At 41.2% G+C, this 288,358-nt stretch overlaps 1 long non-coding RNA gene across 1 annotated transcript; it reads right to left on the reverse strand.

Moving 5' to 3' along the window:
* Positions 1–39,276: 39,276 nt before the first annotated feature.
* On the reverse strand, positions 39,277–45,661 carry LOC117366629. The gene is made up of 3 exons (XR_004540627.1): positions 45,545–45,661; positions 41,000–41,097; positions 39,277–39,545 (listed from the first exon to the last, which is right to left on the reverse strand). It is a non-coding gene; the product is annotated as an uncharacterized LOC117366629 (long non-coding RNA).
* Positions 45,662–288,358: the final 242,697 nt, after the last annotated feature.

The raw sequence follows: 288,358 nt of genomic DNA on the forward strand, positions 1-288,358 counted from the left end.
CTCTGAGGGTCGCGGGGTTCCTGCGGAGCTGGATGTACTAAGTCGCGTGGCTTTTCTCCCTACCTGCTCTGCTTACAGCACAGAGCCGAACGGAAGTCTTCCAGATGTCAGCGCTGACGTCGGAGGGAGGGAAGGCTGACATCGGGAAGACTTCCATTCGGCTCTGTACTGCAGGCAGGGTAGGTAAGGAGGAGTAGCCTCGTGGCTCGAGTGGCTACCATGGGAGGGGGGCGGTCCGCCCCGTGTGCAGCACAGCCGGCCAGGCCCCCTTACTTTTGTGGTGCTAACCCGACCGACCGACAACAGCCCTGGTCCGACAAACCTCCCTGCCCTTAACCGCGAATCTAAATTACCTTCTTACAGCAGCTGTAAGAAGGAAATTTAGATTCGCGGTTAAGGGCAGGGAGGTTTGTCAGACCGGGGCTGTTGTCGGTCTGTCGGTCAGGGAAGCGCCACAAAAGTAAGGGGACCTGGCCGGCTGTGCTGCACCCGGGGCGGGAGAGAAGGAGGGGGGAGAAGGACGCTGAAAGCACTGGGGAAGACAAAGGGGTGGAAAAGGATGCTGTAAGGCCATGGGGAAGACAGGGTGGGGGGGGAAGGACACTGAAAGCATTTGTGGAAGACAGAAGGGGGAGAAGGACGCTGACAGGACATGAGGAAGACGGGGGAGAAGGACGCTGAAAGCACATGGGGAAGACAAAGGGGTGGAGAAGGACGCTGAAGGACATGGGGAAGATGGGGGGGGGTGGAGAAGGACGCTGAAAGGCCATGGGGAAGACGGGGGGGTGGAGAAGGACGCTGAAAGGCCATGGGGAAGTCAGAGGGGGGAGAAGGACGCTGACAGGACATGGGGAAGATGGGGGGGAGAAGGACGCTGAAAGGAAATGGGGAAGAGAGAGTGGGGAGAAGACGCTGGCAGGGAAGAAGACAGAGATGCCAGACTATGGGGGGAGCGGAGGGAAGAAGATGGGTGCCAGACCAATTTGGAAGGGGGGAGAAAGGGAGAGGCACACTAACAGAGCAAATGGAAGACGCAGAAGGAAGAGAGACAGTGGATGGAAAGAACTGAATGAGAATATGAGGAAAGCAGAAACCAGGCAACAAAGGTAGGAAAATAATTCTATTTCTTTTTTTCTTTTTTTTTGCTTCAGGATAAAGTAGTATATTAGTTGTGTTGATAAAAATTTATAAACAAAAGAGGCTCTGGTAGAAACCCGTTTACAAAGTGTGTATTCTTCCCAATTAATATTTCCAAATTAATAAAGTCTTTTTGCTTATTTGTAAATGGGTTTCTACCAGACCTTTAATTCAGTAGCATAATTAAATGAAATAACTATTTCTGAAGTTTATAGGGACGGGCGGGGACGGAGGGGATTCCTCATGGGGATGGGCGGGGACGGAGGACATTCCTCGTGGGGATGGAGGGATTCCTCACGGGGACGGGTGGGGACGGGTGGGATTTCTGTCCCCGCGCAACTCTCTAGTCTGCAATTAAGATATGCTGCGCGGCGGGAGGCGAATGTGCCGGTGTCTGCTTTGCAGCTCACCTGGCAACAGGGCCGGACTGGCCATTGGGAGGACTGGGCATTGTCCCGGTGGGCCGCAGCCCATCCTCCTGTGCTGGCTGCAGTCCTGTGAGTGGATGTTTAGCCTGCCTGTCTTCCTCTTAGTATCCTATGAGCCAGGCTGTGTGTGAGGGGGAAGTGGGGGGAGGAAGAGAAGCTTCACACTGAGTCTGTCACAGGAACTCAGTGAGGCTGTAGTGTGACTCCACATGTGACATCTGTAATCAGGAACAGTTCCTAGTGCTCCCATGCTAGAGAGGTGAGAATATGGGGGGATGTTAATGTGTCTAATAATGTGCTCCTCTGTCAAAACCTCTGTATCTTCCATGGGGGACATGCTAAATTCGAGGAAATAAAAAAGCTGCTTATGATGATTGCATAGAGAAGTTCAGTAAGCTGAGAGGAGGGCTGGGCTCTCTGTGAACAACCAACACACTAATCCTCTGCGCTGTACCTTATGGAAAACTCAATATAGCAAAAAACAGTAAAGTGTATATGTGGCCCTTCACAGTGCTTTTGTAAACATCATAATAAAATAACAAAGGCTCCAATAATGAAAAATAAAAGTCCTTTTCCCATACACTCAGGTTGCACAAGTCCGGTTTTCACCCGGACAGTATATTTTTTGACCAAAACGGATGTCTACAATTAGTAAAATTCCCCAATCACATATTTTTTTATGGGGACGGATTTGTATACAGCACTTCATTAGATTTTTTTTATTATACAAATTTTATCTTTATGTAGACTTGAAGTCTTGAACAAAGAAAATGAGTACAGCAAAAAAAGCAAAAACAGATAGTGGAAGACCATTCCAAGAGGCCTGGACAGAGACATATGGAGTGATTGAACGCAGTGGGAAAGCATTGTGTATTATGTGTAATGAAAGTGTTGTGTCTCGCACATCAAGTGTCAAACGTCACTTTGAGACCAATCATAACAGTGTTGCTGAACTTGGTTTAGCTCAAAGAAAAGAGTTCCTTGTAGGAAAATTAAAGAAATATCACTCCCAGTCTCTTAGTTTTAGCAACTATCTTTCAAAAACTAATCATCTTACAGTTGCCAGCTTTCAAATTTCACTGTGCATGGCAAAACATGGTAAGCCCCTCTCTGATGGAGATTTTATCAAAAAGGCATTTTGGCTGGGAGTAATTCACTCTTCCATGATTTCCAAAACAAGGATAAAATTGTGCAGTGCATCTCTGAGATGCTGCTAAGCAGAAATACTGCAAAAGATAGGGTTCTGCGAATGGCTGCTGATGTTAGTCAACAGCTTACTTGCGACTTACAAAAAGCACCCTTCTACTCCATGTGCTTGGATAAAAGTACAGATATTACTAACCATGCAAGACTAGCGCTCATTTTGCGTTATGCTACTGGTGACATCATGAGAGAAGAGCTGGTAAAACTGCTGTCTTTGCCTGGAAGAACACAAGGGATAGATATCCACAATGCTGTGATGGAGGCTTTTTCATCACTAGACATAAGTCCAGAAAAAGTGGTTTCAGTTACTAGCGATGGAGCACCTAGCATGGTGGGGACAACATCAGGATTCATTCATTTCTTTGCTAAGGAAGCAAAACATCCACTGATTCAATTTCACTGCATAATACATCAAGAGGCTCTCTGCGCCAAAGAAAGCAGCAAAAAACTTGACGATGTCCTCAAAGATGTAACAAAAATAGTGAACTTCATCATGGCGCGTGCTCTTAATTTTCGACAATTTCAAGCCCTTCTTGATGAGGTTCAGGCACAATATAACACTTTACTGATGTACAATAATATCCGGTGGCTTAGCAGAGGACGAGTGTTAGAGAGATTTGTGGCCTGCTTGGAAGAAGTTAGGCTATTTATGAATGAAAAGGGGGAAGACTATCCTCAACTCACCAACATGGCCTGGCTTACCAACCTCATGTTCTTTACAGATTTTACTAACCACTTTAATGTACTAAACAAAAAATTACAAGGCATGGGAAAAACAGCAGAAAGCATGTTTAGTGACATCAAAGCTTTTGAGAGAAAATTGCATGTTTTTGAAAAAGACCTTGAGAGTGGACAGCTAAAATATTTTCCCAACCTAAAAATACATTTGGATAATTCTACATTTGTGGACAGTCATAAAAAACACCAGGAAATCCACAAAGTATATTCCACCATTGTAGCCGAAGCAAAGGAGAATTTTAGTAAAAGATTTTCTCAGTTCCGTAAGATGGAGACAACCCTTTCATTTATAACTTCCCCAGAAAAGTCCACATTTGAAGATCTTGATCTTTCCTGCTTACAGTGGTTGGATATTCAAAATTTGGAAATGGAGCTACTGGAATTTCAAGAAAGCTCTATCTGGAAAAGTAAATTCAATGACTTGCGTGCGGCTCTTGAACGTATTGAGTGTGAAAGGGTGACAAATGAAATCACTGCTAGCAGTTCTGAAAATGAAATCCTAAAAGTGTGGAATTCTCTGCCAGACAATTTTAAGTCCATGAAAGCACTTGGGATTGCTCTTCTTACTTTGTTTGGGTCATCCTATGCTTGTGAGCAGCTGTTTTCGGCTTTGAATCATATAAAATCTGATGCTAGAAACAGATTAATGGATGACATGAGTGCTGCATGTGTTGCTCCAAAATTAACGCACTATAAGCCAAGGATTGACAAGTTATCAGCATGCATGCAACAACAAAAATCACATTAATTTTTTTCAGAGCATGCCCAATGCATATGTTTACATGAAGCAGTGTTTTCAGTTTGCAGTTAAGACACTTTCTAAGTTATTTAAATATTATTTAAAGATGTTATTTAACAAAGGGACTTTACATGGCCCTGTTGTATTCCAATCTGGAATTTCCAATAAAAACGGTTGGTCTAATTGAAAGCTCTTTTGTTTTCTTTACATCATATTATTAGAAATGTAATGATTTAACTATTTTCTAATTTGATTGTAAATTTTACAAAAAAACCATGTATAGACTCTTTGGGAATACACACCGAGTCTTGACACAGTTAACAGTTTTAAGAAGTTTATCTTTTTTTTTACTCAGGATACATTTGACATGTTATGTGAATAATACATTTAAAATATATTGTGTAACTGAATCAAATTCTTCCTAAATTCATTAAATTGAATGAAATCATTAAAACATTATAAATTGCCAATAAATTGAAATGAAAACCAAAGGATTGTGAATCAAATTGATTCTCTGACAATACAAAGATTCCAACCTTTAAAAATGATGTTACATAGTTCAGGCAACTTTATAAAGAGTTTTTAGATACTAAAATCTTGTTATTAAGGTTTAATTGACGTGCTGGCACTTTTGAGGAAATTCTTTGGTTTTGTGCGGCAGTTTGGGCACTCGGGCTCAAAAAGGTTAGCCATCACTGCACTATAGGCTTAAAATGTTTATTTTCAATGTCTTACCCCCTCTTTTACTAAGGTGCGCTAAGGGGTTCATAATTTTTTTAAAAAAATCTTCTATAAAGTGGCCTAAATTGCTACTTGGACGATCAAAAAGCTTGATCGTCCAAGTACCCATAATCAAAGCTGGTTTTAGACGTATCTAAAACCAGCTTAGGCCTTTCCTCTGCCACTAAACGCACAGAGAGAAAAGAGGCGTGTTTAGAGGAGGGGAAAGGGCGGGCGGTGGGCGGGAGGTGGGCCAACCTACACCTAGGCGTGCAGCAGGTATAACCAAAACCTTAGGCAGGTTGCCTAGTTGGCACTTATACGTTTTGACTTAGACGAAGTCAAAACAGGTCTAAGTGCCGAAAAAGGGGCTGCTGAGCTGATCATGGCTGCTGCGATCAGCTTAGCGGCCCCAGCAACCTGCTTACCCCCTACGGCAATGATCGCGGCAGGAGAGATGCCTCATCTCCCCTACCACGTTGCCATCACTCCTCTACCTGAACTGCTGCGACCCGCGGCAGGAGAGATGCCCTATCTCCCTGCCGCGGGTCACGGCAGTTCGGGTAGAGGAGTGATGGCATCGCGGTAGGGGAGATGAGGCATCTCTCCTGCTGCAATACATTACCCACACACACACACAACATCAGGGCAAGAGGGAGCCCAAGCCCTCTTGCCCCAGGCATCCGCAGCACCCCCCGATTACGATCAGGCCAGGAGGGAGCCCAAGCCCTCCTGGCCTCTCACCCCCACCACCCTACACGATCAGGCAGGAGGGAGCCCAACCCCTCCTGCCCAGGTGGACCCCCTACCCCCCACCCCACTACACTATGGGCAGGAGGGATCCCAGGCCCTCCTGCCCTCGACACAACCCCCCCCAACAACCTCCCCCGCAAGAACCCCCGATCGCCCCCCCTGCTGACCCGTGACCCCCCGCCGACCCCACAGCCCCCCCCCCAATCCCACCCCCCATACCTGTAAAATGTTGGCCGGATGGACAGGTGCCAAACCCGCCCGTCTGGCAGGCCAGCCGGCTGCAGAATGGAAGAAGGGAAGAAAATTAAGATTATAGGAACGGCGAGGGAAAGGTGATGAAAAATGTGCTTCACTGCAGGGACGGTGAGGAGACAAGGGATGAATCTTTGTCCCCATGTCACTCTCTAACGTGAACACATTTAAACCAGAAAAAGAGGCTGCCCTAATTAAAACCATTGAGCTATATTTTTTTAATTAGGATTTTATATATCGCCTATCAAGGTTATCTAAGCGGTTTTACAATCAGGTACTCAAGCATTTCCCTATCTGTCCTGGTGGGCTCACAATTTACCTAACATACCTGGGGTTATGGAGGATTAAGTGACTTGCCCAGGATCACAAGGAGCAGTGCGGGGTTTGAACCCACAACCCCAGGGTGCTGAGGCTGTAGCTTCAACCACTGCGCCACACACTCCTCCTATTGATAGCACTTGAATACCACTGCTGCCTGCAATGCCAGCGGCAGACACTGTTCTCCCTGTTTATTCAGGACAGCTCTCTATCTGCATGGTGATACTAACTATAGGGAACACATTTAAATACCACTGCTGGCATTAAAATAAAAAAAGACTGTAGCATTTGAATATCAACACATTTTGTTTTATAACATGAAATAAGCTTGCATAATTTAATGTGCAAATATATCTGAATTTTTGCAAACATTTTTGAGCAGTCTGACACAGTGTTTACAAACAAAATCTTACTGCAGTATCTTCGAAATCTGCTGCAGGATATCAGTATTAAAATTGGTTTGGCACAGATTACGTTAAGCAGCACATTTTATGCTAAACATTTGGCAGAATAAAAACTTGCTACATCAACAAAGGTTGAAACTTAATTTAAAAAAAAATCAGAGCATTGCTGTTTGCTCATAAAGGAAACATTACATTGCTGAATCCTCTCTATTTCAGTGGTTAGCTCATTGAGAATCTTATGTGTCTTACTGGATCATATGTTTTATTTTTATTCACATTTTCCTCTTATGCAAACATTTTTTTTTTCAGATTAAGAAAAATGTGTTTGGTCTGTTCTTTTTCTGATCATAAATCTTTATGTACGTTGATTCATGTTCTTGTTTTGGGACATCTGGATTATTGCAACTCCTTTGTCAACATGATATCTGAAGACAATTGATACAGAACACCAAAGTGAAGTCATTTTTGAGATCAAATGAAAACAGGTTAAAAAAATAATAAAACGTATCCACCTGGGCTACAGGGCTGCAGTGTTCTGGGTCTGTCATTTTTTTTTTCTCGTTGTGCGCTGTGGCTTATCTTTGTTGGGGCCATGGGGTGGCCTGAAGTCTTTGGTCCAATGGGACCCGATGTGGGGCAGTTGTCTTATGGCAGTGGATGCAATGGGCCTTGTTTCAGGAAGGCATTCCCGGCTGTTGCGGCATAAGTTTAGAAGTGCCGGCCGCCAGGAAAAAGGAGAAGCGAGTAAGCGCCTGCCTGGGTGCATGCGCGGTAGGCCGCACATGTATCAAAGAGGTTGAGGGGCTGACTGGTGTGCTGGTAATGCATTCCAATAACAGGACCTCACTGGCATGCCAAAGACTAGGCCAGGGGCCGGGAAGAGCAGAAAGAGGCTGTGGGAAGGCCCTGGAAAGTCACGGGAGGCAGCTAAGATGTGTTGGAAGCCCTGGTTTGGCAGAGGCCAGTCCCTGAATATAAAAAAAGGTAGGCCTGAGGACCTGGGAGGAAAGGCTGGTGCAGGATCATGCCAGAGAGCGGTATGGGTGGGCACCAGAAAGCAGTACAGTGTACTGATTGGTGCAGAGGGTGTTCCGAGGGGTGTCCATGGATGACAGTGGCATTGGGACACTGGTTATGGGAGGTCAGGGATCCCAGAAGGTGTTTTATGGCCTTGAGTGGCTTAACAAAATATAAAGACACTTGCACAGCTAGCGTGCACATGCACTTAAGGTGCAGAGGAGCATGGAGGAACGTGATTCTATGGATGTCAGAAGGCACAAATTTAGAGTCTCCTGATCGGTGGCCTGATCCAGAAACAGTGGGGAAAGGAGCAGTGAGTGAGCACAAGCTGCCTGTCACGCTGGCATGAGAGGGGAGAGAAGAGGAGCAACACAGCTGTTTGAACAGCAATCTTTTGGGTGCTGCGGCTAAAATTTATATCCTAAATTTAGGGAAGCTCTAGACTTAGCACAGAGTTGCCAATCAGAGCAGGTAAGCTGCTAAGACACACTAAAGGTAGTGGTCACGGCTTAAGGCACCCAGAAGTGCGTGGACGTCGCTGTGATGACATCACGCATATGTGTGGCATCATCACATTGATGTCTGCATGCAGAGGCCCTCCAGATGGGCCCTGAGATGCCAGTAGGAGGTGCCACCAGGGAAGAGGGCTGGAGAGAAGGAGAGGCACTGGTGCCAGCTTATTGCCTACAGCAGTGTTTCTCAACCACTGCAAGCTAAGTACCCCCCAAGTCTAACAAATTTCAACTGAGTACCACAACCACAGACCTCCCTAGGCCCACCCAAGCTCTGCCCCAGATCCTATCCCCTTTACTAATTGTAATGCAATTTTTTCAATTCATTTTTCATATACACACAATATACACAGCAGATATAAATTCTCAAAACTGACACATTTCAATCACTATATTGAAAATAAAATCATTTTACCTACCGGCGATCCTCTACAGGCTGCTGTAATTAGCTTTAAAGGTGAGACTGGGAGGCCAAGGGGGAAGTAGGAGGATGCTAGAGAGAAGGGGGAAACATGCAGGCCTTCGGGAATCAGGCAGCGCAGGCGCTGTATCACGTAGGGAAGTCAGCTGGCAGGCGCCTCTCTTCCTCCTCAGTGTGCCACGGCACACTTGGAATTTCAGGAGGCACACAGTTTGAGATACACTGTGCTAAGGAGCTGCATGAGTACTGTATGAGTGGTGGTGTACATGAGAGAGCGTGCATGTGAGGGTTCTAAGCGGTGGTGTGCATGAGAAAATTCTAAACTTTTTTCAGAGTCAGTTAGAGACAGGATCTGAGAGAATTGAGAAAGACATGGGGGAAGCTTCTGCTTGCCCTGGATCGGTAGCATAGAATATTGTTACTCCTTGGGTTTTGACCAGGTACTAGTAACCTGGATTGGCCACCGTAAGAATGGGTTACTGGGCTTGATGGACCATTGGTCTGACCCAGTAAGGCTGTTCTTATGAATTAGGACCTGTGTTAATTGAGTAAGGTTCAAAGGGGATTCTTTTAATTAGATAGGGCTTAAAAAAACCAGCTAGTCCTAGTGAACTTAATAGGTATCAAGGGTAAGAAGAAATTTTGAAGCAATCTCTGTACTTTTAGAGAGAAGTTTGGTGAAGAGTAACTTTAGAAGAGTTGGAAAAGGTAAATAAGGAGTTTAGACAAATTATTTGTAATGGAAAGCTTTTCTGAATTTAGCTCAGTGGAAGCTTGAACAGGCTTAACGAGATTTATTTAATATTTCGGTTTAGAGAGTGAGATGAGTATTTTCAGTGAGACATTTGAACTTAAACTGGAAGTCTTTCCTATTTAATAGCCAGATAAACTGATTGTAGGGAGAGAAATTTAAAATAAACTGAGTTTCCCTGGCTTATGCTGAAGAGTCAGTTGCAGATTTAAATAAATGCAGTAAATTGTTTATGCTGCTGTAGAATCTTGACTTGTGCTGCACGGCTCACAGTGAGAGGCTTTTGGCTGGACGTTGTTATATAGGGACAGGTCCTGAAGAGGAGCAAAAAAAAAAAAAGAATAGATTTACTGAATACTAATTTGGTACAAGTTATTTGGCAACACAGTACCTGACCTGCTGTTAGTGATCTGTAACCTGTCGCTAAAATCATCTGTAGTACCTGAAGACTGGAGGGTGGCCAATGCTATGCCGATTTTTAAAAATGGTTCCAGGGGAGATCCGGGAAATTACAGACTGGTAAGCATGATTTCAGTGCCGGGCAAAATGGTGGAAGCAATTATAAAAAATAAAAGATTGAACTAGGCCAGTTACTGGGCAGACTTGTACGGTCTGTGTCTGTGCATGGCCGTTTGGAGGAGGATGGGCTGGAGTAAGTCTTAACAGAGATTTTGGCAGTTGGAACTCAAGCACAGTACCGGGTAAAGCTTTGGATTCTCGCCCAGAAATAGCTAAGAAGAAAAAAAAAAAAAAAAAAAATTTAAATTGAATCAGGTTGGGCAGACTGGATGGACCATTCGGGTCTTTATCTGCCGTCATCTACTATGTTACTATGTTACTATGTAAATTGTGGAATACGTAGACACACATGGTTTAATGAGACAGAGTCAGCATGGGTTCAGCCAAGGGAGATCTTGCCTCACAAATTTGCTTGACTTCTTTGAAGGTGTGAATAAACATGTGGACAAAGATGAGTTGGTTGATGTAGTGTATCTAGATTTCCAGAAGACTTTTGTGAAAGTTCCTCATGAGAGGCTCCTGAGAAAATTAAAGAGTCATAGGATAGGAAGCAAAGTTCATTTGTGGATTAGGAATTGGTTATCAGATAGAAAACAGAGGGAAAGGTTAAATGGTCATTTTTCTCAATGGAGAAGAGTAAACAGTAGAGTGCCACAGGGATCTGTACTGGGACTGGGGCTATTTAACTTATTTATAAATGATCTGGAAATTGGAATGATGAGTGAGGTGATTAAATTTGCAGATGACACTAAACTATTCAAAGTTGTTAAAACGCATGCGGATTGTGAACTGCAGGAAGACCTTAGGAAACTGGAAGACTGGGTGGCCCAATGGCAGATGAAATTTAATGTGGACAAATGCAAAGTGATTCATATTGGGAAGAATAGCCCAAATCACAGTTACTGAATGCTAGGGTCCACTCAAGAAAGGATCTGGGTATCATTGTAGACAATATAATGAACCCTTCCACCTAATGTGCAGCGGCAGCCAAAAAAGCAAACAGGATGTTAGGAATTATTAAATAAGAGATGGTTAACAAGACTAAAGATATTATAATGCCTCTGTACCGCTCCATGGTGTGACCTCACCTGGAGTATTGCGTTCAATTCTGGTCTCCTTATCTCAAGAAAGATATAGCAGCACTAGAAAAGGTTCAAAGAAGAACAACCAAGATGATAAAGGGGATGGAACTCCTCTCGTATGAGGAAAGACTAAAAAGGTTAGGGCTCTTCAGCTTGGAAAAGAGAAGGATGAGGAAAGATATGATTGATGTCTTCAAAATTCTGAGTGGAGGTACAAATGGATCGATTTTTCACTCCATCAAAAATTAGAAAGACTAGGGGGTACTCGATGAAACTGCAGGGAAATACTTTTAAAACCAATAGGAAGAAATATTTTTTCACTCAGAGAATAGTTAAGTTCTGGAATGCATTGCCAGAGGTTGTGGTAAAAGCGATAGCGTAGATGGTTTTAAAAAAGGTTTGGACAAATTCCTGGAGGAAAAGTTCATAGTTTGTTATTAAGACATGGGGGAAGCCTTTTCTTGCCCTGGATCGGTAGCATGGAATGTTGCTACTCTTTGTGTTTTTGCCAGGTACTAGTGTCCTGGATTGGCCACCGTGAGAACAGGCCACTGGGCTTGATGGACCATTGGTCTGACCCAGTAAGGCTATTCTTATGTTTTTCCAGTTCCAGTTCCGGCTTCTTCAAGGGTTTCAGTTTTCATGATGTTTCTTTTCAACAGATGCTAGTCACCACAAGAAAGCCTGAAATCCAAGGAGTGATTTGTTTTATCTATTTGTTGTTTTTTTAAATATGTGCACACATACATTTTCTTCATAATTTTAAAAGTCTTTAGAGACAAATTTTAAAGAATTTGATTTTTCAAAATTCTAAGGGCATTCCAAAGATCAGTAAAGTCAAATGCACTTACCTGATTGATATATCCAGGGTTTATAGGTGTGGAGACCAGAAAGGAAAGATCAAATAACTACATGCTTACTGCTATATTTCTTTTAACTTATTAATACCATTGGCTCTTGGCTGGTTAAATAGTGTTAAGATGGCTAACTGCCAATATTCAGATGGAGATAGGCTATCTCCCGCTGAATATCCTGGTCTCCAGCTATGTCATGTGACATAGCCGTTCAGTGCCAATATTCATTGACCTGCCTAAATAATAGGTCTATATTTGGCTACTATAATAATAATAACTGTTTATATACCGCAGGACCATGAAGTTCTATGCAGTTTACAATGATTATAAATGTTACAGATTGAGTAGAAGTAACATCGTTAATATCTATTGGTTAACAGCTCTAGAGATCAGTTATTGTGGGAGAGATTGTGCAAATCAGTTTCCTATGTACTGTAAGAACAGATATGTTTTCAATGGTCTCCTAAATTCCCCATAGGTATTGGCAAGCGTTAGTAATTGTTTCAGATCATTGCCCCATAATGCTGCTTGATAAGAGAGAAGATGTTGGTGATGTCTTTTAAATTTACATCCTCTAACCGGGGGAGAAACAAAATTCAAGTTTGAGCTTCTCTTATATCAGTCAGCCAATGAATTTATTTATTCAATTTTCTATACCGTTCTCCCAGGGGAGCTCAGAACGGTTTACATGAATTTATTCAGGTACTCAAGCATTTTTCCCTATCTGTCCCTATGGGCTCACAAACTATCTAATATATCTGGGGCAATGGGGGGATTAAGTGATTTGCCAAGGGTCACAAGGAGCAGCATGGATATAGCCCTGGCATTGAATTTCCAGTTTGTTGCTAACCATGGGAGGTATCTCTGAGCTGTCTCTTATGGTATAAAAATCGGACCCTAGATACTTAACTATAGCAGAAGGTGCAGGTAGAGACTGATTTCAGATCTGGCTATATGGTTAAGCAAATTACAGTATATCCCTTTTATTTCTTCTATTAGACTTTGTAACTTGTATTTCTGTTTTTATTTTGACTTAATTTTGATTGTAATATTATAGCACAGGACTGTAAAATGTTGAGATATAAATTCTTGGTTAGATGGTATCAAAGCCTCTTCATGATCTTTACTCAAAGCATGTCTTTATATTTCAAATCTATGATTATACCGAGACTGTATTCTGTAAATGAGAGACTCCAAATACTTAATCCAAAATTCATTTAAATTGATAACAAATGAAATAATCAAGTCACTTCTAATAATTCAGCTGGATCAGAATTCTGTCCATACAGAATGAGTCTGCTTGAGTAACTTAGTTCTCTCCCAGAGATAGTTATCAAAGGCCAATAAAACTGTACTTAAACACTATTTCCAAAGACAGTGGACATAATAGATCTCACAGTCCAATTCTTGGTCACCAACACACTCAAATTAAAACACAATTCTATGTTGTAACAGTGAAAATAAAGCAACTGGGGTAGCTGCCTCAATGTGGAGTGGTTTTTTTTGATATTCAGGCACACTGGAAGCTAACGGTAAGCCCTGCCAGATGCTAAATTTTTCTCCTCAGATCAGGTGGGAATTGTGATTTTCTCAGCATGCCTAGAAGCAGGCATCATATCAAGCCTCAGGCACTGAAAACAGCACAGATGCCTGTACAGGTTAATCACATTTTGTTGATTGAGAGACTGAGACAAAACTACTTTGGCAGTTAAAGCATGGATATCAACATTTGAGTGTTTGATGCCAGATTTTGCAAGAGGTAGCATGGACATTCAGATCAGCTGTTAATATGTTAACTACCAGTTAACACTGGTTCCTCAGCTTATTCTACAAACTGTGTACCTGCTTGCTAAAATAATTCTCTTTCTGAAAGATTGATGAATCCTGCTATGTTTCTACAGTCGTAGGGTTTTGGTCATCTGTAGAAATGGCAATATTACTGTTTATTCTTTGCTCTGAGCCAGAAATGAAACTAAGCAGCATTTTTATAAGAAGAGATCCCTGCAGAACCCATTGTCACTTTATTCCAAATTAGAATGTGACATTAATTATGACTCTTTTTAGTCTCTCTCCAGTTAACTTCTAACAATTGAAATTGACACTACTGTGGTGATTGTAAGAACTTTCACTTAATAGTTTACGGAACTGAAGACAACTATTAAAAACAATTGAGAAAAACCAGGCATGTTCTCAGGAATGGATTGAACTAGTGATTAAAATAACAGATCATGAATCAGACAATCTGAGTTCACATCCTGTTTCTGTTACCAATACTGTTCTTATGGACCTTTTAGAGAAGCATATTTCTCGTAAGCCTTGATGTTGTTTTGATGATATTCTATTTGTCTGTGTTAATTTTTTGTTTTTGTTCTTTGAGTGTTTGTGTTGTTCATCTTTTACTGTAAATACTTGATGCTGACCCATGGAGATTAGGTGAGTGATAAATCCAGTAAATAAAAATAAATAAATGGCACCCTCTGATTTCCTCGTTGAATGTTCTGTTGCTTTGAGTTCTTTGTTAGAAGATAAATGAAACCATATATCTACCTAGGGAAGAAATGGCACCGTCCCCTATAGGAGACATTGCATAGAAGCTACAGCAGCATCAGTGTTGCCAGGACAAGAGCAAAACCTTCCGCCAAAGGGCTAAGTAACACCGGTGCGTGAGTTGCCTGCCTTCCTCAGCCAAGCGGCCTACCTCAGCCAAGCGAGCAAGCCACTGCGAGATATATGGTTGTGTGGGGGGTATGAGGGGCTGAGTACATGGTGAGCAAATGTTGAGACTTGAGGATGATTGGCTGCGGATTGGTTGTGCCTTAAAAAGTCAATTGTGATGGGCATTTAACCAAGGGTTTATTGTTCTTTTGTATTATCGTTGGCATGTTTTACCCCTTGCTGTGATACCTTGCTGTTTCGCACTGTTCCTATTTGACTCCCTTTTGGTTGTATGTTCCCTTTTGCAATTGCTAATAAATATAATTGGGAAAAAAAAGAAAAGAAGGTGAATGAAAATTTGAATATTAAATAGTTTCCATGGGATATAAAACACCCTGGGTTAGATCATTATATATAAGTTTTAAAATAATAATGTAGGGGGCTTCTCATTCCCCCGCCTCCCAGTGGTTTTCTTTATGGTGTATTAGCTTACATTCCTGAATGGTCACTGGCAGCCTACATTTCCACAGATAATGAGCATACCTGGAAACTTATGATTGGCATCACATCCTCCACAGAATTTGTATGCCGGGAGGAGTATGATATGAGATACATCCTAAAGGAGAGATATTGCAGTGGTATAATGGAGAGATATATGATGCCTATTGAAGAGGGATTAGGGCTCTCCTTTTCTTTCTCCATCCTACTGAAAAGCAGACAAGATTCAGGGATAGGGACCTGGACTGTGCAGTAGAGAATTACACAGGGACTCATTTTCCCCTGTCTCTGCGGGAACTCATTTTCCTGTCCCATCCCCATGAGTTCTTTTCCTGCCTCTGCCCCATTCCTACAAGTGCCATCCTCATCTGCAGAAGCCTCAAACACTTTAGAATCATAAGGTTAAAGCCGAGCTTATAGGAATGGGGCAGGGACAGGGAAAGTGACAAAACTCATGGGGACGGGATGGGGAAATTGAGTTCCAGTGGGGGGTGAGGACAAATTTCTCCCCGTGTCATTCTCTACTGTGCAGTGAGAGGTTGCAGAGCCAGGATGAGCCTGGAACAGCAAAGGAAAACGTTGCAGAAACATTCTAATCATTCTTGTAGGCAATCAGGGCTGAAGGAGGCCACCCAGACATCATAGTAAGGGTCACTAAGCTGGCTGTTGCCTGGGCTAGAGCATAGGAATATCACCAAAACTCTGTGTCCTGCAGGGCCTAAAACAGTACGAGACACCATGGACAATACTGTAGGAATCAGAAGGAAGAAGATAAAGAGCTGGCTAGTCTTTGAAGTAAGTAAAGGAAACTGAGAAGAGATTAAAGAAGTTTATAGTGTTCTGAAAGATTTTATTTGAGTTCTACCCCTGTATGTGAGCCATCTACTTTCTGAAATTACAACAATAAATTGTGTTTTAATTCAGAGATGGTCTGGACAATGAATTTTATTGTGTGTCTAATAGGTGAATGAATGAATGAATGAGTGCTGCCAGAGGAGAAACACATTCTACCGAAAGTAGGGCCTTGAAAATGGTTTTTCCCCATAGCCCTTATTGACCTAGAAGTCTTTCCCCTGCCCCCACACTGTACTGTATACATGGTCTGAAGCTTCCCTTCCCCTCCAGCCACTCAGGCTGTTACACTAAGAATTAATTCATTTAACAAGGCGCAAGCTTTTTACTGAGCATCACGGGACTACAAAATCCTGAATGGTGTAAAATGTATAATGTGAATCAATTTTCTACTCTTTCCAAAAAGTACTAAGATTAAGGGAACTCAATGAAATTACTTTTAAAACAAATAGGAAGAAATATTTTTTTCTATTCAACAAATAATTAAGTCTGGAACTCAATACCATAGGACACAGGTGTCAAAGTCGGTCCTCAAGGGCCGCAATCCAGTCGGATTTTCAGGATTTCCCCAATGAATATGCATGAGATCTATTAGCGTACAATGAAATCAGTACATGCAAATAGATCTCATGCATATTCATTGGGGAAATCGTGAAAACCCGACTGGATTGCGGCCCTCAAGGAGGGACTTTGACACTCCTGCCATAGGATATGGTAACAGCAATTAGCATAGCTGGGTTTAAAAAAGACGTCTGAGAAGAGGCATGATATAAGTCTATAAAATACTAAGCAACTCATTTTCAGAAGCAAAAAGTGTCCAAAAAATGGCATAATATGGCATTTGGACGTTTGTTTGCTAAAACATCCAAATTGCCATTTTCAAAACATATGCTGTTTGTCTGCAGTGTGTCTAAATCTCAAGAAGACATGTTGAAAGGCATGTTTTGGATGGGAGTAGGGCAGGCTTATGATATGGATGTTTTTCTGCAATAATCAAATATTGTCCAGGTTACAGTTTGGATGTTTGAAGTTAGACCTGTTTTCATAACAAATATGTACCAAACTGACCATATGACCATTGGAGAGATGAAGACATGACCCCACCTTACACTCCCAGTGGTCACTGACCCCATCCCACCTACCACCAAACATATAAATGAAACAGTACATAGTGGTGAACTATTATACTTATGATGGAATCTATGAGTCTTCCAAATCCCACTCTAATCCCACGATACATACATATAGGAGTGGCATAGTGATTCGGGCTGCAACCTCAGAACCCTGAGGTTGCAGGTTCAAGCCCTTGTGACCCTGGGCAAGTCACTTAGCATTCCATTGCCCCAGGGGCAAGTCACTTAACACTCAGGTACATTAGCCAGATTGTGATCCCACCAGGGCAGATAGGAGAAATACTTGAGTACCTGAATGCAAACCACTTGGGCTATAAATGGTCTATAAATGCTAAAAAAATAAAAATATAGGTGACACCTGCAGGCAAAAGGTCTACTGGTATGGTATACAGTTGGGTTCAGTAGGGTTGGAGTGGTTTTAGAGGGTTCACCATATAATGTAAGGGGGTTATGGTGAGACATGTACCTGAGACCTCATATGTGAAGTTCACTGCAGTGCTCCCTAGGGTGCTGGGATGTCTGTATGGCCAGACTGCTAAGAATGCTGGCCCCTCCTATGTCCCAATGGCTGGTTTTTGTGCATACATTTAGTTTCTTGGGCAAAGTGATTAAAAAGTGGTCTTTGTTCAACTTAAGCAATTTGCAGATTGGATTTTTGGACGTTTTTCCCAAAATGTCCAAAATTAAATTTAGATATCAATAAATACCCCTCCCCCTGCATATGTCATGGAATGGGTAGAAGTGAATTGCTTGTTTACTTTTTCCAAAAATACTAGGACAAAGGGTCACACTTTGGTATCTAATACATTTAAACTAGATAAAATATGTTTTCACTCAGCATGTAATTAACTCTGGAATTTTTTTGCTGGAAAATGGTAAAAGCAGTTAGCAGAATTTAAAATGGTTTGAATAATTTCCTAAAATAAAAATCCATAAGCCATTGATAAGATAGACTTGGGGAAATCCACTGCTCATTTCTAGGATACACAGTATAAAATCTGTTATACTCTTTTGGGATCTTGACAGATATGTATGATCTGGATTGGCTACTGTTGGAAACAGGACACTAGGCTCGATGGACCTTCGGTCTGTCCCAGTTTGGAATCACTTATATTCTTAAGAAAGAACTGTGAGATTACAAAGAATACCAGTCACAACTTCCACTCAGTACAAACTATACAATCCAATGGGAATTCTGATTCCACCTACTCACACAGAGTCAGTGGTATTGGGATTCTTCATCATTCCCCACTATTGGATATATATTTATATTTTATATTTTTGTATTTATAGTTTTATTATAACTTATTTATAATTTAAGCATAGATTTAAAAGTGTATCACTTATCTTTAAATCCTTATCGGTTCCCCTTCCCGACGCGTTTCAAATCTCTTTTTCAAGGTCGGGGGAACGAAAGATAAGGGTAATCCTAATCCATTTATTACTGCCACTGACAATCGAAAAAGCGGCAACAGTAAATGGATTAGGATTACCCTTATCTTTCGTTCCCCCGACCTAGAAAAAGAGATTTGAAACGCGTCAGGAAGGGGAACCGATAAGGATTTAAAGATAAGTGATACACTTTTAAATCTATGCTTAAATTATAAATAAGTTATAATAAAACTAAAAATACAAAAATCTAAAATCTAAATATATATCCAATAGTGGGGAATGATGAAGAATCCCAATACCACTGACTCTGTGTGAGTAGGTGGAATCAGAATTCCCATTGGATTGTATAGTTTGTACTGAGTGGAAGTTGTGACTGGCACTCTTATTGAAAGTTTAACAGTGAGTCAAGTATATTTGGCAGATTACAAAGAAAGCAGGATTCACATGAAGGGAAAACAAACAGGATAATTGAAAATAACAGTGATGTATGGATAATTAAAGTAATATGTTGAGAATGGAAAGTATGCTGGATAGTCTGTTCTGGCTATGTGATATCCACAGCGAGATTTTGCCTTTTTAATCTAATATTTACAGTGGTAATTGTTATAGTGACCCTCAAGTCTAGATAAGATACAAATAAAAAATGCAAATGTGTTATGAAATTATGTGGTGTATATCATTTAACATAATAATTTGTGGTGATGCTGCTAACAGTGGAGATAATGTTTTATTATTTTTTTTTCAGTAAATTATGTCACTGAATTTAATAGTTGTCATCTTGTACTGTAATTAACTATATCTAAAATTATCCTTGCAAAGTTGTTATTATTGAGTCAAAACTTTTGCAGGAAACACATGATTATTGAATAGACCAAGAAGGAGAATGTTCTGAGGTCTCACCACAAATGAGTTTTATATTTTGAATGAAAGCTCAGCCTTACCACTCTTTGCAGTATTGATTAATGAATTTTTTAAATGATCTTTGGTAATAATTATTTCACCCCACATTTTTGTTGTTTAAAACTTTGTAAAGCCAGTCCAATTTATAACAAGTTCACTATTACAGAGATGTCAATTTTCAGATATTGAGCTCTGTGAATAAGATATCTGTTTAAAGTTGGGTGAATTTTTGATGGCAAAAAAGCACATACGTGCCATCTCTACAAATCCAGCCATAACTTTAAATTGACTTCCATTTAGAGTTTATACCTCTCCAGTAAGAAAATAATAGCCATGTTAAGTCAGACAAATGGTCCATCTAGCCCAGTACCCTGTTTCTGATAGTTGCCAATCCAGGTATATATCGAGTCTGATTTTGAAAGGATTTATGCTCCTAATTTTGGAGCCCTTTTATCAAACTGTAGCAACAGTTGGCCTCTGCTTACCCTTACATGTCTTTTTGATCATCCAAGTACCGATTTAGGCCATTTTTTTATTTTTTTTATTATTATTAAGAGCCCCTTATAGTCTATGTGGTTTTATATTCAGGTACTCAAGCATTTTCCCTATCTGTCCATGAAGACTCACACTCTGTCTAATATTCATGAGACAATAAGGAATTAAATGACTTGCTGGGGTCACAGGGAGCAGCACAGGGTTTGAACTCACAACCTTTGAGGTTGTAGCTCTAACCACTGTGCCACACACTTATGTATAGCATGCCTGTAATGTATGACATATCCTAAGAACATTGTTATAGGATCACAAGATCATCACACACAAGTGTACGGGTATGATGGGCATGCTTTTGGGCATGGTCCAGAAAGCATTGCCTGTAGTACTGTAAATTGAAACAGATTACCCATGTAGGTGGAAGCCCTACATTGCTATACATATTCATTCAAGACACCCCAAGGATTGTACAGCCAGATTGTACAGCCACATACATAGTACAGCAGTTACCACACATGGCTTTAAGCTGGAGGGTTGTGTGGGGTGTGACCTGTAATCAGACCACATGAAAGTGCACTTGTTGGCCAGTCAGGTGTCTTGTAATATTAAGAGATACAATTTGGTCCTATCTTCTGACCTGTGAGAGATGCACCAGCTCCCAAGCAACTGATTTGTACTCCGTTTTTCTGTTTTGCCTATCAGGAGACAACACATCTGTAGGTGAGAGCTATAGGTCTACCAGTTCTAAAACAAATAACTTTATCTACAAAGAGGCCTACTCCCAGGCAACCAAAGAGACCTGCAATGTAGTGTAGCTATGATGTAAAGGCTCACAACATGCTGCCTAGGTACTGAAAGAACTTAAAGACATTCTGGCATTTCTGTTGGCTGACTTTTTCAATGCTTCTCTAGAGTCAGGAGTAGTCCTGGAGAACTGGAGAAGGACAGATGTGGTCCTTTTCCACAAAAGTGGAAGTAATAAAAAGATAGGGAACTACAGGTCAATAAGTCTGACTTCTCTAGTCAAGAAAATAATAGAAGCAGGTCTTATCAGACAAATCCGATCAATTCTTTGACTGAGTGACCAGAGCGGTGGCTAGAAGGAGAGTGCTAGATGTGGTATATTTAGATTTTAGCAAAACCATTAACACTGTTCCACACAGGCATCTAATAAATAAACTGAGTGCCCTTGGTATAGGTCCCAAAGTGATGGACTGGGTTAGGAACTTAAGTGGTAAATGGGGATCAATCAGAGGATGTTAACAGTGGTGTGCCATAAGGTTTGGTTCTTGGGCTTGTTCTTTTTAACATTTTTTTTGATATTGCTGAAGGGCTGTCTGGTAAGATTTGCATCTTTGTGGATAATATTAAAATCTGCAATAGGGTAGATGCCTTTGATGGTATGAACAAGATGATGAAGGACCTAGCGAAACATGAAGATTGGTCCAGAATTTGGCAGCTAAGATTTAATGCTAAGAAATACAAGGTCATGCATTTGGGCTGCTAAAACCCAAGGGAATTGTACAGTTTAGGGGATATAGAACTTTTGTACACAAAAGAGGTATGATACTGCAGTGGCATACCAAGGGAGGGGTGGAGGGGGGCCATCCGCCCCGGATGCACGCCCCAAGGGGGTGCACAGTTGGCCATCCACCGGGGAATAGGCTGCCACTGCCACCATCGGGAACAAGCTGGCGCCGAGTTCTCCCTCCCTACTTTTCTTCCCTGCTGGGCCGACCAACTCTCGCCACTCGACATCAATTCTGAAGTTGGAAAGGACGTTCTGGGCCAGCCAATCGCTGCCTGGCTGGCCCAGAACGTCCTCTCTGACATTAGAATTGATATCGAGCGGCGAGAGTTGGTCGGCCCTGCGAGGAAGAAAAGCAGGGAGGGAGAACTCGGTGCCAGCCTGTTCCCGATGGCAACAGTTGCAGCCTTTCCCCAGCGGCGGTGGCAGCAGCATGTTTCCCAATGGCAGTGGCATGGGGGAGGGCAGGGAGAAAGAAAGAAAGAAAGGGGGCAGGGTGAAACAAAGAAAGAAAGAAAAAAAATGGGGCATGGAAAGAGAGAAAGACAAACATAGAGAAAGAAAGGGGGCATGGAGAGAGAGAGACATAGAGAAAGAAAGGGGGCATAGAGAGAAAAAAAGAAGGGGGCAGGATGAAACAAAGAAAAAGTTGGGGGAGGGAATGAGGTCTGGAGAGGAAGCTTACAGAAGGCTGGAAGAAGGGAAGAAATATTGGATGCACCGTCAAAAGAATAAAGTGCAACCAGAGACTGATGAAATTACCAAACAAAGGTAGGAAAAATGATTTTATTTTCAATTTAGTGATCAAAATGTGTCCGTTTTGAGAATTTATATATGCTGTCTATATTTTGCATTATGGCCCCCTTTTACTAAACCGCAATAGCGTTTTTTAATGCAGGGAGCCTATGAGCGTCGAGAGCAGCGTGGGGCATTCAGTGCAGCTCCCGGTGCTAAAAACCACTATAGCGGTTTAGTAAAAAGGGAGGGGGTATATTTGTCTATTTTTGTGTAGTTGTTACTGAGGTGACATTGCATAAAGTCATCTGCCTTGACCTCTTTGAAAACCCTCAGAATATAAATGATTATTAACATTTTCTCTGCGTACAGTGTGCTTTGTGTTTTTAAAATTTTATTGTTGGTAGATCATTTTGACTTGGCCACAAAGGTAAGGGGGAGGGAGGGGAGCTGCTGAAAGACATCTAGTAATCCTTGCAGGCTTGACTGTGCAGGGAATTATTTTTGTAAAATCATGTTTTGTTATGTGACTGGCATTATTTAGACTTTAATTTCTATGAATGAATAACATGAAAATGATATAAAATTACTTGCTTGTTTTTATGTGCGTGCGCTGAAGGAAATTGGAGAGAGAGTGGGATGAGGACACTGAAGGGAAATGGGGAAGAGAGAGTGGGGAGAAGACGCTGACGCTGATTTATAAATTGACAATTGTACAGTATATTGTTTCTTTTTATACTGTAATATAATAATAATAAGTTCAATATAAAACAATTCAAGGCTTATGTGGATGGAATCAGGTGGTTTGCGAGGATGGGGACTGAGCTTATGTAGATTAGTCCAATAAAATGGTATTTTCTTATTTCTCATTATTTGTTTTATTTTTATTTGTTAATTTGTAAAGTGGTGATTGTTATGTATCAGTTTTTTAAAAATTTACATCTACTGTCTTTATAGTTTGCACAGTATTAGAGGACATGTATTACTGTTTTTGTGGTGTTGAGGTGTTGCATTGTATGCAGAGTCTGGTTTCTTGGCGATTCAGTTTAACTTTTGTCTACATATTTCTATTTTTAGTTTGTGATTATTCCATATTGGGCGAGGGTGTATTTCTGTTCTGTGTGTATGAAAAGAACATAGTTTTCAGTTGCAATTGACTGCAGGATCAATTGACTGTGCGGGATCTGGCTTGTTTAGTTTTACAATGTATGTGTTGGTGTTCTAGTGCTTACTGCAGTGTTTAAGATGCTGCCTTTTCCTAGGTACACTCTTGTGCGATATGTGGATTGTTACTAAAAATCATATTTTTCATATAGATGGGGGAGTGTCAAAAAATGATGGGCCCCGGGTGCCACATATGCTAGGTACACCACTATGATACTATAGAATGTTATGATCTTGAGGCTAAACAGGTTAAAAAGATGACAGTGAAAGCTAGATGGATACTTGGGTACATAGGGAAAGGAATGGCCAGTAAGGGAAAGGAGATAATGATTCACCTGTATAAGACTCTAATAGGCAGCAGAACAATTAGAACAAACAAAATAGTTTAATTTCAACAAAGCACGTGCCTAATGTGACCACTTTTCACCTGAAGGTTGCATCAGAGGCAGGAACTGTAGGCAGTGCAATAAAATCCAACTCAATTATAAATAATAAGTACATAAACATTAGTTGAATAATAAAATAATTGTATAAAAAACAAGTTAAATCATATTAAATAATAGAAGATACTTTGCATATAACAGGGCAGTCCTTGGGCAGAATGTGAAAAAAAAGTTTTCAAATAGAGTAAAAGTGCTCAAAAATTCCTAATCTTAAGTATCAACCAAAACATATGTGCAGAAGATTTAAAACTGTAAAGAAAAACTTCCATAAATTGCATACTGTGACCAGGCAGACACGATGCCTGCCAGGGTCCCTGTTAGTTCAGGGAAAAAAGTAAAAATGAAATCCCGAGGTGGAACCAGGAAGGTGCATGTAAATCCTGAGACTGATAATTTATCCTGTGACCACCAGAGGGAGCCTGATTTATTTGATAAAGAATTGGGTGATTCATCCCCGAGCCACCACCGGGGGAGCCCAAGAGGTTCCAGCAACTCTGCTGATTCAACTAGGGTAGGGCGTTGCCCCAAAGTATTTAAACCTGCAGTTGAGAACAGACAGGGAGGTCAGCTAGGGAGAAGGTTTAAACCTTTTCTCCCTAGGGAGTCCCCGGGGCCAAGCAGGAGCAACCAGCCTATTCCCATGGAGCTGTTAGAGGCTGGACAAGCTGAGGAGCTGTTATTTCCAGAAGAACAGCCCATGGAGTGTGAGGAAAGTCTGGCAGAGTATGCTCCTGATGTTTCTGAAGCCATGCAGGTAGACTGGGTCTCTACCAGCAAATAGTGAGTTGTGATTTTTTGCTCTGGACTGTTTGGGACTATTTTTGTTTTGGTAAGCTGGGAGTGTGTATTGTTTGGGAGAGGTTTTGCTATCATCCTGGGCGGGAATTTTGAAAGCCTGTATTGAGGCCTTTCTTTTGCAAAACCTGACACTCTCCTATCCTGGCAGTGAGCTGAACTGGCCAGAGGCTTTAATGGAACTTTGGACACTAGAGCTATTGAACAAATGCCATGAACTGTGTTTGTGTTTTATTTGAAACTGCCTGCTTGGGCACAGTTAGTATTAGCTCTAGGGCGGGGGTCGGCAACCTGCGGCTCCAGAGCCGCATGCGGCTCTTTTCCACCTTTGCTGCGGCTCCGGTAGTGTGTCACGCAGGCATGCAGCTTACAAGTCTGGCGTCGCGGCGGGAAATAGCCATGCTGAGCAGTGAGCTCAGCACATACACAGATGAAAGCCTTGCTTGCTGATTGGTCCGGCGGCCCCGCCCCGCCGTGCCGCCGGACCAATCAGCAAGCAAGGCTTTCATCTGTGTAGTGCTGAGCTCACTGCTCAGCATGGCTATTTCCCGCTGCGATGCTGGACTTGTAAGGTGCACGCCTGAAAAAGAAATCATCCTGGCCGGGGTTGGTGTCATGCTCCGGAGATCTACAGCCTTCCTATCTCCCTCTCCCTTCTACCTGCTTCCGGCCACATCCCCTGCTCCGCGGCTCTCTTCGGCAACTCAGCAGCAGCGATCGACACAAGCTTCTGACGTCGGGGCCTACCCTCTGCGAGTCCCGCTTGTTTCAACTTCCTTTTTCCACAAAGGCGGGACTCGTAGAGGGAAGGCCTCGATGTCGGCAGCTTGTCTTGATCACTGCTGCTGACGAGTTGCTGAAGAGAGCCGCGGAGCAGGGGGGTGTTGCCAGGTGCAGGTAGAAGGGAGAGGGCCAGATGCAGGACTCGTGGGTGAGGGAGGAGAAGAGAGAGAGAAAGAGAGAGGGGAGGGAAACAAAAGGAAATATTTCATACTGGGCTGGGCCGGAGTGGAGGGAGGGTGGAAAGATTCTAGCTACAGGGTGCAGTAACAAAGGAAAAGGGGGGAAAGCTGAAAATGGAGATAGTGACACAAAGAAGAGAAAGGGTAAGCAGGACCTACTGAATAAGGATAGAGATACAGAGGGGACATGAAGAGGAGGTGAAATAGAGACATAGAAGTAATGCTGAAAAAGTGTGGGGGGGGAGATAAAGACATTGAAAGGGCAAATGGTGAACATGGCGTAAAGATAAGGACAGAGACAAATGAAGATTCTGAAAAAGTGGTGAGATAGGGATATAGGTGAGATGGACACAAAGAAGGGTGATGCTGGAAAATAGGTGGAATGGTAATTCTGACAGACACAGAAGGGAAATGCTGGATCAAGGAGAGATGGGGCTCAGGCTGGATGGAATGAGGAGAAATGCCTTGTTGGCCCGGAACTTCCTCTCCTACGTCAGAATTGACATCAGGGAGCGGAATGCTGGTCAGCGCAACACTTCTGCAGGGAAAGCTTGGGACGGCGGTGGCTTGGGGGCTATTTTCCGATTGCGGTGGCAGCAAACCGAGTGGCTTGGGGGACGGCACGGAGACAGAAAGAAGGGGGAACAGGGAGACAGAAAGAAAAAGTTGGGGGAGAGAATGAGGTCTGGAGGAGAGGAAACATACAGGAGGCTGAAAGAAAGGAAGAAAGATTGGATGCACAGTCAGAAGAAGAAAGTGCAACCAGAGACTCATGAAATCACCAAATAGCAAAGGTAGGAAAAATGATTTTATTTTCAATTTAGTGATCCTGTATATAGCATTAAGATAAGAAACAATATATGCAGTGTTAGATTTGTTTTATAATGGTTTTGCGGCTCCAAGTTTTTTTTTCTTTTCGAAAACGGGTCCAAGTGGCTCTTTATGTCTTAAAGGTTGCAGACCCCTGCTCTAGGGAGAGCTAAATCCTCACCTGCAGCGAGGATTGAGTTAAGGCTGTGAACAAGCCAAGAACTTTATTTTGTACTGTTTTCACTTGTTTCTTTTGATATTTTGGTTTTTGCTGCTGTGGGAGAATTCTGACAAGTTTACAAGTTATAATGATGACCTATTTACTTTCATGAAAGGAATGAGTAAAGTTGAATCATTTTTCCGTGAACTTTGATTGTGGTGCTTTGTGATTTTTGTTCCGGTTTAAAGTCCAGTCCTGCAGGGTGACTCCATTTTGGGTCATACGTCAGTGTGCTATTTTGTGGTAACCACTGGGAGTGCTATTGAGCCCTGTCCTGGGCTACAGTGGGCTACAATACCTAGAGAGGCCAAACACAAAACACAATTCTTTCTAGAATTAAAACACAATAATAGTCTGTAAAAAGTCCAGCACATCAGTTAGCAATATGATTATTTGTCAAACAGCTTTTCAAAAAAAACAGGCAAAAAAGAATTACATACCTAGAGAGGTCAAACACAATACACACTTCTCTCTAGGGTAATATCAGTAGCAGTCAGAAAAAGTCCAGCACAGCAGTAAGCAGCATAATCATTTGCCAAACAACTTATAAAATACAGGCTTAATTAAAAATACTCACAATCCGGCAGCAATTTTCCACAAATGTTTCCAGCAAACCATTCAACCCCTGGTAATGAATCAAAGGTCACGCTTTGTAAAAGAGATTTAAAACTACCAGTTTTCATAAAAACATATTCTCAAAAAAGCAAGACCACCTCAAATTAAAAAGCATATCATACCAATCCAAGAAGTTAAAAACCTAGCTAAAACACTGGTAAATAATAAAAAAGTAGAGGGGTATTTTCTTAAAAAATGTCTAAGTCCTACTTGGATGTTTCCAGTTGGACATCCAAAGTCAGAGGAACATAAACAATCATTTCTGAATGGGAACTGCTGGATATTCAAATATAATTAATTTTTTTTTTAAATCGCATACTTAGACATCTTGGCCACTGGGATGTCTAACTTTATACCCCATTTTCGATAATATATACATCCATGTTAAAAACGTCCAAATGCAGACCATTTGGTCATGGGAGGGGCCAGCATAGTAATGGACTGGCCACATCGACATCCTAACAGAGCAATGGGACACCTTAGAGGGCACTGCTGTGAACTTCACATAAAGAATGCTAGTTGCATATCTCACCAATACTCCTTTATAATTTATGGTGAACTCCTTAATACTCCCCCAAAACCCACTATACCCATCTAGGTACCACCCAAGTAACTCTTATGGCTGCAGGTGGCACCTATATGATAGTATAGTAGGGTTTGGGTGAGCTCGCACTTTCTATCATAAATGTAGTGGTTAGAGTGACTTATGGGCCTGGGTCATTCTCTCTATGGTTCACTATCCTTCTCACCAAGTAACTCTTCACATCTGTGTGTTGCTCTTCTAGCCTTCCCCATTCCATATGTTGCTGCTCCAGAACCAGGTATCTATCTTTTTGTTCTCATTTTTCTGTAGTAGAAGGAGCCAGTGAACACTTGGGGAGTGTGGGGGTTTCTTATCTTGATGCATGCAGTGGTCATTTGTCCACTTCTTCCGTCTGTGAAGGATGCCTGTACATCACACCAATGTAAATATATTCACCATTCCCTCTTTCCAAATTGATCCACAGTGCCTCTTCCTTGCCCTGTAGATCCTGTAGTTGAGTGGCTTTAATATGATCTTTAACATATAATGCTACTTCCACTCCTATTCTTCCTACCTTATCTTTCCTGAATAGATTATAGCTCGGTATAACTATATCCTAGTCATGGTTCTCCGTGAACCACATCTCCGTTATCACCACTATATCCAACTCATATTCTTCCATCACAGCTTCTAGACCCAGAATCTTGTTTCTCATATTTTGAGCATTGGTATACTGAATACTGCTTTCAGACATTGGTGGTGCAATGGTTAGAACTACAGCCTTAGCACCCTGATGTTGTTGGTTCAAATCTCCCACTGCTTCTTGTGATCCTTGGCAATTGGAACAGAAGACAAATATGATAAAGAAGCCAAATGTAAATACCACATAGGATATAAGTGGTAGATAAATAATTAAAAGATAAATAAATAAAATATAACAGTGGTGCCAGCCTTTTACGGCATATAATTTTAATGTAAAAAAAACAGCATAAAAACAATGATGTCATAATGCTAACACATGGTAATATTATAGACATTATTTGGACGTCATGCCCAAAAGGCAATTCTGCAAAGGACATCTAACAATATAGATGTGCTTATATTTGCTCAGCACTGCTGAGCGCAATTCTTTATAGTGTGTCTATGCATTATAGAATCTCGCTCTGCATTCGGCTGCTATATGTCTAAACAATGCCTAATTTTTAGATGTCCTTTACATAATCTGGCCCTAAGTGCAATTTTCTAATTGTTCACACCTAAAGAGTATAGAAAATGTCTGTTATTTCTAGAAAACTTTACTTTTGTGACCAGAATAGTAAAATCTTGTAATTTACAGTAAAATCTTGTAATTTACCTATTTAAAATGTAAAAACACCAAATTTTCATCTTTTCATTTTTGTAGTCATAAAAAGCAACCTATGAATCACAATTAGCATGTATTTATACTAAAGTTATATAAAAGACCAGAGAAAATTAAAAAATGAGTAGTTTTTCCAGATCTGTGATTATATACCACCAATGAATCAGCCCCTAGATATAGTACCTCATCATGTTCTCATTATATTGTCCTCGGTAGCGGTGTTCAAAGTCCAATGTCCAGTATATCCTGGTAGAAGTACTTACCTTGCTCATCTGAATATGCTCCCATATTCTCCTCAAATGTTGCAAGATGAGCATCAAGGACATTAACTTTGAGAGACATCCTACAGCCCATTTTACTGTAATTATTCACCAGGTTCTCAACCAACTCCACATAGATTTGGGGCTTGCGATTGTTCAGGGAATTCCAAACCATTGTGACAAAGCTCTTCCAAGCCACCTTCTTATTCCTAGTTAGCTTATTGTCAAATTCCTTACACCCCAGGATCTTCTTTATCTGTGGTCTGATGAAGACACCAGCTTTGACCTTTGTCTCGGACAGAATAGGGAAGATGTCTTGAAGGAACATGAAGATTACATTATATTATATTAGGGATTTCTATTCCGCCATTACCTTGCAGTTCAAGGCGGATTACAAATAGTTTGTCCGGAGATTAGAAGTATTTAGGAAGTAGGTTGTACATTTCTTTGGGTTGTTAAGGATTACATCTGAGTTGTCATGATATTAGAAGTTCATATGTAGTAGTTGCAGGTGCTGCTGGTGTTAGTTCAGTTTTATGTGTTTTATGAATAGAACTAAACTAAACTAAACCTTAAGTTTATATACCGCATCCTCTCCATGGAAGTGGAGCTCGGCACGGTTTACAAAAACTTAAAATATAAGAAGAGAAAGAAAAAGGTTTACATGAGCTTATATATAGAATGGAAGAGTAAGGGGGAAAATAGAATTACATGTTAGAGAAGAGCCAAGTTTTCAGTTGCTTGCGGAATAGTTGGAGAGAGCCCAGGTTCCGCAACAGGATAGTAAGGTTGTTCCAGAGACCTGTGATTTTGAAGAGAAGAAATTTTCCCAGTTTACCTGCATAGAGAATACCGTGTAGAGAGGGGAAGGATAGTTTATATCTTTGGGCGGGTCTGGTGGAGTCAGGACTCAAGGAGTTAAAGGATAGCGGGATTAGGGGAGGAAGGATGCCGTGAATGATCTTAAAAGCCAGGCAGGAGCATTTGAAATGGATTCTGGAAATCACTGGGAGCCAGTGAAGATTGGTCAGGAGTGGGGAGACATGGTTAGATTTGCGTTTTGCAAACATCAACTTGGCTGCAGTATTCTGGATAAGCTGGAGTCTTTGAAGACTTTTTTTGTTAGGCAGCAATCAAGTTTGGAGAGGATGATGGATTGGACGAGGACGGCAAAATGTTTTTGGCAAAAGTAGGATCTTACTTTCCTTAGCATGTGGAGGCTGAAAAAGCATGATTTTGCCAAGGAGCTGAGGTGGTCGTTGAGGGAGAGAGAAGAATCAATAGTGATGCCAAGGACCTTGCTTGAGAACTCAAGGTGCAGAGCAATGCCTGTGGGTAGTGCAAAGATAGTGGGCAGGTGTTCTAACTTTGGGCCGAACCAGAGTAATTTTGTATTTGATTCATTTAGTTTCATCTGTACTGAGAGAGACCAGGAGTGGAGTCTCATTATGCAAGATGTAATGTTCTCGTGGAGGTTGGTGAGGTTCTGGTCTGTTTCAAGGAGGACAAAGATGTCATCAGCGTATGTGTAGATTGTCTCAAGGGGGGAAAGTTGGAGGAGCTTCAGGGAGGACATGTAGATGTTAAAGAAAATAGGGGATAGGGGTGATCCCTGAGGGACACCGCAAGATGGTGTCCAAGGTACGGACATGGTGCCATTTGTGTTGACAGAATAGAAGGGTTTTTATTTCTTTTTTGAAGGTTTTGTAGTCTATGGTCATGGTCAATAGGTTGTACTCCTTATATAGAGCTCTGATAAATTCAATCATTAGCTCCAATTTGGATGCATCAGCATCTTCCAAGGGTACATCAGTGGCTCCCATTTGACGTTGTTTCTTCCCCAGGAACTTGGTCTGCTATGGCCAGCCCCACCTTTGGTAATGAGCCCTTGTGCCCCTCATGTCTCAAAGGCAAAGATAGCAGGGTAACTTGGTAAAACTGCCTTTGAAACCCATTAAGAATTCTACCATTTTGAAGTCTCTGATGACTTCCAAGCTGTAGTCATCATACTTTAAGACACCTAGGAAGGTCTTGATGCTGCTGCGCCAGTAGAAGAGATGGGTACTTGTTCCTATTATGGAGCAGTACAGCTTTGATGCTCCTGGATGATCTCTCAATGAAGAGATACCACCCTTTCAGGTTACTGGTAATTCCAATTGCATTAATCAGACTGGTCATATTGTGGCAGAAGCAGAGCCAATCTTGAGGGGTGAAGATTGTGGAAAAAGTTTTGTGATACTTCCACCAATTTGTGACTTGCACACTTTCATCCAACAAGTTCCACTGCTTGAGCCTAGATGTCAAAAGCTCTGCATTGGATTTGGTGAGACCAAGATTTTTGTGGTTTGAATAGAATGGGTTTTTCTCATCAGCTGTCTCAATCCATCCTCCTTTTTCTCTAGTAACTGTGATTTGGGTTATTCTTCCCAACGTGCATCACTTTGCATTTGTCCAAATTAAATTTCATCTGCTACTTCGTGCCTAGTCTTCCAATTTCCTAAGGTCTGCATGCGATATTTCACAATCCGCATGAGTTTTAACAACTTTGAACAGTTTAGTGTCATCTGCAAATTTAATCACCTCACTCGTCATTCCAATTTCCAGATCATTTATAAATAAGTTAAATAGCCCCAGTCCCGGTACAGATCCATGCGGCACTCTTCTGTTTACACTCCTCCATTGAGAAAAATGACCATTTAACCCTGCCCTCTGTTTTCTATCCGATAACCAAATCCTAATCCCCAGCTGAACTTTGCCTACTATCCTATGACTCTTTAATTTTCTCAGGAGCCTCTCATGAGGAACTTTGTCTAAAGCTTTCTGAAAATCTAGATATACCTTTATCCACATGTGTATTCACACTTTCAAAGAAGTCAAGCAAATTGGTGAGGCAAGATCTCCCTCAGCTGAACTCATACTGACTCTCATTAAATCATGTTTGTCTACATGTTCCACAATTTTCTTTTTTATAATTGCTTCCACGATTTTGCCTGGTACTGAAGTCAGGCTTACAGTCTGTAATTTCCAGGATCTCCCCTGGAACCCTTTTTAAAAATCAGCGTAACATTGGTCACCCTCCAATCTTCAGGTACTACAGACAATTTTAGCAACAGCTTAACTGCTCGACCCAGTCACATGATCACATATGGTATGGTATAAATGTTTGATACTAGTGTTCTGTAATAAAATATTGGTTCTTGCAATATATATCCTAGGGGTACCTAAATGGAAGTATCCAGTTGCAGAACTACCCCCTAAATGTGCAGCTCAAATACTAGAGTATAGCTACACAATCATAATTGCACATTTATTTTCTCATATGAGAACATTTCTAAAATGTATCTTTTCTCTTACATAAATAGTGACCTGTGTAACTTACTTGACCACCGGCGCAATCTTGCAGTTGGATGACTATGAGCACAACTTATTTTTAAGAGAAACAATGTAAGTTTCATGTGCATATCTAGTCACATTCTTGATATGACTTTGTCTCATGAAAAAGTAGTCAAAAAAGAAAACAACTTGGCTCTTTCAAGCTTCTGGGGAACTATTTTCAATGTATATTTGCATAAGTAATTCCATGGAACAAATCCTGAAAGAATCATCATTTAATCAGGGTGGCAATTTCATAGTACAAGTGAGATTGTTATTCATGAGTATCTGTTAATTGTTGCTAATCCCTTTGGCACTTTCAGTCATAGCTCAAAAATGCATTACTACCTATGAATCATTAATCAATTGGACATCAATGACATTGTAAGAATCCAGTATAGTAAGCATAATTAACAATAATTCACAAAGCAAATCTTTGCCTCTTGTGTGTATAGTAAGGGAAATACAGTAATGCATTTTGGACTTCACTTACCCACCTCCAACTCATCAGTCAGAAATATTTCTGGCAGCAATTTATTCATCACCACAGGTGAATAAAATAATCACGTTATGAGTTTTATAAGCATGCCAAAAATCTTAGCACATACTGGCAACCTCAAATGAGATTTTAAAAAATACTTTGCATACGATTTTAAGTTTATATCTTGTCCCAAATGCATGGTACATTTCTGCTTCATAATGACATACATAAGATTTGTTATTCCTTTCTGAACATGTAAATTGTTACTGATGATGGCATAAATCAATTTAATCTAGAAGAGGAAGCATGCAGTGTTTTCTAACAACTGAAAGTATAGAAACCCATTGTCTGTAATGGCTCACTACCTTCTTTAAACAACTTCTCAAAGAAGTATAGAATGTGACAGCACATTAGAAGCAAAGATCTATCTAATCTGTAAATCAAAGGCCATTGGAAGTACTGTACAACAAGCAGATAATGACTCATGTCAAGGACTGAGCCCTCCCCCCCCCCCCCGGCCTACTTTGAAAGTCCCTGGTGGTCTGTGTGGGGGGGGGGGAGTCATATAAAAATTACAGTTAACTGATTAAAATGTGCACCAATTTTCATTGTAAGATCACCTGCAATGTAGAATGCCACAATTAAAATATGTGCTGGGATTTGAACCCATGACCTCAAGAAGATGAGCACAGGGCTTTACCTGGTGAGCCACAGCTGCTTCCTTTTGGGTGTGGGTGTTCCTGCCATGAAAGCTTAGTGATCCTTGCCATGTGAAGGTGAAAATACCTGAGAAGATCATAGCTTAGCAGATCCCTAAGCTATCATCAGATGTGAGAAAGAAAGATATTAGAGGAAGCTACTGTGGCTCAAATTGTAAAAGCCCTGTTCCCATCTTCCAGAGTCATGGGTTCAGATACCAGCACATATTTTAATTGTGGCATTCTACCTTGCAGGTGCACCTTGATGATATCACAATGAGGTCAGTATTGTGCAGCTGCACACCTCCATTTGCAATGAAGTAAAAGCCATGCTAAGGTCTGTATTTGTTTTTAAGCTTTTGCAAATGAAGTTATGTATGCAATCTATATTTTTTTTCATATGCTTTCTTTGCTTTCAAAAATGAGCTGATTGTAGCACTGTTTAGTCAGAAAAAAAGGGTAGCTCTTTAGCAAGAAACCTAAAGCTGTGTTTTTCATGTGCTATGCTTCATGTGCTATGCTTCAAATAACATTGCTGTTTGTCAACAAAAATAGAAGGTTTTTGCATGTAATATATCTATTTTAATGTGCCCTATTTATGTGGTGCCTTATTAAATGTATTTTGAGCTTAATAAAGCAAAAATATAAACCCAGAGAGCTTTTTAACAGATCACATAAGGACGTCGAAAGAGTGCCTAAGTTCTATCCATAGAACTCAGATGTTTATGTTTATTTAAGATTTGTTATACCGCTCCTGCATTTTACCTAAGTGGTTTGCAATGTATCAAACTAAAATGAAATTAGGTACTTGAGAAAAACTACCCTATCTGTCCCGAAGGCTCATAATCTAGCTAAAGTACCTGATAAACTAAAAATATGTAATAACATATAATACATTTCCAAGATCAAAAATCAAAGAGATAGAAAATAGAAATAATGAAAGAAGATAAAAAATTAAAAATAAAATGAAACAAATTTAAGAGATAGAAAAGTCTCTGAAGCGGCCTGATAGCAAACAGTCATATTTTAGTGCAGGTCTTAATATAACTCCCAGCACAGCACACTTCACAGATCCACCACTGATAGAGCTTGAGAGCATCAAAGAAATTAACATTTCTAAAACATATCCACTAAAACTGTTACATGAAATAAATAAACTCAAATCAACACGAATCAGTACAAATTAATACAAATTAAGGCAGATTGCGGTCCCCTTTCCATTCAATTCGGGATAGTCACTAGTGTGGAATTATTTTATAATTTTTATTATTTGTTTCCTGTTTTTGGATTGTTATATTTCCTTTCAAGTGTTGTTTATTCAACTTGTAAAATCATAAATAAATAAATATTTTTTTTAAAAAAATTGAAATGATTCTTCATTCCTTAACTCTACTGGTAAATTGTTCCACAATATTGGAACCAAGTAGAAAAATGCACCATTTCTGTTTGAGGCAAGGTACGCCTTTGAGATATGGGGAACAGCTACTCTATTGTCATTAAAAGATCTCAATGAGTGACTAGGTGTGTAAAATAACACTAGATTAGAGAGATATAATGGTTGTAACTCAAATAATGCCCTATGTGCCAGCATCAGAATTTTAAATTTAATTCTAAATTCCATTGGTAACCAATGGAATTTCAAATACAATGGAGTTACATGATCATAGATGTGTGCATGACCTAACAGCCGAATTGTCACATTTTGTACTGTTTGTAAACGTTTCACTTGCCCTACTGTTATTTCCACATATACCAAGTTGCCATAATCCAATTTAGATAGAACAAAAGCATGGATTAAAGCAGTGGTTCCCAACCCTGTCCTGGAGGACCACCAGGCCAATCAGGTTTTCAGGCTAGCCCTAATGAATATGCATGAAGCAGATTTGCATGTCTATCACTTCCATTATATGCAAATCTCTCACATGCATATTCATTAGGGCTAGCCTGAAAACCCGAATGGCCTGGTGGTCCTCAAGGACAGGGTTGGGAACCACTGGATTAAAGTATGTAATGATTTCTCATCCAGGAAATCTCAAATAGCTCTAAGTTATCTTAATGCCCCAAATCCTTTCGCAACTGTAGATGAAACCTGCTTCTCAAAATTGAAATGACAGTCAATTATAATTCCCAAATACTTAAAACTATCTACTATTTCTATATACTGATGGTTTAGTGAAAGATCTAGTTGTGGTGTTACCTTGTCACCGGAAATACAACATATTCAATACTAATCCATGTTCCCCCAACCATTCTTCTATCCTATCCAAACCATCCAAAAGAGGGCTCAGATCCAGTGTTGAAGGGGATAAATCATATACCAACAAAATATCATCTGCACAGATATATGTACTGATTCCTAATTCCTAAATTTATCTTGCAAAAGGACTCAAAAATATATTAACCAGAATAGGTGAAAGGGTTGAGCCTTGTGGTACCCCACAATCCAATAATCTATCACTAGATGTTGACCCATCCGTAACTACTCTAAAAGTATGATCCCTGAGAAAGGCTGCAAACCAATCCCAAACTACTCCTTTTAAACCTATCTCATGGAGCAATCTCAATAGAAGTTCATGGTCAACTAGATCAAATGCTGAGCTCAGATCTAAAGATATTACCAATGCGAAGTTCCCGTAATCCAAGACAGAGTGAACTTAACTAAGGAAACCTGCTAAAACTGTCTCAGTACTGTGTATAATTCAAAATCCTGCCTGTCTTGGATTTAGAACCTTTGTTGACTCGATATAAGAGACCGTATGCTCTAAAACTATCTGCTCTGTCAGTTTTGTTAAAAAGCAAAGATTTAAAACTGGCCTATAACTAGCTGAATTAAATATATCTAGATCTTTGTTCTTCAAAATAGATTAAATAACTGCCTTTTTCCAGCATACTGGGAACTCATCCTTATTTAAACTATTATGTATCATATTTAAAGCCAAAGCCAATAGCCCATGTCTACAGCATGATAGCTATTGTGATGGGATGGGATCTAACTCACTCAATAGTTTCTCTAGTTTTGTCAATGTAGGCAGTTGAAAAGTTGACCAGTTTGATTTTCCTATTTTTATACTATCATCTTTTGATTCATCCCTATCTAACCCAACACTATTTGATGTTCCATTTTTTCCCCTTGACCGTAAAAGTAAAATTTTTGAGAGAAAAAATCAGCTAGCACAAATGCCTCTGGAATTATTCTAGTTCTATTAATAGACTCACCCTTTTTTTTAAAAGCTGATACTATAGAAATAGTTGTTTAGTTGGAATTCTTTCATCTTTTATTTTCCGTAGAAAATAATCCTTTTTTGCTTTCTTTATCTCCCTATTAAAAATGCTTTGGATATTCTTACACCAACCTAAAGTTGAACTATTTCTTTTCTTTTTTCCAAATTCTTTCTGCCCTTCTTAACTAACAAGTAACTGCAATCCCTTATGAAACCATTTATTTTGAACCTTTGGTTTTCTCTCTCTCAGTGGCACTAGTTCATCTAATATTTCCTGTAAAACCTTATTCATTCAGATCTATTTGAAGCCCAAACTAACTCAAAAGTAGACCTGGTTTTCATTTGCCTACAATATAGGCATGATATGGATACCCTAGGTCGCTCAGTGTTATGTAAATAAATCAAAGGATGTCTATATTGATGCCTCACCCAAACTACGCCAATTCCACACCCATGCCTATTGAGTTAGTTTTAAACATGGGCGTCCACAAAATTGACTATGCATCTACAAAGTGGCATCCACGTCCTTTGGATGCCTAAGTGCCAATTATCTCTCGTTAAGGCCCCAAAATGGTTCATTATCCACTTACTTTGGATACCTAAGTCACACCCAGCGTTAGGCGTGATTTAGGCACCCTTTATACAATCAGAGCCATATGTGTATAAAGGGCCGGATTCACTAACCTTCCCGATCAAGCCAGATGCGGGCAGGTCCGATGAATTCACAGGAAACAAATATACAGATGGGGGTGATTGGAAGAACGCCTCCATCTGCCTGCCTGGATCGCTGGTGCACGATCCACGTGCATGCACAGCTCTTTTCCCTGGAGAAGAGGAGAATTAAAGGGGATCTGATAGAGACATACAAGATCATGAAGGGCATAGAGAAAGTAGAGAGGGACAGATTCTTCAAACTTTCAAAAACTACAAGAACGAGAGGGCATTTGGAAAAGTTGAAAGGGGACAGATTCAAAACCAATGCTAGGAAGTTTTTCTTCACCCAACGGGTGGTGGACACCTGGAATGCGCTTCCAGAGGGCGTGATAGGACAGAGTACTGTATTAGGGTTCAAGAAGAGATTGGACAATTTTCTGAAGGAGAAGGGGATAGATGGGTACAGATAGAGAACTACTACACAGGTCCTGGACCTGTTGGGCCGCCACGCAAGCGGACTGCTGGGCACGATGGACCTCTGGTCTGACCCAGCAGAGACACTTCTTATGTTCTTATGTTCTTATCTGAAGCTGGTCTGCGCATGCCCTTCTGAGCCTGGACCATTTTTTTTTTTTTTTTTAACTATTCTGCACGCGCCCTCCTGCTCTCCCCTTCCAAGCCTTGCTCTTGCCGCCCAGACTTTCTTGCTCTCTGCCGCCTTCCCTGCAGTGCAAGCCAGCGGGTTTAAAGCAGGGCTGCATTGTGGCATGCAGCCCCAATTTAAACCCATGGGCTCACACTGCAGGGAAGGCAGCAGAGGGTAGGAGCTCAGGGCAGAAAGCAGGGCTGGAAGATCGGGGCAGAGAGCAGGGGCAGGCGCCGCAGGTTTCATTTTTGGAGCAGAGAGCAGGGCTGCATGATCGGATTGAGCAGGCAGGAGACACGGGGCAGAGCAGGGCTGCAAGATCGGGGCGAGCAAGCAGGAGACAAGGGGTAGAGCAGAGCTGGAGAGTCAGAAAGACGTTTTCAACTGGTCCCCAGCAGTCACTTTTCAGGATGAGCAGAAAGCCCAGTCGAATCACAAAATTTGTTTAGTGAATTGTGTCCCTGCCTACTTTGCATGCAGTTCCCCTCATGTGCATGCTCAGATTGTAATCAAATTGCTACACAGGTTAGTGAATAGTGCAGGAGGAAAATCTGGTTGCAAAGTGCTCGCAAACAGATCGATACACGATCAGTTTGCTTAGTGAATCTAGCCCAAAGTGTTCAGAATCCAATTCTCCTGCACTTGATCCACAAAATCATCAATTAGGGGCCATTACTACACTTCAAAGCCTCTTTATTTTAATCCTATTCATATCAATCTTATGAGACCTAATCATTGGAGTCTCTTTTGATCCCATTCTCTGCATAAACTCACATGTCCTCTGTCTCAGGCTCTGAGAAATATTTTTTTTTAAATTCTTAATTTTCTTTTCAATTTTTATCAATACTCTTAAATGTTTTTACCCTCCTTTTGTACTTACCTTTCATGTGTCCTTTACTATGCTTATTGTAGTTCTCCCTACTTCCCTTATGTATCAGTTCGTCATATTCGTGTGTGTTTGTTGTAGTTAATAAAGACCCTGTTTTTAATTGTAAATCGCTTTGAATTCATGATACTGCGATACATCAAAATTTTAATAAAACTTGAAACTTGAACTTGAAACTTGTTAATACCGATAATTAGAGCTGAAGCACTTATTTGTAAATATGTGGTCACTTGTCGCTCCAACTCCAGTCAGGAATAATAATTATTGAAACTCCAAGCAGCTCTGCAGAAAAAAAATCTTCTCCGTACACACCCCTTGCAGTCTTTGTTTACTCCCTTTTACCCAGAGCTGAGTTTCGCAGTGTAGGCATCTTCAGGAGGGGTTACAAATATTGTGACACTATGAAAAAATAAGTAAAAATAAAACATGAGCTAATGAATAACTCCCTTCTACTAAAGTTAAGCTCCAAACACTCTTATAAACATTAAATCAAATGTTCTATATATCTAAACTACATATGAAACATACTCAACCCTATGGGTGCATAGGGAGATCAAACGGTCAGGCCTCCTATATTAATCATTCAAACTATTACTTACTGAAAATCACTCAACATGAAAGATTTTTCACCAACGTGGCTGCTTCAACCACCCAGACTGCCATTTAAATCTTACTCCAGCTGCCTGGATAGAGCATGATGAGATTTGGGTTCTGAACACTTTGTACACATATAATTTTATTATTTAGCATGGAATTTTTCCCATATTCTATTTTTGATGTGATGCAAAATATCAAACCTTCTTCCAGGCATGGTCAGCAATGGGGGAAGTGCGTCCCCTGAGCCCCAGTGATCAGTCGCTGCCTCCTCACTCTCCCAATCTCTAGCAGCCAGTTGTCTGGCCTCAACCGGCCCTGTCACCTCGCAGGCCTGATCCCCACCAGCCGAGCCTCGATGTTCACTCATGCGATGCCCACTCTTACCTTTTACATGCTGGTGTTTGCTGCTGCTGCTCTGGTCCACCATAGGAGGCGAGAGAGACAGGAACTGGCAGACGAGGCAGACGGGAGAATGGGCAGAAAAGCTGCAAGTCTGATCTGACACTCCAGCATCGGACCCGCTACTTCTCGGGGTGTGAAAGAAGCTGCAAAGTCAGCATCAGCGTATCTGTGCTGCCACTGGCTCTGTCTGACACAGAAACAGAACATAACGTAATGTTTCCGGGTCAGGCAGAACCAGCAGCAGTGCACACACGCTGATGCAGACACTACAGCCTCTTTCCAGAGCGGATCCGGCACGGGAGAAGCAGGTCAGGCAATCATGTTTTCATCACGATTATTTTTTTATAAAATGCATTACAGATTTAGGCCCCCTTTTACTAAGCCATGGTAGAGGTTTCTACTGTGGCCCGGAGCGCTAAATGCTCCGACGCTCAAAGGAATTCTACCATTGCATAGTGAAAGGGAAGGGAATGGGGACTTGTATACCACATTTTTGTTGCTCTGGCATTTCAAAGCTGACATTCAAAGCGGTGGGCACTGGAGGATAAAGTGATTTGCCCAGGGTCACAAGGAGAAAGGGAATCGCATTATTAACGTACGTTAATCGCATTATTAGCACACTAAATCTGCAGTCCTAGTATTTTATGTTAATTGTTGTTTTCATTCTTGTTTATGCTGTTTACTATTGCTTAAGACTAGTTGTATACGATTACAAATTAATACATGAAAATGATGCGACTACAACCTGTGCTGTTTTGTGCAACATTTGTTATTTCTAGACCAACTTTAGCTCAAGGCAGCTTACAACATTTTTTTCAGATACTATAAATCTCCAAACCTTTGTTTCTCCATACCTCCAAGCTTTTGTTTCTATTGATTCCTTTGGTTGACTGTCACCTCAATAGATCTTTGTGTTCTCAGGTCCAATGATTATTACATGTGCTTTCTTTGCCTTTTGAGATAAAAATAGTCATAGATGATCAGGCTACTTCCATCATGGTTCTTCGTCTTTGGAATGTAGGATTGGTTTAACACGAAAGTTAAGACTATATTATTTAAAATCATTTAACTTATGATATAATTCTAAATTGAGAAATGGACTGTAAGGTGTATGTCTTTTATATTGTATTGTCTTTTATACTGTATATAATTGTATTATCTATGTTTTATTTGAAATTGCATACATCACTGTGATCTGTGGTAAATATGTATGAAATATGTGGTAAATAGGTTTAAAATATTTATGAAAATAAAAGGCACTTCCCCAAAGAGGAACCTGAGGCAACAGAAATTAATGCAATTTACCCAAGGCCTCAGGATAGATTAGTGGAAGAAGTGGAAGCTGAACTCTAATTTCCTTCATTTTTGTTTACTATTGCTCTAAGCACTAGACTCTGGGGCTCATTTTCAGAAAAGATAAATGTCCAAAAAGTGGCATAAAGAAGCAGATGGACTTTTTTCTGACTAAACCTTCCAAATCACAATTTTTGAAGCCCTTTTTCTAGATGGATATCTATGCTGCTTGTCTGCAGTGCATCTAGATCTCAAGGGGGCATGTTGCAGGTGTGTTTCTGGTGGGACTAGGGCAGGCTTATGATTTGGAAGTTTTTCTGCAATGGAACATTGTAGAGTTTGTCCAGGGCACAATGAGGCTACACCGGTTCCATAACGAATAAATGCCATAAAGGTGCCCAAACTGACTAGATAAACACTGGAGGGATGAAGGAATAACTCCACCTTACTGCCCCAGGGGTTGCTAACCCCTCCCACCCCAAAGATGTGAATGATAGTTTCAGAAGGAAAGGCCAGTCCTAGTAGAGCAGCAAGCAGGTTCCTGGAGTAGCCTGGTGGGCAATGTAATGAATTATAGAGATGGAAACTTTTGTCCATATCTCACTCTAACTACCACACTTATGGTGAAATATGTGAGCCTTCTAAACCCCGTCTTAATCCCATTGTACTTAGATATAAGAGAAACTTGTAGACATAAGGGCTATTGTTGTAGTATACAATTGGGTCCAGTAGGTTTTGGAGGGCTCACCATATAATACAAGGGGGTTATGGTGAGATGTGTACCTGGGACTTTTTATGTGTTCACTATAATGTTCCCTAGGGTGCTCTATTGCACTGCTAGGATGTCTGTGTGGCTAGTCTACTAAAGATGCTGGCCCCTTATACATCCCAATGGCTTGTTTTGTGGACTTTTTCTTAAAAAAAAAAAAAAAGATTTTATTGAAAATGGTTCAAATAGATTGATACACAGAGGACAAACACAGCTCAGATGTGGCCATTAAAAAAAAAAATGATGGATGTTTTTATGGTTTGAAAATGGTCATGTTTGTGACTGGACTTTTTGTGTGTGTTCCTCAATATGTCTAAACTCTGATTTAGACATCACATCAAAGAATTCCTCTCCACACCTCATTTTGTATGCAATCATTTATCTAAACATTTCCATTTCTTATTGTCTTTCTTCTTGCTCTATACTAAATAGTTTCAGACTAATGGACCACATGGCTACCTCTCTAAAAGACATGATTCCTCTTAATAATCCACCCCATACATATAATGGGTTGATTCTCAGTGTAGTTGAGATGAACTTCTAAATATGAAATTGTATGCATTGTCTAATATCTTATTGAAAATGACAGCGCCTAAACCCTAGTGATACACTGGAGTGCACTACTAAGGGTCAGTCTGTCAGATTAGGGATTGTCTCCTTATTGTGCAGACTATGTACTGCTAGGGGTCAGGAGCTACAATTTTCTAAGATGGTGATAGTAAGAACAAAACACCACTAGACACCTCCTTAGATCAGTCAACACTGAAAGCTTTCTAGCTGAGTGCCTTCTTGTACAGGTTGCCTGGGTCATGGGCCCCTACCTCAAAGATGCCAAACTAGAGTGCTCTGACCTGTGTTTCTGAGAAAAGGATGTTCTGGACATATAGCCCTAGGCAGGAAGGGGTTAGGGATCAGGAACCACCGGATCATCAGCAAACATTTGCAGGGTAGAGGCAGGGTCCATAGAACCCATGGCCCACTGGATAACCAGTGATATCTTAATGGGCTTCATTTTATTTGTCTTCCTTTCTGTCTGTGTGTGAGTCACAAGTACCATGAAAGATTGTGGCAGTCATTTGGTAACAGCAGCAACAAGGGGACTTTGCTCCGGCCCCAACAACCCCACTGGATTGCCAGGGAGCCTACCTAGACTGCGTGTATGTGTGTGGGGGGGAGGGTTGGGATCCATTTTAGGGAGAGCAACAGAGTCTTTTTCTTGGCACAGGCTGGGGGAGGGTATAGGAAGTGGGGGAGTTTTGTTGGGGGGCCAGGAAGGAGAACGGGAAACTTTTTTTTAACCTACAAAAGGTTATATGGGTGCTGGCCAATAGCCAGTGCTAGGCTGCTTATATATGCAGGTGCCAGCACTGAATACTGCCAGCACCTGCATAACGCCGGGCTCCTCCTTAACACTTGCCCTGTACCACCCCTGACCTTTCCACTTTGTTTGACAATGACAAGAGGTGATATTTAACAGCACTGACCCCTTTAGTGCTGCTCAATATTGGGAGGTAAGTGGTAACAGACAATTTAAGTGGGTAGAAACCTTTTCTTCCTGCTTAAAATCATTTTGCATATCAACTAGAGTGTATCCAAATCTAGTGTATGTATATTAATTTGGATTATTTGGAAAACCAAGAGCAATGCTTCTTTACTCTATATCTGCTCTACTATAGTCAAACATCTGCCAATAGGTGAAGATAGAAGAAGAAAAAAAATGATGGTCTAATAGTGTCTCACAAACTTTTTCCGCCGCAACACACTAAACTTGGGACCACATCTACAGGGCCTCTAAGCATGTGCGGATGTCGACTGGTGACATCTGAGCATGCTCAGAGGCTCTGTAGATGTGACCCTGAGCTTGGAAGCCTTCTAAAACCTGGACAAACTGTCAGGTTAGGTTTTGGAAATCTCTCCATCGCCAGGGAGGCAGAAAGGAGGAGAGGTACCGGCACGAGTGCTGGCAGTGACTGACTTGTCTCTTGCTAGAATCTCACTGTGGCACACAGTTTGCATCTCAATTGTTCATTTCAGATAAGTCTTCTTCAATTTCCTGCTCTTGATGTGATAAATGTTTCAACTATAGGTACAAGATTCTTTATCTGAAAAGCTCTAAAAACCGAAATGTGACACTTCATAGGTTGGAACATGTTTGTGTCTAAAGTGCTTGAAGTATTGAATTGCTTGAGGCGTTTAATGTTTGCCTTATTTTGAAATTAAAAGGTCTGGTGGGAATTTTATGAACTTATGATGTCTTTTTCTGACTTAACATTACCATTCCAAAATCCAAAAAGTTCCAAAAACCAAGATATGTCTGGTCCCAATAATTTTGGATAAAGGATATGGTACCAGAAAGAGAATATTGTCCTATGTTGGACCTTTTCTTTAGAATTCATTACCCAATGAGATTCATAATATTCCTTAGCTTAGCAGGGTTTAAAAAAAGTTTGGCTAATTTTCTAAAAGAGAAATTCATAGGCTATAATTGAGATGGCATAGGGAAATCCACTGCTTATTCTTAGGATAAGCAGCATAAAATCTGTTTAACTACATGGGATCTAGCTAGGTATTTAGGACCTAGGTACTTGGGATCTAGCTAGGTACTTGGAACCTGGGTTGGCCACTGTTGGTAACAGGATACTGGGCTTGATGGACCTTCGGTCTGTCCCAGTATGGCAATTCTTATGTTCATATGTTATTTGAGGATTCATAAATGTTTGAAAACTTGGCTTTTTCAATAAACACTTGCTTAGTCAACTTATGTAAATCTGGTCAATAAACATTGATGAGGTTTAAAAAGAAGTAACATTTAAGAATGTTTTGGTTATTATTATAACTATGAGTATTTTTTGTGTTTTAGATGTCTACTGGAAGTTGTTTTATTGCTTGTAAGAATAGAGGTGCCTTTTTTTACTAAAAGATGTTAAACAATAATGCACTATTAGAGTATCTAAAAAGGCTTACTGCAAATGCCTTTTGTGCATTAAATAGGAGATGGTAAGTACTCCTGTGGTATTTATTTGCAAGTCCTGTACAAAAATTATCATGAGGCCTGCAAAAAAAAAACATTTTTAAGTCCCTGAATATACTGATGTGTAAAATATGGGCTTAGCGTAAGTAATGGCGGAATAAAAATCACTAATGTAATGTAATGTAATGTAATGTAATGTAATTCTTAGTTTTGTGAAGCAACACCACCTTATCAGAAACAACATTTTTACTTTCTCCAAACTTTACTCTGTAATCATGCTCTCAAACAAGCATGACTCCTCAGGTTCCATTTCAACATCATTTGTAAGCGTTTTTTCTAGCATTTCTGTATCAAATTCATTATTACCTTCAGAAGAATGATTAGGAGTTTCTGTGGAAAATGCTGGTTTCTGTCCTCTGAATCCTGGCTGGCACAGGTCTGCTTCTGTCCAAGGATTCAGGTATCTGGTAAGCTTGTGGTTGCCTCTGCCTCCCTTGGCCTAGAGAATACACCCTTTTCCCAAGAATGGGCTGATTACCCCTCAAAACACCTGTGGTTCTTTGGTGCTTTGCTAATAACATAACTTTATTCTTCTATACCGCCATAGCTAAGCAATTTCTAGGCGGTTTACACAGAAGAGAGCTGGACAATCAGCGAAATACAAATGATTAAAAATACAAGTTTCTTACATATACACAGTGTAAAATTTTGCTAACAACAGTACCTACAGTTAGGAAATAAATTTGTCAAACAGCGCTGACTTAGGGCTCCTTTTACAAATGTGTGCTAGCGTTTTTAGTGCACATACCGGATTAGCGCACGTACCAGATGTGCTACCCGAAAAACTACCGCCTGCTCAAGAGGAAGCAGTAGCGGCTAACGCATGCGGCATTTTAACGCATGCTATTCTGTGCATTAAGGCCCTAAAGCACCTATGTAACTGGAGCCTTAATTCCTTTTTGAAATGCACCATAAGGCATAACTCCACCAATGCATTTGCTCAGCCAGGACTGCTGCTTACCCGCTTGAAATGCAAGCGTCTTATCCAAAAAAGCCTTGAATCTGCAACCAGTAATTTTTGGATATGCGAATAAATGAAAATATCTAGTTGGACTGTACAACACAAAATGAGATAAAAGATAAGTTGGGGCTTGTCCCCAAATCAACTTAAAACAGAAACAAGAAAATCTGAATAGCACTTGCGTCTCCACCGGTAACCAATGCAGCAATCGGTAATAAGGACTAATAGCTTCCCTGCTCATTAACCCTGCCCCTAGCAGAGCTGATTGCAGGAGCTAATTCCTTTGTAGGTTTTGCTATCACTTGCCTGGTGCATGCTGGTCTCTGTAGTTCTTTGCTTTTAGCATTCCCTACATTAGAACTAGGCAAGTATAATCAGGTCCCTTTTAGGTTGCCTTTCACTGGGGATAAATTCTGCAGGGAAGTTTCCCTAACCTGCCTGCTTCTAGGGCTAGGTTTAGGGATAGTTTTAGAGCACTGCAGGGTTTCTTCCAGCATGACAGGACTCTCCCTGTCACAGTATGTTATTTTGTACATTACTTAGATTTTAAGTGGTTTAGAAATGATTTTATTATAAGTGGTTTATAAATGTTATAAATTAGAAGTGGTTTATAAATGATTTTAAGTGGTTTATAAATTTTTAAATAAATAAAATAAAACAAATTCAATAGAGCAAATTTAAAAAGTAACTCAGTTCCTGGAGTGAGATTTTGGGCCTGTATTTATGCATTAATTGACAGGCAGCATGATTTCAATAAGCAGAATCTGATACTACGGTGCTTTAGAATTAAGTTAAAAAAAAATATTCCTCTTGGAATGGGGAAACTTGGCAGTTCAGGTTGGAAACAAGTTCTGGTAGTATTTGCCATAAGAAAGTGCAGCCAGAGATATTTTTTTTTTCCAGAGCAGGCAATTATCTCTTTCTCATGACATTTTTGATTAAATGGAATAGCATGGCTTATTAGAGCTATGTTGTACCAATTTAACCATGAGGGAAAAAACACAAATGTGAGAAAATTGCTTCCATACAATACAATGGGAACTGTGCAGCTGTGGTAAGAAAATTTCCTGAGATCGTCCTGGCTGAGCAGGGAGAAATATGCTGTTTTGTTTGTATTCTTCTTCAGAATGGAGACAAAAAAGGCCATGTGTGAATAAATAACCTATTATGGATCCATCCATGAGAAGGGCAGAGGCTATCAATAGAGTACTTATAGTGAGTTCACCATGTACACACCATAAGTATTTAGAAACAGAGAAACATTGTTTAATCCATGCAGACATAGTTTAATCTATGCAAATATTTCTTTGATTATCCTACATTTGATTATCCTGAATTTCCACATGCATTTTGTTTCTGGAACCCAGAACCTACAGAAGTCTTCACTAGGAAAATGCAAGCTTTTGTTATCTAATCTAAACTCCTTCCTCCACAACCAAACACACTGGAGGAAATTCTATAAATAACACTGGAAAAAAAATGGTGCTAAAGAGCACTCCAAGCTGAGCGTGCTCTATAGCAGCGGTTCTTAAACCTGTTCTGGGGAACCACCCAGCCATTCGGATTTTCAAGATATCTCTAATGAATAGGCATGAGTAAGATTTGCCTATAACAGACATGGGCAACTCTGGTCCTCGAGGGCCGGAATCCAATCGGGTTTTCAGGATTTCCCCAGTGAATATGCATGAGATCTATTTGCATGCACTGCTTTCAATGCATATTCATTGGGGAAATCCTGAAAACCCAACTGGATTCTGGCCCTCGAGGACCGGAGTTGCTCATGTCTGGTCCATAAAGAAGGTGGTAGGCATGCAAATTTTGCTCATGCCTATTCATTAGGAATATCTTAAAAACCCGACTGGCTGGGGTTCCCCCGGGACAGGTTTAAGAACCACTGCTCTATAGAATAGCACTTATAGCCCATTTCTGTGCCAACAGGTGAACGCCAGAATTTAAACCAGCTGATATAAATACTGGCACCCAACTCATGGCATTTCAGCTCATAAATGTTGCTATCCTATAACAGTGTGCACAACATTTTGGAATGTCCATGTCCCTCCCCTGGTCATGCCCTCTTTTGAGTTGCACACTAGAGGATGTAGACACAGGGTATTATAAAATAATGCACAAGAAGATGTACATGCAAAATCCAATTAGTGCCAATCATGTTCAATTTTTGATTGTTAAGGCTCACTAATTCAATGCTTAGTAGCTTATTTACCAATTTAATTGCAAGCACATCTTGACGCCACACCTAAATTTTGGTGCCAAATTTTAAGGATCTGTTCATTTGTCCCTGGAAGGCAAGATTACCAGACAGAAACTGACCTATTCTGGACATGTGATGAGGGTGAATTCACTAGAAAAGGAGGTGCTACTCAGAATGGTCAGTGGTAAAAGAAAGCAAGGTAGACCCGTTGGCTGGATACTATCAAGAATGACACGGAAATGAGCATCATGCAATTGAAAGAAGCTGTTGAAAAAACAGGGCAGCATGGCGAGGATTGGCCTACAGAGTATCCAAGGGTCGGACACAACTGAATGGATAGTAGTAGTAGTAGTAGTTCATTTGCCACTAATCACACATGTGAAATCACATATGTGTATTTCCTTCTTCAGTTGAAGTACTGGAATGTCAGTTTCCAGAACTCTATATGCCTCATTTAGGGACCTATTTATTAAGGGCTCTCCCTCATGTTGAGGCTATGCAAAAAATGTTTAGTAAAGAGGACCTTTAGGGTATTAGGCATGTAACCCAGAGGGAGCGGACAACATGAGAAGTGATCTAACAAATTAGAATAATGATCTAATTGGCAGTTAAAATTTAATGTGAATAAGTGCAAAATGATGCAGTTGGGATATACAGTAGAAATCAAAAGGAGCTATACTGTATACATTAGGTTGGAAGAGGCAGATATGCACAGAACAGGAGAAAGGACCTTGAGGTTATATTGTCTAAGAATTTCTAAATTGAAAATTAATATGACAAGGCAGTGACCATAGCCAGAAGGCAGCATAGAGAGAGAGGCTTAAACAGCAGTAGACAGGGGGTGTTGATGCTACTTGGAGTATTGTGTTCAGTTTTGGAGGCTGTATCTCACTAAGGCCATAAAAAGACATCTAGAGGTTCAGAAGAAGGTGACAAAAATGGTATGGAGTTTGTGTCAAAAGACATGTGAGAAGATACTTGAAGACTTAAATATGTATACCCTAAGAAAAGGAGGAATAAGAGAGATATTATCTAGGTGGAATAGGAGAGATATTATCAATAGGTTTAAATACTTGAAATATATTAATATACAAATAGATATTCTTCAGAGACTGGGAAACCAAAGAAGAAGAGGACATGAATTAAGGTTGCAGGGTGCTAGACCCAGAAGTAACACTGGAAAATATATTTTCATGGAGAGGATGGTAGATGCCTGAAATACCTTCTTGATGGAAGTAGTGGAAACAAAATCAGTAATGAAATTCAAAAAGGCATTGAATAAACACAAAGGATTCCTAAATAGAAAGAAAATTTACCCCCAGAATCTACATATGGGCCTTGATTTTATAAATGGCATCCAAGTCTTAGGCACTGATCGGTACAGATGTCAGTCAAACACTTGGCGTTGTTTATAGAACTGCACTGGTAAGCATTACAAATATAAAAACATTGAGTGGCATAATAAAAAAAAAAGTCTAAGTCTGTTTTGGGCCTAAGGCGCTATTCATCCAAAGTTGGCAGCATCTAAAGTCCATTCTCGAAACATACATCCAAAATATTTTTTTTTTCAAGAATCGTCTACTTCTACGTCCAGCAGTTTGATCGTCCAGACTGCTAAGTTGTCTATATTTATACCCCTTCTCATCCAAAAAATTGTCTAAGTCCAAAATGCCTAGAAAAAGGCCTTTTGGACATGGGAGGGGTCAGCATGGCTACCCAGACATGGCAACAGAGTAGTGAGGCACCTTAAAGGGTACTGCTATGAACTTCACAAAAAGGCGCTATATAAATATCTCACCACATATCAGCCCCCTAAAACTTACTATACCTAACTGTCTATAACCCCAATAGCCCTTATGGCTGCAGGTGGCACCTATATGGCAGTACAGTAGGGTTTGGGGGGTGCACATTTTTTACATGAATGTAATGGTTAGAGTGGCTTATGGGCCTGGGTCCTCCTCTCTATGGTTCATTAGCCCACTCCTAGACTATTTAAGCCACCTCTCTGCAGCTCTACTAAGCTTTCCTATACCAGGTACTGATGTTCTGGAGGCAGGTATGTATGTTTTTATTCTGATTATTGTGGTGGGGGGAAGGGGAGTCAGTGATCACTGGGGGGGGGAGTGTGTGGGGGTCTGTGCTTTGTCCCTGCAGTGGTTATTTGGTGAATTTGCATACCTTCTGGGCACTTAGACCTGTTTTTAGATTGCCTAAGCCACAACGTATAAGTTCTATCTAGGCAATCTCGTTAAACTTCCGATTATTGCTGCAGGATGACTAAGTCTAGGTTGGCCCACCTCCCGTGCTAACCACTACTCCTCCAAAAACACCCCTTTTCACTCCGGGTGCACAGCAGCAGTGAAAAGGCCTAAGCTGCTTTTAGATATGTCTAAAACTTGTTTCGATTATCGGCACTTAGACGACCTGTCTTTTAGGTTGTCCAAGTACCGATTTAGGCGGATTTTTAGACATATTTCCTTTTGAGTTATGAACCTCGTAGTTTATGCAAGGAAGGTAACATTTGTGATTTTATAAAGCATTCTGCACAGTGTCTTGTAAAACTTACCATAGTATTTTAAAATTTAGAGATGCTTGAAACAGGCGGATTATAAATATAAATAGGAAGTGTTTGAGTTGTTTGCTTTGGAGCATATTCAGTTTTTCCCCAGCTAGTGAAATCTTGTTCTGGAGACAAATTAGATTAAACAAGTTAATACCTTTGATCCTGCTAGTATAAGGACTGCAGTATGATTCATTTGTTGTATATTCAGTATTTAAAGCTTTACTTATCTTTCAAAACACATACTCAGCCTGGTATCATAACTGTGCAAAGACTGATGAGGAAATATGGTATGTTCTTTGTGATGGCCCCCTGGTGAAACTGTCTTGAAAATACATTAAAGTTATATTGTTTCATATCCTCTACTGTAGGATATAAGTACACATTTTATTTCATAATACATAGTATTGCTTTTCAACCACAATTCATGTGCCATGTTTCTATTAAGCAATTCAAATACTGTTGTGAGCATTCACACATTTTATGTCCCAGGGATGGGAATTTAAAAACAGAATTGGCTCTTCATGTCAATGTATTTTAAAGTCCGAAAAAGTGTTTAATCCTTCCTTCCTATGGCTAAAGTTCAGATGGTGAAATTCTGTTTGAAAACTTTAAAGCTGTCCTAAGATGTTTCTGCTCAGTTTGAAGCTTCCAAATAATTCCTGAGGGGAAAAATATATATCTTGTATATTTCAAAATGACTGCCACATTTAAAGACTTTGGAGTAAAAAAAATTAGATAGGATCAAAGAGATACTGTGGGTGGTCTATTCCATAGCAGAAGATTTACCGTCACTATGCTGGAGATTGAAGGCCTCTGAGTGAGGCCCCAGCCATGTCTAAAACCAGTTCTGGCAAATGTGCATTCCAAAAACTATACTTTTTTATCAATAAAAATAAAATAAATTTATTTTTTTTAATACCTTTGCTGTCTGGTCATTTTAATTTGCTGTGTTGATTCCAGCTGTTGGTTTATGCTTTATTTTGTATTCACTTAACTTTCTTTCTTTGTTCATTTGGAATTTCTCCACAAAAGGTCAACTTGCTTACTTGTGTCACTAAAATGAAGGAAAAGATCTCAGAACACCACACCAAAGAATACGTAGATTTCTCCAGTTAAAGTAAGGTGGTGGTAGGTATCATTCATGGGTCAAAAACCTTCATAATTATTTTCAACTCAAATAAATATCTTTAATGAGTTTATCTGTTGAATATTTTTCTCTTATTAAATATTTTTTCTCTTTTTCTTTTGTGACTTTTCACACCAGTGCTTAAAAATAAATTAATTGCCCATACTTCTCATTTTTTCCATGGTGCACACTAAAACGCTGTAAATTAACAGCCAAAGTGCAAACAACAAACTTGTACAACTATTGAAAAAAAAAAAACGCCACTTATCTTTCTTTATCCTCGTGGCTCGACAAAAGGCTTATTAGCCAGCAGTTATAGAAAACTATAATATAAATGCTGCCCCTTAGCTTTAGATAGGTCCCATTTCGCCTCCCATAGTAAGCTTCATCAGAATTTAACATGAGCTGCAGCAAAATTTTAAAAAAACAGCATTATACTCTGCAAAGATGTTAACAAACAATCTTATAAATCTAAAATGGAAATTGCAGTTACATAAAGCAGTCAAATGTATAGCTTTTCATCACAATTTCTGTGTAAAAAAATGGCGCTTTTAACCTGACAGATGCCAGCACATGCGCATTAGGGTGAGATGACGTTATACTGCCTCATTGGTTAAATCTATCAATTTGCCTCTCTAGCTGTCAAACTAACCTTGAAGTGCAGGCGCCTTAGCCATTATGAGACCCTTAGTCCAGTGATTTTCCACTTTTTTTCATTCCATTGCAAAAATGTGGAATGGAAAAAGTGGAAAATTGCTGGACTATGTGTATAACCCTTGATGAAGACTGCCCCAATTTTATTAGTTGGGCTGAGAATTTTTCTGTGACCCCTCATATATGTTGGCAGATCCCGTTCTAAACAAACTAACTGAATTTCAAATATCCCGCTTTAGATGTCTTACTACTTTATTTTTTAAATTCTTTATCGAATTTCAAATTTTGACAGTGCAATACAATTATTTTAAACATGAGCACTATACATAACACACTTAAAATACACAAAATGAATGAATAACCAATCCTTTTCTCCCTCCCTTCATCACATAACTAATACAATGCACATGCATATATTGTTACAATATTATAGATAAAATACCTTTAGCAAACCCAAATACATTCTCCTCCCCCATCCCTTTTAGATGTCTTACTTCTAATTTGTATGCCCTTTTCAAAATCCATCCCCAAACTCCTCTTCTACAAAACTGCGCTAGCAGTTTCTAGCACAGAGTGTCGTGCGCTGCTCACGACTTTCGTAGAAACTCTATGAGCGTTGGGAGCAGCATAGGCCATTCATCACAGCTCCCCATGCTAGAAACTGCTAGTGCAGTTTCGTAGAAGAGGGGGTAAGTGTTTTGATTCATCTACTGCCTTCTATTTAAGTAAAGTATTTTGCACAAATTGCAATGCAAAGTAAACATCTATTCTCCCCATAACCTATTCATTTCCTACCCTATCATAATATGTGCTCTAAACACATGAATTAATGCATGCTTACTGTCATGTCAGCATTATAATGGTTATCACGCTTATGAGCAAATAATTAACACATGCTAATTCACAATCTAAATTCTTAGCTCACTTTAGTAAACATGCCTCTTAATGTATTTAATTGATTCTGAGTCAAACTAATAAGCTGTAAATTTTTAAAATTTTAAAGTTTTCTGTTTTTATGTCTTCTTCGGCTTGACATATTTAATAATTAAACCTATGGAACAAATTCTATATTTTGCTAATAGTTTTCTAGACCTATTTCCTTGTCTAAATAATTTATAATTGATCAGTGTTAGACTATTTCCCTCTTTGGTGGATCAAAGTGTTTAAAGCTTGCATGGTTGTAATATAAAGCATTCTAATCATGGGGCTTAGGATGTCTACCAGTCGGTGTTTTTCTTGCTTTAGTTGCTTCTCTAAGAGAAGCATCCTTTAGTTTATGTCATTCCATCTCTTTCATTTGAATGCTATGATGTTTCCACATGACTGCTTTTCTTGTTTCTCAAGAAGTATAGAGTCTTGCATATGCCAGACATGGGAATGATCCTACAAGGAGCTACCTAGGTTTAGATGCAGGAATACATATAATTGGTGGTATTCTAGTTATTTATATGCATACATAATAGCAAAAAATGTCAACTAGCAGAAAATCATGCACCATGAGTTGATGGCATGTGCTTTACCAGTCAACAGTGGAGCATGAAATGCACATGCATCAAGCAATATTCAAAGTGATTTAGCCAGCCACTGACTGATTAAGTCATATGCTTGGAGCTAGCTGCTAATTTTCAGTGGCACTTAGGTGGTAATTCATCAACAGGGGCTAACCATGTTAATGTGTGCAAATGCTAAAGATGCCCATTATATTCCTATAGGTATCTATAGCATTTAGCACACACTAACATAGTTAATGTCGGTTGATGAATTCATTTAAGTGCTGTTGGAAACTTGCAATTAGGCTCTAACACAAAGTCAATTATGTTGGCCAGCACTTGGACACTTAAATGCTGATATTCAGCTCTTAAATGGTCAGATTTAGCATTTAAATTGGATTGCATAAAAGTCTGACCTACCTTTATGCACTACCCCCATGGTTGCTTAAGTGCTAAATATTGACTTAATGGTTATATGTTAGCTAGCTCAAAAACAGCCAAATATTTAAAGTTGAAGCCTAGATAGGGCCCAAATTTGAATATCTCAGAATAATTCCGTCCACAGTGAGCAAAATGCTGACCACCACCAGCTGAATATCAGGCTCAACAATAGAATGCTATAATTTACTTATATTCTGACTAACATCTAAGCATGGACATTTACACCTGCTAGAAGGCTGGTCTAATTGATTTTGTCTTGAATGTAAGCATGTTTTCTGTCACTTGTGCTAGTATTTTGAAAAGAAAAGTAAGTGCCTATTTTTCTTTACAGAATAAACTTGAAATAGGTGTCTGCTTGTCCTCCTATCCTAGGCACCCTGTCATAAAATTACTCTTTATGTTTTCTGAAGTCTTCCCATTGGTCTTTCAGATGCCATTCAACCTCATCAAATACTGTAGATAGCCAGGAAATTTCTATACCCTATCCCAGATGAACTTAAATTCCTAGTCAACATAAATAATTGTATGGTTTGATATCAAGAAAGAACCTACTTTCACAAATGTTATTCTTGTGATTTATTTTTTTATTCCTTAAATTAAAGATACTTTAGATTAGATTGGGAGGAATGCATTCTGAAAATATAAGTAAAATCCTCTTTATAGGGGTGTAAATCCTTTACCCATTGACTAACTTGGGTACTAACTGGCCGATATTCAATGCTATTTAACCTGCCAGAAATGGCGCTGACTGGTTAAATAGTGCTTAACTGGTTAAATGTGAATGGTTACAGTTATTTCTGCTAAATAGCCACAGATAGTGACTTAAAGTTAACAATAACTGTCAATTTTCAGCACTGACTGACTAAGTAAAGTGGCCAAATTGGACAGCCTAAATAACAATACGATCTTTGTCCCCTATAAACTTAATTGGTCAGTGCTGAATATTGACTAAACCAGTTTACCTTTTATTAGCCAAAGTAAAAAAGGGATATTCAATGCTCGGTAGCATGGAATATTGCTACTATTTGGATTTCTGCCAAGTACTTGTGACCTGGCTTGGCCACTGGTAGAAACAAGATAGTGGGCTAGATGGGCCATTGGTCTGACCCAGTACAGTCAAACCTCGGTTCGCGAGTAACCCGGTTTGCGAGTGTTTTGCAAGACGAGCAAAACATTCTCGCAAAACGAGTGTTGACTCGATTTGCAAGCACCCCCCCCCCCCCAAGAACCGGCATCGCTCCCCTCCCCAAGCTCGAACCGGCACCCCCCCGCCTGAACAACTTGAACTTACTCCCCCACACATACACATCCGTCTGGCGCCGGCACGCATCCCACATGATGTGCCGGTGCCGCTTGAAGATCTTCCTGCCTCTGCCGGGCCTTGAGCATGCATCTGAGCATGCTCAAGGCCTTCTAATTCTCCCTCTCGCTGAGAGAGCCAATGTGAGTCGTGGTATGCCTCTTGTGATGTGGTTGAATTTCTTCAGTGAGTAGACCAGTCTTAGGGCTGTGTTTTGTATTGTTTGTAATTGTTTTATCATGGTTGCTGTACATGGGAGATATAATATGTTGCACTAATCTATTAGACCTAGGAATAGGGATTAATGTTTTCTGCCAAAGAATTTTCTGATTTGCCTCAGGTTTCTCATGACTGCGAATGATTTTTTTTTATTGTATTGCTGATTTGAGGCTGCATTGTACAGCCTCTGTCTATTAGCACTCCCAGGAGTTTTAAAGTGGGTTGGATGTGGTGTTTTGTAGAGTTGATGACAAGGCTTATTACAGATGGGGGTTTTGTTATTTTCGAGTAGGACGAAGTTTGTTTTGTCCGGATTTAGGTTTTAGTTTGTGGGCTTTCATCAAAGTTGCTATTGTTTCAAATGTTCTGTGTATTTTATCGGGGAGTGGCGGAGTGTGCTCCCAGGCTCGACGAAGTCCTCCCGATTGCTACCGGAAAAGGTAGGTAGAAGTTCAAGCTGGTCCGCTGACAAGAAGAAAGAATTCAAAGGAGAAATATACATAACTTTACACAGTATCCCTCCAAGCTCCATGTATTATACAACGTAAGGAAGTTCTTCACCCAGAGAGTGGTGGAAAGCTGGAATGTTCTTCCTGAGGCTGTTATAAGGGAAAACACCCTCCAGGGATTCAAGACAAAGTTAGATAAGTTACTGCTAAATCGGAATGTACGCAGGTAGGGCTAGTCTCAGTTAGGGCACTGGTCTTTGACCTAGGGGCCGCCACATGAGCGGACTGCTGGGCACGATGGACCGCTGGTCTGACCCAGCAGCGGCAATTCTTATGTTTTTATGAACATTATCATTCTGTCTGTCTCAACAGCATACTATGGACTTTCCTTCAAGGAACTTGTCCAAACCTTTTTGAAACTCTGCTTCACTTTCTTTGAAAATATAATTGTAAACTGTATTTAAAAAGAAGCTAAAATGCTTATTTTTTTTATAAACAAAAGTATAAAAAATTACAATAATCATTATAACTGAGTAAATTATCATGGTCAATTTCCACATGTCTAGAAAACAGTATTACCACTGAATCAAATGTAATTGCACCTTAGCCACCAGAGAAACATATTGAAATGACAGAATGGGGTCTAAATTACCCATAACAAGCATACCTTTTCCTTTGTTTTCTTTTGTTTTTAAACTAACCTTTAGTAACTTTGCTAAAGCTAAGAGGACTGGTTTCTTTTCACTAATTCTTTGCATTTTGGAGTTAGATGGATTTATTATAAGCATGCTCTCCTCTAAACAAAATGAAACCTTTGGAAGGCACGCAGATAAATTAGAAACCATAGCCAACTGATTTGATCTCACTGGGACACAAAATTGCACACCATCTGCTTATACAAAACATGCAATGTTTAAAACTCACTATTAAATCTACTAATAGCCAAAGATACATGTTAAACAATGTTAAATGGATTCTTATAGAACTCTATATTTTTCAGGTCAGGATATGCTGTTTTTTACCAGATAATTGGGTGAGATCTACTTTTAAAACAAAATTTATCCATTAACACAGTTTTGTTTTTTGGGGGGAGGTGGGCAATTTCCCTTAAACATCCATAAACCCCTTGGGCTGCAGGAAGATGAATGCCTCTTCCTTCAAACCCTTCATGATTAGAGAGTAAGCCTTTAGGGCCAGATTCTGTAAATGATGCCATTATCGGCTGCTCCTTAATAAAGAGTCACTGATCATGTGTCAGTCACACAATGGTGTCATTTACAGAATCACAGCTTTCATCAAAAGTAGGTGCCAGAAATGTAGGCCAGAATTTTAAAGGCCTACATTTTTGGTGCCTACCTTTGATGAGAATTGCATCTAAGGAGGTGCCTAAGAACACCTAAGGTCATTTCCAGCATTAACCACACCTACTTCAAACTTAGCTATTCTAAGACGGTGTTATAGATGTAATGAAGGTGCCGGTAGGTGCTTACATTTTTTTAAATGGCTTTTACCACTTAAGCTTGGAGCTGATAGAACACCTAAGGTCTTTTATTGAATTAACCACACCTACTTAAACCTTAGGTATTCTAAGGTGCCTCCGTAGATGTGATGAAGGTGCTTTAATCATTTTTAAATGGCTTTTACCACTTAAGTTAAACACCGGTAAGGTCCCTACTGATGCCTAACTTAAGGCACCATTTATAGAATTCTGGCTTTACTGTTTATACCAGTGGTTCCCAAATCTGTCCTGGTTTTCAATATATCCCTAATGAATATGCATGAGAGAGATTTGCATATAATGGAAGTGACAGGTATGCAAATCTCTCTCATGCATATTCATTAGGGATATCTTGAAAACCTGACTGGCTGGGGGTCCCCCAGGACAGGTTTGGGAACCACTGGTTTATACAGTAGATGGTGGTAAGGTCTGACATGCTCATTTTTGTTAATGGTTGTGCACTAATGACAACAAAAGAGCAGGTCATTAACCTGAACAATGGAAAAGCGGCTATTTTCTAGACACTGCAAAAAGTGACCTTAGTGTATGGGACATAGGGACATGCTAAGGCCATTTTTTTGCCCCAGCTTTGAATAAGGGCTCCATGGTCTTTATCTGCTTTCATTTTCTATGATTCTATGTAACCAGTCATTTGTAGACTTCTTAATAGGACAGTATAATCAATGTGTTAAAGTCCCTATTAAATCTCTTAACACCAGGGACAAATCCTCTTCTCAGTCTTCATATATTCAATCATCCTTGAATAATATGGTATTTGTATTATAAGTTCAAGAAAAGCATGCTGGTGCGAGGATTTTATTGGAAAACAGCAGAGGAACTGGACAAGTGTTAAACATTTTTTTCAAAACACATTTAAAGAGATTCTAAAACGGAAGAGCGGAAAGGTCTTCTTCAGATTGTTTGCAGACTCTTGAAGAAGGTACAATTCTTTGTATCGAAACACTTGCAGTGTTGAGACTGTGCCTGTGTTTATGGATTACATCCCTGTTTCAATAAAAGATCCAGCTTTTAAACATTACATCTTTCCCACTTGTATCTCTTCTGTTTGATTTTTCCATGGGAACATCTTGTGTGCTTCATATTTTTCTAATCCAGACTGGGATTAATGATAAGCATCATACACAGCAGAAAGTCAGTTCTGACGCTAAAATTAGCATAAAGGGGACTGGCCCCAAAGGTCCTGATTCTATAAAAGACACCTAAAGTTAGACACTTAGATCAACATGCTTAGCCGATCTAGATGTCTAACTTAATTTATCAATTTAGCTTAATCGGCCCTGCTGATTGAAAGAGCCATTAACAATCAATTAAAAATTAATTATCTGGTAGGTGCCTAACTCAGTAGGCACTTACCACTTTGAGCTAGGCATCTACTCTGAGGCACCAAGCAGAAAGTTGGCCTGATTAGGAGCGTATTTTGTGCATGGCTTGACTTAAGCACACTCATTTAGGCTAAGAAAACTTTGGCCTAAATGGGAGTGTGCCTAAGGTTTCAATGCCTACCGGTGCCTAAGACCACTAGGTGTAATTCTATAAAAGACACCTAAATGGTTGACAATTGCACTCAGTGCTCAGTGGTGCCTAGAATTTAGGCATAATTTATGGAATTGGGGCCAAAATGCTTGTTGCTGGTACTGTAGAATAACAGTGTTATCTGCATAAAAATGTCTCACTTCAAGATAAGCAGCACAGTCACCTCTGTTGGGTCATTTTTCATCACATGCATCATCTTCAATATTGATTGTCCTCTCATTTACCAACTGATCAACAGAAAAGACTGAACAAATTGATTCTGTTTCATTTTCAAAGAATATATCAAAGCTGCCAACTGTAAAATTATCCTGGGGTGTTAATGTAAGTCTTGGTGCACTCATTTGATCAATCTTTCACTATCTGAAATAAATGTTCACATTGTGACCATTTCAAAATACTATTTCATTTGTGCTAAAGTAATTCCTTATTTGTAATATACAGCATGATTTTAACATAGCATTGTATTCTCAGAAGGGGGATTTTTTTTTCTCTAGTTGATATGATTGACATTGTGATAATCATAGATTTTTATTCCACGGAGCAACTATATTCATAGGCAACTTCAGTTTACCATAGAGTGGTAAATGGTCCCTTATTTTCTGTGACTACAGTGGAATATATTGTAATTACATTCTTCATAATACTCAAAATCACCCATTCTTTTAATTACAAATTTCTTAGTTGCATAGTTCAGAATAAACAAATGCAATGATCTGAACACAACACAATTCAGAGTTGGCTAACTCAATTAAACTATTTTTTTGTTGTTGTTACTGAGATATAAGTGTTCTTTCTTAATTGCCTATGCCACAGGAGTATAGAAAGTGATTTGTAGCAGCTTTGTAAAGTGGTTTGGGCCTTCCTGGACAATCACAAGGCCGAAAACTATGTGGAGTTGGTTAAGAAAAAGGGCTGTAGGCTATTTCTCAAAGTCTATATCCTTGATGCTCATCTTGAGACATTCAAGAAGAACATGGGAGAATACTCAGAGGAGCAAGCTGAATATTTCCACCAGGATAGAAACATAGAAATAGACGGCAGATAAGGGCCACGGCCCATCTAGTCTGCCCACCACAATGACCCTCCCCTACCTATCTCTGTGAATAGATCCCACATGTCTATCCCATTTGGCCTTAAAATCAGGCACGCTGCTGGCCTCAATGACCTGAAGTGGAAGACTATTCCAGCGATCAACCACCCTTTCAGTGAAAAATAATTTCCTGGTGTCACCGTTTCCCGCCCCTGATTTTTCACAGATGCCCCCTTGTTGCCGTGGGACCCTTGAAAAAGAAGATATCCTCTTCCACCTCGATGCAGCCCGTGAGATACTTGAACGTCTCGATCATGTCTCCCCTCTCTCTGCGTTCCTCGAGTGAGTAGAGCTGCAACTTCTCCAGACGCTCCTCGTACGGGAGATCCTTGAGTCCCGAGACCATCCGGGTGGCCATTCTCTGGACCTACTCTAGTCTCAGCACATCCTTACGGTAATGTGGCCTCCAGAATTGCAAACAGTATTCCAGGTGTGGTCTCACCATGGATCTATACAATGGCATAATGACTTCAAGTTTACGGATGACGAAACTCCTGCGTATGCAACCTATGATCTGCCTTGCTTTGGAGGAAGCTTGCTCCACTTGATTGGCAGCCTTCATGTCCTCACTGACGATCACCCCCAAGTCTCGTTCTGCTTCAGTTCTTACTAGGATCTCGCCATTAAGGGTGTAATTCTTGCATGGATTTTGGCTGCCCAGGTGCATGACTTTGCATATTTTGGCATTGAAGCTAAGTTGCCAGGACCTAGACCAGCGCTCCAGTAGAAATAGGTCATGCATCATGTTGTCGGGCATTGAATTTTCGTCTGTTGTGCTTTTGCCACAACATTGCTTAGTTTGGCATCATCAGCAAATAATGTTATTTTTCCTCGGAGCCCTTCTGCCAAGTCTCTTATATAGATGTTGAACAGAATCGGGCCCAGGACTTGAAGGACAATATAATGGACAATATATTAACCGAGGACAATAGAATGAGAACATGATGGGAGACTACATCTGGGGGCTGATGCGTGAAAATTACTTACAATATAACCACAAAGCTCAAAAACTACTCATTTCTAAATCTTCTGTGGTTATATTTGTATAACTTTAATATAATACATGTTAATTGTCATTCTTATGTTGCTTTTTATGACTTTATAAGAATGAAAAGATGAAAATTCAGCATTTTCACATTTTAAATAGGTAAACTGCAAAATTTGACTATCCTGTCTCAAAAGCAAAATTGTATGTATAACAGACATTCTGTATATTTTTTAGGCATAAGCAATTAGGAAATTACACTTACTGCCCAGGAACAAAATTTGTGTTACATAGAAGGACATTTTCAAACATATGTATAAGTCTGATTTGGATGCATGGTGATAGACAGCCAAAGTCGGCAGTATGAAAATACCTATTTTCGAAAGGCAAACCACCTTACATCTAGAAATAATCTTTATTTGAAAATCCTCTATCTAGACATCCAGGCCATTGGACTAAACTTTGGCCGAAAATGTGGTATAAAGATAGACGTCCTGATGGTCTACCAGGACATCTTTCTTTATACCACATCTTCGACCAAAGTTTCGTCCATGTCCCATATGCCCAGAACAAGACCATTTGGATGTGGGAGGGGCCATCCTGTAATGTACTGGCAACCCAGACATGGCAACAGAGTAGTGGGACACCTTAGAGGCCACTATTGTGAACTTCACATAAAGGGTACCAGATAAGCATCGCACCAGAACTCCTTTATAGGTTATGGTGAGCACCCCAAAACCCACTCTACCTACCTATCTATAGCCCTTAAGGTTGCAAATGGCACATATATGGCAGTAGCGTAGGGTTTGGGGGGGGATTGGTGGGCTCACTTTTTCCACCATGAATGTAGTGGTTAGAGTAGCATATGGGACTTGCTACTCCTCTCTATGGTTTACTCGCCCACCCACCAGGCTATTTAAAACGCCTGTGTGGAGCTCTACTAGGCTTTCCAATACCAGGTACTGATGTTCTGGAGATAGATATGTATTTTTTTATTCTGATCTTTGTGGGTGTGAGGTGGTTTGTGAGCATTGGGGGGAGTGTGGGAGTATTTTACCTTTATGCACGCAGTGGTCATCTGGTCATTTTGGGCACCTTTGTGGCACTTAGACCCTTCTAAAACATGTCTAGTTCCAAATGTATAAGTTCTGTTCAGGATGTCTTGCAAAAAGTCTGATTATCATAGCAAGATGTCCATGTCTAACCCACCATTGAGACTGCCCAAATCCCGCCCATAGCATGCCTCCATCATACCCATCTCATGCTCTGAACGTACATAGGCTGGAACACCTCACTAGATGTACAGAAAGATTGTTTTGATTATCAGCACTTGGTCGTCCTGATGATTAGGACATCCAAGTGCTGATTTAGGATGCTTTTTGAATGTCTATGTCTTTTGATTATGGGCCCCATAGTGGTATGCATATTTATAATATGATATACAGTATGATTATCCAAAATTTGACTTCCCATGTGTCTTGCACAGTTTGATGAAGACCTCAGTCATTTATGCTTTCAAGAATAACATAGTAAATTACAGCAGATAAAGATCTGAATGGTCCATCCAGACTAATTACATCTATTGAAGGTGGGTGACGGAGAAAGAATTTAAATGTTGTGCTGTGTTAAGAATAGAAATGTGTGAATTTGAGAAGCAAAAGTGAGAGATAGAACTTGGGGAATTTTTCATTGCATGTTGCCTATACTGTATATTTGTTAAAAATGTTGTGGCTAGATTTGCCACCATAGCATCTTGATTGATATTATTTGGGATGGGCTTGGGAGTGGGGGGTACAAATGCCTATGTAATGAATATGAACCCCAACATTCTTTGTAGAGATTGTAAATTACTGGTAGCATGAAATTTCTTGGAACATCTGCTATAGGATATTATTGAAGGTACAATATAATGAATTGATTAGATACAAATGTGAAGAATTCTTAGGCAGAGCAATGAGAGGATTATAAACCCCCTCAGACTTTATAATTCTCTGGCATGGATTATTTTCTTTTCTTTTTTTTTTTTTATTTAGCATACTTTGAAAAACAAGAAGTGCAAAAGCATTAGGAACTATGAACAAAAAAATGTTTACACTTGATATAAATATAAGCCGCGATTCTTGATTAAAAAAAGTGAATTGAATATTTAAAAGAAACACTGTGAGATCATCTGTGATATAAACTGTGAATCCTTCAACATGCTCGACTTTAATAAGATTTCTTTCCAAGATAAAACCTGTTTTTATCGAAAAAGTGAAGATAAATTTCTTCTTGAGATATTTTGGGTTGAATTTTACAGCTGAATATTTTTTGTTCTGCAGATATACATAGAAATATATATTTACAACAGACAATATATTACAATAATGCTTGTACCAGTTGTAAATATATGTTTCTATTTATCTGAATAATTTTTGCATTCCACCCCTTTTTTTAAAAAAACAAATGTATATTCATTTTTAAAACTTTTAACAAGTGTAACATAAGATACAATCATTTTATACTTTAACATCACTTAATATACCATCGTATTCTAACTCGCATCAAATATCCCCCTCCCTTATATCCAACAATTGTTCTTAAGCATAATAAATCAGAAAATATTCCCTCCCCCCCTCCCCACCCTGGACGTGTATGAGCAAAGGGAAAAAATAATATTAATTCTGTACAATATTTTGTTAATCTTTTGTTAATATTGATTCCGGAACTTGGAGGCTTAACAGATGGCAGGCTAACTGCTGAGCTCTCTTCTATGGGCATACTTTATTAGTTTTAAAGTAATAAATATTCTCCAGATTCATTTTAAAAGCTGAAAGAATTTGAAAGAATGGCAACAACAAAATTAAAACTACAAGAAACTCCTGCTAAATCAACTGGGAAGGCTAAGAGATTAAAGGAAGATTCACAAACTGCCAGTGGAGTTCCATTACCTATGGACGCTCTGGACATTATTGAGGTAATGGAAGAATTAAGAAATATTAACTTAAACCTAATGGAAATTAAATAAAGAAGTAAATCTCATGAACAGTAAGTTTGATATTTTAATAATAGAATGGACAAATTGGAAGACAAAGTTGGGAAAATTGAGCACATACTAAACTAAACTAAACCTTAGGTTTGTATACCGCGCCATCTCCACAAGCGTAGAGCTCAGCACGGTTTACAGGGTTAGGTTCAAAAGGAGCTACAATGAAGGGTTATAGGAAAGGAGCTAGGAAGATAAAGAGGGACAGGGAACCAAAAAGCGGGAAGTGTTAGATTTTTGAAAAGAGCCAAGTTTTCAGGTGTTTGCGGAAGGATTGAGCACATACAACAAACTTACAAAGAAGATCATAATATCTTGATGGAATTGAATAAGAAAATAATAGATATGGAAAACAGATCTAGAAATCAGAACATTAGAATTATTGGAATAAAGGAAAGAGCTGAGGGGAAGAATATGATCTCTTTTTTGGAGGATCTAGTACCAAAAATTATTCCAATAAAAATAAAAGGTAATTTAGAAATAGAAAGAGCACATAGAATTGGAAAGAAAAATCCTCAACATCAAGAAAAACCTAGAACTGTAATATTAAGACTTTTTAGATTCTATCAAGTACTGGATATTTTAAAAGCTGCAAAAGAGATTAAAAATATAACATACAAAGATTCCAAATTGATCTTTCTCCCAGACTTTGCAAAAGAAACTGTTCAGGTTAGGAAAAATTTTTTACTTCATGATATGAAATGTTGACTAAGGGATAATTAAAGAAAGTTATTAGTTAATTGAATATGAAAAGTTTGGCTAGAGGAAAAGAGGAATAAAAGGAAATTATTATTATATTTTTTTTCATATACTTTAATGGACATTAAGATGACTGCTACAAATGACTCTTTAACTGTAATAGAACGATTAGAAAGTTTCAAATTAAAACTGAAAAGGATTCTAATACAGAATTGAAAACAAATGAGATGATGAATATTCATAAATTCATATTTACCTGACGTCATAGGAGAGAAGGCGGAGCATCGAGTGAGGCCTTGAGGGAATTTCCTTTGGTAACAGCCAGGGAGATTCCTGAGACTAATCCTTGGAGGGTGAATGCTGTGGAACTTTGTGAATGGACAAAGGTTGAGTTGTAGGTGAGCTGCTGCAGCTCTGTGGATTGAATTCCCCTTATAGAGGTAAATAGCGGCTCGCCTCCTCCCTATGGTTTTTGGTGTGGTAGTTTTGCCTTGAGCACTAGGGTGCAGGAAGATTATGCGCTTCGGTAGCTCCTGTGGCATTATGAAACATTTTTGGACTGCAAATTGTTCAGCAGACTTCCTGGTGTCAAATAACTTCAGCGCTTATGCAGATGATATATTGCTCTATTTGAGAAATCCTGAGACAATCATTACTTGCTTAGTTAAAATGATTGAGAAATTTGGAAAATTTTCAGGTTACAAGATAAATTGGAGTAAAACAGAAATTCTTCCACTCAATGTCCATTGTACAAAAGGTTTGTTTGATTCATTTCTCTTTCTATGGAGGGAAGATGGAATAAAATATTTAGGCATTTGGATTAAAAATACAATGGAAGAAACAATAAAAATAAATGAGAAATCGTTATTACAGAAGGTCACAGAAATGTGTGAGCAATGGAATCCTTTACATCTTTCATGGTGGGGGAGAGTCCAAACTATTAAGATGATGATCTTGCCTGTGGTTTGTTATCAGATGGGTATTTTGCCGGTTTATTTTCAAGGGTCCTTTTATAAAAAAATTAATAATATTCTCACAAAATTTATTTGGCTGGGTAAAACTCTCAGAGTAGCCTTGGTATCTTTACAAAGGCCAATTTCAGAGGGAGGGGTAAATTTTCCAAATTTTTATAGGTATCATCAAGCCTATATTTTGTGCCAGGGTATGTATTGGGTCCTCCCAAAGCTCAAGGAAAAACTCCCAGATTGGTTGTGGCTTGAATGGCAACTCATGTCTCCTTTGCGCCTGTCATGTGCTCAGTATCAAAATGCCTAGTTACAGTAAAGATAACAGAATATTAGCTGATACATGGAAAACATTGAGCTATATAAGTAATTTAACAACAATTCCAATTCACAAATCTACAAATCAATCTATATGGCTGAACTCCAAGATTCAAATTGGCGGAGAAAGGCTCGCCTGGAAGCATTGGATGATAGCAGGAATACGTTTATTAGATGATGTTATCTCTAATGGTAAAATGCTTGAATTTTCACAGTTGCAACATAAATATGGTCTTAATAAATCAGAATGTTTTAGATGGTTGCAACTGAAGCAAGCCATTCAGGCAAGGTTCCCTGAATGGAAAAACCTTAGTAATCATTTTAGTATGGAGTTCTTATGCTTTCAGACGGACTTCTTGGGTCACCAGGCCGCCCAGTGGTATAAATTGCTGACTGGATTTATTAAAAAGAAACTAAACACTGGTCTGAGAGACATTTGGAGTATTGAGATTAAGCACTAAATTACTGCGTCTCAATGGCCACAAATTTGGACTTGGAGGATGAGATGTACAGTGTCGGCATCTATGAGACAAACTTAGTTTTTTCTGTTACATAGAGCATTATGGACCCCTGTTCGATTACAAAAATTGGATAGCTCTAAGTCTAATAAATGTTGGCACTGTCATCTCGAAGCAGGGACTTTAGATCATTTATTATTCTATTGTACATTTATTATGAATTTCTGGAAATCAATTTGGGACCAAATTAATTGTTTATTAGATAACCCAGTGGCATTATCATATGATACTGTGCTATTTGGTATGGCAATGAGAGCAAAAGGTCAGATTTCTACAAATAATAACAAATTATTACTTATGACTGAGGTTGCCATTCAACAAATTGCGTATAATTGGAAAAATTGGAGTGGATTAAATTATAATTTCTGGTGGAATTCCTTATGTCATGTTTATAAAATGTAAAGATTTATTGCAATACAGCGCGATGGGAGCCATTTACAAAATATTGTACCGTTTAGATGACATTTTATTTTTATTTTTTTCCCTTAAATTTACAAGTTTGATTGTGAGGGGGGGAGGGGAAGGTAAATTTATTGTTACATGTTGTATAAGGTATTGATTATATGATAAGAAAGGGTGGGAAGGGTGGGAGATAAGAGCATATTTTTTGTACCATTGATGATATTAAGTGTTATATTTATTGTTAATTTGTTTGGATATATTGTTACACTTATTGTAAATTTGAAAATGAATAAAGAATTTTTTAAAAAAATATTTTGTTAATATTTTGTTATCTGTAAAGTGCTGGGGAATAAAACAATGATTTACAAAGACATTACCCAAATAATACTGCTGAAAATTACTAAGAGCCTTTAAATGCTTTTGTTTGGTGCCATCGACTCGTGCTCTAGTCCTAGTGACTTGATGAAGAATGGATTTAAAAAGAAATTGGTTTTGTGCTAGTCCGGAAAGGTCCTCCTTTAAATACCCAGTCCAATTGTGCTATAGATAAGTATTCTCACAGTTGGCAGTGATACAAAGCCTTAGGAGATCTTAGAAACCCCAAAAGAGGCAGACAGAATTCTTCATTTGCCTATGCAAACTATTAAATTCAGTTTGAATCACACCCTTGTAATGTTTCAGAGAACACCAGGACAAAACGTTTTGTACTCAGTGTGCTGGAGTAGTAGAGAAACAACCCAATGGTTAGTGTATTGCAGTATTTCACAAACTTCATGAGCCGTAGCACACTAATCTGGCAGCTGTGTCTCGAGGGTACCCAGAAGTATGCGGGCATTGCCCTGATGACATCACATGCATGCATGACATCATCACATCAATGTCTGCACATACGTGGAGGTCCTCCAGATGGGGCCTTGAGCCGGGGGGAGGGGGGGAGAGGTTGCTAACAAAGAAGAGGTACAGAGGAAGAGAGGAAGAGAGATGCCAGGGAGAAAGAGAGGCGCTGGCAGCAGCTGACTGCCTACAGGATGTGCCTCTCACCCTGAGAGACACTTTCTGTATGCAGTCAGTCGGTACTGATGTCTCTCCTCCTCCCCCGGCATCTTACGGCACACCTGAAATCTTATGCGGCACATAGTTTGCAATATACTGGGTTAGTGCTTGTAGACTACATTCAGTTCCCATCACAGCTCCTTCTTATCTTGGGTAAGTCAACTAGCATTACGGTTGAAGGGGTAGAAAACCAAAATATATAGTAAAATAGACTATATGAGTCACTATGGGCTCCTTTTACTAAGCTGCGATAGCGTTTTTAGCACATGTAGAATTGCCAAGCGCGCTAAACCCACGCTACATAGCTAGAACTTAACGCTAGCTCAATGCTGACATTAGCGTCTGACACGCTTGGAAATTTAGCGCATGCTAAAACCGCTATCGCAGCTTAGTAAAAGGAACCCTAAATATGTGCAAGCAGCTAGATTGACTATAACATTAGAGGAGGAAGCCAGCAGGAGAGGGAACCTCCCTTCATAAGCATGTGGTGGTCACATTGCCAGACAACGATCTTTTTTCTCACACTGAGGGTTTTTTTTATTTTGTGTATTTTTGTTTTCTTTTGTGCTAAAATGGCTCCTACTGGAAAAAAAATAGTGGAAATCACTGCCTTAGCTCATAGGATAAAGTATCACACATACAAAAAAAAAAATTTTACTTCACAGTAGTAACTCAAAACTACATTGCAAAAATAATCAAACACTACTCACCCGACAGTGGGTAAACAATCCAGAGTATATGGCTTTACATAAAAGGACATGGAGAAAAAAAGCCCCAAAATCAAACCACTCAAGCGGCATTCACATAAAGTTCAATAAGCTACTTTATTTAATATCATAGGCAGAAAAAACCTCTGCTGTCAAGGAATGTCAACAGAAATGTCAAAAATATCTCAAAGGTGAAAAAACCCACTACTCATATTGTGCACAAGACAAAAACTTTAAAATTTCAGAAAAAAAACCCTAAAAGAAGAAAAACTTAACTGAACACTGGAAAAATACAGTGGTATTCAAACTCCAACACTGACTTCTCATATCAGTGATCAAACTCTCCCGTAGTTTCCAGCTTCATTAGCCATTCTCCGACAGAGCTTTCAGTATTCCATTTCCCTCAATCTGTCCATGCATATGAGATATGGAATATTGAAAGCTCCTTTGAAGAATGGCTAATGAAGTTGGAAACTGTATTTGGGAGTTTGATCATTGATATGAAAAATCAATATTGGAGTTTGAATACCACCGGATTTTCCCAGCGTTCAGCTAAGATTTTCTTCTTTATCTTTTTTGATTTTTTGAAGTTTATGTCTTGTGCACAATAGTGAGTTTCTTCACCTTGGAGATATTGTTGGCATTTCTTGACGTGAAGGTTTTTTTTTTTTTGCCTATGATATTAATAAAGCTGCTTATTTAACTTTAAGGCCCATATTCTATAAACACTGCCTTAACTCTACTGGTACCTAATTTAGGGCTGCTTTTACTAAGGTGCATTTTAGCACATTCATAATATTAGCGTGCACTAAATGCTAACACGTCCATAGACTTATAATGGGCACGTTAGCGTTTAGCGCACGCTAAAACGGCTAACACACCTTAGTAAAAGGAGCCCTTAAATTGAAAACATCATTTTAAAAAATTTGAAAAAGAATTTTAAAAGGAAAAATGTAGGTGGCTACTGGCACCTTCAGAAATGGCGCCTTCATCTTGAGACGTGATTGGCAGCTGTTTTTAAGACATTCACCATATACAGTGCCATGTATAGAATCCGGGCCCAGGTGAACGCTGCTCAAGTGGTTTGATGTTGAGGTTATTTTCTCATCAAAAAAGTAAACCTCCCAGACCCCAAGAACTGGAACCAGATAGGGGGGAGAGACTAGAGCGGAGCTGGTGGAATGACTAATATATGACTATCTCTAATGAATGAGTGATAAACACAGGAAAGCCCTCAGTCACACAGCCACTCACTGGAAAATCCAGCGGAACAGGCTGTCACTGGCTTACACCCAACAGGGTGTCAACTGTGAAACATCCCCGGGCTTTTACTCTGTGTATAATTTGTAATAAAGTGCACCCAACAGTGCTCGGTGTGAAAAACGAAATAAATCAAAAAAACATACACACTCGTTCCACCATAAACAGCAATAGTCTCTGCCCCTTGTCCGGGGGGTCAAATACAAACGTCCAAAACCAGCAAAGTGAAAAAGCCAACAGGAAGTACTTAGCTTCTCAGTGGAAACAAACAGCCAGCGAAGATCTTGATTCTTAATTCGTCCAACGGGACTCCGTTTTGGGGGTGCACACCCCCTTCTTCAGGAACTGCTGGACTGTGCTGTGACCCTCCAAATGATCCGGCACAGCTTAGATTGACAGAGCTGGAAATGGTTATTTTCTCTACATCTTTTTATGTAAAGCCACATGCTCTGGGTTGTTTACCCACTATTGGGTGAGTAATGTATTTCCAAGTTGATTTCAATCTTGATATCACAAAGGGCTCCTTTTATTAAGGTGCACTAATCAATTTAGCATGCGCTAAAGATTAGCACACGTTAAATGCTAAGGCGCCCATAGAATATAATTGGTTAGCGCACCTTAATAAAAGGACCCCAAAATGTCTAAGCAACTTACAATAAAAAAGGGGGGGATTGATGTGTTTGAACAATACATGAAAGTGAAGGAAAAGGGGAAAGAACTACAATATCCGATAGAAAAGGGGAGAGGGGAAAACACAAGTGGTATGGTCTTCATATGCAACCGGTCACACTAGGTCTGCAGCCTATAGTCCAAAATTAAGGGTGTTAGCTGTTTTAGTGCATGCGTGATATTAGTGCTCACTAAATGCTAACGTGTTCATAGACTTATAATGGGCGCGTTAGCATTTAGCGCGTGTGTATATTTAGCGCGCGCTATAACGGCTAACGCACCTTAGTAAAAGGAGCCCTAAAAGTATTTGATTATTTTTGCTATGTAAAGTACTATGGTTGCCATGTTGTTGCATTCTAAATGTCACAAATATAAATATAAACAAAACAAAATAAGATGATCAACTTATTTAATGCATTTTCAGATTAGCTTTCAAAGACCGGGACCTCATTCTTCACTTCAGGGCAAAAAAATGATAAAAATCAAAATATACAGTATAAGTAAAACTTGAAAGCATTCTAAAGACAGTCTCAAAGGGAATGGGAAGGGTGTGGGGGAAGGTGACCTGTATTGCAGGTATCAAAATATTTTATCACGTTACCTTCAAATGTCTCACATTCCTGGACTGTTTTAAAATGTCCTCTTAGTATTTTGAATGTCAGTTCATTGATGCAGTGCGCTGGTCTTTGCAATGTGTATTCCCACAGAAGTTTCACCTTGCTTTGTCTCAGGTAGTTTTGTAGTGTTTAATGTGCTGCCCCTGTGAATTGGTTCTTGACTTTAGCATCTGGCCTTTAGCTCCATGTACTATTAACCCAGCAGCAAGGAGAGATTCCCATAAGCATGTTTAGGACAGGAAAGGAAGTAAGAGAAAAGTAGTTTCACAGACCTTTGGAGAATTTTAAATCTATTAAAACAAGGATTATGGGGCTCATTTTCAAAACAGAAAGGTATCCCAAAAAACTACATCAAGTGGCATTTGGACATTTGAAATGCCAATTTTCAAAATAGACTTTTTAGATGTTTTGCTGATCATTTTTCCTCCAGTCCATCTAAATCTTAAAGAGGCATGTTAGATGTATTTTGGGTGACCTTTTGAAACTTTTTGAGTTAGACCTGTTTTAAAAGAGCATAAGTGCCAAAAAGGAACCCAAACTGACCAGATGACCTCACCCCAGTGGCATAGTGAGAATAGTATGCAGCCAGGATAGGGGCACCCTCCTTGCTATCCCCCGCTTCTTCCCCTCCCCACCACTATAGTCATGCCCTCTCTTCCCCCATACCTCTTTAAATCTTAACCAGTGCAAGCAGCTTTTCCAGCCTGCTTCTTGCTCTGGCATTGGCTTTCCCTCTGATGTCACTTCCTTGTCCCACAACCAGGAGGGGACAGGGGAAGGAGAGGCAGGCTGGCATGAGCAGCAGGCCAGAGAACTTGCTTGCGCTGGCAAAGATTTTAAAAGGTATGGGGCAGAGAGGTGCTAGTGTCCCCATCTCAGTTTAACTGGATTGACTGGCCGCCATGATAATGTCCAAGGGGGTCCACCCCCCAACCCCCTTAATACACCACTGCCTCCCCATACTCACCTAGTGGTCACTGATACCCTTCTACCCCACATATATCTAAATGAAATAGTATATACCTGTCTCTATTATAGCAGCACCTGGTATAAAAATAATAATAGCAGTTTATATACTGCAGGACCGTGAAGTTTTATGCGGTTTACAATGATTAAAAATGCTACAAATTGAGTAGATCAAAGTTAAAAGCTAGTGACTAACAGCTCTAGAGATCAGTTATTGTGGAATAAGATTGTACAAATCAGCCACTTAAGTACTTCAGGAACAGATATGTTTTTAGGCGTTTCCTAAATTCCCCATAAGTAGTAAGCATAAGCAGTTGTTCCAGATCTTTTCCCCATAATGCTGCCTGATGGGAAAACCTAGTAGAGTAGCACACAGTTATCTGGAGTAGCCTAATGGGTGATGTAGTGAAACACAGAGAGGGTGATCTAAGTCCATATCCCATCCTACCCACTACATTTATGGTGGAAAGTATGAGGTCACCTTAACTTACCCAGTACTTACTGTACTGTTTGTTTGTTCAAATTCCACCTTTATCAAGGTGGAGCACAAAATAACATACACAATAAAATTACATTAAAACATCTAAAATAATACACAAAATATTATAATACATAAACCAAAATCCTTCACATCCATGAAACTGGATAATTACATATTCTTCTCCATACTATACATCAGTGCACCAGCCACAGCATGATTACCGTATTTTCGTGGATATAACGCGCACCCATGTAAAACGCGCACACGGGTATAGCGCGCAGAAATCACAATGACATGTACAAAAACTTTTGTATACCGCGCTCACGGGTATACCGCGCATGATGCCCGACGCTCCTTTCGCCCGCCCTGACTTTCCGTGCGCTGTCCCGACTCTCCGTTCACCCCCCCTGACTTCCGTGCACTGCCCTGACTTTCCGTGCGCTGTCCCGACTCTCCGTTCACCCCCCCTGACTTCCGTGCACTGCCCTGACTTTCCGTGCACTGTCCCGACTCTCCGTTCACCCCCCCTGACATTCCGTGCACTGTCCCCCCTTGAAGTCCTGTCCCCCCTTGAAGGTCTGTCCCCATCCTGAAAGCCTGATGCCCCCCCCCCCGACGTCCGATACATCCCCCCCCCCGGCAGGACCACTCGCACCCTCACCCCGAAGGACCGCCGACTCCCCAACAATATCGGGCCAGGAGGGAGCCCAAACCCTCCTGGCCAAGGCGACCCCCTAACCCCACCCCGCACTACATTACGGGCAGGAGGGATCCCAGGCCCTCCTGCCCTCGACGCAAACCCCCTCCCCCCAACGACCGCCCCCCCCAAGAACCTCCGCCCGTCCCCCAGCCGACCCGCGACCCCACTGGCCGACCCCCACGACACCCCCACCCGCCTTCCCCGTACCTTTGTGTAGTTGGGCCAGAAGGGAGCCCAAACCCTCCTGGCCACGGCGACCCCCTAACCCCACCCCGCACTACATTACGGGCAGGAGGGATCCCAGGCCCTCCTGCCCTCGATGCAAACCCCCCTCCCCCCCCAACGACCGCCCCCCCCAAGAACCTCCGACCGCCCCCCCAGCCGACCCGCGACCCCCCTGGCCGACCCCCACGACCCCCCCACCCCCCTTCCCCGTACCTTTGGTAGTTGGCCGGACAGACGGGAGCCAAACCCGCCTGTCCGGCAGGCAGCCAACGAAGGAATGAGGCCGGATTGGCCCATCCGTCCTAAAGCTCCGCCTACTGGTGGGGCCTAAGGCGCGTGGGCCAATCAGAATAGGCCCTGGAGCCTTAGGTCCCACCTGGGGACGCGGCCTGAGGCACATGGGCCCAACCCGACCATGTGTCTCAGGCCGCGCCCCCAGGTGGGACCTAAGGCTCCAGGGCCTATTCTGATTGGCCCACGCGCCTTAGGCCCCACCAGTAGGCGGAGCTTTAGGACGGATGGGCCAATCCGGCCTCATTCCTTCGTTGGCTGCCTGCCGGACAGGCGGGTTTGGCTCCCGTCTGTCCGGCCAACTACCAAAGGTACGGGGAAGGGGGGTGGGGGGGTCGGCCAGGGGGGTCGCGGGTCGGCTGGGGGGGCGGTCGGAGGTTCTTGGGGGGGGCGGTCGTTGGGGGGGGAGGGGGGTTTGCGTCGAGGGCAGGAGGGCCTGGGATCCCTCCTGCCCGTAATGTAGTGCGGGGTGGGGTTAGGGGGTCGCCGTGGCCAGGAGGGTTTGGGCTCCCTTCTGGCCCGATATTGTCGGGAAGTCGGCGGTCCTTCGGGGTGGGGGTGCGAGTGGTCCTGCCGGGGAGGGGGGGTGTATCGGACGTCGGGGAGTCGGCCGGGCAAGAGGGCTTGGGCTCCCTCTTGCTCCGATCCTGGATGCGGGTGCGGGTGGGAGCGCGTGCGAGCGGTCGTTCGGGGTGGGGGTGCGAGCGGTCCTGCTGGGGGGGTGAATCGGGCGTCGGGCGGGGTGGGAACTATGTTTAAAAACTTTTGTATACCGCGCTCAGGCATATAACGCGCGAGGGGTATGCGCGGTAGGTAAAAACGCGTATAACGCGCGCGTTATATCCGCGAAAATACGGTATATATTAAAAAATTCAAAATCAACCTACATATTTCATGAGGCAAAACAGGTGTCTTTTCAACAATGTTTTGAATTCCCCCACCTTTCCTTGCTTCTTAATATTGGATGGAAGTTTATTCCATTCTTCAAGAGCGGCACAGTTTTGCCCTGCCCTGACTACCTTCAATCTGATCTCTCCCCTTGATGGAATCATCAGGTCACCCTGCGTTGAAGAGCTTAATTGTGCTAGGGAAATGTATGAGGTTATACACTGGACCAGTGCCTTACAGATGCCACCTGCTGCAACAAGGGCTATTGGTGTGGTAGACAAATGGAGATAGTAGGTTTTAGGTGAGTTTGGAAGGCTCACCATACACTATAAGGGTATTATAGTGAAATGTGTACCTTGTATCTCTTATGTGAAATTCACACCAGTGCCCTCTAAGATATTTCTGTGCTCTGTCTGTGTAGCCAGTCCATTAAAATGCTGGCCCCTCCCACCTCAAAATTGACTTGTTTTAGGCATTTCATATTTGGACTTTTTGATTTTTGAAAAAGGCCAAAAAATATATCTGTACTAAGGACCAGATCATCTAGATGAGTCATTTTTTGGGGAAAAAAATTATATATATAATATATATATATATATTAAAGGGCTGGGGTTGTTACAATATATATATATGTATATATTATACATATATATATATATATATATATATATGTATATATTATACAATATATATATGTATATATATATATATATGTATATATTATACAATATATATATGTATATATTATACATATAATATATATGTATATATAATATAATGTATATGTATATATTATATATATAATATATATATATATATATATTATATATATATATTATATATAATATATATATATATATATATTGTAACAACCCCAGCCCTAGAGCTAGGCTTGTCCCAGTTAGGAATCCCCATGATTTCAAACATGGTTGCTTTCCTAACCCAATTTTTTGACATTCTTGCAGAAATGTCCAGAGCTGGACATACTATAGATGTCCTATCAAATATGCCCCTCCACATCTTTATCTTCTCACTACATAATCCATATCTGTAGTAAGCAAAACTACATGTCCATAACACTGATTTGTCAGATAATGCCAGGGTAACTTTAGAGCTGAAGTGAGAGCAAGTCATTGTGCAAGTTTAATTCAGTTTCTGGAAGATCCAGATATAAAAGATCTGATTATTCTTAACAAAGTATTAGAAACTTAATAATTCTAATATCTCCAAACATTGATTGAAATGCATTTACTGCCACCCTGAGGGACATTTATTAACTCTAGTGCTGGGAAGAATGAGGAAAGAATAAAACTCAATGAGGTGGAGAACAAGATAAGAAGAGGGGAGCTAATTGGGCACCACTGAACCTGTAATTGTACTTTTCTTGAAGGGAAAATGTCAGTGTTTCCTAATATTTCTAAATGGACTCAATCAAAGAGGGGCAAGTTTCTTCATTTCAGAAAACAAATTGTAAATATGAGGGCTAAATTTCAATGCAGATATCCTTGTAAATGTGGAATTATTTTTGAAGATCAAAACTATCCCCCTCTTTTGCTAAGGGCTCCTTTTACAAAGGTGCGTTAGGGCCTTAACGTGCGGAATAGCGCGCACTAAATTGCCACATGCGCTACCCCCTACCGTCTTCTCTTGAGCGAGCGGTAGTTTTCGGGTAGCGCGGGCTAATCCGGTGCCCGCGCTAAAAACGCTAGCGCACCTTTGTAAAAGGAGCCCTAAGGTGTGCTAACCGACCTGTGTGTGCTAATCAAGTTAGCGCATGCTAAAGCGATTAGCGTGCGCTAATCGGTTAGCACACCTTAGTAAAAGAGGGCCTATGTTTTTTATGAAGTTTCTCAGTTACAGTTTTACTTGGGGCTCCTTTTATTAAGGTGCGCTAGCGTTTTTAGCGCACGCACAAAATTTCCGCCCGCTACGCTTCTGGAATAACGCCAGCTCAATGCTGGCATTAAGGTCTAGCGCGCATAGCAATTTAGCGTGCGCTATTCCGCGCGTTAAGGCCCTAACACGGCTTAGTAAAAGGAGCCCTTGGAATCTAGAGTCCACCTGAGCATAGGTGTCATATAATTTAATTGGACCTGACTAACAATTTTACCCTGTTTGGTCTTTTCTTTTCTGTTAAACTAGCTTCATCCTGTTCAGTGGATTCTTGGACTTTCTCATTTGTGGACTACAATTTTATATCAATATCAAGATGACTATGTTTTAATTTCTTTGTTATAGTCTTGATGATATTTTATGTATTTATTTATTTTAAAAATGGTGTTTTTCAGTCTTGATCTTGATGCTATTCGAGTTGATCGCAGCCATTACAGATGTCCCCTCCTGAGGAAGAGTTGTTGAAACTCGAGTCGGGGGGGGTCATTAGTGTGGATTTGGCTGATGGTCTTTCTTAGCACTTAGCACCGGCACTTTATGGAATCTATGGTTGTTTGCCAGCACTTTTAACAACCACTCGACATAACAGATAAGTGACTATATTATTTTTTACTTTAAAACATTTTTCCTTTAAAAAAATAATAGTGAGTGGTTCGGGACAGTAATAATAATAATAATAATTTTATTCTTATGTACCGCCAAAGCCGTAGTAGTTCGAGGTGGTTTACAGCAAAGAAGGGCTGGATAATCAGCGAAAAGGTACAATCAGAGAAATAGATACAATTTAAATAGGTAAGCAGGATATAGGTACAATATATAGGTACAATGTATATAGGTAAGCAGGATACCGAGGAAGGCCTAAGAGATCTTGGAAAATGAGAGGTTGAGCATAAGAGGTCTTAGGATATAAATCGGTTAAACAGATTTGTTTTTAATAATTTTCTGAAATTTAGGTAGGATGAGGAGTGCAAGATAATATTGCCCAGCCAATCATTTAGTTGACCTGCTTGGAAGGCAAGTGTTCTGTTCAGGTATCTTTTGAAGCGGCAGGCCTTTAGTGTTGGATGGTTAAACAGATGAACTCTGCGTGTGGGTCTGGATGAACAATCTAAGATAAAATGGGGAACCAAGTATATGGGGGGCCAAGCCAATGGATTTGAAACAGAGGCAGGCAAACTTGAACTGCACTCTAGTTTCCAAGGGCAGCCAGTGGAGTTTATGTTAGTAGGGAGTTAAGTGTTCCCATTTTTTTAGCCCAAAGATCAGTCGGATTGCCGAGTTTTGGATGATTCGGAGTCTTTGAGTGGTTTTTTTGAAAGACCCCAGGTAGATGATGTTACAGTAGTCGAGTAAAAAGCTATGATGGTCCCACAACATAGTTATCACAGACGTATTTGGTTATGGGTCTGAGCACTTTACATTTATAATTTGATATGTTTGCAATTTATTAAGAGCTGTGAGCAGTTAAGTCTACTTTTAAAAAATGTATAACATACTCTATCTAAAAAAAAAATCTAGGTGGAGTCCTTATTATTGTATTGTTTTTTGTTGAGGTTTATGGCAAAGTTGGATTAGTCACAACCACCTATTTTGCTTATACAGTGATAGGACCCTGGAATGCTAGTTGCCTTTTTTGATGAGTAAACTGAGAGGCAATGAGCTGATTCAATTATTGGAAGGAGAAACCAGGGGCTATCAGTGAATGCATGCTACAAAATGTATATTGGGATAAAGCTTAATATCTAGACATTGTCCGTAATACATTTTGCTATAAATTATATTTTTGATTGGTGCTCTACTAGGCAGCTGCAACTTTTATTCAGTTATTCATTAAAATTATCAAAACAAGCATTGCCAAATCTTACCAAGCTGTGCTGAGAATTGTCTCATGCCCAATGTATTTTGACATTCAAAATTTCCCCTAGTAGTCAGATGTTTCTCAAGATGTTTGTCTATACTGTTTAATAAAACACTACTTATGCTAACACTCTGCAAACTGATTATAAATTAGCCATATCTCATAACAAAATTAAATCTGCTTTATAAAAATTGTCTGTTTAATGATCCACCTATGCCAAGATATATCAAGTTAATTAATTTTCCAGGTTGTTTTGGTTTTTTTTTATTCTGCTTCAATGAGATAAACAGCAGACTGATTTGATCTAATTTTATGGAATACTTAATCTACAAATAAAGTAGTATAAAAACACTTTCCAACTGTTTATTTGCATGATTACTTCTAATAAAACAGAACAAGTTATCAATCAGAACTCTAAACTACACATGCCACTATGGTGTAAATATGAAAAATTACAAACAAATACAATTCCCACTTGAACTGAAGCACAAAGGAAACAAATAATGGAGTCTTCTTCTTGTGAATATACTGATGACTCTAAAATTCTAAGTGTTCTGGGTACACAGTAAAAGTTGAAACAATCCATCAATTCAGCTCAAACAATAACTCGACTCTTCTAATTTAGTAATATATTCTTGCACTCGGGGACAATTTTATACCATATAAAAACCATCTACCCCAGCTATTCTACTATCCCCTCTCATTGCTTGCCACCTTATCTTCCTTTCCTGAAATTACTGAGGAGGAAACTGCTCATTTTCTTTCTTCCTCCAAACTCACCACCTGTTTCTCTGATCCCATCTCCACTATCTATTTACCACCATCTCTCCTATTGTCATCCCCTCTATCTGCCATATCCTCGGCCTTTTACTCTCAACCACAACTGGGCCCGACACCTTCAAACATGCTGTTCTTACACCATTCCTCAAAAAACCTTCATGTAGACCCTACCTACCTTTCCAACTATCGTCCTGTCTCCCTCCTCCCCTTCTGATCCAAGCTTCTTGAATGTGTTTTCACTGCTTGTCTTGACTTTTTTTCATCTCAAGATAGCCTTGACTCACTTCAATCGGGCTTTCGCCCTCTTCATTCTATAGAAACAGCCTTTATGAAAGTTTCCAGTGACCTGCTCCTGGCCAAATCCAAATGCCTCTACTCCATCCTCATCCTTCTTGATCTATCAGCAGCTTTTGACATAGTAAATCACCACCTACTCATTGCTGTCTTCGCTTGGATTTCAGGGCTCTGTTATCACATGGTTTTCTTCCTATTTTTTCCATCACACTTTTAGCATATGCTGTGGTGGATCCTCCTCCACCACCATCCCATTGTCGGTCGGTGTAGCTCAGGACTCTGTCCTGGGACAACTTCTTTTTTCCATCTACATTTCTTTCTTTGGTGCTCTAATCTCCTCAAATGGCTTTCAGTATCACCTTTGTGTTGACAACTAGAAGATCTCTCTCTACACCTGAAATCTCAACATTCATTCCCAGGTCTCAACTTGCTTATCTGACATCACAATCTGGATGTCTCACCACCATCTAAAATTAAGCATGGCCAACACTGAGCTCCTTATCTTTCCACCTAAACCCGCCTCTCTTCTACCTTATTCTCTGTTTCTGTGAACAACACCCTCATCCTTCCTGTCTCATTGGCTTGCAACCTTGGGGTAATCGTTGACTCATTTTTATCCTTCACATATCCAACAGACTGCCAAAGCCTGTCAATTTTTTTCTGTACAATATCGCTAAAATCAGATCCTTCCTTTCTGAGCACACTGCTAAGACCCTTGTTCATATTCTCATCACCTCTAGCCTAGACTACTGCAACCTACTTTTCACTGGCCTTCAGCTAAACCATCTCTCACCCCTTAAATCTGATCATAACTCTTCTGCACACCTCATATTCTGCCAATGTCACTATGCCCATATTACCCCTCTCCTCACATCACTTCATTGGCTCCCTATCCATTTCCATATACAGTTCAAACTTCACTTTGCAGCTCCTCAGTATCTCTCCTCTCTCATCTCTCCACACACTCCCCTCGAGCACTCTGCTCTTCAGATAAGTCTCTCTTATCTGTACCCTTCTCTTCTATGGCCAACTCCAGATTCCATCCCTTCTACTTTGCTGCACCGTATGCCTGGAATAAACTGTCTGACTCAATATGTCAAGCTCCGTCTCTGGCAGTATTCAAATCCAGACTCAAAGCCTATCTCTTTTAAGATGCTTTCCATTCTAAACTCCAACCCACCTTCTAAGCATCTATTGCTATCTTATCATTCCCTCTGTAATTCCCCTACCTGAGCACAATGTCCAGTTAGTCTGTCTTGACTAGATTGTAAGCTCTTTTGAGGTGGGAATGTCTCTTCTATGTTTTGATGTACAGCGCTGCTATGTCTAGTAGCGCTATAGAAATGATCAGTAGTAGTAGTAGTAGAAATATAGCTAAGCATTTTACATACATATATGTTTAAAATAATAGCGTCTATGCAAATCTGAAGGCAATTCAGTCACTATGCGCTCATGGGTATGCACCCCTTTGTTCATGTAAGTGCAGAAAAAAATAGCACTTATAAGCATAACCATGCCAAGTGCTATTCAATAAGAATGCACACAGATGCTATAGTGTGCCAGAGCAATGGGGAGTATACATGTGGGCAGAGTATGAGTAGGACACATAAATTAAAGCCTACTGCATTTAGGTGCCCACATTTATACCAGTCTATGGCTAGTGTAACTACAGGCACTTAAATATAAGGTGTGTTGATGTTAGGTTATGCTAGCATTCTATAAAAAAGGTCACACAGTTAATCTGAGTGGCCAGTAACATTGGGCGACATCAAGGCCCGAAGATAAGTTAAAGGGTTGAAATAGGGGGTGGGGATGAAGAGTGAAGGGGTAGCAACAGGAGGATAAATTTGATTGGAGGGTATTGGGAGTAGTTGATTTGAGGAAAGGAAAAAGGGGCTGGGCATGGGATGAGGTGAGATAGGTAAGAAATTGGCGGGCTAGAGAAGAGAGTAAGGGTAAAAGAGCAAGGGAGGATAGTACAGTTTGAGTTTCCCTCCCTCCCACCGCTATTTGGGATTTGGGGTTGGGACGGAGCAGGAGGGAGGAGGTGGGGAATTTGGGTGGAGGGGGTGGAGGGGTCGGTCGCAGCTGGTTGTGTGGTGCCTAAGGGCAGAGCCATTATTAGAGGCAGATGAATTTGAAGTACTAGCAATTTGGAATAGTAATATGTCCTCGTGTGCGACACCGCCACGAGGTGAGGTGGCTTTACGACACCGTAAGTCACTGGGAGTTAAGGGAAAGTTGGGGATAAGTGAGCTACTGTCAATACCGATTAGCTCTTTGAAGAAATCATAAATGGTTAAGTGTAAAGTTTGCTGATGTTTACAAATTTGTTAAATTAATGTTTGATATAATATGAAATAAAGCTGTGGCCAATTATTTGCCCAATAAATATGATTGTCCTGGATTATTATTATAAATATGTGTGGTATTTCGGAAGGGCTGATGTATGAGTCCCAATGTTATAGAATTGGATTGTTAGAAAATAAAATCTCACCATGCAGCACTGGAACACCTAACTTTGGGATTCATACTTCAGTCATAACCTTTCACTTCTAATTCAAACCAAATCAAATCCCAAGATCTTAAGATTATTGGCATAATATTGGATACAGCTTTATTTATAACCACATTAAATTCTATACCCAATTCCAATAAATGGGAACACTTTTCAAATATACATCAAACACAAATTTGCAATTTGTGGATACTCACTGGAGTCTCAACTTCACTCCCTCTGATATAAATGTCCTTGTCTAGGCCCCACTATACCTAAAGCCAAGACCAACCCCCTAGAGCTCCTGCCCCCTTCACTGTCTCCCATCCAGAGCCCAATACTATAGTATTAGGGCAGGTGGGAGGGAAACTCCACTCCCTGCTCCCACAACCTCCCTCTTTCTCTGCTTTCCTGTAACTCCCATTTCTGTGCCCACCAAAATTCTCCTCGGGCTTGTCCCTCCAACCCCCTCCCTTTCCTATTCTCCCTGACTCCTTCTCAGTTTCCCATTCTCCCAATTATGTAACTCAGTTCCTCCAATCTCCTCCCCTTCCTATCCCTGCTCCAATCCTATATCTCCCTACCTCAGCTCTTCACCCTCCCGGACTCTTTCTGACTGGCTCTTGATCAATTTTATTTGCCACCCAACCAACTGAAAGTCTGATATATCATGGGGGAAAGGGTAGGGGCAGTGTAATAAAGAATTGGGTAAGTTGCAGAAGTTGCAATTATAACTTGCTACTGCCCTGACTGCACGCAGCTGTCAGTCGCCTAGGAGAGGGGTGGGACTGGGGGTGGGGCTAGGGCAGGGCCATGTGTTCTCTTTTTTTGTCTTCACAAATATGGTAACCCTAATAAGTAGAGAAACAGTGGAAACAGGTAAAGAGGTACAAATGGAGGTGTGGGGTTTTGAGCAAGGAACAGGAAAAAGGGGGAAAGGAGCCCGAGATACAGCAAGGGATGGGGATTGGTAGGGGCTAACAGGTGTAGTGAAAGGGTTCAGGAAATGAGATAGAGCAGAGGTATGAGTGAGCAAGAAAAGTAGTGGACAAAGGTTTCAGACTGTTGCAAAGACAGCAAACAAACCATTCTCTAACTCTCTTCTCTTATAGACCATGACCAAATCCACCTTTCCAATCTCTAACTCAGCAAAAGCACAAATGGGTCCAAAGACAAGTTGTGGCTTCACTTATTCACATTTATAGCAAGTCTAAATTAGAACATTTTTTTTGTTTAAATCCCAGAATGTTCTCCCGCTATCCATTATCTCTAGAAAACATCCATCCCGTAACACAACCCATTACACGTTCCCAAAATACTCCTTCTCAAAACATATTTTTCTGCACAGCTTGCCTGCTTGGACATTTCTTCAACCTGTTTTTGATTATGGTGATTTGGGTAGATTTGGCTTTGAAAATGAGCACCACGGTCTCTCAAAACCCCAAACCTGTTTCAAAATAATACAATATTGTATATCTATAGTAACAGGCTTCTCCACCATGAAACAGAATGACCGTCAAAAAACAGGACTTTTGATTTTCTTAACAATGTAGTTCATTTTATTAACACAACTGCCTTTCAGTTATGACAGTGAAAGAGTCTAGCAACATAAAAGACTGAACACTAATCCAGGAATCCATATATACAGAATTCTCCAAATTATAGCATGGCAAATTCTAGCAGAATCATTCAACATAAGTCACTCTTTTTTTTTCTGTTAACACTGATAACTCTGATCGCATACCCAGTTTATTTCTATAGTCTCTCTTTTGGAAGTGAACATAATTACAAATGCGTCAATACAAAAGTTCACTGTGAAAATAGACTTCACTGTCAAAAAGAAACGTTATAAAACATAATTGAAAGTAATAGACCACTATTATTTAGTCTGTACTTCAACACTCAAAATATTTACTTGTCTGTGATCCTGGGATATGTTAGTTTCTCTGTTTCACTTACAAAATCATAAAGTAGGAAATTACTTTTTGTATTTCACACATTTCATTTTTTCTAAACATCAATAACTATTTTAAAAGTAATCAACTTAAAACCTTCTTAATATTGATTTCAGGAGGCAAGCTGTGGAAACAATTTCTGCTACAATACAAATTTAAAAATATATTTGACCATAAAGATAAGGAAAGCTAAACAACATTCTGCAAAGCTACAATACTGAAAAGTTCTCAGCCCAGCCAAGAAGAGAATGACATGGATATGGTTCAATCAATGATCTGAAACAAATGTCAAAACATAGAATTTTGCTTCTGCAAACTGGCACTTAATGAAATAAGACAACACTCTTTTCAGCTACACTGGCAAAATAATGCTCAGAATTTAGGATGTTGGTTGGTTGGTTGGGCTGAGAACTTTTCAGCACCCCTCTCATAAGTTTGAAATACGTGAAGGAACATTTTCGATATGATGTCCAAATCTGAGGTGGGATGTTTTGCAGAAGATGCACAAAACCCTAGTACCAAACATGACCATTTTCAAAACTGCAAAATGTCTACAAGGGGGGGGGCTGAAAAGTTCTCAGCTCAACCAACTTCCTAAATCCTGTGCTTATTTCGCCAAATCATAATGCTATGTTTTTAACATTGTTTCAGATCATTGGTTGAACCATGTCAATAAAAAATGTGGAATTTTCAAGTGTAGAACTCCAAGCCATCATGAAGTTACTATTCCTGCAGCATAAAACTCCAAAGGAAATCTATGAATGTATGATGAAAATATTGAGTGATAAATGCCCATCATATTCCACAGAGAAGTGGTGATGTGCAAATTTTCAACATGGAGATTTCCAGACCAAAGATGCAGCAAGGTCTGGGAGGCTTCAAATTGTGTCAACTCCTGAAATTGTTAACCATGTCCATGACCTGATTTTGGCAGATCAGTGAATATCAGCTAAATCAATTGATGAGACACTACAGATATCTAACGAGCATGTTGGTTGTATAATCCAGGAGCAGCTGGGTATTGTCACAATCCTAGCACTAAGGTTCGGCTTGTGCCAGGGAAGGCACCTCCCAGCCCTGGCATGGCTTTGACCCGGGCTAACCAATGTGATGGGTTAGATAGAAAGAAAAAAGAAAGTCCTGATTTTCCATTTAAAACTCAGGTTGCAAAACCCCGGGGAGGTGAGGAATATGGGGAGAACAGCCTGCAGCAGAGGGAAGTGCCTCACTCAAAGCAACTGCCTAAGAGTCAGAACACAAACTTAGGTAATGCACAGCAACTGGGCCTAATTAGAAGCCCAGGGAAATCCCAGCAACAGGTAGAGGCTGCCCTTCCCCCTCACAGAACAGGGCATGGTCGCCTCAGTGCTTTAGAGGCAGCACTGAGAAGGAACAAGGCAGTTTACCCTGGGTCAGCCCAGGAAGGAGGTTCCCAGGACCAGTCTCCTGAACCTCAGAGGAACCAGGACATCGAAATGGTAGATGCAGCCCCTGTTCCTGAAGCCAGCCAGCTAGCCAGCCTGGAGCCCATGGAGTTTTTGGACGCTTCCATGGAACCAGATGCCACAGCAATGGATATGAGTTAAGTGCAGTAACTTTATCTTTTTTGCTGTGCTTAACTTGATGAACTTTGTTTGCTAGTTTTGTTTTCTTTTAAAACCTGTATGCACCTGAGGGAGGCCTGCTGAGCAGTGCTAGGCTCAAGGCTATAAAGGTGCCAGAATCTGGTAACATTAAAACCAGGTTCATTTTTGTTTGTAACATTTTTACTTTGTTGCCTTTTTTTTGGCTTATTGTGGACAATGTTATGAACTGTGTGAAGGGATAGTAGTTCGGGGAGAATCCACACAAGATCCTTGGGTGGGATTGTGGGGCCATTTGTGGCAAGTATACTAAAGAAGTAGATTCGGCTACTCCCCTCCCCCACCAACTGCTTATTGAGTTGGTTGGAGCAGGCCTGTTGCAAGCCAGGCCTAATTGAACACTTGCATACAATCTGGAAAGTATAATAGTCTGATTCTTGCCCTGCTTAGAATCTCAGGATTATTGGAACTGGACTATCAGAGACTGTTGCAGTGCTTTTCTGTTGATACCTGCAAGGAAGGTTGAGGGCTTTATGGTTTTACAGCCCGGATATTTTTGTTTTTTCATGTTTTGGTTTATTCATGAAGTAAATGATCTAAACCCTGGACTTAGGGGACAAGGCACTCAATAAATTGAGACTCGTTTATATAAGAACTTTATTGTTCCTGATTTGTTTTATTTTGTTGATTAAAAACCAGCAGGACCTCCAGCGTCTCCTGGAGGCACGTTTGGGCGCAGGCTATTCTGGGCGCTGACCGGGGCCATCGTGCAAGCCGGCACCGGTGGTGTCACAGTATGCAGGAGCTGTCAGCCAAGAGGATGCCCAAAGGTTTGAATGCTGATAAGAAAAAATATTGAGTGGACACTTCCAAGTTGATTTTGCAACATTTTCAGTAAGCTAGTGCCAACTTTTTGGAATGACTAGTTACTATTGATGAAACATGGTTACACCACTATGATCCCCAGCTTTTGTGCTTTGTCCGGCTGTCACCTGATGTTACAATTTGAGTGGCGGGCCGGCATGGGGAAGATTGATCCCTGACACAGCTTTGGTGAAACAAAGGACTGTTCCTGTCGGGTCCTGTGACTGTTCCTGCTGTCATTGAGGGAGGGCCCTGTTTATGCAGCGCGGGTCTGGGTGCCAGATTAGTGATTACAGCAGCTAAGTACTGTTTTCATTACCTGCTTGAGTTGCTGATGGTGGATTTGTGTCTCAAGTTCCCCTTTTTGGGGTGTGTGGAACCTTCCGTTGGATATATAGCACCTGCATTGTGAATTTTGTAGGAGCACTGAAACACTTTTTTTAAACAATGAAGCCCATCTGAGGTTTTTTTCTCCACTAATTTTTTCTGTGTCTGTCTCTGTGCTCCTTTTGCTCCAGACACCTGCTTGCTGCTGGTATACAGGCAGGTATGTACTGTTTCATGTACAACTTTGGGGGGTGGGAGGGGCTCAGTGGCTACTAGGGAAGAATGGGGGAGGTCATGCCATCATCCATCCAGTGGCCATCTGGTCAGTTTGGGCACCTTTTTGGCACTATTTGTTGTTAAAAAAAGTCTAGCCCCAAATGTCCAAATGGTGCCCTGGACATTTGATTATGGAAGAAAAACATCCAAGTAATAAGTCTATGCAAGCATTGCCCATACCACAACCTCTAACATGCCCCCTTGATCTGCAGAGGGACAGCATCTATAAAACAGGTTTTGAAATTAGCGACTTGGAAGGGTTTGGTGAAAAAAATGTCCCTGCCCCTTTATGATACTTTTTGGATGTTTTTCTCTTTTGATTAGGATTTTAATTGCATTTTGGAGCCAGCATTCCAACCCTCCAGAATGAAAGTTAAATTAATACTGATGTCTCAGTGTTGGACTATCCAAAATGTATGAGAATATTAAGGTAAGACGATGGGATGATAATCCTTCATCCTTCACACTTCATATAGGAATTAGGAAACAATGCTAGCATTCTGTCTTATGAGGGGTGCTCAATAATTTATCTACTGAGTGTGAAAGAAAGTAGTAAGCATGTTGAAACAAGTCTGTGCATGTTGTGACATGTCTCAATGTTACTCATGCATAGTTGTGGCTCAGTGCAAGTCTAACATTCCAAGATACAGGATGTCAGAAGAGTCTACGTGTGAATCAAGTAAGAAACTGCTTGTAGCATCCCTTTCCTCTGGGCGATTTCTATTGACCATTACCCTCTGTCATCTTCCACTCAACCAGTTCCTGACCCTGTCTGTCATTTTGGTTCCCATACTGAGGGCAGTCTGTTTATTTCTATCATCTATGCAAAACTGTGTCAAAAGCTTTGCTAAAATCTAAGTACACCACATCTAGCTCTCTCACTCAATACAACCCTCAGTCAAATAAATTAATCCAAATTAATACCTACCTCTATACAAATAATATTGTCTCAGGTCCTTCAATTAATTGGATTCTAAAAACTTCACTATTGAGAACATATTAGTGACATAAGGATGTCAAAACCAGATCACCAGTTCTAGGGTGGTAACGGTCACATAATTTAAGTTTGTCTTTTCTCATACATCCTCTAGTGCAGATCACAAACCATTTTTGAAACTTTCTTCTGAATGCCTATGATTCTTTTTATGTCCAAGGCATTATTCCAAATATGGCCTTGTGTAGGGGCATTAATCACCTCTATTTTTTCCACTGGTTATCCCCCTCATTATACAGCCAAACATCTTACTATCTTTGGCCATTGCCCTGTCCCATTATTTTACTTCCTTGAGATCCTCAGAAACCCTAAGTTCTCTTTCCTGATTCTTGCACATCAATTTTTCATAGTCCTATCACATACATCATCTTTGAATTTCTGCACTCCATATCCATCACCCTCCATTTATTTACATTAAATCTTAACTGTAGCATAAGAAGTGTGTTCACCCTCCATTTATTCATATTAAATCTTTAATGTAGTTTTAAAAGTGTTTAAGAGACAACTCTTTTTCCCACCTGCTATTGTTGTTTAAAACTTGTGTATGCCTATGGTCACTGATGGCATCTGAAGTCTGGTAAAGTTGAATCTGTGGCAGGGTTCACTGTGGGTAGTAAAAAGTACAAAGCAGATCTCTTTCCCCTCACAGGATGGCACCAAGTAAGCATGATGACATCTCCCTGATGTCCATCATAGAAGAACTGTGGCCTATAAAAGGCCTCTTCTCTGATGCTAAGATAGACACTGGAGAGATTAAAGCAGAGCTAAGTTCTACAAAGAGTGACCTCTCAAGTTTTCATTCCAGACTGAAAAATATTGAGACAGGCCCTCAATAACAGACCGTAAAGGAACAATCTGCATGTTCTAGGAATCCTTGAGGGCAGAGAAGGCTCGAGCAAGGTAAAGTTCTTGGAGTCACTCATTTCCAGATCTGTTAGATTTTGAAATTGAAAAGGCTCATTGGGCTCCTTTGCACTGAGTTCACAGAGATCAGTATCCTCACTCCTTTGTGTTGCAGTTGCTCTATAATCAACTGATGGAAATCATGCAGTGAGTGAAGCTTCAAGCACCAATTAAATTTGAGGGGCATACTATCCTCTTTTTATTGCTATTAATAAAAATACAATATGCTTATGGAAGCAACTCTTGCACTTCATCCTCATCTCAAGGCTATCAACGTCTAATATGTCATGTATTTCCTGGCTCATTTGTGAGTCATTTCGCATAATGGCAGTGACTTCCCTGCTTCCATGGAGGCCACTTGAATTGCTTGCTTCTGCTAGATGGTTCCCAAAGGTTTGGTTCGTGGGATTCTGACTTGGGCAGATGCTGTAATGTGTTATATTGTGTTCTCACTATTTCTGTTTATCTGACAATTCCTGATTGAGAGTGTGGGGAAATGGACAATGGTGTCTCAATTGTTGATTATACTTATATAGGGACTGTGAGTTGCCATTGTCAGTTGGTTTAAAATATTATGTGGGATGGGAGAGGGGTGTGAGTGAATGATCTCTGGTTACAGTTTGGAAGGTGCATACATGCTGGATTGCAGTGTTCTACTTTGATGAGTACTTGCCAATTCTGGAATGTATGTAGATGTTGTGTGTGTACTTTGAGTTAGTGAATGAGACAACTAAATTCATAGATATGCTTCCTGCTGCTATGCCTTTCTGGGTTCTCCTTCTCATGGGTATTACAAGGGCTGTTATACAGTGTTGGGGTGGTCGTCATTTAGATGCAATTATTTCACTCATTCTGTAATGCATGTATTGTTATATTTCCATTTGTCACAATTTCATGCTGATTTAAAATGAGTATGTCTGTCTATACTCTATAACATTGGTGTTAAAACTCCTTTATTTTATGGTCATGTCTTTCATATGCTACTTAGGTCCTCTTTTACTAAGATGCGCTAAGAGTTTTACATGTGCACTAACCGCTAATGCATCCATAGGATAACATGCATGCATTAGAGTTTACAACGTGTTTAGCGTGCGCTAATATTTACTGCACGCTAAAAAGCATAGCGCACCTTAATAAAAGAGGGGGTTAATGTTCTGTACTTAGAGAGATTTCAGTATTATAATTAGTTTATGAGTATTTTGTTTATTTTATTGATGTAAATGAGATTTATTTTTTAATGTCTGTTTTACATGATTGTGGATGTTTTTATTGGAAGTCACCTAGGTTTTAGGCAGATAATAAATATTTAAAATAAATAAAGGGTTTTCATAGTCCAATTAATCACAAAAAGATTCTAACCTTTGTTAATAAATCTTCTACCAATGTTTTTTTTTTCCCCAAGAAACTCACCTGTCTGCAGCAGAGTCCAAGAAAATTGTCATTAATGATCTCTTGCTCCTGCAATTGGGAAACTTAACAGGGTCTTGATTTTGTTCCACAAACCTCTTTTGCTAAAACTACTGTCCCTTTCTGCTGACCCCACAGATGGATGAGTCACAAAGACCGTTGCTATTGAAAGCTGATAGCTTGTCCTTTGTTCAACAGCAATCAGCCATTGTTTTTCCATCATCTAGTAGATATGCTGGCCGAGGAAGGCAATGTGCTCTGCATAGTAAGGAGTGAATTCAGTGTAGTGCAAAATCCCCTCCTTGACATATCTGTTCCTGAAGTACCTAGGTAGCTGATTTGTACAATCTTATTCCACAATAACAAATCTCTAGAGATGTTAATCACTAGCTTTTACTTTGTTAGTTTTACTTAATTTGTAGCATTTTTAACCATTGTAAACTGCATAGAACTTCACAGACCTGCGGTATATAAACTGTTATTATTATTATTATTATTATTGACAGACAGATTCACGGTGTCTGTAGGAAAACTAAAGCTGGGGTGAAACTGTATAATCTCATGAGGCATTGTCAGTTAATTGATCCCTGGAGATTGTTCAGTCTTTCCAGAGAGAGGACACCTTCTACTCTTTGCTCCTTTTATTGTAATCAGTGGTGATCATTGGCAGCATCATAATATCAGATCACACACCTATCTACGTATAGATGGACTAGTCTTGACAGCAGTCTACTAGCCATATTGACAGTTAAATGTTGGCCTCTTGGAGGAATAGAGAAATACTGAGTTCATTGATCATAATAAATCTGTGCATATGTCTTGGCCAGTTGTACGGGCTGCATTTAAGGACTATACATATGGCATAATTTTGAGCTTCACTGTTGATTGCCACTAGCAGCAAAGACTAGATGCCATGTAAATTGAATCAAAACAAAATACTTATCCACTAGGCATACTATCACCAGGTATATTAAGATAAAGGATATGCAAATTCATAACACTTTTAAATCTATCTATCTGTCTGTCTGTCTGTCTGTCTATTTATCTGTCTGTCTGTCTATCTATCTGTCTACCTATTCCAGGATGAAGTTAAGAGGTGATAGGCTCCGGAGTAATCTAAGGAAATACTATTTTTCAGAAAGGGTGGTAGATGCATGGAACAGGCTCCCAGAAGAGGTAATGGAGACAGAGACTGTGTCTGAATTCAAAATGGCCTGAGATAGTCATGTGGGATAGGCAGACTAGATGGGCTATTTGGCCTTTATCTGCCATCATGTTTCTATGTTTCTACACTATCCAAAGTTCTAGGTGGATTACGACAGACATACACAGCATTAAATGAGGGGAAAAAAGGTTCAGAACCCACCCATTTCCTCCAGAGATAAATAGTGTGATGTTATAGGTACAAGCACTTCATTGGCATTTAAAAAAAACCTCAACTAGTACTGAATATGATAATTTAAAGTGAGATGCAAAACCACTTAACTGTACAAGACATCAGACATACTGATGATGGTCAGCATTCCCCTATCAAAACTGCCTCAGAGGGCAAATATGCTGCATTTTGAAGCATCGAGCAATGTCCAGAGCTGCTCAATGCTCAATGCTTCTGCTCAATGCTTCAAAATGCAGCATGTTCACACCCTGAGGCAACTTCCACTAACTCCTGTGTATATTCACTATGTAAACTGAATCAAAGTTTAAGAAACCTGAGCAGCTTCTCCAGTTTGATCCCACTAATGTAGATGTCTTCTTGTATCATTAGCAATCTAAATATAAAATATAGATGTTTTTGCTGACAGGCTGGCTCGTCTGTCTTCATAGGTTATGCACAGTATTATGCTGAGAACAATAACAGATGTTACTTTTTAGATCAGTACCTCGAGGGGAGGAAAGAGTGTTCCAGTATTTATGATATTAAGGACGAAGGCAATAACTTCTTGAATCATCCAGCAGACACATTGCAAAAATTTTAAAGATGTTTATTAATGATGGTACTCTTCTGAGTTGGCAGCTACTTAATTTTCCTTGGGAACCTTGGATGCATTGTCACATCCCACTCTGTCTGATACCACTAACGCTAAATTGGTAGCAGACACCACAAGGAACAAAGTCTGCTTGGTGCTGAAAGATTTGTGGTGATGGAAATTGCTTGGCCCTGATGGGCAAACTATTGAATTATAACTAGTATTTCAGTCTGTTCTGGTTCCAGGTCTCAAAGAATTTTTAAAAAAAATTTCTTAATGAACTCTGGGAATGTCACAGGAACATTTACTAAGGTCATGATAACTGCCTTCCATAATCCTGGAAAGGATCATTTCTATATCCAGAACTATAGACTGTTATCCCTTATAAATGTGGATGCGAAAATTGGCTGTACAGTTTCAATCCATATTCCTTATGATAATACAGAGGGATCAGACTGGTTTCACTAGTGACTGGTACTCCTGCTAAAAATACCAGACTTGTTACAAGTTCAACAAGTCACCATGCCATAAGTTGCCATTGCTCTGGAAATTGAAAAGGCTTTTGATATAGCTGAGTGGTCCTATCTACTCTCTGCTATACATTGGTTTAGTTTTGCTCCAGAATTCATCTGTTTGATTGAAGTGCTTATACATAGTGCCTGTTATTAGAGTTCAGATCAATAATAATTTTTCAACCTATTTTCAGACTTGCTGAGAGACCCACCAGGGTTGCCCTCTGTCTTCATTACTTGTTTTAATATTGCACTTTAGCCACGTCTACTTGCCATATGAAAGCGTGAGGATATTGCTGGGGTTCACAATGGGCCTTTTTGAGTCAAGTTTTCTGCCTATACTAATTGTGTCTTGCTGTACATTAGAGAATGACACAGTGGCAGTTACCCATGGGTAGCCGGGGGTAACTGTGGGCACGGGGACAAGGCCATCTACTGCCCCATGGAGCGGTGAATGGCCTTGTCCCCGCAGTTAAGGGAGGGAAGGCGCGCGGTCACTGATAGCTCGCGGCCCCCTCCCTCCCTTCCTATCTACAGCCAAATCTATCTCCCTCCCTCCTTCCCCCTTACCTTCACAGCGCTAAAGACATCTCCTCTGGCAGGCCTGGGGCGTTCCCTCTGCCATATCCTGACCCAACAGAAACAAGACGTTGCATTTGAGGAGGTAAGATGTTGCAACCGTGTCTTTAATGTTGCTGCTATGGCCCAGACAAGTTTAAGGGGGGGGGGAGCAAAAGAAAGAGATGCCGAGGCACTTTACTAAAAAAACTTACTGAAGCCGGCGAAGCTTGCCTGCCTGCCTGCATTCACGTGTGTGTGGGCGGAAGCTTCTCCTCTGGCTTCTCCCCTGACTGTTATACAACTCTCAGTTTGAAGCCTCTCTGACTAGATGATCATGGACTAATGAACTAATTAAGAACCAGTTTTGGATAGAAGCAATCACAATGACTGTAGTATGTATATGAAAGTTGGGAAGTGAGTGTGAATTGATGGGGGATTAGCTTCACTGACTAAATTATTCTGATATTTATTAATAAATTTAGTATTGGTAAGTTATAAAAGTATTGTAATGAAATGAACTGTGGGAGATAATATTAAAATTGAATTGATTAACATAATGCTTGTTTGTAGTAAATATTTAATAGCTGGTTTTAAGAATTTGAGTTATGCAATAGGCAGCTATTTAATTAACTGGAAAAAAAACAAAACCCAAGCTTAGGCTTTAAGTTATGCATATTTATTAGGGATATTTTGAAAACCCAACTGACTGGGGGTCTCCCAGGACAGGTTTAAGAACCACTGATCTAAACATCAATATATAGTTCAATATTCAAAAGCATGTATTAATGTTAACAGACTTTGATACATAGATAAGTGTCATTGACTGGGACCAGTCAGCAATTTACAGCTGCATTATTTTGATAATGCTGTTGAAAGTTATTACAGACCGCCTTAGGACAAACTGTAGCAACTCATTATTGTGCATTTTTGTAAGATTCTACTTCCAAATATCCTTGTTTCTCAGAGAGAGATTGGTTACAGCATCCTGATATCAGAAATGGATCATTTGCATTCAAATGATGCATGATGGTGTTCCATTCCTCATACAGAGCAAAGATGAAAGCGAAATGATCCTTCATATCTCTACATTATTAAGAAGCATGGGCAAAATAAACAAGGTATGATGACAACATTAGCTAAGATGTAAGAAATGGCATATCAAAACAGAAAGTAATAAAGGTGTATTTGTAATGTTTTGCACATGCCTGCCGACCAAAGAACACATTATCCTGAAGAATTTATAATTTGAAACCTAAAAGACAAGTGAAATGTATCCCCATTTACTTAATGTGTTTTGTCCTGAGTTGTAATGCACCAACAACGAAATAGGGAAAATCTACCTAGGTTTTGTGCAATAAGTATCTGATACAGTTACCTACATTTATTTATTAAAACATTTACATTCCATTTTTAACCAAAGTGGTTCACAAATTAACATACGTGATCTTTAAACACACACACACAGTCTTTAAATCTACATAGCAGACAAGAGCAAACGAAGGCAGAAGTCTCAATGTAAACATTATATCATACTTATTTTAGAAAAGGGTAACATATTCAATGTTAAATAAGGTACCACTAGAGGACAAATGCTTGTGCAAAAAGATAGGTTTACAAAAGTTTTCTAAAATGTAACAGGTTTCCACAAAATCTCAGTGTGCCTGTTAAAGCGTTCCAAAGAACAGTCCCGGCCGTTGAAAGACAAGATTTCTGTGTTCACACAGAACGTACTCTGTTTATTATGCCTGTATCAAGTAACAAAACGGTTCCCCGACCTCCGTGCTCCAGACTGTTTGTACAATAGCAATCATTTTGTCAATAAACTAAACTAAACTAAACCTTGGGTTTATATACCGCACCATCTCCATGAATGCGGAGCTCGGCACGGTTTACAGGAAGAAAGATGAGAGAGGAACTACAGTGGAGAGATTAAAGAGTTAGGTGTAAAGGGGGAGGGTGAGAGGCCTAAGAGGGGGGAAGTGTTACAGTTTTGAGAATAGCCAGGTTTTTAGGTGTTTGCGGAAGAGTTGGAGGGAGCTTGAGGTTCGGAGAGGGGAGGTGAGGTTATTCCAGATCTCAGTGATTCTAAAGGGGAGGGATAGCCAGGCAAGGCACCATAGATGCCCTGCTAGAGACAATTTTCAAAATTTTAAACTGAGTTTGAAAATGAAATCAGTAACCAATGCAGTTTCTTTTTAAGATTGGAGATATGTGTTTGTAGCGAGACACTCCCATCAACATCCAAGCTGCTGAGTTCTGGACCATTTGTAATGCCTTAATGTGGATAGAGGGTATGCCTAAATATATACCATTACAATAGTCTAACTGAGATAATACGATCGTTTGTAACACCTGTCTAAAATCCCTGTTAACACATTCTTCAGCTGGGGTAATTTCCGCATGGCAAAATAAGCATGTTGCACTACTTTTACTATCTGTGATTTAAATGACAATTTTGCATCTAGGAGCACACCAAGTACCTAATCTCTTTGCTGATCTGTATCACTTGATCACACAGATGGATCTCTTTAGGCCAGAGGTTTTCATCTCTTTCTCCAATAATCATAATTTCTGTTTTTCCTAGATTCAATGTAAACCTTTTGCTCTGCATCCACTCATTAATCTTATTCATATAATCATTGATCTCCTGCTTATATACCACTTATAGCCTAAGTGGTTTACATTCAGGTACTCATGCATTTTCGCTATCTGTCCCAGTGGGCTCACACTCTATCTAATGTACCTGGGGCAATGTGGAAACTCGATGAATAGACAATTTTTTCAGGAAGGTTGATCAAGTTTTTAATGGGTCTGAAAAAATGGAAACATCTTATTGCTTTAGTCTGGATTTGTTTTTGCAGCTAGTAATATATTATTTCCAAACCTCGTTTCTAAAGAATAAATCTTACTAAAGGCAAGTGTTTAATTACTGCTAATAATTCTAAATATGTAAAACAAATATATGGCTAGGCAAATTAAACTGTACTAGTGTGTTAAAGCACACTAGCACACAGTAATGTGTATTATTTACTTCAGGACTCATTTTGTACAATGGGACCTATTATTAATTTTTTTTAAACAAACATTTATGTTGTTAACATGCTCTAATGCAGTAGTGTGCGATGGTACATCTAGCCCATAGACTGCTTAATGCTTGTTTTTATTATGCAAAACATTTTTTTGAGAAATATTTAAATGGAGCTGAGAAGTAAAATCCTTTATAAGGAACTATTTGTAGATCAAATATGAAATAGTGGCTGTACTAATACATAAGTGAATGTTTTTCTTATTTTCAACATGTTTATTCTTCTCCATAAAACAAAAAACAGATTAATCTCTTCTTTGCATATTGCACATTGAAAAATAATCTTGCTCCTCTGAGAGTAATCTAAAAGTCAACATAGATTTAAAAAGAAGTAAATTTGGATTTTATGTTTAACTTGTTGCGAAAAAGGAGACATGTAAGGGTGATTCTCCCATTAAGTGTCATAAAGGAGAATGGGGCATTAAGTCAATGCTATATGCGATGTCCTGTGAAAAACAAATACTAAGTGGGAAGTCAAGTAGTGGAGAAACAAAGCTATTAATGATACATAATGAGAAATTCTGTCTCTGAAATGCATTCTCTTTCTCATTAAAATATGCATAAATGTCATTATTTTTGCTGGACAAGATATCTACTCCTTTGATATCAATAAATCAAATTGGGCATAATGAATCACATCATGCTCAAGGTGTGATATCAATGCAAAGTATGAATTGTTGCTACGAGTTAGCTTCTTCTCACATAATTAAAATATAAAGTATAGCACAAAACTGAAGCAGGACTTTAATATATGCATAGAGGTATTCTCATTTTGTTACCATTTGAAAAGGGGAATAAATATACGGTAATCTCCTCTGATAAAGATCAATAAAGCCAGCTACTGAAACTTTATAACAGAACAGTGCCATGTGGTGGTCTTACAATAGATTACACTGAATTAAATTGAGTAGACTTTAACTCATTGTTATTATAGATCACGATACTCTTCCTCAACGGCTTAAGTGTTAGAAGACAATTTGTTTTATTTAGCAGCTTATAATGCCATCCTTATAGAAAAGATTTTGCAAAAGCATCTACTCTCATACTATTTCTAAGGCAATATGATAAATATATTAATGTGAAAGGAAAGGGTAATTTGAACTTGGTTTATAGCATCTGTTAAAAAAAAAAAAAAGGAAAGAAAGAAAGAAAGAAAAAAAGAAAAAAAATTGCCTGTAACAATTCCCTATCCCAAAGACCTCATAGTCCCTATGAGAACATGCGGCAACAAATGGCAATTCCCCTTTTACTAGCTGCTGTAGGAGTTTCTACCACGGCCCGGAGTGTTAAATGTTTTGATGCTCATAGAATTCCTTTGAGCATCGGAGCATTTAACACCCTGGGCCACGGTAGCAACCTCTACAGTGGCTTAGTAAAAGAGGGCCAATGTGATTTTAAAAAGTCAAACAGTAAGGGAAGCAAGATTTGAACTCTGATCTCCATTGTTTGCAGATCCTCCTTGGTTTACTAGACCATTGCTTCTCCTCATTCTTGTGAATCTCTCAGGATATGATGTCACCCTTATATGTTTTAGTCATGTGATAAGCTTTCTCAGTTGATATAAGTAATCAGGGGTGAGGGAATCTAAAGTACAAGAAACATAGATTCACGCAAAGAAAAGCATGATAAGCCTCCAGGATAGGATGGCATCATGGGCAGTATTTTGGCAAATGCATACATCAGAGGTGGAATCCCATGATCAGTCAAAAATGTCTATTAAAGATAATAAATAATAATAATAATAATAGTTTATATACTGCAGGACCGCAAAGTTCTATGCGGTTTACAATGATCAAAAGGCATTACAGATTGAGTGGAATAAACATAGTTCAGAGTTAGTGAATAGCAGTTCTAAAGATCATTTTTTGAGGACTAAGATTGTATAGGTCCGTTACCTAAGTACGTCAGGAAAAGATGTATTTTTTGGCGTTTCCTGAATTCCCTATAAGTAGTAGGCACGAGCAGTTGTTCCAGATCTTTACCCCATAATGCTGCTTGATGTGAGAAGAGATGTTGGTGATGACTTTTAAATTTCCAGCCTCTAGCCGGTAGAGAAACAAAGTTTGGATGTGAGCTTCTCCTAAGTCTGTTGGTTGTGAAAGAGAAAAGGTCTGTTATATATTTAGGGACTAAGCCATAAAGAACCTTGAAGCAAAAATATCCAAACTTGAATTTCAGACGTGCCTCCATTGGCAGCCAGTGTAGAAGTTGATAGGAAGGTGTTACATGATCAAACTTTTGCAGTCCACAAAGTAGCCAACCGTTGCATTTTGTACCAGTTGCAATCGCTGCATATTCTTCTAGGAGAGTGCTAAGTAGGCGATGTTACAATAGTCAAGTTGACTCAGTATAAGGGATTGTACCAGAATTCTAAATGATGGGACATCAAAATAAGCTTTGATAGACCGAAGCTTCCAGAGGGTGAGAAAGATCTTTCTAATCAAGGAGTCTACCTGGTATTTCATGGTCAGACTCTGGTCCAGTGTTACTCCCAATATCTTCATAGTGGGTTGAATGGGATAACTAAGGTTATTGATGCACATTGATGCTTTAGTGTCATTGATGCTTTAGTGATGCACAATGAGCATTTGATAATCAAAATGGTGCTCTGATAGATATTTTTAACTGATTGTAGGATTACTCCACAGGATTACAGCATCTGGTGCAATGGAACCTTGGTGGTCTTCCAGAATCTATTTAGGTATAACCCAGGTCCATTAACAACTGCTGAATCTAAATTTTCCAGTTGACTAGATTATGCAGATGTTATACATTCTGCTGAAACAATTGATATCTGTTTCTCTGTGCAGAAATAGGTTGCTACTAGTAGATGATATATTGGAACCACCTTCATTCCAATCTGCAAATATGCATTCAGTGAAGTTCCATTTATGTTATTGGAATCTGTAGTTTTAATATAAGGATTCCCTTCATAAGGTACATGGGGTAATTTTACAATCATTTTGTTGGGTGATGCCAACATACACACGTGTACTGTACTATAATGACTTTTAGATTAGAGCAGCCTAATGGTTTGTGAAGTGGAATAAGAACCTGGAGAATTGGGTTGAATTCCCGCTCAGCTTTTTGTGACCCTGGACAAGTCACTTTAACACTCCATTGCCCAAAGCACAATACTTTGATTATGAGCCCAGTAGGGTCAGAGACATTATCTTTATTTGAGGGTGAATCAAAAATTAAAGGCAATTGTTAAATTATGTGATAACTGGAACAGAGCTAGGGAAATGCAACAAATGTACTTGTATTTTGTGTGTTGGATAGTTGGTCCATGCACAGTGCAGCACTCAGCCTTTAGTTGTGTGGCAGCCATGAGGTCAGAAACATTAAAATTTCATAACAAGATTGCACCATCGAAGAACAACGTGGAACAATGCACTTTCTTTAAGCAAAGGGCGTGAAATCTGTGGAAATTCACCTTTAGATATTGACTCAGTATGGAAATAGCACCATGAATCAATGAAAGGTTCATGAGTAGTTAAAAGATTTAAAGCGGGAAGAACAGATGTAACCGACGAAGGTCATTCTGGTTAACCATCAACATAACACATTGTCATATTGACACAATACCAATAACAGTGTCTCAATTGGCTGCAAATTTAGATATCAGCTATGGATCTGCATTTGCCTTAATGCATGATGACTTGGGATACAGGAAAGTTTGCGCACAATGAGTTCCCAAACATCTTATTGATCTGTACAAGCAACAGCTTGTGGAGGTTGTGATAGAGTTCCTGGGATGGTATGAAGAAGATCTGAGTATTCTGCAGAGAACTGTCACCATGGGTGCATCACTGCAACCCAGAGAGCAAAAGACAAAGCATGATGAAGTAAAGAAATTGGTGCTCACCTGGTTTCAGGAGCTGCTCAATCGGAGCACCATTCTGTAACCTGGATTTGCTAAACATCAAATTTAAACACCATTGTCCATCTTTTTGGACAAAGATGCTATTTCCCTTAGAGTTAGATGTCTGTATTTGGCCATTCCTAGTCCTATTCAAAACACACCCAGTCCACATCCTTTTACCAAAAGGACATACTGCAGTTTTAGATATTCATATTCCAGTTTTGTGCAATTGGAATTTGGATGTCCATATAATATAGATGTCTAAATGCTAGTTTCCAGACATCCAAAACACAGAGCCTTCAAATAAGGGCCATATGCACCTTTTTATAAAATAGACTTACAATAAATTCTTATTAATGTACAATCTATTATTAATGTACCTTCCACAGTGATGCCATATGTTTATACTGTATTAGGTTGTATAAATAGTAGGCCTATATTGAGTAGATAAGCAGAGTGTTCAACACGTGTGTATACCTCTTAAGTGATGCCTCTTAAAAGGAGAAATCATTTAATGGAGGAATAAGCTAAAGGGCCTATACCGGTGTTCTATTTCATCTGGCAGCCATAGGCATTGTATGTAAAGACTGAGCAAGGGACATCAACGCCTTTGTGAAAGCTTCAGGTTTGAAAACAATAATACATGCAAAATGACACCAGCGCAAGGTTTTTAAAATTATAACCAAGATTTATTGAATTATTGTTTCTATTTTTCCATTATTAGATCAAAAGAACAGCATCATTGCTTAACGTTGCGCTAATGGGAGATCGTTAATAGTGGCCAAAATGCTGGCCTTCTCCTAACGGTCTCGTTTTCATATCTCATTTCATTCTATTATATAACTTTTGGTTTAGTGACATCATCAAGTTTGACGACCAATAACATTTCCCCAAAGAGGTGGTCTTAAAAGTTTAGACAAAGGAAAATAAATCCCTCCATGTTTCCATGTTTAAAGTTTAGAACAGTGCATTTGATTTCTGAATTAACATTATAACATATTCAAAAGAATTCTATAATTATTAACAGGGTGCTGAGAAATTCTCAACCTCTCCCTAAATTGACAGTAACTTTAGTCTGGAAGAGGAAAGCTGACAGCTTCATGTTACACACAGTGATAAGCATGGGCTTCCAATGCCCCCCTTCCTATGCTGGAGACTGAAGCAACAGTCTCTGACTCTAATTACTCCCAGATGTTGCCTCAGGATTTTCCTTAATGTTTCTTCAGGTTTAAAATATATAAAATATTAGAATTTAAGTACACACCATTCTTTCATATATCTCTCATATCAATCATTCCTTCGTTCATTCGGGGCCCCTTGCACACATTCATACTTAATGCATTTTATCTCTTAGTTTAGGACACTTGATCTTCCTAGCCAGTCTACAGTACATGTGGTATTACTTAACACCACGCTGCTGGGAGCGTGATAACTCAGAGAGGACAAAGACAGAATATTATTCACTGGCCCAAGATGGTGGCCGAAGACAGGACAGATATAGTACACACAAAGAACCCAAACTGGATTCCATGTAATCATGATTTCCACCATGAATTGGCTCAACAGCAAAGTACATACACAGATATTATTATGCTTTCCCTTATATTAATCCTTAGTGTGTTTTTCTCTGGCCTTAGCTACATTATATTTAAATTTTTATTCACCTGTTTTTCCGTACGCTTCTATTTGGGCGTGGTCCTTAACTAACACAGATGTTTGTATCTAACTAGAATTACCCAGAATCATACGAAAAACTGGCCTTTTGTAGAAAAAAAACTCCACAAAAAATACTGCACTTATGATGTCCTAACATCCATTCCCATTTCCGTCCCATAACCAGCGCTGGCCATGAGCCACTACTCAAGACCTAAGAAGATGGTTGGAAAAAAACTGAAAATTAATAATTCATTAGAAGTTTGATATGCATTATTCTGCAACATACAAGGGTCATTTATTTAATAAATAATGCACACAGTTTTTTAACAAATTTACGTTTTATTTATTTTTCCCAGCTGTATTTACATTTTATTTATTTTACCTCCCAGTCGTATTTGTGTAGTTTTTCAATGACATTCGCTATGTGCAGGTGAACGTTGTGAAGAATGAGTGGCCCAGCCAAGAGCAACCAAGGTAGAGTTTTGTGCATTTTTCTGCGCATTTTTGCAAAAATCACAATAATACATTGATGTGACACTTCTTCCACATGGAACTTTGTGATGATGATGCCTTCATGATCATAAGCAAAAATCATCATTTGTTTGACTTTTGATTGAGTTCATCAAAATTTTTTTGGTCATGGGCAAGATGGAGCTCTCTACTCGTCATTGAAAAGCTATGCGAATATGGCTGGAAGGTGTTACCTCATGCTCCCTACAGTCCAGATATGAGTCCACCAGACTTCAATCTTTTTCAAAAGTTGAAACAACCTATGCATGGACATCGTTTTGCTTCTCTGGAAGAGCTTTCTTCCGCTGGTACCCGAGCCATTCGGCAACTGAACAAAACGGTGTCTTGGATGGAATAATGAAGCTTTCCAGACATTGGGACTTGGTCATTGCAAAGCAGGGAGACTATATTGAAGGATTGTAAATAAATACTTGAAAAAAATAAATAAAACATGTAAAGTAAAAAAAAATAATGTGCATTATTTATGAAATGACCCTCATATAAAGTTTAGAAGGAAAGCTTGGGTGCTTTTCACTGTATTAAGCATATGATTTGTGAATGATGTTGGGTATTTGTACATTAATTTTGATATCCATTAATCATCACACTATAATCCTATTCCTGAAAAACAAATCTATTAAAAGACTATGTAGGTGATGTATTGTGCTCTGAACAAGATAAAAGGAATAAAAGAAATATGAAACCATTTTGTAGAAGGTACTAGAATGATTCAGAAAAAGGACATTATATTAGTCCCGAGTACTGGCATGATTGTTAGGAAGCAGAATGATGCACAGCCAGTACGAGTAATATGATTTTATATATATCTTACCTGATTTTATTCAGGGGCGCAGTCACTATCAACCTTTTTTTAGAGGCAGCAGCAAGAAGTCTAAATTGTTTCAGCAGGTGGAAGTTCTCAGCCTGCATACATCAAAGTAAACAGCACAGCTTCCAAGCGAAAATTAAACATTTAAAAGTCTTTTCATCAGGAGTAACTGCTTTGCCTGCAGAGTTGGTAGCAGAGTTGCACATTCCCATGGCTAATCAGCAACCCTTTCCTCCAAGTCAGAATCAATAAGGGGATGCAGCCTGCTACTTAAATAGTTCCTTAAGATGGTTCACCTGGGCTTACTAATTAAAGCTCTAATGTCTGTAGCTCTGGCGGTGCTCTCCTGCAGAAAGCCTCTTCAATTTAGGGAAAAATCAGGGTTTTAACTCTTCATTCTTCATTTAATAAGGAGACTCTATGCTTCCCATTATAAAATATAGAAAATATCATTTTTTCCCCAAAGCCTGTACATTTTGACATGCATTTTACTAGTGTATAACTAAAGTCTGTTCCAAGCGTTTTATACATACAGTGTACATGCTTTTTAAGTTGCTGGTTTTAGAAGGTGTGGTAGAAGGTTTGAGCCTACCCTTGGACAATTTTGGTCTTTTGCTTTTGATGTGCTGGATGGTTATTGTTGGGGTGAAGATACAAATGCCAGTTCCCTTGAAATAGCTATGTTGTGAAACAGGGCTGCTGTCAGGTTTGGCTGAAATTGTTTCTGGATGTATAAGAATTGAATTTACCTTGAGCCTCAGCATTTAGTCTTGTTTTGTTTATCCTTTTTTCTTTTTTTTTTGCCTTTGTAGAAATGTTCTGGACTATTTTTGCATATTGGGTTCTTGTCCTTAGTATACCTATGTTCAAGAGGATAGTTCTAAGATGGATATTGAACTATGTGGAGTTTTTTTTTTTTTAGAGACCAATGACTATGACTAGCCCTTATCAAATGACATTGTTGTGTTGCATTACATGGGCATCTTTATTTCTGAGGTCTCCTTTTTCTCCACAGTTATTTGGGGGGGAAGGTGATTAAGCCATATGGAGTGACATATATATAAAAAAACACGTCTAAGTCCGTTTTGGGCCAAGGTGCTAGTCGCCCAAAGTTGGAAACGTCCAAAGTCCATTCTCAAAAAATACATCCAAAATATATATATTTTTTTGAGTTGTCTACTTGTACGTCCAGCCATTGTCATATGAACATGTTGCAGTATACGATATCCTTTCTAAATTGGGATTTGGGTATCCATTGTGACAGGGAAGCTCTTGTCACTGGCTTAAAACTTGCTTTAAACCCTGCCACTAAAGAAAATGTGCCTATTCATAAGCCAAGGAAGCTGCCCATTAATTCTGTTCCCAGTGCTAAGATCAGGCAGCGGGGAAGAACAGAGAAGGGATGGCAGAGAAGAACAGAATACCTGTTCCAAGCCCCTATAATTCCTTTTATAAACCATCTGTTAATTCTCCGGTTAAACTTCTGGTCAGGCAATCTGACACAGCGAGGGTTAAGGAAAGGGGTGGAGCTGATAGGCAGAACATGCTTAGAGCCCAAGTGAAAGTTTCACAGCAGAATAAATCAAGGCCAGCTGAAAACAGAGGGAGGCAATCAGGAACCTGGAGGGAAGGACGTTCCTCACAGAACAGGGAACTAAAGGCTAGAAGTTCTGTCTTACTGCCTTCTGCTAAGAAATCTCCAGTCCCACAGCATTGCCATGCTGAAAAAACTTTGCTTTCCAAGCAGTTGCTAATGGGAAGGGAAAAGCTCCATGAGCAGGGCTGGCCAAACACTGCTCCTGAATATAGCTCCTATCCAGCGTCTCAGAGTGAGGAATCTCTTATGGAAGTAGAGGGATATGTCTTTGAGGGGGATAAAATGGATTGCAGCCCAGAAGTCCTAGACCAGTGGTCTCAAACTCAAACCCTTTGCAGGGCCACATTTTGGATTTGTAGGTACATGGAGAGCCTAAGAAAAAATGGTTAATGTCTTATTAAAGAAATGAAAATTTTGCATGAGGTAAAACTCTTTATAGTTTATAAATCTTTCCTTTTGGCTAAGTCTTAATAATAATATTGTCATTTATAGCTAAAGAGACATATGATCAAGAAACTGTTTTATTTTACTTTTGTGATTATGATAGACATACTGAGGGCCTCAAAATAGTACTTGGCGGGCAGCATGTGGTCCCCGGACCGCGTGTTTGAGACCATTGCCCTAGACTATATGTCTGAATGCAGCATGAGTCAGTAAGGTACTGTGTGGGGGAAGGGAATGAAAGTTTGTTCCATAGCAATGGTCTTAAGCAGTGGTTCTCAACCCTGTCCTGGAGGACCACTAGGCCCGTCGGGTTTTCAGGATAGCCCTAATGAATATGCATGGAGCAGATTTGCATGCCTGGCACCTCCATTATATGCAGATCTCTCTCATGTATATTCATTAGGACTATCCTGAAAACCCGCCTGGCCTGGTGGTCCTCCAGGACAGGGTTGGAAACCACTGGTCTAAAATACTTAAAGAAACATTTGAGGGACTATTTAATGAATGAGAGTTTGATGTGTGAATGTGAGAACTGGTTAGCAACAGAAATTAAACCAGAATCCCTGAATGCAAGCAAAGCATTGTGAGGAGGGATGGGTAAGGCTAACTAACCTTAGAAGAAGAAATAAAGCCCGAGTGGATTCAGTGACCTGACATTTCACATCCCTGATAGTGGGAACTTTTGGGAGGGGAATCTTAGACTATTAAAACAAGGGTGGATGATTCCCAGCCCACTGCCCAAAAATAAGAAGGGTTAGTGGGATATTCATACTTCAGGAAGTGAGGTGGGGAGAACTTCCTGAAGAAACACAGTGGGCTCAATACAATAATTGTGCCAAGCCTAAAAAAAGTGGAGCTAAAATCTTGTATATAAGTTCTTGAAACCAAAATGCTGCCCAGAACTGTGCAAAGCATGGCAGCAGAACTGTGATAAAGAAACCCTGTTTAAAAGGGAATTGTTTTTGTTTGTTTTTCTCTTTCCTGTGTTAGAACCAGTGCAAACTGAACTGGATAATAAAACTTGGAACTGGCAATTATTGTTGGAAGGTTTTTTTTTTCTTTTCTTTTTCTCTGCTGTTCTTATTCCAGAGTGGTCCTCCAAAGAGCGCTAATACTTGCGCTTGGGGCGGGAGCCAGTGCTAGGCTTACCCCTGGCCCCATCACACCATATAATATGGATGTGAAAGCTGGACACTACAGAAGCAAGACAGAAATAATATTGACTCACTTGAGCTTTGGTGCTGGAGAAGGATTTTAGGCATGCCATGGACCACAAGAACTAACAAATCGATTCTGGAAGAGATCAAACCAGCTATGTCACTTGAAGCCAAAATAATTAAGTTAATTCTTCATATTTTGGTCACACCATCAAAAGAGAGAGATCACTGGAGAAGGACATCATGTTTGGGAAGATCGAAGGAACCAGGCAAAAAGGTGCGACCTGCAATCAGATGGCTGGACACATTGAAAACAACCATGAGGATGATGTTGGAAGACCTTTCCGGACTAGCACAAAACTGATTTCTTTTTAAATCCATTATTCATCAAGTTGCTTGGACTCGAGCATGAGTAGAAGGCATCTAACAACAACAACAACAACAACATAATATGGATGTGTAAACACAAGTTTAAAATTAGCCTTACTGGGACAGAACAATTGTCCATCAAGCCCAGTAGCCTGTCCTCACAGTGGCCAATCCATCCAAGAGTAGCAACATTCCATGCTAATAATCCAGGGCAAGCAGTTTTTAAGTGTCCAAAACATGAATAGAGCTCCTTAAATAACCAACATAGTAAATAACAGCAGGCAAAGACCTACAGGGTCCATCTAGTCTGTCCAATAAAATATATCGGTCAATCTGTAACTTATATTTTGTTGAATATTTCTTAAATAGCTGTTATTAAGATGGCTGAGATTGAGGTTTTGCCACTTTTTGTTCCTCTGAAGGAAAGAACATATTGGATGAATCAAGCTCTATCTACTTGAGTAAAAGAAAAATAGCATGTTCTGTTTTATAAACAGAGTGTAAAATTTGTCTCTCTTTGCTATAACATCCTCCTTATTTCCTATTGAAAGCTTTTATTAAACTCATACACAGTATGCCTTATTAGTGTAATTTTGGTATTAAAGAGTTTATTCCTTTATGCTTCACTAGGGTTGATTAAAGTTTTAAAATTGATTGGTATTTTCCCCATTTTAGTAGCAATTTATGTGGCATTTTAATCTATTTTGAACTGAAATATATTAGCATGTGTTGAAAAATGTTTAGCAAATTGTTTTGCTAATTAAAATTAATGAAGCCATGCCTCCAGTAGGAGTACTATTTGTTCTGGTTCTAGGAACAAAGCATAATAAGAGATTTGTTAATTAAAGACTTGATTCAATTTTTAAAAAAACAAAATTGGTCCATAGATGCAGAGAAGTGAAACTTTCATTCAATTCTCCCATATACTATAAAAACAATATAAGAAGGAAAGAATGCTGAAGAAAGGCATCTTTATTTTCTCTCTTCTATTTTACTCTCTTCTATTTCATAAAAATCACTCCTGCTGATGCTGGGTATGTCATAAAATATTATTATCTACCTCATTCTGTAACTTTGTTCCATAAAAGTGGGTGCCGATAACATTAATAAATTATAGAATACTAGCGCTTATCCCCATGACCGGTACAGTTATGCATGTAAGTTAGTTGAATATTTTGCTGTATTCTATAATTTATTTTGCAATTGGATTAGAGAGCAAATGCAAAGGGGCATTTGCATAGGAAGTTCATGGGTGAACTAGGCTATGTCCCAACATTTATGCATATCACTTACAGAATATTGTGAGTTACATTCTAAAGTGTCTCATTTAGATACGCACATTTATGCCTGCTATTGAGTTGCTAAATGTAGGTATATACTGTAAATGCTGACTTGGAGAGACATTTTCGACAAGACAGCTGACTTTGGATGTTTCTGTAAAGATGTTCAAAAGTTGGGTCGGGAAAATTACCATTTTTAAAACAGCAAGATTATCTTTTTTTAAAAAAAATAACTTGTCTAGATGTTCTGGTCCTTAGAATGTTGGCCATTTTTGAAAATCAAAACATCCAAATGTAAAACATTTAAAAAAGCCCATTTGGACATAAGAACATAAGAATTGCCGCTGCTGGGTCAGACCAGTGGTCCATCATACCCATCAGTCTGCTCACGTGGCGGCCCCCAGGTCAAAGGCCAGTGCTCTAAATGAGTCCAGCCTCACCTGCATACGTTCCAGTTTAGTAGGAACTTGTCCAACTTTGTCTTGAATCCCTGAAGGGTGCTTTCCCCTATAACAGAAACAGACTCCAGAAGAGTGTTCCAGTTTTCTACCACTCTCTGGGTGAAGAAGAACTTGGTAGGGGCCAGCATTTTAATGGATTGGCCACACAGACATGCCAGCAGATCAGTGGGGCACTATAGGGGGCACTGCTATGAACATCATAGAAAGGAAGTCAGGTACACATTTCACTATAACTCTCTCATAGTGTAGGATGAGCATTCCAAAACTTCATCCCCCCCCAAAAAAAAAAAAAAAAAAAAGGGCAGGTTGTTAGAGTGCCAGCATGTTGAGAGTCCTGAACCTCTCTATCTGAAGCAGTAATCAAACTGTTTGATTGCCCAAGCCTCAGAACCTAATGATGATTTTTACTTTTAAGTATTTACCCATTATCAGCAGAGTGAACTTGTTCCCCACCCAGCCCCTTCTCTATCGGTATCAGAAGGTCTAGCCACAGAACAGACTCAAAAATGGAAACACGAATGCTAGTGGTCATTACACTAGAGGCACCATTTTGAGGATGACACTGTATTGGGCAGGAGTGATTGAGCTTCACTTCTGCTGGAATACTCCTGGACCATCAATGTTTCATATAGTAGGCACACTATTTTACCAAGGAACATTTCTATTAGTATAATGTAAATAGATCTGTCATGCCAGAAATATAATATTTATAGACAAGTATACTCCTTAATACTTCAATACTGTAATCGTCATTGGACCTTTTTCTTTATTTTTATATATATATATATATATATATATATACATATATATATTGTGGTCACCACTTTAACCTAGCATAGGCTAGGCAAAGATACAGGTGACTACAAACACAGTTCACTTTTCGTGTGACCCGACATGGAGTCATCCTGCAGGCTGGACTGGAGTTAATATTCAAAATAAAAAAAAAAAAACCTTAACCAAACGGGTGAAACAACATTCAGCTTTACTATGGTTCAATATACAGGTAAGCAGTTCATCAGCCGTGATATCAATGTCAGCAGCCAAAAGAACAGTCCAGGAAAAAGGTCCAAACAAATAAGACAAAATAAAGTTCAACATAAACTCAGGCTGAAAATTCAGCTTCTCTTGGTCAGTCTCAAAATTCACTCAAGTCATTTGGGTAGTAGACCAAAACACAGTCCAATGCACTGTTTAACAATACTACAGTGCTTCAAACAAAAATCAAGCCTCTGGCAGGTTTGTGACAACTGCCAGGAAATAGGGAGAAAGCCCTAGGTTTTGCAATTTAAAGCCAAAAAAAAACAGCTTTACAAATTTCCCTCCCAGCTGGAAGCAAAACCTCTCCCTGCTTCTCCAAGCTTTTCCACAATAATTCCAACTAGTGATTTAGAGAACAAAACCAAAACACTACCCAAACATTTCACTGGAAATCTCACTCACAGTTTGTGGCAACCGGCTAAGTCCACCTGCATTCTTTCAGGGTAATCAATTCCCAAATCAGCACAGACTTCTTCAAACTCCATAGGCTCTTCACTGAGCCTGGATAAGTCCTCGGCTGTGTCAGTCTCACTCCATTCCATAGGGACAGGACAATTGACCCTGTTTGGCTTGGGAAGAACCCTAGGGAGGCAAGGCTCAAACTTCCTCCCCAACCTGTTGCTTTGTTTGAAAGCCACTGTTGGCTTTTCTACTCTCGGGGCGTGGCCTGACCTAGCAGGGTCAGCTGACGACCAGGGACCTCTAGAGCTCCCCTGGTGGTGATTCATATTATCTTCCTCACCTTCATCTTTCAAGATCCTGGACTTTCCCTGCCGGGTTTCTAGTTTAACCCTGGAGGTTTTTACTTTCTCTAGAGCTTTGGTCGGGCTTACCTCTGCTGGGTCACAATATATATATATATATATATTTTATTTTTTTTTAATATATATAAATATGTGAATAAATAGAAGCTTTATTTCTAATCACGTATCTTAATACATTCATTAGCTTTATATATATAGAAAGAAAAAGGTCCAATGACAGTATTGGCTCATGCATATAACATTCATAATGCATGAAGGAGGATCCAGCTGAGGATCGAATGAATTACAATATTTAAGTATTAAGGGGTGTACTTGTCTATAAATATTGATACTTCTCCCCGTATGGTATAGCTGATAAATACTGATCTAGGCAAAAAATACAAAGCATTAATATTAGAGATAAAAAGCTGTACAATATGTATAGCATGTTAAGAACTGTTAAATGTAAAAATTCTTCCATTTTTGTTCACAGCAGCAAAATGTAATTGCTCTATAAACTGAGCTGCTCACAAAGACAGTTTCAGAAACAGCAGAGACCTGTATGGTGCAAATTGCACATAAAACTGGAGCTGTAGTTCAGGTGTATGAAAGGCTCTCAGGTTAATTTTTGAATGCATTAACCAAAGGCTTGTATAGCTTAAAGTAAATGGATTAATAAAAGACTAATCTTACTTTCCTGGAAAAGCAAGGCAGATCAATTGAAATACAAATTAGAAAACACACATGAAAATCCAGGGAGCGGTAAAATTAATTTTTTCAGGTCTCTTTAATTTGCAAATTAAGTTTTTCACAGTTCACTTTACTGTGACAGTGTAAATATTTGTACATGCAGACAGGTTTCAATTGTATTTTCCCAAAAGCAGTTGCAATTTGGTATGGAAGGTGGGAATGATAAAATTAATTAGAGGTATGGAACAATCAGTAGAAGACTGCTTAAATCACATGGACTGAGAACTAGGGAAGCCAGGGTACAAAGCCCATACACTTCTCCCTCTGTATTCACGGGGGATGCGAGCAGACCATAGGCACGATTATGGAAAAAAACACAAATAACTTTTTATATGTTATTTGTGTTTTTTTGTAACAGCCAGCATTTTTGCTATTGAAACTGCGAATAACTAGAGACTCTACAGCTGAAGGTACCTGGTACGTGAGCAGCTCTCTCTCGATCTCTCTCGATCTTGCTGGTTGGGCTTCATGCAGGCTCTGCTTCCTCTCCCTGTTGCAATGAGAGGGGGTGGGGCGGGGGCCTATGTGAATGATGCGTCAGTTTTCTAAGCGCTTGGCACTTGCGTTTCCTGCACTGTCTTCTTCAGTTCTATGCTGTGAGAGGCGAGAGAGGCTGGTGGAGGAGATGATGTGCCTATTGCTGTCAGGTGAGCCCTCCAAATGGCACTGTTTTTCCTTTAATTGCTCTCTGATTAAGAAAAGGAACTAATGTCACAACCCGCGGGCTCCTGACCACTGCAGTGAGCCGGGTTCACCGTGACTGTACCTGCTCTCAGCGTGTTCCCTCCAACCAGGGAATCCTTCAGGCCTTCTTAGGCAGATGCCTAAGGTAAAAACAATAGGGTCAATGTCCTTGGAAAAATCAGGCAAGGGAAACAGAAAGCCACGCCACTTCAAGCATGTCCAGAAAACAATAAAGATGTATTTTATTTTTATACTTCTGATTACTTTGTCAAGGTATTTATAGCGAATAGCAGTATTTTCAATACAAGTTGTAGAAAAACATAAAACTTCAGGCCAACCTGGCCACTCTGGCTTTACACATACCAGCTTGGCTCTAATTTCCAAAATACCAAATCAAACAAACACTTTAGGCTGGACTCTAGTCTTTTATATCACAGTCCTCTTCACCAGCCTTCTGGGTGTTGGATAACCCCAGCAGAATTCCCTCAACAGGAAAAAGGTAGAAGGTAGAAACAAAAATAACACTCCTGTAGTCAAAGCAAAATACAGTTTTACAAAAACAAGCTAAAAACTGCTAATGTTGTAGCTCTGCTAGGAAGTGCCTGTAGATAAGGAACTTCTTTCAAAAAGGAGCTCCACTGTGCTTGCCGTTCTGTCAGAATTTTATCTGCCCCTAATTAGTCTCCAGCTGGGTTGAGAGAGAGAGAAGAGACAAACGCTCAGTTGTTTGCAATGTTAGGCAGTCTAATATCCCGGTTCAAGTATTGCAGTGCTTTAGAGATTAGCTTTGCTAAGCTCACAGAGTTTGGCATACAAGCACCGTTCCACTCAAAACTATTAAGCAGAAAAAAACACAGGTAAGAAACAAAACATAGCCAAATATTCCCCACCTTTGCTCAGTTGAGGTCCATTGCCTCCAAACCCTCGCTGTGCAGACTTGACACTCCAATGACCATGGGTTCAAAACTTTGTAGCTGTCTCTCAGCTTCAGTCTCCAGCACATCAGACATATCCACCATGTCACAATCGGGGCTCAGTTCCCCAGGTTCTAGTTGAGGAGGAGGGTGCTCCCTCTTGAGCTCCCACTGAAGCCTCCTCGGCTCCTCCTCCTCCCTGTGTCTCAGCTGCTCTGCTTTAACCTTCTTCAATTCGCTCCTCCCTGTCTCTCAAGAGGGGGAAGGGAGGCAAATCTCTCTGCAGCTGAGCCTGCCTTTGTGACCACTTCCTGTTCTGAGTCTGGCCCTCTGGGAGCTGTAGTTTCTTAACCCTTGGGTTCCTTTGAGCCCTAATAGCTCCTTGGCAGTTACTGTCTGGCTCATCAGGGTTAGACCAAGGGAAGTCAGCACTTTCAAAATCCTTGGCAGAGCCAACCTGGTCAGCTTTCCTGCAATGGAGTTTACTAATCTTCTTCTCTAATCCTGTGTCAAAGCTAGGAAGAGAGCTAGATTTGTCACACTAATCATGATGTAATTTGGGGGGGGGGGGGGCAAAGTCAGCATCGAAAAAATCACAAATAAGCGAATCCGCAGATATGGAAACCGCGGATACGGAGGGAGAAGTGTATATCCTTCCTGTGACCATTGCTTCAGATATAAAAAGGGGTAGACACTAAGAATGATATTGCCTGGGTACCGGGCAAAAAGGCAAATCTGGTTAGTGGCAAGGCAGTCAGAGTTTACACTAGGATTTACCTAGTTAAACAAGATGTTAGTCTACTAATCAATTGGTACCTGGATAAATAGGATGACAAATAAGCTGTATTAACATAATCTGGGTACTTACTCAAGTCCTTAATACCACCAGTTTATAAAAAATTATTTTTTTATCCACACTATAACCCAGACATTCAGTTCACAGATTAGGCCTAGCATAGAATATCTAGGTCAAGTTCAGCTGTCAACAGTTAGGACCAGATTCTGTATGGGACGCCTACATTAAGCAATGCTAGGTGCTTTAATCAAGGACGTCCAGTGATGCCTAACTTCAGAATCCATGCTCAACTTTTTTAAATTGGCTTAATTGACATAGTAATTGACCACACCAGTTTTTAGCCAATAAAGAAAAAGCAATTAAGAGTTTGGTCCCAAACTCTTAGACACCTTGCAATGCCTAAATGAAGGTGCCCTCAGATGCCTAATGATGCCTACCTGAAAAGTAGACATGATTATGGGCAGAGAATAGGTGTGGATGGAGGACAGATGGACTCAGATTACAGGACCCTGCAGGATTGATACTGTAACTCCACCTGCCCTTTAACTGAAGAATGCTGGTAGGACGCTGGTAAGAGCTGAATAGCAAGCAACGCAATAAATGTGGGGAAGTGACATTTAACAAAGCCCTGAAGAAACGGTTACATACCGTGAAACGTTGGCTGACATGTTGCATCACTTATATCTTCACAATTAGTTTTAAGGCAGCTATTAATTTTGTCCTGCAAAAATAGAGTAGTGGTTTTTGCACATTCCCTTTGGAAGTTTTTTGCCGATGATGTGGGTGGAGGAGGTTTGAGCATTTCTTGCGCTACCGTGATATACCTGAGGATTTTTCTTCCATTGTGGATAGTGCTTCCATATTCAACAAGTGGAATATTTTTCTCATTCGTTGTTATTTATTATCCACTTCCACCGTTTTTTTGGTAGATAAGTGTAAGGTGATGCATGTCACAAATACACAAATACTGGATGTCTGGGGTGGTAATTAGAGAGACCCACCGGGAAGAGACTTGGGAGTACTGGTCGACAAGTCAATGAAGCCGTCCATGCAATGCGCGGCGGTGGCAAAAAGGGTGAACAGAATGCGAGGAATGATTAAGAATGAGATCACAAACAGATCGGAGAAGGTTATCATGCTGCTGTACCGGGCCAAGGTACGCCCTCACCTGGAATACTGCATCCAGCACTGGTCACCGTACATGAAGAAGGAAATAGTACTACTCGAAAGGGTCCAGAGAAGAGCGACTAAAATGGTTAAGGGGCTGGAAGAGTTGCCGTACAGTGAGAGATTAGAGAAACTGGGCCTCTTCTCCCTTGAAAAGAGGAGACTGAGAGGGGACATGATCGAAACATTCAAGATACTGAAGGGAATAGACTTAGTAGATAAAGACAAGTTGTTCACTCTCTCCAAAGTAGAGAGAATGAGAGGACACTCTCTAAAGTTAAAAGGGGATTGATTCTGTACAAATGTAAGGAAGTTTTTCTTCACCCGGAGAGTGGTGGAAAACTGGAACGCTCTTCCGGAGGCTGTTATAGGGGAAAACACCCTCCAGGGATTCAAGACAAAGTTAGACAAGTTCCTGCTGAACCGGAATGTACGCAGGTAGGGCTGGTCTCAGTTAGGGCACTGGTTTTTGACCTAGGGACTGCAGATGGACCACTGGTCTGACCCAGCAGCGGTAATTCTTATGTTCTTATGTTCCTGAACCATGGGATGATTTTCCAAGTTTCAAGTTTATATGACATTTGATTAATTGCCTAATCATAAATTCAAGGCAATGCACAGTTCTAAAAACAATTTATAACAGTATACAGGGAAATAAACAACAAAACAAATCATACAGCAAATACTGACTTACAGGACAGAAAGGACCAGTACCTGTAAGTGATCTTTTGTCTAACCCTTGGATTCCTACTTCCTTATATCCTGAAAACCCTCTTTTTCCCGCTTATCTTTGCCCTTTTTGCTCCTGTGTCCTCCTTTATTTGTAGCCCTCAATCCCCTTATCTTTCAGGAATTTATCTAGTCCCTCTTTGAAACCCCTTAATGTAGTCTGTCCTATTACATCTTCTGGGAGCGCATTCCAGGTATCCATCACCCTCTGAGTGAAGAAGAATTTTCAGGCATTGGTTCTAAATCTGTCCCCTTTCAATTTCTCTGAGTGCCCTCTTGTTTTTGTAGTTCCTAGTAAGCTAAAGAATCTGTCCCTCTCTACCCTCTCTATACCTTTCATAATCTTGTAAATTGATATCATGTCACCTCTGAGTCTTCGCTTCTCCAGGGTGAAAAGCCCCAGCCTCTCTAACCTCTCAACATAAGAAAGGTTCTCCACAAGAGGAGGGTATTTTTTTTTTTTCTTAATAGAAAAGATAGTTGGATATTTAGCAGGATTTTATAATGTCTAGCCAAATATCTTCTAAAAACAATAAACTTTTACTCATAATGACAGGAGTTGCCATTCAACATATTACGAAAAATTGGAAAAACTATGATAGACTAAGGTCTCCTTTTATCATGCCGCGCTAGCGTTTTAACGCGTGTAATAGCGTACGTTAAACCAATGGCCACGCTAGCCACTACCGCCTCCCTTGAGCAGGCGGTAGTATTTTGGTCAGCACGGGGGTTAGCGCATGATGAAACGTCACGCGCATTAACCCCGCTAGCGTGGCTTGATAAAAGAAGCCCTAAGTATAGTTTTTGGTGGAATTCATTATGCCATATTTTCAAAATGGAAAGAGTAATAGCCATTCAGCAAGGGCATTTTAAAAAGTTTAATGATGTTTGGGAGCCATTAACAAAATATTGTATGGATTGATTATAACTAATAATTTATTTTTCCCCTTTTGTTTATTAACGTACAGGGTGGGAGGGGAGGGGGGTTATTTTAATGATATATTGGGCTAGTGTTTTACTGATGTTTATAAAGGAGGGAGGGAGGGTATTTGTTGTGAATTAGTCTTTGATGGATTAGTAAGTGATATTAAAGTGTACATGATTGTATTTTTGTTGCACTTATTGAAAGTTTAATAAAGAATTTAAAAAAATAATAATAATGTCTAGCATCAAAGAAGGGAATAAGTGTCTGCAACAGCAGATTGGCTAATCTACTGGAAGAGGCTGAGTTGGATTTAGTGGCTATAACTGAGATGTGGCTCACAGAGAACCATGACTGGGATATAGTTGGACTGGGCTATAGTCTGTTTAGGAAAATCAGGGTAAGAAGAAAAGGAGGGAACATGGCATTACATGTTAAATATCATATTAAAGCCACACAATTGAAGGATCTGCAGGGTAAGTAAGAAATTATGTGAGTCAATATTGAAAGCAGGAATTGAAAATGTATTTACGTTGGTGTGATATACAGATCTCCTTCAGAGACAGAAGTGGAAAGAAATTAAATAGTAGACATTCAGAATATACAGTAGCTGTTAAATGGGAAGTATTACTAATAGGTGATTTTAACATGTCGGATGTTGATTGGGGTATCCCTATTATGGAGTCTTCTAGAAGTAGGGAGATCCTTGGATTCTCTACAAGGAGAACTGTTCTAGCAGTTGGTAATAGAACTCACATGGGATGGGGCCATACTGGTCTTAGTTTAATATTAAGACAGGTATACAGTATAGAGGGTTCATTTAAAAGTGAAGGTTCTAGACTTCAAAGAAAACTAACTGTTCAGATGGGGGATTATATCAAGGAATGTTCTCTGGATGGGAACATCTGGAAGAAGTAGGAAAGCAGTAGGCAAAACTGAAAGGAGCTATTGTAAGGGCAACAAACCATTTTGTAAGGAAAGTAAGTAAAAGGAATAGGAAGCTGCTTTGGTTCTCAAAAGTGGTAACTGAGAAGGTAAAGAAAAAGAGTTTAGTTTTCATAAATTACAGAAGATTGCAGAAAGAGGAAGACAGGCAAAAATATCTGGAAGAACTAAGAGAGGCTGGTTGAGTTGTCAGAATACAAAGATGTAAATGGAAGGAAAAATAGCCAACACAGTAAAATGGGGGACAAGACATTTTTTAAATATATTAGTGATAGGAAGAACTGCAAAAGTGGCATTGTGAGACTGAAGGGTGAAGGAGAGAAATGTAGAAGCTGATAAAGGTAAGGCTGAATTGCTTATCAAATATTTCTGTTCTGTGTTCACAGCTGAGGTGCCCGGTGCTTCAGCTGTGAACACAGAACAGAACATTGACAGTCAGAGTCACTAAAAGTCACTCACCTATCTACTGTGTTAAAATGCTAATGCTGTTAATGTGCATTATTAGTAATTAGATTCCATTGCATAACACAAGGTCTGTGGTAAAATAATGTGTGTTAATGGTGTTAGTGCATGCTATTTTGGCAGCACATGCTAAATGTAGCTGATCTGTTTAACTTAGAAAAATCCTATAAAAGAACAGCTAATCAGGAAAGCCAATACACACACAAATACTATGGCAGGGCTACCGGGCTGCTCACATTGTACAATTTCTTTTGATGAGGGTATTGATTTATGCTACTACTAATAATAATCATTTCTATAACGCTACACAGTGCTGTATATCAAAACACAGAAGAGTGCCCCTGCTTACAATCTAGTCAAGACAGATAAACTGGACAAGATGGTGCATCAATGCACTGTTCTCAGGTATCTCAAAAGTGTGTAAAATAATAACCTATTATTTAAGTATTCTGGCCTATTTTGTCTGAGGGCCTTGAAAATCATAGTTTTAAATGTAGCCCTGTAAAGTACTGGTAGCCAGTCTAGTTTTTGCAGGATGGTTGTGATGTGGTCACGCCACTTGCAGCCTTCTATTAGGCTTTCTGCAGCATTCTGAATTAGTTGGAGTTGATGCCAACTATTTTAGGTTAGACCGGGTACAGGGTATTACAGTAGTCTAGACGTGATGTTATCGTGGCATGGACCACTGTTTTCTGGCTTGTCTTTTCAATATATTTTTGGCAGGGAGATTTTGAATTGCCTAGGGAAGAGCCCCTGACAGAGAAATTAGGCCCTTCCACAGTGCAAAACCCTAGATGCAGTAAGTCAGTACCCAAACCCAGATCTTGTAACATGGTCCAAGCTAAGTCAGAGCAAGCACAAGAAAGAGGGTCTCATAATAATCCTGCCTGCCATATTTACCCTTTCCTAGAAAGGCTACTAGGCCCTTTTCTTTTTAACATTTTTCTAACTATTATTGTAGGACAGTTTGGTTAGGGTTTGCTTTTAGATATACCAAAATCTGCAATTAAAGATACTCTAGGTCAAACATGTCAAACTCACAACCCACTGGCTGCATGCAGCCCACAACAAACATCTTTGCGGCCCAGCTAATGTAATCCAATAAGTCATAACTAGAGCTGCAAAATTTATCCCACAATTTATTGGCACCGAGCAGATGCCTATCCAAGCCAGTCGAAAACAATGATACCACATACCAAGTATAACCAGTTGCTTATTCTTATTAAGTACTATGATGCAGATGCCTTTGGTACCTGAGACAAGTTTGCACCTCAAGTCATAATGCACCATTTCCCCCTCACTAATACTAGCAGTGAATCAGATAATAATAATACCTACGAAGCCATTAATCTTGTTTTGACTTACTTAGTGCACCTAACAGGAAATATTTTGCCTTCGGAGTACAGTAAAAATATCAGTATATGCTACACTTATTAATTTGTGCAATTATTCTGTGTCTGGTAAGTTAATATTTAAGAAAATATATTGATTTTTATTGAAATGTTTTATTTTTTTTGTGTTAACGATTACACATTTATTTCAGCTCTTTATATTCAGTACGGTGCTCATAATAATAATAATAATAATAAAATCTAAAAAGTGGCCTAAATGGGTACTTGGACGATCAAAAAGCCTGATCGTCCAAGTACCCATAACCAAAGCTGGTTTTAAACGTATCTAAAACCGTCCCTTGGGAAAGAATATATCGTTTTCCACCTCGACACGACCCGTGACGTACTTTAATGTCTCAATCATGTCACCCCTTTCCCTGCGCTCCTCTAGGGTATAGAGCTGTAGTGAAACTACTGATAGCATGGTCCCTGTCTAAATAAACCCACTTTCCAAAGTTTGTGAATCACACTAAAATCTTATAAGAACAGGCTATCACACAAGTATATGATCACATGAACAGGTATTTCAGAGAGAAACCAGGGATCTCAAGTGCTCCCAGCCAGAAGCCCGATGTGTATTACAAAGCTAGTGGCTTGTTCGGTGAGCTATCATCGGTCCCGTTTATGCTCTCTATACCAATAGTTTATAGTTGTTTTTATATTTTTATATATTATTTTTTTATGCTTTGTTTGTGCTATTTTCCATATTTAGCACAGCTAGAATACTAATATATTGCTCTTCCGTTTTAATAGAAATTACTTAGCTTTCATGTTCTTTGGCTGAAAGTATCTTATATCAATTTTCTTCCCTGTCTAAATAACCCAGATACCTTGCCAGGCTCTCTCCCATTCTCTCCCCTACCTTTCCAAGCAGATTTTAACCCTTATATCTCCCCAGGATATCTTCCATTTCATCCTTCCATGCAGATCTAGCCCAGACATCAATATTGATTTTTGTGTGGAAGATGGCGTGTCAGACTATTGTGTTTAGTTCAAGAATCATGTTGTTCCATTGAACTCTCATTCATTTTAGTTTTGCTGATGTCAGTGATGGGGATGACAAAGGCACCTACTGGAGAGATCAAAGTTCTCATGTGGGGATGTAAGTGAGCAGCATTTGTAAGCGATACTGAGACGATTGACTCAGGCATTTGAAGACAAGGCAAAGCATCTTGAATTTGATTCTGTTATCACCTGGGAGTCGGCGTAGTTTCTGCAAAATTGGTTTTACATTGGCAAAGGATTTTCTGCCATTTCAAACAACAGAAAGCAGTGTTATTGCAAAATTATGCTGTACATTTTGGACTTATATTTCAAATTGCTTTTATAAAATGTGTAAATTATAGGCTGTGAACAATGTGAATCTTTTATCTGTGCTTGTTCTCATGTTTTGGGTGTTTTCAAATGTCCCTGAAACAGTCTATAATTAACTGTCAGTATAGCCACATTCTGTCCTTCAGATGCTGTATGGGGTATCTTTAATTAGAATGTAGTAGAAGAGGCAATGAGAATGCTAAGAAAGAAGCTTTGGAAAGAAGACAGATCTTTAAGTGCTTAAATGGTTCTCTGTAGTATCAAAGAATTTAATCTGATTTCCAAAATCCCTTTTTTACTCCTAGTATACAATGTTCATTCATGCTGGTTTAATTGCATGCGAAAGGTAAAGACCATGTCCCCTGTGTTGAATTCTATCTTCAAATCTCTGAAGTCATTTCCAGGTTGGACATATTACTGAGGAACAAAACATAGACCTTTACTAAATCATTTTGCAGCCTGGATGTATTGCTTGTGTTTTATATTAAATGTTTAACCTTATAATCTAAAATCAAATCTAATGTATTTATGGCTCCATTTGTAATCAGCTGTAGAGCTGAACAAATCCAGAAGGGAATGCTTTTCTCATATTTTAAAACAGCAGCATGAGCTAGATTCATGCAGACGTATCAAGTTCTGCATTATAGCTCTTATTCATCAGTTTATTTCCTTTGTTCTTATATTTTATTCTTTAAACTTTACCTATGTTCAAAATTTGTTCAAGAGCTGTCCTTTTTTATTATACAAGATTGAAAAGATATCACAAATCAACACATCAAAAAGCAAAATGATACCTCCCTTCCAAAAAACACATATAGGGCCTGATTCTATAAATGGCACCTAAATTGGTAGGTGCCTATGGAAATGGCACAACTGTGTGTCATTTAAACTTTGAACGACGCATGGTTGTGCCATTTCCATAGGCACCAGTAAGTGCCTCAGTGTAGATGCCTACAAGGATACTGCTCAAAAATTAAATTTTTTAAAAAAAATTTTTAATGGTGCCTTTAAATTAACAGTACCAATTGAACCAATTAAAAAATTACCCCCTACCCCCTTTTACAAAACCATACAAGAGGGGGAAGGCCCACCATTCTAGTGAAGGTGGGCCAGCTGGCGGGGGAGAGGGAGAATGCCTCTGGCCAGCCATCTCAATAAGGTAGATAAGGTAGGGGGGGTTACATGTGGGCTTGGGGGGGGTCTGGGTGGGCTACTTTTCAGGGTGGAAGGTTCTTGCAAAAGGGACTGGGTATCCCTCCTGCCAGTGATCTTTGCGGAGATGGGGGGGGTTCTAGCATGAGAGATTGGGCATCCCTTCTGCCGGTAGTCTTTGTGGGGGAGGGCAGGTTGACATGGCCACTAAACTGATCGCAGCAGGTAGATTCCCTTGCCGCGATCAGCTCAGCGGCAATGCAATTCTTTAACCAGCACCTGTAACATGGGTGCCAGTTAGAGTGTCATGGGGGTTAGGCGGTTTAAGCAGGGCAGGATTAATTTGTCGAGTGCCACTAGGCACACAAGTACACTGGGCCCCCTGCCCCGTCCCACCCCACCATGCACCCAGGCGGAAACAGGAAGCTGCATCAAAAGGAAGCTTTGGGCAAGCAGCACCACTTGCACAATTACAGTTCCCATTGCCTTTCTTACCCGTGTTGCTTGCTTGTCTTACTTTCTGTCGATAGGGGATGGGGGGACGCGTTACCAATCAATGCTTGAGGGGCCCATCGCCGTTTGGAAAAAACAATGTCGATGCCTTCCTTCTTTGGGCCCACTTGACCATTTCGGGCCCTAGGCACGTGCCTACTTGGCCTATTGGTTAATCCTGCCCTGGGTTTAAGGCAATTCTGTATAGGCCACTCGTGCGATTCTCAAAAGTTGCTTAGGCGGCTTCTGCAACTGGAAGCCCTTTAGAGAATCTTGGTCTAAATCTATTAGCGTGCACTGAGTTAGCGCCTCTTGATGATTTCTCTCCTTAGATTATTATGTTATGAATAAAACTAGCACTATTCCACAGTATAGCTTTGCACTCAGTTGCGTGACTAGTTTTGGACATCATATATAGAATTTGGGGTTTAATACAATGGCCTCCATATGAGGCTGCAGGTTCAGCTAATGACTACCAGGCAGTAAAACCCCGAACTAATTGCTTAATGCAGGGGTGTCAAAGTCCCTCCTCGAGGGCCGGAATCCAGTCGGGTTTTCTGGATTTCCCCAATGAATATGCATTGAAAGCAGTGCATGCAAATAGATCTCATGCAGATTCATTGGGGAAATCCTGAAAACCCGACTGGATTCTGGCCCTCGAGGACCGACTTTGACACCTGTGGCTTAATGAATATTAGTAAAAGGTACCATATAACCCTAATTTTTGAAGTCTTATGTGCAATTTCCACATGGAAATGATGGCATTCCCACACGAAAATGGCATCTACATGAAAATAGCTATTTTGAGATGGTGGTTTACACAGAGATGCATTGTTGATGCCTAGATTTCCACATTTTGAAAAGAGATGTGTTGGGGACATGGCAAAGGGAGCATTGAGCTATATACATCTATGACACATTCCTCAAAGCCTATGGACAACATGGGCAGAAAATATAAATGTTGTCATTTGCACCTTCTATAAATCACACACAACAACTGACCTCATTTGTCTTTTTAGGACGATTTGCAACTTGCTATTTTGATAGGTTTTTAATGGTACTAAGTACAGTGGTGCCTCGCATAACGGCCGCCTCGCACAGTGGACGCTGCGCACAACGAACTTTATGTCGTGATCCGTATAACGTACTTCGTTTCACACAACGAAGTCGCCCGAGCTGCATCCTTCCGGGGTTCCTGCGGGGTTGGATCGCAGCGGGGTTGGTCGAGGGTAGTCTCCTTCTCCTTACCTGCCCTGTCGCAGCACACAGCCGAACGGAAATCTTCCCGATGTCAGCGCTGACGTCGGAGGGAGGGCTTAAGCAAAGCCCTCCCTTCCTCCGACGTCAGCGCTGACATCAGGAAGACTTCCGGTCGGCTGTGTGCGGCTGCGGCAGGGCAGGTAGGAAGAAGGCAATGGCGAACGAAAGAGGGGGGAGGGGGCGGTCCGCCCCGAAGAATGTGCACAGCTGGTCAGGTCCCCCGATCGACCGACAACAGGCCCGGCCGACAAACCTCCCTGCCCTGTAGCCGCGAATCTAAATTACCTCTTACAGCAGCTTCAATAATCCAGCTGCTGTAAGAAGGTAATTTAGATTCGCGGCTACAGGACAGGGAGATTTGTCCGACCGGGCCTGTTCTGTTGTCGGTCGGGTGCAAAAGCGCCACAAAGGTGGAGGCAGGGAGGGAGGAAAGGTGGAGTGGAGAAGAAAAGACGCTTAAGGGGGGAGAAGGCCGCTGAAAGCACATGTTGGAGCAGGGGATGAGAGGGAGGGAGAGAAGGGGAAATATTGGACAAGGGCAGAAGGGATGCTAAATCATAGGGTGACAGGCAGAGAGAACAACAGGAAAAAGAGTGGAAGCAATCTTGAACCCTGAGGGTGAGGGCAGAGAGAGGTGGTGAGATGATTGATCATGGGGAGAGGGACAAAAGGGAATAGAGATGGGATAGGAAGATAGTGGAAGTAAAAGGACAGGGAGATGTATGTTTTTAGATGTATCTAAATAAAAATAATAACAAAAAATTTATCTTTTTTATGTCATCTTAGCATATTTTATGCTGCAGAACGAATTATTTTTTTTTACATGTATTCCTATGGGAAAACGCGTTTCACATAACGAACGTTTCACATAACAAACTTGCTCCTGGAACCAATTAAGTTCGTTGTGTGAGGCACCACTGTAATTGAACTCTACGCTTCCTATTGATTTTACCTTTTATGTTTTCTTTCCTATTTTGAAATTGTAGTTCTTCCCTTTTTCTTTCCTATTGTATCTATAAGTTTATATGTCCTATTTGTGACCCTTTATGTGTAGGACTTTGTACAAAACCTACTTATTATGCTATGGATGCAACTAGCACTATTCTACAGTATAACTTATTCAATTGTATTTTTAATCTTTTGTAAACCACACAGAACTTCACGGTACTATGGTATATAAGTTATTATTATTACTTCTCTTCACCACGGGCCGACCAACTCTCGCTGCCCGAAGTCAATTCTAACATCGTAGAGGACGTTCCGGGCCAGCCAGGCAGCGCTGTATATGCTTATCAGCCCTATAGAAATGTTAAATAGTAGTAGATGAGCAGTGTCTTAATAGGTTCTGCTTTGATAAGGCATTACCTACCACATTTACCAATAGATTGATACTCTTATCCACCCCACCACACTATGGGGCCACCCCATTCTAGTCTACCTAAATGTACCACAGCCCCTACTTTTATTCACAGGCAGCTTTTAGCTTCTATTGACAATCGCTGTAGGTATCAACCTCCCTCTGAATCATGAGGGTTTTTCACATTAGCACCTCTGACTATATAGCCTCTCCACACAACCCATAATTCTATAAAATTGGGCATCCAACTTTAAGCTTAGCATGTAAAGTGTCACGTAATAGAATAAAATCAATTGCATGCCCAACTTAATTTAATAATTGACTGTTGATTTGAGTTAACAGCAATTATTGAGTTAAATTGATGTTACTTGGCAGTATTTAGAACCAATTAGCATACAATTGCCCTTAGTTGCAATTCTAATCTATATATATAAAATCGGAGGTATGTATGTGTGTATGTATGTATGTGTGTGTGTGTGTATGTGCCGCGATCACGCAAAAACGGCTTGACCGATTTGAACGAAACTTGGTATGCAGATCCCTCACTACCTGGGGTGATATGTTCTGGGGGTCTCGCGGCCCACCTGCACACGTGGGCGGAGCTACAAACAGAACATCAGATTTCACCCATTCATGTCAATGGAAAAAATGTAAAAAGCTGCCATTCTCAGAGTAATTCAAAAACAGCTTGACCGCTTTGAACGAAACTTGGTATGCCGATCCCTCACTACCTGGGGTGATATGTTCTGGGGGTCTCGCGGCCCACCTGCACACGTGGGCAGAGCTACAAACAGAAAATCAGATTTCACCCATTCATATCAATGGAAAAAATGTAAAAAGCTGCCATTCTCACAGTAATTCCAACTACATGGGGTGATATGTTCTGGGGGTCTCGCGGCCCACCTGCACACGTGGGCGGAGCTACAAACAGAAAATCAGATTTCACCCATTCATGTCAATGGAAAAAATGTAAAAAGCTGCCATTCTCAGAGTAATTCAAAAACAGCTTGACCGCTTTGAACGAAACTTGGTATGCCGATCCCTCACTACCTGGGGTGATATGTTCTGGGGGTCTCGCGGCCCACCTGCACACGTGGGCAGAGCTACAAACAGAAAATCAGATTTCACCCATTCATGTCAATGGAAAAAATGTAAAAAGCTGCCATTCTCACAGTAATTCAAAAACGGCTTGACCGATTAGAACGAAACTTGGTATGCTGATCCCTCACTACCTAGGGTGATATGTTCTGGGGGTCTCGCGGCCCACCTGCACACGTGGGCGGAGCTACAAACAGAAAATCAGTTTTCACCCATTCATGTCAATGGAAAAAATGTAAAAACCTGCCATTCTCACAGTAAATCAAAAACGGCTTGACCGATTTGAACGCAATTTGGTATGCAGATCCCTCACTACCTGGGGTGATATGTTCTGGGGGTCTCGCGGCCCACCTGCACATGTGGGCAGAGCTACAAACAGAAAATCAGATTTCACCCATTCATGTCAATGGAAAAAATGTAAAAAGCTGCCATTCTCACAGTAATTCCAACTATAAAACACTTTCTATGACACTATAACCACTAGGGACATCGTTTCTATTCTACCACGGACACCATACATTTAGAGTTTGTATGTTCTAACTGTGTTTGTCCAAACCTTTTAAAAAACTAGCTACATTAACCGCTCTTGCCATATCCTCTGGCAATGTGTTCCAGAGCTTAACTATTCTCTGAGTGAAAAAATATTTTTCCCTATTGGTTTTAAAAGCATTTTCCTGTAACTTCATTGAGTGTCCCCTAATCTTTATAATTTTTGATGGAGTAAAAAATTGATCCACTTCTACCCATTATGTACTACTCTGGATTTTGTAGACTTCACTCATATCTCCCTTCAACTATCTAGTTTCAAAGCTGAAGAGCCCTAATCTCTTTAGTTTTTCCTCATGAGAGGAATTCCATCCCCTTTATCATCTTGGTTGTTCTTTGAACCTTTTCTAATTCTGCTATATGTTTTTTGAGATACGGCAACCAGAATTGAATGCAATACTCCAGACGAGGTTGCACCATGGAGCAATACAGAGGCATTATAACATTCTTAGTCTTATTTACCATCCTTTTTCTAATAATTCCTAGCATCTTGTTTGTTTTTTTGCCCATTAGATGGAAAGTTTCAACGTATTGTCTATAATGACACCCAGATCTTTTACTTGAGCACCGACCACTAAGGTGGACCGTAGCATTTGGTAACTATGATTCAGGTTATTCTTCCCAATGTGCATCACTTTGCATTTTCCACATTAAATTCCATCTGTCATTTGGATGCCTAGACTTCCAATTTCCAATGGTGTGTTTTAACAATTCTGAACAGTTTAGTGTCATCTGCAAATTTATTCACCTCACTCGTTGTTCCAATTTCCAGATCATTTATAAGTTGTGTATTCAGTTTCCATTGTGGAAAAGTCTAGGGGGCTGTGGATGAGGGTTGAGCATGGGTGGGTCAAGGCATGTCTTAAGAGTTAGGCAGAAAGGTTATAGAATTCTAAGGGGTTAGGCGCATCATCTCAGCACCCAAAGTTTGACACTTTTTGCAACTCAGAAAATTATGACCCAGTATATGTGAGAGCCTTTTTCTCATTTCTGCTGGGTATTATGAATTGTACACACATGGCCATGCATCTACCCCAAGGGAAGAAGTGTACCTACCACAAAAGAAAGGTATTTCACCCCCTCATTCAAGCAGTCTGCAATGCCAAAGGATGCATCATAGATGTCTTTCCAAGATTCCCAGGCTTTTGCTATAATACATATATCCTAACTCAGTATAGCATCCATTACAGGAAGTAGAAGTATTCCCTATTTTAGATCATCTTACATGACATCACAATTTTTGTTAACTACTGCCTTTAGCTTCCATGTGCCCACTTGGAATTTCCTTCCTTATAAATATATGCTATCTAAAATAGGGCTTCATATATAGCACAAAATGGGACAGTAATGGGTAGAGAATTGGGAGGCTGGATTAAGAAATAAAATAGCAAGCTTCCAATTTGAAAAACACCTTGGAAAAAAAGTAGCTAGAGAATAGTTATGCTTGCTTTTTACTGAAGGTATTTTTCCCAGCTTAAAGAGTGCATTTCATTTTGAAAGCCAAAATCTGTTATTACCTCCCCTGACCTAATGCTATCCATGGGAATGCCTCTGAACAATGTAGCTAAGATAAAACACTTTAAAGAACTTGCTTCATTTTACCTTCATTGAGGGTGGACACTTTTTATAGAACCAATTTCTGTGAGTAAAATGCTGTTTTACTCACATTGTTAAAACATGTTTCCCTCCCCATTTCCACAGTATTAACCTTAGACCTTCAAGTCAAATTGAGACTGGCACATTTTCTGACTACCATTTCTAGCTGGAAATGTGAACAGCCACTAGCTGATTTATACAGGATAATGGAGTTCTCCAACTAAGACCTTCCTTGACTGGAGACAGATGATGGTGAATTTAAACTATTGACATGAATCCAGGTACACATTTCAAGAAAGGCAAGACAAAACTGCATTTCAGGACAAATGTTGATCTCATCAAAATGGGGTCATGGCTAATGCACAGGGTAATAAGGAATAAGTGAATCAAAATAAAATAGCTCGCTCTTTGTTTTACTAACAAAACTACCTCTGAAACTAGACTAAGGAGCCATCATCCCATCAGAAGTCCAACTCCAATGACCAAAATTCAAAGGTATGCTTTGCAATTTTCCCTAACTCAGGGGTGGGCAACCACAGTCCTCAGGCCTCAAGGATCCACATGAAGAAAATAAGAAAGACATAAGCATTGGCAAGTTAGATGCAAAGCATTGATAAGGGAGGCTTAAAAAAAGAATTTGAAGGGAAACTTGCCAGAGGCAAAACACATAGTAACAACTTTTTCAGGTACATCAAGAGCAGAAAACCTGTGAGGGAATCCGTGGAACAATTGGATCATCGAGGAATAAAAAGGGCAATCAAGGAGGATAAGGCCATAGTGAAGAGAATGAATCAATTTTTTACTTTGGTCTTTATGAAAAGGATGTAAGAGAACTACCTCAACCAGAAATACGAGGGCTGATTGAAAAGTAATATGACCACCTCTGTTTTTCTTTCCAAGAAATAGATGTGACAATGCTGTGCTGGTTCTTGCGAAGGTCATACATGGATGTTTCTGAACCTGCAGACGGATTGCCTTAGGCCTCCTTTTATAAAGCCGCGGTAGCGGCTTTAACGCATGCAACTTTTCATTACATGCTAACCCCCACGCTAGCCGGAAAACTACCGCCTGTGTCACAGTGAGAGGAAGTATGTACGTCACATGTTTCGTCATGGCTGATGAAGATATTTATTTATTTATTTATTTATTCATTCATTTTTATAGCCCATCCTCCCCAGTAGCCCAGAACGGGTTACAAAGATACATACACAAAGTTGACTTCAATCTGCCGGATGTGGAAATGTACTTTCAGTGGGGAATTCATAAAATGGATAAAAGGGGATAGAAAATTAAGGAATCATTTATATACGCAGTGCACGCATGGAAAACTCTTCCAGTGGAGGTGGAAACATGGGATAAGCATAAAGGATCTTTGAGGCAGAGGTAAGGGATGTAAAGCTAGGCAGTTGTGGTCTGGATAGGTGGACTCGATAGGCTATTTGGTCTTTTTTGGTCATTATATTCTATACACTTGATATTCAGCACTATTTAACCAGCCAGGAATGGCTCCTGACCAGTTAAATAGCACTAAGCCAGCCAAGCGCTAATATGAGAACATGAGAGGACTGCTGAATATTAATGCTTAGCTGCTAGCAGATAGCTGGCTGTGTTGCATGACTTAGCCAGCTATCTGTGAAATTTAATGCACTGACCAGTTAAGTTCAGTGACCAAATCAGGCCACTTAAATGGCTGGTCTAGTTTTGGACACTATAAAACTTAGCTGACCAGAAATGAATATCAATTTAGCCTCTAAGGCCCATATTCTATAAACAGTGCCTTAAGTTAGGTGCCAGTAGACACCCTACCAGTGCCTAAATTAATTGGTAAAGCCATTTAAAAGCAAATTAAAAATCCTTTTAAAACAAAAATGTAGGTACCTACCAATGCCTAGAAAAAAAGTGCCTTCATCATGTCTACGGAGGCTCCTTAGAACATCTAATGTTGAAGTAGGCATACTTAATGCCAGAAATGACCTTAGACGTTCTAATGCACCTCTGTAGACGTGACTCTCATCAAAGGTAGGTGCCAGAAATGTAAGTCTTTAAAACCCAAGGGGCCAGATGGTGTACATCCGAAGGTGCTGAAGAAACTTAGGTAAGTTTTGGTGGCTCCGCTGACTGACCTTTTCAATGAGTTTCTAGAGTTGGGAATGGTACCGGAGGACTGGAGAAGGGCAGATGTGGTCCCTCTCCACAAAAGTGGAAGTATGGGAGAAGTAGGGAATTACAGGTCAATAAGTCTGACTTCTGTGGTAAGCAAATTAATTGACATGCTTTTAAAATAGAGAATGGTGAAGTTTCTGGAATCCTGTGGATTACAGGACCAGAGGCAACATGGATTCACTAGAGGTAGGTCTTGTCAGACAAATCTGAACAATTTCTTTGACTGGATGACAAGAGAATTGGATAGAGAGAGTGCACTAGATGTGGTTTATTTAGATTTAGCAAAGCCTTTGACGGTGTTCCACACAGGCATCTAATAAATAAACTGAGTGCCCTTGGGATAGGTCCCAAAGTGATGGGTTGTCAAGAACTGATTGAGTGGAAGGTAACAGAGGGTAGTGATCTAGTGAAATGTCTTCCAGGATCCTCAGCTACCAGGAGTTCCAGGCAAATATTGACTATAATTAAGGAAGAAACTAAGGATTCTAACTGGGAACAAATGACCTGACCAACAACTCCACACTTGCAGCGCAGAAAGCTTTTCAGGAGCTTGGTTAGGGCTTGAAACCTTTTGTAAAAAATAGCTTTTTCAGAGGTACTGCCTGCATATGGAAAAGGAGAGCAAAGAGTAAAAAACACAGAGGACTTTAATAGATGGCTAAAAGCCTGGTGTCATAAAGAAGGCTTTAAGTTCATAGGTGGATGGTGAAATACATAGAAGGACAAGAGACTATTTTGTAATGATGGATTGCATCTTACTATAGCAGGAAAAAGAATCCTTGCTAAGAAATTTAGACAATATGTTTCTAGGCATTTAAACTAGAAGGTGGGGGTGGTGTATGTATGAAATAAAACTATGGGGGCCACCCCCAGCAAAAGACAAGATGTGATGGTAGTACAGAAAGCAATATAAATAATACTAGCTGATGGCCCAGCGTTGCACGGGTATTTAATTATAGCAATAACACTGTAAATGGATTCAAATAAAGATACTTTATAGTGGTGAATGAAATTATTTTTTAACAGCTTTATAAAAAGTACAATATTCAAATTATAATGTGAAATATTTGACAAAATGAATACAATACAACTAACACAAAACTTGTTTATAAACAACATTTTTAGTTTCACCTCCAGGAGCAAGAACATATAAATTCTTGGGTGAACCCACCCTTGAGCAAGCAACATAGAGTTGTCCATGGGAAAAACAGGGGGATCTTAAATCCACTCCACAGTATGTAATAGTCTGTCCCTGTGATTTGTTGATTGTGATAGAGAATGCAAGTCTCACTGGAATTTGCAATCTCGTAAACTGAAAAGGAAGATCTGTTGGAATAAATGGCATCCAAAAGTTTCAGTATTGATTTAAACAACTCAATATGTGGAAACTCAGGTTGAAAAGAAACTCCATGCAGTTTTATCCCGGTTCAGAATGGAACCTGTGTTCCTAGTTCAGCATATGTGAGTACTCATGTAATGTAATAACATTATGAACTGGGGTGCATGAAGGAAACAGTTACAAACTGTCACAAGCCCGAGTCCAATGCTGGCCTTGTGCCAGGGAAGAGTCATAAAAAACATCCCCTGAAACTAGTCCGGGCTAACCACGTTGTCCCTGTGAGGCAGGAACAAGAACAGAAAGCACAGGCTGTGTTCAGACCTAATGCAGAACACAGCCTGGTGAAATCTGGTAAGGCCCGTTTAAATCCTCCATTTTGTGGAAAGCTGGCTAAGCAGGGGAAAAGGCAACCACAGCTGAAGGAAGTTCAGCCCCGGAGTAGGGCTGGGCGTGGTACAGCAGCTTGGCAGCATTTAGAGAGCTGGCTGACCAAGAGGAAAGGAGAGATAGGAGAAGTTCCCAGGTGGAAGGAACCTCCACCTTCTCCCGAGCCCACAGACGTGGAAATGTTTGACCCAGAGGCAGACCAGCAAGCACCGGAGACCTAGGTACCAGAGGACATGGATTGCAGTTCTCTTCCAGAGCTGGAATGTCCGGAAGGCATGGAAGTAAGCTGAACTGGCTGGGTGTGTGTTTTTCAAAATTGGGTTTTGTTATGGACTTTTTGTATGCTGGGTGGCTTGCTGCAGGAATTGGGCTTAAGGACAATTAAGCCACATGAGCGAAGCATTACTGAGGAGAATTGTGAAAACCCAGAAGGTGGGAGTCAGTTTGCATGACTGCAGCATAGGATGTTTGGGGATTATATTGTTTTCATTTGTGCTTTGCTGTACCAAGGAGCTATATTGGTAAAGCTCATATCCTTTTGCTCTTGTATGCCTGAGGAGAAGGGAGAAGCACGGCTACATTTTGACTGTTCAGAGTTTTCTTTGTTTGAGAGTCAAGGACTATCAAGAAACTCTGTTACACCTGGGACATTGATAAAGAACTTTGAGACAGATATCCAGACCAGGCTGGTTACTAGCATATTATGTTGTTCTTCCTAATTTTGCCAAAGACCTTTTGGAATACATTTTTCTTTTGATGCATTTTTCTTGGACTTGTGAGTTGAACAATAAATTTGATTTTTGTTATTCCTTACTTACCTGTGTGAGGCCATTCTGCTTATACACATAGGATAAGTTTATGCACAACAGGGACTTCCTCCATCTTGAGGAAGCACGCTGGGGAGAATATTGTAAGCGTGGGCCGGTTACTGCGAGCCTTGAGGACCGGCCACGCTACAAAACACAGTTAGAACATACAAACTCTATATGTATGGTGTCCGTGGTAGAATAGAAACGATGTCCCTAGTGGTTATAGTGTCATAGAAAGTGTTTTATAGTTGGAATTACTGTGAGAATGGCAGCTTTTTACATCCTTTCCAATGACATGAATGGTTAAAATCTGATTTTATGTTTGTAGCTCCGCCCACGTGTGCAGGTGGGCCACGAGACCCCCAGAACATATCACCCCAGGTAGTGAGGGATCTGCATACCAAGTTTCGTTCAAATCTGTCAAGCCGTTTTTGAATTACTGTGAGAATGGCAGCTTTTTACATTTTTCCATTGACATGAATGGGTGAAATCTGATTTTATGTTTGTAGCTCCGCCCACGTGTGCAGGTGGGCCGCGAGACCCCCAGAACATATCACCCCAGGTAGTTGGAATTACTGTGAGAATGGCAGCTTTTTACATTTTTTCCATTGACATGAATGGGTGAAATCTGATTTTATGTTTGTAGCTCCGCCCACGTGTGCAGGTGGGCCGCGAGACCCCCAGAACATATCATCCCAGGTAGTGAGGGATCTGCATACCAAGTTTTGTTCAAATCGGTCAAGCTGTTTTTGCGTGATCGCGGCACATATACATACATACATACATACATACATACATACATACACACATACACACATACATACCTCCGATTTTATATATATAGAAGATTAACAACTCACTTGGCAATGTAACATGAAGTGTAACTAACATAAACCTATATGAAAATCAAGTTTACCACTGAAAGATATAAATGCGCATGAGTCGAGTTTCTTTCATTTGAAAGGAAGCTCTGGAATGAGAGGGCATAGGATAAAGTTAGGTAACAGGCTCAGGAGTAATCTAAGGAAATACCGTATTTTCACTCATATACCGCGCACCCGTGTAAAACGCGCACACGGGTATAGCGCGCGGGAAACTGTAATTTATGTAAATAAATTTTTATATACCGCGCACACCCGTATACCGCGCATGCCGCCCCGACTCTCCCGTCACCGCCCGACTCTCCTTTCGCCCGCCCCGACTCTCCTCTGGCCACCCCGGCTCTCCTTTTGCCCGCCCCAACTCTCCTCTCCCCCTTGAAGTCCTGTCCCCACCCTGAAAGCCTGATGCCCCCCTGATGTCTCTGATGTCAGAGAAAGGGCGGGACCGCCGGAAGAGGAAGCAGCGCAGACGCAGGGCTCACAGAAGGGCCGGGACCGCCAAGAGGAAGCAGCAGGACAACGGTAGGAGCTTCTACATGATGGGGGTAGGTCGGGAGGCTGTGGGGGTGCGAGCGGTCCTTCGGGGTAGGGGTGCGGGTGCGTGCGAGCGGCCCTTTGGGGTGGGGGTTGGGGGTGCGGGTGCGTGCGAGCGGTCCTTCGGGGTGGGGGTGCGAGCGGTCCTGCGGGGGGTGAATCGGACGTCGGGGGGGAGAACTATGTAAAAAAAAAGTTGTAAAACGCGCTCACATGTATAATGCGCAAGGTTATGCACGGTTTGTAAAAATCGTGTATAACGCGTGCGTTGTATGCGTGAAAATACGGTACTTTTTTACAGAAAGGGTGGTAGATGCATGGAACAGTCTCCCGGTAGCATTGGTGGAGACAGAGACTGTGTCTGATTTCAAGAAAGCCTGGGATATGCACATGGGACCTCTTAGAGAGAGGAAGAGATAATAGTTACTGCAGACGGGCAGACTGGATGGGCTATTTAGCCTTTATCTGCCATCATGTTTCTACATTTCTGGCACCTACCTTTGATGAAAGCTGTGAGTCTGTAAATGGCGCTGTTGCATGACTGACACATGATTGGCAGCAGTTTTTTAGACAGCTGCCGATAATTGTGCCTTTTACCGAATCTGGCCATAAGTTTATAGCAGCCAAAGTAGGTTGAATATTCTGCTGGTCACTAGAAATGGCCCTGCATTGAATATCTTGGCTCAGCGTTGAACTTGGGAGTCAGCCTGGCTAACTCCCACGATTTGAATATCAGGGCCTATGTGTCCCTGTTACATAGTGACTGGAATTTCCTTTCTCCCATATGAACTTTGCTTCCATATTATCCCCAGCCCGGATGCTTCCAATAGCTAGGGTTGCCAGATTTCCTCTATAAAAAAGAGGACACCTGGCCCCACTGCATTTTGCCCAGCCCTACCCCAGAGTTTCTCAACTGGGTCCTGGAGTATCTCCTTGCCAGTCAGGTTTTCAAGATATCCACAATGAATATGCATGAAAGAAATGTGCATATAATTAGAGAATGACATGGGGGGAAAAATCTGTCCCCATCACTGCCCTATCCCCGTCCCACCGTCCCCTTCACCGCCCCGTCACCGCCATCCCCTTCACCACCCCGTTACTGTCACTGCCATCCCATTCACCGCCCCGTCACCGTCACCGCAGCATCCATATAAGCCTCAGTACTGTAATATTTAGCTTATTCCTTCCTTATAAATCAAAGTTCTGGCTGTTGAACTAGAGAAAGATGTTCAGATGGCAGGGCTATGTTATAAATTTTTATCAACACAACTAATATACTACTTTATCCTGAAGCAAAAAAATAAAAATAAAAAAATAAAAAGAAAAAAAGAAAATAAATATATATTTTTTTTCTACCTTTGTTGTCTGGTTTCTGCTTTCCTCATCTTCTCATTCAATTCCTTCCATCCACTGTGTGTCTTCTTTCTGCGTCTTCCATTTGCTCTGTTACTGTGCCTCTCCTTTCACCCCCCCCCCCAATTGGTCTGGCACCCATATTCTTCCCTCCGCTCCCCCATAGTCTGGCATCTGTCTTCTTCCCTTCCAGAGTCTTCTCCCCACTCTGTCTTCCACATTTCCCTTCAGGGTCTGTTCCTCTCCACCCTCCTTCAATGTCTATTCTATTCCTTTCCACCACCACCCTTCCCTCCCTCCTTCACCATCTGTTCCTTTCTACCACCCTTCAGCTCCTCTCGCGCGGCCTATCTAACTATCTATCTACCTCCCTCTTACTTTTGTGGCACGTTCCAATGTAATTTGTGCAAGCCACTGAAGCCTGCGAGTTCAGTCCCTGTGTTCCTATTTTCCCCATTTCTAATATCTCCCCTATGTATCTGTCATTGCCCCCCCCCTGTGTCAATATACCATCCCCATGGCATGTATGTCCCCTTTATGTCTCTGTCCCTATGCTCCCATGCACATAAATTCCCCTCTGTTTCTGTTACCTTCCTGTGTCCAGATTTCCCCTCTCTTCCTCTTCCACACCAATGTGCCTCTTCTCTTCAACCCCCTCTAGCTTCTTTCCCTCTTTCTTCCCCCCCCCTGCTTCCAGCATCTGGCTCACCTGCCTGTCCTCCCCTTTCTTTCCTGCTGTGGGTTTCTTTCTCTCCATCTTCATCCCCTTGGTCCAGAATCTCTTTCCCTTTCACTCCCTCCTTCCTAGTGTGAGTCGGGAACATGCGCGATCACGCGGTCCAGCAGCCCCCTCCTGCCTGATTGCAGTGTTCCATCAGCTCCCTCCCTCCACCTCACCGTAGTTGCCAAGTTTTCCGGCTTTCTTTTTCACCCAGCCGCACGCGTTCAAAAAGCCACACGCGCGCGGCTGCTCAGTAGTTCAATCTTCTGCTCTGACGCAACCGGAAACAGGAAGTTGCAGCAGAGGAGAAGATTGAACAACTCGAGCTGCTGCATGTGCGCGGCTTTTTGAAAGCGTGCGGCTGGGCGAAAAAGAAAGCCGGCAAACTCTGCATCTAAGGTGAGGTGGAGGGAGGGAGAGGGCGGAACGCTGCGATCAGGTCGGTGGGGGCTGCTGCACCGCGCGATCCTTGATTGCCTCACTATGGAGACAAGACCATTCACCGCTCCACGGGGCGGTGAATGGCCTTGTCACCGTCCCCGCAGCGACCACTATTTTTTCTTTCCCCGTTTCGGCGAGTTACCCACGGCTTCTTGCGGCTAGCCGCGGGTAATAACCACCGTGTCATTCTCTATATATAATGGAGGCAGTGTATGCAAATCAAGTTTATACAAAATCATTGTGGATATCCTGGAAACCTGACTGGCAAGGGGGTACTCCAGGAACGAATTGAGAAACACTGCCCTACCCTGTTCTGCCTCTATCTACATCCCCAACCAAATCTCCTGTCTCCTGCTCCAAGGTCCAAGGTCTTTGGGCATGCACAGACATCAACACAATGACATCATGCGCGAACCTGTATGATGTCATCCAGGTTTCTAAGTTTGTTTCATATTTGATATACTGCATTGGCAAATGCATCTATGCAATTTACAATAAAAAAAAAAAATTAAATTAAAACAGCGTGGACAATGAAGTTACATCATAAACAACATGCTTATGTCCACTCATGCACAGAGTTCTTCCAGACATGGCCCCGAGCTCAGGGACTTCCAAAACCTGGCCACACTGCAGGGTTTTGGAAATCCCTCTGGGCACCTGTACAGTCCTCTAAAAAGATGACATGCCCAGATTTTCCTGGGTGAATGGTAACCCTACCGATAGAAGAACTCAAGATTATTTTGGTGAACTCATGAACTACTGTATTTAGTGAAAATCAAAGCTTATAATAATCAGTTAGCTGTTCCAGTGCTTGTGCTGCCCTCCACCCTTCTGTGTACGTCCAAATACTTATTTCACAAACTTCTTCCTTTTTTAGCTTTACCAGATTTAAACTTTCATAAGTTTAACAACTTGCATGGCAAACCTTTGAAACATTAATGAACATCAGAACAGGATAAGGTTATTACCAAGGGCATAAAAATCAATATGAAATTGTATTGCTCTTTGTTTTATTATATGTACAAAGAATATTGCTGGCATAATTAAGAGCTTTGGCATGCATGGTCAAAATAGTAGCCCAGTTAATAAAATAAATATATATATTTTTTCTCTTTGTCAATAGATAAGGTAACTAGCAAATTGTTTTCATACATTTGCATTAAAATAGTATAGGCTTTACTTGCCAGTATCCTAACAAGGATAAATGCATAATCTATTCAGTTCTAATTAAGTTTCCTTTTAAATTCAAGGGGCAGTCTGAAAAAATGCTGACTTTCTTACAGAAACTGTACGAAACATTACATCTAAAATGCCATGTCTTCAACATGACTGTGATGGAGCATACAAGAAGTTGCAGGTTCCCCTTAACAACACTCCCTCAGAGAGCCACATTAAGAAGCCAGGTCCTGCAGAACAGAGCAGAGAGGATGTGATTTAGCCAGCTCAGAGGAGGGACGGCATGGTTCAGGCAGCCAAATAAAATTCCTACGCACAATCAAGCCAGAGAAGACTAAGGAAGAGAGAAGAATACTCTGTAGTTAGTCAGTATACACTTTGACTTTGGGCCTGTCACTAACAGGCCTGGATAAAGACTGTACATAAAAAGAACATAAGATTTTCCATACTGGGACAGACTGAGGAGCAGATTCTCAAAACTTAAGGTTGCCTTTAACGAGGTTGCCTTTAACGCCAGTTTAGTGTGCATGTATTTTAGCGGTGAATTATCAAAATGGCTTACCGTAGTCTTTTCCAGCAGTCTCTGATACTGCCATTCAAATGTAGTACAACAAAGTCATTAATATTAAAATGAGCCCTCCGAGCAATTCTCTTTAATAGCCGAGTGATTCCCTAACCAAAATTAGCCGACAGGTCTGAGTTGTCACAGCCTTACTTTCTGAAATGTAAGGTTTGACAGCTCAGACCCCCCTCCCCCCCCAACACACAAAAAATTTAAACCCAAATTGAAGATCAGCATTTATAAAATTATCCTTTTAAAGTACACATTTCATTCGGGATAAGATGGAAGAAATAAAAATAATGAAAAACAAATTAATTTTCATTTTTTTAAACACAAACATATTCCAAAATATTGCTCTATTTATAGTTTCCTCTCAAAGTGAATCAATATTTTTGTTAGATTCAGGCTAGCAGGGGAGATCACAATAATTAGAATCCTTATGTTGTGTCCAGTTTATGAATAAATTCAAATATACTGTATAATAGATTGTAAAAATGGAGGATGGGTAATGGCATGGTTTCCAAATCTCCAAAGGACAACTTTAAAGCATTACCAAAGACAAGATCAAGTTCTATATGAAAAATTGAGAAAATGCAAATACTAATGCCCTGTAGTGTTTGCCAAGTTCTCCAGCTTTATCTGTAGTAAAGTACTATCTTAGGGGTAATGGTGGACATGACAATGAAGCCGATGGCACAGTGCGCAGCAGCCGCTAAGAGAGCAAATAGAATGCTAGGTATAATCAAGAAGAGTATTACTACCAGAACGAAATGTTATCCTGCCGTTGTATTGGGCGATGGTGCGTCTGGATCTGGAGTACTGCGTCCAATATTGGTTGCCGTCAGTGGCTTACCAAGAGGGGGGGGGGGCGTGGGAGGCGGTCCACCCCGGGTGCCAAGCCCTGAGGGGGTGCTCCCGGTACGGTACGGTTCCCCCTCCTCCCCTGCACCGGGTGTCGCGTTTGGAAACAGCCTGCAGCAAGATCGCGCGATCTTGCTGCAGGCTGTTTCCCCAGGGAAATGAAGCGTGGAGGCCAGGGGAATGAGCAGTGCTTCGTGGTGGTGCCGAGTGGTCCTTCGAGGTAGTGGGGGGGGCAGCAGGCCTTCAGGGAGAGGCGGGCAGGCAGACCTTGTTGAGGTGGGGGAGACAGGCCTTCAAGGGGGACAGGCAGGCCTTCGGGGGGGGGGGGTGTGACAGGCCGTCAGGGAGGTGCAGGCCTTTGGGGGGGGGTGACAGGCCGTTGGGGGGGTGCAGGCCTTCGCGGGGGACAGGCCTTCAAGGGAGGGCACAGACCTTCAAGGGGGGGACAGGCCTTTGAGGGGGGTGTAGGCCTTTGGGGGGGTGCAGGCCTTCAAGGGGGGTGCAGGCCTTCAAGGGGGGTGTAGGCCTTCGGCGGGGTGTAGGCCTTCGGGGGGGTGTAGGCCTTCAATGGGGGGGACAGGCCTTTGAGGGGGGGGACAGGCCTTCAAGGGGGGCAGGCAGGCCTTCAAGGGGGGGACAGGCCTTCGAGGGGGGGATGCAGGCCTTCGGGGGGATGCAGACCTTCGGGGGGTGCAGGCCTGCGGGAGGGTGCAGGCCTTCAAGGGGGGGACAGGCCTTCAGGGGGGTCAGGCCTTCAAGGGGAACAGGCAGGCAGGCCTTCGGGGGGGTGCAGGCCTTCAAGGGGGGGACAGGCCTTCAGGGGGGCAGGCCTTCAAGGGGAGCAGGCAGGCAGGCCTTCAAGGGGGGAACAGGCCTTCAGGGAATGGGGGCCCTGGTGTAGAAGTACACGGAGGGGAGGGGTTCAAAGAGATGTGCATATGCCGGACTTTGGGTGGGAAGAAATAATGGGTCTGAAAATAGAGGAGAGAGAGAGAGATGATGGACATGGGTTTTAGGGAGGGAAGGAACAGAAAGGGAGAGAAGTTGGACACAAGGGATGGTGTGGAAGGGGGGATAGAGATACTGGTTAGGAGGGTAGTTGGGAAAAGAAAGGGAGAGATGGTGGACCCTGGGGTGGTGGGGAAGGAGGGAGAGCTGCTGGATGAAAGGGTAGTTAAGAAAAGGTGGATCTGTGGAGGGAGACAAAAAAAGGAAAGATGCCAGACATCCGGGGGAGAGAAGGGAAATGGAAGGGGAGGACAGAGATGGCAGATGGATGGTTAGCACAGAGAAAGAAGAAAGAAGGAGACCCTGGCAAGTAAGTTATCAGAAGACAACCAGAGCTTTGGACCAACAAGATTTGAAAAATAACCAGACAACAAATAGGTAGAAAAACTAATTTTATTTTCTGTTTTGTGATTACAATATGTCAGATTTGAAATGTGTATCCTGCCAGAGCTGGTGTTAGACCGCAAACGTAAGCTAGGATTTAACAGAGAGAGGAAAAGTCCTTTTTGTTTCTTTATTTTATTTACACCACAGCACCAGTGTGGTTAGGAGAAGCCAAAGGGGGGTGAAAAAGCTATAAAATAAACCCACCAGGATGTTTGAAAAAAACACCCAATTGGGCAGGAAAATCAAATCGATAAACCAATTCAACAGGCTGAATCGAATCAAAATTTTTTTTCCTGAATCTGGCAGCACTAGTTTGTGCTACTGTCTTAGACTTTAGGACCTGGGACTGGGGAGAGATAGCATCCTCAGTACTTTATAATGCAAGTGAAATGAGGATTTGGTCAGATTTTTGAAGGGTCTGCACTCTGCAGAAGAAAAATATTGTATAGGCCGGGGACATGAGACAGCAGGAAATGGGAACTTTTCTTCCTTCTATTTTTGTGAATGGAAAGGCTGAAAATGTCAGAGAGTTCAGTTAAAATATGTGCTTTATAAGAAAATATAATAATGTGTTTTATAAAGTTTATAGCATTGCTGGCCTACCCGGTGAGGTGTTCCTAGTGGTGGTGGTGGCAGCGTGTCAATGTGTTGAGAGGAAGAGGTATATCTGGGAAATTCTGCTGAGTAAACTCCGGGCCCATTTCCATCCCCCAGTTAGTCCACTCCACTCAACTGGTTCACACACTGAGTGGGTCTTTGGGTGTTGTTCCTGGGTAGTTGTTTTGGGATCTCTTTCAGTGGTTTGTCAGCATTTCCTTCTGGTCCAAGGAAGGAAACTTTATTAACCTTAGCACTGACCTACAGAATATTTTTGTAACAGCGCTGCTTGTGTGGCATTAGTCTATGTAATGATCGAAAGAAAAAACCAGACCTTTGCACATTTTTGCACTATATGGTGGGTGTATGTGGAGATTCACATTTCCTGCACAGCTAAGTCCGTGTGAAGTTACCTTGTGCTGTATTTGACATCTAGCAAAGTCTCTGTTTGGAAGGAAAGATATCAGTTTAAAAATGAAGTGGCCAGAAGTTATGGTAAAAGCAGATAGCATAGCTGGTTTTAAGAAAGGTTTGGACAAATTCCTGGAGGAAAAGTCCATAGTCTGTTATTAAGACATGGGGGAAACATCTGCTTGCCCTGGATCGGTAGCATGGAATGTTGCTACTCTTTGGGTTTTGACCAGGTACTAGTGTCCTGGATTGGCTTCCATGAGAATGGGTTACTGGGCATGATGGACCATTGGTCTGACCCAGTTAGGCTATTCTTATGTTATGTTCTTATCTGTAGGGGCCTTTGTTTTCACTTCTTATTTTAATGTATTTTTTTTCTGAGAACTTATCACTGTTTTTTATAATGGGAACAAAAATGGAAGAGAATTAATGTGTGTGGAATGGGGGGGAGTAACTAATTTCTTCAGCTAAATAATTCAATCCACTTCAAACAGACATAGGAGAACTCACGCACCATTCACACACCCTCCAACCAAAAACGTCAAAAGAAAAAAACAGTTCGACAACCTCCTAGCCATTCGAGCTGCAACACTCGACCCCCAACTCTACAACCTATTGACCTCAACCACAAACTACAAAACCTTCAAAAAAGAAATAAAAATCCTTCTATCAAAAAACACATAAAACCGAACTAACACAATCAGAACTGTCCCAAGCATCACCTGCAACTACTCCATATGTACTTCTGATGTCATGACAATTCAGACATAATTTATGTTATGTTATGGTATGTTTGGAATAATGGTTACATATATGAGGTTCAATAAAAGAAAATTTTCACTGCCTGTTTCTATTATGACCATTTATTCAGTTTCATGGTTATTACAAAAAATATTTTTTTTACATGGGAGGGGGGTGTCAAAAAATTATGGGCCCCGGGTGCCACATATCCTAGGTACGCCACTGGTTGCCGTATCTTAAGAAGGATAAGGCGTTACTCGAGAGGGTTCAGAGGAGAGCGACACGTCTGATAAAAGGGATGGAAAACCTTTCATACGCTGAGAGATTGGAGAAATTGGGACTCTTTTCCCTGGAGAAGAGGAGACTTAGAGGGGATATGATAGAGACTTACAAGATCATGAAGGGGATAGAGAGAGTGGAGAGGGACAGATTCTTCAAACTTTCAAAAAGTAAAAGAACAAGAGGGCATTCGGAAAAGTTGAAAGGGGTCAGATTCAAAATGAATTCTAGGAAGTTCTTCTTTACCCAACGTGTGGTGGACACCTGGAATGCGGTTCCAGAGGGAGTAATAGGGCAGAGTACGGTACTGGGGTTCAAGAAAGGACTGGACAATTTCCTGCTGGAAAAGGGGATAGAGGGGTATAGATAGAGGATTACTGCACAGGTCCTCGATCTGTTGGGCCGCCGCGTGAGTGGACTGCTGGGCACGATGGACCTCAGGTCTGACCCACGGAGGTATTGCTTATGTTCTTATGTTCTTATTAAAGATAGCATTTGCAGACCCTAATGCTCTCAATTTTTCATAATTTACTTATTCTATAGTAGTATTTAATATCCTTCTCCTACATTTCAAATTTTGAGACCGGTTTCTTTGGAACTTTACATAGTTGCAGCAAAAAAACTGACAGAGGGGTCTCTTTAAGCTGGAATAAACATTAAAGTGTGCTTACCCTAGCTTAAAAAGGGGTACCACAAAACATAAGAACATAAGAACTGCCATCTCCGGATCAGACCTTTGGTCCATCAAGTCCGGCGATCCGCGCACGCGGAGGCCCTGCCAGGTGTACCCTGGCGTAATTTATAGTCCATCATATCTTTATATGCCTCTCTTAAGGAGATATGCATCTAGTTTGCTCTTGAAGCCTAGGACGGTCGATTCCGCAATAATCTCCTCTGGGAGGGCATTCCAGGCGTCAACCACTCTCTGAGTGAAGCAGAACTTCCTGACATTAGTCCTGAACCTGTCCCCCCTTAGCTTCATTTCATGTCCTCTAGTCTGTGTCAAATTGGACAATGTAAATAATCTTCTCTGCTCTATTTTGTCGATTCCTTTCAGTATTTTGAAGGTCTCGATCATATCCCCACGCAGTCTCCTTTTCTCTAGGGAGAACAATCCTAGTGTTATAAGTCTATCCTTGTATTCCAGTTTCTCCATACCCTTCACCAGTTTTGTCGCTCGTCTCTGCACCCTCTCCAGCAGTTTTATATCCTTCTTTAGGTAGGGAGACCAATGTTGGACGCAGTATTCCAAGTGTGGTCTGACCATTGCCCTATAAAGCGGCATTATAACTTTCTCCGATCTACTCGAGATTCCTTTCTTTATCATGCCCAACATTCTATTTGCCTTCTTCGCCGCTGCCGCGCATTGTGCCGACGGCTTCAGGGTCCTATCTATCAGTACACCCAGGTCCTTTTCTTGTTCACTCTTCCCCAGAGTTGCACCTGACATTGTATACTCGTATTCCGCATTCTTATTGCCTAAATGCATTACCTTGCATTTCTCCACATTGAACTTCATCTGCCATTTCTCCGCCCATGTTTCTAACCGACACAAGTCGCTCTGGAGTTCCTCTCTATCCTCCTGCGATCTGATTTCCCGGCATAGTTTTGTATCATCTGCAAACTTGATGATCTCACTGGTTGTTCCTTCCTCCAGGTCATTGATATAAATATTAAAAAGGATCGGCCCAAGTACCGAGCCCTGTGGTACACCACTAGTCACTTTCTCCCAGTCGGAGAACTTCCCATTTATGCCCACTCTCTGCTTTCGGTTTTCCAGCCATTTGCCTATCCACCTTTGTATATCCCCCTCTATGCCATGGCTTTGTAGTTTCCCGAGAAGTCTTTCATGTGGAACTTTGTCGAACGCTTTCTGGAAGTCCAAGTATATTATGTCCACCGGCTTCCCACTATCAATTTGCTCGTTCACAGTCTCAAAAAATTGGAGTAAATTCGTCAAACATGATTTCCCTTTCCTGAATCCATGTTGACTGGGTTTCATCAAGTCGTGTGCGTCCAAGTGCCAGACTATGCTATCCTTGATCAGTGCTTCAACCATCTTGCCGGGGACAGACGTAAGACTCACAGGCCTATAGTTGCCCGGTTCCCCTCTCGATCCTTTTTTAAAAATTGGCGTGACGTTCGCTATCCTCCAGTCGTCCGGTATCTGTCCAGTTCTGATTGTCAGGTTTGCAAGTTTTTGCAATAACTCTCCGATTTCAACCTTCAATTCCTTTAAGACTCTCGGGTGAATTCCATCCGGTCCAGGGGATTTGTCACTTTTAAGTTTGTCGATCTGATAGTATATCTGGTCTAAGTCCACTTCAACTGTGGTGAGGCTGTCTTCTATTTCTCCTGCAAACACTTTCTCCGCTTCAGGTATTGTTGAGGTGTCCTCCTTCGTAAAGACGGACGCAAAGAAGGAATTTAGTTTGTCTGCGATTTGTTTATCTTCCTTGATGTACCCTTTTCTTCCCTGGTCGTCCAGGGGTCCCACTGCCTCTTTTGCAGGTTTTTTCCCTTTCACGTATCTAAAGAAGGGCTTGAAGTTTTTGGCCTCCTGGGCTATTTTTTCCTCATACTCCTGTTTGGCATCCCTCACCGCCTTGTGACATTTCTTCTGATCATCTTTATGTTTGTTCCAGGCTTCGGTTGTCTTTATGCATTTCCATTTTTTGAAAGAGTCCTTCTTTTCTTTTATGGCTTCCTTCACCTGTATGGTAAGCCATGCCGGTTCTCTTTTGCTCTTTGTTCTCCGATCTTTGGAAATCCTCGGAATGTATGCTGAGGTATCCTGTGGCAAAATTGCCAATATGCATGCGTACACCATGGCCTCCTTTTAAGAAACTGCGATACCAGTTTCTAGTTTGGAAAGCCGCGCTGAATGGCCCGCGCTGCTCCCAGCACTCACTTAGTTCCTATGAGCGTTGGGAGCAATGCGGGACATTCAGTGCGGCTCTCCACACTAGAAACTGCTGTTGCAGTTTCGTAAAAGATGGGGCATGTGCTAAAATAATAATTTTTTTCTGGGAAGGTGGCATGGTTGAGGGGATAGAGAGTGGACATGACTATGCAAATCAGGCCCAGATTCTCTAAATGGCACCATTTTTTAGGCATCAGTAGGTGTCCAAGCCCAATAAAAAGCACCATTTAAATGACATTTTTAACTGAGTACCTAAGGTACCTAACGGCGCCTAAAATTTGGCATTCTACAGCAGTGTTTCTCAACTCAGTCCTGGAGTACCCCCTTGCCAGTCAGTTTTTCAGGATATCCACAATGAATATGCATAAACCAGATTTGCATGCACTGCCTCCATTATATGCAAATTTCTTTCATGCATATTCATTGTAAATATCCTGAAAACCTGACTGGGAAGGGGGTATTCCAGGACCGAGTTGAGAAACACTTCTCTACAGGAACACTTTTGTTTAACCTGGACTGTGCTATTTATCAGGTTAAAATAGAATGTCAATTTTTTTAGACATAGACATCCCTTCCCTTTCTGAAGGATACATATTTTGGCCCCTTCCTAGTTCCACCCCATGCACAACAAAACCATGCCCCCTTGCCATAAGAACATACTGCAGTTCTAGATGCCCAAATCCCAACTTTATAAAATTGGATTTTGCAACATGGATGTCTAAATGCCAGTTTTCAGACATCCAGAACTTCTAGAGCTTCTAAAATAAGAGCCAAAATATTTTAACTTAAGAAAGGCGCAATAGAGATCCAAGATGGCAGCAGCTTATCTTCAGCATCTCTGAGGCCGATCTACAGCAGGAGCAATTTGTTTTGCTAGTGAATTTTACTTTGCTCATGGCGATTATGCCACATTCTAAGCATAAGGGAACAGTTCGAGCCGACCCCCCTGCGGCACGAACTTCTACTCCTTTACAACGCTCTATGCTCAAGTTCGTTGGAGTAGGTTGCCTACCATCAGTGGAGTGTCCGGCGGTTCTCCGGCTGGAAGAGAGGCAGGGACTTTGGACTGAGAGGTTTCTTTCTTTCCCCCACCCCCACCCCGATGTCAGCATCACCGGCGTCCAATGTGGCTGAGCCAGTTGAGTCTCGCGGTATGTTACCTTCTAGGGAGACCCCGGCAGCAGGGGCTGTAGCTGGAGGTAGGAGAAATCATGGAGATTTCCCCTCAATTAGGAAAACCAGCAGTGTTGTCGTTGGAGAGCATTTGGGAGGCTCTCATGAAGATCAACACTACAGTCTCCAACTCTTCTAAAGAAATTGTGGCACTTGTGTGTACTGTTAACACTATGGGGGAAAAACTACAAGGTACTACAGAGCATCTTAATATGGAAATAACTCAAGTTAAGTCTAAAGTTTCTGACTTACAGACCCTATCTTCAGAGTTGGTTAAAGACAAAGTTAACCTGAACAGGAAAATAGGACAACTGGAAAATTATAATAGACGATTAAATGTGCGTAATCTCAATTTTCCTCAATTGGAGTGCCACCTATAGAAATATTTTAAAAAATACCTTACTGAAATTTTGAAATACTCACCTGCCTTAATTTATCCATTTAACCGATTATACTATATACCTTCAAAAAAGCAGATAGGTGCCACTCCTGATGAAGGAGCAGCTGTGGAACCACTAAATCTTACAGAAATGCTTGAATCATCGGTTACAGATTCCACAGAGCGAGCTACTCTATTAATTTCCTTTGTGTTTGAGCAAGACGCTAATTCACTTTTGAGATTATATTTTCAAAATTCCCAATTACCATTTCTGGGGAAAAGGGTTTGGATATACCCAGATGTCGCAAGATAAACACAAGAGCGGCATAAACTTTTCTTGGCAATGAGACAGTGAAGCTGGGTGCAACTTTTTTGTTAGCCTATCCCCGTAAATATTTAGTTAAATACCTTGGAGTTAAATATGTTTTTCTTTTACCTGAACACTTGCGGGCATTTCTTGATATGAAGAAGTTGTCTACTCTTAGGGCTCCTTTTACTAAGGTGCGCTAGCGTTTTTAGCACGCGCTGCATTGCCGTGCACACTAACCCCACGCTATGCACCAAGAACTAACACCAGCTCAATGCAGCGTGCGCTAAGCATGAGCTAAAACCGATAACGCAGCTTAGTAAAAGGAGCTTTTAGTATTTAATGTTAGTTAAAGGGAACCTTCTGCTAAGCTTATACCTTATTACCTTTTATGTTATTATTATTGTTTCTCTTTGCAATCTTCAAGATCTCTCCACAGATTGATTGTGGTCTAAGAAAGTTTAATTGTTTTCCTTGAGATTTGAATTAATTTTGTATTTTTTACTGCTGTTTTTCTTAAGCAAGAATTTGAAAATTCAATAAAATTCAATAAAATTCAAATTGTATAATTTGAACATTCAATAAAGATAAAAAAAAGGAGCAATAATTTTTGATACAGAGCTTCCTCCTGTGAAAAACCTTCTGATGCAACACTTTCTATAACCTTTCCCCACCCCACCCCAAGCAATGCTATAATAGGCTCATTCAGGGGCATTGCTTACTCTTATATTTCTCCATGATAAATATTTTAAAATAGGAAAAGATGAGGAAGTTGTTGAAGTGTTGTAAGGAGTTTCTCAGGGGTACTACGCATATGGCACCATCTTCCTTCTGCTCTTTCCTCCTTCAACTTCTTGTAATATAGTATGAGTAACATAGTACATGACAGCAGATAAAGACCTGAATGGTCCATCCAGTCTGCCCTATACTCACACTTATTATACATTCATGATTAAATTGTCTTTTAAAAAAAATATTGACCACAGAAGTCTGCCTGGTACTGTCTTTAGGTTTCCAATGCCACAGTTGCCACTGAACCCATTCCAGCCTATCTTAACCATCCTATCACTGGAGCTTCTATCAAAGCCCTCCCAGCTCATTCTAAACCAAATCGCCATATTTATTTGTTTATTTATTAATTCATTCATCCTTTCAGTTTTTTATACCATTCTCCTAAGGGAGCTCAGAATAGCTTACATGAATTTATTTAGGTACTCAAACATTTTTCCATGTCTGTTCCGGTAGGCTCACAATCTATCTAATGTAAGGTAAGGTTAGCCTTTTTGCAGATGATAACAAGATTTGTAATAGAGTAGACACCTTGGAAGGAGTGGAAAACATGAAAAAGGATCTGCAAAAGTTAGATTGGTCTGTCTGGCAACTAAAATTCAATGCGAAGAGGTGCAGAGTGATGCATTTAGGGGGTAGAAATCTGAGGGAACAATATGTGCTGGGAAGTATGAGGCAGATAAGCACTGATGGAGAGGTGATTGTGTCAGAGGATCTAAAGGCATCTAAACAATGTGATAAGGCAGTGGCTGCAGCCAGAAAAGTACTAGGCTTTAACCAGAGAAATAACCAGCAAAAAAAGGGAGGTGGTGATGTCCCTACATATATAGGTCATAGGTGAGGCCACAGTAGGAGTACTGTGTTAAGTTTTGGAGTCCGTATCTGGTGAAGGATATAAAAAGACTTGAAGTGGTCCAGAGGAAGGTGATGAAAATGGTAAGGGTTGAACCAAAAGAATTATGAGAAGAGACCGGAAGACTCTGGAGGACAAAAGGGACAGGGGAGATATAATACAAATGTTTAAATACTTGAAATGTATTAATATAGAACCAAACCTTTTCCAGAGAAGAGAAAATGGTAAAACTAGAGGGCATAACTTGAGGTTGCAGGGAGAAAGATTCAGCAGCAATGTTAGGAAAAATGGTGATGGAATTAAAAAAAGTGTGAGATAAACATAGAGGATCTCTAATTAGAAAATGAAGAATGTAAATTAAAGAGCTAAGGCCGGTAGTGGACAGACTTGCACAGTCTGTTTCCCAAATGTGATGATTTGATGTAGGATGGGCTGGGGAGGGCATCAATAGGAACTCCACTAAAGTAGAACATGAGGATGTTACTGGCCAGACTTTATGGTAGATATCCTGCACACAGGATGGCTGGATAGGCTGGAGTGAGCTTGGATGGCAAGTTCAGCATTTGGAACCTAGGACAATACTAGGTTGACTTTGCAGTCTATGACCCAGAAATATCAAAGAAGAGACAAGTTAATTTAATCATGTATTTTTAATGGGTATAGCGTGGACAGATTGGATAGACTGTTCATTTACCATGCCATCATTTACTATCTTACTATGTACCTAGGACAATGGGAGTAGTAGGTGACTTGACCAGGGTCACAAGGTGCAGTGTGAGTTTGAACCCACAACCTCAGAGTGCTGAGGCTGTAGCTTTAATCACTGTAACACACTCTCCCCCTATATGGGACACAGACCATGCAGGAATGCCCAGCACCGGCCTTAGTTTGTTTTATACCATTCGTTTCCTAATTAGACATCCTCTATGGTCATCCAACACTTTTTTGAATTCCGTCACTGATTTCATCTCCACCACATCCCTCGGGTGGGCATTCCAGGCATCCACTACCCTCTCCGTGAAAAAGAATTTCCTAACATTATTCCAAAGTCTGCCGCCCCACAACCTCAGTTTATGCCCTCTAGTTTTACCACTTTCCTTTCTCTGGAAAAGATTTGTTTCTATATTAATACCTTTCAAATATTTAAACATCTATCATATCCAAGTTTCCAAGTTTATTTAAAATTTGTTATACCACCTTATCAACAGTTTCAAGGTGGTTATACAATAAAATTAGGGAGGGGACAAATTGTAACAAATACATCATCAATTAAAACAATGGACAAATAAGCACATATCATCCTTGTCCCTCCTCTCCTCTAGAGCAGTGGTTCCCAACCCTGTCCTGGAGGACCACCAGGCCAGTCGGGTTTTCAGGATAGCCCTAATGAATATGCATGGAACAGATTTGCATGCTTGGCAGATCTCTCTCATGCATATTCATTAGGGCTATCCTGAAAACCCGACTGGCCTGGTGGTCCTCCAGGACAGGGTTGGGAACCACTGCTCTAGAGTACATATTCAGGTCTTCCAATTTCTTCTTGTATTACTTTTGGTGTATGCCCCATATCATTTTTGTCACTTTTCTCTGGACTGTCCGCTGGGATAATTTGTCTTCCTTTATACCTGGACTTTACACTGGTAAAATATTTATAAAGTTTGAAGGAATGCTGTTCTGATGTGGACAATAGTTGCAGAAATCTAATTATCCAAATGGGTCAGAATTTCAGATCCATCACAATAACTGGATAATGCATATTTGCATATGGCCTGAAACCTTAATTTGTATATGTTGAGTTTCTCAAAAACCTGAGGGCTATAATTATTTTTTAAACAATGCCAGCAACAAGCAAAACAAGAACAGATTGTCAAAAAGTCATATTCCTTTTCTCTTTTCTTCTGGTTTGTGCTGGATTTCAAAATATGCATTCCCTATTAAATAATGTGCTGTACACGTTCAGAGCACATTCTCCTGAGTGTATTCAAGGGAATAGTGCAGCTTAATTTTCTTTGTTAAATGTTCCAGAATTCTTGTGAGGCACATATGAGATTCCTTCTGCTGACCAGACAAAGTAAATTGTCATTGATTATTTTGCCTAATTAACTCAACAGTTTTCTAACAGCTGTCTCACATTCTGTACCAATAGATAACAGTACTTATCTCACTTCAAAACTTGCATGCAGACCTGTAGAAATGAGAAAATATTACATAGTGCTGATAATGTTGGATTGTCATCTCTAATTATATAGATAAATTCTGCAATCATATATCACAGTTTCATTGGTAATGTATCTCAAATTAATCATCAGTGCTTTACTATACAAACTTTATCCAGAGTCATTAAGATTCATAACTCTGAAACATTTTTTGGCAAATGGATATTTAGACAATGTAATGAAAAAAAAATTCATATATATATATATAAATTAATGTTTGGGTATGTCAGGAAAGTCAATAAAGTTTCATGTAGAGTTGTATGCTATTTTATTTATAACCTAAAATGTACTTACTACTGTATCTTTAATATAATTGTAATCATAAAAAGAAGAAATACTGAATAAAGTAAACAGACAGTAGCAACAAACAAACATCTATTACAAAAAAAAAAACCCACATTAAAAAAGAACCCCTATGTGTTTTACACTTTTATATGGTGAATAAATTTGGACTTTTATAATCATTGATCTGCTGTTTTGTTTCCTATCTTGGATCTTGTGTATTGCCTGTTTGCTTCCTAAAAAAATACAAGCGACTGTATGTCACCCAAAGAAATGCACATCCATACTTTTTACACTAGGGGTGATGAGAATGTTAACAATAGTGCTGATACTTCAGATAAAGAAAACATCTCTACTGCAGTTAAAAAGTCATGGAGACTTAATTCAGAAGCATGCCATTTATATGCACTCTATGCACTCATTACTGGCTGCATGATGCAGAAATACAGTAGTTTCAGTGCTGTAGTTAATTCATGTGGCAGATATGATCAAACAGCATATTAAAATGTATAGTAATGAGTCTATTAGCTAATCTCCATAAATGTAGAGACCTTTATAAGCTGTGCACTGATATCTACTATATGAGTTTCAAGATGAAGGTAAGGGGACCCTCTGCCTCAACCTCCTGCCTCTGACATATGGTTTTCTGAACTAGCCCTGTATTCATGGTAGTCTAGCAGCCCTTTTTCCTCTGCTCCTCCTCCAATTTAAAAAATAAAAATACCCTGGTGTTTAGCAGCACTCACACCCCTTAAATGACCCTCCCCTGATTTTATAATAAAATGTCCTTGGTGTCTAGTAGCATTTCCAAACCACACTCAAGTCATGCATTGAAACAGTAAGAGCAAAAGCCATTTGCTCTTGCCTCTGGTGCTTCCATCATGGAAAATGGAAGCATCTGATACCACTTGGTGCATCTTGCAATGCATCGGTATGACAGGGTGGAATGCCTGTCACTAGCCAGTGGAAGGAACCTGCCAGTGGAGTTCATTGAGCCTGAGAGGAGAGCTGCAAATGCTTCTGGGAGCTGGCCACTCACCCTGAGTGGATTGTGATGCTGAAAAGAACAGCTCCCAGCACAGAGAGCTCAGAAGCAAGGAGCTCCTTCAAGAGCTGGGTGACTCTGGAGAGGAGGAGTGCTGGCCTATTGCCTGGTAAGCCTGAAAGGCCACTGCTGATCAGTGCTGACAAGGGATTCAGTATAGCAGTGTAGGGTGGCCAGGCTGACCAGTCCTGACTTGGGGGATTGGTGCAGCGGTAGAAAGCCTGGTGGAGGAAGGGTTTGCAGGGACCTATATACTGGTGGAGAGATTTGGTGCTGGAGTGAAGCCTGGTGGTGGGAGAGTCCACAGGGACATATACACCATCAGGAAAGAGTTAAAAGTAGCCAGAGGGCCTGGTAGAGCCTGGAGTCGAGGAAGGAACTCAGGCAGAGGGACCAGTAAAGAAATATCCAGGTGGTGGCTCTACAAGAGGCAGCTGGAAAAGCTGGTGAAGTCCAAGGCTGTTGATTGGTGGTGGGACCGGCAGAGCTGATGGTGACTGGTAGAGAGATCAGTGATGGCACCGAGAGCCATCAGAAAAGACCCCAGGTGAAGCAGCTGAAGAGACCCTGGAAGCAACCGGTGGAGTGATTGGTGAATAGCACTGGAAGCTGCCAAAGACCTAGAGGGCCAATACAGGGTCAGAGGAAGGACTCAAAGACCTGGAGAGATGGATTCCAGGGAGGACCCAGGAGATCAAGGAGTACCTTGGGATAACCAGGGGTCGGGAAGACCTGGTCATATATTTTAAGAATTGTGTGTTTAACCCTGTTGTGTTATGTTTTACAGTGAACAAAGCACCTGGGGTGGCTATGTGACAGGTAATACTATTCGGCCCAGTCACATGATGACAATTGGGTAGAGGTTACAACATATCATTAAAACCTGCCATTTCTTCCTCTATAATATTATCAAAATCTGATCCCTCCTCTCTGAGCACACTGCCAAAACACTTATCCACACCTTCAGCACCTTATACTTAGACTACTGCAACTCGCTACTCTCAGACCTTCCACTTAGCCATCTTGATCCCCTCCAATCCATCTAGAATTTGGCTGTATGATTCATATACCCGGGAGAGACGCTTTACTCATGTTACCCCTCTCCCAAAGTGACTTCATTGGCTTCCCATCCATTTCAGAATACAATTCAAACTCCTCTTACTGACCTACAAATGCACTCACTTAACTGCCCCTCACTATCTCTCTTCACTTAGATGGGCTCTGTCTCTGGCAGTGTTCAAGGCTCATTTAAAAGCCCACCTCTTTGAGAGTGCTTTCGACTCCTAACTCCTCTCACCTTGGGTTCTGAATCCCCTATCCTCTGTCATGTCTATCTGTCCAAGTAAGATTTTAAGCTCTTTCAAGCAGGGACCATCTATAAATGTCAAAATGTACAGCACTGTGTACGCCTTTTAGCACTATATAAGTGATAAGTAGTAGTAGTAGTAGTAGAGGTTAGTCTGTCATATAAAAACATTTTTCATTTATTTGGTAGTCTCCACCCAGACTGTTAAATAAGGGCTCAATTCAATAAAGGGTGCTAAAATTTAGGCATCAAAAACTTGAATGCTATGCTAATATTCTGTAATAGCATATTTCACACCAGGTCTGTTAAAGAAGGTAAAGGTTATAGTTCATGGACTTTACATCGCCTTTTTATGGACATGAGCAGGTCATTGGAAACTTTAGCGAGGGAGGTTTCCATAGAGTGAAGAGGGAAAAAGCCCAATTGATGTGGGTCAAGAATAGCTTGATATAAAAAAATTGTCAAGAAAATGGCAGTGAACAGCACATTCAAGTAGCTTGGATAAGAAAGGGAGGAAGGAGATGGGGTGATAGTTGGAAGGGCAGGTTGGAACCAGTGAAGCTTTTTAAGGAGTAGCATCACTATGGCATGTTTGAAGGCATCAGTAACAGTTGCAATGGAAAGTGTACTACAGCCAAAAGTTTATGTCTAAATCTCCACCTACTGGCCATGATAAGCTATTACTCATCAGTGAACTGTGTCAGTCTGGAGAGATGCTTAAGATTATGGGCTCCTTTTAGGGTTAGCGTTAGCGGCTTTAGCGCGCGTAACTTTTAATCACACGCTAATCCCCGCGCTAGCCAAAAAACTACCGCCTGCTCAAGAGGAGGCGATAGCGGCTAGTGCGTCCAGCAGTTTAGCATGCGTTATTACGTGTGTTAAACCACTAACGCAGCTTCGTAAAAGGAGCCCTATGTGTTCTCATTCAACTATATTGTATTATCTTGCCATGTCACCAGTATGCACTCTGTACATTTCTGTGTTGCATGGAGCAAAACCTTTTCTTTTCTTTTTTTTCTAACATTGTAAATGTTAACTTATTATGCTGATGAGTAAATACCCTCTATTTTGTTGAGGTCACAATTACTCCAGGCAAACAATATACATCCAATCATTTCTGATCTTTTACAGTGAACACAAATAAGAGTACATGCCAGATATTAATCATGGCCAATTTACTTATTTTGTGCTGACCATTTCATTTTCTAATTCAGCTCCAGAGGATCATTTGTGGAATTGAGTTTTGATTCGGTTAAGTAATTAATATGACCCTCAGACTTAACTGTGCAGAAAACACAATAAGAAAATGCCATCCAGGTCAAAAGTACTGTTTTGCAAAGGCAAAAGATTTGCTTTCATGCTTTGAAATTTAGCGTGTTTCAATTACGTTTTAGGCCAGGCGTGTCAAAGTCCCTCCTCGAGGGCCGCAATCCAGTTGGGTTTTCAGGATTTCCCCAATGAATATGCATGAGATCTGTTTGCATGCACTGCTTTCATTGTATGCTAATAGATCTCATGCATATTCATTGGGGAAATCCTGAAAACCCGACAGGATTGCGGCCCTCAAGGAGGGACTTTGACAACCCTGTTTTAGACACAGTAAAAAAGCAGGAATTTCAAGTGGGGACACAGCATTCTTTATCAGTTATTCAAATGCTCAGTTTTAGATATCCCAAGGTTTTAAAACTACAAGGCAGATTCAGCTATCCATATCACTCTGGATGCAAAACAGCAATGAAATAGTGTGGGATTAAGATGCCTGTTTTCTAAGCTGCATTTGGTATTTAGTATAGCTTTAAATACATGCTATCAGAGTGCATCACATTAGCCTTCCCTTTTATAAAAGCATAGTGTGGTTTTTAGTGCTGGCTGCAGCAGTAGCAGCTCAGACGCTCATCGAATTCCTATGAATGTAGGAGTTGTAAACTCCATGGCCGGCGCTAAAAACCATGCTATGCTTTTGCAAAGGGGGAGGGGGCTAAATGTTGGCATGTTTAAAAAAAATAATAATAAAACAACTAATGCAGAAATGGTATTACAGGGCATGAAATTGGTTTTGGAGCAGATGAGGACTGTACCTTGAAGTTTAGGATTCATTATTCACTAACTGTTAATGTGGCAGATAAAAAAAAAAAACAGTTATTACCACTTTAAGAGGCATAAGGAAGTCAATTTCATATTATCAGCTATGCATTAAGGTACAGTAGTGAATTTTGCCTACCTTAGCAAGACACCGCTATTCTAAAAGTGCAGGTGATGCTTCAGTTTTGCAAATACAGTTTGAAAGTTTATCACTTGAGGGTAGGTAGTGGGGTTATACTAGAACCCCCGTTTTAACATGTCAAATCCTTGGCTTCAGTATCCTTTGTGGGAACAGTGGACAACTGTAGATGGCTGGAAGAAACTTAATTTTAGTTAATGATCCCTTTTGTCTCCAGGCTGTCTATCAATCACTGCAATAATAACTGTCATCCTGTCATATCTTCTGAAGAAGTATCAAGTAGCTGTAAAGCATGATGAGGGTAATGTTAAAAGACTGCATGGGTTTTAAAAGGAAACCATATGTGAAGAGTGGGGGTTACTCTGTTCACTGAATATTTAAGAGGTTTTAAGGTGCAGGGAGCTGCAATTGCCTCATGGAAAACGGGGAGGCTGTCATGCAATAGGAAAGGTTGTGCTAATGTACATTGAGTTTCAATGCAATACATAGGAATTTTTAGGAACTCCAACTCGCGCATGTGCAACAGCTGTAGAAGGGACGCATGGTAGCTCAGCAGGCTTGCAGTTTTTTTCTCTAGCCCCAAAAGAGGAAGGATGATAGAAACCTTCAAAATCATGAAGGGCATAGAAAAAGTGGACAGGGACAGATTTTTCAAACTAAGGGGAACCACAAGTACAAGGGGGCACTCGGAGAAATTGAAAGGGGAAAGGTTTAGAACAAACGCCAGGAAGTTCTTTTTCACCCAGAGGGTGGTGGATACATGGAACGCGCTGCCGGAGGATGTGATAAACAGGAGCACGCTACAGGGCTTCAAAGAAGGTTTGGATAGGTACCTGGAGGACAAAGGGATTGAGGGGTACAGATAGGAGTAGAGGTAAGGTTATAGGGACAGGATTAGAGATAAATTACAAAATTAGTCAGAGACCACTGTTCAGGCAGTGGGCCTGATGGGCCGCCACGGGAGCGGACCGCTGGGCAGGATGGACCTCTGGTCTGCCCCAGCGGAGGCAACTTCTTATGTTCTTATGTTCTTATGATGCTAGTAAAAGTGAGCCCAACAAAAATTTCTGATCTAGCCATTCTTTTAATTCTGTAAAAAGCTAGCCAGCATTTAAAATGAACAGCTTGTTTCGTAGCGTCTTTTAAAGTTTAAGTTGAGGCGTAGGTTCTATATACTGCGCCATGCACAACAGTTTTTTTTTAATTCTTTATTCATTTTTATAACTTACATCAAGTGTAACAAAAAGTAACATCATTTTAACTTAAATATATCACTTGAAATTCTATAATTAATCATACTCAATATGAGTACGACTTTGGGGTTCAAAAATGGATTGGACGAGTTCCTGAAGAAAAAGGGGATCCAGGGGCACAATTAGAGGGTTACTATACAGTACAAAAGGCTGTAGAGTAAAAGAGTAGTAGAGTAATGGATCACTGCAGGTCATTGACCTGGAGGGCCGCCGCGGGAGTGGACTGCTGGGCATGATGGACCTATGGTCTGACTCGGCAGAGGCAATGCTTATGTGCTTATATTTTATCCCATTCCCTCCCAACTCTTCAATATATCATAGCACATATATCATATAATAAAGTCATTCCTTTCATTCAAAGCACCTAGTGAAAATTCAAAAAATTACCCCCTCCCATTATTTCATTTGTACTAACCAGGGAAATGATATTTATTCATTGTACTAATTTGTTAATGGCCCCTACACATCTTGCAATTTATTAAAATTTTCTTTCTGAAGAGCTAATGTTCTTTCCATTTTATAAATATGACACACTGAATTCCACCAAAAACTATAGTTTAATCTACTCCAATTTTTCCAATTGCATGTTATTTGTTGTATGGCGACTCCTGTAAAAGTAAGTAAGAGTTTATTATTTTTGGAAGATATTTGGCTCTTAGCCCTCATAGACATGCCAAATAATACTGTGGCATTATCGTATTTACTCTGGCACGTCCCTGATGACATCATCAGAGACCCGGCAGAGCAAATCAGGGCAGTAGAAGGCCCCGAAGCAGCGTGTGAAGACTGCTGCACACGCTGCTTGAATTGCCAGGTAGGTAGTCGGGCCCGCGGGAAGGGAAGGGAGGGGGCGGCAAAGGACTCGGGTCAGTTTAAGAGCCGGGGCGGAAAGTTGCTGGGCTCCTCGGTGGGGGCGCTGAGCGGCTGCGATCCCTCTCCTCCGAGACACTCCCCTGCCCGTCCGCCCGCTCGCCCGCAGGAGGAACAGAGATCGGCGGCTGGCTGCAGTCCCGGCTTGTGGAGGCATCGGCGGCTGGTGATGTAAGCGCGCATGCGCACTTCTACCTAAGGTGCCCTACATCTCACGGAAAACGGACGCACGCAGATGGGAGTGTGCATGCACAGCCTAGCATTTTATTATATTAGATAATAAAGTATGCTAGAATCAGTTGTGCAAATAATGTTTTGTACCATACAGAACTCCTCTATGAACCCTTGAGAAAGCCCTTATGGGCGAAACGGGTCCCGTCGGGGCATGCTAGAGACACTGCATTAAAAACAATAAGTAAAAAAGAAACTATGCTGTCTATTAGTTTTTATTTCTGAAGAAATAATACAGAAGTAAACAATTAAGCTGCATTTGACAAAGGAGGCAATGATATGATCCAAGTCAAAACATCTGCACTGGATTTTTGTATTGATGTCAATGACTTTGGGAACCTTATTGCCATCCTATATTTTGATCCTGTGAGTGAGGATTGCTGCATTGTGGTTAGCTCCTCCCACTCCCAAGGGCAGAGAGCTATAGTACTATTGGTTCTTTGGAAAAAAAATCAGATTTTTTTTTGTTTCAGTCTGAGAACAGTGTAGAGAGAGACAGAAATGTAGTAGGAGTGAGAAGGGGAAGGGAACAGTTTGGAGTAGGGAGAAGCAGCTTGTCGCTCTCTGGTTAATAGTTTTGTAGGAGATGGCAGAGAATTTATCTAAGCAGCTGGCTATCACTATCCATATAGCTCTGTCTGGGGATCAGTATCCCAGAACCCTGAATAGACTCATTAAGGGGGGAGGGGAATTCTATATGTCTTATTTACCCCCTTTACCTGATAGTTTTGTTCTAGCCTGCCTCATGTGCACATAACCGGCCATAGGGTACCATAGGAGGCTATGGGTTAAACATGCAAATATGTTCCTTTTGAAAATGTTCCTAAGGTTAAGAGTATTTTAAAAAGTAAGTCCATACTAAAAATGAACCTCCTGTGGCTCGGAACAAGGGCTCTCTTCTTAATGCTCTTCCTGGCCCTTCTCTGTACTTCCACTGCCCAGAACGGCTGTGTTAGTCTGGTGCAAACACCAGATCTCTTACCAGGCCTGCAAATGGGTCCAGGATTGTACCAGGCTAAGTCCAAGCTCCCCCGCCCCCCAGGTAATACTTAATTATTTTCCACTCAGGTTACAGTAAATTGTGTGCAGATGGGTGTATTCTATGCCTAACTTTTAAGAATGCAATGTCCATTCAAGAGGTAATACCTTACGATTTCAGCCATCTCCAAATCAAGATTTCTAATAGCTCTCTTATTCAACCCCACTTCCGCCAGCAATCCTCTTCTTCCTACCCTCCTTATGTACTTCTCTTTTATGTACTTTTTCTTTAAAATTGTATTTCCTCCCCTCTTTCCTATTGTTTCCCGTGGTTTTAAAAAGCAATTACCCATGTAGGTCTGGTTAATGTATTATGCATATGTGATTTCTCTAAAATCATATTTTTACCTTTTGTACAACGCTTTGTAATTTGGAAAAGCGTTCAATCAAATAATATGAATAAACTTGAATGCCAATGAACTGCCTTTTCTTTTCCCCTGTCTATGCCCCCTATTGAGATCCACACACTAGAATTTATGTGCACTACTTTATAGAATACACTTAGAAAATGTATACATAAATTGTAATTAGTGCCAATTATTAGTTGTTAATTGGCAATTATTGTGCTGATTGGCTTGTTAAACAATTAAGTTGTGTGTACAAATCAGCAAAGCATACAGATATGTATGCACAACTTTGGTGGCATTATACAGAAACAAGTCCTTGATGCATCATTTGTGCCAAAATCCAGGAAAGTGTAAAGCCCATCTCAGAGACTTTTTGGCCCCAATTCTGAAAACGGCACATATATCAGCCGGCTCCTCCAAAAATGGTGCTGGCCGCATGTCAATGACATGTAGGTACCATTACCAGAATTGTGGCTTATGTCAGACTTGGGTGTAATTAATGTAGGCAAGCGTTTTAAAGGTCTACATTACCGGTGCCTGTGTTTGACTGAGAATCATGCCTAATAGCGCCTAAAGTCATTCCGGCCATAACCATGCCTACTTTGATCTTAGGTGCCATGATGCAGCTACAATTTTTATTCCTATCAGAGTAATGTAATGTAATGTAATTTGTAATGTAATGTAATGTAATTTATTTCTTATATACCGCTACATCCGTTAGGTTCTAAGCGGTTTACAGAAAATATACATTAAGATTAGAAATAAGAAAGGTACTTGAAAAATTCCCTTGCTGCTTGCTGGCACCTACTTTTTTGAAATGAATTTTTAATTGTTTTTTTTTTAATGGTGAAGTCAATTAATGTACCAATTAAAGCAATTAAGTTAGGCTGTGATAGGCACACAGAAGATAGAATAGCATGACAGTACACTGTTACTGTTCCATAAAAGCAAGCTAAATTAAATCTAAGAGACACTGGATTTATAAAAAGTGTATAGAAATTGTAACAGATTTTGCACAGTTCCTTATGGATCACTTCTAAATAACATTCAAAATAATTACAAGAAAATCTTATACAAAATCAGAAATGTTCAACTAACACATTTAGCATTCTAGCCCATATTATGGAGGATCAGTTCAGTGAAAAACATATACCAAAAGAAAAAAAAGATGATTAAATTATATTTCCTGAATTACAAGCAAAAACATTTTCCTTTTTAACCCCAAGAACCCAATCGAAAAATAATTTAAGGTACTTTTCTGTGAAGAAAACTTTCTAGATAAGTAGGATCCAAGAAGATGTTAAAATTCTTCCCTATTGTTACCCATTTTATCAAAGAACATTTTCTCGCTCTTCACTCCATGGGTGCTCCATAGGGACAGGCCCCTATGGAGCAACAACCAGGGATTCTATTTTCAAGATGAAGAAGGAGGGCCTTCAGCCAAAGTCCCAACACAGATGGTGTCCTCCCTACTGCCTGCTGCAGGAAATCTGGAGCTCACCACTTCTAATATTTTCTAAGGGCATTTTTATAGATGTTCAACAGCACTGTGTTCTTTTTATCTGAGGCATGATACAGTTTTATTACAGCATTGACCGTGTTTACTTTAATAAAACTTCATAACGCAAAAAAATATCCTTATAACTGTACAAAAAATAAAATAGCCTCTGAGAACAGAGATTATCATTGATCAAAATAGGTGGCAGTAGGGATTCACGCAGTAAGGTTTTTTAAAAAATGGCTGTGTGCTAATGCCAAATTCATTCTGAAAATGAGATAACACTGTGAAAACAGAGGTTTTGGGGCATGAATTGTGATTTGGGGATGCTGAATTTAAAACTGACTTTAATTTTTGGGTATAATCCTTGCATTTTTGGCAAAAGAGCATTATAATACAAAAATTAACATTTTCACTATATTTTCTAATGCTTGGAGTAAATGTTGTAACAATCTCTGAAATATTAAAACTAAAAATTCATTTTCTCCACTCACATCTGGATTTTTTTTCCCCGATGAGCACAGGGAAAGGTTTCACCAGGACATTGCTGCAATGGAGAAACGATATCAAGTCAGATGGAATTCATCAATGATGGCTGACTATTGTTGGTCATTAATTAGAGATGCTCCTAATCTCATTTATAAATGCATTTCAACAGAAAAACAATTCTAGAAAATAATATTTATAGGAACTCTTAAATCGGCGCAATGCGTTACATTAAGAATTCTCATGCTATAAATATTTGCAATTTGCTCAAAAACTGTACGTGATAGGAGAAAATTGAGGCTATTTTCATACACAGGAGGTCAAATTCTATAAAGTAAACCTCATTTTCTTCTTGCTCCAGAAAAAAAGCTAAAATTTTTGCGTAGTGTAATCAGCCATTTTCCAGTCATGTAAACTACTTTGATACTTTTCAGAGAAAGGCGGTACATCAAATAAAGATAACTATAACCATAAAGATCAAGTTTCAAGTTTTTATTAAAATTTGATGCTATCGCTTATACATATTTCTAAGCGATTTACAGATAAAAATGTGGGAACAAATCTAAAAAATAAAAAACACATGTGACAGTACAATTCAAAAGAATATGTTTATGTTTGTGGTGACATTGCTGAAGGGTTAGAAGGAAATTTTTGCCTGTTTGCGGATGATACCAAGATTTGTAACAGAGTAGACACCGAAGAGGGAGTGGAAAATATGAAAAAGGATCTGCAAAAGTTAGAAGAATGATCTAATGCCTGGCAACTAAAATTCAATGTAAAGAAATGCAAAGTAATGCATTTGGGGATTAATAATCGGAAGGAACCGAATATGCGGGGAGGTGAGAAGCTGATATGCACGGACAAGGAGAGAGACCTTTAGGTGATAGTGTCTGAAGATCTAAAAGTGAAAAAACAGTGTGACAAGGCGGTGGCTGCTGCCGGAAGGATGCTGGGCTGTATAAAGAGAGGCTTAGCCAGTAGAAGGAAGAAGGTGTTGATGCACCTGTACAGGTCATTGGTGAGGCCCCACTTGGAGTATTGTGTTCAGTTTTGGAGACTGTATCTGGCGAAGGACGTAAGAAGACTAGAAGCGGTCCAGAGGAGGGTGACAAAAATGATAGGAGGCTTGCACCAGAAGACGTATGAGGAGAGACTGGAAGCCCTGAATATGTATACCCTATATCCTTTGTTTGATGGGTAATCAATGAGGTTTATATAGTAGGGGGGGGGGGGTCACATGATCAAATTTCTTGGCCTTAGAAGTGAGTTTTATAGCCATGTTTTTGATGATCTGAATTTGTCTCATTTCTTTCTGAATGATCCCTGGAAATAAGTTGTTGCAATAGTCGATTTTTGTAATTACTAGAGAATGGACCAAATCAAGCATAACCAGTGGAAGGAATAAAGTTGTGCAATGTGCCATATATGAATATACTCAAATATAAGCCAAGATTTTGGTCCAAGAAAAGGCCCAAAAATGGGGGATCTCGGTTTATATTCGAGTTAAACAGGTAGCCACCACTTCTGTACTCCCTTTTCAACGATGGGTAATGATTTCCTACACTTCCACCAACACCCAATGAATGCTGCTGCTCTCCTGCACTCTAACCTGCCACTACTGATGCTACTTTCTAAGGGCTCCTTTTATGAAGGTGCACCAGCATTTTTTACGCACGCACCAGATTAGCGTGGCTAGCCGAAAATCTACCGCCTGCTCAAAAGGAGGCGGTAGCGGCTAGCGTGCACGGCAATTTAGCATGCGCTATTCCCCGCGTTAAGGCCCTAGCGCATCTTTATAAAAAGAGCCCTAAGTGTATGACTGCCAATGCAGCTTTCTGAAGCCCCCTCCCCCATCAATGATGCTTTCTAAAAGCCCCCCTCCCCGTTGATACTCTTTTCTGAAGGACCGTCACCCCCCACCCCTCCACATGATAACACATTATTTTTTTACTGGCTCCAGCCGATGTCCTGGGTCTTTGGTGCTCTCTCCAAGGAATCCAATGTTTGGGGCCCAGCATACACTGGCAGTGGCGGCTTTATTCGTCATCTGGCTCTCTGTCTTCTGATGATGCCAATGCTGCATTCAATAGGATTGCTCCTCATCCCCGATGACATTTCATTCTTCTTACCAGCACTGGCCCATACAGAAGTCGTGAGTCAGCAGGCCTTGTGTCTGCACAGATGCTCAAGGCCCCGCACCAGATCAGCAACAGCTTTTTTGTCTTCTGGCATCTGCTGCTTGGAGCACTGATGATAAGGCTATCTACAATTAATTGCTTTTGGAATTTGTGGGACCTTTTTGGTTGTTAAAATGTATTACTGATGCACTTCTTGTTCCCAGGCTTCACTGGTTGTTACTGGTGCCATCACTTTTATGCTGGTGGTGATTCTATCCCCATGCATTTTAGTTCATGAAATATAGTAAAATTGGAGGAGTTATAAGGAGAAAATTCCTCTACTATTTACCATGTTACTCCCACACTTCCATATAAACCAAAGAATGAAAGAGGGAGTATTTGTCTATTGGCCCCAGTATGGGAAGTTGATACTGAGGCTTTGAAACTCATGTTGATGCAGCTATATGATAATAATAATAATAATAACTTTATTCTTCTATACCGCCACAATTTTGCGACTTCTAGGTGGTTTACATTCAAGAGAGCTGGACATTTAGCGAGTTACAATATGCAGATAGTCAGAGGAAATACAGAGTACATCAACTTTAAGAATGCGAAAATATAAAATGTACAGTTCGCTAAGAAATTTCCAAGAGGACCTGTTAGGAAAAGGTCGCGAATTACAAAAAATACAGAAGAAATGTCCCGAATTGCAAAATACAGTTTGATTAGGATTTCAGAGGGGGTATATTTGGGAACGAGAAAAGAAAGAAGTGTTCGGTGAAGATTCTGTTTAGGTGATATATTTGTCGAATAAGGCAGTTTTTATGAGTTTTCTAAAAGCGTTGTAAGTCAGTCGAGCTTTATTAATGTAGTTGTTTAGCCAATGTTGTTGTTTGTTTGCTTGGTACGCGAAAGTTCTATCCAGAAAGATTTTGTATTTACAATTGGTAATGCTTGGGTATGCAAAAAGATAGCGGTTTCTGGTTTGTCTTATAGGGCTGTAGAATATGAAATGAGATAGCAAGTACATAGGAGTTAGTCCCCAAACTAGTTTGAAACATATGCAAGAGAACTTGAAAATTATTCATGCCTCGAATGACAGCCAGTGCAGTAATTTGTAGTAGGGGTTGCTCTTTTTTAATCCAAATATCAAGTGGACCACTGTGTTCTGAATAATTCTAAGTTTCCTCACTGTTTTTTTGGGTATACCCATATAAACGATATTGCAATAGTCCAGAGTAGAAAGCACTAGTGATTGCACTATTAATTTGAACGATAATGGGTCAAAGTATTTTTTGATGGTCTTTAATTTCCATAATATCAGGAAACATTTTTTTACCACTATATTCGTGTGTTCGACCATTGTCAGGTGTATGTCCAATGTGACTCCCAATATTTTTATTGTATTAGTAATCGGGTAATCGTGGTCTTTTATATGTAACATTGTGTTGGTAATTTTATCTGTTGGGCTTGCAAAGAAGATTTTTGTTTTTTCTGTGTTAAGTTTCAGTTTGAAGTTGATTGTCCAATGTTCTATTTCGGACATAATGTGAGAAATATATTTTGAGGTTTCGTTTGTGATGCTGTTCACTGGATTAAAATGGAAATGTCATCTGCATATATGTAGTAGTTCAAGTTTAGTCTTTGAAGTAAGTGCCCTAGGGATGATATGACATCATCAGGGATGTGGCAGAGGAAATTAGGCCAGTAGAAGACCCGAAGCAGCGTGTTTACTGTGCCTGGGACGCTGCTGGGGCTGCGAGGTTTGTCGGCCTTGTAGCGGTGAGAGGGTTGGCTGGGAGGGTCAATGGGGCTTTCTGGTGTGCCGGGTAGGGTCGGCGCGCGAGGGGGGGTTAAAAACATGCTGCTCAGGAGGATGGGAGGCAGGCAGGCAGACAGACTGGCATCGGGGGGGGTTTCAATGTAAGGGGGATGGGAGGCAGGCAGGCAGGCTGGTATCGGAGGGGGGTGGGGGGGTTTCAATGGAAGGCAGGCAGGCAGGCTGGCATTGGGGGGTGGTGGTTTCCATGGAAACATGTTGCTCAGGGGGATGGGAGGCAGGCAGGCTGGCATGGGGGGGTCAATGGAAGGGGGTTGGGAGGCAGGCAGGCAGACAGGCATCGGAGGGGGGTTTCAATGGAAACATGCTGCTCAGGGGGATGGGAGGCAGGCAGGCAGGCATCGGGGGTGGGGCGGTTTCAATTGAAACTTGCTGCTCAGGGGGGTGGGAGGCAGGCTGGCATCGGGGGGTGGGGTTTTTTAATGGAAACATGCTGCTCAGGGGGATGGGAGGCAAGCAGGCAGACTGGCATCGGGGGGGAGGGGTTAAATGGAAACATGTTCAGGAGGAATGGCGGGGGGGGGGGGGGTTTGAGGGATATAGGATGGTTAAGATGGGCTGGAGTGAGCTTTGATGGAGACTCCAGTAGATGGCACCTAAGCACACTACTGGGCAGGGCTCTGAGTTTCTGGCCCAGAAATATCTAAGAAAAAGGACCATTTAAATTAAATAATTAATTTATGGAGCATGTATGGTTGGGTAGACTGGATGGACCACTCGGGTTGCTATCTGCCGTCATTTACTATCGGCCTCTTTTACAAAGCCGCACAGCAACAGCCCCAAAGCCCTTTAAATGTCTGTGGGCTTCGGGGCCGTTAGCGCAGCGCAGCCGCTAGCACAGCTTTGTAAAAGACACCGTATGTTACTAAGTTATGTTACTGATCAAGCACTGACAGGAAACTTGACATTTTGTGTTAAGCCACAGAATACTGCTGAAATTTTAACATGGCTGCAATCTGCATGTTCATTACTTTGAGCAAGCTGGAACTATCTAATATAATAAAGAGATAGCCGCGCATGCGCACTCCTATTTGCGTGTTCCGTGCGTGTAGGTCTGTGGCCGAAGGAGTGCGCATGCGCGCTATTACGTCACCAGCCTATCGCCTCCACAAGCCGGACCGCAGCCAGATGACGATCTCCGTTCCTCCTGCCGCCGCCAATCTCCATTCCTTCTTTGCCGCCCACCCCCTTCTCTTCCCACGGGCCCGAATGGTGATTCCAGCAGCGTGTGCATCAGTCTTCATACGCTGCTTCGGGCCCTTCTACTGCCCTGATTTGCTCTGCCGCATCTCTGATGATGTCATCAGGGACGTGCCAGAGTAAATCAGGGCAGTAGAAGGGCCCGAAGCAGCGTGTGGAGACTGATGCAAGCGCTGCTGGAATCACCACCTTTGTAATCCGGACCGCGGGAAGAGAAAGAGGGGGGGGTAGAGGAAACGCTAATGCTGCTGCACAGGGAACTGTTGGGGGGGGAAATGGAGGGGGAGGGAATGCTGCTTTGGACAGACAGACAGAGAGAGGAAGGGAAACACAAAGAAATAAGAAAGACACAGGGGCAGGTGCATAGGGAACTGGTGTGGGGGGAGGGAAATGGAGGAGGATGGAATGCTGCTTTGGACAGACAGACAGAGGGAGGAAGGGAGACAGAAAGAAAAGAAGAAAGACACAGGGTCAGGGAGATACACAGAAAGACAGACAGGCAAAGGGGGCCAGGGACAGAGACAGACAGAAAGGACAGCGGGAGCCGCGTCAGGAGGGGTGCGGGATGTGGCAGTGGGAACTTTTCCAATGGGTGCAACTGGGCGGCTGTCGGGAACCTCTGATCAGGGGCAGAGCAAGGTAAGAGTATCATAGGGATAAGAAGGAGGAGGGGGGATAAAAAAGGAAGGGATGCCTACTGCTGGACAGGGGGAGAAGGAAAGAGATGCTGATGGACAGGGGAGGTGAAGAAAAAGGAACAGAGGACTAATGTTGGACAGGGGGAGAAGGAAAGAGGTACTGCTGGACAGGGGGGAGGTAAAACAAAGAGAGAAGGGCTGCTGCTGCATAAGGAGAGCAGTGAAGGGATGGTGGTGGAAACAGTGGAGGTAAAAGGAAGGGAAAATGGACAGGGAGAGCAGGCAAGGGGTGGTGATGGACAGCCAAGGAAAAAGAAAGGCAGAAAGAAAGAAAGCAGCTAAGGAGAGAGAGAGAAAGAAATAAAGACAGACACACACACATATGTTCTAGCACCCGTTAATGTAATGGGCTTAAAGACTAGTTTTATATATATATATGTATATATAGAATGTAAATCATATTTATTAAATTTCAAATACAAACAAAATAGTAAAAAAAAAATCATTTCAAATACAAGAAGAAAACCCAAAATTACAGAGTTAATATATAATAAACATTATCACTAAAAGCAAATATACCCAATTCCCTACCCCTTTTTCACCATTTTAGAACTGTAATTACATATTAAATAATATGCGACTGTGAGTGTGTGGTGTTAATGTATCTAAATCTTTTTTTTTTTTGCTCTAAGTTTGCGGTAGAGTCAAGACCCTACTGTGAACCTTTGAGCATCGGCCACTTTATTTGTAGAAAAATAAACTAAGAATGGTTAATTGTGTAACTGCTAATTAGTACCAATTGGCTCCAATTATAGCCAATCATTAGTTAATGCCATTAGCAGCTAATTTAGGCCCTCTTTTTCTAAGCTGCAGTAAAGGTTTCCTCCTTGACCAGAGCGCTAAATGTTCTGACGCTCATAGGAATTCTATGGGCGGAAGAGTAGCGTTGGAATATTTAGCATTCCAAGCCATGGTAGAAACCTCTACCATGGCTTAGTAAAAATGGGGATTAACAATTAAGTTATTTGAGTAATTGGCACTATTCTCTAACTTGTGCATGCAACTGTGCATTGAAATTTATAGAATAACTTAGGTGACATATTTAAATTCCTTTTCCAGATTTTTTGCTAGCACGGAATGCATGCCAAATTTAGAAAGCATATTTGTGATTGTCATTTTAAAACCGTAAAATATACTGAAGATTTCTGCATATCACATTTTGAGCAATCATTTTACAATATGGTACTGAGGCTTTGTTCTTGTTAAAGGACATCACACAAATTATTGGCTGAATTTGTTTTCTTTGTTCTGGGGCTATTGTGCTTATTTCTGAGTGCTTCCAATTGCCCAGATAATTGTTAGTACATTACTGGAACAAATAAAGATTCAGTTGCTGTTAGTTCTTTTGTAAAGCATAGCCTGAAATATACCTTTAATATTATTTTCCTAAGCATTTAATCTGGGATGATGTTTTGCCTGCTGCTTCTGAAGAGCTCTTTACAAATATGGACCATGTTCCACGGTAGCATTTGGATGGAAAAGTATAATAAATTATAGGACTGTGGTGAAATTCTCTCTTATGATCCCAAGTAATTGGACAGCTGCAAGTCTTTGATAAGACGCAAAGACATTTATGCATCTGTGCAAAGTGCAGAATCTTGGCAGTTGTTGTGTTTTCCAACAGTTACATGTTTTTGTACCAAAGGATATTGCTATGGGGTTCTTGGACTCTTTCAAAACCTTCTGAGCAATTTATACTGGCAGAATCGTTTGAAGTTCCCTTGTTTACATTTAGCAAGAAGATTAAAGAAGGGGGGGGGGGGAAAACACACATATCTAGAAACTCTACTGAAAAAGAATGGAAGTCTCAGGGACATGAAACTAAAATTATTTATTTGAGCTGTCTACTAAAGCTATTTTGAACCCCCAAACACACCAAAACAACTTATTTATATTTGTCAGAAATCAATGAGGAAGAATACACCGTGAATTTTTTTTTATCAGCAGTACTTTAGTTAGATTTTATTGTATATTGATTTTTTTTTTTCTTTGCTGGTCACTGAGCAGCCTGAGAGTGTGGGGAACTGGGTTTTATTCCCACTACAGCTCCTTGTGACTCTGGGCAAGTCACTTAACTCTCCATCGCCCCAGGTACAAAACAAGTACCTGTATATAATATGTAAACTGCTTTGATTATAACCACAGAGAGATGGTATATCAAGTTCAATTCCCTTACTGTAATCTGTAGATTACTACTTCTTCCCTCTGCAATCTGTGCAAAACTCCACTGCACAATTTCTCTTCTGCCAACCTCACTATATTCACGTTAACCCACTCTTCAAGCCACTTCACTGGCTCCCTATTCACCCTCACATACAGTTTAAACTCCTAGTACTAACCTACAAGTGTATTTATTCTGCAGCCCTTAAATATCTGTCCCTGAGTATGTGCAGCCCCCGAGTGTTAGGGTTAAGGGGAGATCCTGAGTCTGTGCAATCCACAAATGTTATGGTTAGGGGAGACCCTGAATATGTGCAGCCCACGAGTATTTCTATTAGAGAGAGGAAGAGAATAATACCGTATTTCCCCCAACTATAGGCCATCCCACATGATAGGCTGCCCCATTCTATAGGCCGCAGAAAATGGCGATGTACATTTAAAAAATGTTAGATAAGCCGCCCCATTATATAAGACGTGACATTACTGGAGTAGCTGAACTTTTTAAAAATCATCCCCTCACCCCCCCACCGGTGCCCACTCCACATGCTCGTCACTTTGCCTGATGTCAAGCATTTTGTTTCAAGCATTTTTGCACGACATCTCTCATTGATTTTCGTTTGGAGTTTGGTAACACCTTTTGAGTGGAAGCACTATTCAAACATTCATTGATATTTCTTTTTGGAGGCTCTTAAGATTCTTGAGGCAGGCCTGTTGGGCCGAAACATGCTCATGTCAAGTCATTGTGTCATTGGATGAATAAAGATTTTTATCAGATGAGTTGGAGGGCACTTTTATTTGTGCACATCATTCTGATTTGGACAATTCCATTCTGTTTTTTTGCATATTTGTGTTTGTGGTTTTGTTTTCCCCCGTCTTGTTCCTTGTACATACAGAGTCTAGCATCCTGGGGGTGAGTTTATTTTTTGTCTATAATAGTACTTTTATTTTGTGTTCTGCATGTGTGATCAAGGACAGGACAGAGTGTTAAGGAAGGGTATTAGAGAGGAAGGAGATAGTTCTCTGAAGGGGTTAAATGAAGGTAGGAATAAAGCTAATATGGTCAAATAAGAAGGTAAGAGACAGAATGGCCTGGATCCAAGTGAAAGGAGAAGAGATAGGAATTGAGTTGGGGCTGGTGAAAGGATAAGATACAATGGAGGATAGATGAAGATCAAGACACTGGGTACAGAGGATAGAAATGGAAGACTAGGAAGTGGGTGAAAGATAGAGGGAGAGAGCAAACTGGGGAGAGAATTTGGGAGATGACCGACACAAAAAGTGGATAGGATTGGGTCCAACCCAGTTACAAAAGTACCCAGATTACAAAGGTAGAAATGAAAAACAAATATTTTTATTTAATATGTTTTAATGATTGGAATGTGTCCACTTTTGTACATCTTTCTATTTTCCTATTTAACAGAGTGCAGGAGAAAATGCATTTCTGTTTCTTTACCAGAATTGTCACTGCTTATAAAGTCTGACTTTCTTGGGGGGTCTCCATTTCAGTTGCATGCTTTCTGTGATACCCTTTTTTATATCAGGTGAGCATTTGTCCATGTTCTACATGTATGACTGAAATGAAGAATTCTGCTAGCATGTAGTTTTTTGGCAGGAATCTTGTTCTAGTTTCCTAATAGCAGGTGTATTGATGCTCTAGGGCACAGTGTAATATTTATAACACTGTTCTTTCATAGTTACCCCCAACAGCATTACAAACTACAGCACCGCAAGGCACAAAACAACACGAACAACAACCCCATCATACTCACCCCACTTTTCCAAACAAAGCTTGGTTTTCCAGGTACTGAATATTAAAATCACCTATCACATGTTAAGCCCCCAAGGATCAATATAAATGCCATCTGTTCTTTATCATGATGATTACCCGTAATTGGAAGAACTATGATCGTTTAAATTTCCCTTTCTGGTGGGCAAATCTTTGCTCCAGTTATAGATATGAAAGGATGAACACTAATAGTTTGGGGCATGGTAATATATTTAAATTGGTTTGGGGCCCGTTGACATCTTATATTGCCTCACTATAGTATAGAAGGTCTTTGAGTCAGTTTGTTTATTTTTGTAGGGAAGGGGGGGGTTATTTCTGTCATAATTTGATCTTTGAATATTTATACTTGGGATGGGGGGAGGATGGAAGGATATGATTAATTTGAATAGGGTAAGGTTACCGGGGAATGCTTCTGTGTTTTATTAAATAATCATGGTGGGTGGATGGGAGAAAATGGTTGGTTATGTATATTTGTAAGTTAAATGTGCTTATATTGCTAATTATATGTGATATATTTGTGTATTGCACCATTTAAGTTTGGAAAATCAATAAAGAATTTAAAAAAAAAAAAAGTCACCTATCACCAGAAGATCAGGGAAACGATGTGTAGATTTCACCAATATTTGTAGCAATGAATCCCAAATATGAGGATCACCAGTGTGTGGGTGGATGTAGGGAGGGGGGGACGGAGGTCAGTAAATTAGTAAAATATGGAGTGAGAAAGGAGCAGTAACCTGATCTAAAAGCAGTTTAGGATATGGAAATTGATGTTTCCTCTTCCACCTTCATTTTGCAGCCCTGGAGCTGAAACCCACAGTCCACCCACACAGAATGCATTAATTAAACACTGATTAAGGATCTTATGTCCCATGAGATTTTTGAAATTGAGCACAATTTTCAAAAAGTTTTATGTGAGTCGAAATATTAACGCAAGGAGCAGAAATCATGCTTATTTTGCATGTATGAACATTTGCACATGCTATTTTCACAATTGCTAAACACCTAAATATAGGTGTATATCTACTAAAGTTTATTAATACCTAATATGAGCTATTTATGATGAATTTTCCTTGAATTTAGTATGCATTGTGATGCATCCTTACTATCTGTGTATTATTTGTAGTAATTTTCTACCTATCACATACAGTATATTGGTAATTTTCCATGGAAATTCTTCAAGCCTCCACAAATATAAATGCTCACACTGAATCCCTGTTCCCTTAAATTCCAATTAAAATGTATTTGCAACTCTACAAGCACTTTAAATATTTCTTCCTAAGTTTGTTGCTCTGTCTGGCTGGACCATTCTGGTCTTTATCTGCCATCATTTACTATGTTACTATGGGCTCCATTTATTAAGGTGTGCTAGCGTTTTTAACATGCGCTGCATTACCTTGTACGCTAACCCCGCGGTACGCGCCAAGAACTAACACCAGCTCAATACTGGCATTAACATCTAGTGCGCACGGCAATGCAGTGTGCACTAAAACCGCTAGCGCAGCTTAGTAAAAGGGGTGTCAGGTCAAAAGCGCGCCGGGACAAAGGCGTGAGCAGGCAACTGAGCGCAGCGCAGAGGTGTGCGCCGAAGAAAAAGACTGTTTTTAGGGGCTACGATGGGGGGGGTGGGGGGAACCCCCCACTTTACTTTATACAGATCACGCCACGTTGTGGGGGCGTTGGGGGGGGGTTTGGGGGGTTTTAACCCCCACATTTTACTGAAAACTTAACTTTTTCCCTGTTTTTAGGGAAAAAGTTACATTTTCACTAAAATGTGGGGGGTTGCAACCCCCCAAACTCCCCACAATGCCGCCGCGATCTATATTAAGTAAAGTGGGGTGGCTCACCAACAAAATCCCCCGTCGCAGCCCCTAAAAACAGTTTTTTACTTCGGCGCGCACCTCCGTCTTGCGCTCAGTTGTCAGCGTGCGCCTTTGTCTTCCGTGTTACTGTCTATGAACCGTAAAAGGAGCCCTTTATGTTACTACTGCTGGCATAATGTTACCAAACTTTGAATAAACATTTTATTTCTTTAAAGATGGTGAAATCTATTACCCATCTGATTAAAAATAATGGTGCTTCAAGTAAGTAGCATTCCAAAGCTAAATACTTTCTGATGGATGATCAAGCATTTAAAGCATAAAATGCAGATGATTTGAAAAGTGATATCAGTCTCTTTTCTAGAAACATAGAGAGCAGGTGCATCAATGCTATCTTACGTGACAATCTATCAAAGTGCTTTGTTTTCTGTATGCTGCCTTTCTCCAGTAAAACAATATTTTTAGTGTGATGTCTTCCACTTTGTGCCCACAGTATAACTTTTTTGAAAAGGCACTCATGAAATTCGGGTGGAAAAATCTAATTGCCTTTTGTGAGCCAATTTGTGAACCTGAGTCTTCAGACACTGCACCTCTGCTTTTCCCCATTTTAAATCTTTCAGCTGATGTCCTTCTGCAGTATTTCAAAGAAAATGTCACAAATAATTGCTCTTCAAACCCTGTCCCAATGTGAGTGAGACGCAAACTCTTTAAGAGTTACTGCGCAGTTCATAAAGGGGCAGGACAGAATATTGCTTTGACCTCTTGATACACTGGACAGCGGCGAGATATATATTCCTGGCATTTGGAGAGATGAAAGAACTTAGTCTGAATCCCCAGAGGGGCCAACAGATGCATGATTGTCAATCTGACAGACTTTATTCTTGCACAGGACGGACCCTGTGCTGGACACAAGGTCCTGATATATTTGATTAAAATGTTGCTTTCTTCATAGTTTCAAAGCATGCTTTTAATTCCTTGTACTCCACATTTTCCTTTCTGGAAGTCTGAGCTATATAGAAATGAAGTTCATACCAAGCTGCTCAGTACTAAAAAAGTTTTGTGTTGTTTTTAACGTTAATCCAATTTGGACTTTGCCTTCCCCTTAATTAGATTCTACATCACCATGAGGTCTGTTCTTTCTCTCCTTGATCATTACATTGCTGTTTACATTTTTATTCTATAATTCAATATTTTCTATTCCGCTGCCTTGTGGTAATATGCAGAGTTTTTGAAGACTGAACATTGGCCTAGTTATGTCTATTAAAACTGAACAATAAAATTGCAACGCTTTACAGAAATTTGCTCTGCTGCATGCAGTGGAATTTCACACATAAATCAAAGTAGCGTAAGATGACATTTTAAAAAGAGTAATACGGCTATGGAGAATTGTATCTGGATCTTCACAGCATAAAATTTTGTTTGTAAATCATGTAGATCTAAGAGATAAGATATTTAAGAGGGTATCATACTAATTTAAAAACACAGTATCCATTGAGGACAATCCTGAATTTGAGTACATAAGCATTTATTTTAGTAAATTACTGTACTAAGACTGAAAATGTTATTTCCGCCATGGCCAAAAGTCTGAAGGAAAGCCATAACCCTGGTCTCCATTGGTGCCCCATCCATTGTCTCCAATCAGTTCAAACCACAGCCATAAGAGTATTCTCGCATGCTAAACGAATCAGTCATTTCAGCCTACTACTACTACTACTACTACTAATCATTTCTATAATGTTACTAGACATACACAGCACTGTATATCAAAACATAGAAGAGACAGTCCCTGCTCAAAAGTGCTTACAATCTAGTCAATTCTAAAAAGTGTATACTGCATAAGAATCTTAACCTTGCAGACTCATGAGTGGATCAATGAAAAAGCCTCAGCCCCACCACTCCACCGCTGTAATATCTTGTTACTGCGGGAAGAAATTACGTGGTGCAATCATCACTGGCTATTTCATTCATTTATAAGTGCTTTTTGTTTAAATAGTATGTTTAAATAAATAATTTATTAGGTAATAGTAAGAAATACTGAGGTTCAGTGTACTTATCTTATGCCAGCTAAACCCTGGGAACATGACCCGACATGTTTCGCACCGTCTGTGCTGTATCCGACTATAGTCAGAGTCGGATGACATAGGCAACCCGGGGGACCCTTGATACAGCACAGACGGTGCGAAACATGTCGGGTCATGTTCCCAGGGTTTAGCTGGCATAAGATAAGTACACTGAACCTCAGTATTTCTTACTATTACCTAATAAATTATTTATTTAAACATACTATTTAAACAAAAAGCACTTATAAATGAATGAAATAGCCAGTGATGATTGCACCACGTAATTTCTTCCCGCAGTAACAAGATATTACAGCGGTGGAGTGGTGGGGCTGAGGCTTTTTCATTGATCCACTCTTGAGTCTGCAAGGTTAAGATTCTTATCCAGTATACACTTTTTATAATAGTTCTGGACATATACTGGAATAAGGACTACTGAAACTAGTGCCACTCTCTAACCCACTCTCCTCTAGATCCTCCCAAAAACTGAAACTATCTTTCCCATCTACAAAAGGTATATCCCGCGCAGGAAAACTTGGAACATCCCTCCCTTTCAGAACCACAGAACTCTGGAACAACCTCTCATCCCCGCTCAGAAATGTTAGCTCCTTCCAATCCTTCCGTAAACACCTGAAAACTTGGCTCTTTTCAAAAATCTAATCACCCCCCGTTCTCTAGTACCCTGTTCCCTCCCTATCTTCTTATTCCCTCTCCTATATCCATCTTTGTAGTTCCTTTCCTCTCAACCTCTGTAAACCGTGCCGAGCTCTGCGCTTGCGGAGATGATGCGGTATACAAACCTAAGGTTTAGTTTAGTTTAGTTTAGTTTAGTGCCATAGTTCTAGTGAGTACAATCTAGTCAAGACAGACAAACTGGACAAGAAGGTGCATCAATACACAGTGCTCAGGAGAGGGAATTACAGAGGAAATGATAAGACAGATATTGGTGATTAGCAGGTAGAGGAATTTCAGAGAGAATGATAAGACAGATATTGGTGCTAGAAAGTGGGCTGGAGTTTGGAATTTAAAGCATCTTTAAAGAAGTGGGCTTTGAGTCTGAATTTGAATACTGCCAGAGATGGAGCTTGGTGTACCGAGTCAGGCAGGTTGTTCCAGGCATATGGTGCAGCAAAGTAGAAGGGACGGAGTCAAGAGTTGGTTGTACTGTAGAGGAGAAGGGAACAGATAAGAAAGATTTATCTGATGAGCGGAGTGCCCGGAGGGGAGGGGAGCAGGGGTTGGAGAGAGTGGAGATATACTGAGGAGCTGTGGAGTGAATACACTTGTAGGTCAGTAAGAGGAGTGTGAACTGCATGCAGAAACGGATAGGGAGCCAATGAAGTGACTTGAGGAGAGGGGTAATGTGGGCATAGCGACATTGACAGAATATGAGGCATCCAGCAGAGTTTTCAACAGATTGAAGGGAAGAGAGATGATTTAGCAGAAGGCCAGTGAGAAGCAGGTTGCAGTAGCTTAGGCGAGAGGTGATGAAGGTATGGATGACGGTCTTGGCAGTGCGCTTAGAAAAGAAGGGTCTGATTTTAGCATTATTGTAGAGAAAGAAATGGCAGGTTTTGGTAATCTGTTGGATATGTGAAGAGAAAAAGAGAGTTGAGTCAAAGATTACCCCAAGGTTGTGAGCCGATGAGATAGAGAGGATGAAGGTGTTGTTCACAGAAATAGAGAACGGGGAAAGATGAGAGATGGGTTTTGGTAGAAAGATAAGGAGCTCAGTCTTGGCAATGTTAATTTTAGATGGCAGCAAGACACCCCCTCCTCTTTCAACAAAACTGGTTACCCATCTCTTTCCATGTCCAATATACAGTATAATTCTTATACTTACCATAAGGCCTTGCAATCCAGGATTTCATCTTATCTTTCCTTATCTGTTGTTCCCCATGTACCATCAAGACTTTTATGTTCCCTCAATCACTATCATCTGCAATCCCTTCAGTACAAAGTGTGAGAGATGTAACAGCTAGGTATGGTGTGTTTTACTGTACCATCCCTCTAGATGGTGCAATACAGTCAACATTCTTATAGAACTGTCCTATCTTTCATTTCATTCAGTAGTATGAAGGGGTGCTGAAAAGTTCTCAGCTCAACCAACCAACTTCCTAAATTCTGAGCATTATTTTGCCACTGTGGCTGAAAAAGAGTGTTCTTATTTAGTTAAGTGCCAATTTGCAGAAATGAAATTCTTTGTTTCAACATTGTTTCAGATCATTGATTGAGCCACACCCACATCATTCTCTTCTTGGTTGGGCTGAGCATTTTCAGCACCCTTCGTAAAGAACTACCTATTTCAGAACGCCTTCTCAATCCTAATTGAAGCTGGCATCACTGAATAATTGCTCAATTCCAGTTGTTTAATTTGAATTATATGATTTTGTTTGCTTGAGCTGAATGAATAAGATATACGAACTAGGGGTCCCTTTTCCAAGCTGTGGTAAATACTAATGCATGCGTACCACAGGAAAAAAAAAAATGACTTACTGTGGGGCATGCTGCAGTATCTGTGGTAATTTCAGGATGTGCATGCACTACTCCTGCCTTAAAAAAAACAACAAAAAACATTTATACAGGAGTGGGTCTGGGAGTAGAGAATAGGCACGTTTTGCGCTAATAGGTTAGCTTGTGGGTATTGCAGCATACTAACCAATTAGCACTGGTTTAGTGTGTGAGTCCTTACTGCCAACATAATGGGTGGTGATAGGGGCTCAGATGCTAATGGCCAAGTTCAAATAGGAAAATTAGCAAGTGGCCATTAATAAGGAAAACAGAAAATCAGCGATTTCACTCCAGCAGTAAAATTGACCATAGCGCATAGGAATAAGAACATAAGCAATGCCTCTGCTGGGTCAGACCTGAGGTCCATCGTGCCCAGAAGTCCGCTCATGCGGCGCCCAACAGGTCCAGGACCTGTGCAGTAATCCTCTTTCTATACCCCTCTATCCCCTTTTCCAGCAGGAAATTGTCCAATCCTTTCTTGAACCCCCCAGTACCGTACTCTGCCCTATTACGCTCTCTGGAAGTGCATTCCAGGTGTCTACCACACGTTGGGTAAAGAAGAACTTCCTAGCATTCATTTTGAATCTGTCCCCTTTCAACTTTTCTAAATGCCCTCTTGTTCACTAAAGCCACTTTTTACTGCTGTTTGATAAAAGGGTCCCATAGTTCTATATGCTCTGGTTGCCTTTTGATGTGTATTGTAATGTAATGTAATGTAATGTAATGTAATTGTAATGTAATGTAATTTATTTCTTATATACCGCTACATCCGTTAGGTTCTAAGCGGTTTACAGAAAATATACATTAAGATTAGAAATAAGAAAGATACTTTAAAAATTCCCTTACTGTCCCGAAGGCTCACAATCTAACTAAAGTACCTGGAGGGTAATAGAGAAGTGAAAAGTAGAGTTAGAGGAAAAATAAAAATAAAATAAACATTTTAACAAGACAGCATTGATCTAAATACTTTGGAAGGTAGAAGAGAGGAGAGAAAGGAATAGAAGCAGAAGGGGGAGCCGTTGAACAGTAGAATTCTGGAGAAATTTAAATGATAGAAATAGAACAAAACAAAGACAAAAGGCAAAACAATAGATAAGATTAAAGATAAATCATAAGCTGGAAAGAAAAATAAAATAAAACTTTGTCTTGATTGGCTGTCTTTTTCTATTTGAATAGGTGTTCCTTTATACTCTTTATTTAATATGGGCAACATCTTGCAAAGTCTTCAAGTAAGGCAGTATATTAAATCTAATAAACCATAATTCCTCTGCTCTGTAACCTGGTTGTGGGTTACCATGTCTCCAGACTTGCAATGAGATTTGTTTTACTACCGTTTAGCCACCCTGGCAGACATTTATTCTTCTATTAATCTATTTTTTAAAAAATTGTTGAATATACTAACCCCCTGTTTTACTTAGGTGCACTATGTGTTTTAGCGCATGCTAACCGCTAACGTGTCCATAGACTAACATGCACGCGTTAGCGTTTAGGGCATGCTAAAATGCGTGGAGGGGCATAATCGAAATGGATGTCTAAGTCCATTTTCATCTAAGTCGCAAGTCATCCAAAGTAAAAACCAGCCTAGGACACATTTTCGAAAAATACATCCAAAATATTTTTTGTTTTGAAAACCGTCTAAGTATATGTCCTGCCGATCTGATCATCCAAGTTGCTAAATCGTCCATCTTTATACCACATTTTTGTAATTTTTCATCCAAGTCAAAAACGCCTAGAACCAGCCCTGTTGGATGTGTGAGGGGTCTGCAAAGTAATGGACTGAACATCCAGACATGGCACCTAAATAGTGGGGTACCTTACAGGGCACTGCTGTGAACTTCACAAAAAGGGTGCCATGGGGGGGGCGCTAGAGAGCCCGATCAATATGGAGGCTTGAGTCGCGAGCTCCCGTCCACAGCTCCGCTATTTTTGAATTATCACTCACTTTCGAGATCGCAATCGTGCTATACAACGCTGTAACAATGCCTCAGCCCAAGCAGGGTAAGATCGAGGCCGCCTTTGCCGGCTCCTCCGGTGTTAAACGCCCGAAACAAGATCCTCCGACACCTACTAAGGGAGAGTCGCACAGGCCACGTGTCGACCCGGAGCTTACCATATCGGAGCAGTTACAGCTAATATCTAATATGATGTCTGAAAGCAAGGACGATATTAAAGATATCAAGCACGAAATCATGAATCTTACTGAAAAATTTTCAACCATGGAAACAAAAATGCAGGTACTTGAGAAGAAGTGCTTACTTGTTGATGAGATCTCCACAAACCAGAAAATGGATCGTAGGGCTCTGCATGCTCTGGAGATTCAACTGGAAGATCTGGGTAACCACGGTCGGCGCCACAACCTGCGTCTGAACGGCCTTCATGAGGGGGCCGAGAGATCTAACGCTTGTAAATTCTTCGAAGATTGGCTACCTAAAGTGTTGTCCCTTACATTTGATCGGGCTCTGGAGGTTGAGAGAGCCCACTGTGTGCCGACCAGGGCCCCGACCGGCTCTCAGCGTGCCAGACCGGTGGTAATGAAGATTTTGAGGTTTCCACACGTTGCTATGATCCTGGACAAAATGAAATCCATCCACAAAATAGACTGGCAGGGTCAAACCATCTACATCTCAACGGATTATACGAAAGCTACAGCAGAAAAAAGACGCAAGTTTCTTGCCAAGCACCCTCGCCTGAGAGCTATTGAGGCGCGCTTCGGCCTTCTCTCTCCAGCGCGCTTCAAGATAACGTATCAAAATAGAACAAAAACATACACCGACCCTGATGAGGTGGACAGATTTTTGAAAGAGCAAGAAGACCTGATCCGTATGGATACCTGACTTTTCTTTTGTGTGAATTTTAGTGTTCACCTTTCACCCTGTTTAGAACGGGGTATGCTTGCAGTTTGGATAAGTGTTTATGCACTGTTTTCTATATAGTTGCGAGTGATTAGTTCATTTCAGTATTTTTTCTGTATTTTGCCATCCACTGGTTTTGCGGGGCTGATGGGGGGGGAGGCTGTTGACTCGTAGCCTTCATGTTGAGTGTCTCTCTTCCCCTCCATAGGCCTCCGGGGCGCCTTTTGGGCGGGATGGTTACGAGGCTTTTGCCTTGTGGGTGGGTGGGAGTTTGATTGATTGTGGGGAGGGTGGTGGGCTGTATGTATCTGAGTGTGTGGGGGTTTTTTCCTTTATTTTTTTCTTTTTTCTTTCTCTTTCATCAGAATCAGGCAGTTTTAATCTCACTATCCAGGAAGCAAACAGTTGTGATTGTTATGTGGGTTAATTATATATCCATTGCTTGTGTTATTGTGTATTTAGCTCCTTACTATGGCACTCTGTAATGTGTTATCATTAAACATTAGAGGGTTAAATCACCCTATTAAGAGAAAAAAATGCTACTGTACTGTAAACACAAATCTGCACATGTGGTTTTTCTGCAGGAAACAAAATTGAATGTGATTGAATCAACCAAACTTAAACGTGATTGGGTCTCTCACTGTTTCTTTTCCCCGGCTGCTTCTTCTAGAGGTGGGGTGGCCATTCTACTTGCCAAACAACTCCAATATACCATAGTTTGTTCCTCTCATGACTCTCAGGGACGCTGGGTATCTGTAACTTTGGACATTCCCACCGATATACCTTCTTTGCACTATATGCTCCTAACATTGTGGATCGGGAATTTTTTAAAACCTTGGCTAGGGAGCTGGCTTCTGTTTCCACCGACTATTTAATAGTGGGTGGGGATTGGAACCTGGTTCTTGATGCATATCTTGATAGGCGGTCTCAATCCACATATCGCCCTCCACCTACACTTCCCATGTTTTTGAACATTATTCAGACATATGGTCTTGCAGATGTGTGGCATCTATTTCATCCTAAAGCACAGGAATTTACATTTTGGTCCGTGCCACATGCATCAGCAATGCGTTTAGATTATTTTTTACTCTCCCATTTGCTTTTACACTCTGTTCGTTCCTTCTCCATTCTGGCCTGCCCTCTTTCTGACCATTCTGCTATATCAATATCCTTGCAGTTAGCTGTTTCTTCTCCTCCTGCCTCCTCCTGGCGATTTAATACGGCTCTCCTAGATGATCCTCACTTCGTGGAACAACTTGAGGCGTGGTCCAAAGATTACCTTCTTGATAATGACACCCCTGGGATAACATCCCAAACCCTCTGGGACGCTTATAAGGCATACCTAAGAGGTAAAATCATAGCCTATACAGCTCATATTAACAAAGAACGAAAGAAAACTCTTGAGAATCTGGATATACAGATCAAGGCACTGGAAGTCCGATATCATTCCTTACCCATAGCCTCTGACCTGTTGCAGATTCGTAAACTCAAATTTCAATATAATACTATCCTGTCTGAACGGGCTGGAATTCTGCTATTACGGGAGGGAGCGGTATATTATGAACATCGTAACACAGCAGGAAAATTATTGGCCAATTATCTTAAACAAAAGAAAAGAACCAGTCGTATTAAAGCCTTAAAATCCTCTGGATCCCTTATCACTGATCCTAATGAAATATCAGAGCACTTCCGTTCTTTTTATGAGCGCCTCTATACTTCAGGAACTAATCCCTCTGACGAGGACTTTTCGACATTCTTTCAAAACTTGAACCCTCCCCCGATTCCACCACAACTATTTGATGATCTCAACAGACCTTTAACTGAGATGGAGATTGGTACAGCCATAGCTGGACTGCGCTCAGGAAAAGCTCCGGGAGGGGATGGTTTCTCAATGGGCTTTTATAAATCCTTTCAAAAAATTGTAATTCCCTTACTTCTTCAGCTATATTCTGAATTTCTGGATAGAGGGAGTAGTGGAGGTACATTTGTTGAAGCGGACATTGTGGTTTTTCCCAAACCTGGTAGGGATCCCTTGTTGCCTAAAAATTATAGACCCATCTCTTTACTCAATTATGATTGTAAAATTTATGCGAAAATCCTTGCAGAAAGACTTGCTAACGTACTCCCTTTGCTTATTCACCCCACACAGTGTGGCTTTGTGAAGGGACGCCTTACTGCTGACAACTCCAGAGTTTTTTGTCATGTGTTACAGGCTGCCCGTCAGACTTCCATACCTACTTGCGTTATGTCATTAGATGCCGAAAAGGCTTTTGATTATGTGGAATGGAAATACTTGTTCTATACCCTTCGTTGGTTCCAATTAGGGGATGCATATGTAGATATGGTAGATCTTTTATATGCTAATCCTAGGGCCAGATTGAATGTGGATGGGTATTTCTCTTCCTACTTTTCCTTATCTCGTGGAACAAGACAGGGCTGTCCTTTATCACCCCTCCTATTTAATCTGGCCCTAGAACCTCTACTGCGTCAGTTAGACTCTTCACCAGATATTCAGGGCGTTCAGGTTGGTCCCAATGAGGTACGTTTGTCTGCCTTCGCGGATGATGTACTCCTATACATCTCCAAGCCGGAGGATAGTCTTCCGTCTATCTTTAATCTTCTTTCCAAATTTGGTAAACTTTCTGGCTACACCATAAACTGGGATAAAACTGAGGTACTACCCTTGAATCCTTCATGCACACAGGCTATGGTTGCTCCTTATGGTCTTACTTCCAATGATCTTAAGTACTTGGGCATACGTTTCTGTAATACATGGCAAGATACGGTTGCCTTGAATGTTAAATTGCTGCTAAATAAGATTCAGACTTTATGTTCACAATGGTCTCCATTGCATTTAACATGGTGGGGCCGACTAGAAACAATTTGCATGATGTTGACACCTCAAGTTTTATATGTCTTACAGATGCTGCCGCTACCTCTTCCACCTAGCTTATTTAAGCAATTGGATAAAATCCTAACTACATTTCTTTGGTGTGGGAAACCATCACGAATAGCGCTATCTACCCTTAAGAGGCCTTGGGGGCTAGGAGGGGTAAATTTTCCACAGTTTTCTTTGTATGCCAAGGCTGCTTTGCTTCGGGGAGTTAGTAAATGGTTTTTACCTCCTACCAGTGTTGTAAATAGACCTTATTGGGAATCACTGGAACAAGACCTTATGCCTTCTAATCCTATTGAACAGGCGTGCTTCTCTTCTAAGACGCCATACTTCCGGGATTGGGCGGTACTTACCGCTTCTAGAGAGGTATTGATAAGCCTAGATAAGACTTTACAACACCACATGTACACGAGTATTCATTCGCCTATTTGGGGTAACCCCCACATTATAATAGGCTCCTGAATGGTATATTGGCCTACCTGGGTTCAGTATGGTATTTGGTATATTCAAGATATATTGTTTCATGATAAATTGATGTCTTTCTCTCAATTACAAAATGCTTATGAGGTACCCTCTACTCAGAGATACCGATATTTGCAGTTATGTCATAGTATTACTACTAGTTTCGGTCAGACCTTGGATAAACTGCATCGAGGTACTAATCTCACGAGGTCTTTGCTGACCACATGGAGCATCAAGCCCCATGTTATGTCTGTAATATATGACATTCTACAGGATGCGGGCATATCACACCCCCTTCCTATTCAGAGTATGTGGTCGCTTGACCTTCAATGTCTGATCTCTGACTGCCAATGGGATCAGGTGTGGAAATTATGTAATAGACCCCTGCATTCAGCCTCTATTAGACAATCCTTATATTTTGTTCTTCATAAAGCACTGTGGACACCTGTCAAACAGCAGAGATCTTCCCTGACCTCCTCTGATAAATGCTGGAGATGTCAGCATTCTGTGGGAACTTTTCAGCATATGTTATTTGACTGTTTTCATGTATCTGGCTTCTGGTTGGAGGTTGGAGAACTAGTCAGCCGGATAGTTCCTTCTCCTGCTTCTCTGACTTACCAGATGGTTATATTGAGATCAGCTATTCTCTTTCCATCACTTTTACGACATCATGCTGCTCTTTTTGACATTCTTATTGGTCTGGCCATCAAATCTGTGTTACTACAGTGGAAACTTCGGACTCAGTTATCACCTTCCCGATGGTGGAACATGGTTCTTTCGGCTTATCAACACGAGTCTAGGTTGGCTGAATGCAGGGGTTCAGTATCAGTCTTTAAGCGTATTTGGTCTCCCATACAACAATTCTGTAGTATCAGCTCTGAATAACTGTTTGCTCTCCTGATACCTTTTCTTTTCTTTATATAAGTGACTAGCTGATGCCCCGGCGTTGCACGGGTATTTAATTATAGCAATAACACTGTAAATGGAATCAAATAAAGATACTTTATAGTGGTGAATGAAATTATTTTTTAACAGCTTTATAAAAAGTACAATATTCAAATTATAATGTGAAATATTTGACAAAATGAATACAATACAACTAACACAAAACTTGATTATAAACAACATTATAATTTCACCTCCAGGAGCAAGAACATATAAATTCTTGGGTGAACCCACCCTTGAGCAAGCAACATAGAGTTGTCCATGGGAAAAACAGGGGGATCTTAAATCCACTCCACAGTATGTAATAGTCTGTCCCTGTGATTTGTTGATTGTGATAGAGAATGCAAGTCTCACTGGAATTTGCAATCTCTTAAACTGAAAAGGAAGATCTGTTGGAATAAGTGGCATCCAAAAGTTCCAGTATTGATTAAAACAACTCAATATGTGGAAACTCAGGTTGAAAAGAAACTCCATGCAGTTGTTTCCCGGTTCAGAATGGAACCTGTGTTCCTAGTTCAGCATATGTGAGTACTCATGTAATGTAATAACATTATGAACTGGGGTGCATGAAGGAAACAGTTACAAACACAGTTAGAACATACAAACTCTATATGTATGGTATCCGTGGTAGAATAGAAACGATGTCCCTAGTGGTTATAGTGTCATAGAAAGTGTTTTATAGTTGGAATTACGGTGAGAATGGCAGCTTTTTACATCCTTTCCAATGACATGAATGGTTAAAATCTGATTTTATGTTTGTAGCTCCGCCCACGTGTGCAGGTGGGCCACGAGACCCCCAGAACATATCACCCCAGGTAGTGAGGGATCTGCATACCAAGTTGCGTTCAAATCGGTCAAGCCGTTTTTTAATTACTGAGAGAATGGCAGCTTTTTACATTTTTTCCATTGATATGAATGGGTGAAATCTAATGTTCTGTTTGTAGATCCGCCCACGTGTGCAGGTGGGCCGCGAGACCCCCAGAACATATCAACCCAGGTAGTTGGAATTACTGTGAGAATGGCAGCTTTTTACATTTTTTCCATTGACATGAATGGGAGAAATCTGATTTTATGTTTGTAGCTCCGCCCATGTGTGCAGGTGGGCTGCGAGACCCCCAGAACATATCACCCCAGGTAGTGAGGGATCTGCATACCAAGTTTGGTAAAAAGCGGTCAAGCCGTTTTTGAATTACTGTGAGAATGGCAGCTTTTTACATTTTTTCCATTGACATGAATGGGAGAAATCTGATTTTATGTTTGTAGCTCCGCCCATGTGTGCAGGTGGGCTGCGAGACCCCCAGAACATATCACCCCAGGTAGTGAGGGATCTGCATACCAAGTTTGGTAAAAAGCGGTCAAGCCGTTTTTGAATTACTGTGAGAATTGCAGCTTTTTACATTTTTTCCATTGACATGAATGGGTGAAATATGATGTTATGTTTGTAGCTCCGCCCACGTGTGCTGGTGGGCCGTGAGACCCCCAGAACATATCACCCCAGGTAGTTGGAATTACTGTGAGAAAGGCAGCTTTTTACATTTTTTCCATTGACATGAATGGGTGAAATCTGATTTTCTGTTTGTAGCTCCGCTCACGTGTGCAGGTGGGCCGCGAGACCCCCAGAACATATCACCCCAGGTAGTGAGGGATCTGCATACCAAGTTTCGTTCAAATCAGTTAAGCCGTTTTTGCGTGATCGCGGCACATACATACACACATACATACTTCCGATTTTATATACGGTATATATAGAAGATTACTGCTTGTATAGATTTTTGTACAACTTTGTTCGCTATATTGATGACCACATTATGTGCTCTATACTGTTCACTCACTATATTGTTGATTGTCTGATTCTTTTGTCAGTATTATGCTATGTACTTATTTTATGTTCATTTTTGTATTTTCTTCTGTTCTCTTGATTTATTCAATAAACATGATTGACTTAAAAAAAACAAAAACATGTCTTCTCCTTACTACAGCTCCCTTATAGGTCATGGTGAGCCCCCCCCCCCCAAACCATCTCCACAATCCCCTAGATCTACTTATCTATCACCCTAATAGCCCTTATGGCTGCAGGAGCCACTTATATGCCAGTAAAAAAGGGTTTTGGCGGGTATATAGGGGAGTGCACATGTTTAAGTATCAATGCAGTGATTACAGGGGCTTATGGGCATGTGTCCTCCTTTCCATGAGTCCCTAACCCACGCTCAAGACGGCTTAATCCACCTCTGTGCTGGATGACTAGGCTTTCCTATGCCAGGCTGCCAGGTATGATGGTCTGGAGGCTGAATTTTAAAGGTGAGATTATGATTTTTATGTGGTTGGGGGGGTCAGTGATCACTGGGGGTCTGTTTTATGTGTTTGCAGTGCTTATCTGGTGACTTTAGGTGGGTTTTTGTGACTTAGACCATGTTTTACATGGTTTAAGTTACAACGTCCAAGTTCCATCGATCCTGGACTGTATAAATTTCTGTTATACATGCTGTACGACTAAGTCTAAGCCGGCCCACGTCCTGCCCAACTCCCGCCCTCGACACTCCTCCTGAAACGCCCCGTTTAGCTTTGGTCGTTCAGCGGCATTATAAAGGCCTAGGTTGTTTAGAAATACGTCCAAAACCCGTTTTTATTATCGGCACTTGGACGTATTTGGACAATGTCCGTCCAAGTGCCGACTTAGGCTGTATTTTGGACGTTTTTCTCTTTCGATTATGAACCCCTTAGTGCACCTTTGTTAAAGGCGCCCTTAATTTGGGCTTCCAAAATTATTTTCTTAAACAATTTATTTGTGAGTGTTTGTAGCTGCTCCTTATAATTACTTCTTTCTAATTTTCTAATTATATCTTCTCCATATAAAGGCAAATTAAAGCATGATGGATCCTAAACACAACTGGTCAGCTGATTTTAAATGATGAGCACAGTAAGTGGTATACACACAGGAAAGCCAAAATAAATACCAGGGGTAGCATTACAAGTCTTACCAGTCTCTCTTCCTCCCCCAACTCATCTCCACAGTTTACCATCCTCCTCCCAGCACATCTCTACCACACTCATGCTATGCCTTCTAGTCCTCCCTGGCCCATATACAACCCATACTCTTCCTTCCTTCCCTCCCTACCTAACCTGTACACACCATATACTTTCTTTTCTCTCAGAACATTCCTGTTTCTTTATCAGTACCTCCCTGCCTTAATGTCTTCTTCCTCCTCTCAACTTATTCTCTTTTCCCTCACTTCTTTCTCCCACTTCTTTCTCCTCAGTTCTTTCTCCCAGACTTTTTTTGGGAGGTAGAAAACTTAATTCCCTACCTACTCCACTCCCCATTCTATTCTTCTGTGCTCTCTACTTCCTTCTGACCTGCATTGCCCCCTACTAATTCTTCTCCCCATTGGGTTCCCTCTTACTCTACCTTGGTCAGTGCCCCACCCCTACAGGCTAGGCTCACCCATCCTTCATACCTCCTAAACAGATTCATCACACATTTTACATTTTTTATCCCCATCCTTCCAGACAAGGATCATATTCCTGTTCCACCTTGCCAGAGCCTCAGACTGAAATACAATAGCTGCTCCACATCCAGAAAGGTCCTATGAATTGTTCTATGTATAAACCTTGAAAGCTCAGCAATCAGTTGCTCCACAGCCCCTAGGACTACATTTACATGTGGTGCTTTATACCCTCAGACTGAAAATCCTAAAGATTACATGTTAAGCAAGAAATCAGTGAATTCAAAAGCATGCATTTGTATCAACCCACCTGTTAAAGCTCTAGCATTCACTGGGTATGTGATTGGTTTGGTGAGTTGAATTAGCACTAACTTTCATGCTTTCTACAAAAATGGAAATTGGCACCTCATTTTTTGGTAATTGCTTTGGTCAACATTTGAAATTCATCATTACCTGGATCTCTAGATGATATTGCTCCAGAAAAATTAAATAAAGTGAGTACTGATGTTTCACTTACTCCACAGAAAAATCAGATTGTAAAGGATTTGTGGTTGGCTATGCATAAAGCAGAGATAATCTGGAGGAAATCTAGAGATGGGAATGATTATAATTCCTATAAATTACATTTGCAAGAATATTTGGGGGCATGTGATCTTGTTTGTAATGAATATTTTTTAAATTGAAAATTGCTGAATCTCTTAATAGACCTAAAAAATTGTTTAATACAGTTCGTTTATTGGCAAAGGAAAATAATTATTGTAATTTGGGGGATACAATAACTGCTAGCACGTTTGCAGATATTTTTTTATTATTATTATAATAAGGGAAAGTCAGTGGTTCAAAATTTACCTCCTTCTTTACTAACATGTAGTGCAGATTTTAGCACCGGCAGTGGTGGTAACTGATCCGACACTCATAGAATTTTTATGAACATTGGAGCAGTTGCCACCGTTGCTGGCGCTAAAACCCGCAGGGGTTAGTAACAATCCAGGAGAATAGGTTTGGTAATACTTTTGCTCATCAGTGTATCCTGGGAGAATTAATACAGTAAATACAGTAAATGTTGTTTAGAGGTTAACTCCTACAAGAGTATCAGTCTTTCCAGTAGTGATGCAGGGATTAAATGAGAAGTTGAGTCCAGTATTGATTACAATGATTAATAAATCATTTCAGGGTTCCTTTCACTAAGCTGCTGTACAAGTGGCCTGTGCTTTTATTAGCACATGAGAATTCCACATGCTGAGGCCACTTATAGGGCTAGATAAACTAAAGTCAGCGATCATTGCTAAACCTGTTTTCACAGCTTTAGTGATGGTCGCTATTACCGACCCAATTCACAATATGGCTCACTGCATGTTTTTCCCCTCGATTGCCCATTTTCTGATCTGGCCATGCAAATTAGCTAAAACCCCATGCAAAGTAGGCAAGCGATTGATGCACTAACATTGCTTGGCTATGCCAAAAAAGCAAACCAAAAAAACCACAGGGGTTTTAGCTGTGTTACCAACAGGTCAGCCTTTATTTTTTTTTTCAGTGGCACAGATATTTTGCATGTGTTACACAGACAAAATAGCTGTCCCATTAAAAAAAAAAGAAAAGAAAAAAGCAACCTTCCTGCCTCCCAATGAAGGCAGTCCCTTCCGGATGAACTGGCACCACAAAATGCCCTCCCCCTAGCAAAAATGGCAGGAGGAATGTCCATATCCTCCTGCCATGATGGAAACCCCCCCCCTCCACCCACACACACACACAAAAGAAAATTGGCAGGAGGGATGCCTTCTCCATCCTGCCACCGAAGGCCCACTCTCACATCAGGTGCCCCCATAAATATCCTCTACCCTCTTCCTTTCTCCACCTGAAAAAAAGGCAGGAGGGATGCCCACACTCTCCTGCCATCGGAGGTCCTCCATTGTCCCCAACCAACCCTCAAACACACACATATCCCCGGTACCTTCTCAGTCATGTTGGAGCAGGACAGAAGCTCAGTCCGTTCTGCTTGTAGACTTGGTGCTTCTGAATGTGGCTTTCCATCCCTGGTGCATCATGTGATGCACAGAGAGGGGCCTAAGACCCTGATTAGCTCAGATACCTAAGGCCCTGCTCCATGGGAGGATCCTTAAGCATCTGAGCCAATCAGGGCCTTAGGTGTCTCCCTTTGTATCCTGGGATACAAGGGGGAGGAACCTAAGCCAATCAGAATAGAAAAAGAAGTATCAGAACACAACATGCAAATTAATCAAAAAATCTTCTAAATAAATATGTTTTTAAGTTCTCACAAAAGGAAAGATTATAAAAAGATTGGAGCTCAGAGGACAGCTAGAACTGTACTACTTGATAATAAAAATAATTTTTCAATACTTTTAGTACCTAACTCCTAAGAACGATGGAAAAATTCAAAGAAAGGGGTAGATGCCACGATTTAAAGGAAAGGTAAGCAAACTCAGCAGATATTCTGGAGTAGAGCCATTAAACATCTTGAATAAAATACAAGATAGTTTACAAAGAATACAAGTTTATACTGGAAGCCAATGGAGGGAAATCAAAATAGGTGAAACTGTCAAATTTCTACAAATGAAATATAAGTTTAGAAGCAGTGATCTGAAGGAGCTGAAGTTTAGAATGCAATTTCTGAAAGAGAATACCATCATAGTAATCAAAGTGGGAGAGAATAAAAGCCTGAATCACAATAGCCAAGTACTTCTCATCAAAATAGTAGCAGACATTGACACACTTTGAAGAACACTGTCTGAACTATGTGTTAAATTGAGGTTTGAATGAAAGTGTGGTATTCCAAATAATGCCTAATACCCTCAAGGTATGTTCCACCTTTATGGAGAGATCTTTAGATATTACTAGTAGATAATGCCTCTGTATCACTCCATGGTGCGACCTCACCATTCTGGCCTCCTTATCTCAAATAAAGATATAGTGGAACTAGAAAGGTTGAAAGAGCAAACAAGATGATAAAGGGGAAGGAACTCATTTCATATGAGGAAAGATTAAAAAGGTTAGGGCTTGGAAAAGAGATGGCCAAGGGGAGATATGATTGAAGTTACAAAATCCTGAGTAGTGTAGAATTGGTGCAAGTGGATCGATTTTTTTACTCCTTCTAAAATTACAAAGATTAGGGGACACAAAGTTGTAAGGAGATACTTTTAAAATCAATAGGAGGAAATATTTTTTTGTTTTCACTGAGGAGCTCTGGAATGCATTCCCAAAGGATGTAGTAAGAGCAGTTCACATAACTGGTTTTAGAAAAGGTTTGGACAAGTTCCTTGGGAGAAGTCCATAGTCTGCTATTGAGACCAACATGGGGGGGGGGGGGGGAGCCACTGCTTGCCCTGAATTGGTATGTTGCATGGAATGTTGCTACTATTTGGGGTTTTTCCAGTTACTTGTGACCTGGATTGGCCATCGTGTAGATGTGATACTTGGCTAGATTGACCATTGGCCTGACCCAGTAAGGCTATTCTGAAATTCTTTTGAGGTTGATAGTTGGGAAAATGGCTGAGAAGAAAAAGCAGAAAAAAAGAAGTTTGCTGAGTGCAAGAGGTAGAAAACACCAGAAAATAATTTACACCCTCCTTTTACAAAACTGCACAAGAGGTTTTTAACACTGGCCAGCGTGCTGAATGCTCTGCACTGCTCTGATGGTCATAGAGTTCTATGAGCATCGGCGCAGCATAGAGCATTCAGCACGCCGACTTGTACTAAAAACATATTGCAGGGTTTTGTAAAAGGGGGGTAAGGGGGTATTTTGGTAATTTTATAGTTTCAGCTAGGGAAGAACATTAAAGTATGAGTGAGAAACGCTGTATTTCATATGAGAAAAGCTGTTTTTTTATTAGAAAAAAAGGGAGATTTAAGAGTAGACTGAATATTGGACTGAAATATAGGGAAATTCTATTTGGAAAGGAGAACAAAACAAAAACTGATGACAGAATTTGAAAGTTAATTACGAAAATAAAATTCTAAAAGTTCTGAAATTGGTTTGTAGCTTCAGAAGGGAGAAATAGCTAGTGGCTGAGAAAAAAATAGCAATTTCCCCAAATTAAACAGATGTTAATCATTAAAAAGGAATCAGCATTTTTCAAGTGGGAAACATGATTTTATTTATTTTATTCAGTCGGTGGCAGTTGCACTGAGGTAGATTGAAATTAAAAAGTAATTTTAAGAGAAGCATTCTCATAAAAGAGATTTTGAGTGTGGATGGTGTATGACTAAGGAAAGGAAGGCCAATTTAATTTTTTTTTAATCTAGTCAGCTTCCATGTAATATTGACAGTGCTTGAGTGAGGCTGGAATTCAAAATTAGTATCAGAAGTAAAGCTTTTATAAGAGGACTTATGAGTGAATGATGTGTGAGTGAGACCTTCAGCCCTGATTATAATAATTTTAATAATTCTTCACCAGAACTGATTACTCTGCTAAACAGATTAATTTTAAACTGCTGAAGAAGCATATGAGGATCTTGCTCTATTTAAAATACTGTGCTGCAGTGTAAATGTCTTCCAGCCCTATCATTAATTTTGATATCCACATCAAAGTTAAGTAGATTCATAAGCTAATACTTTCCTTATCATATCTTCCCTCCTCCCCAAAAAACAGTAATAACCTTAGGATGGGGAACTACATGGAAGGACAAGAAGCTATATTGCACTGATGGGCTACATACTACAATAGGAAAAAGAAACCTTGCACAGAAATTTAGACAATATGTTTCAAGGCATTTAAACTAGAAGGTGGGGGTGGTGTATGTATGAAGGACAATTATAGAGACCACCCTCAGCAAAAGAAAAGATGTGATAGTAGTAAAAATTGCAACATAAAAAATATCAGCAACTCATTTCTTAGTATTGCAACGGAAAGTGAAACAAAACAAAAATCTATAAGAAAAAGGAGATTACCACTGAAAAATAGCTGGAAAGCGATGACCACAAATGCTCGCAGTCTAAGTAACAAAGTTCATGATCTGCAAGCCCTGATGTTAGAGGCAGATCTAGATATTGTCGCTATCACAGAGGCATGGTTCAGTGAATCACATGGATGGGATACAAACATACCGGGATATAATCTTTTTAGGAAGGGCAGAGATGGTCAAAAAGGTGAAGGAGTAGCTCTCTATGTAAAGATCAATATCCAAGCGACTGAAATGCAAGGGACCTGGGGAGAGGAAGAAGCGATATGGATTGCTCTGAAAAGAGAAGATAGAACTTCTATCTACGTGGGTGTAGTCTAAAGACCTCTGACTCAATCACAGCAAATTGATAAGGATCTGATTGTGGATATCCAAAAGTTTGGAAGGAAAGAGGAGGTTCTACTGTTGGGAGATTTCAACCATCCAGATGCGGAGTGGAATGTTCCGTCTGTGGAATCGGAAAGAAGTAGGGAGATTGTGGATGCCTTTCAAGAGGACCTGCTCAGACAAATGGTGATGGAACCTACAACGGAAAAAGCGATATTGGATCTGGTCCTCACAAATGGAGAAAGTAGCTCTAATGTTCGAATGGGTGCTCACCTGGGAAGTAGCGATCATCAAACGGCTAAAGTGGAGAACAGCCGCACGTTACTTAAAGTACTAGATTTCAAACATACAGACTTTAATGAAATGGGAGAGTACCTGAAGAAAGAGCTGTTAGGATAGGAGGACATAAGAGAAGTGGAAAGACAGTGGCTTAAGCTGAAAGGAGGGATAAAAATGGCTACGGTCCTTTATGTGAAGAAAGTCAATAAAAACAAGAGAAAAAGGAAGCCGATATTGTTCTCCAAACTAGTGGCGGAGAAAATAAAGGCGAAAAAGTTGGCGTTCGTGAAATATAAAAAACCCCAAGAAGAGGAGTGCAAAAAGGACTACAGGGTGAAACTGAAAGAAGCCAAGAGAGAGATACGTCTGGCAAAAGCACAGGCGGAAAAACAAATGGCTAAAAATGTAAAAAAGGGAGACAAAATTTTTTTCAGATATATTAGTGAAAGGAGGAAGATGAAAAATGGAATTGCTAAACTAAAAGATGCTGGGAACCGATATGTGGAGAGTGATGAGGAAAAAGCAAATGTGCTAAACAAATACTTCTGTTCTGTGTTCACAGAAGAAAATCCTGGAGAAGGACCGAGATTATCTGGCAAAGTAACACGAGAAAATGGAGTGGATTCTGCGCCATTCACAGAGGAGAGTGTTTATGAGCAACTTGAAAAACTGAAGGTAGACAAGGCAATGGGACCAAACGGGATCCATCCCAGGATACTATGGGAGCTCAGAGAGGTTCTGGTGAGTCCTATTAAAGACTTGTTCAACAAATCTCTGGAGACGGGAGTGGTTCCTGGGGATTGGAGGAGAGCGGATGTGGTCCCTATTCACAAAAGTGGTCACAGGGATGAAGCAGGAAACTACAGGCCGGTGAGCCTCACTTCAGTTGTTGGAAAAATAATGGAAGTGTTGCTGAAAGAAAGGATAGTGTACTTCCTTGAATCTAATGGGTTACAGGATGTGAGGCAACATGGCTTTACAAAAGGTAAATTGTGCCAAACGAACCTGATTGAATTTTTTGATTGGGTGACCAGAGATCTGGATCAAGGACATATGCTAGATATAATTTACTTAGATTTCAGCAAAGCCTTTGATACAGTTCCTCATAGGAGACTGTTGAATAAACTTGAAGGGCTGAAGTTAGGACCCAAAGTGGTGAACTGGGTTAGAAACTGGCTGTCGGACAGACACCAGAGGGTGGTGGTTAATGGAAGTTGCTCGGAGGTAGGAAAGGTGAGTAGTGGAGTCCCTCAGGGTTCGGTGCTGGGGCCAATCCTGTTCAATATGTTTGTGAGTGACATTACTGAAGGGTTAGAAGGAAAAGTGTGCCTTTTTGCAGATGATACCAAGATTTGTAACAGAGTAGACACCGAAGAGGGAGTGGAAAATATGAAAAAGGATCTGCAAAAATTAGAGGAATGGTCTAATGCCTGACAACTAAAATTCAATGCAAAGAAATGCAGAATAATGCATTTGGGGATTAATAATTGGAAGGTGAGAAGCTGATATGCACGGATGGGGAGAGGGACCTTGGGGTGATAGTGTCCGAAGATCTAAAGGCGAAAAAACAGTATGACAAGGCAGTGGCTGCTGCCAGAAGGATGCTGGGCTATATAAAAAGAGGCGTAGCCAGTAGAAGGAAGAAGGTGTTGATGCCCCTGTACAGGTCATTGATAAGGCCCCACTTTGTGTTCAGTTTTGGAGACCGTATCTGGTGAAGGACATAAGAAGACTTGAAGCGGTCCAGAGGAGGGTGACGAAAATGATAGGAGGCTTGTGCCAGAAGACGTATGAGGAGAGACTGGAAGCCCTGAATATGTATACCCTAGAGGAAAGGAGGGACAGGGGAGATATGATTCAGATGTTCAAATACTTGAAGGGAATTAACGTAGAACAAAATCTTTTCCAGAGAAAGGAAAATGGTAAAACCAGAGGACATAATTTGAGGTTGAGGGGTGGTAGATTCAAAGGCAATGTTAGGAAATTCTACTTTACGGAGAGGGTGGTGGATGCCTGGAATGCGCTCCCGAGAGAGGTGGTGGAGAGTAAAACTGTGACTGAGTTCAAAGAAGCGTGGGATGAACACAGAAGATTTAGAATCAGAAAATAATATTAAATATTGAACTAAGGCCAGTACTGGTCAGACTTGCATGGTCTGTGTCTGTGTATGGCCGTTTGGTGGGGGATGGGCTGGGGAGGGCTTCAGTGGCTGGGAGGGTGTAGATGGACTGGAGTAGGTTTTAACAGAGATTTTGGCAATTAGAACCCAAGCACAGTACCGGGTACAGCTTTGGTTTCTTGCCCAGAAATAGCTAAGAAAAAATTAAAAAATTGAAATTGAAACAGGTTGGGCAGACTGGATGGTCTTTATCTGCTGTCATCTACTATGTTACATTAAGGCTGGCTTCTATCAAGCTGTGCTAGTGGCTTTTAGCATGGGCCAGTGCGGTAAATGTTTCAACACTCATAGAATTCATATGAGCGTTGGAAAACTTACCTTGCCGACCTGCATTAAAAACCTCAAGCACAACTTGATAAAAGAGGGGGTAAGTTTGCTTTCATTTTCAAACACTCCTTGAAAGTTGTATTCTCCTCTCCTCTTTCACCCTAACCCCCCCCCCCACCCCGCCCCAATGATTAAAAGTCCTTCTTGTTTTTCTGTTGAAAAGATGATTGTTGATGGCTTGAGTGTATGTAGCTGTGGGTGGAAAGGAGATTCTGGTGAGCTCCTTGAGAGTTTTAATTTGTATTTTGGGGTTACTTGTTGATTTGTATTGTATTATGAGGATTATATGGGAGATAGTTTGGTCTTGGGAGGAAGCTTTGGTTTTCATTTTTGTTCCATGTTCTGAACTCAAAATGATGCAGTTTATAATTTAAAAAAGCAGTGAGGAGAGGATTCTATAAGCAGCACCAAAGTATCAGCGCCAAAGAAAATAAGCATGAAAAGGTACGAGTTGGGTGCTGTTTAAACAATAACACTTAGAGGTCATTTCCATGCAAAAGCTTGAGCGCTAGAACTTATGCCAGATAAAATCTGGTGTCAAGGCCGGTGTTTAACTTCAGGCATTTTGCTGTGGAAAAGGCGGTTTTCTATAAGTCTCAAACAACTAAAGGTTTATTTCTTGAAGATGAAAAATGATAACATCTTTTGGATAGTTTTTATAAATGTCACTTACCTCCCTCTTTTACTAAGGTGCGCTAATCAAATTAGCGCATGCTAAACGCTAACACGTCCATAGACTAATATGCACGCGTTAGTGTTTAGCATGCGCTAAATTGTTTATTGCACCTTAGTAAAAGTCCACAGGAAGGCTACTAAAATGGTGTGTGGTATTCTTCATAAGGCGTATGGGGACAGACTTAAAGATCTCAATCTGTATATTTTGGAGGAAAGGCGGGAGAGGGGAGATATGATAGAAACGTTTAAATACCTACGTAATGTAAATGCGCATGAGTCGAGTCTCCTTCATTTGAAAGGAAACTGCAATGAGAGGGCATAGGATGAAGTTAAAAGGTGATAGGCTCTGGAGTAATCAAAGGAAATACTTTTTTGTCAGAAAGTGTGGTAGATGCGTGGAACAATCTCCTGGAAGAGGTGTTGGAGACGGAGACTGTCTGAATTCAAGAGGGCCTGGAATATGCATGTAGGATCTATCGGAGAGAGAAAGAAATAATGGTTACTGTGGATGGGCTGACTAGATGGGCCCTTTGGCCTTTATCTGTCATCATGTTTCTATGTCTAAGGGAAGGGGCTTGGCAGAGAAACTCAGATAATTTATTCTAGGCATAGAGGGCAACTAGATGAAAGGAACAAAGTCTGGAATTGGCAGTGGAGAAGAAGGGTACAGCCAGTGGCATAGTAAGGGTGAGTGGTTCACAGGGTGTTGGCACCCCTCCACCTCTCTCTTCTCCACTTCCCCTCACCACCACCACCACCACATACGCACCTCCTTCCCATTCCCCGTACCTTTTTAACTTCTCTGGCATGCCCACGTTGCTGTCTGCTCACACTTTGATGTCACTTCCTAGGCACGAGTCCCGGAAGGCGTGTCAGAGAGAGTGCCGATGCCGACGTGGACAATAACCCCGCACACACATGCGGCAAGGAGAAGAATGGGGGGGGGGGGCCGGAAAGGAGGAGGGGTGCCACACTCTTAGGAAGACCACGCCTGGGGCAGACCCATACCCCTCTTACTACGCCACTGGGTACAGCTAAGAGCAGCCACATGTACCTATAGCAGCATGGCCTATACAGCCCAGCGATTGATGACTGTCACATTGACTCCTCTGTTCAACAACAGCAGTCTATACAGACTGATATAATCAGTGTCACTGTGAGACAAATTGTCAGGAATAAACAAACACACACACGCAATGGGGAGAGTGTTGTGTAGTGGTTAAAGCTACAACCTCAGCACCCTGAGGTTGTGGGTTCAAACCCACGCTGCTCCTTTTGACCCTGGGCAAGTCACTTAATCCCTCCATTGCCCCAGGTATCTTAAGAAAGATTGTGAGCCCGCTGGGACAGAGAGGGGGAACTGCTTGAGTGCCTGAATAAATGCATGTAAACCGTTCTGAACTCCCCTGGGAGAACGGTATAGAAAATTGAATAAATAAATAAAATTTACCTGAGATAGCCACAGACAGTAAGACCAAATTGCAACATGGCACATGGGAGTTGAGGTGATCCTAACAGAAGAATGAGGGGAGACACAAGGAGTTTAAATGAGGAGGCTACAGGGGTAAAGTATAACAGAGACATGTAAGTAATCAGAGGCTCCGCAATGTAGACACAGATGACAATCAAGTAATTGGCTAACACACTTAATCCCTCGGGAAGAATGTCTAAACCAGGAAAGATCCAAAATATAACAAATTCTTGGTGAACAAAGGAAATTATGGTATGGCTCGGGCAGTACCTCATAGGTGACCAGCACCAGACCAAAGTCTAAATGAGAACTGCCCCATACATGATGTAGTCCTTTCCAAAGTTATCAAACTGGAAAATTCAATCACACTCCCAGGTCTCAGATGTCCTCCAGCAACCACCAACTCAAGTGCTAATTCCAAAGAGATAAGCATTTGTATGTAATGCATAGCAGGTATAAATGCAAACATTTAGATATTCTGCCCTCCATGCCATGGAAATGCCACACACACACCTCTTCCTCTATGTAACCAGCACATGCACATGTGGATCATGATATTCTAAAATTCACAGTATATATATATATATATATATATATATATATTACAGTATATATACTGCAAAATATGTTATATATTTTTCATTTAGGAATTTTCAGTTTATATGAAACGTAATAGCACATCAGCAATATATGTCTGATATATTTTGGTTTTGAGTGTTTAATAATTTTTGATTGCTTTTATTCATGTGGCAATGCTGTTGGCAGTGTATTGACTGATTTATCTACTTATGAAACAAAAATGGGAAGATAGACCATAACTGGATTATATGAGACAGAAACAGCAGTAGAGAAGTAAAAAAAAAGGTCTTTATTTTGACGTTGGTAGCTAAGGAAGCTCAACCAACAAATGTTTCTCAGTGCTCTTCCTCTGCAGGGGGGACAAGTATTCAGGAACAGTTAATTTAAAAATCTTTAATATTTAGCCATTATTGTAACAGCTGAAAAGCACAGGAAATACAATGGCAGAAATCTATTTTTCAGTCTCTAAAATTGGCTAGAATTCAATGCACAGTTAATAAGAATACCAATAAAGTTTCCATTCCCAGAGAGAGAAACTAAATTACAGTCTTGGACAAATTTAACAATATATTCATGGAAAATGTGATCTGGATTAGCCATTGTTGGAAACAGGAAGCAGGGCTTGATGAACCTTTGATCTAACCCAGCACAATAATAATTTTCCCCACAAAAATAATAAGCAAACTGAATATGAAAATCCTGACCCACACACCCAGGACCTTGCAAATCCCAATGTTGGCTAGACTTTTGCTTCAGAATATACTGTATCACTATTTATAAGTGTCTGCGGAAGATGGTTTGAAAACATCCTTCACAACCTTTTTCACTACAGACAAATACTTTAGAGGTTTCATTTAAAAAAAAATAAAATAAAGGGGTCCTTTTATTAAGGATCTCCCGTATGAGGAACGGCTGGATAAGTTGCAGCTGTACTCACTCGAGGAATGCAGAGAGAGGGGTGACATGATTGAGACATTCAAGTATCTCACGGGCCGCATCGAGGTTTAGAACAAATGCTAGGAAGTTCTTTTTTACCCAGAGGGTGGTGGACACATGGAATGCGCTTCCAGAGGCTGTGATAGGCCAGAGCACAGTACAGGGGTTCAAGGAAAGTTTAGATAGGTTCCTAAAGGATAAGGGGCTTGAGGGGTACAGATAGAAACAGAGGTAGGTTAGAGAAATGGTCAGGAACCACTTCACAGGTCATAGACCTGATGGGCCGCCGCGGGAGCGGACCTCTGGGCATGATGGACCTCTGGTCTGACCCAGTGGAGGCAACTTCTTCTTATGTTCTTAACTATCTTTATGTACTGTAACTCACTGTACAAGAGAATCACACTGAAAGAACTACGCCGATTACAAATAATATAGAACACTGCCATAAAAATCATTACTAATAAGAAAAAAATGTGATCACGTAACACCACTCCTCAAAAATGCACACTGGTTACTCATAACATACAGAATTTCATACAAAATCGCTTTATTAACCTTCAAAATATTAACAGCTAAAGTTCCAACATTTCTCGAAAGACAACTTATTTCATACAAGCCAATAAGAACTCTAAGATCTGAAGACAAAAATCTCCTTTTTGTCCCGTCTTTAATAACTATAAATACACGATGAGGCACAATATTTTCAGTTACAGCACCACAAACTTGGAAGGCGCTGCCAGCTCACATCAAGGAAGAAAAAACTCTTAATAGATTTAAAGGAATGCTAAAATGTTGACTATACAAATAGGCTTTTGAATTTGAATTTTACAAGGCTCTCCTCCCACACCAAAGGAAATAAATGATGAATCTTTTTACCTTTCCTTCTGTTTTGACCTTTTTTGTGTTTCTTTTCTATATACATTGTAGTTCCTCCCACTTTCCTCATGTGTAAGTTCATTTATGTCTTTGTTATTAAGAATACTTATACGTATATTATATGTTATTATTGGATTGTTTATTTTGTAATTTTAAACTTGTCATTGTATACATTTTTATACGGGCATCCTATACTGAATCAGGCCTAAACCCGTCTAAAATAAACCCAATTCTGTAACCGACATCAATGTTATAGCTGCCAGTTATAGAACCGGTTTACTGTGGACGCGGCTGCTAAACTTATCTCAGTAAGAGATCTCCCTGCCATGATAAGTATAGTAACCACAGCTGTCAGTCTCCCCCGAAGATCACGATGGCAGGAGGGTCCCCAACCCCTCCTTTCGGGAGAGCCACCACGTGAGAACCCCCCCTCCCCGGACCCTTCCTGCACTAACCTGGGCAGGCCTTAGGCACCTGGGCCAATCAAGCATTAGGATCTTGTGGGATGGGCCAGAGAGGGGTGGGCCCACCTCATTTCGATGGAGACAGGCCTGCCAGCCGATCGGTGAGAAGACCCGTCCATCCGGCCAACATTTCACAGTTAGTGGGGGGTCGGGGGGCTTAGTGCAGGGGGAATTCCAGGGGGGTCCGCACATAGGGGGACTCTCCCAGCAGGAGAGGTTGGGCACCCTCCTGGCTCGTTTGTTCAGGGAGTGAGACTTGCAGCTGCTATATTAATCGTGGCAGGGAGATCCCTTGCAACATTAAATATAGCGGTCGCGTCTACTTACAATGTAGGCTAGCATTTTGTTCTACTAGGGAGACGCATAGGGCCGTCTAGGTTCGCCTAATGCTACTGCCTAGCCTTATGTGAGCTTAGGCAGGCTTGCGGGCCTCCCTAGGCTCCCAGAGGTGCCTTCAATTTAGGCGGCCTGCCTGGGGAGCATTTCTTTTTTTTTAACGTGTGTCCCAGTTGGCTGATTAGACAGCTATAGGATGCCTACAGCTGCCTACAATCGGGACACAGTTTACAAAATTCGGTCCCCTATGTATGTAAATTTTTAAACTGCTTAGATATACTGAAGTTGGTATAAAAGTCAATAAACCATAACCATTCTTTGTTGCTAGTCTGTCCCACAGTTCCCATGTATATGTTGGATTTGCTTTGAATTAAGATATTGCAATTGAATCAACATTTTAATAAAACTTGAAACTTGAAAAAACTTGCAAACAGAAGGACTGTGAGAATCCACCTGTATATACAGGAATGGAACCAATAGAATGTGTAAAGCATGAGAAAATGCTTTTTATAGAAGTAGCACCAGTAATAGGCTAAGTGTTTAAACTTGGGGATAAAACATCAACTGTCTCTCTTCCATCAATATCCCAAGAATCCTTCGTGTATATTACTTATCCCCCTTTCATTTCAGATAGGAGTGATCATTTTTAATGGACCTCAGAACCACCCACCTCCAACCGTTAAATGTACTTTCTTAAAACGGGGAGAATTGAGTGTATATCTCCTCACTGGTCCAATTTTCTATACCTTTTATCTCAAATTATTAGTCTTTTCTTAGTCTTTTCTATCTTTACTTGTTGACTATGTACTTATCTCTTAAGAATTGCAGCGGTAGGACCCGACATGTTTCGCTTCCGCTCGTCAGGGATCCATGCTATAATCAAATAAATATCTCATGTCAGTACAATAATATGCTATCCTACTGAGAAATCACCTTTCATTCAAGTTTTTCCCATTCACTCACCATGAGCCGCTTCAAATCCACCCCGCTCTAAAGTTAATCTGCAAGATGGCGGCAACGTTTTATCATCACCTTTTAAAGAGCTTGTGTCATGGGACCAACCCCCCTGCGTGCTCTACTACGTATCCAATGAAAATCAAGGTCTAAATTTAAAGGGGAACCCGGTCACAACCAAACCTGGAGCGATCAATATAGAGTGGACCACTCAATTTCCATGTTTAAGCCCATCGGTTCCACCGTTTTAAGCCGGTGGATCCATCGTTGTTCTTTAACATTTAAAGCTGCCTTGATGTAGAAGTAGATCATCAAACAAGGAAAACTAATGGCAAATGCACAAATGCCATGGAAGATATACCGTAAATGTTACTCCAGGAGCTGGACGTAGATCAAAACCCAGACACATGAATGGTTAGAGAGAGGAAAAATGAAAGCAAAGAATGAAACATTAACAGCTGCCACCCAGGACAGTAGATTACTGATGAGATGGCTCACATCAAACAGAGAAAAAACTGGTACAACAGACATTTGTAGATTCTGTAAGAAAGAGCTGGAAATGGTTACTTATCTCATAGTTGGCTTTGAAATGCTGAAGATGGAAATTTTTCCACATAAAGACACAAACAAGATGGCATGTCTCATTAACTGGAAACATTATATAATGTACTGTGAAAACCAGTGATGTACCAAGGGAGGGAGGCACCCAGTGCTGTGACACCCAGTATTGCTGCGCTGTGTACCCCCCAACTCTTCCTCAGTGCTTGAGCACTCCTCCATGTACCTTGACATGTTCACTGGTGCAAGCAGCATCTTCCACCTCTTGGTGGAGTTTTTGGCATGGCTCAATGCTCTTGACAGTCATTTGAAATTCACTGCCACTGTTAATTCTACCAGGGTAACTTATCTAGACACTGTGGTCTTGAAAGCTGAGGGCAAGCTGGTCACCACTGTATATAGGAAGCCTACCGACCGCAATACCTACCTGCATTACTCCAGTTGCCATCCAGCTCAATTGAGACAGTCCCTTCCTGTCAGCCAGTTCCTCAGGATACGCCGCATATGTTCCACTTTGACTGATTTCAAAACTCAAACTAAACTGTTGGCCCAGTGCTTTAAGGCCCGGGGCTATCCCAAATGGACAATTAAGCGGGCCTATCGTAGAGCGCGTTATGCTAATCCCGACTTTTTATTGTCTTCTATGTTGAGAGCTCCTTCTGACCAACAAGTAAGTGTTATCACATATTCTAACCAGGCTTCGCAGGTCGTGGATATTATCAGGAAACACTGGCATGTGCTGGATCATCACATGGTGTTTAAAGAGCATCCTTGTATAGCCTAATTTACATGTGTCGCACCAGTAGGAGAATCAGGGTAAGATTGCATGAACACAGGAGTAGGCTGCGGACTGCCACGAGATCTGCTCCCCTGGTCCCCCACTGCTTAGAACTGGAGCATCAGTTTATGGATCTATCATGGTTCGTTTTGGAACAATTGCCTATGGACTTCAGGGGTGACAAGATGGCCCACCTCAATCTCAGAGAACAGTTTTGGATTTTCCATCTTCAAGTAGTGCATCCAAATGGACTCAATGACAGCATTGAATGGCATACTATTGTTTAGTGTCTTTTGCCCCTCCCTCTTGTGCTGATTGGCGTATCTATGAGTGACGTTGCTTGTGGTCTCCTTTTTAGCGCGCTTGCGCTCTCATCCATTAGCTCCGCCCTCCCTCCAGCTGGCTTGAGCTGTTCAATGATTTGTGATCATGGGTTCCTGAGGAAGGGATTGTGTTCCCGAAACCAGGCTGGTTGGATCTGGTATCTGGTGGTGTTTCATCTGTTCCACTTTCATTCCTTGGATGAACTATTTACAACTTTCAGCTGTTTTTGCCTTTTGATTTTTTTGCTTTTGTGAGTTGGCTGGGGGGGTTCACAGAGTGGTCGTTGACTGACTTACCTGTTTTTCACTGTTTTGGTTTGTGATTTTTTTTCACTGTTAATTTATTGCACACATTAGGCGCCCGATGATGGTGTGCTGGTGGAGGTATATTACCTCTTCTTGATATTGAGAAGCGTTGCAGCATTGTCTCCTTTTGCTGTCCTTTCACACTTAGGGTACCTTAATACTTCCTTATTATTTGATTTTTATGCACTCATTTGCGTTGTGTCTTTCAGGTATCTTGTCTGGAGCGACCACTCTCTGAACTTCTGACTATACTGCCTCTGTGCAGAGAAAGTAAGTCAGAGGTAACGTGACCATTTATCTTTTTCATCAAAAGGGGGCATCTATTAATTGACTGTGTAGCCTTTCTGTCATTTCTTTCTTTCTGCACTCAGGCCCAACAATAGTCCCTTTCTATTCCCTCCGTCCTTCCTTCCTTCCCATGTCCTTAGTGCCCCCAGTGCCTCCTTCCCTTGTCCTTAGTGCCCCGAGTGCCTCTGTCCTGTGTCCTTAGTGCCCCCAGTGCTCCCATCCTGTGTCCATGGTGCCCCCAGTGCCTCCTTCCTGTGTCCATGGTGCCCCCAGTGCCTCCTTCCTGTGTCCTTAGTGCCCCTAGTGCCTCCTTCCTATGTCCATGGTGCCCCCAATGCCTCCTTCCTGTGTCCATAGTGCCCCCAGTGCCTCCATCCTGTGTCTATAGTGCCCCCTTCCCGTATCCTTAGTGCCCCCAGTGCCTCCTTATGTCCCCCCACTGCCTTCCAGATTTTGTCCACCCCCAAAGCCAGTCTGCCTGCCTGCCTACCTATCTCCCTCCCTCCCTGCCACACTAAAGCCAGCCAGCTTGCATGCCTACATCCTTTCCTCCCTGCCACAGAAAAAAAAGAGCCTTTCTCCTTCCTTTCCCCCCGGTCTGCACCACTGCAATCTTTCCTCCCTGCTGCTGCTAATCGCCGACAAGAAGTCTTCTTTCCGACGTCAATTCTGACGTCGGAGAGGATATTCCGGGCCAGCCAATCACTGCTTGGCTGGCCCGAAATGTCCTCGCTGACGTCAGAATTGATGTTGGAAAGAAGACTTTTTGTTGGCAATTAGCAGCAGCAGTGGGGAGGTAAGATTGCAGTAGCGCAGACCATGGAAAAGGAAGGGCAGGAGGACCCGGACCTGGCAGGAGGGCAGGAGGACCCGGGTAGAAGGGCAGGAGGACCCGGACCTGGCCGGCTGTTCACCCCCCCAAGCCATGCACCCGGGGTGGACCTCCCCCCCCGCCCTCCCTTGGGGCGCCACTGCTGGGGATCCTGATCAATTATAGTATGGTAAAGTTTGGAATGATGCAGGCCATTTGGGGATCCTAAGTAAAAGTAGAAGGGTCCAGGTTCCCAAGGCCTCCCATGGCTAAGCCCTTCATGGAAGATGGCATAAAGATTTCCTTTAAAAATAGCTGATAGCAGCCTAGAAATACAAGGGGGTACCTTTGCATCAAATGTAGCTCTCACAAATGTGGTATATTTATGATATGGAAAAGCTATTAGCGGAGTAAAGATGCTTCATTCAAAAGTAGACAAAAATATGGCAACCCCTAATTCAACTGTGGTTGCCCACAGTACTGTAATAAACAGGAATCTGTAGTAGGGAAATGGGTCTCTTAGGGGTCTGGGGAGGGGTGCTGTGGATGGGGGGTTGCGATTATTGGATATAAAACTCTTTTATAAATTGAAGGACCTTGGGCTATATGGTATTATTACAGTAATTTTGCTTGTAACTGGAATATTTGCTTATTGTTAATATATTGTATTTGTTGATTTCAATAAAGCTCGTCCTTAAAAAAAAAAAAGCTGTCTCAACATTTTATTTTAAACTGGACTTAATATGTAACATAACTGGAAGTTAATGTAAATCTTTGGAAATTTGTGACAGCTAGCAAGCAAGCAAGCCACCATAATTTAACTTAATTGCACCTTATCAGTAATTATGCCTAAGCATCTAAAATTACCAATAAATAGAGACTTGTGTTTTTACCAGAAGAAATATTCTATAAAGTTTTGTCTAGATAAAAAGTCAGAGGCTTATATTTGTCGCTCCATAATACCTCCATCTTTATGGGATTTATTTTCAAGTCACTGCTCTCCATTGAGCTCACAATTACCTCTAAATATGAATTTATTCTTTCTGTAACCTTAGATATTTTGGAGCAAAAAATAATACAGATTTGAATCGCATGTACACAGGGACTGGGTAGGAAGAGAGAGGACCTTGAATCCCCTGCAGTGCCTAGAACCCTGGCAGAGAGAAATGAGGAGCTCCCCTTTTATACTGTAGTTCAAAACTCCAGTTTGGCCATAGTCAACAGGAAGAACTCAGTTTTTGAAAGAAAGAAATCTTAAGCCTAGAGAACCAGTAATTTAGAGCAAGTCCCTAACAGCTAGCAAATATTGGGAATTGTTAGGTGCCATCGACTCATGTTCAAGTCCTAGCAACTTGATGAATTACAGATCTGAAAAGAAACTGGTTTTCTGCTAGTCCAGTAAGGTACTCCAGCATCCCCATGGTTGTTTTCAACGTGTCCAGCCATCTGGTTGCGGTCACCTTCTTTGCGTAGTTTCTTTGATCTTCCCAAACATGATGGACCCTTTACAGGTAAGTTTACTTTAAGGGGATAAATGTCCTTTCAATTCAATGTTCTTCTCTCAAAATAATGTAATATGTGTTTCAAGAATGACTAATAATGTCCAAAAAAAAGATAGTGTGACCATAAGCACCATTTAAATGAATTTGAATGAACACTCCAATATCCAATATAGTCAAATGTAAGAAATTATCTCACATTCATGCCGTGCTTCATTCTTCAAGGTTATAACTAGTCTTACTGGTCCTCAGCGGGCCACCAAGCACTCAAACTACTCTCATTGTGCTGGGCTTTATGCTCCCACTCGTCATTGAATCCAGTTCAATAAATACTTTAATTGTTTTTGATAATTATCATTTAATAAACTTAAATATTTAGCTTAAATCAATATGTACTATAAGTACTTAGCTGTGCAAAAGACGCTTTTCAGCGGGGGGGGGGGGGGGGGGGGGGGTTCAAGAATGACTAATAATGTCCTAAAAAAGATAGTGTGCACATTATAAAAAGGAAAATAAAATAAAACCTTTTTCTTCAGGCCCACCACAGCTGTCTTGTGTAGGAGCTCTGAGCTTGAGCTGGAACTGGAGCTGGAATTGTACCTACTGCCTGTCTCCAAATAAATACATAAGAATTTAAAAACAGCATAAAATGGGGACATAGAAAGAACTATATTAGTTGATAGGAAAACAGATATATTTTAATTCTTAAGAAGGCTATCACTGACCAACTTGAACCGTCCTGTAAAGGTTATACCCTGCATATCGATTTTGCACAGAGCAGAACGGTCCTCCCTGTTCTTAATCAGGTCAGAGAAACCACTATATATAAAGAAACTGCAGGCAAACCTCATAGCATACCCTGAAGAAAGTCACCGCATGATGGCTGAAACATTGTTTCTACCTACCAAGGCACGGTGAGACCTGGACAACAGCAACAGCCATGTATTCATGATTTGCACCTGTAAATCCTGACTTTCTAAAATCAGGATGTCTGCATTTATGTGATATATAAGTTTAAATGCTAGAATGTACACATTCATATCATGAACAGGTAGGCTCTAGAAAAAGGAGACATCTGGGTTTTACTTTCATCACTTTCAATGGAAGTAAAAACCAGATATTTATTCCGTCCTCTTTTTTTCTGAGCCATATGGCAACCCTATGAACAGGGATTCTAAAACAACCATTACTGTGTGTTTTATGGGGGAAGGGGAAAATGTGAATACCCACATTATGTATTTCCAGGCAAAGGGCTAGATACAACTGGATCGCAACTGGATTGCTGTTGGCCAATTCTCTGGACGATTGTGGAATAGCAATCGATGCGCTACCAAGTTTGCATTGTGATTGACACATGAGCTGAGCTCTAACAGAAGGGACAACCTCCTGTCACTGCTGTTAAGGCTTATTTTTTAATGGCACAAATGTGTGTGTGTTACACATGCACAATCTGCCCCATTAAAAAAAAAGCTCCCCCATGCTGTTGGCCCTTCCCAATGACCCCCCATGAACCGGCACCGTGACCCCCCCCCCCCATGGCAGCAAAAATGCAGGAGGGATGCCTACTCCCTCCTGCCTCACTGAATACCATTGTGCCATGCCCCCACCAAGTCCTGGACCCCCACACCACTGACCTCCCCCCAACCATCCCCTACACTCCCCCCTTCCTCTCAAAAAAAAAGGCAAGATGGATGCCCATTCCCTCCTGCCACCGGATGCTCCCCCCAAACCCCACCCCCACTCCCCGAACCCTCTGTACCTTTGCTAGATGTTGGGAGCTGGAGGGAAGCGCGTCCTTCCAGCTCCAAGCCCTGCCCGTGGAAAATGACAGGCCTTCCCCTTCCCAGTGTACCATGTGATGCACAGGGAGGAGCCTAAGACCCTGATTGGCTCAGATGCATCCCGGTGGCAGGATGGAGTGGGCATCCCTTCTGTCTTTTTTTATGGAGGAATGGGGAGGTCTCCGGTGGCAGGAGGAAGTGGGCATCTTTCCTGCCAATTTTCTCTCGGGGGGGCGGGGAGGATTCCCAGTGCCGTATTCATCGGAGGTCATTGGGGAGGGCCGTCATCGACGGTGGGAGACCCATCATTTTTTTAAATGCTGGGGTTTTTTTTGTATAGCCAAGCTATGTTAGTGCATCAATCACTTGACTACTTTGCATTGAGTTTTAGCTAATTTGCATGGCCAGATCGGAAATCAAGGAGAAAAACACACAGTGAGCCATTATGTGCATTGTCGGCAAAAGTGATCATCTCTAAAGCTGACGATCATTGAGTTTTGTGCATCTAGACCAAATTCTATAAAGTTTGCCTAACCTAATCAGTGTCAATAATTGGCACTTAACACCTCATTGGTGTTAATTGGAATTAGTTGACAGGTGCCTAACTTGGTAGGTGTGACTCTCTAAAAGCTAGGTGCCTAATGGTTAGAGGGTGGAATGTGGATGTGTTTTGGAGTTAGGGCCTGTTTTTAACTTAGGCACCTTGGTATAAATAAAATACACCTAAACATTAGGTGTTAAATTTTAACGTAGCCTAGGACAGTGTTTTTCAACCTTTTTACACCTATGGACCGGCAGAAATAAAATAATTATTCTGTGGACCGGCAGTTGAACACTGGGCTAAGTCGTGGGCCAGACCCCGCCCATCTCTACCCAATCTCCACCCCAGACCCCGCCCCATAGCAGTACTAATTGCACCTTGCATGTCCCGTGCCTCATCTGGAAGCCTTCCCTCTGACATTGCAACGTCAGAGAGAAGGCTTCCGGTTCAGGTGCAGAATGCCCGTAGGAGCCACTGCCTGTGGATTTGTGCACTGAATCAGTAAGGAAGAGGGAGCTGGCTCGAAGATAACGCCGCATTGATCGCACCATGGACCGGCGGTTGAAGAACACTGTTTTGGGCCTGATGCAGGTGCTGGCCCTGTGGACCGGCAGGAAATTTCTGTGGACCGGCACTGGTCCATGGACCAGTGGTTGAAGAACACTGGCCTAGGAGGTGCAAAACACGATTTTATATAGCATTCCTATCTTTTACAAAATCATACTTAGGGTAAGATTCACTAAGCAAACCGATTGTGTACCGATCGGTTTACAAGCCCTTTGCGACCAGATTTCCCTCCTGCAGTATTCACTAACCTGTGTAGCGATCCGATTCCGGTGCGTGCATGCAAATGAGGGGACCTGCATGCAAAGTAGGCAGGGACGTGATTCACTAAACTTTTTTTCGATCCGACGGGGCTTGCAAAAAGCGACTGCTGAGGACCAGTCGCTGAAGCCCTTTGCGACTGCTTTGACTTCTGCCGCTCTGCTTTCTAACCTGTCATCCCAATCTTCTGCAGCCCCAAACGTACATGCCTGCTCTCTGCCGCCCTTCCCCGCAGTGCAAGCCCATGGTTTTTAAAGCGGGGCTGCATGCCGCAGTGCAGCGCCAGCTTTAAACCCGTGGGCTCACACTGAAGGGAAGGAGGGAAGAGGCCGCCGCCGCCGCTGCATAGGAGCAGGAAAGTTGGGCCCTGAACATGCCTGCCCCGACTGCCTGTACAAGCCTGTGGTTTTAACCCGAAGCAGGTTAAACCCACGTGCTCGCAAAAGTTTAAAGTTAAAAAAAAAAAAGTTGCGGCTCAGATGGGTCTGTGCATGCGCGCAGGCAGATAAGGGCGTTCTTCCGATTGCCCCTATCTGCATATTTTAGGTTAGTGAATTCATCGGACCTGCCCGAATCAGAAACAGATTGTTCCGATTCAGGCAGGTTAGTGAATCTAGCCCTTAGTGCTGTACTAGTTAGCACTGATATTTTAGGCAACATATATAGAATTGGGGCCCTCATGTTGTTGTTTTAATTAGATTTAGGTATTTTTAATGTCTTATGTATATTTTTTCTGGTTTATTCTGTGTAACTTTGTGTTTCAGGGAGACTGTTTTATATGAATTAAAATAAAATTAATAAGTGTCAAGAGTTTCCTGATCTTTAAAACATTGGCCGTTTTGAAAATTACTTATCAATTAATCATTCCCTCTGATTCCTGAAGAAAATCCTACACAAAACATCTGGCCCAAAATGATAACCACTATTCTTTAGAGCATAAAGTAAAATTTATTATAGTCATACATTACTTTTCCTTGCAATAATTCTGTATTTATTCAAAGGTTAGGGTTATCACTTTGTAATTTATGTATGGAACCACATAAAAATAGAAAACTGAACAAATAAGCAGAAAAAAAGTACAGCTGTTTGAAAGCTGCCACTGTAACTACAATAGTTGGTTTTTAAAAAAAATAAAAATCCTACTGCTGCAATTAAGTCTTTATGTCTTATATTTTGTTTTATGCAGATTGAATATTAGGTCTGCAGTTCCTCCTAAACTAAACTATAATTAAATATGCTGTTATAATTAAGCCAATTAAATATAACTCATAATCGTCAAGCACAATGGCATCAATGACAAAGTCATGCATTGTAATGTATGTGAAATTTCCGTTACATTGCAGCAAATCATCCAAAACTTGTTCATCTTTCATTTTTGATGCTGATAATGTTACCTTTTTATAGAAACACAGATTATTTTAAATGTCTACATTTGGATGCCACAGGTGCAGAAAATACACAATTAGATCTGAATAAAGTAAATGAAATTGCTTACTTCTGTCAAAAAAGCAAAGCTCTAGCAAACTAGAGTCCTCACAATCTTTTTTTTAATCTCTGTTTGGTATCACTTCTCTTTAGAAGAAAATGTTCTTGTTTCATTCTTCCAAAAAACGTTGATGTGGTTTTTATAGTGAATGCACAAACGTACTTTTTAAAAATTTCCTTTGGAAAAATATTCGTGTTCATTTGCATCTCCTATTTGTGTCATTAATTTATTTGAACTAAAACATATGTATATCAGAAAGGTATTCTTCTTCTTCTCATGTGTCATTGCAATCTTTACATTACATTACATTAGTAACTTTTATTCCGCCATTCTCTTGTGGTTCAAGATGGATTACATAAGAGGTTATCTGTACATTTCCAGAAGTTACAGAGTTGAATAGGTTACTTGGTGGGACTAAAGTGCTTCATGCGGTGTTAGTTTGTTTTGATGAATAGCAGGGTTTTTATTTCTTTTCTGAAAGTTTTGTAGTCTGATGTCGTTGTCAGTAGATTGGATAGCTATGCAGACGACATCACTATCCTCCTTCCTTTTGATCAACCAATACCCTCCATGACAGACACATTACATAGAACACTAGAAACAGTGGCTACATGGATGAAAGAACACAAACTAAAACTGAACCCAGACAAAACAAAATTTATACTTCTCAAAAAAAACAAACCCCCAACCATAACAAACTTAGTAATAAACTCAATCACATACCCCATTCAACCTACCCTAAGACTTCTGGGAGTGATGATAGACAGAGGCTGTACCATGCATCCACAAATCAACAAAACAATACAGAAATCATTCGTGGTCATGCGAAACTTAAGGCAGATCTGAAAATTCTTCGATAGAAAACAATTCCAGCTCATGGTCCAGTCCCTAGTCCTAGGACTTCTAGACTACTGCAACATCCTCTATATCCCCTGCCCCACAGTCATGATAAAACAACTACAAACAGTACAAAACACAGTCCTGAGACTGATCTATTTACTGAAGAAATACGACCATATCACTGCCTTATACCTCAACTCACACTGGCTCCCAATACAAGCAAGAATACTATTCAAATTTTACTGTCTACTATTTAAAGCCATGAATGGAGACGGCCCAGTTTATATGAACAACCGCCTTATCCGAACTACCACAACCAGGCAAAGGAGAATCCAGATACAATTCATGCACCCCCCCAATCAGAGGCGTCAAACGCAAAAAAATGTACGATGGCCTACTGGCCACGCAGGCAGCGAAACTAGACCACCAACTATCCAATCTACTGACAATGACACCAGACTACAAAACCAGACCCCCTCCGGACCCCCCATGATAACGACCTCCCCCCGATGACTCCCCTAACCTCCCCCCCCCCAACTAACCTCTCCCCCAACTAACCTTTAAATGTTGGCCGGCTGGACGGGTCTTGCTGCTGTCCAGCCGACAGGCCCGCCTCGTCAAAATGAGACGGGCCTGCCTCTAGAAGCCTGGACCAATCAGGCCTTAGGCATAGCGGGTCCGCCCATCCCCACTAATCCTAAGGCCTGATTGGCCTAGGTGCCTACGAGCTTGGGCCAATCACACCTTAGGGTTAGTGGGGATGGGCGGACCTGCTTTGCCTAAGGCCTGATTGGTCCAGGCTTCTAGAGCTTGGACCAATCAGGCCTTAGACTTAGGGGGATGGGCCGGGAAGGGGCAGGCCATCATTTAAAGGTTAGTTGGGGGGTTGGTTACTTGGGGGGAGGTTATGGGAGTCATGGGGGGGGAGGTCATTAGCATGGGAGATCCAGAGGGGGTCCAGCTTTCCGGCAGTAGGGGGTTGGGCACCCTCTTGCTGGCAATCTAGAGTTTCGGGGGCGGGGGCGGCTTTCCAGCAGGAGGGGTTTGGCATCCTCCTGCCGGCAATTGGGAGTTTGGGGGCGGCTTTCTGGCAGGAAGGATTGGGCACCCTCCTGCCGGTGATCAGAGAGGCAGCCACTATACTTATCCCTTGCCGCGATAAGTGTAGCGGCCACATCTACTCTAACCCGATTCTCTAGCCGGCGTCTATAACATGGACGCCGGTTACAGAATCGGGGTTAGTGTAGGCCCGATTCTGTATAGGACACCTCTCCCGGGCATCCTATACAGAATCAGGGCCTGATTGTATAATTTTTCACTTTATGTGAACCACCTAGAACTATGTGGTATGGCGGTATATAAAATAAATTATTATTATTATTACTAACATATAGGTTACACCTGCAATCATAACAGCTATTGGGGTAATAGACAGGTGGGTTCAGTAGGTCTTGAATGGGTTTTGAAGGGCTCCCCATACAATGTAAAGGGTTTATGATGAGATGTATACCTGGGATCCTTTGTGTGAAGTTCACTGCAGTGCCCCCTAGACTGTCTCACTGCTCTCCTGGCATGTCTGTGTGGTCAGTCTAATAAAAATGCTGGCCCCTCCTATGGCTCGGAAATGTATGCACTCTTTCAAAAAAGTGTGTTGACTATTGACAACAAATGAAAAAAACATGAAATTTCATGATTTTTTTCTGCCCATTTTCATTTGACAACAATATAAAACAACAGAGGATATACTATTGCCATTTCTATGTCACTCCAAACAAATGCACATCCCTAGTACAGAGTATAGCAGAATAGATTTACATCTTTTAAACATTAAGAGATGTGCAGGGCCATTTCTGCACATGAGCAGTTAAACAAAATTAGTCACCAAATCTGTTGCATACCCACACTGATCCAAAATTGTTTCCCCAACATATAATTTCTCTGCCAACAAAAATGCAACCAACCCTACCCCCCACCCTCCAAAAACCCTCCAAGGAGCTGACCCCCAAAATAGGGAAGGGAACGGTGGGACAATTTTCCCCACCAACCTTAACCTTCCCACACTCCCTCCGAACCCCTAATGCTCCACTGCACGCCAATTCTCCTCATAAAACTTCCTCCAATCCCAGAGCCTGTTCACCAGCCAATCCTAACTCACTCTCACCTACACCTGTCCTTACATCTCTTGCTTCCACTCCCCCTCCCCTTACTTAACTTGCCTAACAACCCATTACCCATTCTCCTACCTGCCTGCTAATATTTAATTAACCCTTTCCCCCTCCCCCCAACCAATCTTCGCTGGCTCATCCAGCGTTATAAGCCTGAAGATTAATCTGCAAGCCACTTTCTCCTAGATGTGGACTTGTTGAAAAATTTATATTTCTTTATATTGTAACTGTTATTTTGCATTTTCTAGTATGTCTTATTATATATAGATTTAGGTGACCTGTTATAGAATGAAGGAGATATTATCTTTTATTTTTCAAATGACACTTGTCATAAAAAGGTCATATTCGGAGATATTTATCCTGACTTGTATTAGTGGGCATCCCCTTTAGTCATTACTTAGTCCCTTTGAATAATGACCTCAGAGTTGCTATTCCACTGAAAAAAAATGCAGCATATACAGTAGCAGTGTAAGATTCTTTACAGGTTTCTTCCATTGTAATGTAGTCATTTACTGGAAGGTTAACCTTGGAAAGCATTTGTTTTCCACCTGATTTTAATCTGTGGTCTGTCTATTGAGATTGCCAGCTAGGGTGGTATTTGTATTAAACTTGCAACCTTCTGGTTGATCAAAGTTTGTAGACCCAGAAGGATTCTTATTTGGGCAGTAAATAAAAACAATCTATTCATTTCTTTGCTATTGAAATATGTTAGTTCCTATATATCAGAGCATAGAATTGAACAGAAGCCTAGCAGGGGATTTTTTTTAAGAGTTAGCTATGACTTAGCTAATGCCTCATTCATGGATTGCTGATTTATGACTTTCCATACATGCTTTTATAAAGTGATTTATCTGTAGCTATACCAATTGGTGTATTGTTCTATAGTTAATGCATTTTTTATTGTATATGATCTACTTTACTGTGAATATTTGAAGACTCTAGCAGTTTTTCTTATTACATTTTTTTGAAACTAAATGAACAATATACTCAGATGCGTGTTCAAAGGGGAAGCATGCAGTCCCTCAACATTAAACTTCTGTTTGAGACAGTGTTATCAAACAGTCAGAAGATATTGCAACATAATCAGAACTGATACCAAATTTTCTAATAGTATATAACGACCAGAAAAGAATGTTAATGAGGACAATTAAAAAAAAAATATAAAATTATCATGGAAAGTATAGCTTTAATTAGATAAGAATCTGAAAATAAGGACAACATTAGGTGAAATTCAAACCCTGTAGGCACACTTTTCCTAAGGGTGCAGTGTTTTCACATTTACCATATCTTATGGGTAAAACTTAAGGTGAGGTAAGTGTAAACCCTATGTTGTAAATGCAAGGGGTTTGCCCAGAATTTGTCCTATATTTAATGCACAAGGGGGACACCAACTGAATGGGTCTGTGTCCCATGTCTCGGCAGACAGTGAGTTCACTCATGCCCAAAGTTAAAACATAAAATAGGGTCATGGCAGTTGTACAGCACTCCCCCCCCACCCCAGTATTTCTTCCTTCTGTTCAACCCCTATACTCTATCCTGATCTCCTTCCAATCAGTATTATTTTCCCTGGACAGTTCCCCTCCCCCCTGATCAATAGCCCCATAGATAGGACTTACCCCCAAGCATACCCTCCCAACGTGTAGCACAAACAGACCCCCTACCACATGCATACCTTCCCAATGTATAGCGCAAGCAGACTCCCCCCCCCAATTAGACCCTGCCAATGGCATAGCCTATTCCTCCTACCCCCAGAAACCCCCCAATAACTCACCCAAGTTTTCCTTGGTAATCAAGTGGCATGGGGCAGTAGAAGGCTATGCATGCACCCATTCATTATGTAGAGCAGGATTCTTCCAAGGGATTTCTGGATGGGAGGATAATGAAAGCCTGAGAGCAAAATAAGCTAGCTGAGGGTAACTGCATCTTTGTAAATTACAGTGGTGTACCAAGGGGGGAGTAGGGGGAGGCGGTCCCCCCGGGTGCAGCCTTAGGGGGGTGCACAGCTGGCCAGGTCCGGAAAATTCCTGGGCTGCAATGGCGATGGTACTCAGCGGCAATGGCGATGGCACTCAGCGGCATTGGCGCCCTTCCCCCCGGCAACGGCACTCAACGGCATCAGTGCCCCCCCTTCGCGACGGCACTCAGCAGCATCGGCGCCCACCCCGCGACAGCACTCAGTTCGGCCTCCTTCTCCCGACATCAACAGAACTTCAAATCAGCAACAGGTGCTCAGTCAAAAGCTTCCCCTGACTCAGCTTCCTGTTTCCGCCCAGGTAGTTCAGTCAGAGGGAAGCTTTTGACTGAGCACCTGCTGCCGATCTGAAGTTCTGTTGATGCCAGGAGAAGGAAGATGAACTTGAGTGCTGTTGCGGGGGGGGGGGGGGGCGCTGATGCCGCTGAGTGCCATCGCGGGGGGGGGGGTCTTGCTGATCTTGTTGCCAAAATCATAAAGGTGAGGAAGGGAGAAAGATGGGCCAGTGGTGGATGGAGAGATTGAGAGAAGGGGACAGATAATGGAAGTAGGGATAGAGAAGAGGGAAGATAATAGAAGTAGGGGGAAAGAGAGAAGGGGCAGATGATGGAAGTGGAGAGAAGGGGGAGAGAGAAGAGGGCAGATGATGGAAGTGGGGGGAAAGAGAGAGAAGAGGCAGATGATGGAAGTGGACAGAAGGGGCAGATGATGGAAATGGGGAGAGAGAAGAGGGCAGATGATGGAAATAGGGGAAAGAGAGAGAAGGAGCAGATGATGGAAGTGAAGAGAAGGGGGAGAGAGAAGAGGGCAGATGATGGAAGTGGGGGAAAGAGAGAGAAGGGGCAGATGATGGAAGTGGGGAGAGAGAAGAGGGCAGATGATGAAAGTGTGGGGAAAGAGAGAGAAGGGGCAGATGATGGAAGTAGAGAGAAGGGGGATAGAGAAGAGGGCAGATGATGAAAGCGGGAAGAGGGGGCAGATGATGGAAGTGGGGATAGAGAAGTGGGCAGATGATGGAAGTGGGGAGAAGGGAGAGCAAATGCTGAATGGAAGTGGAGAAAGAGAACACATATTGGATGGAAGGAGGGATAAAGAAAAAGGACATATGCTGGATGGGGAAGAAGATAGAATTAGTGAGATAGTGGAGGGATGAAGGAAAGGGGTGGCATGCTGTGGGTAGACATAGTGAAAAGAGGGAATTTGTGGACTGCATAGTAAGAACAAATTTAATTTAGACAGACGCAGAAAATAAAGAAGGAAGACCAGAGAAGGAAAGGGAAGAGAGAGAGGAGAGAGAGATGCCAGAGAAAGGAGAAGGAGACAGATATCAGATCTGAGTGGAGGAAATGAGAAGAGAGAGATGCTAAAAACCACAGGGGAGAGAGAAAGAGAGATGAAAGGAGAAAGATGCCAGACCATGAGGGAACAGAGGGAAGATGATAGATGCCAGACCAAAGGGGGGGGGGTCTAGAGGAGAGATGGCAGGGGGAGACAGACAGTTTCTGGAAGGGGCAGACAGTGGATGGAACGGGCAGTTGCTGAAGAGACATGGCAGACGCTGAAAGGAAAAGTGTGAAAAGAATATAAAAGCAGAAACCAGAGACAACAAAAGGTAGAAAAAAATCATTTTATTTCTATTTTGTCATTAGACTATATCAGATTTGAAATATGTATCCTGTCATGTGTGACTGCAGTATTCTGTTAGCATGATATTTCTGTGTAGCATTCTATAATAATTTGGCTTGTTCAGTTTTCTTGATAGTAGAGGGGATATATGTGAAGGGGAGGGGAGACAGGGGTTTTGTTGGTCCTTGCTCGGTATATTTATATTTATAAAATGACAATTATACAGAATATTGTTTCTTTATATACTTTAATAAAATATGTTCAATATAAAATCAGAACTGAGACTTATGCGGATGGGATCAGATGGTTTACGGGGATTGAGCTTGCGGAGACGGGGTGGAAATCTGTTTTTTAAATTTCAGTCTTAGTAGTTTGCCGGTCCACAAAATAATTCTTTTATTTCTGCCGTTCCACGGGTGTAAAAAGGTTGAAAAACACTGCTCTAGAGCAGAGTCAGCAGCTACGCTGAGGTGCAGGAAGGTCCCCCGATGACTCGTCTGCCAGCTTTGCTCCGGAAGAAGTAAGTTATGTCGGAGGGGGTGGACCCGGCAGACGCAGTCATCGCGGTTCCTTGCCGCAACTCCCTGCGTCTGCTGGGTCAACCACCTCAGACGTAACTTACTTCTTCCAGAGCAAAGTCTGGAGTCATCGCGGAACCTTCCAGCACACGGCTGCCGACTCTGCTCCACAGCTAGTACGTCAGAGTGGGGTGGACCGGCAGCTGGCAGTACAGACATCACGAGAAAGGAGCAGGACTGCAGGAATGAAAGAGTGGTGCAGGGAGAGAAAGGGGGCAGGGTGGAATGGAAGGGTGGTGCTGATGGAATTGATGTACAGGGAAAGGGGAGACAGACATAAGGGGAAAGGATACTGGATGGAATTGGATTGGAGGGAAAGAAAGGGGGCAGTTGCTGATTGAAGAGGGGTCGATGGAGAGAGAAAGGGCAGACATTGGATGGTAGTGTGGCGGGTAGAGGGGAGCCTATGCTGGATGGAAATGCAGATGGGAGAGATAAGGGAGCAAATGCAGGAAGGAAATGGGAGGAGAGAAAGAGGGGAGCAGATGATGGAAGTGGACAGAGAGAGGAGAAGGTACTAGATGGAAGGGGTAGAGAAAGAGGGCACATGATGGAAGGAGGGGATAAATAAAAGGAGGGCACATAATGGGGAAAAAGGATTGAGTTAGGGAAATACTGGAGGGGGTGAGGGAAAGAGGTGGCGAGCTGTAGGTAGACAGTAAAAAAGGAAATTGATGAGAGGATAGTAAGAACGTAATCTAGATGGATGCAGAAAATAAATTGAAAAGGAAAATGAGGGAAGAAAGGGATTGCAGAAGAGAGGTGTGGGAGAGGGAAGGAGAGGAGAGAGATGCCAGACCAATGGGGGTGAAAGGAGAGATGGAAGGGGGAGGCATACAGTTTCTGGAAGGGGCATAGAAGGAGAGAAGATGCCATATAGGGGCAGAGACATAGCAGACAGTGGATAGAAGGAAGAGAGTAACAAGAAGATGAGGAAAGCAGAAACCAGAGGAGACAAAGGTAGAAAAAAATTTTCTATTTATTTATTGCTTTAGGAGACATGTGTCACTGTTTCTGTGGTGTTGCATTGTATGCAGAGTCCAGCTTCTTGCTGGTTCAATTTAACCTTTGTCTATGTATTTCTATTTTATCCCTCCCTTTACAAAACTGTGGAGCGTTTTTTAGCGCCAGCCGTGGTGGTAGCAGCCCTGATTCTCAGAATTCTATGAGCGTCAGAGCTGTTATCAACCTGGCTAAAATCCACACCACAGTTTTGTAAAAGGGGGAGGGGTTAGTTTATGATGACATATTCCATACTAGGCGAAGGTGTTTTCTGTGTTCTGTGTGTTCAAAAGACTTGGTTTTTTGTTAGGATTGACGGTGTAGGATTGATTTGTACTAGTCTGGCTTGTTTAGTTTTACAATGGGTGTATTTATGTTGTACTGCTCACTGCATATGTAAGATGCTGTCTTTTCCTAGGTACTCATATGTGACGTGTGGCTTGTTACTAAAAATCATGTTTTTCGTACAGATGGGGGGGTGCCAAAAAATGATGGCCCTGGGTGTCACATATGCTTGGTATGCCACTGGTAAATTACAAAAATAGCTTTGATGCTGACTTGGTAGAATGGAGCTAAAAGCAATTCAATGACTGGATCTCAGATAAGTTTCACTGTTTCTGCCTCGGCTCACAATTTCCAACTAAACTACTGGGTAAAAGTCTAACACTGAAGTTCCTAAAGTGTAAAACTCAACACCAAAACAAAAAAATAGGAACTTAGAGTAATGTAATTTTGGGAGCAGAGGTGAAGTATCACTCTTGATTACAGCCAGCAAATGGGGGTTCTCTGAGGAAGCCACTGGCGAAACGCGTCAGGACCCGCTGGAGTGAAACAACTTCCTTTCTCCTTTATTTCAGTCAAGTTAAGTTTAAAAAAAACTTTTTTTTGTTAATTTATGAGCTTTATTTAGAACTTTTTTGGAGTTTGTTCTACACTACTAAGCACACTTGAGATTTTGTTGAAGCCTATTTCATCCCCTTTCTACCAAATGAAGATGGTGCAATGATAGGCGATTGAAAACACTCACAGGGGAGCATTCCCCAATTCGTGATTTTCTCACCGTTACATGGATCTGAGCACCGCTTTGGTTACAAAGGCTGAAATAGTCAAAGTTCCTATATTTTGTTTTGGTGTTCAGCTCACAATTTGACACAGCCAGTGTCTGGTAGGGTAGCAACGTTTACTACAGCTTTGTGAAAGGGTCCCAAAGTTTATTAAAATATATAGACCCAATATTTAAAGGCATTTATTCAGGTAGGAGCAGCAACTACCCAAATAAGTGCTGCTCACAAGAGCCAGAATAAAATTTTCAGTGGCATTATCTGGATAATGCCAACTGAAAATCCTCAATGATTTTTTTTTTTTAAATCAATACATGTCGTGGTTCCTTTTGTGTCTCTCAAGACTACACATACTTTCGGTTCATAGACAACGGCGCGAAAGACAAAGGCACACCCGGACAATTGAGCGCAGCGTGGAGGCGTGCGCCGCTCAAAATTACTGTTTAAGGGCTCCGACGGGGGATTTTGTTGGGGAACCTCCCCACTTTACTTAATAGACATCGCGCCGGCGTTATGGGGGGTTTTGGGGTTGTAACCCTCCACATTTTACTGTAAACTTAACTTTTTCCCTTATACTTGTAACGATGCATTTGAAACTATGACCTAACTGTATTAATAGTTGTACTGATCTACCAGTACTAGCAACTCTATTGAATGCCAATATTAAACTGTCCATTGTAACTTCCTGGGTAACTGACCCAGCCTCTTGTAATGTAATTTGACCTTGAACTGAATAGGTAAAGGCGGATTAGAAAACCTGATAAACTTAACACTCTTTCTCAATAGTGCATAAATGCATAAACAATCATGCATATAGGAATTATATGTGTGTGCATGCACTATTGAGGAAGAGTGAATATTTTCCACAGGCTGCCTACTCTTTAGAATGAGTGTTCTCTCTTTCCCCCCAAAAAAACAATATGCTTCTTTATGACAGTGCTACCATGGGTCCTGATGGCTCATAATTTTCAAGTATTTTTCAGGTTTGCCTTCCTAGGCTCATATTATCAGCTTCAGGTATTTCCTTTTGGCTTTGCTGAAAGCCTGAAGAACATTCATCACAGTGACGGTAGTGGAAGCAACATTTTGACACATGTAAATGGAGTGACACAATTACACAACAATAAATTCTCCATTAAAAACCCTCACACACAAATAGAAGACAAGAAAGTCAATTTATATGATCGCCAGGAGTCAGCTTTCACTTGACAGTAATTAATGAATCAATTGGTAAAATGCATGTTACAAAGAAATGTACATCCCTAACATGGTGGAGACTGAATATGCCACTTGAATAGCTCATAGTCAACATCAGTAATTAGCTACTTAGCATAAAGGATGGGAAGGCGGTGTGGGTATATATGATTAAAATAATGGTTTTGCAAAATGCGGAGTTAAAATAACATATAAGTTATAGGAGGTCCTATGATTTGACTCCTTATGACCTTATGATAGATAAACCCACCTCCTAGTTTAGATTTTGTTTGGTGAGAATGTGGTTTGGAAATTATGATTGAACAAATTTGCAAATAAACTAGTTGTTTGTGTGATTGAAAGTTTTAGCATCGGATAGCATACAAGTAGTACAGTCTTTGAATTTATAAAAGATATATATTTATCATCCATTTGCCCACCAGTTCTATAGTGAGTTTTTGTATGGGTAGGATGTTGTTTCAAGACCCGAGTTGCTGGTATACCAGAATAAAAGGCCCTTTTACTAAAATGAGGAAAGATTTTGCACTTACCACGTGTTAACAGGAAAACATAATGCATGATAAGTGCAATGTTTATATGGTAAATGCAAAAGATATGTCCAGCATCTGCCCTGCATTAACTACACAGGGCAGAGCCAAACCACACAGTGTTGATTGCATGCAGTGGCAGAAAGCCCAAACTACCTGACACTTTAGAAAACATGGTGTGGCCCTTCATAAAATAAATAATAAATGCTACATCTAAATGGCACAATGATGCTCCCTCCCATACACATTCTCCCCCTCCCTCCATGATACTCCTGCCAGCCTCATCATTCAATATTCCTTATATCCAAAGCCCCACTCCATCAATCTCAATCTCTTGATTACTTTACATTACTCTATACCCCCCGCCCCCACCCACCAATTGCATAAACCTCTGATCACCCTAACCATCATCTGAACAGCAAAACTCAATAGGCCATTCCTCTACCCAAAGCCCCATCCACATATATCCTGATACCCCCCTAGCCCTCATCATTCTCAGGTCTTTCCCAGAGGTGATCAATGGTGCTAAAGTGGGCCAGGGCAGAGTTGGCCTCCTGATTCTAACCATCCGGCTTCAGCTCTCAGAATGGTTACTATTAATCCTAGCATTCTCCAGTACTACCATTAGGAGTCAGCCTTTTATACAAATCAGTTTCCAAAACAGATGAAACCCAGCCTATCCTAACCTCAACTAAAAACCCCTTGATCCAAAATCTCATGAAAAATAATGCCTGATCCAAGACTTCTCAAGCAATAACTCACCAATCCAAGACTGCTCCCAAATCAATAACCTCCTCAATCTCCCCTCCAAAGTAATAAATATCCTGTTCCAAGACCCTTAATTATTTTTCACACCGAGGTTCATTTGTACTGTATAACCTATACAGTTGGGAAAGATGCAAAAATTAGGGAAGAATATTCTTTTGAAACTTATTACATGACCAAAGTAAGTGGCAGTTTGTTGTCTATTGTGGCGGGGCCAGGGATAAGCCTAGCGCTGGCAACCCAGCTCCCGCCCCAGGCATAGGACGGAGCGCTCCCTGGAGGACTCCCGCTGGATAATCTCAGTAGAATAATTAGCATACACTGCTCTCTTGGTAAAGTTCAAATTTTCCTCTTTATTATCCCCAGTTCCAGGCACTGGGGCTCCCGTAGTCCCTCTTGGCTGAGTGGACTTAAACCAAACAATACATCCACAATGCTTCTCTTTTTATAATACAGTCCACCCTGCTGCTCAGGCAGATAAGCAAAAATAAACCAAAACGTTTTTCTCTTCAGTTTCACTAATTGTGCCTGTGGCTACTTCAGGAAGCTTTTCCCACCTGACCCACCTGAAGTACAAAGCCCCCACTACCCTTATGCTCCTGGGTAGGGGCTGGGGAACCATCCACCTTTTTCTGACTGGTGTAAGTTCCCTCCCAAAAGTTCCCCTATTCAGGGTTATGTAATGTCAGGTCACTGAATTCCCGTTCAGGCTTTTCTGGGAAGTTAATTAGGGTTCCCACCTCCTTCACTCTCTCTGCAAGGCCTATCTCTCGGGCTCTAATTGACTCATTCACACTTTCTTACAGTCCTGCCTAAGGGAGAAAGAACGCTGCACAGAAATACGTTAACTTTCATTCCCCTCCCCCATTCATACCTTATTGACTGTGATTAGATAGGAGATCCCAGGCTGCTAGACTGCAATCCATTTCACTGCCTTCAGAGACCTCTCCCTCTATCTCCATTAGGGACTCTCCACTCTCTGAGGCTGGAGAGGAATTCCCTTCAGGGCCCGTTACTGGCCAGCCCTGCTCTGGAAGCCTTTCTCCTCCCTTGAGCTTCTGCCTAAGAGCCAGAAGTTTGTTAGTTCGGGAGGGCTGTAGGACAGCCGGTTCCTTAGCCATGGACTGGAAAAGAGAACTCCTAGCTGGCTCCTTCCTGCTCTGCACGGCACGTCTCTCTCTAGCAGTTCCTGAGTTCCCCTGAGTGTTCCCAGCTGTGTTGATTTTATGCTGCAGGCTCTTTCCCACTCTCCCTCTGGATTCGTCTTGCCTGTCAGCTCCGCCCCTTTCCTTAACCCTTCCTGGGCTAGTTTTCTTTACCAGAGGCTTTACTGGAGAACTGCCCAAGGAGTTATAAAAGGGATTATAGTGCCCTAAACCAGGTATTGTGGTTTCTGCCCTTCTCTCTCTGCCTTGCCCTGCCTGTTGGCTCTTCGTGATAGGAACAGGGTTACTGGGCAGCTTCCTGGGCTTAGGAATAGGGGCAGCCCTTTGCATGGCAGGGTTTAAACCCGGGTTTAAACTGATGACAGGAGCTTCCCTGTCACACTATACATGTACTATAAGTGTCATTATTTACAACTATAAGTACCAGATTTTACATCCAAGTAAAGCTCTACATCAGGGGTACCCAAAGTCCCTCCTTGAGGGCCGAATCCAGTTGGGTTTTCAGGATTTTCCCAATGAATATGCATGAGATTTATGTGCATGCACTGCTTTCAATGCATATTCATTGGGTAAATCCTGAAAACCCGACTGGATTCAGCCCTCAAGGAGGGACTTTGGGGACCCCTGATCTACATATTAGATAACCTTGCTGTTGGAAGTGGCTTCGAACATCAGAGCCACTACATGACACTCTACCTCCTTTCAATCACTGCTTCAAACCTCTGGAGCAAACAAGCAATTAGCTGACTGGCAGAAGTAAATGCTGACAGAGACATTTAAAAAAATGGAAATTTTGAAGTTTAGAAATATTTATAGTTTTAGTTTGTTTGTTTTTTCTAAAACAACTGCACTGAAGGGAGAAATTATCAATGTGGGCTATCATTAAGCCTGTTAATATATTATTAACCCCGGTTAGTAACTGAAGGGACACGTATCAGAACTTTAGTAAGTGTCCTTAGGCATATGTTGTTTAAAGATGCAAAGGTAGGCCCTGTTTATCTTTCCCTTCTTTGAAGACAGGTAATGTTTAAACAGAGATAATGTGAAGTGAATTCAATTGTTTTGTTAAGCCGTATTTACAGACAGCTTTAGTTAAGAAGCTCTGCTGGTCAAGGCTTTTTCTTACCTTTTGGACTTCAATCTCTAGATAGGAAAAATGCTGATGTGTTTAAAGTTTCATGTGACCTTACGTCACATGCCATCACATGCTGGCAAACCTGATTCGTATAAATATGTGAAACTCATAATAAAAGACGGACATATTTGAAAGATGGTTTCTGGTCTTTAAGATGTGTCCCCAGGTACCTGACTTACAAATGACAGAGACAGAGAAAGTATGGGGCAGGAATTGGGACCTGATTCCTTTTCAGTTGGGGGCACGTCCGCGATGGGCAGATGATATCACCGGTATTTTGTGAGTATTTCTGAATTTTTTCTGTTCTTTAATACTCACTGGGTAGTGGTGACCTGTACCCAACCCTTTATTTTAAGTTCAAGCTTTGGGTTCTATTATGGAGTTTTTTTTGGGGAAAAATCTCGGGGTACTTTTGGTAAGCACCCCTCATATATATAAGCAGCTGCCATTCTTTCGGAAAGAATGAAATTATTTATAGAACCCCCCTGCCCACTCTGTCATTTGTAAGGTTTTTTATAGAGTATAAGATTTTATTGTCTCTTATTACTGTACCTCGCTTATAAGGTAAGATAAGCGAATATTTTTGCATTGTTATATTGGGTTTTGTAATGAGTCATAAAGGCACTTACTCCTAGACAAATGAGACTTGTACGGCTGTGTGTGTGTATGACATTTTTCCTTCAGTTCCCATCTTTCTGTGTCACCAATGTTCACTACTGAGGTAGGACATGCTGTTATGTGGAATGAATTGAATGCGCTGTTTGAATCAGTCTAAGATCTTTCCCTTGTAGTTTGTACACAAGCCCTAATTTTGTGCGTTTTTTCTACCGGCTGCTTTCTTTGTGTTCTGTGCTGGATCATAAAAAAAAAAAAAAAGAAACAAGAAAAAGAAAAAATTCCGTTTTAAAGGTTTTCTTTCTTGTGCAGAGCAAAGCTAATCTGTTCTTTGCTTTCATTATCAGGGTCTGTGCATGAATGTTTTTGTCCCTTCCCCCAGACTTCTCTGTTTGGGCTTCCACTGACCCCCTATAGTGCTTCTTTGAAGTTACTCATTCTTGGTTTTATAAAGCAGTAAGGTGAGATTCCACTGCTTGTCTCTTGACTTTTCTCCGGCATTATCAAAACCACCATCTCTTCTTATAATATGCCCGTCGCTCTTGTTGCCAAAGCTGATGGCATTCCCTGTTTCGTCCTAGATTTAGGGCTGTTAATGTTTTGGTAATTCTCATTGCACTTATGTTTCTTCCACCATTCCATCGGCAGCCAATGATTTTTTTCTGTCATTTTCCTAAAGAATGTTTTATTTTTAGTCCCTTTGGTGAGGCTTTTCAGCTCTTTTTTTGCCTTCACCTTTAAGCAACAGTATACCTAGTGTGGAATGTCCTTCGGGCTATTCTACAAAGTCATGCACTGCCCCTCATGGTCCTATTCTCATTTTGTACAACTTTTGTGTTCCATAATTCTAGAGACCTGTCAGGCTGATAGTTTGTACCTTTTATAATGATTGTCTGTGTGTGGTCACAAGGTGTCATGAAATAAACTGCACTGGTGTACATCTGAAGTGAAATACCTGGGTTTTGTCCTGTCTCATGGTCAGAGGAAAATCTGCACTTTCTGCACTGCTGCTATTCTGTGTCTGCCCCGCCCAGCTACCAAGAAAGACATGCTTACTTTTCTTGCTATGATTGGTCACTGCCGCCAATGGATCTCTGCTTGTTCCTTCTATGACCAGATTTTGAGACAGACCCTGGTTTCTGAAATGACTGCTCTTATCAGATGGACTTATGAAATGTTGGACATTTAAGATGTGCTTTGGTTTCTAGCTCAAGTTTGGGTTTCCCTGCTTATGCCCACATGTTTTATCTCTTTGTTTGGGACTATTGTAACACCATGAAGGGAGAACATGGCGGTAAATTACGCTCTGTTGCCTTTTTTTATAGTCACTCCTGTTCAAGTTCCCTGGCTGCTTGTGCTATGGTGGTAGAGATGGTTACTTTTCTGATCCTAGGTCACCCCATTACCCTTCATACTTTTCACGATGTCCAAGCCCTTCTTTTAAATAGGCTTCTGGGTCTCAAGGGTGAACAGGATTCTCTTCCTCTCTTTTTTCACAGCTTCAGTCCTTTGTTACCACCCCCTCCTCTGAATTTGATGCCTGGTATTTGGCAGGTGCCCAAAGCCGCCCTTCTGGACGGACTTTGGTGCAAAGAGGGGAAACCCTGGATACCAGCTGCTAGCTCTCCCTTATTCATTGCCCAATATCATGGTATTGGTTATCGTAGTGCTCGCTCGACATTTTAACTTCTTGCTAGTGATATTTTCATTCTTGACCTTTTGCTCCTTGATACAGAGATATATAGCTTGATAATTACAGCTGGCACGGTTGTGAATTGAAAATAAATTGGAAAATACAATTCCTTTCTATTGTTTTAGCTGAAATTAGGATGTTGCTAATTTAAAATGGTTTTTTCCGGATTTATACATAGCCATCCCAGATCCATTTTGGCACAGATATTTCTAGTGTTTTCCATGGGTCCTCTTTATCACTGCAGAGATAGAGACGCTCCAAAGAGACATTAGCTTTATGCCTTTTTTCAAATATGAGATGGTTATGATATACATTATTTGTTGTTTTGGTTTTTTTTATATCAATGTGTTTATTTGCAGAGTTAAATTCAGCCCTGCACACTTGACAGATGGAGTAATAGCTCCACGCTTAAAAAACTTTATGTTTTGTCTGTGTCATGTCTACTTGTCTTAGTTTAGTGGGTACCCTAGGATACATAATATTGGCCATTTTTAGAGCTCTTTTTCCACTTCTTACTAGCCTAACTGCGCAGTGTTCTTTTACCTATAGCTTTTATATTCTGAATATAGTTTAGTTAGGGGTTATAAGAAAAAGTTTTACTTTATACAGCGTTTATTTCGTGGTGTTCCCTACATATGATCCATTCAATATACATTTCTGAATACATTCAGTACATCAGTATGGTCTCTCTGAAGTGCATAATAGTTATATGAAGCACGAAAAAACATATCCTTTTGGATTGTTCAATTAAGAACCTTAAGTAAGTGAGTATTGTCTCTCTTTTGCAATAGCTATGCTAAGTGAATGAATTGGTATTGTTGCATGTTGCCACATTCAGTACAGGCAACATGGTTTCTCTTGTTTTCTATCTCTTATTTGGATCACATTGGAGTACAGCTGCTGAATGATATTTGGAATGCTTTCCAAGCATTTCTTTTCAAGTATCTCTTTCTGTATGCACAGACATCTGGCTGTTCTCCCTTTGAGATTCTCACGGGATGACCTTTCCCCGCCCCATGGGTAGATTTTCCCTTGATACAGGAGGTATACGTCCAAAAGCTAATTGAAATATTAGGGCTTGTTCAAAGAAACGTGTCTTGCACTTCTCCTTTCTCTCCACAGATTCCTACCCATTTTTTCCAGCCTGGTGATTATCCAGCAGCTTTCCAAGGATCGGAAGCAGACGGATTTCCCCTTTGGCCTTCCCACTACTGTGATCGCTGTGCCCAGGCCCGCTGCACTCACTGAGGAGTTTCCTGTTTGGATCCACGCAAGTCGCTTGAAGAGGGTTAACCTAAAACCCCAGAAGCAAGTCTTCCCTGCGCAGATTTCACCTCCTCCAGTGGAACAACATGATGATCTCATTGCAGCATTCTACCAACTTTATCATTCTCTTACTGGCACTGCTGCTGCTAGTTTTTCTCCCTGTATGAATCCTTTTCACTGGGTCTACAGGGATGATGTGTTCTGGGTCCACGACACTTTCTGCCCATACCCATCTGTAAATGACACTCCTGCTGTAAACAGCACCCCCGACACCTCTTTGCGAACACGATGTCAAGCTGGACTACTCCCTCGCAAAGGCTGTCCTTTAATTGGAATCCAGAAAAGACCGATAGTATGCTACCCTTTGGTATAATTCCAGCAGTGTACAAGTTGCCACCTTCTCCTTTGAGTATTGTGACATTGTGGACTGTTCATCAATTGATATCCCAAGGCTGTGCCATTGGTCCTCAGAGATTCCTAAAACTAAGGACATATATGTATATGTTACTGACTCACGTTGGGGGTTAAGTGTGCATTCTGGGGAGTGGTAGGGTGGAATATTAATACTGACTGGGCTTATAAACTAGAAAATACCCTGAAAAACAGTGGACCAAAATGGTAAATCACTGCTTACTTGTATGACCCTTCATAAGGTTGGACACTGTTATAGGAAAAGTGTTCCTGCACAAATTATTAAGCTTTCTCTTACTATTGACAACCCTAGACCTACTGATGAAGGTATGTACATTATGGACATGTGGTTTAAGGGTGGGTCTAGCTATCATCAGTTTTCTTACGGGATCTATCTACCTCCACTCATCCTCTCCCGCCATTTTGTGGGGGCCCCAAAAAATGCTAACCCACTGGCCCCTACATTCAATAAACTTACTGACATGATGGCTATTGCCAATCCCACTTTTGAAGATATTGTGGCTGTTGAGGTAGGGTTTTCAGAACGTAACCTTTGGTTAGAATGGATGAAATTCACTGCTGATCAACATAATAAGAGTAATTGTTACATATGTGCTCAAGCTAGACCCCATCTAGGAACCGTACATCTGGACCTCCCTCCTGGTATCCAACCATGCTTTTTTGGGTTATTTACCTATCCTCTTTGTGCACTGCAGTGTTCTAAATACCCTTTGTTGCCAGGACAGCAAAAGCTTGATATTGCCGTTATCATCTATAAGGGCAATTACACATGTCATGTTTCTAATCTGACACAGAGTAGTTTTGTAGGTAATTTACCCCCAGGTTATTGTTCTGTCTTGGCTCATAGGTATGCCCTATTGTTGCTGCATTAGATTTGATATTTACTGGCTTTATGGAGACTTTTGGCTCCCTGTTAAGCTACCCAGCCAGTGGATAGGCCAGTGCACTTTAGTTAAGGTTACCATGCTCCTGCATATTTTTCTGAAAGGCATCCTTCCTATTCACATGGTTTTTTCCTTTTATTTGTCTTGATATAAATCTGATCACATGTATACATAGATGCTATAGGGGTCCCAAGAGGGGTCCCAGATGAATTTAAGGCCCGAGCTCAGGTTAAGGCTGGGTTTGAGTTCCTTATTCCCTTTATTACTATTAATAAGAATGTTGATCGGATTAGTTAAAATTATTATAATCAGCAACGCTTTGTGAACTATTCTAGGAACGCCTTGCAAGGTATTACTGATCAATTAGGCTCCACTTCTCAGATGGTTCTCAAAATCATATGGCCCTAGATATGATTCTAGCTGAGAATTCTGTTAAATTCTTCTCAGTATTTTATGCTGTTGTACTTTTCTTTCTGACAATATAGGTCCTCCTATGGACATTCAGAAATTAGCAGACCTCTTTGCTGAGTTCAAATGTAACTCTGATTTATCTAATTTTTGGGATCAGCACTTTAGTTGAATGCATAATCTCTTATTATTTGCACTCTTATCTTGACTGCTCATGTACTGTGTTATTCGTATTACAGCTCCTAAAAGACCCCTCCTTGAGAGACATACCTAAGGTATCACTCCCTTCCAGCTCATGCTGTGTATTTGTGACGTCATTTACATGTCGTAAGAGGGGATTTGAAGGGACACGTATCAGAACTTTAGTAAGTGTCCTTAGGCATATGTTGTTTAAAGATGCAAAGGTAGGCCCTGTTTATCTTTCCCTTCTTTGAAGACAGGTAATGTTTAAACAGAGATAATGTGAAGTGAATTCAATTGTTTTGTTAAGCCGTATTTACAGACAGCTTTAGTTAAGAAGCTCTGCTGGTCAAGGCTTTTTCTTACCTTTTGGACTTCAATCTCTAGATAGGAAAAATGCTGATGTGTTTAAAGTTTCATGTGACCTTACGTCACATGCCATCACATGCTGGCAAACCTGATTCGTATAAATATGTGAAACTCATAATAAAAGACGGACATATTTGAAAGATGGTTTCTGGTCTTTAAGATGTGTCCCCAGGTACCTGACTTACAAATGACAGAGACAGAGAAAGTATGGGGCAGGAATTGGGACCGGAATCCTTTTCAGTAACTAGGGGGTCTTTTTATCACGATGCGGTAGGGGTTTAACGCGCATAATACCGTGCGTTAAACTGCCTACCATGCTAGCCACTAACGCCTGCATTGAGCAGGCATTAGTTTTTTAGCCGGCCTCAGGGGTTAGCGCGTAATGAAATGTCCAATGCGCTAACCCCGCTAGCGCAGCTTGATAAAAGGACCCTTAGGTCTCACTGAATAAAATGGGGTCAGTAGTAAAATAGCATGAGTTGATGGTAAGAATTATACATGTTATTTCTTCATGGCAAACAAGGATATATGTTTTCCTCTCTAAGGTTGTTTTTTTAAGGGATAAAGAAGTATGTTTTCTGCTAGATGTGAATTGTATTGCTTTGATTACTTTTGTTTAGACCTGACCTCTACTCCATAATATGGACTTGTTTACTTAGGGCAGGGGTGTCAAAGTCCCTTCTCCAGGGCCACAATCCAGTCGGGTTTTCAGGATTTCCCCAATTAATATACATGAGATCTATTTGCATGCACTTCTTTCATTGTATGCTAATAGATCTCTTGCATAGTCATTGGGAAAATCCTGAAAACCTGACTGAATTGCGGCCCTCAAGGAGGGATTTTGACACCCCTGACTTAGGGCCTCTTTTATGAAGCCAATTAGTGTAGGCCATCGCGGTAAATGCCCTGAAGCCCATAAGGATTTAAAGAGCTTCGGAGCTTTTACCACATGGCACTCAATAACGCGGCTTCATATAAGAGACCTTAATATGTATTATGAACATTAGTATTTACGAGTGATTTTTTTTTCTTGCTTAATGTTATTTCTTATAAAAATTAAAATAAAATTATACATCTTAACGGTAGCCCACACTGAAAATTACACCCCTGGATATTAGGCTTCACAGTTTAATGAGTAACACAACTTTCCTACATGGACTGAAAACACAATTTGAGGTCTGCACGGGAACGGGGATCGTGGGAATCCTACGGGTCCCGTGGGGGTCCAGCAGGAATCACCCCCTAACTCACGGGACTCCTACGGGGACCCCCCTCTGGCCCACGGGACTCCCATGGGGACCCCCCTCTAGCCAACGGGACTCCCATGGGGATGGAAGGCTTTGGAAGCAGGGTTTGTCCATATAATATAATGGACACGTCAGCCTTAGTAAAAGAGGGGGTTTATAAGTTAATTGCCTGAACAGAAAACAAAAAAGGGTTCCACCAAAGAGATTCCACAAGGAAAACAGCAGTGCAAACACAAAAGAAACTGTGGAATTGATGATCCTGTCAGAAGTAATTACTGCTCTTTATGGGATGGGGGGATGGAGATAATTCCTTGCGTGGATGAGTGGGGATGGAGAGGATCCTGGCGAGGACGGGTGGGGATGGAGAGGATCCTGGTAGGGACGGGCGGGGATGGGTGGGATTTCTGTTCCCGTGCAACTCTCTAAACACAATTCTATACTTTGGATTCAAATTTACTGTTAATTATGAAGGCAACTTTTATTACTCAAAAAATGTCATTAATGCGTTATCATATACATATAAGTGTCGGTTTTAGAAGCGGCTCCATGGCATACACAGATTTAAAATGAGCATGTTCTTGGTATGATTTAGATTTTAAACTTCTACCTGTATTTCATTTTTTGCAATGAAAATGTGCAATCAGATTGGGCAAAAAAATAATAGGGTTTAGACATCATCTGTTACCAAAAAGGCATTTCTTCTCCACCCCCACCCCCACCTCCTTCTATAAAACTATAGCGCAGTTTTAGTGCCGGCTCCAGCGATAACAGCTCTGATGCTCATAGGAATTCTATGAGCATCAGAGCTGTTACCTCTATGTATTTGGAAAGGGATGAAGAATCTCATGCATACTGAACAAAGCTCAAAACATATTACATGCTAGATTCTGGAAGCAGATGTAAAGTGATTTGATATGATTTATTATAGTATTGATTGAGTATATGAGTTGCAACATGCTCAGATTTTTAGATAATGTAGGTTAGGAATACAAATAAATATATAATACCAATGAGGGGATTATTAGATATTTGCAAGTTGCATGGTATTTCTTGGCAACTATTTTCCAAAGTCATCAAAAAAAAATATTGGCTGCATGTTTTTTTTAAGTCCTGTGAAGATAAATAATGAAGGTTAAGGAGACAACATGAACAGTGGGCTCTACATATGTTTATAAATTATTATATTTTTATAACCACACAAGTTGATATTCATATAGTAGTACCATCAGAAATATACTATATGAATATCAACTTGTGTGGTTATAAACTTAAAGATATTCAGCTTGTTTTGTATATTATAAATTATTATATACACACAGCAATATTTAAAATATTGTGTTCACTCATCTTTATGAAAGAAATACTGTATTCCATTGCAGTTCTCTTCAATAGCACCATGCTCCTATTTAGAAAATAATTTCAAACAAAAGCCCCCTTTTACAAAGCAGCACTAGGAAGTGCAGTGCGGCAAATTCTTCGACGCTCATTCAATCCCTGTGGGTGTTGGAGCATTTACCGCATTGGCTCATGCTATTGGGTCCAAAGTGGCCCAAAGAGGCCCAAAGTGTTTCCTTTACCATTCCATTATTAAGCGGTCCTTTCACCAAGCAACACATGTTTACTGCCACGTAAAATCTGCAGCCACGGGGCATACTCAGGCACCACATGCTGATTTCAAACTTATCGCACACCAACCACACACCAATTTTTCTTTTTTTCTGTGAGGCATGTTTGGGGGTAGAGAGGCATGCCCTGTGCTAATTGATTAGTGCATTGGCACTGGCATGCACTGACCTATTAGAACTGGAGTGCCTTGGGAGCCCTTACCACCTACAAAATAGGTAGGATGATTTTTAAATTTGGGAAATTTCTAAATTAGCACGTGGCCAATAATGGGGAAAAAAAACAAACAAACGAGGCCATTTTAGAGCATGAGAAATCCACACACTAAAAATAGTGCAGGCCTTCTTTTAGTGTGGCTTTGTAAAAGGGCCCTTAAATTTGCAAAAGCAAACAAACAAAGAAAATCTGACAAATGTCATTGCATTTTAAGTCCAGTGATTCTGCTGTTCACAGCACATTTCAGGATACAGAATATTTGCTTTAGAGGTACTCTCAATGTACTTAAATGTATTTGAAATAATGTTGCTTATTTTAAATTTTGTATTTACGATCAAATTGTAGTGTCTGGATAGAAAAATTGAGAATTTACTATTAATAACAGTGACATTAATGTATTTAATGTTTGAGGTCGATTACCTGTCAGCTTAGTATGATTTTTGATCCAGCTCATCAGCCTAATGATGCAAAGATGTTGCATCATTCCCTTGCCATGATTAGCTCAGCAGCAATGCGATTCTCTAACTAGCACCTGTGACATGGATGCTGGTTAGAGAATCAGGGTGGTTAGGCATCTGTAAATCAGAACAGATGCAATTCTATATAGGATAGCTGTGTGCGATTCTCAAAAGCCGCTTAGGTGGCTGCTGAGACCGGGCATCCTATACAGAATCAGGCCCTGAGTGTACAGTGTTATGAAACCACAGAATTTTAGTTTTGTCCACAATTACGGTAGTTTAAGTTTGTTGGATGTGGCCCAGGTCTATATTTTGTCTATTCCATTTGATATTATCAGTATTGTGTTGTTAGAGTTACGGCTAATTTGGATAAGTAAAATAATGTCATCTGTGTATGAAAATATGAATTCCTTGTTGTCAAATTTGATACTTCTAGTGAGCTCATGAACAGGTTATAGAGGATCAGTCATAACAGTTATTGATCCTTGTGGTATGCCACAGAATGCTTACCAGGTTTTTTTTAACACTTCATCTTTGTATATAAGACATTGTCTGTTTTGAAGGAAGTCATTGAACCAGTTCAGGATGGTTGCTATGATGCCTATTTCGTTGAGTTTGACTAGTAATAGTTGATGGTCTATCAAGTCGAAGGCAGCAAATATGTCAAATTGGAGGAGGATTGACTGGTGACCAATGTTCAAGTATTGCTTGATTTTGGTGGTTAATGCCAATAACAGGATCTCTGTGCTGTGATTTGAGCGGAACCCAAATTGAATAAGATGGAGGCAAGAATGTTCTTCAACGTAGGTGGAGAGCTGTTTTGCTAATGTGCATTTCAAGATGTTTGGTTAGTATCGGGATTCCAACTATAGGCCTGTAATTTGAGAAGTTATAGAGGTCTACATTCTGGGCTTTAGGGATTGGTGTGAGAGTGATTAGCCCCATGGGATGGTAATTAACCTTGATGAAGAAGTTTAATAGATTTGTCACCCAATCCATGATGTGGTCAGGGGCTTCTGCAAGTAGACAGTTGGGGCATCAGTTGAGTATACTGCTGCTTTTTTTTAGGAGGGTAGCAGGGGATGTTTGGAATAAAGGCTGGAAGGTGCTCCAGATTCAGTTTGCTGAGTTTGATTATGGAGGTATATGATTTGGTTGGAGGGATATAGGGCAGTGGTGGTAACTCTTTGGACATCTGATTTTACTTTTTAAATCTTGTTTTGGAAGAAGTCCACTAAGGTCTACACATTAGGTTGGGAGTCAATGTCTGATTGACCTAGGGCCGGGGGTGAAGTTGTGGTGCGCATTACCGTTTTTTAATGTCAAAGTTATTGCTCTCAATTTCAAGAGTGTTTTATCAGATCATGCTGGAGTTTGAATTGAATTAAAATTTGAGCAACTTCATTGCAAATGGAGGTTTGCACGTGCAAGGTAGAATTCCACAATTAAAATATGTGCTGGGGGAGCTGGATAGGATTTGAACTTATGACCTCTGGAAGAGGAACATAGGGCTTTTACTTATTAGCTTTAGCAGTTTTTAGGCAGCTGTCTCTGACTGCCCTGTGATATGATAGCTTAGTAGATCCCATTGTGCAGCTGTAAACCTCCATTTTCTATGAAGTAGAAGCCATGCTAAGACCTTAGCATGGCTTCTACTTCATAGAAAATGGAGGGTTTTTTTTTCAGTTTTTAAGCTTTTGCAAATGAAGTTATGTATGCAATCTATATATTTTTGTCAATGTGCTTTCTTTGCTTTCAAGAATGAGCTGATTGGAGCACTGTTCAGTCAGAAAAAAAGGGTAGCTTTTTAGCATGAAAACTAAAGCTATGTTTTTCATGTGCTGTGCTTCAGTTAATGGATCTTTTCCTCTAATTAGCCAAGAGCATTGCTGTCTGTCCACAAAAATAGGTTTTACATGCAATATATCTATTTTGATGTGCCCCGTTTATGTGGTGCCTTATTAAATGTATTTTGAGCTTAATAAAGCAAAAATAAAACCCCAGAGAGCTATTTAGCAGATCACATTAAGCACATCCAAACTGTGCCTATGTTCTGGAAGAACGTACAAAGGGTGCCTAAGTTCCGTCCATAGAACTCAGATCATCTACAATATAGGCATGAAATGGATACCCTAGATCGCTCAGTGTTAAGTAAATGAATCAAAGGACGCCCAAATTGAGTCATTGCCCAAGCCACGCCCATTCCACGCCCATGCTTATTGAGTTAAGCGTGAGTTTTAAACATGGGCGTCCATGAAATTATGACTGCATCTACAAAGTGGTGTCTATGTCCTTTGGACGCCTATGTATTGTGACAGGGAAGCGCCTGTCAGCAGTTTAAACCCGGTTTTAAACCCTGCCTTGCAAAGGGCTGCCCCTATTCCTAAGCCTAGGAAGCTGCCCAGTAACCCTGTTCCTATCACCAAGAGCCAACAGGAGGGCAAGGCAGAGAGAGAAGGGCAGAAACCACAACATCTGGTTTAGGGCACTATAATCCCTTTTATAACACCTTGGGCTGTTCTGCAACAAAACCTTTAGTAAAGAAAACCAGCACAGGCATGGTTAATGAGAGGGGTAGGGCTGACAGGCAGGACAAACCCAGAGGGAGAGTGGGAACAAGCCTGCAACATAAATTCAGCACAGCTGGGAACACTCGAGAGAATACAAAGAAGGCAGAGAATACTGGGAGGAATGCAGGAGAGAATTCAGGAGGGAATTCAGGAACTGCTAGAACAAGAAGTGCCGTGCTGAGCAGGAAGGAGCCTGCTAGGAGTTCTCTGTTCCAGACCAGAGCTAAAGCACAGGCTGTCTTACAAACCTCCCGAGCAAACAGACGTCTGGCTCCTAAGCAGAAGTTCAAGGGAGGAGAAAGGCTTCCAGGGCAGGGCTGGCCGTTAGCTGCCCCTGAAGGGAGTTCCTACCCGGTCTTAGAAAGCGAGAAGTCCCTAATGGAATTAGAGGGAGAGCTTTCTGGAAGCAGTGAAATGGAGTGCGATCTAGCAGCCTGGGATCTCCTGTAGAATCACAGTTAATGAGGTATGAATGGGGGAGGGGAATGAAAGTGAATGTATTTTGTGTAGCGTTCTTTCTCCCTCAAGCAGAATTGTAAGCATGTGTGAATGCATCAATTAGAGCCTGAGAGAGAGGCCTGGTAGATAAAGGGAAGGAGGTGAGAACCATAATTAACTTTCCTGAGAAGCTTGAACGGAACTCAGAGACCTGACATTAAGTAACCCTGAAGCAGGGAACTTTTGGGAGGGGACTTACACCAGTCACAAAAGGTTGGGTTATATAAAGTTCCCTAGCCCCTACCCAGGAGCATAGGGATAGTGGGGGCATTGGACTTCGGGTGGGTCAGGTATAAAAGCTTCCTGAAGTGTCTGCAGACAAAAGCAGTAAAACTAAAGAGAAAACGTTTTGGTTTATTTTTGGCTTTTTGCCTGAGCAGCAGGCTGGACTATATTATAAAGAAGGAAACCTTGTGAATGTATGATTTGTGTTAAGTCCACTCAACCAGAGGGACTACTGGAACCCCAGTGCTTTGAACTGGGGGTAATAAAGATAAAAGCTGAACTTTACCAAAAAAGCAGACTACTAATTATTCTACTGATTATCCAGTGGGAGTCCTCCTGGGAGCGCTCCGTCCTACGCCTGGGGCGGGAGCCGGGTTGCAGCGCTAGGCTTACTCCTGGCCCCGCCACAGTATCAATTATCACTTGTAAAGACCCTTAATTGACTCATTAACTACTTAGATTGGATGCGTAAAGCATGCCTAACTTTAGATATGATTTAGGCGCCCATTATAGAATCGGATCCTTAAGGCCTCTTCCATCAAACTGCGCTAACAGTTTGTAGCGTGGTGAGCTGCGCTGAATGGCCCGCACTGCTCCCGAAGCTCATAGAGTTCCTATGAGCATCGAGAGCAGCGTGGGCCATTCAGTGCGGCTCTCTGCGCTATAAAATGCTAGAGCAATTTGATAGAAGATGCCCTAAGTTGTGTCAAAATTTGTTTCAAATTTTGTATGAGTTGAGGTTGTGTGTGTAAATATGGTTTTTCTCTCTGGGTGAATGAGTAAGGCTTTTCTTTTTATTTTATAGAGTCCCTTTTCATTTTTAATCTAATTTTAATTTTACATACACCACCTGAATCCTATTTTAAATAAACTGTAACTGTTTTGTGAAAATGGACAAATGGCACCCATGGCAGGCAAACACTGGTAGACCAGTCAAATCCCTTTGGTGCCCCTTTGGATGGCAGATATACTTGAAGGACTATTGGACTCCATTACAACATGCAAGCTTCATGGTGACCCAAAATGTATAAGCTCTCTAACCATCAGGGAAGTTGTACCCATCTGTAAACTCTAACCTCTGTCAAAAATAAGGATCAGAACTCTTGATGTTTATTTAGGATGACCTACTGTAAGTCCAGCATTTGTGCTGTTGTCTCTCTCTCTCTCTTGCTATATGGATATTAAATTCATCTGGCACTGAACATCTGAAATGACACTTCAAGTGGAAATATTAACTATAAGAGTAGCTCAGCCAAATTTTCTTTAAGTCAGTGAGACTAAGTATTAATACTGATGCTGAATTTGATGTCTCTACATGTCTCACAAAGAAGCTCTATGATTAAGTAGATCATATAGTAAATATCCACTTTGAATGAAATTTAGTGCCATCATTTTCTGGAACTCTCTAATGCCAAATATGTGCTTTTCAGTAGCTTCATTTTATTTCTAAGTAAGCAGAACGGTCTTTTACACTCGCCTCAAATCCCCATGAGACAAAATGAGACGAATATCATTCCAGCAGTGAAAAAAAGATCATGTACTTGATATAATTACATTCCATTATTTGCTGTGCTGCTGTTGTTTAAAATCATGCATGTCTGTGTCCTTCCAGAAAGACAGGACATAATACAGTTATTTCTTGTAGCCTACTCCAGCAGATAAAACTTTTGCATATAGCATTTCAATAACTATAGGAGGGAAGGGAATTTAGTTTTAGCTCACATTTTTTCAGTTGTAACTCAAGATGGTTAAAATCAGCTACAATAGGCATTTTCCTGCCCCAGATGGCATATACAATCAATATTTTTCCTGAGACAATGGAATATTAAGTGACTTGCCTAGGATCTCAAGAAGCTATGGTGGAATTTGAACCAGGTTTTCCTGGTGTTCAGTCTGGTCTTCTAATCATGGGGCTACTTCTAAGACAACTCGGGAGCAAGGGATAGAATTCTATTTGTAATCTGGGTTATAGGGAGTTGGATTTTAGGGCAATTCCTCAAAGGTTAGCACTACAATTAGTACAAATACAGGGGTCCTGATGGATGAGTGTGTGTATAGGCAAGCCAACTGCCCAATGGTTTTATTGATTATAAAACACACACATATGGTTTTTCTCACCACCATCCCATCCCTCCCAAAAAAGATACACAACAAAATATAAGAACAGGAACAACAATCAAGCATTTAAATCAGTGGTTCCCAAACCTGTCCTGGGGGACCCCCCAGCCAGTCAGATTTTCAAGATATCCCTAATGAATATGCATGAGAGAGATTTGCATATCTGTCACTTCCATTATATGCAAATCTCTCTCATGCATATTCATTAGGGATATCTTGAAAACCTGACTGGCTGGGGGTCCCCCAGGACAGGTTTGGGAACCACTGATTTAAATAGATAAGCAGGACCAGTGCTGAACTCAAAATCCTCTTCAGCATACAGCAGGTACTGGAGATCTTTTCCCTGTTATCTGCTGGCTACTGCTCCAGTCTCCCCACAGACTGGTCCAATATTACTGCCTATCACTCCATTCTTTCAGGCCCCTTGGGTGAGATGCCCAGGCTCGTCAGTGAGGACATGAAGTCTGCCAATCAAGTGGAGCAGGCTTCGTCCAAGGCAAGACAAATCATGGGCTGCATATGAAGGGGTTTCGTCAGTCGTAAGGCGGAAGTCATTATGCCATTGTATAGATCCATGGTGAGGCCCCACCTGGAATACTGTGTGCAATTCTGGAGGCCGCCTTATCGCAAGGATGTGCTGAGACTGGAGTCGGTGCAGAGAATGGCCACCCGGATGGTCTCGGGACTCAAGGATCTTCCATACGAAGAACGGCTTGACAAATTACAGCTATACTCGCTCGAGGAGCGCAGAGAAAGGGGAGACATGATCGAAACGTTCAAGTATCTTACGGGCCGCATCGAAGCGGAGGAAGATATCTTCTTTTTCAGGGGTCCAACGACAACAAGAGGGCATCCGTGGAAAATCAGGGGCGGGAAACTACGAGGTGACACCAGGAAATTCTTTTTCACTGAAAGAGTGGTTGATCGCTGGAATAGCCTCCCACTACAGGTGATTGAGGCCAGCAGCGTGCCTGATTTTAAGGCCAAATGGGATCGGCACATGGGATCTATTCACAGGGCAAAGGTAGGGGGGGACATTAAGGTGGGCAGACTAGATGAGCCGTGGCCCTTATCTGCCGTCTATTTCTATTTCTATTTCTATCCAGGGAGGGTGGGTAGGTGGGGGAAAGGAAATGTACGTTAAGGAGTTAAATTATGTAATTATAATATTGAAATCACATCATATGTATTATTGTATTAATAATTAAGATGAGGATGGAAGTAAATGATTGTTTAATGTAATAATTGTATAGTTAGTGCGTTTTATGCAGTATTTATGATTTACCAATTGTGTTGTACTATCAAAGTTTGAAAATCAATAAAGATTTAAACAAACAAAAAAAAGAATCCCTCCTGCTTCCTGCTGGATACCAGGAAAGTCCCCAGTAAGAGCTGAGGAGTATGTTTGCTGAGCATGTGGGCCCTCTACACAAAAGTGGGAACTACAGGCCGGTGAGCCTCACTTAGGTTGTTGGAAAGTTAATGGCAGCTCTGCTGAAGGAAAGAATAGTGAACTGCTTGGAATCGAATGGGCTTCAAGATCTGAGACAACATGGCTTCACCAAGGTGAAATTGGACCAAACAAATCTGATTGACTTCTTTGACAGGGTGACCAGAGAACTGGATAGATGATTTGTACTAGATGTGGTCTACCTGGACTCATCGGCCCCTACCCTCCCCCCCCACCAAAAATGAATAAAACAGTACATACCTGTCTGTACGACAGCAGCATGTAGTATGGGAAAGGTTAGTAGAGCATCACAAAGGCGTATCAAGTAATCTGTTGGATGGGCTAATGAAAACAAAAAAAAACTCTGTGGAGTAACGATGTTTCTAAATGGACTTTATTTGAAAATGTCAAAGTTCCAAAGGTACACACACTGAAATCATCCACATAAAATAATTTCATCCACATAAAAATAAATCATCCACATAAGAGCCTTAAAGGACCTAGTCCGCTAGGGATACAGGACCCAACACGGTCCGTGTTTCGACAAAAAGTCTTCTTCAGGGGTCCCTGGGGGTCCTATAAAGGTGAATACGTGGGAAGCAATTGTGTGGTGAGCCGGAATTGCTTCCCACGTACTCACCTTTACAGGTGTCAAAGTCCCTCCTCGAAGGCCACAGTCCAGTCAGGTTTTCAGGATTTCCCCAATGAATATGTATGAAATCTATTTGTATGCATTGCTTTCTTTGTTTGCTAATAGATCTCATGCATATTCATTGGGGAAGTCCTGAAAATTCAACTGGATTGCGGCCCTCGAGAAGGGACTTTGACACCCCTGCTCTAACCACTACATTTATGGTGGAAATTGTGAGGCCATCAAAACCCACCAAATTCCTACCATACTGCCATATAAGTGCACCTGCAGTCATAAGAGCTATTACAGTAGAAGACAGATAGGTATAGTAGGTTTTGGAAGAGTTTGGGAGGGGTTTATGGGGAATATGGTGAGATGTATATCTGGCACCTTTTTATATGAAGTTCACAGCAGTGCCCTCTAAGATGCTCCACTGCTCTACTGAAATGTCTACGTGGCCAGTCCATTATAATGCTGGCCCCTCCCACAACCAAATGGTCTAGATTTGGACGTTTTCAACTTGGATGTGTCTGTGGCCTCACACTTTCCACCATAAATGTAGTGGTTAGAGCATCTTATGGGCCTTGGTCCTCCTCTCTATGGCTCATTAACCCTCTCACCAGGCTACTTTAAACCTTTCACATACCAGATGCTGCTATTCTAGAGACATCCTTAATGTTAACTGGATTGCATTCAATTTTCATTAATGCTGTATATTGTAGTAACAAAATGATGCCTCAGCCCCACCACTCCACCACTTGTTGGAAAGTTCAAAAAGCGGGAAGTTAATGGCGGTGCTTCATCATTGGCATTCAATTTATGTGGTATTTTTCATTGTTTTATATTCATTTTAAGTTTATATCAAAAATCCTAACTTTATTAACTATATTTAATAGTAAATGATACTTATCTCAGCAAAAAACCCAGGGAGCCAGACCCGATATGTTTCACACCATAAGTGTTTTTTCAAGGGTCTCCCACGGGTGCCGCTGTCATCCGACTCCAAGTTTGTAATGAGAAAAGATCTTTTCTCATTACAAACTTGGAGTCGGATGACAGCGGCACCCGTGGGAGACCCTTGAAAAAACACTTATGGTGTGAAACATGTCGGGTCTGGCTCCCTGGGTTTTTTGCTGAGATAAGTATCATTTACTATTAAATATAGTTAATAAAGTTAGGATTTTTGATATAAACTTAAAATGAATATAAAACAATGAAAAATACCACATAAATTGAATGCCAATGATGAAGCACCGCCATTTACTATTAAATATAGTTTGGTGGGTTTTGATGGCCTCACAATTTCCACCATAAATGTAGTGGTTAGAGCAGGGGTGTCAAAGTCCCTTCTCGAGGGCCGCAATCCAGTTGAATTTTCAGGACTTCCCCAATGAATATGCATGAGATCTATTAGCAAACAAAGAAAGCAATGCATACAAATAGATTTCATACATATTCATTGGGGAAATCCTGAAAACCTGACTGGACTGTGGCCTTCGAGGAGGGACTTTGACACCTGTAAAGGTGAGTAAAAGATCTTTTCTCATTACAAACTTGGAGTCGGATGACAGCGGCACCCGTGGGAGACCCTTGAAAAAACACTTATGGTGTGAAACATGTCGGGTCTGGCTCCCTGGGTTTTTTGCTGAGATAAGTATCATTTACTATTAAATATAGTTAATAAAGTTAGGATTTTTGATATAAACTTAAAATGAATATAAAACAATGAAAAATACCACATAAATTGAATGCCAATGATGAAGCACCGCCATTAACTTCCCGCTTTTCGAACTTTCCAACAAGTGGTGGAGTGGTGGGGCTGAGGCATCATTTTGTTACTACAATATACAGCATTAATGAAAATTGAATGCAATCCAGTTAACATTAAGGATGTCAGCTAATATCACTGGATTTAACTAAATTGTTGGGATAAACTTTTGCCACAAGACTTACAAGCTATTCTAGAGACAGACATATACTGTTTTATTCATATTTTTTGTTAGAGGTGTGGAGTGGGAGGGGATTAATGACCACTGGGAGAGTGTGGGGGATTATTACTTAATATTTCCAGTGGTCATCTAGTCAGTCTGGGTAGCTTTTTGGCACTTATACACTTCTAAAACAGGACTAGCTCAGAACATCTAAGTTCTGTCTAAGATGTCCTTTAGAGGGTTTGATTATCACAGTAAAACTTCCAAGTCTAAACTAGCCCACAGCTCGCCCAAAACACACCTCTAATACGAACCTTTCTGAGTTTGGTATTTTGGAGGACAAATGTCCTGCAAAACGTCTAAATTCTTTGTTTTGATTATCTGCATTTGGGCGTTTTGCAGAGAAAAATGTCCAGATGCTGATTTTTGGACATTTTTGTGTTTTGAAAATGCCCGTATTTGTCATCAGTCCATTTAAAAATTGAATGGTGCAATCCCAATTGATTATGATTTGCAAAATATTGCTACTACAAAAGTATTTTTTCTTATAACTTTTATCTTTAAATGACTCTCAGGACTTTTCTTTTCAGTTTGGCATGAGATCACATTCAAGCAACCAGTTTCATCTGGCACGAATCATGTTTTGTGCAAGTTACCTAAATCAGTGATTCCCAACCCTGTCCTGGAGGAACACCAGGCCAATCGGATTTTCAGGCTAGCCCTAATGAATATGCATGAGAGAGATTTGCATATGATGGAAGTGATAGGCATGCAAATTTGCTTCATGCATATTCATTAGGGCTAGCCTGAAAACCCAATTGGCCTGGTGTTCCTCCTGGACAGGGTTGGGAACCACTGACCTAAATGACAAAATATGTCTCCAATTCAAGGCAAAACCTGCCAACATTTATAGACAAACTTTAGATTCCAAACAAGCCTACCTGGCCTAAGCACATATTTCTTGTTAGTCCATTAAAAACACAGTTCTAACAAGATGACCACCACAACTTTTACAAATTTTATATCCCATCCACAAGATATCCTGCAACCAATTGGAGACTTTAAGGCTACACTGATCAAATTCTGGGAGATTTAAGTTAAGATCATCCATTCGGTCTTCAGATAAAGACCAAAGGGGAAGCACAATTCAAAGAATAAATATAACATTGTTCCTTGTAATTTAGCAGATATTCACCATCACCACCTTCCCACTCTAACATAATTGCATCAATCATTCTCCATCTACTAATCTCATATATCTCATATCCAGACATATTTAGTCAATTAGAACTGAATGTCATGCTAATGAGCTAAGTGCAGGAGGCCCACCATCAGTGGCGTAATAAGGAGGGTGGGGGAGAAGTCCACCCCGGGCGCTGTCTTGGTTGGGGCGCCAGCACTCGTCCTCCTTTCAGATCCCCCTCCCCTGCTGCGTGCATGTGCCCCTTCCCTCATACCTCTTTAATTTTTGTGACCCAAGCAGTATCACAAGCTTGTTGCCCGCGTTGCTGTCAGCTCTCACTGATGTCACGGATCCCACGCCTAGGAAGTGACGTCAGAAGGAGAGCTGACGCGACACAGGCAGCAAATTCGTAATGCTGCTTACGCTGGGAAAATTAAAGAGGTACAGGGAAGTGAAGGAGGTGTGTGCGCATCAGGAATAGGTCAGGAAGGAGCGGGGGGCAGAGAAGAGGGGAGGGGCACCACCGCACTGGGAGCCACTCACCCTCGCTATGCAACTGCCCACCATTCCCTTTTTCTTCCACTGACTTCCCTAGTCCAGGAGTAGGCAATTCCGGTCCTTGAGAGCCAGAGCCAGGTCAGGTTTTCAGGATATCCACAATGAATATGTATGAGATGGATTTGTATGCACTGCCTCCTTGAGATGCAAATAAGTGTATGCAAATTTATTGTAGATATTCTGAAAACCTGACTTTCCTCTGGCTCTCGAGGACCAGAATTGCCTACCCCTGCCCTAGTCTACCCGCTTTTGAAACCATAACTTTATGGACACTAATTTAATCATTCAGAAAGAGGAGAATTTTAAACCAAGAAGTTAGCCGTGTGGATAATCTTTGATTTAGGCACTAGTAAAGTTACTATATGAAGTCAACTTTTCTTTATAGAATACTAGCCTATGGCCATAAACATGTCTGCATGTAAGATGCAAACATTTACAACAGCACTAGCTGCATATCTGTCATTGCCCGTTTAACCTCCAGGTCAGCACACATACCTGGCTATTTAGTACCGGGAGCTGTGAATGTCTTGATATTGAATATCCAGGGTTAGTTCAGCTCCAAGATGTGAGCCGCTTGCAAACTGCTTACCACTTCAGGCTAAATATCAGTCCATAGGAGTTTGAATTCTACTATTATGGTAAAATCAAGTTATTTCACAGGTTTACCAATCTTTTTAAAATCTTTAATTCTCTGCTCGCACAATAAAGTTCATCCTCCTTTTTTTGTGCTTGCTTTTAACCAGAAAACACTAGATGAAGAAGAAAATGGCAGAGCAGATAAGAGTATGGGAAGGAGTTTAAAGAAGGCTAATTTAAAACATAAAGGAAGGCAGGAAAATTCAGAGGGCAGACATTTTAAAACGCAGGAAGAGAATGATAAGAATGGAGTAGCTTTGAACTGGGGAAATATATTCAGCATGCGAGATCGTTGCAGAAGCCTTCTGAATGTTCTTTTCAATTTTGGGTCAGTCATTTTAAGTAGATTAGAAAGAATGTCTAAGGGGGGTCACGTGATGGCCGGCACCTGATCGGACGCCTGAACGCGGAGCTCCGTCCTCCCTGCACCGTTCGGCTCCCCTAATGCCTGCCGCCGCCGAAATTTTTTGCTTGTTTTGGCTCCCGCACTTCCGGGTTCGCTCCCGCTGAGCTGGGGAGCGTCTGGTGCATGCATCGCGGTGGCGGCGCGGGGAATGCCGACACGAGCCCTGAAGGCCCCAAAAAGCAGCGTGGCACCGGCTCTCAAAATGGCGGGGACGCAAACGGAGACCCCTGCGGACCGCACCACGGACGAGGTACTGCAAGTATCCATGCGGAACCTCTCTCAGCTTTTAGATACCAAGCTGGCCAAGCTGCACGCGGCCATGGATGAAATTAAAGACGTGCTGGCCGGCCATGCGGTGCAGATCCATCAGGTGGAGGATCGGGTCTCGGCCCAGGAGGACAGAGCGGTGGTCGCCGATGGCAGGCTTGACACCTTGGAGACCCGGGTATGCCAACTGCTCGAGAGAGTGGAGGACCAGGAGAATAGAGCCCGCAGAAAGAATCTCCGTCTAATAGGGCTCCCAGAGTCAGTTAAGGACTCTGAGCTTGTTCACGTGGTGGAAGGATGGCTGCCGAAGGAGCTGGGCCTGGCGGAGCAGGCTGGCCCGGTGGTGGTAGAGAGGGTCCATCGTGTTGGTCAGCGTCGAGAAGGAGACGGACCGGGCCGTCCGAGGCCGGTGCTGGCCAGATTCCATAATTATGCCATCAAAGCACGCCTGCTGGATCTGTTCAAGAAAAATAGATCTCTGTCCTATGAAGGGGCTAAGATAATGCTATTTCAAGATTTCTCCACCAAAGTTGCGGAGCAGCGCAGGGCTCTTACGCCGTATTGTTCGCAATTGGTCACACGGGGAATAAGATTTGCATTTCTTTACCCCGCTAAGGTGCGACTAACTCATGAAAATCGAACTTTCACCATGAGCACGGCGGATGAGCTGAAAAAGTTCCTCGAGAAGCTGCCGGCGCCTCAGGAGCGTTGATGGGCGTCTGTCGTGTGACGTCTGGTGGTGTTTCTTCTGTCGAGCCGTTTTGGCCTTCTGACGGTGTGGTGCTGACTCTGCCTTGATCACTGCTGATGGGGGGCTTATGTTTTGCTGCCGCCCGTGAGATCTGCTTGAGGGCGCGACTCCAGTCTACCCAGTCTCCTTGAGCTATTGGATGTCATATCGCCTTATCGCCCATCGGAGGAGGGGGACCTGCGCTACAGGGACTTCTGGCCTCTGGACACTTGGTTTGTGATTATGTTGAGTGCCGGTTTGAGAGATTGCCTGTTTATTGTTGTTTAAGCAGCTCTCTTTGCACTGTTTTGATTTGTTCTTACAGGCCTGGGTGTTTTCGCCCTCTAGAGTTTGTGTGGGGGTTCTCAGTTTAGTTTTATGTCGGGGGGCTGGGCGGTGGAAGGGGGGACGAGAGTGTTCGTGTGCGGAGGAAGAGAGTGGGATGGAGGTTGTGCTGGGGTTTTGGTTGTGTGTGTGGGGATTGGTTGGTGTGAGAATGGTTGAGATGAGTGGGGGTCCTGGGGGTTGCGTTGAGGGGATAAGAGATGATGGGATCAAGATGGGAGGGGGGTATGGTGGGATAAGATGGGGGGTGGGATGCACCTGGGGGCTCTGATCAGCACTGTACTGACATTTCAGTGGGCGGCGGGCTGGTTTGGCTGGGAGACCGGCGCAGCTGTCCCACAGGCCTGTTGTCTTAGGGGGGACTTACTTCTTATCAACTGTTCTTGTGAGTTCTGTTAAGATTGTCAGCTTCAACATTGATGGCTTGCACTCCCCAGTGAAACGCAGCAAATTATTTCAATACTGTAAGAAATTACATGTGGATGTTTTAATGCTTCAGGAGACTCACCTCAGCGTGTCAGAGCATGTTAAATTGAAGAGGGATTGGGTAGGGGAAGTAGCTTTTGCTTCATATAACTCCAGACAGCGAGGTGTTGCCCTCCTCTTCCATAAAAAACATCCCTGTACTATGCATAAAGTGATACAGGACCCTGAGGGACGATTTGTGATCTGGGCAGGTGTGTTCCTGGGGAAAAAATATGTGTTTTGTTCTCTGTATGCACCTAATGTATATTCTCATAGATTTTTTTCTGTACTTGTAGCGGCTCTGATGCCTTTTTCTGAATACCACTTAGTATTGGGTGGGGATTTTAACATTACAGCAGACCCACTTGTTGATTGCAGGCCACCTAAGCCTCGATTGAAAGGAGGTGAACATAAAGGGGTGAACTTTGTGATGCGACAACTGGGTCTGATTGATGTGTGGCGCACGCTGCATCCTACTGAATCTGACTTTACTTTTCACTCTAATGCACATGACGTCCACAGTCGTCTGGACTATCTGCTAGTGGCTCCTTCTTTGCTGGCGGGTATTCCACGAGTGGGGATTGAAGACGGTGTTTTGTCAGATCACCATTTGGTTTGGTTGGAGCTCATTGATAAGTCGGGGTCCCAAGGGTTGACCACTAGTTGGCGTATGAATCCCACGTTATATGAAGATGCTGAGTTTAAGGATTTCTTGGAACAACAATGGGATTTCTTTGTGAACGAAAACCCTGCTTCTGATGTCTCAGAGGTGGTGTTTTGGGAGGCAAGCAAGGCGGTCATGCGTGGCAGAATTATTGAGTATTCTACCCGCAAACGCAGAGCCCAAGATAAGACGCTGTTGGACTTGACACAACGTCTGGCCGTGCTACGTGGGAGTTTCCATGCTCCGGGTGCCACGATAGCTCGATCTCAATATTTTGACCTACGTAGGCAAATTAATGACCTACTGGCTGACAGAGCCCTTAGGGACATTAGAATGTATAAATACTGCCTACATCGATGGGGAAATAAAGCGGGAAAACTGCTTGCATCATTGGTTACATCAAGGGCTCCGAAGCGAGTTATATCAAGCATTCGGGCACCTGATGGTAGAGAAATAACTGCCCAAAATGGGATACAGCAAAGCTTTGTTAATTATTATAGGGCTCTCTATGATAAGGGGGCTTGTGACACAATACAGAGGACGGCTTTCTTTCAGGACCTGCTGCTTCCGTCCTTGGAACATGAGCAGAGGGAGGTGTTAAATGCCCCGGTGCGAGGGTTGGAAATCCAACAAGCTATTCGGGCCTTAAAATTGGCTAAAGCCCCTGGGCCTGACGGACTGGGCTCTGAATATTATAAGTTGTTGGGGGCGCGAGTGGTGGGCCCATTTCAAGCCCTATGTGGGGCTCTTTGTAGGGGTGACCTGCCTCCGCATAGATTAACTCACGCTAATATTGTGGTTCTACCGAAACCGGGGCGGGCGGAGGATCAGCTGGGCTCCTATAGACCTATATCTTTGCTCAATCAAGATATCAAGTTGTTTGCTGCTATTATGGCGGCACGCCTGGGTCGGGTTTTGCCCAACTTGGTCCACTCAGACCAGGCAGGTTTTGTGTCGGGCCGGTATCCCTCTGCCAACGTGCTGAGGGCGCTTTCGGTGCTTCAGAATCCTGGACTAGTTGGGCAACACCCAGGACAGAAGAACGCTCTTATAGTTAGCCTAGACGCGGAAAAAGCGTTCGATAAAGTGTTATGGGACTATCTTTTTTGGATTCTTCCTCAGTTCGGCATTATGGGAAGCTTTTTGAATGGGATTCGATCATTATACGCTCATCCTACGGCCCAGATCCTGATTAATGGGGAGCTTACTTCTTCTTTTGAACTCGAGAGGGGGACGCGCCAGGGCTGTCCCCTTTCCCCGATGCTCTTTGTCTTGGCTCTGGAGCCTCTTGCGGCTAAGCTTCGACAGAACCCTGATATGCAGGGTATTCGTTTGGGTTCCCAGGAATTTAAAATTAATTTGTTTGCGGATGATATGCTCATCTTTCTGGGGGACGCTGCAGATGGGGTTCCTCGATTAATAGAACTTATACAGAGATTTGGTGCCTTTTCTGGGTTGCGAATTAACTTTGATAAGTCGGAGGCCTTGGCGGTACGCCCTCCGTGCGCTCTGTGTCATGATCCTTCCTTTCCGCTGCAGTGGTCTAAGGGTACGCTCAAATATCTGGGAATATATCTGCATGCAGATCCGGGGGTGGTTTATCGGAAGAACGTACTTGATAAATTGGAGGCAGTTCGAGCTTTGTGTAAGAGGTGGATGGAATTTCCTCTCTCGCTCTTGGGGCGCGTTGCCCTTATTAAAATGGTCCTCTTGCCGAAGCTCCTGTATCCATTACAAATGGTGCCCCTTTGGATCAAACAGAAAGATGTGCAGGCCTATAGGGGGCTCATTTCGTCCTTTATATGGCGCTCTCGCCGGGTGAAAATTGGCTACAATAAACTGATTAGGGGGCGCGAACACGGAGGGGTGAACTTGCCCGATTTGCGTCTTTATAATGCCGCTGCTTTGTTGAGATGGGTGCATGAATTATATACGGGAGTTGACAGGTTTGCCCCGGTTGGATTCTGGCACCTTCTGTCAGCTCCGGTGTCCGTTTTTAACCTCCTGTGGCATGGGGCGGGACCCTGCCCTTCTATGCTTCGACCCTTGCGAATGGCCTGGTGCTGGTGGCGGTCTTCATTGGGGGGCGCGGTGGGTCCCTCGCCTTTTACGGAACTGGTGGGAAACCCTAAGTTTCCTGCTGGATCGCTACATGTTTTTTTTGCCTCAGCTCGGAAGTCTGGGTGCCGTTTTGTGGGACAGGTTGTTGAGGCAGGGTCGGGTTCGGTTCCCTCTTTTTTGGCATGTCGAGACCGCTGGGGTTGGACTGCAGGGTCTATGTTTGCATACCTGCAGCTGCGTAGTTATTGTTTGGCGCTCCGATCACCGGAAAATAGCTTGCCCACTTTCACTTCCTTGGATCATAAGTTTCTGACCGCCCCATCTGAATTTAATACGCTCTCGGAGTGGTATAAAGTGGGGAAGGAAAGAAGGTCTAGTAGATTTCTTGATGACATGGCAACGGATTGGACTTTAGCTTTGGGAGAGCAGGTCACTGCTGATGAATTAGTTCTGTGCTTTCAGGAATGTGCTTCTGCCTCCCCTAATGTGAGTTTGCGGGAAGTACATCTGCAGATTCTACACCAATCTTACTTAACGAGATGTAAGGGTCGAAAGATGGGGTTGTGGCCTGATGACTGCTGTCCCCGTTGTCCAGCTCGTCGGGACACCTTGGTACATCACTTTCTGGAATGCTCATATGTAGGGCCCTTGTGGATTTTTGTGCTTCGGGAGTTGGAGAAAGTTATAGGACTGCAAATAGAATGGTCTTACAAGACGTTGCTGTTGGGTGTCACAAGTCCCCTGGTGGAGGCGGGTGTTGGCGAACCTGGGAGGCGCTTTCTTTTGGTGGCTTTAGGAATCACAAAGAAGCTAATTCTTCGCTATTGGATTGGCACCACGCGGCCAACAGTCCAACAGTGGCGGGCCAATATGTCTTTGATGGCTGGATGGGAGAGGCAGCACCGCCGGGGGGTTGCGAGCTGGAAATCTAGGACCTATTTGGATTATTGGAGTTCCTTTTAATGCTGGTTAGAGATCAGGGGTGCACAGGGGGGGGAGGGGTTGGGGGGAGGGTTTCACTCAAAAATTGGATCTGCATGGGAGATGATAGGTTGGGGATCTGTTTATTTTGTCTGTTCTTTACATGAACCCTTGAATTTTGTACTTGATGTTTTTCTCGTTTGGTCACACTTTGTATCTTCTCGTATGCATTGATCCTTCAATAAAAATATTTTCAAAAAAAAAAAAAGAAAGAATGTCTAAGGCCATACCTCCCACAGGTTGTAATTTTTTTTTTTTTTTTAAGCAAGATGAAACTAAGGTATCATACTTTCGTGCAGCTAAGTCATGGCTAATACTACCATTATATTCTATGGACGTATTAGCATTTAGCGCACGCTAAATCAGCTAGCGTGCCTTAGTAAAAGAGGGGGAATGCGTAGCTCATGCAGCGTCATATTTACATGCTAGTAAAAAATCTGCAGCTTATACTAGGGTGTGGCTTATATGCATGAAAATATGGTTCCTCAATTTTCTTGGAACAAATGTATTTCATTTTATAGGCATGTTTGACACAAAGTTTTTGTTTTTTTTTTTGCATGTTTTCTATTTTTTAGTTATTAGACTTAATAATATGGCTTTTCAATATATTTCAATATATTTGTTCCACATGGTTCATAGATGATTTCTATAAGCTTTGTATCTTTGTTGATTACTATTTAATTATCATCAATGTGTGTGTTGTTTCACAGTGTATTGCCTCTCATGCATTCTCCTGGCTAAACACGGCCACGTCAGACACTTATGATTTTACATTAAAGGGAATTTTTTTTACTTCTTCTACTTGTTGATCTGCTTTTTCTTCTACTGAGTTGTATATTGCAGATCATCTGCCGCTCTTGTGTTCCTTATCTCTTTATTACAAAAAATAATGCGTCAATTAAACACATGAAAATAAACATAATACACAATCATTCTTTTTTTTTTTAACTGAAGGAGGCAAAGAATATTAGGGTAAGATAGCAGTTTTTATATAATGTACTTTAGTACTGGCTAAGAAATTGTGCAGATTTTTTTAACCAGGTCCTTGATTACATCTAGAGTGAGCATCTGAAAGGCTTTGAAAAGAATTACCATGATTTTGCTTGTGCAAAGCTTGTTTTGTTTGAGAGTTGTAAGACTGCAAGCAAATGTGTTATTTTAAATCTGATTGTGTGTGACAATTTATCATAAAAACAAAATGGAGTCCTTCTGTGGCTCTGCACAATATAGAAATCTTCCATTTATTTCCTATGAAAAGTAATGGGCTTGCAAAGAATGAATCATAGTAATCCAAATCTATACAGAAATCTTACATTTAACTTTAAATGTGAGATGGTGTACCTCTAATAGAAAATTTAGAGGTAAAGACAAGAGACTACATGAGAGATGGAGTCTGTGACCTAAACCACTGCCCTCCATACCTGTTAAAAACCTCTAGTACTATATTCCGCCTCTCCTCTTACAATGGATACAAACCATGCTAACTGACGGCCTTTTCCTGTAAGACAACAGCAAAATCATTGTCACCCCGATCCTAAGACACCCTAAAGGAGCAACAGATTTACCATCCAACTACAGACCCATAGCCTCAATAGCACTTTATGTCAAGCTAATGGAAGGCCTCGTAGCTAAACTCCTCACCAACTACCTAGAAAACCACAATCTACTCCACCCTACACAGTCTGGTTTCAGAACCAATTACAGCACAGAGACACTACTAGGATCCCTCCTGGACACAGCTAGACACCACCTCAGCACAGGCAGAAAAATGCTGATTATACAACTAGATCTCACCGCAGCATTTGACCTGGTGGACCATGACATCCTACTACAAATATTAGATTCAATAGGAATCACAGGTAAAGTACACAGCTGGTTTCAAGGATTCCTACAATCCAGGACATACAGAGTAAAGACAAACAAAGAAAAATCAGAACCATGGTCCAACCCCTGCGGCGTACCCCAAGGATCACCTTTATCCCCAACACTCTTCAACTTCTACATTGCATCCCTCGGCACCTGCATAGACAAATTAGGCTTAACCTCCTATAGCTATGCAGACAACATCACCATTCTCCTTCCTTTTGATAAACCAACACCCTCCATGACAGACACACTACACAGAACACTAGAAACAGTAGCAATATGGATGAAAGATCACAAACTGAAACTGAATCAAGAAAAAACAAAATTCATACTCCTCGAAAATAACAAATCCCCAACCATAACACACCTAGTAATAAACTCTATCACATACCCCATTCAACCCACTCTAAAACTTCTGGGAATGATGATAGACAGATGCTGTACCATGCAGCCACAAATCAGCAAAACAATACAGAAATAATTTGCAGTCATGAGAAACCTAAGGCAAGTTCAAAAATTCTTTGACAGAAAACAATTCCAGCTCATGGTCCAGTCCCTAGTCCTAGGTCTTCTAGACTACTGCAACATTCTCTATCTCCCCTGCCCCGCAACCATGATAAAACAACTACAAACAGTATAAAACACAGCTTTGAGACTTATCTATTCACTGAGGAAACATGACCACATCACAGCGGCATACCTCTAATCACACTGGCTCCCAATACAATCAAGAATACTATTCAAATTCTACTGTTTACTATTTAAAACCATTAATGGAGACAGCCCAGCCTACTTGAACAACTGCCTAATCCAAACTACCACTACCAGACATAGGAGAACACACACACCATTCACACACCCTCCAATCAGAGACATCAAACGAAAAAAACTGTATGATGGCCTTCTAGCCTCACAAGCAGCAAAACTAGACTACCAACTCTCCAATTTACTGATCCTGACCCCAGACTACAAAACTTTCAGAAAAGAAATAAAAACCACGTTAGTCAAGAAATCCTTAAAGACAAACTAACACTGCAAGAATAATCTCAATCCCCTGTAGCAACCCGCCCCACTCTGTAATACCTCTGGAAATGTCTAGATAACTTCTTATGTAATCCGCCTTGAATCGCAAGGTAATGGTGGAATAGAAATCACTAATGTAATGTAATGTAATGTTACAAGAGGGAGAACATGTAGATTGACTTACAAGTGACAAACCTAAGGGGCAAGAGGTAAGTATGAAAAGTTGCAGAGGTTCAGTGTTACATGCACAGTAAAAAGAGGAAATCAGAGAATTCTGTAGAAATACAGTGAGTCCTAAGTGATATGACAGATCTATGTAATGCACATATAGGGTGAAAATTCTATAACTGGGCAGCTCCATTTAAGAGTCAAGGACATATGGTGAGAACCTATTCGATAACGGCATCTGGGCAGATGGATTCTGTTATAAAATATTAATTCTTCTGCATGCCTTATATTCTGCCAGAGCTGCTATACTCACATTACCCCTTTCCTCAAGTCATTTCATTGGCTCCCCATCCATTTCCATGTACAGTTCAAACTACTCTTACTGACTTACAAGTGCATCCACTCTGCAGCCCCCCCCCCATATCTCTTCTCACTCAACGTCCCCCCGTTCATCGAGTAAGTCCCTCTTATCTGTACCCTTCTCCTCCACTGCCAACTCCAGACTCTGTCCCTTCTGTCTTGCTGTGCCATATGCCTGGAACAGACTGCCTGAGTCAGTATGTCAAGCTCCGTCTCTAGCAGTATTCAAATCCAAGCTAAAACCCCATTTTTTTTCAAGGGTGCTTTCAACTCCCAAGTACCTATATCCATTCTATCATTCTTTCTGCAAGAAACTCCCCAACCCTATATGTCCTGCCTGTCTGTCCAAATTAGAATGTAAGCTCTTCTGAGTAGGGACTGTCTATTGCTTGTTACATGTACACTGCTGCATATGCCTGTCAGTGCTATGGAAATGATAAATAGTAGCATTAATAGTAGTAGTGTCAGTAGGTATCAGCATACATTATACAACTATGAAGAATTCAGGAAACACCTAAAAACTTACCTATTCTTGAAATACCTAGGTAACGAACCGGAACATCAACCCCCCTCGTAACATCACCACATACCTGAACGTGCAAACTGTTAACCCCAACCCCTATTCACTAAATATGAACACTCTATGAACTTACGGAATATTTCTACTTCTATGTAAACAACTTGGCACTTCCTGGCCTTGCAACACACAAACTGACGTTAACATTATTAATGTTATCAGATGTACACTGCTATACTCTCTAATTCATTGTACGAGATATACACTGCTATACTCTTTAATTCGCTGTACGTAAAGTTTCTCTTGATTGTATTTACAATTTCTTTGATTGTATTTAAAGTTTTCTCTTGATTGTATTTACAGTTTCTTTTATTGTAAACCGCCTAGAAGTCGCAAGATTGTTGGCGGTATATAAGAATAAAGTTATTATTATTATTATTATAATTATGCACCTGCAACTACAGTGGTAATAGTATAGACCTAATGTAAATGTGGGCACCTAAATGTGGCAGGGATATGGGTAACTTACAGTATTCTATAACCTAGATGTGTAACTGGGAGCCCCATCCGTGCTCTGCCATGTATGCCCCTTGCATTTCTGCACTATGGGCCTGATTCTGTATATGGCATCTAAAAAATTGGTGTCGATCAGGATGGTGTTTAGCCTGATTCTATAAAAGGTTTGCACATCTTAAAGAATCACAGCACCACTGGGTGTCATAACTTTTAGGTGCACCCATCAGTGGTGTATTAAGGGGGGCGGACCACCCCGGGCACTGTGACGGTGGGGGCGCTGGCACCTCTCCACCCCAACCTGCCACACCATGCCACACTTGTGCCATCCCTCCCTCCACCCCAACCCCATACCTCTATAGATCTTTGCTAGTGGGGGCAACTTCTCCTTGCTGTTGCTCGTGCTAGCCTGGTTCCCCTCTGAATCACTTCTGGGTCACGGAGCCAGGAAGTGATATCAGAGGGGAATCCAAAACTGGCGCGAGGAGCTTGCTGAAGAAACCACTCACACTGGCAAAGATTTAGAGGTACAGGGGGAGGGAAAGTTTGAGTGTGGAGTGGGGGGCAGGAAGGAGTGGAGGTATGGGGGGTGCCTCCTACCCTTTGTACATCACTGGCCAGTGCACCTAACTTTTAGGAACACCTATGATCTGCTCATGCTCCTCACCTGGCCATGTCCCCTTTTCAGATTCATACACTAGGGGCAAGATTCACTAACCTGACTTCCGTGGGTGATCCTTGGTCGATTCCAGCAGGCCCAACCAATTCACAACAGGACAAAATTTAAATGAGGGCGATCGGAGGAACGCCCCCCCCCCTCCGCCCGCATGGATCGCTAGTGTGCGACTCTGACGCATGCGCAGACCATCTGCTTTCCATGCAGATGGTCTGCGCATACATTTGATGGTCGTGGTTTGTTTTTTTTACTTTTTGGGAGCCGCGAACTTCTCTGCAGTTCAGTTCTCCTCCGTCCCCTGCAACATGGAGTCAACATTACTTGCAAACCGCACAAGCCCGATGCCGTCCCTTCCCCTTTACCTAAAAGAACAGCGTAAAGTGCAGGCAAGGGGTCGGAGTGCCGCCGCTGAAGCCCTTTGTGGTGCTCACCTCGACTTGGGCTCAGACATGGTTCCCCCTACCTTTCTCCCATTTTTCCTTTCTTTTGGTAATCACCCAAAGCCCTGTGCCATGGACTGGAGCAGGAAAGTTGGGGCAGAGTTCGGGCCAGGAGAGTCCCCTTCGCCGACACAAGTTTACTGCTCCAGCGAGTCCCTGCCATGAAGAGCCACAGCAGCTGAGGACTTTTAAAAGCAGGCAATTATTCTCTCCTGCTCTCTGCTGCCCTTCCCCGCAGTGCAGCCCCGCTTTAAAACCATGGGCTCGCACTGCAGGGAAGGGCGGTAGAGAGCAGAAGAGTTGGGGTGGCAAGAGCAGGACTCATCTGGAAGGGGCAGAGCGGCATAAATGGGCTGCAGGCTGGTATTTCATGCCGAGGACAGTCTGAAAGGACGTTTGCGACTGGTCCCCAACTGGTCTTGTATTGATCGGCCAGCTCAGTCAGTTCCCAAGATTTCTTTAGTGAATCGCATCCCTGCCTACTTTGCATGCCATTCCCCTCATTTGCATGCACAGATCGGAATCGGATCGGCACAGAGGTAAGTGAATTGGGCCAGAGTAAAATCGGGTCGCAAAGGGGTCGCAATCGGTTTGCTTAGTGAATCTAGCCCTAGAAGTGGTGCATAACACCTTGTAGTTTCAAGTTTCAATTTGTGCATGTAACCTTTTGGCAATTAGCATCAATTAGTAGGTGTTAATTCCCAACTATCAGCATTGCTCTGTTAAGTTGTGCATACAGACTGACCATGCATACTGATTTAGGCATATAATTTAGGGCCCTATGTACAGAATTTTGGGGTAGGGGGCTACATTCTATAGATCAGTGGTTCCCAACCCTGTCCTGGAGGACCACCAGGCCAATCGGGTTTTCAGGCTAGCCCTTATGAATATGCATGGAGCAGATTTGCATGCCTGCCACTTCCAGTATATGCAAATTTCTCTCATGCATATTCATTAGGGCTAGCCTGAAAACCCGATTGGCCTGGTGGTCCTCCAGGACAGGGTTGGGAACCACTGCTATAGATGACACCTAAAAATTTGGTGCTAAAAAGAATGGCACTTAGCAAAATTCTATAGAACACCTCTGAAGTTAGGTGCAATTTATAGAATCATTTAGGCACAACTATTTAGGCCAATAAAAACCAGGCCTAAATACCTGTGCCTAAGTAGTGCACAGATCAGGCATATAATATAACAGTGTGCCTTATCTTTAGGAACACCCATGACCTGCTCATGCTCCGCTCCTGACCACACTGCTTTTGAGAATTGATCACAACACTTTATAGAATATGTAAATTCTAATTAGTGCCAATTATTCTACTTGCCAATTATCAGTGCTGATTGACTTATTAAAACAATTAATTTGTGCTTGCAAATAGGTAATATGCACAGATTTGCATGTGCAACTTTGGTGGCACTATACAGAATTAGGCCCATTGCCATTTGTACAGACTCTTACAGAATAGCACCTATGTGCCCTGCTAGCACTTACATAGTTTAAGTGTATACCTTTCCATGAAAGTGCTAGCATTCTGTATACGATTTACATATGGAAATGGCGTGTAAATGCATGTGACCAGTTATAGAATTGTCCTTATGGTGATCACATGATTTGTGTTTATAACTGCCCATGACTCTTGGGCACTCAGAAGAACTACCATATATATGAATGTGGCTGTGAATTTAAGCACTTGGCTTCCAGAGATTTCCTTGGAAATTCAACAAATATAAGGAAAAGGAACATTTCATGCATAAATTAATCAACACATCTTGTTAAAGTTAAATACGACTCATTGTGCTTCATTCATGCCATGCTCTTAATTGTTCTAGCTGAGCTATTGTTCCTCAGTCTCAATGGTGCAGAAATGGTTGTGTTCACAAGTTCTACATCCAAAATATATCCCTGGCATTCAAAGCCCCCATCTCTCTCATTGTGGCACCAGCTACCTAAGTGGTTGCCAAATTAGGGTTACCATATTTTAGTCTGGAAAAGCCCGGAACATGACCCCACCCTGTTCCGCCAGCCACACCCAGTTCTGCCCCCAGTCCTACCCTGTTCCACCTCCAGCCCCTCCCCCACAAAGCCTCCTCTCTTCCCTGGCAAGCTCTGGCCACATCTGGAGGGCCTGGAGCATGTGCGGATGTGTATGACATCACCGCTCATGCTCAGAGACCCTCCAGATGCATCCGGAGTTTGTTGAGGCTTTCCAAAACCTAGACAAAGTGCTAGATTTGGGAAAGACCAGGAATCTGGGTAGTCCTCTAAAAAGAAGACATGTCCAGGTTTTCCCGGATGACTGGTAACCCTATGCCAGATACAATTCCCAGCACCACCGCTCTGCTGTGAGATACCTTCAAGAATCTGATGATTTCTTCTTTTTATTTTTGTGGTCTTTATAAGTGGCATTCTTGTAACAACATGTAAACTTTTATATCAATATTTTATGTTTATTTAGGGGAAATTCATCAAGGGGCACTAACTGATTTAGCACCCGCTAACAGAGTTGATGTGCGCTAAATGCTAAGACACCCATAGGAATATAATGGTTATCTTAGCATTTAGTGCATGCTAACACAGCATACACTAACCCCCTCCTTTTATGAAGCCACGTTGGAGTTTTTTTGTTACGGGCCACAGCAGTAGAAGCTCCAGTGCTCATAAGAATTCTGTGAGTGTCAGAGCTTTTGCCGCCGTGGTTGGCAATAAAGAGAACCCTGGCATGGCTTCATAAAAAGGAGGGGCAAATCAGTTAGTGCCCCTTGATAAATTCACCCCTTTAATCTGCATATAATGGCAGCTAATTTCTTTAAGCAAGAATGTTGCTTTCTTTGTTCTTATACAACCAAATTTATTTATTTTAAGGATAGGTTTGAATAATTCCAGTATTTTTTTCCTCATAAGAAAAGAATTTTGTATCACTTTTTTCACAGTCTGAAAATTAGAGTATTTAAACACAGTGGGGTCCTTTTGCTGAGGTGCGCTGATCGATTTGGAACGTTAAAAATTAGTGCGCGGTAAATGCTAAGGCAACCATAAAATATAATGGGTGCCTTAGTATTTAGCGCATGGTAGATCGGTTGGCATGCCTTTGTAGAGGGACCCCAGTATAAATGGAAAAGTAGTGCCTTTCAAAAATGAAACTTTTGTGTTATTTGTATCTTACTGGAGCAAATTTTGGGAATTTTTTTTAGGCCTATTAGATTAGTTGTTGTGAAAGCTTTGTAACCCTTCATTGTAGCTTCTTTTCAACATAACCCTGTAAACCGTGCTGAGCTCTACGCTTGTGGAGATGGCGCGGTATACAAACCTAAGGTTTAGTTTAGTTTAGTTTAGTAATGCCGTAATTTTGATGGTATAACACAAGCTATGAAGTAGTCTACAGTAGCTATATTTTTTGCATGTCGTGCATTTTATATGAAGATTAAAGAGCTTTACCAACAATTAAAAAAAAAATCTGGTGATCCAAAATGCTACCACTGCTTTTGCTTTTTCTCTACTTCTCTTTCATTTTTTTATAGGTGACTGCTGTCAGGTACACCCTTGCATGTTGCTGCCTCAATTTTACCCCTGTTTAGTTCTCTTCACCTGTGACTTGCCTTCTTTCACCCCTCTCCAAGCAGCCAACAATCATAGCCAATGCTGCCATGTCCCTGCCTTTTGACTCCCCAACCCTGTCACTGTTAATTGGGCCAGAAAACAGATGATAGAAATTCTTATCTGCCAACATCAGTCTCTAACCAACAATGAACAGAATGAGTACCCCATATTTTAAAATCAAACTCCATGATTGCACTATTTTCTGGGGGTTTGTTATAACTTTTTCTTCGGGTATGCTTAACCTGTTTTATTTTTATTTTTTTTTCACATATAATTGAAAAGTAGAAGCCCTCATTATATTAAACACGGAGATTCTTGACCTGGGAGAATAACATAGTGCAACACATCCATCTGCTTTTTCTCTGATTACTTTCTATAATGGAAATTGTAAGAAAAAGGTTTCTCATTCCAGAAGAAGCCCTAGCAGTTAGTGGAATACATTGTCACCTGTGTGCTTCTGCCAGGGAGATCAGCAGATTGGAAACAGGAAATTCTATTAAAAAAGAAAATGATACAACTACCAAAGCTGAAGAGTCATCCTCCAGTGAACCAAGACCTGGCAAAAGTCATAAGAATATGAGAAATGTCAGAAGCATGAAAAGGCCACTGGGCCCATCATTCTTGCTCTTTAATGCTTGCGTGCATTTTTTCATATTATGTTTTCTTTTCCTCTTAAAAAAATAACTTATTAAACCTCTGGTATTTAATGATGCTCATTGTTTTAGATCCTATGTAATTTACCTATAACAAAATGTTAAACTTACTTTTAAGAAAAAGATTTCCTATACAGTAGTTTCCCTTTTCCACCAAAATCTTTTTTTTTTCTCCATTGTCTAGATGTAATATTTATTTTTTGTATAAATTGGATCACCATGTGTTCTTTGGTAATACACTGTATTGAAGCTAGCACCTTAATTCCTCAATGCTTTTTAACATTTTTGATTTTTTTTTTTCTATTTATAAATTTTCATGAGAAAAACACAGAACAACTTATCTTAACAAAAGAGACCTCCCTTTATATTGTTTCGCCAAAGCTGCATCAGGGAGTAAGTTCCTGAAAATAATTTATTTAATTATTATTTATTTAATTTGTTTTCTATCACATGTTCCCCAAAGAGCTCAGAATAGGTTACAGGTTAAACATACATAATATACAGTTAACAGGTTACAATTTGCACTAGATTTGCCATAATTTCAGCACAAGTTTTTATCCTAACGACACATACTAGGGGGTCTAATACTAATATACAGGTTACAGGTTACAATTTACCATAGTTATCATTACAGTGCAAGTTTTCCAGTACAAGTTTTATCCTAACTTGACACACATAGACAGTTCCCACTCATCAAACTCAGGCAACTGTCAAAACATTTTTCTTTAGAACACACCACACATGTGGTGGAATGCATGGAATGCATACTCACTTCAGGCATGCACATCTATTCACACACAAATACATCCAAATAGCACTACTCGGCATTACAGAAACTTACAGTATCTTGACACCAGGCTGTCTCAACACCTCTAATTTGCAGGCAGTTTAAATAAAGTTAATCATAGCTCATTTAAAAGCTATGATAGTAACATAGTAAATTATGGCACATAAAGACCTGAACGGTCCAGCCAATCTGTCCATATGTTATACTTATTTAAAAAAATAGATGATTAAATCAATTTGTCTCTTCTTTGATATTTCTGGGCCTTAGACTGTAATGTCTGGCATAGTCCTAGGTTCCAAATGTTGAAGTTGCCGTCCAAGCTCACACCAGCCTATCCAACCATCCCGTTGTTTGCAGGACATCTACCGTAAAGTCTGGCCAGTAACATCCTCCTGTTCCATATTAGTAGAGTTCACATTGATGCCCACCCCAGCCCATCCTACACTGAATCACCATATATGGAACACAGACCGTGAAGGTCTGTTCAATACTGGCCTTAGTTCTTTAATTTACATCCTTCATTTTCTAATTAGAGATCTTCTATTTATATCCCACAATATTTTTAATTCTATACCATTTTCCTCTCCACCACTTCCCTCAGGAGGGCATTCCAGGCATCTACCACCCTCTCCATGAAAAATAATTTCCTAACATTGCTCCTAAGTCTTCCTTCCTGTAACCTCAAATTATGCCCTCTAGTTTTACCATTTCTGTATTAATGCCTTTCAAGTATTTAAACATCTGTATCATACCTCCCCTGTCCCTCCTCTCCTCCAGAGTATACATATTTAGGTCTTCCAGTCTCTTCTCATATTTCTTTTGGTTAAAACTTCTTACCATTTTTGCCACCTTCCTCTGGATGGCTTCAAGTCTTTTTATATTCTTCACCAGATACAAACTCCAAAACTGAACACAATACTCCAAGTGTGGCCTCACCAATGACCTATACAGGGGCATCAACACCTCCCTTCTTCTGGTTACTCCTCTTTCTATACATCCTAGCATCTTCTGACTACAGCCATCGCCTTATCATACTGTTTACTACTACTACTGTTAATTATTTCTATAGCGCTACCAAAAGCACACAGCATGTACAGGGTCACAAAGAGTAAGAAAATAGTCCCTGCTCGAAAGAACGTACAATCTAAACAGGCAAGACAGACAAACAAAATGTCATGGATACAGTTAAGGGGAACAGTTAATCAGCTGGCTGGGTTGGAGGGCAGAGGAGTAGGGTTAAAGATTGAAAGCTATATCAAAAAGTGGGTTTTCAGTCTGCTTTTAAACAAGGAAAGGGAAGAGGCCTGATGGACAAACTTAGGTAATTTATTCCAGACATAGGGGGCAGTTAGATGAAAGGAACAAAGTCTGGAATTGGCAGAGGAAGAGAAGAATAACATTAAGAGTGACTTATCTGAGGAATGGAGTTCTCTGGGAGGTGTATAAGGAGAGAGAAGTGAGGAGAGATATAGAGGGGCAGCAGAATGAACACACTTGTAGGTCAGCAATAAGATCTTGAACTGTATGTGATGTCAGATAGGGAGCCAGTGAAGTGACTTAAGGAGAGGGGTGACATGAGCATAGCGAGGTTGGTAGACTATGAGTTGCACAGCAGAGTTTTGCACAGATCGCAAAGGGGAGAGGTGACAATGAGGGATACCAGTTAGGAGTAGATTGAAGTAATCTAAGCTTGAGGTTACGAGAGCTTGGATAAGGGTCTGGGTAAAAACATAAGAATTGCCGCTGCTGGGACAGACCAGTGGTCCATCATGCCCAGCAGTCCACTCACGCGGTGGCCCTCTGATCAAAGACCAGTGCCCTATTTGACACTAGCCCTACCAGCGTACGTCCTTGTTCAGCAGGAACTTGGCTAACTTAGTCTTGAATCCCTGGAGGGTGTGTTCCCCTATGACAGACTCCGGAAGAGCATTCCATTTTTCTACCACCCTCTGAGTGAAAAAGAACTTCCTTACATTTGTGCGAAATCTGTCCCCTTTCAACTTCAGAGAGTGCCCTCTCGTTCTCCCTACCTTGGAGAGGGTGAACAACATGTCCTTATCTACTAAGTCTATCCCCTTCAGTACCTTGAATGTTTCGATCATGTTCCCTCTCAATCTCCTTTGTTCGAGGGAAAAGAGGCCCAGTTTCCCTCTACTTTCACTGTACGGCAGCTCCTCCAACCCCTTAACCATCTCAGACGCTCTTCTCTGGACTCTTTCGAGTAATACCGTGTCTTTCTTCATGTATGGCGACCAGTGCTGGACGCAGTACTCCAGGTGAGGGCGCACAATGGCCTGGTACAGCGGCATGATAACCTTCTCCGATCTGTTTGTAATCCCCTTCTTTATTATTCCTAACATTCTGTTTGCCCTTTTCGCTGCCGCCGCACATTGCACAGATGGCTTCATCGACTTGTCGATCAGAACTCCCAAGTCCCTTTCCTGGGAAGTCTCTCCAAGTACTGCCCCGGACATCCTGTATCTGTGCATGAGATTTTTGTTACCAACATGCATCACTTTGCACTTGTCCACGTTGAACATCATCTGCCATGTCGCAGCCCATTCCTCGAGCCTGATTATGGCACATTTCAGATCTTCGCAGTCCCCCTGCGTCTTCACTACTCTGAATAACTTCATATCGTCCGCAAATTTTATCACCTTGCTCATTGTATCTATGTCTGGATCATTTATGAAGATGTTGAAGAGCACGGGTCCAAGCACCGAGCCCTTCGGCACCCCGCTAGTGACACTCTTCCAGTCCGAGTATTGTCCATTTTGCCCACTCTCTGTTTCCTATGCTCCACCTGAGTATTTCACCCTTGATTCCATGGCTCGCGATTTTCCAAAGTAGTCGTTCATGTGGAACCTTGTCAAACGCCTTCTGAAAATCCAGATATACAATGTCGACCAGTTCACCCTTGTTATCTGCCTGTTTACTCCCTCGAAGAAGTGCAAGTTTGTCAAACAAGATCTGCCTTTGCTGAAACCGTGCTGGCTGGTCCTCATCAACCCATGTCCATCAAGGTGATCAATGATGCGGTCCTTTATCAGCGCCTCTACCATCTTTCCCAGTACCGAGGTCAGACTCACTAGCCTGTAGTTTCCCGGGTCTCCCCTCAAACCTTTTTTGAAGATCAGCGTAACATTCACCACCTTCCAGTCCTCCGGAATCTTTCCTGTTTTGATCGACAGATTGGCTATAAGTTGAAGCAGTTCAGCTATGGTCCATTTCAGTTCCTTGATGACCCTTGGATGGATGCCATCCGGTCCCAGGGATTTATCGCTCTTGAGCCTATCAATCTGCCTGCATATCTCTTCTAGACTGACCGTTAATCCTGTCAGTTTCCCTTTTCACTTCCAGCATATAGCCTGATGGGTTCCGGTATGCTGTGTATATCCCCTTGGTAAATACAGATGAAAAAATGTGTTCAGGTTGTTGGCGATAGCTTTGTCCTCCTTTAGCGCTCCCTTTACTCCTTGGTCATCCAACAGTCCCACTGCTTCCTTCGTGGGTCGTTTCCCTTTAATATATCAAAAGAATGGCTTGAAGTTTTTTGCCTCATTGGCTATTTTTTCCTCGTAGTCTCATTTGGCCCCTTTTACTGCCTTATGGCACCTGCGTTGATGTTGTTTGTGGTTATTCCAGTTTTCGTCTGTTTTTGATCTTTTCCATTCCTTAAATGAGGTTTATTTTGGCTCTGATTGCTTCCTTCACCTCTACAGTGAGCCACGCTGGTTCTTTATTCTTTTTCCTCTTTGATCCCTTGTTGATATGCGGTATATATAAATTTTGTGCCTCGGTGAACATATCCTTAAAAAGAGTCCAAGCTTGCTCTAGCGTCTTTACATTGTTTATCCTCTTCTTAATCTTCTTCCCCACCAGGCGTCTCATCCCTTCATAATTCCCTTTTCGGAAGTTTTGCGCCATGGCCGTCGATCTGGGCCGATGTTTTGCCCCTGTTTCCAGGTTAAAGCGAATCATATAGTGATCACTGTTTCCCAGTGTCCCTTCTACTTCTACATCCTGTGCCGGTCCTCACAGCCCATTTAGAATTAAGTCCAGAATTGTGTTTCCTCTCATGTTATCCTTGACAAGTTGCTCCAGGAAGCAATCGCCTACAGTTTCCAGAAACTTGGTCTCTCTAGCATAGCTATAGGTGCCGAAGTTCCATTCTATCCCCGGATAGTTGAAGTCACCCATGATAACTGCGTTGCCTCTCTTACAGTTGTGTTTAATCTCATCCGTCATTTCTCCATCAATTTCTTCGGACTGCCCTGGGGGTCGGTAGTAGATGCCTATCCTCGTTTCCAGTCCATTTGTTCCCAGAAGTTTGACCCATAGAGAATCTAACTTATCCATCTGCTGTGGTATGTTCTCTCCAGTAGCTTCAATTCCCTCTTTGACGTATATGGCAATGCCTCCTCCTTTTTGAGTCCCTCTGTCTCTGCGGTATAGTTTGTATCCTAGTAGCACCGTGTCCCAGACATTTTCATCAGTCCACCATGTTTCCGTGATGCCGATGATGCCCACGTTATCCTTTTGTGCCACAGCTTCTAATTCACCTATCTTATTTCTGAGGCTCTTTGCATTCATGTACATACACTTGAGCTTGCAGCCTGTTTCTTTCTTGTGCGTGTTTCCCTCCTGTGTCCCTTTTGGTCTGTCTTGTCTGCCATCTGACGAGTCTTCCCCTCCATCTTCCTGCACGGTATCCTCTGGGTATACTGGTTCCCAAATCATTGACTCTTTCTCTCAGTCGACTGTCGGCTTTCCCCTTCTTCCTAGTTTAAAAACTTTTCAACTTCTCTCTTGATGTTGCTTGCAAGTAGTCTCGTTCCATCTCTGCTGAGATGGAGTCCGTCCTTCCTGTATAGTTTGCTCTTCCCGCAGAACACCGTCCAGTTGTGCACAAAGTGGAATCCTTCTTCCTCACACCAGCGCCGCATCCACGCATTGACTGCTTACAGCTCCATCTGTCTCTTCTCATCTGCCCTGGGTACCGACAGGATCTCTGAGAATGCTATCCTCTGTGTTCTGGTCTTCAGCTTCTTTCCTAGCATCCGGAACTGTTTCTTCAATACTTCTCTGTTGTAGTTCTCTTGCTCACATTGTTCGTTCCCACATGGATCACCACTGTCGTATCTTCTTCTTCCACACTGTCGACGATCCTATCGATGCGGCTCACAATGTCTTCTACCTTGGTTCCCGGTAAGCAGGTTACTAGTCGATCCAGTCTTCCTCCTGCTATGTGGCTGTCAACTTGCCTGATGATAGGGTCCCAAACGATGATTGCTGTCCTCTCTATCTTCTTTTGATTCTCTAGCCGCAGGTCCGTGTCCTTAGTGTATCTCTCCAGCCGTAGGTCCATGTCCTTCGTTCCTATCCATTTCCTCTTATCCTGACGTTCATCTTCATGTGGGTTTCCTCTGTTGTTTCTAGATCTTGCTGCTGTGTCCCCCATTTCCTCCTGGTGGTTGAACTTCTGGTGGTCTAGTGTGCTCAGAGAGGAAGGGGCAAATTTTGGTGATATTAAAGAGATAGAAGCGACAGGTCTTAGCAGCTTGTTGGATATACGTAGAAAATGAGAGGTCAGAATCGAAGACAACTCAAAGGTTGCGAGCAGAGGAGACTGGAACAATGACAGTATTATTTACAGAGATGGAGAAAGGAGGAGGAAGAGCAGAGGGTTTAGGAGGAAAGAGGAACAGCTCAGTCTTGGACATATTTAGTTTCAGATGACGGCAGGACATCCAGGCAGCAATGTCAGCCAAACAAACAGAGTCTTTTTCTTGGACTTTAGGTGAAATTTCAGGTGTAGAGAGGTAGAGCTTGGAGTCATCAGCATAAAGGTGATACTGGAAGCCATGGGAGGAGAACAGGGCACTGAGGGAAGAGGTGTTGAGAGAGAAGAGAAGAGGTCCTAAGACAGAACACTGGGGTACACCAACCGCTAACGAGGTAGCAGCAGAAGTGGACCCATCAATACATACACTAAAGGTATGTTGGGAAAGGTAGGAGGCAAACCAGAAGAGGACATATTCATGGATGCCTCTAGATCCTCAGAACTAATCACCCCAAGGTCCCTCTCTCCATCTGTGCTTATCAGCCTCACACCTCCCAGCACATACGGTTCCCATAATAACTTCCTTTGGACTCAGATAAGTTGGATTTTGAACTTCTATTGCTTTTTTGACTTTGACTTGAGCAGTGAAAGAAAATTTAAATGACAGCATTTGCCAAATGAGGGGAGTATATGGGGGGGGGGGGGGTAAAATTCACTATAAAACTTCACTTTATCTCTTTCACACAACATTAGTATTATTTTGTACACAGAGAAGACATGATGATGTACGGGGCAAACTCATTTAGGTCACAGTTTTCAAGCAAAATATGAGTTGTCTTTCTGGGGTTTTGATCTGTTGTAGTTCCCCAGTACTGAGGTCTTTCTCTTTAATACTCTCCTCATTTTGGTCTAGGTTTATTACCTTTTATTTTTATTGACAAAATTTCTTTGGAATTCACAACTAGACAAGGAGGGCTTAAGGTAGCCCCGGGAAGAGACCTGCAAAGGGTTTGAGAAGGGGAAAACTCAAATATAAACTGAGACCCATTTGGGGGCCATTTTTTGGCCCCAAAATCTAGGTTTATATTTGAGTATATTCAGTAATTTTTTTCTGCCCTTGGCTCTGTCCAGCAGCACCTCCTTTACTCAGCTCTGCAGCTCTTTGAAGAAGATTCAACCTAATGCAGAATGTTGCACGCTTCCCCTCTTTTTTAACACATATTTTTTTCTTTTTTAAACTTATCAACTCAGGCTTCACTGCATTTGGATGAGGATATTAAATCAGTACTTTCAGAGGCCAGCTCTGAAGATGGTCAGCTGTTAGCAAAGTCTGTCAAGCTTTTCAGCCTTAAAATCATGCTCATAAGCTTTATAAGAGCTGTCAAGGGAAGAAGAGCAAAATAGTTACTGTGCAGTACCCATAGACAGGCCTCTACGTTCCCTTATATCACAGATAGATAAATAGATAGAGATATAGAGAGATCCATTCCAGTGTTTAAGGAGTGCATAGCAAGGAGTAAGATCTGCTATAGATAAATGAACCATGAACTGAAAATAAGTCCCTGAAATAGAATATGAATCTGAAATATAGTACTACTAGTCTTTAAGCCCGTTACATTAACGGGTGCTAGAATATATGTATGTCTGTCTTTCTTTCTGTCTCACTCCCTGCCCTTGTGTCTTTCTTCTTTTATTTCTGTCTCCCTCCCTCCTATTATTTGTCTTTCTATTTATCTCTCTTTCTGCCCCCTATGCAGCATTTATCTCCCCTTGTCCACCTTCCTGTACAGTAGCCATATCAGCATTCCCTCCCCCTCCATTTCCTTGTGCATCAGCATTTCCCCCCTCCCTACTTCCCTGTGCAGCATTTTCCTCCCTCGGGCTAGAATATATGTGTGTGTGTCTGTCTTTATTTCTTTCTCTCTCTGTCTCCTTAGCCACTTTTTCCTGTCCATTCTCCCTTCTTTTTACCTCCCCTGTGTCCACGACCACCCCTTCACTGCTCCCTTTATCCAGCAACAGCCCTTCCCCCTTTGTTTTACCTCCCCCCTGTCCATCAGTACCTCTTCCTTCTCCCCCTGTCCAACAATAGGCATCCCTTCCTTTTTCCCCCTGTCCATCATCACCTCTTCCTGCTCCCTCTGTCCAGCAGTAGGCCTCCCTTTATTTTTTCCCCCTGTCCATCAGCATCTCTTCCTGCTCCCCCTGTCCAGCAGTAGGCATCCCTTAATTTTTTTCCCCCTGTCCATCAGCACCTCTTCCTGCTCCCCCTGTCCAGCATTAGGCCTCCCTTCATTTTTCCCCCCTGTCCACCACCACCTCTTCATTGCTCCCCTTATCCAGCAGCAGCCCTTCTCCCTTTGTTTTACCTCCCCCCCTGTCCATCAGCACCTCTTCTTGCTCCCCCTGTCCAGCAGTAGGCCTCCCTTCATTTCCCCCCCCTGTCCATCAGCAGGTCTCCCTTAATTTCCCCCGCTGTCCATCTGCACCTCTTCCTGCTCCCCCTGTCCAACAATAGGCCTCCCTTCCTTTCCCCCCCTGTCCATCATCATTTCTTCCTGCTCCCCTTGTGCAGAGTTTTTTAATTAATCGGATAGAGTCATTGCGGCCCCCCCCCGCCCCCGCCCCCGCCCCCGCTCCCCTTCACTTGTAAGTCGGCGATTCAAGAAGCCTGTGCAGCAGTCTTCACACGCTGCTTCGGGTCCTTCTACTGCGCTTATTTGCTCTGCCGCGTCTCTGATGACATCATCAGAGACGCGGCAGAGCAAATCAGGGCAGTAGAAGAGCCTGAAGCAGCGTGTGAAGACTGCTGCACATGCTTCTTGAATCGCCGGGTAGGTATTCGGGTCAGCGGCAAGGGAAGGGGTGTGAGCGGCAAAGAACTCCTCTGGTCTGTTGCGGAGGGCGGCCCGGCTCGATTTATTGATTCGTTGGGGGGGGGGGGGAATGCGCTGTGTTGGGGGGAAGGGTAGGCAGACGCGGGGACCGTCCAGTTCAAGAGAGGAGCCGGGGGTGAGGAAGGCCGCCGCAGCTATGGAAATTTTTTTTTTAATTTGAAAGCCGCCGCCGGGGCCGCGCATGCGCAATTGTTTTTTTCGCTACAGCTCACGGAACACGTTTTTTTTAGTGCGCATGCGCGGCTTACCATTTTATTATATTAGATGTTAAAAGCATATGTTGGATTAATTTGAAACAAGCATAAAACTTTTACAGATATAAGCTAAGGAACCTTATTCATGTGGAGGGGCATAAACAAAAAAAAAAAAGTCTAAGTCCCCTTTTGGAAAATGTCCATTCTAAAAAAAAACATCCAAAAGGAGGTTTTTTTAAAATATAATGGCCTGCCTCTACTTTCAGCTTTTTAAACGCCCAGACCATCACTATATCTACACTAACAACATAAAATCAACCCAAAAAAAGCCTATATGAGGAGACCTTAGCCAGGAAGCATGTGGGCACTGATCTAGCCATAAACCCAAATGGCCTAAGTTGGCATCAATCAGTCATCTGATCTCCACCAATGTTAGTCCCTGAATGTGGGACAGGAAAGGGATTAAGGAATAGGCTGTTGCTTGTTAAACTGTTTCCCAGTGACATAATTTTTAGTATATTTCCCACCTCTAGGAGAGATTTGGGTGGGGAGGAAGATAGCTTCCTTGCTTAGAACCAATCCCTTGCTTATACACTCTCACTGGTTTTCAGGACGATGTGAAGGTTATTTCAGATAAGGCAGGGCCTCTCTAGCACCTGATTGGGTTACAGTGATATTCCAAAACATGTACCTTTTTTTAGCTGTATTTAAGGAATATGTTTCTAAGAGGAAATAGGGATATTAAAATCTAACCACACAATTAGGACTCAACTTTGTGGGATACAGTGGGTGCTAAGCAATCAAAAAATTGAATGCACTTCTTTGTGTCACAGTTTCCACCCCAATCATTTTGAACAACTGACTCCTATACCTAAGCAAAATACAGATGAAACGGTACACATGGTGAGTTTAAAAGGGAAAGTAGGCAAATACTGCTTCTTTGAAAATAGATAAGTGTGAGAACAGTGTAAAAACTGGCACTAAAGGAAGAAATGGAAATCTATAAGGAGAATGATGTGTTTACAAGAAGCCAACAAAAAAACTTAGTTGATTAAAAATAGTTAAAAACATAAAGAAATACAATAATATGAAAAATGACAAGCCTGAGAATTAGACCCAAAGAAAAAAAAATAGCAGTGAAGTAAAAAAAAAGACAGGTATGTAGATATTTTGAAGAATTTAGATAGTACTGTTCCTTCATATGTGTACAATTATAGAGGCAAAATAATGTATTAGAAACTGCATTTTACTGTTCATTACTAAACACCAAAAATCATCTCATATTTATTTTTAATATTATATTAGAATTAATAGTTTATGTCTCTATGGAATTTAAAATCAAACTCAGAAAGCTCAGCTTCTCCTACCAATTTCAAAGCTTATTATATCAGACATGTATGCTGGTTTGCCAAAACCTGAATCCACTGTATGTCAAATGTTATCACATTTGTATTATTCCTCAGAATCTAACTAGGACATTGGTAAATGCACATTCTGCTGAGAGCATAGTTTTGAGTGTTCTGGAATATGTATTAGTTTCATATACTTTGATAGACTGAAAATTGCTTATCAGTAGAGAAGAAAATTACAAAGCATAATTCATCCAAAATGCTTTATTTGTATTATCAACAAATTTTGAAACAACTACAGAGAATAAATCATAGCCTACAATGACAAATACAACTCCTCATGATTGGATTAGCTTAGTCATATCTTGTTATTGTAAATGAAAAGGAAAATAAATAGCCTCATATACAATGTGTAACCCACCATTTTTTATGGAGCCCGTGGGGTTTGCATACTTATTGCATTTTGATCAACCATCACATTATCCACAGGTACTCTGAATGCCCTATATAGAAAACACATGCAGTTTCCAGCAATAATCACAAACATTACTCTTGCCAAAATCCTACTGGCTAACTACTATAAATATATGTTGTGTAAGAACTTTCAAATGGAAGAATTATTGCATTATATTTGTCAAAGTTTTCTAGAAGGAAAAACTGGTCCAAATTGAAAATGAGGCTTCAGAAATCATATTGGTTGCACAGTGATATGAAATTATGGTTCTCAAGGACAGCAAATGAGTAAGGTCTCCAGGACATACCTAACGGTATGAGGTAACTTTGCTTACAATGGAGGTAATATACAAGCAGGTCTAGCTTATGAAAATTTATTGGAGATATCCTGAAAACTCAACTCATTTGTGGTCCTCAGGGCCATGAAGTGTATACAACCGATTCAACATGTTTCTATTTGGAAAAACATGGAGGGGCATTTTCAATATGATGTCCAAATCCAATTGTAGATATTTTGCTGAAAATGTCTAAAATTCTACGAGATTTCATCAGTGTCTTTTGTCCTTTCAAGCAGCTTCTTGGGCCAAGGATTTAAATAATTTAATTGCATCCTCTGACACCTATCTCCTATCTATAGGTACAGTCAGTATGTTGAGGGATTTGGAAGGCTCACATTTTTTCCACAAGTGTAGTTAGAGTGAGATATGGACCAGGGTCCCTTTCTCTACAGTCTGCTTCACTGATCACTAGCCTATTTCTTGGACCAGCTTGCTGCTCTAATAGGGGTGGCCATAACATCTGAAGCTGTCATAAAGCCTGGTATACTGTCACTGTCACATCTTTAGGTGGTGGTAGGGGGTTAGTGATCGGGGTTATGCCTTAGAGTGCCTTTTTGTGATTAAGGTCCAGATAGAAACATCCTAAAATTTGCACTAGATGTTTTTTCTTGTTCCATTATATCTGAAAAGTATTCATATTCTGGGTTCCCCCAAATCTTGTCCAAAACATCCCCTTTCTTAATATGCCCCCTTGAGATTGAGATGAACTGCAGAAAGAAAACATTTCAAATCTGAGTTTCAAAAATCATAACTTGGACATTTTCCCATGAAAAAATCCATCTTCTGCTTTATGTTGCTTTTTGATGATTTTGAGACATTTTTTTTTCTTTTGAAAATGAGCACCATGGTGTCATCAAGGAAATATTAACAAGTGCATTAAATATTGAAAGATAGTGCTAAGATTCCAATCAGCATGTTGTGACATGGTAAAGTTCCTTTCACAGGTCAGCAGAGGGAGCCTGAACAGCAGAATGTGTGGAGCTCATTTGCATAAGATGTTGCAAAGGCTACAGGGAGGTGTCCACTCAGCCTGAGTGAAGTAGTGTGTGGAAAAGAACAGGTCCAGAACAAAAAGCTGAGAAAACCAGAAGCGTTTTTGGGAGCCAGATGCTTATTAAAGGGAGAAATGCTGGCTTCAGCTTAACTCATTGGAAGCCTGATAGACCAGCTTGTCCAGTAGAGCTTGGAATCCAGGAGGGGCTCAATATTGATGACTAGTGGAGGAGCTGAAGAACTGGAAGGAGTTCTTAGGAAGAAAGGGCTGGAAAGGGCCTGGAAGAAGGAGTAGTCAGAGATCCTTGTAGAGTTTGGAGTGACCAAGAGGGTACCCCAAGCTTGATGACCATCAGTGGGACCAGTGAAGTATCCAGGACCCAAGAGGCTAGGGAGCAGAGAGACCAGTGGTGGCCCACAAGATGCACTAGAAGAGCTGAAGGAGTCCAAGGTGCAAGGCTGAGGGGGTCTGGTGAGTGACTAGCAGGACCAGTGGTGACTGGCAGAGAGTCTGGTAAATGACACCAGGATGTCACCAGAAGACTCCCTAGGAAGCAGCCTGTGAGACCCTGAGGGAATGTTGGCCAAAGATCTGGTGACCAGTGGAGAGACCGGCAGGGTCGGTGAGGACTGACATAGAGACCGGTAAATGGTATCAGAAGCTGCCTGAAGGCCCAGAGGGCCAACAAGGGTCAGAGAGGACCTGGAAGGACCTGAAAGCTATGGATTACAGGAAGGACCCGGTGATGAACAGGAGAAGCCAGGATGGACCTGGTCACATGTTTAGAAATGTTTTAGGAGATTATGAATGAATTGTGTTTGTTGTTTTAACAGAGCCCAGTTGGAGACCGAAAATGCCTGGGGACAGATCTATGATGGATGTTGACCGCTCAGCCTGATCATATGATCACACATTTAACAGATCTGCTCTCACTGGGTTTCTGTGTAAAAATATGACACTATACTGGCCCCAATATAAATGTGTTACTAATCAGGTAATCTACAGATATGCAATATGAAGGAACTTATATAAAGGAACATCAATATCTATATTCCTGTATAGAATACAATATACTGTAACTGTTTAAATACTAGACTAATTAGACTAATTTACTAATTAATGTAGGCACCTATATGATTTTGGCGCTTCTTATAGAATATGACTATATGTGCCTTTCAGGTGCCATCTTGGTGCCCATTAGGGATAGGCAGTCAGAAAAGTTTCATTTTATGATGTTTCCCATGTTGTTTATGAGAATTTCCACTTTATTTTGTTTGCCATTTTGTCATTGTATTATTCACTGATAATAGTGTGCAATCTTTTGAAATAGTGCACACTATGTGGAAAAGGGTGCACTATTTCAAAAAGATGGCACACTTTTTTCTAATAGAGCTTCCATTCATGTTAACATTTTTGCATTCAAAATTATTCATGCTTGCTTCATGGTTCCACTATCAGGAAATATTGTGCTTTCCCTCTGAATTAGTATAACCACTTTCCAAATAGTCCTCCTAATTCTACAAACTTGAGTGCACACTTTTGTGACTGTGTGTGCAAAATTGCAACAGAAGTTATAAAATAGTGCACAACTTAATTGTTTAGGTTAGTGCTAATATGCTTTAACTGGCAATTATGAACTTTAAGTGTGATTGACATTAGGCGCTATTCTATGAACTTAGGATCAGATTCAGTAAATGATGCTCTGGTTTGAGCATCTTTCATAGAATGGAATGCTGATTCTATGCTCAGATTTGAGTGCCAGGACTTAAACCTGTTGAAACAGATGTAATTCCTGGTGCCCAATTTGGAGAAGCATCTGTGGCAAATTTACAGAATGCCTTTGACCCACCCATGCCTTTCCTATGGCCACACCACCATTAGGGGTGAAATTCTACCAGCGCCTAAGTTAATAGGGAAACATCATTTGAAATGGCAAATAATTTTAAATTTAAAGTGCCTACCAGTGCCTAAAGAAAAGGTGCTGGAATTGTGCCTCTGGAAGGGCCTACTGTTGTCTAACGCAACTATGGGCGTGGCTAACACCGGAAATGGCATTAAGCACTATAAAGCACCTAAGTAGTCACGATTCAAGACAAGGATATGCACTGGAAATGTAAGCCTGGAAAACCCTGGCCTACATTTACGGCACCTATCGTTCCCAGAGGCACGATTCTCTATACAGTACTGTCGCGTGATTGACACACGATCGGCGGCCGCTTTTTAGGCAGCTACCAATATCGGCACCATATAGAGAATCCAGGCTTATGGGATATGGGCACGCAGTTATAGAATAACACATAGCAAAATGTATGCACAAATCCAAATTGGTGTCAATTAGCATCAATAATTGTTAGTGTCCAATTATTGCTGCTAATAGGGCATTAACATGGAAGAGGCATAAGTAAGTCGGAGGCGTATCAAGCACTATTGAGCTAAATTTACAGAATACTGTCAGTTATGTGTACAACTAATAGTATTTAGCTGTGAGCATTTATCTAATCTTTGTGGATTGCTCTATGCCTATAAAGGATCAAGGTGATTTACAAAGTTAACAACACGTGCAGATCACAGTGAGTTTACAAAGGACATAAGTAATCAGAAGACAATGAACATTAAATTAAGCAATTAAAAACCGCAGAAGATTCTACAGAGCTGGATAAAGCAAACTTAGAATAGAATACCATTTGCAGAGTGCTATAAGGTAATGCCATATTTAATCAATGGATACAGTTCTATACAATTTGTTATGAGGGTCTGAAGTTGTTGTTAGATCAGTCTGTTTGCAATTCATAGAAACACAATGGCAGATAAAGGCCAAATGGCCTATCCAGTTTGCCCATCCACGGTAACCATTATATCTTCCACGTGACTTTCTTGAAATCAGACACACTCTCTGTCTCTTTAGGTGGCAGGTTTCTTTTCTAATGTCTTGTGACAGGTTGTTCCAAGTTTTAATGGTAGCTTAGGTAAACAATGTATTGAATATGCATTTGTACTTGGTATCTTTGCGTAAAAGGATCATCTATGATGCATTTGTGAGTTGGGTTGATATAAAGTAGAGCATTGAGTTTCAAGTTTCAAGTTTATTAAAGTTTTGATTTGAACGCAATATCAAGTAATTTCAATGCATATAACAATAATAATTTGGGGGGACAAATAAAAACCATTTAAAACAATAAACGTACAATCTTATCCACAATTATTTAAAGATACATAAGGAATACAAGGATAAACTACATTTCTTTAAAATAAAAAGAAAAACATTTAGGGAAGAACAACATCAGGATGGGTATTAAAAGATTTTTGGTGAAACTTGGTCTAAAAGTAATTGGGTTGTTTTCTTTTTTATAAAAAGACTTAATTTAAAGGAGAATAGAAAAAAATCAAGAAAGATTGTCTGATCTAAACTTCATATGCATCTTTATATAGATGACTTTTTAGATTGCTTTTAAATTTTTCTAAGGAAGTTTCAACGCGCAGAAATTACAGTAGATTAGCCCCTCTGATGAGAGATCATTACAAATGTTGAATATAATGCATGATGCCTTGAAGGAGATCCAAGAGATCATGGGTAGCAAGTGGAGCTTGTAATAGTACTCTGTTATAGAGTCAAATATTTTGAGCTTAAATATCAGTCTGTCGTATTCTGGATGAGCTATAGTCTATATAGTTGTTTGGCGCTTAGGCCTATGTATAAGAAGTTGCAGTAGTCAAGTTGGGATAGAATGAGCATTTGAACTAATATAGCAAAGTGGCGTGCATAGAAGAAGGATCTGATCAAATGCAGACGTTTCATGTAAAGGATGTTATTTTTCTGAGAGGTTTGACATTTGTGATGCATATGAAAGAATAGAATCTAGGATAACACCAAGGATTTTGGAAGAGTTTTGCATATTGAGAGTGGTTCTAGACTGTATGAAGATGGTGTTAGGAACTGACCTATATCATGATGTAAACGTTCATACCTAAAATTTGGTGCTTCAATACTGACTTAAGCTTGTATTCTATAACAGTTTCAGCACCCAATTTTGAGGTTATAGAATATTTGCTTAATGCTCCATTTTTTTTTTTTGTGCCTAACATTTGGCTCCCTTTTTTTGAATCTATTATTGACAAATGACTAAATACAAAAAAGTTGTTTTTACTGCTCATTTTTGTTTGGTAATGACATGCAATGACATAGGATACATCATTGACATTTCCTATGTTGTTGCAAATCATAGCCTATCACTAGTGCCTATATATAGGAACACAATTATGGAGTTATCCCCATAATTAGGTACCTGTAGGCATCTAAGTATGCAGTATACGGTAGAAGCCTATTCTATAACAGTGAGTAGGTGCCTAATTTCAATTATAGCATACTAGTGTAACTGGTTATTAACTAGGGATGGCCTGTCATTTATAATGACTGAGAAAATGTAAACGACATATCCTATGTTATTGCATGTCATTACCAAGTGAAAACAAGCTGCCCAGGTCAATGGCACCAATGACCCCTATCAGTAATCTCTTAGCACCACTACTAGAGGTCATCTTCCATATACCGCTTATTGAGGTAGCAATACGTTTGACTGTGCTATCAGTAAGCATTCCTAACAGCTAGCACATGGTACTGTACCTTGCGTAAGCTGTCACAGCCTGACATTTCTCCATCTGTCCATATCACGCCCAGGTCCTGCCCTCTGCACTATTGAACAGTTAATGGCTGCCTTTTTAATGTAGGACATAGTAGTGAAGGTTAGTGCTACTGTCTACATAGAAACATGATGGCAGATTAAAGGCCAAATGGCCCAACCAGTCTGCCCATCTACAGTATCGATATATAAAACCAAGGATTGGATTGGATCTTCTCCTTTCCCTAAGAGACCCCATATGCCTGTTCCATACTTTCTTGAATTCAGACACAGTCTTTGTCTCTACCAGCTCAGGCTGTCCAACCCTCCAGCAAACCGCCTCCACCTGGAAACAGCCTGGAAGCGATCATACTCATACAGCATACCTAAACTAGGGAACCAACTCCCTCCTGCTATCAGGGAAATTGACAACCTATTGCCTTCTGGAAGGCAGTACAGACACTACTGTTAGCGAAACAACTAGCTCCTGATCTCAAACATTAACCAGCCAGGAACTGGCACACTGTAACACAGGGCACCTGAATCTGTCAGCCAATACTGTGCTTTTCTCAATTACGGTCATGCAGATAACATTCTGAGACACTATATTGTTTGTATTCTCTTAGTGTACCTAAAGCATAGGTGTTCTCAACACCCCCTAACCCATAGCATGTGTGTCATATTAAAAAAAAAAAAGTCTCAATTTTCTGTAGCACATGTGTACTGTTCCTGTAGCTCATTATTGATCCTTTAGCATGTAGATTCACTATAGCATGTGTGTTCTTAGTTTCCTTATAGCATGTTTGTTATCGAAAACCATCTCAATTTTCTCTAGCTCGTTACTGATCCTCTGGCTTGTATGTTATTGATCCTGAAAACTACTGTGTACATACCCTTGTAACCTGTTCTGAGCTCCTGGGGAGGACAGGCTATAAAACTAAAAAAATAAATGCTACCAGGAGACTATACCACGCATCTACCACTCTTGCTGTAAAAAAAAGTATTTCCTTAGATTATTCATTCAATTTCTATACTGTTCTCCCAAGGGAGCTCAGAATGGTTTACATGAATTCATTCAAGTACTACTCCTGAGCCTCTTAACTTCATCCCATGCCCTTTCACTCTGGAATTTCCTTTCAATTTAAAGAGACTTGCCTCATGCATATTTATGTCACAAAGGTATTTACATGTCTCTGCCACAGAGTAAACCCCAAACTAGCTGCTTAACACAGCTTAGTAAAGGGCTTCTTATATTGATAGAAGTAATCAAAAGAACTGAAAAAAAAACCTGTACTAAGCATTCTGCTGTAGAATAATCTCATTAGCTGCTTACTGCAAGTATTATTTACAGATCCTCTTGAATGAAGAAGAATATGACATCTGAATGAAACTTGTGTTGAAATCTCAGTGACAGATAGCCCTAACCATCCACCTAGGATGATGCCTACATAATTGATTAGGTTGCAAGAAGCTAGAAATCTCCAATTCTTTTCCCCATATTCCCTTAACTGTCTGTTTTAGCTCCTTTTGTGATACTCTGCTCCCATGGCCACTTCTCCTTCTTCCTCCCCCCCCATTAGTAATTCTTCACCTCACTTCCTTTACTTAGTAGATTTCCGTCATGCAAACTCATCTAAAGCCCCTTCCCAAACTAGTGCATCTCCTCAACTTTTTCTCACTGGTCCCTATCATTAGCTCCTCTGTTCACCTTCCTTTTATTTGTCTACTTTCTTTTCCAATTATTGATCTTCCTCCACACTGCTTCCCTGTAGGCCACTGCTACTCTTTCATATCTCTGTGTATTTATTCAGCCCTATAACCCACGTTCATACTGTTTTCCCATGCAGGCCAACACCTACTCCTCTACTCTTCTCCCTATATGTTATCAGTCCTTTATGCCCCATGCTAACTTTTGACTATTCCATCTTCTTTCACACATCTCCAATTATCCACTTCCCTCCCCAGTGGTAAACTGCTGTTTCAGTCTTTACTCTTTCACCATTAAAGCCCTGATAGTTTTTGCTTTTACCAACTACTTTGTTGATTTTCTTTTAACTCAAATTGCTTTTGAGGACAAGTATGGTTGTCCTTTTCTCCTGTATGCTGTAGTGCCATTCTTAACATATTTCATCTAACAAAGCAATACCAAATCAACATTTATTTTATAAATATATTTCAACGACTCCATTTATCTCCCTAATGATTCTGAGCTCAGTTTGTACTGAACTGTAATAGCTGTCCCACACAGAAATTAGTCTAAATTGATCACCTATTTTTGATAGGTTTAAGCTATTACTGTTGTTTTTCCATGTTACTATGTAATGAAAGCATTAAGTCATAATAACTGTGCATAAGTTCCATGCAGAGGTATTGTTACTGAAGAATATTAATGAACTAGTCTGAATAAATGAAGATCATATGGCACGACATTAGTTTTCAATCATATGAACTAAAGCTTGTTAATTCAAGACAGTCCATTTTAGGTAATTTATTTTTCCAGAATAAAATAGAATAATATTGTTTTATATAATATTTTGCTTTGAATCTTTGTCATTGTGTCATTTGATATACACTATAAACCAGTAGTTCATGAACTAAAAGAAAGCAAATTTTATTTATTTATTTTAAAAACTTTTATTCCGTGTATACTTCTGTGGATTACAGGACAACATCCATAATTTTAAAAAAACCCACTTATAATACTAACATAAAACAGCTCACTACTTCACTGTCGCAGGACATCACCAAAATGCAAAGCCTCACACTGATCTAAAAGCCTGCACAAATAAATGTGTTTTCAATCATTTCTTAAAATTTATTCTTGAAGTGCAATGCCACATTACTCCTGAAAGTGCATTCCAAATCACTGTGCTGCATAAGAAAAGGCAGCCAAACTTATGTTCCAGTAATGTGCTGCATGATAAACATCTAAAGAAGGTTTCATACCTAACTTTGATATTATATTACATCCAGTTTGGTAGAGAGATAATTGTTGCTTCAGTATCCATAGTGCATCATAATACAATGCCTGATGCACCAGACACAGAATTTTAAACTCAACCTGTAACTTAACGGGCAGCCACTGTAATCCTTGTAACATAGGAGTAGCATGCTCCTGTCATGCAGTTCCTGCAATTAATCTCACAGCTGCATTATGAATCATTTGCAAGGCCCTGTACCTTGAGACCAAGGTTCCAAGGTACAGGACATTTCAATTGTTCAATTATGCTAACAATTCCTGCACAACAGATCTGAAATCATATGGCTGAAGCAATGATTTCAATGAACTTAAAATGCATAATTGAAACAAGGTACAATGAACCACTTGTAATAACTGACTTGCACACTCAAAGTACAATCAATAATTACTCCCAGGTATTTTACCTTCTTTTTAACTGGAAGAGTCACTTTATCAATCAAAACAGTTTTGGGACAATCTAACTCTTCTAGTCTTCCAAGCAACATGATTTCAGTATTTTCCACATTAAGCAACATCCCATTGGAAGCCATTCAATCTTTTACAGTTCCCAAACACTCAGACAGTTGACATTGCCATTCTGTTCAAACCCCCCTTCACAGGAAAGAAAAAATGGGCATCATTGGCATATATCTTAAATTCAACCCCCAATTTCATAAACATTGATTCCAAATCTGACAACAGGGCCAAAAGTGCCAAATCCTATGACACAACTTTTCGGGCCATCATAACCCGCAATAAACACCCAACACTTTTTACTAAAATGTCCTCCCTCTTAAGCAAGATGTAAACCAGTCCAGTACTTATGCAATAGTACTCCAGTATCAACAGTATTAAAAGCTGCAGATACATCCAGCATAACCATACATAATGTCCCTTTACCATCCAATCTTTTCTCCATACTGTCCAAAGTAGACACCAACAATCTCTCCACCCCACATGCAATTATAAAACCATATTGATGCCTATGTAATACAGCAGTCCTTTTCCAAAAACTTTTCTAGCTGACTCAGTACCATCCTTTCAATCACCTAGAAGCTAATTGTAATGTGGAGATCATCCTAAAATTTGAAAGTTTCTTTAACATCTAGCACCTCACTCTTGAGCAGTGTCTTCACAGTAGCACATTTACAAAAATCTGGAAATCTCCCTTCTTCCATGACTATCTTACTTGGTGATAATGCTACTTTAGGGGGTTAACACTTTCATGATCAGGGACGAATAAGGGTCTATCATTGAGAAGGTTTAAACTTTGTCAAGGCACATGATACCTGTCCCACACTAACTTTTGAGAAGACTGATTATTCCTCCCTCCTCCCTCCAACACATTATCATATTTTCCTACCATATTGGCCCTTCTCAAAACTTCCCATCTCTTCAACACAGAAATCAGCAAAAGTATTAGTATCTGGTCCTTCCTTATCATTCTGATCAATGTGCCCATTCACCAAAAATTTAAGAGTCTGAAATAATTCCTTTGGCTTGTTTAGAGCATGTTTTATATTGTTCTTATAATATTTACTTTTTAAATAATCACATAAACTCAAGTATTCTCACAAACATAATTGAAAACTAATCATCTGGACTCCTAGATTTTCTCCATACCCTTTCACTTAGGGCTCCTTTTACAAAGCTGCGCTAGCAGTTTAACTGCATGCACGCTAGCCGAAAATCTACCGCCTGCTCAAAAGGACGTGGTAGCGGCTAGTGCACATGGCAATTTAGCGCACATTATTCCACGTGTTAAAGCCCAAGCACAGCTTTGTAAAAGGAGCCCTTAATAATAATAATAATAATAATAATAATAATAATGAATTTATTCTTGTATACCGCCCATCCATGAAGTTCCAGGTGTTAACAACAAAGAAGAACTGTATAATCAGTGAAAGATACATCAAATTTAAAAAAATGAATGACAAGATTAAAAAAATACATAGTTATTTAACAAACATCAAACAAATGTGTTTTTAAAAACTTTCTAAAAACATTATAAGAATCTGTTTGACAAATAAGCGGGCTTAACCAATAGTTCAGTTTGCCTAGTTGAAAGGCAAATGTCCTATTCAAAAATTTCTTGTAACGACAGTTCTTAACTGAAGGATATATAAACATTAATGAGGTATAAAAATGGAATTGAGAGGCTAGATACCCCGGAGCCAAAACAAAAAGAAATTTAAAATAAAGACAACCAAATTTAAAAAGAATATGTGCCTCAAAAGGCAACCAATGTAATTGCCAATAAAATGGGCTAATGTGATCATATTTCTTCAGGCCAAAGATTAGGTGCACTGCTGTATTTTGTACTAGTCGAATACCGTATTTTCACGCAGATAACGCGCACCCGTGTATAACGCGCACACGGGTATAGCGCGCAGAAACCACGATATTATGTATAAAAACTTTTGTATACCGCGCTCACGGGTATAACGCGCATGCTGCCCGACTGTCCTTTCGCCCGCCCTGACTCTCCTCTGGCCACCCCGACTCTCCTTTCGCCCGCCCCGACTCTCCTCTGGCCACCCCGACTCTCCTTTCGCCCTCCCCACTCTCCGTGCGCTGTCCCGACTCTCCGTTTACCCGCCCTGCCCTGCCCCGCCCCCCCCCCGGCAGGACCACTCGCACCCCCACCACGAAGGACCGCCGACTCCCCGACAATATCGGGCCAGAAGGGAGCCCAAACCCTCCTGGCCACGGCGACCCCCTACCCCCACCCCGCACTACATTACGGGCAGGAGGGATCCCAGGCCCTCCTGCCCTCGACGCAAACCCCCCTCCCTCCAACGACCGCCCCCCCAAGAACCTCCGACCGCCCCCCCAGCCGACCCGCGACCCCCCTGGCCGACCCCCACGACACCCCCACCCCCCTTCCCCGTACCTTTGGTAGTTGGCCGGACAGACGGGAGCCAAACCCGCCTGTCCGGCAGGCAGCCAACGACGGAATGAGGCCAGATTGGCCCATCCGTCCCAAAGCTCCGCCTACTGGTGGGGCCTAAGGCGCGTGGGCCAATCAGAATAGGCCCTGGAGCCTTAGGTCCCACCTGGGGGTGCGGCCTGAGGCACATGGGCCCAACCGGCAAGCAAGTGTGGGGGCCACTGTAGCCCCCATTGCCACCCCCTTTGTTTGAAGGAAAATATCATTTTCAAATTTGAAATAATTGTTGAAAATAACTAATTCAGCTAATTCAATCAATAAAGATGTTTTAAGATCTGTTAATTTCAGTTTCAGTAATTGAGTTTTAACTAATTTTACTGCTTCCTTCTGTGGGACATTAGTATATAACGCCACTACATCAGCCGTTACAAGTATTGAATCTTCTGTTACTAAATTTCGAGAGTGTTGATCTATGACCTGTAAAAAATGAGTTGAGTCTTTAATATATGACTCAGCCCGAGGAACTAAATGTTTTAATTGACTATCCAAATATTGAGATATAGGTTCTAAGACTGACCCTGTACCAACAACTATTGGGCGTCCCTGTGGTTTAGTGTCTGATTTATATATTTTGGGTATAAAATTGATTTTTGGTATCCTGGGAAAATCGCTAGTTAGGAATCTAATTTCTTTGGTTGTAAGTATTTGTAAATCCCTGGCGGTGTTTATCATTCCATCTATTTTTGATTTAATTTGTATAGTAGGATCTTGCTGTAACCTTGTATAGTATGTGGTATCAAGTAATTGACGTAAAGCTTCTTCCTTGTAATCTTTATAGTGTGGCCCCCACACTTGCTTGCCTTTATATGACTCAGTTCGAGGAAACATATGTTTATACTTCACCACACTTCCAGCATGTTTTATGCTGGAAGCGTTTCATAGATGATATCTTTTTTGTGTGGAATGGCGGAGAAGAAAATTTAAATACATTTCTAGAAGAACTCAATCAAAAGATGGAAACATAACTTTCACATATACAACAAATAAAAATCAAGTTACATTTCTAGATATAAAAATCGTTAAACAGAATCAATATATCTCCACCACTCTACACAAAAAGCCATCGGACAGAAACACTTTATTACAGTATCAGAGTTTTCACCCACGGCCATTAAAAAACAGTATCCCTACCGGGCAGTTTCTCCGATTACGGAGAATATGCTCAGAGGAAACTGATTTTGAGAAAGAGGCTAATGAAATGTATAGCAGATTTATACACAGGGGGTATCCTGCAAAAACCGTTAAGAAGGCGTGGAAAAGGGCAAAAAACT

The sequence above is a fragment of the Geotrypetes seraphini genome, chromosome 1 (genome assembly GCF_902459505.1).
Source record: "Geotrypetes seraphini chromosome 1, aGeoSer1.1, whole genome shotgun sequence".
Taxonomy (NCBI): domain Eukaryota; kingdom Metazoa; phylum Chordata; class Amphibia; order Gymnophiona; family Dermophiidae; genus Geotrypetes; species Geotrypetes seraphini.